The sequence below is a fragment of the Accipiter gentilis genome, chromosome 13 (genome assembly GCF_929443795.1).
Source record: "Accipiter gentilis chromosome 13, bAccGen1.1, whole genome shotgun sequence".
In the NCBI taxonomy this organism is placed as follows: Eukaryota; Metazoa; Chordata; class Aves; order Accipitriformes; family Accipitridae; genus Astur; species Astur gentilis.
This window is the reverse complement of record NC_064892.1, coordinates 31,706,206-31,911,012: the sequence shown is the minus strand read 5'-3', so window position 1 is coordinate 31,911,012 and position 204,807 is coordinate 31,706,206. Positions and strand designations below refer to the sequence as shown.

The following is a 204,807-nucleotide window of genomic DNA, read 5'->3' as shown; positions in this document are numbered from 1 at the left end:
AAAGAATAACATGTGGTTAGAAAGGGGGACACCCTCCAAATCACCAGGAATACTGCACGTCTTCCCAAAACTCATGGATGCATGAGACGATCAGGCTTTCAAAAATAAGAGATAAACCACAGCTTCACCTGGGATTGAACAGACTGAAGCTAACATTTGCGTGTGGGATAGACATGAAAGTTTAGGAAGTTTCAGTTATTTATTTATATATATGATATATAATTGCTTATTAGAGATTGCTTAGTATATATTACTCTTAGAAATTATGACTTAGTTAAACTGAGTTATTCCAGCCTCCCCTTCGGCCTCAACCTCTAAGATTCAGTCCTCATTCAAAAGCAGTCCGGACCAAAACAATATAAAAAGCCAGTTCCTCAGCAGAGACCCCCACAACGACACACCAGTTACGCCAGGTTTGCAGTCAACTGGACCCGTGGCCCACGGGGTGGGAGGACACAGGGTGCTGGGGCCGCGGCACCCAACTCGCTTGGGTTCATCACCTTGTGGACGGCAAGGTTGAGGGATGCTGCTCCCGCCTGGATTTCGGGAAGGTCTCGTCAACCTGTTCTCACCTCGCTGCAACGGCGCGGGTCAAGAAGGTCGAGAGATCCAGAAGGAGCTCAACTGCGGGGCATGCGTCGAAAAGAGAGCAGAGCTGTTTAGTTATTGCTTCTGGTTCGTAATTACCAGGCTCTGATTCACGTCTTGAGGCACCACAGTATTAACTGCTCCAACAGCCCCTGATAAATGTAAACAGAGATACCAAATAGTAGGAGTCTCGACCACAATCCAAATTATTCACATTCCACTTGCCTCAATTTTAGATGTCAGAGTGAACGATTAACCTCTGCAGTTTATACATTTACTGATTACACAATCCACTCAAAATGTCAAGGAGAGCGATGGCGAACTCAAAACCCGGGGATTTTTATACCTGAAATAATCCTGAGAGCACCAAATTTGAGTTATGTAAACTAGGTTTTTTACTTCTCGTCTTTCAGATGAAATCGTTGAAATGCAGCATTTCTAGGAAGCAGTTCTGTGCACCATGCCAAGCGTAGAAACCCTGCCCAAGAGGACAGATTAATGTCCCACAACATTTCCAAGCAGAGCTAGGGAACAGAGGAGGGCTCTCGTGAATCTGATACGCTGGTGCCTTCCAGAAATTAAAAAGCAATATGTAGACTGTTCCCGTGCCAGCTGTGCTTCCAAAGAATGCTTTATGTCTAATGCAGACCACATTGTCGCCATTTTAAGCTAAGATTTCACTGAATTTACAAAGACGGGGACAGACTGCAGCTGTCTGTTTTCAGTGCAGACGTGCTGCCTGGGATTGCAGGTTGCAGCATGTGAGGCTCTGCTGCTATCGCAGTACGAGCTCGTTTGATTAAAAATGGAAGATCACGGGACCTACAGTTTTCCAGAGGTACTCAGCTTGAGGAAAAGCAATGGTCGAGGCTGGCTTTAGACATGACTTATCGTCTAGGAGTTGTAGCTCACCGTTCTCTCAAGGCAGGGAACGTGCTTAGCTCTGCAAGGAGGCAAGAGCACCGGTGGAAGCCCTGGTACCCTCCTTTCACTGGGTTCAGCACAGGAAGGTTAGATACTTTTTTGTTGCTTGACTCCTGTAATGACACTATATGGAAGGGAATCCATTTTCAGGATCTTCGGGGGAGGCGGGAGGGGTGTTTTTTGCAGTCAAAAAAAAATATCCCGAGATAATAATACAATACACATGTGCTCAGTAGCACATCCAACCTACTTTGCTAGAAGACATCGTAAGATCACAGATTTGTTTCTGACATACTGGGCTACACAAAAGTGGTTTCTGACTCATCCACGTTTCATGTGCAAAGCTAAAAATGACATTTCATCTACCTGTGCCTCAGTTTCACATATGTCAAATAGTTTTCTGGGGTGACAGAGGCACTCAGACCTTGTGGTGATGTGTCTACAGCTAGACCAAAAGAAATGGTGCAGTGCCTATCTGAAGAGCTTATGACTGTACCTGCAAAGGTCTTGGACAAGGCAATATGCAGCCTGTTTGCACTCACTTTTCATGTTCCTGGTGTCCAGAGTAGAGCTGCAGTCTTAAATGAGTCATTGGAGCAGAGGAAGGGTGAAGTAGCTGAGGGAAAGTCATGCCACTGCAGTGAAGGGGAGGCAAAGCCACTCTGTAAGGTCCTTTAGGCATCTGCTTCGGGTCTACAGGGGGCTGCAGATGTGAAATCAGGATTGACAAGCCTTTTACACACAGCCTATTTCTTAGCACATTCATTCAGGAAAGTAGGAGACCAGGTCCTAAACCTCCATCCCATCCTTGGAGCGGGAGAAAGATCTGCTTGGAAAAGCTGGGCTTTGCTGGCACCTACAGCCTCTGCCCCACAATTTGGGTATTCACCTTCAAAAAAAGTACCTCCCACCCATGACCTTTAAGTTACGGTCGTTAGAGCCCGGAGGGAGCCAGCTAAGAAAATAACAGGACCGCTGGGTTCCTCACAAGGGTTATACGTAGCCCTAGCCAAGGGCTCTTGCGCCCTGTTTTGCACAGTAGGGGTGTTCAACAGAAGCGGAGCCCAACCTCTGTGGTGGACCCCCACGAGGGCATCTTCACGGGAACGGCTGCCAAACCCTCTGGAAGGTGGATGCCGAATTCTCTTGGTGAAGGCAGTAACCATTTGATTATCGTATTAAAGGAGAAAGGGCCTCTTCTGGCTCCTGGATGGACTGCCAGGGCTGAAACATTTCTTGCTAAACTCAGCATTATCAGCCTTTTTTTACCAGCTTGTGTTGCCCGATAGTCTTCTGGCCTCACCTATGGGATTGGGAAACTTCAGTACTGGGTTGACTCGTTTCCATGCCACGTGGGCATCAATAGGAGCTACCGCCCGCTTCGTGAAGGAAATCTGCAATATATTTCAGGATGGGCAGGGCAGCAGCGGACCCACTCGGCTGAAATGTTGGCAACTGTGAGTCTCAGCAAATCTGGGAGTCGGTTTTGTGTTAGATGGCCAACTTCTTCACGTGTGTCCTGGCAGCGGAGGTCCAAGGCAGAAAGGGCGGACGGCCGTTTGGTTTCCCCCTCCGCTGCGTGCCATTTTGCTTTATGGGACTGCTTCATTTGGGACGCTCGCTTGGGACAGGCTGCTGGGGTTAACTGCTACGTCCACCTCCTGACAAATGAGCGTGACATCAGCGTGACTTCAATTTTTTATCAATATCTATTGCCAATTTGATTTAACATGTCAGCACAGACCTGGAGTTAAAACTGAAGGGGACTGAGTGTTACTCCTTCTTTTTAAGGCTGGCATAATTTCCCCTCTACGTGGCAAAAGCTTCACACTTACATTTTTCACTAGTATCTACCATCGTGAGCCTTAGGTTTTGTCTCTTTTAAGCCTGCATCCTGCAAAACACTGTAATTGCATGCAGCTGTGTTCGCAAGCCACCCTCTGCAAATGGAAAGCATGCACTGAAAAAGCACCCAAGCAGAGGACCTCCGAAATACAGCCTGCAAAAGCTGCTAGTTTTACCAAAAAGACCCTCTTTGGTCTGCTCTCCCCTGCCCTCCTCTGCTGCTGCTACCTTGCAGTTTATGACATCCAGATAGTGGGAGGTCTGACAAACCGAGCAAGGCAGTGAGCAAGAAATTCCATTCCTGTTGAAATCAGTAATTCCTCCGTGCAGGCTGCTTTTTTTTTTTTTTTTTTTTTTTTTTTTTGTGTGTGTGTGTGTGTGTGCGCGCTTTCTTTTGTGTCACTTCGAGAAAGGCTGTGATATTATTATTACTTTAAATATAGCTTGCCCTGGGGCGGGGAAATGCACAAGGAAAGAGTCGGCAAGCAGCCTATCTCTCAGAAGAAAAGAGCAAGCCTCGCAGCACAGGCACTGGCTTCACTCAAGAGTGCAGTTTAGAAGTCAAAAAAACTATTCCAAATACCACCATTTTGGAGGAGGCTGAAGAACAAGGACACAAAACTGGCTAAACAGCGAAGAACATGGTAAATCAGGGTACAGAGTGCACCTAATTGCAGTTTGAGAGTGGGCTCTGAAGTACAATGTAAGTCTTCCTTAAATTGTGGTTTTTTATCATAGTATCTAGTTGTTTAATTTCCATTCTGAAGCCAGGCTGGGCCAAAAGATACGATTAGCTATAAAAATCAGCATGGAGCAGCATGTGTAATCTCTAATATGAGGCTGAAAATGATACTGAAATACAACAGAAGTCAGAGACTATCAGCCATATTATGGAAGATGAACTATAAATACGAGCATATCTAATTATTTCAGGAGAAAGATGCTGGATGGAATCTTTAATCAACTTTCTTAATAGGGAAGCGAGAGCTCTGCCGGTTTGTATGGCAAGCTATTTTAATACTGCTGTGTTTAAAATTGTGTGATTACAGTTACCAATAGCAATAAGATGTAGCTCCAGAGGGGAGTCCTAGTGGTTGCAAAAGTTTTTTCTCTTTTATTTCTCCAACATTTTTGCTCTCTGAAGTCTCAAGTCCACATTCTCTATCCTACAGCTTGGTTTTGCTTTTCGGCTGGATTTTCAATGTGTGCCAACGCTGGAATACCTATGGAACTGAAAACAAAACCTTTCAGCTTTCGGAGTTATTCTGGTATGTTTTCCTACATCACGCCAGTGGCAAAAATACAGTCGGCAAAAGATTGTGCTCCCTCAACTTCTGGCATGAGCAGCTGAGGAATATAAAGCCTGATGGTGACAAAGGGTGATAATCTCCTATTTTTCACTATTTATCTCACCGGTTTTGGACTGAGCAATGGATATTCTTTGTGACGAGGAGAGCTCTGCGAACCCAACTGCAAACTCCTTAATACAAATAAATCATGAGAGAAGACTCTACAGAAATGTTTACGGAGCTGGAGAGATTAATATATCACATCTCTTTAACTTGACTGTGGACTCTGAAAACCTAACCAATCTTTCGTGTGAAAGTAGCATGAGTCCCCCGTGCTACTCTTCCCTGTTTCAGCTTTCACAGAAAAACTGGCCAGCTTTGCTGACAGTGATAGTGATTGTTTTAACCATTGCTGGAAATATTCTTGTCATCATGGCTGTGTCACTGGAGAAAAAACTACAGAATGCCACTAACTATTTTCTAATGTCACTCGCAATAGCTGATATGCTGCTGGGTTTCCTCGTCATGCCGGTGTCGATGTTAACCATACTGTACGGTGAGTATCAGCTGTGTAACCTACTGCATGTACTGAGAAGCTTTAAAAATTGCATGCACATGTTGTTGTTGTTGTTGTTATTTCATTCTCTTACCACAAGAAATTGTAATCACTCCATGCAAGTTGAAATGTATGTAACTGGTTAATGGATGTAAGAATAGGTGAAGTACTTGAATCTTTTCCTACCTTGTATTTCTAGTTACAGGCATTCTAAATACAGTCCAGAACATTAGTTTATTACTCAGTTGCTGGGTGAATTGTCTTAAAGTCTGTATGAAGATGCTTTATTTTCTCTATTCTTTCAGGGTTTTTTCCCCTGGCTCATAATTTTCAATATTCCTAACAAGAATTTAGGGTCCTGCCAGTTACTTTGCTCTGCAAATATGCACAGAAGCACTAATGACTACCTTTAGATTCCAAGTAGGCAACCCCTTCAATTTTTTTTAATGAAGTAATACAAATGCCAATAATTTTCTTAACACCAATGCCCTGCTTAGACATCTACTTACCAGCAAATGCTGGAATAAATATTGTGGGAGTTAAAAAATGGATGGGAATTATTTTTTCCCAATTTTTAGTCACATTTACTAATGTAAAGCTATGGTTTCTTAAGATAAGTTATTTAAGAATTAAGTGAATAATGACTTGCAGTTCATACCCTTGTAGGTGATTGATAGCAGATCTTTCTTCTCATTTTCACCAAAATCACTTGCAGCACAGCTCACATAGAAAAAAGCAGCAGCCTAGGTACCAGCAGCAGTTCAGTACCAATATTGTCAGGCTATTATAATCCCTAAACTTCGAGAAATGAGTTTTCCAGTGCCACAACTGAATTACTACAGTTCAAGGAGAAGCCAGACAATGTCAGGAGGAAAGTGAGGTTATTTGCAAAGATTTCTATTTCTTTGCTATTTTGGGACTAAGGTCCAAGCATGAGCCTGTGACTTAAGGGAGATTTTATCCAGAAAACTGGAAGTTTATTTCCCAGTTTCAGTATTTCTACACGGATTGCCCTCAGCAGCATTTGCAAAACTGTGTTTGGCATCGGTGACGGTGTAACGTTGTGATTTATTGCTTTAGCGGTGCAATTACCTTTGGTGGGAGACACAACGTAAAAGTGAGCCGTGGGAGCAGAAATTGCCCGATGCGTGAGATTAGCAAAACCCTTTTAAATGCTGCGTGATTCCCTGAGACATGCAACAGGGACTCCTGCTGGTCGGGCTCCGCTGCCGAGGAAAGAGGCATCCAAAATCCACAGTTTGGAAATGTTTTGGAGGTCGGGATGCGGGATCGTCACCCTCCTTTGCCATCGCCGGCGCGGAGGAGCAGCGGGCCACCTACAGCCATAGGGAAGGGAGCGTGTCGGCTTTGCCTCCTCTCTCCCTGTTTTTTCCCTTGTGAGGTTGGGAAGGGGAGACCTTTGCAGGGGTAACTTGGGGTGAAATATCAGCCGGTGGTCCACGCGGGTACCAGAAGAACCATCTCGGTGTGAGGCACCGTCAACCTCCAGGACGACCAGTAATGGCACGGAGGGAAACCTCCCCTTACACGGGAGCATTTGCTCGGCTCCACAGCCCCTTGAAAGGGGATTGGGGCTGTTTTGCTCAAAAGAGAGATGATTTCTCCTTCTTGAGAGCTTCACAGCTACTGTGGGCAATTCCCGTTGAGCCAGGCAGGCTTCTCCATCCACCCAGCAGCACCAGCCTGTGCTGGAAAAAGAAAAAAAAGACACCCAGCAAGTCCTGCCAAGGTGGACGTGCCCACAGAGCAGAAAACTCATGGAGTTGAACAGCGCTGGTTCCTACCCAAAACCACACAGGGTGCTGGATGCCTTTTGCTCCCACTTCGGAGACTTGTCCCATGCCATGGGGTGACAGCAACAGCGTGGAGCAGAATATTGGCAGATGCTGCATTAACTCCCTGCTGCAGTGGAAGGACCAGGCATTTCAGAAGACTCCTGTCCAGCCCAGACATGGTCTCAGTTGATGTGTTTCTGTCAAGGCAAGATGGTCCACAGGGTCTCCTGCCTTGCCTACAGACCCTCCTCTCTTCTTTCCTCGCAGCGCTTTTAGCCTTTCACTCAAAACAGTTTTCTCGTACGCCCTGTTACCCACAAGCAGCCGCCCAGCCATCCTGGCCAGCTTGGTTTATTTGCTTCCTCACCTGAAAGGCCTTGTGAGATAACATTTCTCCTCTCCTGGGTGCTAATATGTGGCTTCATCAGGAGAAAAATCTTATCTCATCCAAGGGGCTACCTGCCCTCCCTCTCCACCTCTCAACTCCCTCATATGAACTCCTAGACCTCAGGAGCTCCCATGGACTACACGAAATCCTGGACCTTGTAAAACTTTCCCTGCCTATCCGATCTTTAAATTGCAGCCATGGTTTGTTTTGGGTTGGGTTGGGTTGGGTTGGGTTGGGTTGGTTCCCCTTGGCTATGTCAAGGAGTGAACTGGACATTGGCCAGAGCACAGCACAAGGCAAAGGTGCCCTGCACCATGTGCACATAAAATGTCCCAAGGCCTGCCTGGAGGATGTTCTCTACACCCTTCTAACTCTTACTGCATCCACAGTTGGCTCTTCTCATGTGTTTTCTCCTTTCCTGGCCCTGTAGTCTCCCAGGTAGTTTATCTGATGGATGCTGTTTTATCCCTGCCCCATCCAGGTTTAGAGCAAGGACAAGGGGTCTAGAAGGATGTGACAGATGCATTCCCAAAGGCCACTGAAGCAAGAGAACAGATGCATGTTGTCAAGTGTAAAAATACTTTATCGCTTTTCCCTGTGTAAACTGGCCTGGCCTGACAGAGAGATGCCGCTGGGAAGAAATGCCCCTGAAAGCCAGCCCGCACGTAATGCACTCCAGAGACCAGATTCCCCATTGGAAGACCAGAAAACGAGATAAAACATACCCATAAATGCTGTATGGCTTGTCAGGGTCAGCTCGTATTACAGCAGTCCAAGAGCACCAAGAAAGAGGTCTCCTCAGTGCTTACTGAGACTAAATTTAATTAGGCACAGACCTAGCTCCTCTGCCTCTCCCTCTGTTCCTGCTGTTGCAAATCTTGTACTGTATCTCCAGAGGAGACAGGCACTCCCCCGAATAATAGCCTGTTCTCACAATACCAGCTTTGGCACTGCCCCATGCCGCACTGTCAAGGGCAGCTGAGGTAATACGCTCTAAATTAAATCGCCGTAAGATAAGGACATGGATAACTGCAAAACTTGCTCCAAGGAGAGTTCTTAGTGGTTCCCTGCAGCACCAGAAGGGCCTTTGAGTGGGGGTCCTGCAGGGCTCTGCTTAGCCTGGCTCTGCTCAGGACTGCTCCTAACAACTCGGATAGTGCATGGAGCGTGAGCTTACGAAGTTTTCCAAAAGCACCAAGCTGGGAGAGGTGACGAGCACTCAGAGGGACAGGATCAGAATAGTCAACAATCATCTGGACCCCCGAAGAGAAAGTCTGAGACGATCACGTAACGTTCAGTGAGGATAAATGCAAAGATATCGACTTAGGAAAAAGAGAGCAAACCAACTACCGCTGGGGAAATTTGTCCGGGCTTCAGGAATGCTGCGCAAGATCTGGCTGTCAAAATGGATCATAAGCTAAGCGTGCGTCACTAGTATGATATTTTTATACAAAAGGCACCCACCATTCCAGGTCATGTAAGTAAGAACATTCCCTGCAAGACCCATGAAGCAATCTTGTATTTCACTCAGCAGTCGAGAAGCCTTTGCGAGAGTCCTGAGTCCTGTTTCGGTCACTGAACAAAGACGTGGATAAATTGAATAGGTTCCAGGGCAGAGAAACAAGAAGCACAAAAGTTTTAAAAGCATCATCTGTAAGCAAAAGATAAAGGAATTGGCTTTGCTTAGTCTGGAAGAGAAAAACAAAACAAAACAAAACAAACACCTAGGCAAGACACGATAGCCATCTTCCAATAGCTTCCAGAAAGGACAGCAATCAATTATTCTTCATGGCTAGTGGAAAGAACAAGGAAAAAGGGAAGGCTTAATTTTCAGCAAAGATGTAGGTTGGATATTGGTAAACACTAATGCGTTTGCTTTGGATTGCTCTCTCTGGAGGAGACTATCAATATTCATTGATAGAGGAAATATCCTTATTTAAGTATGTGGTAGGTGCCTAAAGACAGGTGAGATAAATATCGCTGGTATGCAACAAAAGAAATCTCTTTTTTCAGCTGCCACTAAATCTAAAGTTTCAGTTTCAGAATTAAGGCGGCTTTGCATGTCAGCAGGTGTTAATAATGCAGTAAATACAATGCATAAAAAGACCTAAAACAAAATTGAGAACTTGCAGGTCTACAGTTACAACATTGCTTCTCTTTCCATAGATTTGCTGCCAGAAATGGTTAATTATAACATCAAGCATTAGCATTATGCAAACAGAATTAAAAAGAAAAAAACATACGCTGCCTGTAGCCTGGGAAAGAAGCAGAGTTAATCTCAAAAGCTACGGAGTTAGGAGGTTGTAAGCAAAAAAAAAAATGTTTCTTGAAACAGTGTGAGGTACCTGCTGTTGAACGCATCACTTACTACCAGCTCCTCCTAGAAGGATGTATATATGCACTAAGACATATGTGTCATAACAAAAGATGTCTGCCACATTCTTAGCCGATGTCAACTTTCTCTCGTGCAGGATACACATGGCCTCTACCTACAAAGCTCTGTGCGGTTTGGATCTACTTGGACGTGCTTTTCTCCACTGCCTCCATCATGCACCTCTGCGCCATCTCACTGGATCGCTATATTGCCATTCGAAACCCCATCCATCACAGCCGGTTTAACTCAAGAACTAAGGCTTTTGCAAAAATAATTGCTGTTTGGACCATCTCAGTCGGTAAGTGAGGCAATATTTCAGCGTGTAATTGCAGATTTCTAGCCTTTGAGAGGATTTGACATATATATTGCAGTCTAAAACTGTATTCTCTGCCTGCGATATTTTGCTTGCCACAGTCTAAGAAGTGCTGTAATGTAGTAATTATGCAATGGAAATCAACAACGACAACGGGAAACGGAGGAGAACTGAGCAGCACTGTCACTAAAAGAATATACATGAGTGATAGGACTGCTGGGTTCAAGACTGTTTTAAAAATGTGTTTATTTCCCATGTTGCTTATCCATCATTACCTTAACATCTGAAAAGAAAAAATGATCTCAACTGAAAGAAAGATTTCCCTGTTTTATGTAAGTCAGTCGGTTGTTCCCAGCTTCTTATTAGGGTAATTTGCTTGGAGATGTTTCTTATGGGCAGATCTTTTCCGCCTTTCTGGGTGCGTAGGGTAGGGTATTTGCGCGTCCTATTTAGGAGGCATTAGATACTCTGTGTACACTGTAAATGAGAGAAGTTTCCCCACGGGACGGTTCAGAGTTGCAGCCTAAAATAGATGCCCTGAATGACTCCCTGTGAGAGAATCTCATGAGAACGAATCTCTCTTTGCACTGGCAAAACCCAGAGGCTTGAAACCAGGCACGGGACTGCCGCCCTTCCATTCCCGTGCTGGCAGCACCCTCAGCCCGGACCAGTTTGACGGCGAGGGAGGTGGAAAGAGCTTGGTGTCTGATGCCGTTCGGGATTTCTTCACCCACCTGGGGCTGCGGTTCTCAAACGTGCTGAAAGCGCAATTCCCCTTCAGCTCCTCTGGTTTTGCAGACCCCCCGAGCATTGGCACCTCACCTATTCAGAAGCAGAAAAAATTCCCTCTCTTGCCCTGGAAGAGATGAGTGTTGCCAGCAATCAAAGGTAATTAGCCGCGTCCCCGACTAATACAAATTACTGCAAGTGGTAACTGTAATCCATTACCATTCTTCCGAGGGGATGGAAAGGAGATGATGCCTAACACTGCTGCCTGCCGCTCCGAATCATCTCCCGGTCTCCTTCTTGATCCTGAAAATCTTTTTCCTGAGAAAAAAGCAGTCTAGGATTTTTATGACTTAAAATAACTGTACCTTCTGCTGGGCAGCAAGAAATAGTGGGAGCCCTCTCTCAACAGGACAGTTCTGCATCCTCCAGGACCTGGTGAGGTTCAACAGCATCACGCACGGCTCGGGGGTGCATTGGGCTGGTCAGATGGAGATGTCGAGCACAGGCCAGGTGAACGCCACCCTAAAAATACCTCGTCTCAACTCTAAAGGAAGCCTAGAGCAACTCAGACGTAGCTGGCTTCATTTAGATTAGATGAATCGTACCTTATATCTCTACAGTCGCTTTTCTTATCAATCCAGTCGAAAACATATTACTTACTCTGTCCAGTTTTTCCGATTTTGGACATTGCTAAGTGCAAGCATTTTTGGTGCATGCTGCGTATAACATAAAAAAGTCACACATTGCTTAAATTTGTACGTACTGTGTTTGTCTGCATTTCTGTGTGGTGGCTGTGCTTAGTGCGTGTGAAGTTACTGTCCTTTTAAAACACAAATAAATTCACAGAATTATCAGAATGACCATTCCAGGGGCAAACCAGTGGTCTACGCTGATCTGCATCTTTCCTCAGGCTCACTGCCAGAGTATCTGAATTAGCTCACTATTAAAATGAATCCAGAAAAATGTTTTATTTAAGCCCTATTAGTTAAAACGCAGTTTATGTCCTGTAGCAGGAGGGTTTAGCTCTTTGATATCTTGGTATTTAATTTCAAAAGTTAGGACTATTCTTTGCAGCGATAACAACATCGTCATAACACCTTTTCTGCTCTCTAGAGAATTTTCTTCTAACAGTGATCAGACGAGCCACAGATGTTAGTTGTTAGTACTATGGCAAGCAATAGCAACATGGTCCCTATTTATATAGCTCTGAAAAATACAACTCCTTGTTTTATGGGAAAGCACTCAAGCGTGGCACGAGCGAAGAGGACAGAGTCCTGCTTTACTGCGGCTGGATAAGGACACACGTAAGGGAACGGTGGATGTCAGGAAAATTGGGGGCTGATAGGGGAAACTCCATCTCATTCACACATCACCTGTCACCAAAACAGTGAGGAGGTTAACTAGCTAGAAACGAACGCAGGCAAGCACCCCGAGGTGTGCGGGAATGGTAAGGAACCTTGATAGATCCCGGATCACCCGTGCAACTTGCTGTCGGTCGGTCATCGACCCTGTCCTCCTGATCTGCCACCGTCCCACTCAGAATAGGTAGGAGATGGTTTCTGACAGGTGAGGTGCTTTCTATATAATTTACTAATAGGAAATGCTTTCTGAACAAAGAGGTGCTCTATGTATCATTTACCAGGCTCTTAGTGCCACTTAGAGTGGCAGGGCTATAAATTATTTAACGCTTTGCATTTTCACATAGCTATAGCTGGCACAGGCAGAGCCGGTGTCGGGCACAACGCGGTCTCTGCAGCACACGGTGTGGCTGCCATCTCACTGACAAATTTGGAGAGACAGGAGTTTCTCGAGGTTTTGCCCTCCCACCTCAGTTAGATATCCTCTGGTTTCCCCTTGCTCCTGCAGTTTGCAGCTGAGCTGGTGCCCTGTAAACTTGCATGATGTACGAGATGGAAGGTAAAAAGCAAGAGAAAGAAATGAAAGACATGATGTTCCCCTGCATAGAGGCTCATTTTAGCAGGGGAAGAGGGGGGAATCTGCTGATGAGAGACCCTCAACAGCTCCCTCGCTGTCAAAATCCTTAGTCCATCCGCTTGCATAGCCCTCTTCAATGATTGCTTTACCAGGCGGAGTCCAAACCTGTTTAGGCTCTGTTTGTGTGGCAGTATGCCATGCCCAGTCATCTTTGTACCCTTCTCTGAATCTTTTCCAGTGCTTCTACATCCCTGTTGAGACATAAGTGGCCAGACCACAATATTGAAGATGTGGACACACCATGAATTCATGTGATATAGTAATATTGTCTGTCTTGTTCTCAATTCCTACTTTAATAAGTCTGCCTTTCTTTTAGTCTTTAGGACCATCCCTGCACACTGAGCTCAGCAAGTCCAAAATCATGGAATCATAGAATGGTTTGGGTTGGAAGGGACCTTAAAGATCATCTCGTTCCAACCCCCCTGCCACGGGCAGGGACACCTTCCACTAGCCCAGGTCGCTCCAAGCCCCATCCAACCTGGCCTTGAACATTTCCAAGGATGGGGCAGCCACAGCCTCTCTGGGCAACCTGTGCCAGTGCCTCACCACCCTTGTAGTAAATAATTTTTCCTAATACCTACCCTCTTTCAGTTTAAAACCATTACCCCTCATCCTATCACTACACTCCTCATTAAAGAGTCCCTCTCCATCTTTCCTGTCGGCCCCCTTTAAGTACTGGAAAGCTACAATAAGGTCTCCCCGGAGCCTTCTCTTCTGCAGGCTGAACCACCCCAAATCTCTCAGCCTTTCCTCATAGGAGAGGTGTTCCAGCCCCCTGATGGTTTTCGTGTCCCTCCTCTCTTTCCTGAGTAGTGACAAAGAGGTTTGCGTAGCTAGATAGGGTTACCCCCCACCTCATGTACAACTCTTTGCTTCTTAGCACGGAGTTTTCTCTGCTACTTTGCTGTCAATTAGCTGAGATTTATGAGGACCTTCTGCAGTTCTCGACAGCCAACAGCCACGTGTTGCCAGCACATTTATTCAGTTCCAGCGTCCACACAAAGAGGTCCTGGATGGACTGAACAGCACTGACGAACACAGAGGCTGTTGGATGGTTCCTTCTACCACCCTCACTCTGGAAACAAACCGTTTAATCCTACCCCTTGTTTTCTTTCATTCAACCCATCCTTTTTCTACACAAGAACCTTTCTTCTTCTGCCATTAGAGTTTAATTTCTTTAACAGCCTTTGACAAAACAGTGTTGTAAGAGTTTTCTGGAAACCCGGGAATATTACATCAGCCGGATCACCCTTATCCACCTGCTCACTGACTTCTGCAAATTCTTCTAACTGATTAGTGGGGCATGGCTTCTAGCTGATTTGTGGGGCATGCAGAAGTTCTCCTAGTGCTTCCCAATCTACCCACGTCTCTTTCATTATGCCTTCTAATTTACCTAAGTAATAACACTTTCAGTCACTAAATTTGTAACTTTCCTTTTATTCCCTAAATTCCCAAATTTATTCAGTGAATTTGATCCAAAGATGAGTCAATCAGTGGTCTTCCTTCTCTGGCTTCAGTGAAATATAAAGTATTTAAAAACAGCATATAAAAGCTCAGATAATTTGCTTTACTTGACTTCTGAAATCTTGACTTTCTTAGTTAAAAAAGAAATTTTACTAGCATTTGGGTTTGCATTTAGTGGAAGAAGAGGATTTAGCCAGCAGCCTTTCTTTCAGTAGACCATGTAATGCCACAGGCAATTTGGTTTAAAATGGATACTAATTACTGTAACAGATTCTAATCGTGTCTTTAATTCTTAAATCATCCAGTACCCAGAGTGGCTAGATAATTAGATTATTTGTAGCTGTTGAAGGCAAAAGCCCATTAAAGCCTGAAAATTATTCCATTTGTTTTAAAGCACAGAGGTCGTTACTGAAAACAGGTGTAAAAAGCCCATGCATTTCCCTTTCCTAGAAAAATTAGACTTGAATTTTGAGTAGCGTTTAACTGGAATCTATAGAATTGTAAATGGAGCCTACGCTGAGGAATACGGGTAAAGCACCTGTGAGTCCTAAGTGGGCCTAAGAAACGTATTGCTCTGCAAGAGGCCAACAATGCATCATTCTCTCCTTTAAAAATCCTTGAAAGGGCCACATAAAAGAATTACAGTCGTGAATGTTAAGCCCTTACATATATCATTCCTCAGTCCTTATTTCTCTCTATTCCTCTGTTAATGGTCTAAATAATGTGAAGTTTGATGAAGCCCAAATCCTCTTAGCTGAGTTTTCTCTTCTCTTATCATTTCTCACTCAGCCTACACATCTGTTCACTGCCTTCAGGCAGTCTCTGCTCTCCCCAGTCACTAACAACTTAGATTTATTCGGTACTTTTCATGCAGAAGAAAAGTCTGGATGGAGCTGGATGAAGCTGGTGATTTATCTCCCATTGCATAACTCTCTTCAAATTTTGCCATTGCTTTCGAGGCTTCAAAAATACAGAAATACTGTAGCACGCGAAGCAACGTTCTCCAAAGTGCAAGCTGCAAAATGTTACCCCCAGGTGTACGAAACAAGCCCAGTGCAACTGAGCCCTCTGATAATTTGGCAGTGTGAAGCTTTTTACCTCCGTCCCAGGCAGCCTGCAATTTCTCTGCGTGACTTCTTGCTGTCCTACAGTACGAACGGCCAGGGAAGCAGCTGGGATCGGGAGAGTGCAACTCCCAGTGTCTCTGGAGTGTGGTTTCTTGATGGCTTTGGCTCCTTCAGCTCCCTCCTCCTAATGCCAAGGACACCTTTCATTTGAAAGTGCCTTTATTGTTTTCAAAAGGCACAAATAACCAAGGGGCTGCAGGTTGGGAATCCCTGTTCCGGATCCACCACATCCTCCTTTTCTTCCAGATGATGTAATTTGCCAGTTCAAGAAAGTCTAATTTAGGGATGGCTTGGCATAGGAAAAGACCATTTGTTATAACATGGAATATACTGCCAAAATACACAAAATTGCACATAATTACACACAGCACTGTACTCCGACAATATGAATTGAGCACCTAAATTTGGAAGTGCTGGATCTGAACTTGAAATATCTGCTACACTAGTCTGTTTACCATGTAGTCATTCACTTTGCTTCCATTTCTTTTGAAAACTTGGCTTTGCATTCTTAGCAGAATTTATAATCATTTCCTTAGTTAACATTTCTTCTTTCTTTATCATACTCATGAAATCATCCCCCAGAGAGTGAACATACTGTTTGCTCTTTCCAGCTGGAGGATCTCAAGGGCAAACATTGTAGGGTTTGTGTTTGGGAAACCCCCGGAACCTTTTCCATTTGCAAATGTAGATGCCACCATAAAAATAAAATGACATAAAGATGTCGTCAAGAATTGTGACGCAAGATACAGAGAAGTTTGCTTTAACTATAATGAAGGGCCATGGCACAAAATTTCATAAGCAAAGAATTAGAGCTTCATCACCATCTCATAGAAATAGGATTGTCGTTGTGTTAGTTTATAGAGACACAATGTGTGAGGCTCAGTAGTCAGCAACAATTATGCCAGTAGAAAGTTAATTGCCATGCCAATGACTCCAGCAGCAGTGACAACTGATGAGTAAAGGAGCGCGTCATGTGTAGGTTGTCCGAGGGAAGTCAATATTCAGTGCTGTTGTGCACAGTTCTGAGTTGGCTAGCACATGTATTCTGGTCATGAGACGCTACTTAAGATGGTTCTGAGACAGAGACATAAATATCGTATTTACTTTCCTCACTGATGTAAATTATTCCCGTATTTCCCATGTAACAGAATCCTTTGCTTGATTTGTTCTTCCCAGAAGAGTGAACACATCTCGTCCACCCGACCAACAGCTTACCACACCTATCTCCCTCTAATAACTGCGAAGGTTAAAAAAGCTTGCTTTTGGAACTTCTACATGGGGTTTTTTCATTATCTGACAAGGAGGTGTTACTAACCTTATACTTTTCTTTATGAAAAAATCCTCAAAGGAATGGTAATGATTGAACTGCTTTCTAAATTCTCCAAATTGTCAAATGAAAAATAATTATTATATATACATTTACCATTTTCTTTGTGCAATTACCTGATTATCAGGAGGAGATGAAGGTTTTTGCCTATGAAAAAGGCACACAGTCATTTTGTGAGCACCTCTTTTGCAAGAAATATTCTGCTTTATGGGTGAAAAAAGGAGTGAGGAGTGGCCACAACATTAATGCATGGCTTTTCTTTCTGCTTTGGTTTTATTTTTCAGTGCTAGTTTTAAATGATAGAGCTGTATTTTTTAATAGCAGAGCTACGTGGCAAGAACCTGGTTAGTCAAGGGACAGAATTTGTTCATTGTCTTTTTTTTTTGAAAAAAAAATCTTCTTTGCTTTGAAGACCATAAGGACCATGTTCTTCTTCCCCTTGAAGCTACTGGCAAAAAAGCATTAAGTTCAGTTGGACCAGGCTGGTTCCATTATCAGGTTTCTTTGAGTGAATAAGTAACTGTTTGTGGTTGGCAATATGACCTATAATCAGCCAGTCTCTCTTTGTAGGACACGTCAGAGTAAATGGAATGTTTTAAGAAAAAAGGCAGTAACATTACAGTGCTTATTATAAGTTATTCCTCCTTCTCTGCAAGGCTATATTTTTTTTAGGCGGTGGTGTTCCCAGCACAGCATGCAATACATACAAGAATCCAGAATGGATTCCCCATCCCGAGGGGGAAGGATGAGCCCAGGTCCTACCGCAGGACACCCTTTTCTGCAGAAAGTGCTATGTGAGGTGTTGCAAAAAGCAGAAAGGCCATGTTCGCAGCCCTCCTCTGATCTTTTGCCAGTGGGTCTCTACAACAGTACATGCTCAAAAGGAGATCCTATATTGACCAAGAAATTACTTGAGCATCTCGAATCAGAGGAATTGGCATTTCTGCATAGCAGAAGCCACAGGCAATATAAATGAGCAGAAAAGAAGTGCACAAGAAATCATGTTGGGATTTATAAGCTCTGTCATCTGTACACTGTAATTGCATTTAATCGCCTTCTAAATTAAAAACTGTTGTTAAAGTAGCACGCTATTGCATAAAAGAAAATGTCAAGAACAAAGAAATTTTCACTCATTTTAAAATTATACAGAGCAATTTCACAGCTTCTTTTATGTATTTTAAAGACTAAAATTTCATTTAAGTCAGATTTTGCATTTTATAATGCTAAGAAACGTATCGCAGAATTCTGCTTTAAAATGAAATCCTTACATTTACCCCAATTAGCAGGAACACTGCAAACTATCACACACTCAGGCTGCAATTAACTTTCCCCATGCGTTTCCTGGCCCGTGACATTGGCATCACATCTGAGCAGAAGCCCAGCCAGTAAGAGTCAGGGGTTTTGTGAGAGCTGAGACAACGTATTCCTAATTACCTACAACAAATTTAGAAATACCTGTCAGCTGATTTTTCCTATGATGTCCTCTAGAGTCACTGACGGAAAACAGCCTGTCAGACTCCTCCGACATCCTGAAAGCAGGCTGAGGCATCGCGATAAAGGCTCTCTTTTCTGGCTGATCAAAATTGGAGCTGTGTATTTCACGGTATTCAGTCCCGCATTTATGTTGCAAGTAAATCGCGCCCACTGGGAAGATTTGTTTCCTTTTGGCAGAACATAACCCTCGTTATGATTTTGTATTTGATCTGAATTTGCAAATGTCAAACGGACCGCTATTGCTAGGATCATAGGCTGAGCTGAACTGTGAGTATCCCGAGATAAATACTGCGCGGTTTTAGGTCCCAGGTGCCCTGAGTGAGCAGCGTAACTTTCTCCTTACAAGTCCAAAAGTGCCCAAAAGTTTTAGGTTGAATGTTCCCAGAGTAAAACCAGCCCTGCCTTGTGTACCACTGCAGGACATGAGGAGGTGCCTCCGGCATTCAGCATAGCCATTTCTTGTTGCAAGGGCAGTTCATTTATTTCTTTTTCATTTTCAAGGTGGTTTGTGACTTGTAGCAGAAAGATAAGCCTAGGGATTATGCTATAGCACCTCCATAGACACCTGTAGAGGGGAAATACAGGCAGACATGATCTATCATTTTTTCATCTCTTCTTCAACCCTCCCATCTTCTAAACGTGACCAGGGCACTGCCTGGTTTAAGAGAAGCGCAGTTCAGTCAGGGTGAAGGGCATTATTCACCGGGTGGGCAGGGAAGCATAAAGCACAGGATCCTGAATCACGGTGTTCAGACCAGTGCAGGTCTCTAAGCTGCTCCTCATCCTGTTTTTTCCTTCCAAATTATCCATCGCATCAGGACATCTCCAATAACGGTCCAGCCATTGGTGCAGTCTCCTTGGATAACTTGGAAGAAGCTGACCATTTGCTTAATCAGCAGCCACTGCAAGGAACCACAAAAGGAGGCATGGAGAGACAGAACAAAGATCTGGATTAAAGCGGGACCTGCTTTAAGGTCTAGAAAATCCAGAAGAATTACAGTTTTGGTTGTCCGTGCCCTTCAGACTCAGTGCAAAATTGTTGCTAACAAAAATGATAATAATTAAACAACTTATCTGATTGTTACATTCAGTCTCCTTTTAAACTACATAACGAGGTCAAGCAGCGCTGCTGGAGAAATCTCAGAGAGATAACAACAGAAATCTCTATTCAGTTCAGTGGAGGATTAAGGCAGAGTTAAGTAAATTATCAGCATTCAACAAATCATACCAAGTAATAATTAAAAGCCCAGAAGTATAGAAACTGGGATAGCAGAGGATCTTGTAACTTAGACTGCTCCAGGAGCCATCACATTAGCTGCTTATGACAGTGCAATATCTAAGATTTTTCCATAATTTCTAGCTTATTGCTACTATATATATTTTTTTTTAAGCATTACTGTGTATGTAGCAACTATAGCATCTAACAAATTAGCCCAGAGGAGCCTTCAGGAGCTTCACAGCTTAAAAGGCAGACTGATAATGTGTGACCTGGGAAGATCCTGTTACAAATGTATGGTACTTCTTTCTTTCTCAAAGCACAATTATCTTCAAATCTGTTCTCCTAGGGGCCTGAACAGTAAACACTGCGAAGCCATCTGACATGGAATACAGAAAGGTCCTGTGCTAAACAGGAGGGATATTGCAAGTGGCTGGAGGTGATCCCACTAGAGGCTCTTTTCCTTTTCAAATTAAGATATTTACCTAAGCGAGTGACAACCGTAAATTTGTAACGTCTTTTAAGTAGAAATTAAACCGTTGCTACAGGGAACTTAAAAACACCAATGCAATTTAAATAATGTTAACTGAGTACGCAGAAAGGAAAAAGTTTGACCTGCTCTGCTGCGTTTTGCTGAGCCCCAGAAGTAGCAGGTTTGTCCACCCAGGAGCTGTAAATAAGAATGAGTAGCACCTCGTCCCTCTGCGCAGAGCTAGGCTGGAGACCCGTGGCACCTCTTGCAATTTTTCAAACTAAATATTTAGCTCTTTATCATGAGGTCAGTCACTTCTAATCACTTCTAATCACCATGGATGAAGCAGTTACAGAGCCGTTACCGGCCTCCGTCGCCTGGAGAAGAACATTAAGGCCAGCTCCCTCCCGATTCCCACTGACAGCAGGACCGTAGCTGCCGTCCGGCTCCCTCGGATTTCGGCTTTGCTCACCCAGCATCTCCCAGGCAAACCATTTCCTCGGCCTCCTGTCCATGCCTCGCACACACCGCCTTGCTCTCTACTCTTTCCAGGGTTGGGGACAGTGACCGGTCTCAGCCCCACCAAAGATCAGACTGCAAGTAAATTGTTATTGTAAATAATAATGCAATTAAATTGCAAGGTCGGAGGTCTTAAAAGCCTTTTATTGTTACATTAGAAACCTTCCCCCCACCCGCAGATTTTTGCAGCTGCTGATCTTTTTTTTTATTATTATTTTTTCGCCGATTTCCTCTAGGCGCTGTGCAGTGCGACACACCATCCCCTCTCCCTCCTTGGTGAGAGGCAGGGATTAAAGTGCAGGCAGAAGCACAGAGCAAGCCGCAGACCGTGTAGAAGGGCTGGCACATGGGGCCAAGAGCCCTGTCCACCTCCCTTGACGTACACCACCACCATCCCAGCTGGGAGCACTGGGACAGAGACCAGGACGATGTGCAGGCAGAGGACTCCTCGCAGGAGTCTTCACCAGACCCAAATGAAAATGTATAAGGCAATATTGACATACTACAGGGCTACAGAACTTGCAGAAATCTCCACTGCGACCCTATACCCTTCCTACCCTATGCACTTGAGAGCGGGCAGGACATCTCCTTTGAGCCAAGAGATACATCAGCACTGATGCATCGCCAAACTGCAGGCTAAGGGTTTCACATCACTGGCCTTGGTGGTCTTCCAGGGATTGCCGGTGTTCGTAACTTGTATTTGCACAGTAATCTACACAAGGCCAAGCGATTCACATTTTATCTAAAAGTTGACACACCGAGTCTAGGCCTGGGGTCTTTTGAGATCTTTCTCCAGGCTTAACATCACTAAAATATTCAGAATCAGGCCATGAGGTCTAACCAAGCACAGTAAAAGGGAGATTCATTGAAGCCATGGGAGACCGTGGAATAATCTGGCACGTGGTACACATTATTTTGTTCTTCAGCCATATTGAGCAAAAATTTATTTACTGGGCAGTTTGGTATTTCTTACTTATTTAGGAAAAGTTCTGTGCCTCGGTAGATACAAATACCATAGTAAACAAGCAGATGGAATGCAATATGTGTCATCTAAAAGAAAATTTCTGTATAAATTGATAAAGACTTTCAATTTTCTGAGGTTTCCACTGATCAAGAACATACTTGTTCTATTTGCTGGCCCTAGACGTGAAGGCTTTACCTGCAGGTGTCCCATACAGCAAGTCACCAGTGTGCCAACTCCAAGCAGAAAGACTTTTACTCTACAAAGACAGAAGCAACTGCAGGGCTTCAGCTAAAATAAGTCAATGTGCAGTCAGGGGCCAAGGAGGTCATTACCTGGGAATAACTACAAGCACATTAGGAAATAACTAAAAAAAAAAAAAAAATGAATATTCCAATGAGATACCAAGACTAGCTTTGGAAGTATGACTGCTTCCCTGCTCATGAAAGATGAAAGCAGGCGGCACAGCTTTCTCCAGCGATTTTTTACCCCTTGGAGTCCTCCTCTTCACCCACTGCAGGCAGCAGGAGGTGGAGGCAGCCTGTGCAAACCTGTGCGGACACCAAACTAAGAGAGTTTGACTGCAATAGCAAGAGCCTCTTATTTCAGCTCGTTCAGGTGAAACCACCAGGGTCTGTTCACCATTGCTCCTTGCTGCATACATGAATGGCATAATCTGAAATCCCCAGGCCCTAAATCCTTCTTCAAAATAAATTTCTTCAGGATATTTATAAATCAATCTTTCTTTCTTTCTAGCTATTTGATAAGTGTAGAGTTCTATATGCCTCTGTTAGTCCCTTTAGCGGCTGGGTAATCGTATTATATAGAGGGATAACAACTTTTCCTTGATTTGAGAAAGCTGTGAGAAGCCAATAAGCACCTTGGCAGAAGCCTCTGCCCAAACCAAAGATAACGTCACTAGCAGAAGAGCAAAGACTGTATTGGTGGAGAGGCTCCACTGGAAATTGCTATGTAAAAGGTTGTATCTTCCTCAAATACTCAGAAGGATTGGTAAATCCAATATGGAAATAAGAAGGACCGGACACGAAGGACACAGAACTGCTGTAAACAAGTCCTGCAGCACAGCTAAGAAAGGGGATTTGAGGCACGTATAGGCAGGAATAGCACTTAAAGCTGAGAGCAAAGGAACTGCTTCCTCCTGTTGGGTTCTTGCTGCCTCTAGGAAATCGGGCTGCATGCACATTTTGTAAGGGAACAGGATTATACCAAAGCAGCGACTCCATCAGCACTTTCCTCCCATAACTCAGCCCACCCTGGAGCCCTGGGTTCATAATCAGTCGGGTCAAAAAGGGCCAGCTGTCCTTCATAACTTGTTCTGTCCTCCCTGCAATGCGCCTCTAATTCTGTTTCTATTTAATTTATTCTCACAGTCCTACAAATTAATTTGCACAGACACATCTCTGTACTTGTAAGAAATAGGCTTCAGGACTGAGAACATAAATGAGAAATATATCAGGAAGACAGTGAGACTTTTCTGATTTTGTTTTTCTAAAGTGAAGTAGACAATTTACGGCCTTATATTATTATAAATGACCATTTACAATCATTTTCTCACATAAAAAGAATTGAATATATCTCCTACAAGGCTAAATAATATGTTTCCTTTGAGATTTTCTGAGCTGCCAAGAACAAAGCCGTTTCAAAATTTACAGAATAATCCAAGTATTACCTTGCACCCCCTATGTGAAGTTAAATATAAAGTAGTTTTCTTTTCAGTTATACTAAATAGAACATGTGTGACCAAATAAAATACTCCGAGGGAATGCTACAGAAAACCAGCTCTGTGTGTGCCCTCGAATAAAAAGCTAGATTTGGCCCGTAGACAGCGATAAGGAAAATGCCTGGACCCGCTCTGACTCCAGTCCTGTGAGGCTGGTCCCTTGGCATGCAGCAAGGAGACGATGCTCCGCTGACACGGCGACTCCTAGCTCTTGAGAAGATCCATCTGAAAGCAAATAATATGTGGGGATTTGTGAGAGAAAGCTCCTCACCCACTCCTGCCCCCACCAACACGTGTACCTGCTGCCAGGGAAGAGATCCGTCCTTGTCTCACTCGCAAGGAGAAATTCTAGCCCAGGATTTTGGGGACACTGCCACGCTGACTAGGCAAGGCAGAAGATTTTTAACTTTCATGCTAACTAGACGCAGCCTGAGATGGCGGCTCCCAAACCACCCAGAGCTTGTCCACCTGTCCCCAGGTGGAAATTTCTGTTTCTGCGCTGCCACCCATCAGCAAACCGCACAACCTTGCTGTCGGCAATGTGGCTGGCGCTACTTGGGTAGCGACGAAATGACAACATGAAAGGTTTGTTGTGACTGGAAATGAGTCGGTTGGGAAATAACATTTTCAGGTGCGTGCAGAAATCCGTTAAGTGTTTGCAGGTCTGGGGAAACGATGACTCCCATAGCGGTGAGTGCCATACACCAAGCAGAGATGTGGAGCCAGACCGAGCGGCTCTTTGCAGGTGTTTAATTGAAAGCACACAAGTAGCTGTTGCTAAACTCCGGCTCCTGCTATAAGCTCCAGACATATTTGCATCCTTGATACTCCGAGGAGGATACGGTCCGTGGTCCCCCCACAAGTGTCTCGCTGTGCTTTGCGTTCCTAGAGCAAGCAGACATCCACACAGGGCACTGTGGCAGCCCAAAGGAACGACTACTATTTTGTGGGGTTATTTCAGTGCAAAATATTGAAAATAATGTAATGGCTGCGTTGCACCAAGGCAATTTTTATACAACATGAAACCGAGGGTATGCGTCGTTTGCCCTGGGATGTACCACGGGAGCATAGACGGATGGCTGTTTGTTGTTTGCTTGTGTAGATGTACCAAAGGAGGATGTTCTCCGAGTACGGAAAAGCACCAGATACCAGGCGTGGGCTTTTCTAAAGAACTTCAGACAATATTGCCACATGGAGCTGCTTGAAGGAGAGACTGGCCTTCTTCAAGCAGCAATCCCGTCGGAGGTCTCCGGTGTCACAGCGCAGCTCTGTGCAGTGGCCCGTGATCTGGCCCATAACCTGAGTATGTCTGAATCGATGCGACTGCTAAAACTGGAGCTGGGGACGCTTTTTTCTTTTTCATGAAGAGGTGAAGAAAGGTGCCGAATTTTGCTGAGAAACTGTAATGACATTTCTAAAAGGTATTTCCTATCCCTTGGACATTTATTAAGGCACATAGTAACGCTCATTTGTATTCAAATCGATTGCAAGGGATATATGTGAGGTGAAAGCATGTGACTGACAGTTTCTGCTTGAAGGAGACTTCACAGAAGGAACTTTGACTTTATCAGGTCACTCCCCCTCCTTCTCTTCATCCTAAGTAGCCCCAGTGTGCCACCCTGCAGGGCATATTGTAAATTCCGGTTTTGATTCATTGATAGTCTCAGCAGCTCAAGGCAGCCGCAAACCCAGTTTACCTGTCCAGTTAAAGTGGTTTTATGGCTGCTGTATATCTCTGAAGATTTGCAAGCCAGCAATACGTACCAGTAAATCAACCTTTGCCAGTTTTACCAGGCTTTGTGAGAGAACAACAAGAAGGATGCTACTGCTTTACTTCTTAACCTTTGGTGTTTTCAAGAGCTTTTTGTCATTCTGAAATTGTGCCCAAATGGTTGAGGCTTAATGTGGGATTTATTACTCATCTTTATTGCTTGGGTTCTGTTTTGTGGTTTATTAAAGTCCATAGAGTTTGAAACAGCCACCTGTGTATACATCAAGCTTTATAAATAAACCACCTTCTACCAGAGGAACATAATATTTAGGGTTTGTCCACAAGGGCAAATGTTCTGATATAAGTGGGAATATCAACTGGAAAGGCACTGGCTAATGTACCTCCAGTGCTTGAATGGATGCTCCCATTCTGTGTTGAGTGTTTCCTTTGTCTCAGTTTAGTTGGATTTGGAAGCAGAGGAAGATAAACTATAAAAAAGCACTCAGGGGATATCAAGACTCTTTCCAGACTGACCTTGAGCTAGTGGGAGCCAGGGACATGGAACAGCTGTTCTGCAACAACCTTGCCAGGTTGTTTCCCCCAGATCTACTGTTTGTACATGGTCCATTTCCCAAATACCTGCTTGTCCCTACCTGGTAGCTCTGCGTGATCCTTTCTTGTGGAGCTTATTTTCTTCTCTTGAAGTCACGATACGCAGGCAGAGCCTATGTCTTCTTAAACAGCCACAGCCACCAAGAGCAGAGAGCTGGAAAGTGAAGACAATAAAAGCAGCAAGAAATTATACATTGGAATCATCAAGGAGAAATAGATCAGTCAGCTTTGATCTTTAAAGAATGAATTCAGTCAGCTGTAATAATGCTAATAGAGCTAGGCTGGGATTTTTTATTATGAATCTACAGTACAAGCTTGAACTTGTCCAAACCTGAGTGACTTTCTTGGCCATGTGTGATGCCTCTTAAAAATCCCATCAGAATAGTCAACTTGGGCTGTACATGGAAGGTCTTTTATTTACAGTTTGAAGATGACTGCCTTTGAATTTGGTCCCAGTGTCCTCACAGGGATTTGCCATCCTCATGCTACAGAAGCCAGAATCTACCTGTTGACGAGGGACAAACTCTGTTCCTTTGGGGAAGGGAGCAATAAGTTTAGTCCCTGTAGAGATATGAAAAGAGAGAGTTGGGCTGGAAGTTAATTTATTCCATGCAGGAATGCCACAGTACCATTTGTGGGATCTGCTACACCAGCTGAACTAGGGTGCACAAAAAAACAGGTTACAGCTGTCAATGTTCTCTGCTACCAACCTGTGATACGTCTGGTATCTTCAAACTGTATACAGGCCAGTTACCTGCGGCTGTAGGGGAAAGATGCTTTGAATGGTCATCCAGAAAAACTTCCAAGACTAGCAGTGCCTGCTACAGCTCTGCTGTGAACAGCACTTTTGCACTTGCTAAAGGAATGACGAGGAAACGTGAAAACTCCAGCTACAAGCTGAAGCTCCTTTCCATTCAGTCATTTTTTAAAGTCAGAAATCTGGATTTAGATGCCAGTCCTCCAGGAGCTGCTAACAACAAAACAAAGCAGGTGGGGAATTGCTGCCCTTGTATTTCGGGTGAGGAGTTGCAACTGACTTTGGCCTTTTACTTGAAAAAGCTTGCAATTACGCTAGAATTTTCCTCTTTTTAGGGCTGCTGCCTCTCCTCCCGTGCCTCCCGATGCAGCTGAACCATAAGATCTGCAGTAATGAAAGGCATCTTTTTTACCCTGTCAATACCATTGTTTATTTTATCTCTGCAGCTCACACTAGGTCTTTGAATGAAATGAAAAACCAGCCCTGCTGTTATCAGTACAGAGCAGAACCGGACGGGAAACTTGTGGTATTGCTCTGACTAGTGCTGTGTTTTCACGCAGCTGAAGTGTAATGCTGGGAGGTGCTGGGTGCCTTCAGTATCCCTTCAACTTTCCCAAAAAGAAAACAAACTTCAAAGCATTCCCCATTTCCCTGGAGGTGTTCGGCACCCCAGATTTCTCTACCGTGGCTGGGCAATGTGGCTTCTGCGGGTGACCTCTCCCTCTGTGCCATCAGTCTTGTGCTTTTTTAGGCAGCAGCTTTCCCAGCATCACTGGAGGTTTCCATCAGATCGACCCAGGAGCTGCCAGGCACTGCATGAGTTTGCATCTCACCCACCGGCTTCTCATAGCCCAAATTCAAGCCTTTAGGGCTTGTGCAGCAGAAACAGAAAGGGCAATACCGCAAGCTCTCCACCAGCTTCTGCCCCGGGCAGATAAGAACAGCACTTTTGTAAACGGGCCCAAGGCATTGCCATGACTCAGTTCAAAGCTGTGCAGATAAAATAAGCTACAGTGTTGTTAGAAAAATAAAGAGCGGTGGTGTTAGAAAAATAAAGAACTTTGTAGAAGCTCCAGAAGCACCAAAAGAATGGAACATTTGAAGAGAATAGTCTAAAATTATTATGACTGTTGTTATTATTATTGTTTTGTACTATGCCTGGACTCCACAGCCTCCCTCAAGGACTGGAGCTGTTATGCTGGGCACTGAAAATGTGTGAAATGAAGAGACAGCCTGTGCTTTTAAAGGGCTCCCAGTCTAAGCACCGGAGTGGGAAGAAGGGAAAGGAAGGGAGGTAGAAGGAGGTACCACTGAAATGCTGAAGTTGAGAGGATGAGTTTCAGGACTCAGCTGTGGACCAGTAAGGACACTGTTGGGCACACAGGGGACAAGGTAGGGCACAGCATCATCCTCACATAATAAGAAATTCTTCTCTAATTTTTCTTCCTCAGAAGCCGAATACAGCATCTGGGATTTCTGTTCAAAGATGCAAGGGGGACTGAAGCCCCCAGATTATGCTAACTTTCCACAGGAGTCAGACTCCTAGCTGCTTTTATCCAGACAGGGCTGTATTATCTCTCCCTGCTTCACGGCTCCACTTTTGCCGTCTTCACAGCACATCACCCCTTGTGCTGTCTGAACATTGCCTCTCTTCGAGAGACAGCATCCATATGGGGGGAGGGAAGGAGACAAATATTGGAAAAAAACCAAAACCAACAACCAGAGAAACAGCAGCTGTCTGATTTTGCTCAGACACTAGCAGCATTTTGCAGAAGTCCGAGCGGGCTTGAATCAGAGCGAGCTGTCCAAGGAGAATGGACTTCATCACCTGGCCTTGCCACTCATGACAGGGCAAGGACATAGCACATGCTCCAGGGAAAAGAAAGTTTGCATGGCTGCCCTTGCCTTTGGCGCTGAGCATTGAGAGGGTGCCTGTAGCTTTTGGCAATACCCTGAAGGGCCCCGTGCAGCCCCGCAGGGTGAATCACATCCCAGGTTGCTTCATATCGGTGTTTCTCAGTCCTTGCTTTGTCCCCATCTTTCCTCTGGCTGTTGGCGTGGAAAGGTTTTTTTGGCATTTAGACTGTGTTGACTGTATGAAGATTACAGGGAGAAAAGAAAAAGACCCAATGAAAGATTACTCTCAGACCTACGATAAAAATTTATCTTTCCTCCTTAAATCAGTATTTCACAGCCTAGTGAGAAACCAGTACCCAGAACACTTCTAATCCTCTTACAAAAAACAGCCTAAGACCATTCTCAAGCCACCCTAGAAAAGAAAGACATGGTATTGTCTTGATCATAGTTGACAAAAGCCTTTGCCAAGGTGGCAGGAACCAAGGAGCAAGTCTGGAGATCATTACAGGGCACCCAAGATCCAAGAATATAAGGAGTTACACATTTGTTGCTACCAGGTGTCATGGGACAGTTGGATGGAAGCAAATGTGTTCTACCTGTGGCTGAGGTTTCTTTGAAGGAGAGAGGGAATTCAGATGAGAGCAACAGTGAAATCCCGTGTAACACCAGCGCTGCTCTTCCCCTGCCCTTCTTTGCTGGATCCCTGTAAAAGTGGTGGCAGCACAAATGCCAGAGCCTGGTAGACCACAGCTTAGTTCCCGAAACTCAACATCTGCAAGACCAACGTTTCACACAGCATCTTTTCTCAGCGTGGCCCCAGCAAAATTCAACAAGAACAGGATTAGCATTGTGCTGCTGCTGAAATATGAGACGTAGTATTTTTCCTTCCCTTGTAAATTCAGTTTGCTTTGGGATGTCTGTCAATTTTGGCTCTATCTGTTAGTATTCATTTGTGTCCTATAACCATTAATTCTTTGAGAAATGATCTGTGTATAGTTAAGAATGTTTTGTTAGTTTTTTCTTGGAGATTGGAGATGGTGTTTTTTATTATTGTGTTTAACCTCTCCTTTCTCTAATCCTCCTTCAGGTATCTCCATGCCTGTACCCGTCTTTGGACTACAAGATGACTCCAAAGTGTTTAAGAAAGGCAGCTGCTTACTTGTGGATGACAATTTTGTCCTAGTAGGCTCTTTTGTGGCATTTTTCATCCCTCTAACCATCATGGTGGTCACCTACTTTTTAACTATCAAGACGCTGCAGAAGGAAGCTATGCTATGTGTGAATGACATTGGCCCAAAGACCAAGTTTGCTTCATTTAGCTTCCTCCCTCAGAGTTCCCTGTCCTCAGAGAAACTCTTCCAGCGCTCTTTGAACAGAGACATGGGGACTTCTGGGAGGAGAACTATGCAATCCATCAGCAACGAGCAGAAGGCTTCCAAGGTTCTTGGCATTGTCTTCTTTCTGTTTGTTGTGATGTGGTGCCCGTTTTTCATCACCAATGTGATGGCCGTAATTTGCAAGGAGTCATGCAATCAAGAGGTCATTGGAGGACTACTCAACATATTTGTCTGGATTGGCTACCTTTCTTCGGCTGTCAACCCACTCGTGTATACGTTGTTCAACAAAACCTACCGCTCAGCTTTCTCTCGTTACATTCAGTGTCGCTACAAGGAGGAGAAGAAACCTTTCCAGCTGATTTTAGTGAACACTATCCCAGCACTTGCGTATAATTCCAGCCAGCTTCAGCTAGCGCAAATGAAGAGTTTGAAAAAAGAAGCAAAAATTATGGCTAAGGATTATTCGATGGTCACGATAGGAATACATCATTTGGATGGTACCTCCAAGGCAAGTATCAGCCCAGCAAACGAAAAGGTTAGCGGTGTGTGACGGTCAGCAGCTGCCATGACCCCCACCGTGCGTACACTGAAAATTTCACCTGGCTGTGAGAAGCTCTCATAGCTTAGGAAAATCAGCCCTGCTCAAGAGACCCTCCAATAACATCACATACTCCTCATATTATCGTGTGGATGAAAAGCAGGGTTGAAATGGTATCAAATGTGCAATTTTTTTTCATACAGTACTTTGGCTGTTTTAAGCACAGGCTTTATTAAACTTATTTTTTTAATATTCTAAAGGATATATTTCTTAAAGAAAAAAAATGCAATTTCTGGTATTATAACATGGGCTGTGAAGAAACCTACGCTTTTCTTTTCTCTTTGTAAATGAAAGCTAAGCTGTCCTTTGATGTCCTCGCAGAGTAGGCTCCAGCTAGTTTGTCTTGCTACAATGGAATTTTGCTATCATCTACTGAATGAGCACTTTATGGAATATTAAATAAAATGATGGTTAATTTGCTAATATATATTTAAAATAAATTTTAAAGTATTAAAGAAAAATCTATTAAAACCTGTATAGATTAATTATATGGACATTTTGGAAACAGTGTTTTTATGGCTATTTTTTTCTTCGGAGTGACCATTCTGAAATGTTACTGGGCTTTTCTGCCATTTGTTCTGTAGTTCAAATCAGCACTCTTCAGAGGTAAATTATACTTGAATGATCCTTTGTTTCTACCACCATTCGTAATCTTTATTTCATGTCTTGTGCTTTATTTCCGTTCAGAAAGTTTCATCTGTTCAGCTTAAAACTTGACAGCAATTTTTTCGGAAGTAATTATTGGGCTTGATTCCCTGCTCCTTCCCACTGGTGTTGATAGGGAAGTGAAGTGAAGTGAAGTGAGAGAAGAGTGGAAAATCAGGCACAACATTGCTAAATAATTTCCAGAACGATTCCACGTCCGTGCCTCTGTTCGATTCCAACAGAGTCTGATTTAAGTAATGTCAGTGGAAGTTTTGCCTGAGTAAAGCCTTTGGTAAAAGGCTGCAGCAGATCCTCTCTCATCATTTCTCTTTGGTTAAAAAGGCCATTATGAAGAATGTCCTTCTGGTTTTGTTTTAGGGCTTATAGAGCCAGAATTATTAGAAAACTGTTAGTTGCTCAAAATTGTTTTCCCTGGTTTCGCTGTTTTCCTGTTACGGTAGATTGCTCAGGAACGGTAGGTAGCTTGCACTATTAGGACTCAGCCTTAATGAAATATGTGTGGGCAAATGGGGCCCACTTGAAAAATAACAGGACATATAAGCGGCACTGTATTTCACCTGCATAGCTCCAAGGGCAGAATACATTACACAAAGAACATCAAATACATTGCTTGACAGAAATGCCTAGTCATGAAACTGTTTGCTTTCGGGCATTATAGACAATTTCACTGAAGACAGTGGGACTCTGCTGCAGAGCAGAAACAGAAATGTTGCATCCACCTGCAAAACCTAAAGCCAAGCATTTGATTCGTTCCACGAATTTTGCGGCCATAATCATCAGAAGCAGGATGTATTCCAGTTTCAGATCCTATCCGCTCTGAAAAAAACAGTGCCTACCCAGAAGCCACACTCCAATGCCTTCATCAGTCCTTCTCTTGAAGTTGTTCAGTTTTCACACACCAATTAAACTTCCACTAAGGCAAAGAAAGAGAGAGACAGAGAGAAAGTGTATCTGATTCTAGCCTACCAGCCGGGGGTCTTTGGAAGAGGAAGACTTTTAGCTTAAAATACTGATCCGTGGTAGAAGAGGACTTGAAACTTGGCTGGGTGTTTGGCTGATTTCCAAGAAACTGCTTTTATTGCTCTCTCGCCAGGATGATAACTAAATCTGCCGCTTTTATGAGCCCTTTCCTCCGACATGGGATAGGTCAGAGCCACCGTGCACAGGTGACACAGGAGCTCGGTGTGCAGGAGGTGACGCCGGCTCGCTCCGCAGCGTGGCTGTTAGTGGTGTCCCCCCCAAAAACAGGAATTCAGGATCATCTGATAAACCAAGTGGTATAAATGCTGTGCCCACCGAGGCGGTTTATATGGTCTCTCTGGCTCTGGGTACATTTAAACACCACTGAACAGCTTCAACAGAAGGAAAAATGAACTCGCTGCTCCTGCCTCCCACACAGCACCGTGTGAGGGGTGCCAAGCAGGCACAGAAGGGATTTTGGGGGGAATCTGCTCAACGCAGCTGAGCATGAAGACCACCGTAGCAGTAGGTGAGAGCAGTGACTTTCCATTTTTTCCTGACGAGTTTGATATAGACCCTAAATCAGGGGGTTTGAGCTAAGGACAACGGCCAGCTCGTATCACACAGGCCAGCCAGGCAAGGGCTGGAGCACTGATGGAGCACGAGTGGTCCAGGGCATCCCACGAAACAGGGTATTCGGGTACCTCCTGGTGCCCAGATATCTCCACTCCACAACAGGAGTGATGGTTTTTGAGGATTCACCCTTGGGAACGGGCACCCCAGGGAAGAAGTAGGCGGTAATAAAACCAAAGGTCTCTTGCGAGTAGAGGTCTGAGGCTCAAGATCTGCCACCGAACCAGATTGCCTTCATATGATGAGTACGGACACAGGATCGAAGGTCTCTAACCCTGCGTGTGAGGGGAAAGGAAACACAGATGCTTCCACCGGTGGAGAAAATTGCCATGTTTTATGCAATTTGTGCCCATCTTGATGCGAGTGTCTCTGGCCTTGCAAGAGAAAGAAGCCAACGGGATGGACAGCTCGTGTCCTGTTGCCCATTTGTGCCAGGGAGCAGAGCCTGCCTGCATACTGCACTGTGTATGGCACCCCGCACTTCTCCGAAGTTCAATTCCCCCCAAAAAACCCTTAGGGTCTGGTTGCTGGTCTGCTCAGTCTCCTTCACCAGCTTGCACTTGATAAACTGTTACTGTGCATCTAAGGTTCGCTGTTTATGCTCTCTGCTTACCGTCTGCATTTCGCCCACATGGCAGAGCAAATCAGGCCCCCCCGTTTCTCTTTCATTTCACCTTCTATTCCCCTTTCACAATGTCAAACTGCTCAGGTTGCAAATACTGACGGGGAATGTTTCACTACAAACAGAGAGGGTTTCAATTACTTGCTTGATGTTTCATTAGAAGATGACTCTGAACGATAATGTTTTTCCAGCTTATTAGAATAAAACCTATGTTTGGGACCTAAAAGACTTGACAGCATTCCTTTAACTGACAGCTGGAGGTAACATAAAACTTATTTTTTTGCTTAGAAGCAGGGATATCTGACATTTTAATTCTGCGAGCACTCTGAGAGGTGGTTTTATTTGAGTGATCAGCAGCTTTTGCCTAAGAAGCCTCTCGAAGCCAAGAATTCACAGCAGATAAAGACCAATATCTCCAGCTCTTTATGGACATCTTTGACAGTTTAGCAAGGCCTGATTCTGCCACCTCGCACCAAAATGTTAATAGAATTTTGTGCGGTTTGCCTTAGTGAGGATGTCAGAGTCAGCGTCTGAATTTGTTCTACGCACCATGCCAGATCTGCAGGAGGTTGTTCATCAGTAGATAGCAATTAATAGAGTCATTATACTGCAGACAGATGACACAGTTCAGCCATTTTAAACCAGAATTTATAGCACTGGGCCCACGCTTGGGATGAACTCTACAGTTTAGTATGACCAGCTTCAGAGCAACACTTCCACCTTGCAAAAAAATGTGAGTGTTTTCATTATGCATCAGACTGGAATGGAAATGTCTGTAATTTTCCAGGCAAAAAAAAAGAAGACATTCACACAGACTAGCTCGGAGGTTAGGGCCTTCCCCTACCTTACAGGAAAAGCATGCTGAGGCAGCCTGTCACATCTGAACCCAAAAAACCCACTTTGTCTGAAAAAATGTTTTAATCCTCAATTTTTCATGTAGATTTACAATTTATTATTGTTAAGGCTGCATCTGAAAAATGTCCAAAGACATGAAGCTCACCACGTATCTCTTAAGCTGGTGTGCATCCTTTATACACTTCAGGGTATAAAATCCTATGTATCTATCCCATCCAGCCAACCATGCACTGTACTTATGTAATTATTGCCAGACGGTGAGATGCATTCTATTTTGAATACCTATATGTTTGCTTATGTAAATACATAGAGAAAAACGTTTGCTGTATTTTGTAATGTTAATGTAAAATGGTGTTCCAACGCTTTATTGTTTTGTCAGATCCCACTGCTAGTAAAGCAGATTAAAAGATTTAAATGCCATCAGTTGTTTTACAAACTGGAGGTTTGTCTTAAGTAGTTATTCTGGTTTGGTTTAATCTCTCCCGTACATACTCACAGTACAACGTCTGCTGAAGGCTCAAGTCACTTTAAATATCTTGCTGGGCAAAGAGAAAAAGCGTGTTGCAGAGTTTAACTGTCTCAGTAAACTGGTCCAAAATGAGCCATTGCAATCATTGTCTTTTTCTAAGGACAGACATTCTTCTACTGAAAAGGTATACTCTGGATAAGTGCATATAGCTTAAAACATTTCAGTCTCAGGAACAACGTACTTGCAATAGTAATAAGCCAATTAAATTAATTTTACTAAGAAGTCGCACTATAAGATTAAAATTAATAAGCAGCATCAATAAATAGCACTGCACAGTTGCACAGACATCAGTAACACCTGAGTCACAGAACCACAGTGCCATCTATTGGTAGTATTTCCTTTCACAAAGGGTATTAAAATAAGAAACCCAAATGGATTTTGTTTCCTTTTTGTTATCTCCATCTTAAAACCAAAATCCATTTATTCCTCCAACTGATCTTACTGCATATATGCTCTTGTTTACAATTGCAATGCATATTAAAGTAGTACGGCTGTTAATAAGAAGTACCCTCAAAACCTTGCTGTAATCTTACAGTTTCATCAAGCTTTATAAAACGTAGAGAAAAGCATACAAAGGCATATTTTTCAGAAGTTATCAAATGAAGGGAAACAGATTGTTTTAGCTACAACAGGCACCATAGGGTGAAATGTGCCAGATAAGACCCCTGAACCGAAAATCCTCTGGGTTTTACCTCTAAAGTACCAGACGACTGTACATATGCTCCAGGGTATCACCATTTCTTATGTTCTTTGGAAAACTCCTTGACAGATTTACCTGTTTTGACATACTTTGCACTGACCATTGAAAGAATACATTTAGCTTATCCATCTAGCACTTCAACCCATAAAAGCAAAGACACTTGGAAAAGAAGCTATTTGGTCTTCAGATTTATGGTATAATCTTCTGAGGACACTCCTTGAAATATGGCAAAAGGGTCTTTGGAAATTTTATATAACGCAGTGAAGTTCTTTGATATACCTGCGGCTTTGACATGTGAGACCTTGTAAATAGCAACAGCAATTCAAAAGCCTCCTTGATTGAATCTTACTATGTTCAATGTAATTTAATCATAGACATACCCTGTTATCTCACCCTGAAAATAGTTCTAACAATGGTTCTGCAGACCCTAATCCATTGTGTCCAAAGTTATTTGACAGCACAAAAGCTTAACATTTTTCAGTCAGATTGAAATCTTCATTTTAGGACAAAGAAAAGCTGACAAACTCAATAGTTTTATTAAAATTCAGTGTGTCAGTTTACCTGTTTAAAGTTACTCATATTCTTAGTGTTTGCAGGACATCAGTTCAGAGTAACTGCATCTAAATTGCTTGGATTATATCAATGTGTAACCGGTACAAAACCATGCAAAATAGGTGATGGCTATACCTGTGTTAATATTTTAACTACCAAATTCCCATCAGAATGGAAAATTAAAAACTAATGCAAACAAAGGATTTAGGTGGTTGTGGAGAAAAATTAGAGTTCGTCATGGCCAGGCACTGTAATTTTTCAGTGGACTTGTTTGGGTTTTATCTAAATGTGCAAGGTAATATATTTTAAATATGACTACTTTGCCACCCTGGGTGTGAACAGAGTGTGCAGAGAATCAGACCTGGGAACTTTCCTTAGGAGATCTTAATATATAAGCAGAAAAACTTACTTTAAAAAAAAAGAATAAAATCTGCGATCACACTGGGGATGCTTGGGAATGATCCTATGTCAGCAGTCTTCCTTATGGTCATGTGTCAGAAGACTTACCTCAAATCAAATGGTCAGTAAAAAGATAATGAAACAAAAGAGAGAACCATACAGAGATTATGTTAAGGACATAAACCAACCTATGGATGTATTCTCTGAAGGGAGTCAGCATGGATGTGCATCAACATGGTCCCTCAGCAAAGGCTCAAGAGAAAATAACCCCAAGTTAAAAGGCAGAAGGTTCTTGCATGGTGAGAGAACCCCTGGAAGACAGGAAACAGGCAAGACAGAATAATCAGTCTTCACCATGGACGCAGGACACCAGCGAGTCCTACAAGGGCCTCTTAAAAAAAAATATATAGCAAAAGTGACAGCATGCGTAGTGGAGAACTGATTGCAAAGACCCCATGATGATACTCTGTGATGGCTCTGGAAATGGCAGGTGAAATTCAGAGTAGAAAAAGTAAGGTGATGCATTTTGGGGGGAAAAAATCAGCTCTAGCTTTACATATAGAATAATATGCTCTAAACTGACCATTACTACCTAGGAATGTAGTGTGTTACGGTACTATGAAAAAAATGATAAGCAGTAGTTAAAAAAGTATTTGAGGATTAACTGTAAAGGGTACAGAGAAGGGCAACAAGGACAATCAAAATTATAGGATGGTTTCCATACAGGTAAATATCTAAATAGGTTAGGACTCTTAAAAGATTGGGCAAATTCAGGAAGGCAAAGAGAGCTCTTTAACACAGAGATGACAGACATTTCTATCCGGAGAACTGAAGGGATCTCAGTGTGCTAGATGTTGGCAGGTGCTCTCTGGAGCTGCTTGTGCTCTTCCTTCTACCAGTTTCTGCTACACTTCATCTTCAAAACAGGGTGTCGGGCTGAATGGACCTTTGGTCTGCACAACTACAGCTGCTCATCTGTTTTCAGTGCTTTAACTGCTCCAGAGACAAGGAATTTTTTTCAAAAACCACTAACTTTTTCTAATTTCTTATCACAGATGGCTTATTTCTGCAACTGCACATCTGCTGTGTATGTATTTCCCACAGTCCCTCTGCAAAGAGGATTCATGAACATGCCCAACCTCACAGCAGCTCAGAGCTACCGAGACCATTCCAGATCACCAGCACAGTGCTGCGGAAACACCAATACAAGATATGGCCAAATTAAAGAGAAGCCAAGGGAGCTATACTGATAATCAGAATGACAAAAGACAGCTGCCGATCTAGAAATCATCTCTGGCCGCAGAAGAGATCGTGTAACTTGACCAAAAAAACAAATTCACAAAGCTGCTGAGGGAAACGTCTCCATTTGCTAATCTGTTTAATCAAATTAGGTTCTTATTACAGACTGGATATTTTTTCGTATAGAAGTAGAAAACTTGTAAGAACACAAAAAGAGGAAACAGCTAGCATCGACACCGCTGTAACTTGCATTACAGTGCAAGCAAGACCAAATGACAATGCCATTTCCCAAAAAGACCTATGGACTCGAATGACACACTAAGTCTCTAAAGAACAAAAAGGAAATAATGGAAGCAAGAAATGGACTAAAGGAGACAAAAACTCAATGTAGGCAGATAAAATAAGTGAGCTTGTGTAGTCTCTAGCCTCTGCCATGGGTTTTGTTGGCTAAGAAGCACCTTGGGCAAGTTGCAGAGAAAGTAAAGAACTGCCTTGAAGGGACAGCAGTTAATGACATGACAAGTTGCACCCAGGTGAAATCTTGACAGTATGGAAGGAAAGAAAAGAAAATAAACTTTGGAAGATCTAACTTCCATCTAAGACAAAAAGTAAGATAGATGGATGTGGTAAAGAAAGGGAAATAGAAAAATAAATCAATAACAATGAAGCAGCAGAAAAATTTCCTTCTCCCTGTGTAAAATTTCTCCCTTGAAAAGCTAAAGACTTGAAGCAGATTGGGTCAATACAGTCAGCATAAAATATACTGAGGGATAATACTGTTATACCAGCCGTACAAGTTGCGTGGAAATGACTGATAGCACGGTATAAGACATTTTAAGACAGTTTAGACAAATATGACATTAGAATCATAAATGACTAAATTAGGAACAGCTACCATAAAGAACAGTGGAAAAGAATGACATACAAATAATCTTCTGGCAAAGTAGACAGTGAAGTGTGTATTCAGTGTTCTGAATAACCAAAGCGAAGATGAGATCACATACAAAAAGTTGAGAAAAAATGACTGAAAAGCACTAGCGGGAGGTGGAATCCACAGCTATTAGGGAAAGAGATCAGCAACTACCATCCTTAATTCAGACTACCTCAACAAAAACATTGGAAAAGCGTGTATGCAGATGCACGGCTGAGGGAATGACGGTACTTACTGAAAAGAAAATGGGAAAGGAGGCATTTGGTACTATAAGCTTAAGACATACAGGTTGCTTGTCTACAATGTGGAAGTTTCTTACTGGAAGCTTGAGTGGGTTGAAGCTAACAGTATTTTTACCCCAGTACAGAAAGGATGGTGAAAATGTGGTGAAAAGGCAAAACCCCTTCTGACAGAATACAAAGCCATTCTTACAGATGCCAAAAGAAATGCTAGGTAGATGATACGAAATTGTATCTCACCACTGGATTAGATTAGCGGTAACGTGGTTGAAAGTACTGTCTGTGTAGGGGGAACACAGAGAAAGTATGTTGGAAAAGTAGATTTTGTACTTGGAATACAACAATAAAGTAATACATAACGCAAGAGGTATTCCAAACTGGCTATCTGTCATTCTTTTGTTTTATATCCTCATTTCTACTGGTTGCCCTGCTGCACCATACAAGGAGAAGCCATTTAATGACGAAGGACAGGAAGCCCATTTCACATCTGTTTTTTTACAGATAATCTGAAATGATATCCAGAATGATGCCAAAATGAATTCACTGGTGACAGCTGCAGGCACTGTCTCAAATGATACAAAAATGGCATTAAGGTCGAAGAAATGTGCATAACCAAAGACACTAGAAAGATCTATACCACAGGGCAGAAGAGACTGCACCAGCTTGGCTCCCTCTACCTTACATTGTCCTTAACACTATTCTGGTGTGTTTTCCACTTCACACATTCTTACACAGAACACACAGTCAGCTGTGTGCCATGAAAACAGCTCTCTGGAGGGCTCCGACACAGCTCTGACATTATTTACTTATGCATTTACTTCAGACATTTTTGACTGAAAAGACATACAAAATAATGCTTTTATCTTGATGTCATGGAGATGTAGGGAGGGCAGGTAAACTCGGCAGCAGGCTGCCAGTTGGATCCTTCTGAATGTGTCGCTCTGAAATGGGAGCAAACTGGACAGAGGTTATCTAAGGGTCTTGGACAGGAAGACCAGGAACACATCAAAATCTTATCAGCATCAGTGCTGAGCTAGGCAGGTTTTCTACTGACAAGAGAGAAATAGCTAAAACCAATTGCAGATGTCCTGGAAAATGAGATGTTCATAATGACGACTGACTATACAAGAGAGAAAACAGACTGGCTGAAGTCTAGATCAAATAACAAACTAACTGGGCAATATCTTGCTAGTGAGAGTAGGACTTTAAGAAAGCTACAAAATGCACACAGTTAGAGATGGAAGGAACAACCTGAAGAGTGTTTTGAGAAATACTAGTAAAGAAACACATTTTAATTCAATTAATGGCAAATTAAACCTGGCTTGCGAAAGAAAAACTGAGACAAGAAAGTTTAAACAGCTTGGAGACAGACTCTTTGTACTAGCTACATCTCAGTAGAGAGACAGGATAGGAATGCTGCTCTGGAAGGCAGGATGGGTGACCCAGGTCCAGAGTCCAGCAGCTGCAGTCCAAATGGATCTGCTGGGGAAAAGTAGAAAGTAATTGGGGATTAAAATAGAATTTGAGATTTAAAATAGAAACAAATTATTGTTGCACTGGCAAAGTAACAGATGATCAGACTGTAAAATGTTACGGGCAAAAATAGTTACTGCTAATGCAGTACGTGGTATGAGACTAAAAAGAGGGAGAGAGCTTTGCCGAGGATACTTTTGGCAACTGATGGGCATGCTTAATTGCAAATTAAAAAAAACCAAAATGCAGCAGGTGGGAAGAATTTGGCTTACGAATAAGATGAAAGCACTGCCAATTATCTTCTTTCCTTCATGAGCTTGCAAGCGAGGTGTCACGACAAAAACTACCTAAACTACAGCTTGGGTTTATTATCAAATCAGGAGTCTGTCAGGCAGCAGCTGCTACGAATAACGCTGAAATACCGAGGAGGGGTAAAACACTTAAAATTTAATGATGCAGCTGTCCCAGCTCAGCCCGCTTCAGCAACTTTTTCACCCCCTTGAGGCCTTGGCGGTGGAGGGAAATCAATGTTAGCAGAAACGCTTGCTGCTTTGACCACTTCGCTGTTACCAGATCCTTTGGATTAGGTTTTTATTCATTTCTTCATTTTACAGTTCAAAGATTTTTCTCCTTTAGAGCTGGGAAGGCAGTGGGCCACCACGCTGCCTCACTCAGCCGCCTCCCCTCAGGCCCTGGGCGGGAAGAAGCGCCTGAGGAGAAGGAGGACGATGATGAGGAAGACAGCAGCACCCCTGGGCCCCCCTTCGATACGGCAGACCCCGCCGGGGCCGTCCATTTGAGCCCTGCCGAGGCGGCAGCCCAGCAGGCAGGCACCGTGATGGCGGGCTGCAACCGGCCGCCTCAGGGCCCCGCCGCCGGGGGCGGGCCGGGGCGGCGGGCGGGGCGGCGGCGGCAGCAGCAGGAGGCCGCGCCGCTCCAAGGCCCGACCCCGCTCCTTCTCCTTCTCCCGCTCCGTTCGCCGCTCGGCCCCGCCGCTCCTCCGCGGTAAAGGGAGCAGGGGAAGGGGGTGCCGGGGAGTGGGCAGCTCGGGTCGGGGGAGCCCGGCCGGGGCCTCGCTGCGGGGAGAGCGGTGAGGCGGCAGGGCCGTGCGGGCCCTCGGGCCCAGCCGAGGGGCGGGTGTGGGGGGGGAATCGGTGCTCTGCGGGTGTACCGCGGGGTGGACGTGGAGGTACGGGAGAGAGCTTCGGTGAAGCGGGCAGGGTTAATTGTGTGGAAATAATGGGAGTGGGTGTCCCGAGCCGGGGCCCAGCGTGCTGCTCCGGCGGCCTCTGGCTTGGCGCTTGGCGTGGGACGGGTGTAGCGGGGTTCAACGTCGTCTTCTTCAGTGGAAGACGGTGAACAGGCCCTGAGGGCTCTCTGTGGTGCGTGGGTTTTCTTGCCCGGTGTGCCCTAGGAGAACACCACAGGTAGGGTTACCTGGTTTCTCCTCAGGTGCGCCAACCCTTCTTCCCCTTTCAGCCGCCCGGTTGGCCTGACTGGCTGTCCAAACCACAGCGTCTGCGTTTGTGTCAACCTTCCTTCCCGAGTGACCTTAGCAAGTCACAGGCAGCTCCAGGCTAGCCGCAGCACATCGGATTTCTTGCCCAGTAGCGGCACTGGTAGACAAAGCGAGCTACAGTTAGTGCAGAGGTAAAGGTGATAGCAGGTGTGGGTCTGTAGGAAAGCAGGAAGGCTTTCTCGGCTCTGCTCACAAGAGTTCAGCTCCCTCACCCCTCCATTTCCGTGGGGAAACAGAAAGTTAATGGAAGATCAGAAAGTGTTTGCAGGAGATCCTTCCTTCTAAAAACCTGTGACATCAAGCAAAGATGCTTTAAGTTGTATCCAACTTTACTGTTCCCATAACTCACTGTAAGTCCAGGAATGTTTTATTTTCACATGTAACTTGCTCCTTTTTTTTTGCAGTTAAAGCCATGGCACTGAAGCAGGTTTCCAGCAACAAATGTTTTGAGGGTTTCCAGAAGGTGTTTGAACATGACAGGTAAACACTGCAAAAGCAACCTAGATGTTTAGCATGGGGCAGTGGATCCATACTATCATTGCTGTCGGTGTTCTCAGTCTGCAGGAAAACAGTGTGTTCTCACTGATACCTGTATTTCAGTAAGGAATGCTGTCTGCTGCTGCTTTGGCTGTGTTCTTTTATTTCTGGGTTAATGTTTAACATGTCTAGCATACTTAGTGCTGTAGATCAGAGATGGGAAGCCAGTATTTCTACCTTTGAAGATGATGAATTTTCAATTTCTGAATTACTTTGGGTTGTGCTGTTTGCAGCACAGAGAACCGCTATGTGTACAAAGTGCCATTCACTCTACTGGATACATAACTTCTATGCACTTTTAAAAAAAAAGGCTGTGAGCAGACAGACTCAGGAGGTGGATTCTTGTTTGATGAAGGTGAACAGAAAAACATAGGGGTTTTTTTCACTTCTGATCTAAAGGAAAAAAATCATTAATTATGCATAGATAAGCTTTTATTGACTATTTTAGGCTCTAGTATTAATTGGGTAATCAGTTCGTCTGTAGACTTAGCAGATTGAAAACCTCTCTTGCTGAGGCATGCTGTGCAGTGCATGTTCTGCAAGTCATGTGGATGTGTTCTTCGGTAAAAATTGCTTTCCAAGTAATTTTTCCAAGTTCACGTTAAATATTGCTGTGGTCCGAAATTCAGTTTTCAAACTTCCCGGTTAGCAGCACTGCAAAAACGTGGCTTATTTGTAAGTCTCTGTTTTAAGTATATTCAGAACAAGGTAGGAAGGTTAGCTGTTGTCAATTCAGGAGGCTAAGGCTGAGTTTTAAAATTGCTTTTCACTTTATTTAACTTAGTTGTTATAATTCACTGACTAAATCTCTCTTTGAATGAAATGCATTGACTCAACCTTCTTTTTTTAGTGTTAGTGACCTTGTTAATAAGTAGTGGTGATAACAAGGAGTATTTTATTAATACAGTGCGGAGCTAAAGTGCAAAATGAAATTTGGAATCTACCTGCCTCCAAAAGCAGAAACCGCGAAGTGTCCTGTGCTGTATTGGCTCTCGGGTAAGTAACATGAATTGTAGTAACTTAAAAAAGATAATCTTAAGCATGTTTAAGCTCCTGCACTACAGTTACTGAAAACCTGATGTAGAACTACTACAGTGGCAGCTCTTGCATTCTAGAAAAGATCATCTTCTGGAAAACGTGTTTACTTTGAGTGTATTGTGATAAAGTCAGATGCAGCTGGCCGCAGGGCGCAGCCTATCAGATTGTGTTCTAAAATGCTCAGTGTTCAAAACGTTCTACCCTTTTGTTCTAAAATGGACATCCTTTTTGTCCTAAAACATACATATTTAAAGGTTCTCCTGAAAGGCAGATGCCTCCTGCTTCCCTTTGTCGATGACAGACAGCTTCAGCTAACAGCATGGGGGGCAAAATACAGCCCATGGGAGCCAGCAAATTTGTCGTCTGCACCCCACCTTATTCTGAGTGCTATTTTGCAGGGAGCAACTGGTGAACTTGGGAAGGGAGGTGCTGTTAGCTGCCTCTGCACGAGCACAGCTAGAGTGAGGTAAACCTGCGGGATCAGAAGGGGCTGGGGTCTGAAGAGGGTTGTGTGGCAGGAGTGAAGTTGCCTCATCCACAGCATTGTTTCTTCATCTCTCCAGCTCCCGTGGTGTCCTATCCCGCTGCTGTCTTGCTGGATGTAAGGCAAGCTGGGATGAGACTGGTGGATAAACATATGCTCCCAGTTATCCTGGCTTTAGTCCTCCACCCTATTCCTGTCATCTCCCACAGAGCTGGGACTTGCACCAGAAGTGCATAAGTAATGTTAAGACATTGCTTTCAAAATGGTCAGATTTATGTTGGTCATGGCTCCAGGATTAATTAATTATGTTTTTTTTCTCTATTACTCAAAATGAAAAGCAGAAGCTCTGTCTCTTCTGTAATTTTAGGAGCTGCTTTATTGAGACTTGTGGTTAGAAAGTTGGAGAATTGACTGGTAGCGTGGAGACTATATTCCTTGTATGTACTCATTTCACAAAATAGCTAGTAGGTCTGATTTGTAGAATGACAGTGGACTAGGTAAAAATGTTTACCCTTGAAGTTGGAAGCATCAAAATTGTCTGAAGAGCTCAGAGTCATACCGCACATTTATCTTTTTACTCTAAACCATGCTGTCTTGGCTAGTACATTAGTCAAAGTAGGTTATTTGCAACTTTTTTCCTCAAACAAAAATAGAACCATTAACCCCTCTCAAATGGCACAGTGAAGAAATATTGAAATATCTGTGTGCAGTATTATTTGTAATTGGACCTCAGTTGGGCCTGTTGCAGTACAAAAGGCAAGATCTGTGGGTTTTGGAGCAAGAGTGCTTATGGGCCTTTATCCTGTCTAAAGGATGTAGGGTTTGTCAGAGCACATGTATAATTCTGCAATGCAAACAGCTGAAATGGTGGTAGAGAGAAAAATATAGTTGGAGGGTTAAATGTCAGAAGTTAACAATGTTAACCTTAGCAGCAGTGTCTGTAGTCTGTGGATTTAAATACATGGTACTTGAGGAAACTGTATATGCCACGTGAGTAAGCACTTGGGGGGTACAGAGTACACATGGACGTGTTTTTGATCAAATGTTAGTGTGACTAGATGTGAAAGTGCAACTGTGTCAGTTTCTGTGTATTATTAAGCATTGTTGAACCTAGTGAAAAGACTTCTCTGTGTTTATGGAGACAGGAATCCCTCTTGTTTTTCAAAACCTTTTCTGCCAATAGGTTTGGTATGCTGTGAGGAACGTGTAACCAATGATATTTTTATTTCTCTAGGGTTAACTTGCACGGAACAGAATTTTATAACGAAAGCTGGTTTTCATCAAGCTGCAGCTGAACATGGCCTTATTGTAGTCGCGCCAGACACAAGCCCACGTAAGTTTTAACAAGAAGTGTTGTAACAGTTGTGACACTGAAGTACGCAGTCCTTATCGTCAAAGAATGGAGTGCTGCAGTTTGCTACAAAGTGTGTTACCCACCTGAGACAGCATATAACTTCACCTCCATATCTTGCATTGTTTGCTAGATTATATTGTGTGTATTTTTAATAACATGGTAGTGAAGGTTAGACATTTGAAACTTTTTTGTCATGGCACTAAAACTAGAACAAAGGGGTCATTGAGTTCAGCACAAAGGAGGAGAGGGAAGAAAAGGAAAACAGGAGGCATGTTATCAGAGACACTTGCCTGCACTTTGTGGCTTGCTGTGACTTTAAAAAATCTGCAGAATTGTGTTGTCACACAAAGATGTAATGTTTATTCTTTACTGTATTCTGTCTTCTAAAGCCAATTAAATACATGTCTTCAGAGCACTCAAATATTTAGAAAAGCAAACCAGAAACCCTTGCCCCCTGCAGCTGCAATAGGCTACTGATGAATGGCATTTTTAAAGGATGTGCTGTTATTTGTATAAGGCCGAGCTTATGTGTGGTATGGGAAACCTGAAAATGGTGGATCTGCAGTTATGGAAATACAGTCTTCTGGGGATTCAATATATTATGTTTAGTATTTGCTGGATTCTGCTAAAGTCTCATGAGTACTGTATATAAAAGTGGCAGTCTTCTATTTATGAAGCTTTGGTGGGTCAAATCTGAACACAGGTAATACAGGAAAGAAGTGATGTTCTTTCCAGAAAATATTTTTCACATCTAGCTTTTGAAGTTGTCAGGTCAAAGAACAGAAATGCATGTTTCTAATGCAGAAGGGGGACAGAAGAGCAAGACTTGTGTGTTAATGAACTTTACGCTTCATTGTTGCTATTTGCTGCAGACTAGAGATGGACAACTAGCTTTTGTGTTATTCATGTTGGGTAATTATACCGGGAGTTGTTTTTTAGTGTTGTCTGTGTAAGTTGTCCCTATCAATGTGTAACTGAATTTGCATAGTTCACTGCTTTGTCTGTTTTCTTTTAAAACCCTCTTTGCAGCTTCTCTCTTGCTTTTTAGTCTAATAACTGATGAGGATTGCTCTGCTATTTAGATGAATTTCAGTGTGTGTTTTATATTATACTCTTAGATTTTAGGTCACAGACCCCAAGTGTTCTTAAATCTCTTTGAGCTGTCTGGAGAAACAAGTGAAGAGCAGTTCAAATGTCATCACAAATTAAGAGATCTGAGCATAGGTAGTGAAAAAGCTTATATGTGCTTTTTAACTGTTGTCATGGTTTAACCCCAACCAGCAACTAAGCACCACACAGCTGCTTGTGTACTCCCCCCTGCCAGTAGGATGGGGGAGAGAATTGGGGGGGGGGGGGGGGGGGGCGGGGGCAGGAAGTAAAACTCGTGAGTTGAGATAAAGACAGTTTAATAGGACAGAAAAGGAAAGGAAAATACTACTACTACTAAGAGAATATACAAAACAAGTGATGCATGATACAGTTGCTGACCACCCACTGACTGATGCCAGCCAATCCCTGAGCCAGCCCCCCCCCCCCCCCCCCCCCAGTTTACATACTGGACATGACGTCACACGGTCTGGAATACCCCTTTGACCAGTTTGGGTCACTGCCCTGGCTGTGTCCCCTCCCAACTTCTTGTGCACCCCCAGCCTCCGCTGGCAGGGCAGTACGAAAAGCTGTGAAGTCCTTGACTTAGTATAACACTGCTTAGCAACAACTAAACCATCAGTGTGTTATCAACATTGTTTTTATCCTAAATCCAAAACACAGCACTATACCAGCTACTAGAAAGAAAATTAACTTTATTCCAGCCCAAACCAGGACAACTGTGCATTTATGAGAATTACCTTCCAGGAGCTAGGACATGTGTCTGGATGGGGAAAAAGACTGCATGAAAACATGAGATACCTGTCATTACAGGCCCTGTGTCAGGCCCTGATAGACTTTACTGTTCCTCCTTGATACAGTTTTGCTTTTCCAGACAGGTGTGCTGAGCAGTATTTTGCAGGTTCCTTTTCAAATTTCTTTTTTCAAGGCTTCCCTTAAGTTTCTTGTAGCAGAATCAGTGTTGCCTTCATTGCCTGGCAGGACTTTCTGAGTTTTTGTCTGTCTCTGAGGGACTGAAGATAGACTTTTTATATCCAACATGTTGTGTAAGCACCCCCAGTCCCTGCACCTTGCTGGACTGTTAAGTTACAAAATCACTCAGTGTTCGAGGGCACGTCACTGGAGCAAACTCAACTTTGATCCTTATGAAAATCTGATTTCACACTGTGACAGGGTGGCAGGTATCTCTGCACAAATTGTCAAGGTCTGTCAAATTACACGTGGGTTTGCGGTGTAATCTGACAGTGGTGAAAGCCCATGTAATTTTGGATTGAAGAAACTAAGAAGGCTTTGGAGAAAGGGAAGCCATTATTTCCTGTCACATATATCTTGAAATATTACATTCTGTTCTGCAAACCAGGCTGGTAAATCACAGGCTAATCAAAGGGAGAGTAAGAGAGGGCTGGATGGGATGTATTGACTTTCAAGGAGACATCTGCAAATTTAGTTTGGAAGTGTAGCCTTGGAAAAGAAGATACAGCCCTGCAGTTATTCAAAGAAGAAATTACTTAAGTTTTATGGGGAGTTAAAGGTGGGAGCAATGAAATGAACTGCAGAAAAGGTAGAGTTATATACTTAAAAAATGATAGGAACAGTAAGTGTTATTATGCTGTTGAATCTTAAAAGGAGGTGTAGCAGACATTATTTGAAGCACATAAACTGGTCCGGACACACCACTTGGTGATATATGGTTCTGTCCTTTTGCGGGAGAGAAAATTTTCTACAGTTTCTGTTTCTCACACAGTTTCTTGTACTCAGCAGGGTGATGTCTAATAACAGAAATAAGCTGATAGCACTAATTAAAAAGTGCCTGGGTAAATTGGATGAAGCTTTGCAGAATTAGTTTAGGACAGGTCTCTATGTTATGTTTATTTATGAAAGGATACTGAAACAAGTTAGAAGCTGGATACATCTGTAGGTAATACTTAAGTGGCATTTTGAAAGCGTTGTTGAAGTAACACTTGAAAACACTGTACTAATGAATGAAAATCTGAATTGTCGTATAATTGGAGGGGTAGAGACATGTTGGTTGAGAAACTCATGTCCTGAGTCTCTGATTTGTATGGCAGGTTCTCCAATTCTGAACATCTAGTAAAGGAAAGACAGTAACTATAGAAAGAATTTTCATGGTAGGTGGCTGCAATATTGAAGGAGAAGATGAAAGCTGGGATTTTGGCACCGGTGCTGGTTTTTATGTGGATGCAACTGAAGATCCTTGGAAAACAAACTATAGGATGTATTCTTACATAAAGGATGAGGTAACTTTGCTGCTTGGTTCTCCTGGTGATGTTGGGTAAGATAAGGGGTGCGGTTCAGTCGTGCACTTTGTTCCTAGCACCAAAGCTTGCTTAAGGTGATCTTGATAGCCTATGGATGGTTTGTCATTTTCTTGCTTTCCTCTTTTATAAAAATAACTTTATTATTTCTTTTTTAATCTTTGATTATTTCAGTGGTTGGATTTATCCAGTTGTAAGGCCTTTCCTCACCAAACAGATACTGTTGTAGAACTGAGGAGGGGGAGAACCGCAGCAGACAGGTGATAACACCTGGCAGGGCTTGAGCAGGAACTCCTTGAGGCTGCTTTCCTGCCGGAGATGCCACAGGGTTGGCCTACACTTCTAATCTCCATTTTGTTCTTGTTAAATCTCTGCTCTGCTGCTTTGGGAACAACCCACTGCATTGCACTGCACCAGTACTTCAGTTGTATTGATCGTTTAGACTGTATTCATGTCTGTCTTGGGGGGGGTGGGGGGTGGTGTGTGTTTTGTTTTTTTTTTTTCCTTTAACTTGGTGCAAAAGGAGATCCTTGAGATATATATTGGAAAGGTGAGTGTTCAGTTTACTCTGCATGTGGTTTGTGTGATCTGGATTAAAACTAAAGTTGATGGGAATATGGGGAGCAAATAATCTCCTGAGAAAAATTTGCTATTCTGGTCACTTACAGGAGCACATACATATTTATGTGTCTATTGATACATTACAGGGTAATGATAGATTTCTGTAGAGATACTTTGAGTTACTTATTATCAGATTAATTCTTTCCTTTTGATTTTACAGTCCTGTTCAGGTTGCTTTCAGGCCATGATCACAAATGTCAGGCTAGAACCAAAGATGTGCCTTTGGTTTCAGTGGCTTCCTGGCATTAAAACACATTAGTTATTTGTGTGCTTTTTTTCCTAAACATACTCAAGTTGCTTTAACATTTTTATTCCACTGTTATTCCTTTACAGCTGCCTAAACTAATAAATGCCAATTTTCCAACTGATCCTGAACGGATGTCTATTTTTGGGCATTCCATGGGAGGTCATGGAGCTCTTATTCTTGCTCTGAAGAATCCTGGAAAGTACAAAGTAAGATATAATACAGCTTCTATGAGGTATACTAAGGCTTATACAGATTTCTATAGAAGTGAAGAAAGAAACCATAATAACCAAGTTCTGTTATAGCATTAAATGTATAAATACTTTTAGTTGTAGCAGCTCATTGAACCCTAGTATTAGAATATGGAAAATTGCCAGAAACAGCACTTTGGAATGTAAGTATCAGCGAAATAAAAAAAAAAAATCTACAAATTTTAAAAGTTAAGAAAAGTTCTGTTTCTTTTGGATGATGCTACAGCTCTTCCAAATGAATTGTTAGTTACACTTAAATGTAAACAGGCTCCTTTAGCTCTGGAGTTAACTCATGCTGCCAATATTGTCTAGAAATCTGGTTGTGTGATTTGCTGTATCTTTTCAAATCTTGTCTTGTTCGTTTTGGAGCTTTCATTACTAGCAAACCTTTTTGCCACCATTATATGTGTGTTTGCTTAGAATTTACAACAGGGTAGTAAACTCCAGCTGATAGCAGGTGTAACTGTAAGTACCTGTACTGCACACAGAATAGTATCTGGAGGACATTCCCCACGTCTTTCCCCCCAGCCCCTGAGATCTGCTTGTCAGCTTTCCTAAAGATTGATTTTTGCAGTATTCAAGGTATCTCAAGCTGCGTTTGTTTGTATTCTGCTTGAACCTAAATCAAACATGCTGCTACTGATTTGCCTTTCCTTTATACTTGTGAGGGTTGAGAAAAATTTTATTGTTCTCTTTGGAGACATGCTTATATAAAATGGATTTCTGGGGGAGAATCAGGCATTGGTGTTTGAGAGATGAGGGGCTCTGCCTTTGTGGATCAGTCCTTTCATGGGCTGTCCTGACCCTGCACTTTGTGGTCAGCTGCTGCAAAAATGCAACTGTGTTTTTGAAAATAGCAGAACATTTGCTCAGTGTCATTAGCTTGGTGTTAAGAGTAGAATGTAAGATGAAGCTTTGTTTTATCTCTCCTTTTAATCTTTTGGAGCCAGTAGTTCAGAAATTTCCATTTTTGCTGTTGGCACTTAACTGTGAATTGTATCATCTAAAAGAGTTAAACATTAAATTGAAAATACCAAAATCCAGGAGAACTGGCAGTGGCTCAGGTGGTTTGTTGCTATGTTTTGTAAGACATAAAAGTGGAAATATTGATGTCCCAGGGCCAAATCGAAAAGAACATAAGAATAGGGATTGGACTTCTGATACCAGTACCTGGAGTTGTGATCTGAAATGTGCTTTTCTTGACCCCTAATCGTGGAGGTACCTAAGTTCATGAGACTGTTGCATGTTTAGACTGGCTGAGCAGCCCCATGCCTCAGGCTTTTGTTATGCTCTGCCAGAGTCCAGTTGGAGGTGAAATAGTCCCACATTCTGACCATGCTGACCCAGCAGTGGACTTGAGATCCTTCTCTGCTGCTTAAAGGAATTCAAGCCAACATCTCTCAACAAGGAGAGGAACGGGGCATCTAGCCCTGCCTTTTGAAGCTTGGCTGATGTGCAAAAAGGAAAGCAAAACTGTGGGGCTAGGAAGAAGTAGTAAGAGGGAAGTAGGATAATGGTTAGGGCATGTCAGAGAGTTGGTGGGGGAGTCCTGGGTTCTGGCAGTAACCTCAGTTTTTGAAAAGGCTTTTATTTTTGCTTATTAGTTAGCAGAAATCACTTCTCTTGATTCATACTTTTTTTCATGCTTTCTTTCTCAACAGTCTGTGTCGGCATTTGCTCCTATCTGCAACCCTATTCAGTGTGAGTGGGGGAAGAAAGCCCTTGGTGGATATCTGGGATCAGATGTAAGCAAATGGGAGGTACGTGTTGCAACTCATAGTCCTATAATAGCACATGAATGAGCAATCTGTAGGTGTATCACAGCAGGGGTCTGGAACAAAACTCTGGGGTGCCCCTGAGCTGGTACTGTTGTTTTACTACACCCGTAAGCGTGGATAAGCACTGTATGTTTCTGGTGGGTATGACTTGCTGTTGCCTGATGGTGCTTGTAACAAGTGTAATGAGATAGAAGGCTCTCATCAAATTGCCTAAATTCCTCCCTGTTTTATGAAGATCTTGAAATATGGGCTAAGAAGAATTATGAGCAGTCTGACACTTTCTCTGCTGCATGGAAGCAGTGAGCGGTTTAAAAGAGAGTTAGGCTATGGCTTGTTTCTCAGAAACTCAGTTCTCAATATACAGAACAGCTGGGTTTTGTAGTAGCCTGAAAAGAGAGACTGCTACAAACTTATCAGATACTGATGAACCTCATGGCATCTGCAGGGGCAGCTTCTTGGAGGCAGCTAGCAGAAGAGCCCATTGGAAATCAGCATCCCGTAGAACAGGATTAAACCAGACAAAGTTAGGTTTTAGCTCCAGGGCCTTAATTTTGAAATATAAGTAGTTGTATATGAATGGCTAAGATACAAACATTTCTGTATGTGTGTTGCTGCATTATTTGAGCAGCGCTTCAGTATTTTTAATCTCAGCCTAAACATTGCACTGTCTCCCTAGAATTAAGTTAGAAGAGATCATTGTGACCAGGTACTCTGATCTCCTTGTAAATAAACACAAGCTGCAGTTAAATCCTGTGTAAATTGGATTAAAGTATCTCTTAGGAAGACATCCAGGGCAGATTAAAACATTACAGGAATGGAGAGCACTAGCTGCTTTCACAGTTATTAACAGTTTGTATATTTAAAAATCACCAGTTAAACTTGCTTACATTTAATACAATTTATTTTGCAAAAAGAAAGTTTTCTGGCCCCTTAACTTCTTTTGGATCTCTTCTGCAAACCCAGTCCAGCAGATCAACAGCAGGCATCAGGAATAGACTTAGACCTGCCTTTGCACAGATACACAACCTCTGATTCCCATATTTCTGCTTAAAATTGCCACGTGTTACACTGATGTTTTGACCTTTAGCTGCCAAAATAGTTACATCAAGATACCAAGTTATTTTGGCAGTATCTAGTTTATGTACAAGCATGTGAATTGGTACTAGATTAAATTGCTGTTCTCGATTCTGTATGAATTTAGCCCTGGGCTGGACATTGTGTTTGGTCTGGAAATGATGTCAAACTGCCAGTTTGGTAATTACTTAGATCATCCCACTTGCCCTTTTTAAAACATGGGTATTACTTTTCAGTTTTCTGGGATTTCCCCAGTTTTTTGCTTTTCCAATGTGCCATTTGGTGTCCTGATCAGTATCACTCCATATATGCCATTCTCTTCTTGCAGCCAGCAAATTTGACCATCTAACCTATGTAACTGAATGTCATTTCTCTTTTATTCCTGCAGGCATACGATGCTACACAACTTGTGAAGTCCTATCCAAACTCTCACCTGGACATATTGATTGATCAAGGCAAAGATGACCAGTTTCTATCCGCAGGCCAGTTACTGCCTGATAACTTCATCGCTGCCTGCACAGAGCAGAAAATCCCAGTTGTCTTCAGGCTGCAGCAGGCAAGTTGCTTCTGCAGTCCTTGATTGTTGGGTTGTTGCTTTGTGATTATTTCTTTTTTTTTTTGGGGGGGGGGGGGGGGGGGAGGTTGGGGGTGTCTGTGTGTCAGGTAGTGAAGAGAGTGTCTCTTCATGGGGTATGCTTTCACTTTACGTGAGTCTGTCCCTGGCCAAGTGAGGAAGAGGGTGAGAAGTGGTATTTTCCCTAGTATCAGCTATTGAGGTGTGCAGTATCTATCAGATTCAGCTGCATTTCACCACTAGGTGGGGGTCATGATTTTAGTTTCAACAAGCTGATGAGTTGATGGTAACTCAGGCTGCCAGTGGTCGGCTGAAGAAGCAGCATTAATGATTTTTAACAAGTATCACAGTTACTGTACAAGCAAAGTGACAGATGTCCTTTTGCTGGAATCCTTATCTGTACTACGGGTATTGTGTTTAGCATAAAACTTTGTGATTTAGTTTGAGTGTGTTTGTGTAAATCAGGAAATGTTTGGAACTACTTAAAACCTTAGATTCATTTAAAGACCCGGGTGGATGGATTGCTCTTTCCTCTAGTGCAGTGACCCAGAACAGTCCTGTCCTGAGAGCATTGAGTCTTTTCAAGTGACTGACAGCTTCAAGCCAGACCCAGTGAGGGGCCCAGCTGTGGAGAATGAGGGATTGTCCTCTCTGATTTATCATAAGCCCTGCACCAAAAGATACAGTTAGTGCTGACAAAGCGGAGTATTTAAGAGGTTTACATGTCATTTTAGTGTGGTGCTGGAACAGTAATTCAGACCTGGGCTGTCTTCTCCTTATACCTTATGTTTTACCTGTCAGACAATGCAGTGAGGGGAACTGTTCTCTCAGATTGCATCTTGTTCTGCAGCTGACACTTGCTGTTACCTGTCTAACTTTCATGCCCAGATTAGGGCAGGTTAAAGTACTTTCTGTTCATTTAGCTTCCTAGTGTTCATATATACTTACCCTGTTAGTTAGGTATCCTTTACAGTTTTTATATAAAATACAGATATTTTTGATTTCTTAAAGCAGATCAAACCAGAAGAATCATTACCTTTCCTAGAAGAGAGCTTAGCATGATTGCTTTATCATGAACTATAAGCTTTTGCTGATTTCTTTGTTGTTGTTGTTTTCTAGGGTTATGATCACAGCTATTTTTTTATTGCTACATTTATTAATGACCACATCAAACACCATGCAAAATACCTCAATGCTTGAACCATTTGGATGCGAGCGTCGGTCTGTGCAGTATGAATCAAGGGATAGAGGTGAACTAAAAAAATTATTTGCTGACGTAGTGTCTGTAAAATGGAGCTCTTCTTACTGTACTGCTAAGAAAAATAAAAGTCCCACTTAATTTGATATGTGTGCTTTAGAGTAAGTATTTTGGATGTTCTTGTATGCTTCAAAAAGTCTCTCGACACTGTGAAGGTGCCTGCTGCATTCTAGGTCAAAATGAAAATGAGCAGATGAGTGAGTTTCAGATTATGAATGTGGGTATGTACTTGGCACCTCAAGACGGTTTCTAGTGCAGCTACGCAGACACTATGAGTAACAACAGCGTGCCTCTTCAGCTAGTTAAATACCAGGGTTCACTTTGTCACTTAATGCTGTGGCACAACCAATCAAGCTACTTAATATCTGAAGCAGTTGGTGTGTTTTTTCCTTGGCCTGTCTAAATACATTCCAAGGACAAAGTGTGGTGGAGAATACAGACAGAAGTTTGCTATGCGGAGTGGTTTGCTGTGTGTTATTAACATCAAAAAAGTAATAATCTAAGGAGTATTTAATGGATGATACTTAAAGATCTCTTAAAACCCATGTGAAGGAAGCAGTCTGTAGTAAAGGAAGGTGGTTGTTTTCTCTGCTTGCCTTTGCTGCTGAATGTGAAAGGCTTATGCTGTGTTTCTGGGTTTCTTTGACTTAACAGGACTGAGAGGAAACTGATAAATAGATCTGAAAAAAGCAACCCCTATCTAGAGATGATCTTATATCTTGCTGTTGAGAATGAGTGTGCTTATATTACAGAAGATGGCAGAATTTAGGCCTGACAGTTGCAGATCTACAAGAGTTCCCAGCAGTATAATTCTGCCAGCTACCTTTGTGTGGGGCAAGAACACAGATTGTTCCAGTGAACTGTTTATCATCTTACGTTCAAGCAATCACTTGTAGCCTCTGCTTTCCCATGGTTCGGCTGAAACTGCGTTGTTGCTCAAACCTTGACTCATTCTTGCCAGAGGAAATACTAGGGTAAACGTAGGATCAGTTTGCTTTTGCAAGCAATGCTGAATGCTCTCCTGTTTCTTTGGCCCCTGCTAGATTCTAGGTTGCAGGGAGGCTGATGCTGGGAACTTGCGTTTCGTTGCTGGTGACAGGCTTAAATTATGTATTGACTTTTATCAGTTTTGTGTCTGCCTATTTCTGGAGTAAGCTTGGAAGGCTGGAAGCTACGACTGTGCGCACTGCAAGAATTCTCTGAAATGCTGAACTCAAGTTTTGCATGCTCTGTGGATTTACAACAGAATCTAACTCGCTCCTCCTTTCTTCTAAAGCAGGGCACCAACATAAAACTATTAAGCTGCAAGTGCTAAACATTTAGATTTTTCCACTCCCACAACAGCAGAATTGGCTGTGAAAGGCTTGCTTCTTGTGTGGCAGCTTCTTCTACATGTTTGTCCCCTGTGCCAAGGCAACCAGGCAACTGCTCTGCCATAGCCAGCAAATGAATTACGGGGCTGTATCTCACACTGGACTGGAGCTGCTTGTCCTGCAGCCTTGTGCCAAGTCCTACGAACAGAGCGGCAGTGGAGTCAGGGTGTTCAGCTTGGTGCAGGTACTTCCGACGAGAAACAGTTCTGTTTGTTACCTGTCAAAGCTGGTATTTTTTGCCTAATGTATTCTGATGATTATATTTAAGGGAAAGGGGCATGCCATTTTTTTTTTTTTTTTTTAGTTCCCAACAGGAGCGTATGCACCTGCATGTTACACTAGAGGATATGATTAAAAAGCAGGTTTAACCCTGTCATTTACTGTAAGTGCTTTTAAACCACCCTTTTAAAGCTGCTGGGTTAATGGCAGGAAACAGCTTGCCCTGTGTGGGGGGAGCCCTCTTTCATACTTGATAAATTTATATAGCCTCTACTGTGATGGTTGTGGGGAGCTTTATTTCTTGTATCCTTAATTTACAGTCCAGCAGGAGATTAATTACCATATCAGCTTTCCCAAACAACTGCCCAGCTACAACTTTGGAACTGCAAATAGCTGTCGTATTTTCCACTTGGCTCTCCTAATAATTGACTGCCTTCCCATACTCTTTGTTTTCTTGATAAAACAGCATTTGCATGCACTGCTACCTTCCTCCTTGAGAGGGACTTCTAGCTGCCTCGCTTGTGAGTGGGAGTGGATTCAGGTAAGCATCTGACAGGGTCTTGTGAGTCCATGACCTTGCTTTGGATGTCAGTAACCTCAAGGCTTTATAGAAACCGCCTGAGCTCCTGTAAAACTGGTGCTAGAGGGTTGACAAGGAAGGGGCTCTTGAACTGCCCTTATCCCTGGGCTGCAAGGCCAGGAGAGCAAACCTGTGAGACACAGGGATGAGTTATGCAGACAGCTCCTGCCACCAAGTGTCTCTGCGCTGTCTTGAGAATTGCGTGAGGCTGTCAGATCTCTAGCTGGCAAAGCTCAAATGTCAGCTGGACACAGCCCTCAGCTGCTGAACTGGCTGTGCTGTGGGTGGGGAGCACCAGAGAGAGGGCTGCTGCAGGGCTCCTGCCTAAATTATGCCGATTCTAACGCAGCCATCAGTCTGTTCTGGCTTGGTATTGCAACAGCCACAAAGGCACTCAAGCTTCCTTGGCAATCAAAAGCAGGCTCTCCCCAGGGGATTATTGCAGAAAGATCCTCTCCTTCCACAATCCACTACCAAAAGTGAACAGGTACAGCCAAAAAAAATCACCTGGTTAATGTAAAGACATTTCATTAGAGAAAGAGAAAAGAGCAGACTCTGTACTTTGACTTCAGAAACCCACACGGGTGAGAGACGGTTGTATACTCACACTGTGACCTACAACCAGGAGTCCCTACTACCCTGTTTCTGCAGAGACAGGAGACGGGCAAAGCAGGGAACCGACACCACCATGACAACCTGACAGTTACCAGCTGGATCCTATTCCTAGTCTAGCTGCACAATTCCTTTATTTGTGTCACAGCATCATCACCTCCACCCCCAAACCCTGATCCATCATTCCCAGTGTTAATTAAGCTCTCCAACCACCACCTCTTTTACAAGCAACTGTCAGTCACAGGGGCACTCATTGCAGGGTTTCTACAAATAATATAGTTTAATTGTAACTACAGTAAAGATTTTCTATGTACATTATGTTCACTGCTTAGGGTATTAGAGATTTGCCATGCATGTTTTATTGCACATATAAATAGTGTACAAAGATTCATGAAGATTCTCTCTTAAGCCATACAGGTTAAGACTGCATAAAAAAGCTGTATTACAAAATATTTAGAGCTATTTATTTACAGCCAACTTCAAGCAAATACTGAAAGACACTATTGGGAGAAAAACAAAATTTTAATTATGAAAAAACCCAAGATTTGTCAAAATAATAATTACAAAGCTTCATGTTGCCATATATACATTGTAAAAAAATACTCAGGAAACCTGCATTTTATCCCTCACGATGCAGAAATCAATATTCCTATTTTTATACTTGATCTTTGAATGCTTTTAAAATTTGATAAACTCTGACTTGAAAACTTATTTTCTTTACATTGCTCGTGCTTTTTGACAAAACAGGTATTTGTGCAGCTCTGTAAAATATTAAAATACATTTTAATTTAGTGTTAAAGTGCACAGTACATTTTATAGGTAACAATATGCTAGCTGCCAATCAAAATTACAATTTAAGTCAATGTTCCCTCTGTAAAAGAAACGCTTTTGCTTTGGTTGAAGTAACTGGATGTTTTGTGCATACTTACATGTTTCACTGTCTGAGAGTTCACTTTCCTGACACGTTGCTGTCAATACATAGCAGCACATTGGCAATTTGTGGTACTAAAAGGCATAGTCTGCATTCAAATACTCTATTAACCATTAAAAATCTGCTAGTGGAATACTGGTGGTTTTAAATGCAGTGTCTGTGAACACACGTGTAACTTTGCCTGGATACATAGCAGTGACAAGTACGCATCGTTCTTCCCAAAAGTCTTTATACAATACTTCTCTCCACCTTCTCTTGCTTAACTATTCGGTCCTCCCACCACCTTGCCTCTTTTCTGTCGTTACGCACCTCGAATTTGCGCACGCCGCTGACCCCTCGCAGCTCGCCCTTTTCGCCACATGCAGCTTTCCTAAGTTCCATCACTGGCTCCTCCTATGAAAGAAAACTGGATGGTCCAGATACTGCGAGAGTGGCTGTGCTGGAACTTTTTGATCTAAAACGTGTAATGTCTTAACAATAAATTATGCTTTTAAAAATCTCTTAAAGAAATTTAAAGTTGTGATGAGAAAAAAACCCCTTACTTCCTATTGCTGATGTGGGATTAGAGGTCTGATCCTGCAAACATTCACTACAGAACATTGTGCTTAATTCTGTGGGAGAGGACGGAGAGTAGAAGGAGAAGCGCTGTACCCAGCAGGTTCTAGCTGGAAGATCAGGTCTTTGAGACTGCCTTTGGCAATTTTAAGAATTTTATCTCAAAGGAGTCATTGAAAAGAAAACAATTAAAATTTTTTGGCTACTTACTTGGTAAATCTTCTTAGTAATGTTCTTGTGCTATTTTTGATTATTTGTTCTGTAGTGCTGTAGTCTTTAAAAGAAATCAAGTTACAGTGCAAAATTATATTTCAAGACACATGATCCTAATACACATCATTCATTTTGTTGTGGCAAAAGTTAAATGTCTTGTGCATAGTAAAATAAGCAATCAAAAATATTTGTTCACATTTATTTTTCAAGTTTACATCTTTCCTTTTTTGTTTTTGTTTTTAACATCTATATACAAATAAAATGGGTGTGCTCTCAGGTTCAGCCAATTTAGTCTAGTGGGAGGAAAAGTGCTACTGGAATGTAGGGAACTCAATGGAATGCAGACAAATTTTTACCAATGTTCCACAAATTGAAGAAATAAAGAATGCCATTCCAGCTAGCTGTTCTTTTAATAAAAGCACCTATTTTGTTTGCTGTGTATATTACATATTAGAAAATACAATTTACGGAGATCTAGAGCTACTGCACACCAAGTGGAATAAAAAATAACTAAATATTTATATTAAAATAAAGTGTTTAACCACAAAAAAGCAGTAATAAAATACAGTTTCCTAATTTACATTTTGCATCCAAAGGATGAATAACAACTCACTAATAAATAATATTTATATAAATATTTTACGTCCGAGTATTTTTAAAAGGCAATAGCCTGAAGCAACTGCAGAAAAACCTAATATGGTAGAAGTCTGATTTACTCTCCCTGCTCCCCCCCCAGATGATTACAGTGATTCTTAGTTTAATAATACGAAGGTATCTTGCTGCAAGACAGCTGTGAACTCCACGCGTTTTTAAGTGGCAGAGAGGTGGCTGTTTTAGTAAGTACTTTACAAAGTGAGCTATAAAAGCAGTGGGGCGCCCGTTTGCTCTAGAAAATGCTTCTGTTTAGTTTCTGCTTTGTAGTTCGACGCACATGTACAGTCTGAAAGACGATTTTAAAATCACAAGTATAAGAATACTCTTGGAGCACTGGTTTGGTTTTTTTGGTTTGTTTTTTTTTTCAATGCAGTTTGAAATGACGGGCAGGATTTTGATTCTTTGATGGCACAGTGGAGCTGGTAACAGCAGAGATAGTAGTTTCATGTGAATAAAGCTTGTTTCACTGTGGTTACATCTAGCAATGCTTGAACTGTTATGCTCACTTTTACCAAGCCCTTTTCTTCTAGGATATGATGTGGTAGGCAGAGCTTCTCCTAGAAAAAGACAAACAAAGGAGTAAAGATTAGTATTTCATACTCACTGCAAAACCTCGCTTTACATCATCACACACCCAACAAGCAGGAACCGTTTCCTATTTTTAATTAAAAAGAGCTCCCTACGATTTTGACAGAATGTCTCTGATTTTGCTCTCGTTACACCAAGGAATTAGTGAAAGATCTGTTAATATTCTGGGCCTCGGAAACCAAGCTGTTCTATGGTACGTAAGCATCTTAACTAAGAATGAGGGCCAGCGATTACACACTGAACTTTCACCTGCAAAGTGAGAGAAGGTGCCATTCGCCCCTCCTTACATAGGTGTGAGTTTGGGGACAGCAGGCTGGTTTTATCGGTCAAAAAAAGTTCTACCGCTGAGCTCTAGACAGGTCTTGGTCTCAGGATACGCACCGTGAAAGCCACCCATTAGCATTTACAGAAACCCTGTGTAACGTCGAGCGGTCAATGGGCGAAGCGTTTCGTTCTGAGCAACGAGCAGCTTATTTTGAAATAGCCAGGAATTGGCTTTATTCACCGTAAGGACACAGCAGTCAGGGCCAGGGCGAAACCTACTCGCTGTCCACAGAGGCTGTTCCACCAGAAGACAGTCAGACAGTAAATCCCGTAACTCCTACAGGTAAGGAGAACCCCCCCTCCCCACAGCGAGTAGTTACGGAAAGCCTTGCGTGGAGAGGCAGCCTTGCGTCAAGATTGGCTCTCTCTTTAGAAAGAAGTTTTTCTTAATGTAACTGGGTATTCCTGTTAATGAAATCCATGAAATTATGAAAGCAGGCAGCAGGTTTATAATAAATAAAGGGAAAGGCTAGACTACATCACATAAACCAGGATTACAGCTGGGAGACTCATTGCCACAACATGGAAGCCAGAAGCGTTAAGTGGGATGACAAAAAAACACAGATAGATAGAAAAAAATCCCAAACAACTCTATTAAACACAAACACATGGATACGGTGCCTGGCTCATTAAGTCCTTAAACTGCATGCCAGACTGCTTTACGTTTGGAAAGGCACCATCTATGTGATCTAACCTTCTGTTCTTCCCCTAAGCGTCCGTACGTGACCATCAGTGGACACGGGATAATGATTTTTTTTAGAAAGAGGGTTGTTTTCATATTCTCAGTATTGAATCTCTTAGCTGTTCAAAAAACTTTAAGCTTCTACAACTACTGATGCCTTTGAGATTATATTTTAACTAATTGCCTGTCTTCTACTGAATATTCTTCTTGCTTCTGTAACATCAACTAAGGGTCTTTTATCTCTATGCAACTCATGGTCCTTTGTCACACTTCTGCATATTCACATTGATTATATCTCCGATTTCAACATCACTAATCTCTTCAACCTCTCTTCTCGTGACACATCTTGTTCAGCTCTAGTCCCTTCCCTGACCTCTATGAACCCTTAAAACTAAATATAATATTCAGGATGATGGAACTGGAACTGCTACATGCAAGAACAATTAAGGCAGTTTTGATCATGTTATGCACCTATGTTTAATTGCTTTTATCTGCTTCCACTGATGTCCAGTCTTTGCTCAGGAAAGTACCACTATTAAACAGCTGCTCTGCTGCTTCTGATGTTTATGACTTTCTTTTATTAACAAGTATCTCCTTTATGCACAACCAGCACTCAGCCTGCTTAAATTTTTTGTCAAGTTCCTCACACCCCACTCCAGCCTCAACGAGAGAAAAACTGCAAAACTTACCTATTAACTACCAAACCTAAAAAGTGAGAGCCAAACTGCATTCACAACCATGGCGTCTGATACTGCTAGCTGTAATTTATCTACATTTTATGTTTACACGTTATATTTACTAGTTAAAAATGTTTTAGTATCTATTATTTTATGTTTAAAAGATTTTTTTTTTAAGGTTAATTTGTAAGTGTATTTTTTAAGGCTCGTGGCTATAGTGCAGAACACCAAACAAATACTGTGGATTCCTTCTGCACACACGGACCCAAGAAACAATTTCAAACAGATAATTTTCAAGGATCTTGACTGAGCAGGTCTGCAAGAGACGGACACCATCCATTTCTCCCCGTGGAAGATGCTGCAACATGCTGGCGATCTGCTAAACGTTGGGTTTCCACTTCCATTGAGTTGGTGGATTCTGACTCCCATTGACCAAACTGCTGCGGCAACTGCCTCCCGTTCCTGCCTGCTACCGTGCCCCTCGCTGCTGGAGTGATCTGCCCAGTCAGCCCAAAGGAATATCCCCGTCTTGCAGCCATTTCCAGTTCATCACCCAGATTTCCATGCCAAACCTACCCTAAATTGGTCATTTAAGTTAAGACACTGGGTTCTGCAGTTCATTCTTGTTTGTTCTTCTGAGTTATTGACCTGCAAGCTGCAAGAGACAGTCCTCCCCAGCTTTTATTCCTCTGGAAAAGTGTCTTTTCCAGAGAAATATATAAATATATTTTTAGGATGCAAACTCCTAAACTGATACCTGATAAGCACTGGAGTAGCCACAAAAGAAGGTAGAGAGAGTGATATCAAATAAAAGGGGGGAAGAGGGAACAACCCCCAAAATATTTCTACTTCAAATGTATCATTTTTTTTACTAAAAATATTTCGCCAATCTCATGTCTCAGGGCACAGTTCATATAAAAATCTACAACACACTAATTCCAATAATTTTCAAAAAAATTCTGTTAATCTTACTTATTGAGAATGCAAATCAGACATGTGAAGTGAAATGTTATTCTCTCCACTCTCTTCTACTTCTTTGCAGTGCTCTTGCACAGGCGGCTCTTGTTTCACAGATTTGGTGGCCCACAACATGCCACTATTTCATTAGTCTTTCACGCTAGACAAAAGGCATTAACCAGGAATGCCTGCTGAATCCGGTATCTGAAAACTGACTGGCGTTACAAGGCTGAAGGATAGGGATTGAATCCAAAAACTCAGCCCCAGAACAACCTACCTTGCTAGACATTTATGTCTGAGAATATTCTAAATTTTTCTATCGAAGCCAAATTTGCTGAAAAAGCTACAGTTAAGGATGTTTCCTTTAGAAAAACTTAAATTCGAAACTTACCGTTCGTATGGCACCTTATAGCACTCAGAGAAATATTCTGTCACGCTTTCTTGCTAAGAATTTTGCAATTGTTTCTAAATACGCTTTCACTAAAAGCATAAAGGGGCGCATGCCCCATTTTATATAAAAACCCCATCCAATGTAATTTTTCTCCTTTTAAAGACAATGCATTATCCAAATCTTTTAAATTCAGTATAGTAATCCCATTTGTATAAAGCAACCTCTCTCCCCCTGCTGTACTTCCAAGATGCATACTCAAATAAGGAAAGCTATTTAAGGAGGTCTATAAAAAATAGGACTGTACAACTGTGTTCTAGGAGTGAGAAGTTTCACGGCACGTTACTTTCTTATGTTATACATCATCCTTCATCAGTGCTTGAAACATATACAATTGACAGCCTTCTCTTACTGAGCAGAAGGTGGAACATGGTTAATATTTTATAATTCTGCAGTTAAACATGTGGCTACAACAAACTTTCCAAAACCAACAACGAGACCTCTGCCATCTCCTAAAAATGAGAAACTTCGTCTTAATGCGTCACAAATCAATTCTCTTCTCTAAGCCCTAATCACTACCTTCAAAGCTTTGTAAATGGCTTTCATCAACCCTGCCTCCCATACTTTTCCAATCACAGCTTCAGAGTAATATAGAAACTCTTCCCAGACTAAGAAAAACCAAATCCTGCCAAGGATGGAAGCCAGAGCACACTGACAATAGCTCGACTTTCTCCCTACCAGCAGCTGCCTGGGGCCAAGATCCCGGGTGTCTCGGTCCTTACGTCCAGCCGCCGGCCCTGCAGCTCGGTCCGTTTTCCACGCTCTGCCTCACTCTCTAACCCTGCTACTACTATTTGGGAACCACTGACAGGAGAGCTGTGAAGCTGCAAAGCCATCAAGATTTCAAAACTTTTCTTAAATCCTGGCATTTTGAGACCATATACGCCTGACCAACCAAGAGAAGAACTCAACGCGTGACTTTGCGGAAAGTCAACCTCAGCCACTTCTCCCCACCTTTGAGAAGATTTCTGTCCTTTTTACATTAGCGTCAAACCCATAACGCATCAATATAGTAGTATGAATCGCCTCTCTAAAAATACCCCTGTTGAAACCAACACTGAACAAAACCCAGAAAGACAGAAGAACTGGCTACTCATTCTCAAGACCAGCCCAAAAATCTTTAAAAACAACTGTGGAGGGAAGGGCTGCCACTCCACTCACAGCAGCATGAGTTTCTCTCTTCTCTACCTACTACAAAAATGAAGATCTACATCTTCAATGTATTTTTTTTTTCTCCCTAAGAACACAGAGAAACTTAAGTACTTGTTGCAAGCAAACCACTTTCTACAGACACACAGCCATTTTGAATGGATAAAGACATTTTCAAACTCATCATGAAGCAAAAGAACAAACTCCTTTTTGACAGGGAACAAAAAAATAAAGGCACAAAAAGGAGGTAGGAGCCAGGAGGCTGAGTCACAAAGGCACACAAAAAGACAGTACAACAGGTGTACACGCGTGCGTGTGCTTGCCGGAGCAAGTTTCTAATCCTGGAACAAAAGGTCCGATTCAGATGGTGTAGAAGAAAACCAGGAATACACAAGGACAATCATCCCACAAGGATACGTGACACGCTACACATACATATCTATTTTCTTCGACGTCAGGTAACTTCAAAGTCACGACAACTGTTTGAATTGGTTCATGCTAGGGCAAGCAGCTTGGCAATTCAGATACAGCAAGTATTTATCAAAAAAGTAATTGTTGCCATTATATCACATGGGCAAGTAGTGAAATGACCGCATCGTGGTAACAGCAGGGCCCGACTGTATTTGTTAGCAAAATTACACAGAAACGGAATTCTACAACTTGGCAAGAGCCTTTCTCCCTTGTATTTAAGAACATGAGATTTCCGATCTACAGGGAAAAAATTAAATATTCATAAAACAATGAAATACTGGAATATGTACTTTCTCCGAGGACAAATTAAAAAACTAAGTCCATGGAATGCCCACCATTTAATGTTGGAGCCAGCTACTCTGAAATGGAAAGTCATTAAAAGAAACATCAGGGCCTTACGTTTAAGCAAGCTTATGTCAACTATACCAAATCTTGAAATTTAAAGAGTTGAAAAAACTATAGTAAATATTTACTTTTTCACATACCTAAGGCAATTTGAAATTATGTCTTTTTACATCTATCTTCTTTATCCGCTATTACTTTTGATGTCTGTATGTGTCCAAATGCCCTGAAGTTACCATTTGAAGTACAAAAAAAGAAGATAAAAAAGGCACAGTAATTCAGGCTATAGGTATATTTCGTAATTTTTTCCTTTTAATTTCTAATGGAAAGATTAGTATGTTTTTTGAAGTATACACTCATGACCAGATTTGACAAAGCAAAAAAACCGCTTGCCCTTCAGTACTGCAGCTGCAATTCTGTATTTGGAGTTATAGCCAGTTAAGATGTCTAAATATGTGCATCTTCTGAACATGTAATAAGTTGCAAATATTTACAAAACTGTACTTGCAGGTGGTGGGCTTCGGACCCTTTTACAAATTCTGGCCTTGAGCCATAAAATTTTAAAAGTAGATCACGGATTTTGCCAAAATGCCTCACAGTGTCATTCTAACATGCCAAGAAAACGGTGACCTGAAACTGCAGGGAACAAAACACTTCGTAAAGACAGACACACATGAAACAGTGAAACAGTAGGAGAAAATGCATACTTACAGGGGAAGTATTGATTATACCATAACCTTATACATTAAATTCCGAGAGGCAAAGTGAAGGAATGAGAGTGTTTTGTATCATCAAAGTAGAATGGGTCATTGCCTTAAAGTATTTTTATACTGCTCTTTCTGCATAATGCAGCTTATGTGCTAGAAAGGAAGGAAATGGCAAAGGTTCACAAAACCTGCTCTACCATGTTTTCTAAACCTGCATATATGACCGATTTCCTTTTTTTGTAACAGGAGTAAAATTCTAAGAATATTCCTTTTTGTGAAAAACAATGACGTGGCAGTAATTTGGAAACTTATTAATGTATACGGAATAGAAAACTGGACTGAGTATTTGCTCAGGTCTAACTCAATCCCTCTTCATATTAAGCGTAATTTTCAGAAAACTTACTAGGAACACAAAGGCATCCATAGACAGCTTTCAGCTGCAAAAGCTCATTAATATACGAGAAAAGGGCATTTGAAGGACTATGACACTGCACTTGAAAATATTTATCTCTTTTCTGGCTCAAAGCAAAAGAAAGCCAAATCCTCACATCAAAATGCCACTTGTAATCCAGTGCAAACACATTTTACCTGCATGTATATCCACTACAATTTGTTTTTATTACTTTCTTGCAGTATGGATGAGATGACCTCCATGGGAAAAAAGAGAAATCCGTATGATGGGCACAGCACAGATTGGAGTAGACCAATTTATGAAGTTTGAAAAAACAGTTTGAAAATCTCTGATGACCATTGGAATGGAAAAAAACTGAATGGGGAAAGAAATGGGGGAGCAAATATAACTCATGTTATCAATGAATATGTGGGTGAAGTACAAAGTACATTGTTTTTAAACCCATGGTCATCAACTTAATCCTGTGACTGGCTGCGGCCAGTGAGTACCAGTTGTATGTAACTGAATGGCTCAATATCGGGATCTCCTCGAAGGTGAAGAGCCAGCAGTCAGCTGAACTGTTGGTTTCCCAAGTACTAAAGCCACAGGAACAGCAACGCAGAAACAGGACTCTGAATTTAGGAAAGAACCTATTAAAGTAGACTAATGAGCTACATATATGTTTTAGTTTCCACCTCCCCATTTAGAGGCAGAACTATGGGCTTCAGGGATGGGCAGACAGGTATTTTTCACATTTGCATTATGTTTGAAATCTATTTTGAGAAACATTACTACATTCGCACTTAGAGGAATGCAACGGTGTATTTTACTATTCCTCTCCCTGTAAGATTTGTGTATATTTGGAAGTGTTATCAATAACAACCAAAAAAAAACAACCAGACCAAACCGGATAAGCTTCATGTATGGTAGTAAGGCTGTGCTTGTCATGAAGCAAGTATGTTCATTTTTCACAGCCTGGTTCAAGATGGCTTCAACTCCAGAACTATAAGAAAGTGCTTGTAATGTTACACTTTAATTACTGTACATTGTCATCGTTGAGGACAGTGAGAAAATGTACTCTAAGTAACTAAAAGACAACTCTGCATGGTAAGACTATGTAAAGTTAAACCTTTGGGCAAGTTTGAGACTCACGTATCATTATGACTGGGGTATGTCCAGTTGGCCAACATTGGCACAACCGTAGTACAGGTTCTAACCCAGTGTCTAGTCTGATAAAACACTCAAAACCACTGAAGACATGAACTTCCATTTCTGCACGCTGGAAATGCAAACCACACTGATCTACTCCTTCTCTTACCTCCCTCCCAAAGCTACTGGATACACTGGAGAATCAGACGTAATATTAGACAACGAGACAGATATGTACTATAAGATGGTAGCATCGACTTTCACCACCTGATTTTCTAATTTCAAAAAATGTTAAAATAGACTCATACATGTAGATCGGTACTATATGAGAGAAGTGCACAACACAAAGCATTGACAAGAGACCTGTTTACCACTTAGGGGAGCAGGAGTAAAATCCCAGCCCTAGAGAAGACATCACTTCTGTCTCAAATACCAACACTGGACTATAAAGAATCGTACAATTAATAGATTCTGAACTGGTTCAAGCTTTATGTCACTTTCTCAATTTCACTAGAAAAGCAATATCGTTAAACCAAGACAACCAAAATCAAGACAAAGATCTGCTGAAAGTGGAAGCTTCAACATCAAGCTCTGAGTCTGAGTAAGCAAGTGGCCGGTGCTGGAATCACTGAAACTAGGCACACAGTTAAAAGACAGGCCTGTGCAGGAGGAGGGCACAAGTCTGGAGCTACACACCCAAATAACTAGCACCTTCTCCTCAAGTATGAAGAACCTAGAAGCACTCACTAAACTCATGCCTGGTCACAGAAGACGCTCCTTACAACAGAGGAGTTCTACGTATGCGCTGGAAGCTGCCAGACACTAAACCCTTTAAAAAACCCTTGATTTATCCATCCTCTGAAATTAATTTTCCCTTCTTAAAATATGTATCTGATTATACATTTCATCCTTTTTATATATGTATGTATATATTTAAGCCATGGAAACCAGGAATAGAACTGCAGTTTAGAAGTTTTTTTAATACAATTTTACAAGTATCTGTGGAATGGGGATATTTATAGTGTAGCACTAAATCATAACCATATGGCCAGAATACTCAGTAACATACAAGGTCTTATGCTAGTTATCCTCTAAAAGCCTATAGGTGATTTTTTTATATACTAGGCAGTGAGAAATGAATGTATTTATTTCACTGACACGAAGCTGAGGTCCTTTGGGTAGCTCGCCTGAGACTGAATTACAAATTTAGTCAGCAGCATCTAGGCCAATACTGCAATGTCAGCATAGGTTTGTATTCAAGTTTTTCTATTGTTCAGTCAATTTTCATTTATATATTTCATGTTGATAAGGAGTAAAACAAACAAAAAATCGTCTTAATCCAAGTTTTACACCAGATGAACAGAACTGGAAGGGAAATGGAGGTCGTGAGTCCAGCACTCTCACCACAGGCAGAGTTCAAACATCCCCAAACGCCTCCTGGCTAATGTTGGCCTAACCTATTCATTAAAACCTCCTCGGATGGAAAATCTCGAGTCTTCCCAGACGATCTGTTTTCCTAGCTACGTTATCTTTGTTACACTGGTCACACAAACAAACAAACGTTACCTGCATTTGCACAGGTGATGAAACAGAGACAAGAAGTGACGTGACTTGCTGGACGTCACACGTAAGAATGGCGGATACAGGAATCTAACAGCTTTTTCTCAGACTGTCTTATTGTAGCACACTGTACCCCACGATCTTCCTCCCGAAACATTCTAAAGTTCCTTGCATATTACGGGCTGCTCATACCTGCTACTAATTTACAGTCATCTTTGGGGTTTAACACAGCAAAGTGTTTAAAAGCAGTTCAACGCTGCTTTGTCAGGCAGAAGAAAAAGATTATTCTATGGAATCTGGAGGAAAACAAAATATACGTAGGAAAACATAACTACTCCAGTATGGAATTTAATCGGAACAGTAGAGATGACCAACAATCTTTAAAGTTACAGTACTCTTGTAAATCTAAAGGATTAAAAAATAACAGTAATTTGAAAGATAGTTCTCTAAGTGCTCTTAATACAACGTAAGTTGAGATAATTGGCACCAACTCCGAAAATACTATCATCTGTTGAGGTGCCACCTCAGTTGCTTCAGTATCTGCAGCATTCTTGGATTTTCACAAAAAGTAAGAGGCTCAGTTCTGTATAGCTTGTGATACACATCTAGCCTACACCCAAAAGCGGGCAAAGAGTAGCTTCAGTGCTTTTAACACATTTAGTGTGTAGTCTAGGCAACATAAAAGAAAACAAACTATAAATAAGGAGGTACATAAGTTCTTAAACTAGAGCTGGAGGGGAGAGAAGAGATGGGACTTGCCTTCAAGATGCTACTCCCTCTCTCCCCTATTTCAAGAGATTAATAAAGATATTACAAGGAAGGGAAGCGAGGGAAAGGGAGAAGTTTGTAAGACAAAGGAAGGAAATTAAGTACCTGTAATTTGTCAGAGACAAAGCAGAAAGTTTGTGTGCACATGCGAACAGGTTATGCTGTTAGCACATTCCAGTGATAAGTTATATACATCAAGACTATAAAAAGTATGTGGAAAAGACAAAAGCCTATTAGATCCCAGGAGCGAAAGGTAGAAGTTGATTGTGGGGTTTTCTCCCCGAGGGCGAGCAGAGTGTCAACAGTCTTTCGAATGTGACGAATATCCGACTGCAGGATGTCATACGGAGAGCAGAGGTCAGCCTATCCCGAAGGGCAGCCATTAGAACAGAAAAAAACAGTGCATAAAATTAAAAATACAAAAATAGAAAGATATTGATAAATAAATTATCACAATATTCTAGCATAAACATGTAGGAATACTTTCTTCCTAGTATTGCCTTAGCCACTAGACATCCCAGCTTTCTTTTATTTCCTCTGAATACCGAAGCTGTCATATAACATCAGAACGTTAAGATAGACGAGCTCAGGCCTTCAAATACTTCCAGAATTATGCCCAGATTCACAAGGGTGAGGAGGTGCATGTGAGATCCACTTATTCCAGTGAGATCTGCGCACCTTTGTCCATCTGGGCCTTATTCAAATGCTTAAATGGAACCAGCTGTAAAAGCTAACTTACATAATAGCAAACAGTGGGTTAGAAAGCTGTTAAAAGCACAAGCAGCAGCAATACGAAGTCTCAAGAAAAAGTATGTAAAGAAATTGTTAGAAGTATGCAGAGTTCTCTGACATAATAATCTAAAACTTGGTATTCAAATATCATCTTAAATGATACCCTGGGATGGAAACTGAAAAAGTCAATGTAGCACTAACTGTACTTAATTTTAATACCATTTCTAAACCGACGAATTTGACGCTAAATTCCTTAGGTAGCATTTTAAGTTATTAGCAGGTTAGACTCCCATACTTTTTTTGGAAAGTAGCAACGACTTCAGGTAGTAATTTACTCTGGACTAGCTATACAAAACGAAGTGTAGTACGTAATAATAATATCAATATGCACACACAATATTTAACATTAAAATCAAACCAAGCAACAACTAGTACTTTCAAAACTCAATCTACGATATACCATTGTACATTGCAAATGAGGCCTTACTATCAACAAAGACGGTGAATACTTACTGAATAAAATTATACGAAGTGAGAAAGAGATCCCCTGTTTCAGAGGAACACTATGTTTCTTTAGTAGCTTTTCAGTCTCACTTGCTTAATGAACTGACAGTACACCCAATAAATGAAGACGTGGAAGTTCAGATGTCTGCTTTCTGTTAGTGCAACGTTTCAAGGTCTACTTGGCAATAAATTAAACTTTAAAATATTTAAAAGAACATTCTATCCGGAAAAGTGACTAGTGCAACTGCAAGTCAGAACTGTCATTCAAACACGAAGAAAAAAGTGACACTTTTTTTTTCTTTTTTTTTTTTTTTTTTTCATTTTTGCTTACCATGACTTGTTCTAGCTTTAACAGGAGTTAGAAGCTGCAAAATTTTAATTTTGTTACTTAGGCCAGGAGATACACAGAGCGGGGAAAACCACCCTGCCTAGCAACAACACTGCTATTTTTACACTCATTTTCAGAATTCTAGTGTGATCATAAACTTCAATGCAATTGGCTTTTTCTAAAGGATGAAAACTCACAGACTGAAAAAAACATGCCCATCTTGTTTGAAAATGGGATGGGACTAGTACTGTATGCGAGAACTTCTACATCCACAAGGTGCTTACCAGAGAAACTAGTTTTAGGGCAAGCAAACTACTCATGACTATCGACTGTGTAATAGATTGCACTTTCACCAGACACCAATAAACCCAGCAAATGCTGGATTAATTTCAAAATGGCATACAAGGCTCAATTCCTACTTGTTGCAAATATATCCCCAAACCAAATATCTAAAGATACAGTGAACTTAAATTCATATAACAAATCTGACAGAACTTTAAAAAAAGGACTTTTTTTTTTTCTTTTTCCAGTGTTTGTCCAAAAAACCCCCCAACAGTCCCTACTGCAGTCAAATGGAAAAGGAAGTAATTTCACAGTTAGAGAATGAGAGCTGGTAATAGGCTGAATTTTTACAGAGACTGAAGAACTTTCTAACCAGAGATTAACATATTAAGCAGTACACAGGAGAAGCCAAAACATACAAAACCAGCCAACACATGCAGAAGACACTTCCTATGGGAACTGCCATGCTGTGCTTTAGTGAAACAGTGAAACTTGGGGAAGCCTGAGAAATGCAAGATCATTCTCGCTTATTTTTGTGTGTTCTGCGACAAGGGATAATTTGGTGTTACAGTCACACCTTATTAAGTAAAATGTTTATATTGCATGTATTTTAAACTTCTGTAACGTAACTCTAGATTTTTAAAAAAGAAAAATATATATAGCTTTTTAGTAATGGAGAGCGTATTTCCACTTAAGTTACCAGAATTTTTCAGATGCTGTGAAATGGAAATACCAAACTACATCATGAAATAGTGAAAAAGTACATGACCCCCACCGAAAGTCAGACAACCACCCACGCACCCATCCATCCATCGCAAGCACTGCCCTTCTCATTTAGGAGACTGAAATGATACTAAAAAAATACATAATATACTTAATCTTTACATTTATGGGCTGACTTCTTACATCTATGAAGCTACAGGATGAAGTCATACAGCTGCCAAAATCATGCATGCAGAATAAACACAGTAAGACAGAAGTGGAACGACAAAAGCTGTTTGTGTGCACAAACCACCCTCATTCTACGTGCTCGGGCAGTGAGTGTGAAAAACAGAGAGCATTTCAAAACCAACCTCCTCAGGTTTTGACTCTGGTAGAATAAAAAAGGCAAGAGTAAGCTTGCAGAAGTGCATTAAGGAATGAAGTGTGTAGTGCATATGCACTGTACGCAAACCACAAAGGACAGGGACTCCGAATTCTGCTTTCAGTACTCCGACAGCGTCCTGAACGCCTTAACTCCGTCCTGTCGGCCAAGCAGCGTACGTTACCGAGCCCAGAGCAAAAGGGTGGAGAAAGGAGCCGTACCTGAGAAAACTTACTGCAACTTCACGGAGGTCTCGTGATGAAACTATGGAGAAGTAACTGATTACGTGAACTGATCAGAAAACAAGCCTAAGTGGTAACGAAAATATACCTTGCATTAAACTGGGCAACACGATTACCAGTTGAACAACAAATAGGTGGATAGAAGATAAAACGTTTGACGCTCTCTGCTTGGTTGCTTCTTTTACTTTGTTCTGCCAGTTTTAACATACAAAAGCCTCCTGGTTTTTCCTATTTGTTTTACTTAATTAGCCATTCCTACAGTAACACAAATCATATTGATTTTTAGAATAATTCTGGCTTCCGTTGCAACACAGCGGACCTAGTTTTCAGAGAAGGAGGCGAGCCGCAGTAATAGCTCCTGTTCGCAGGACTCGAAATTCAGAGGAGGGGGCACAGGTAATCGGAACCTTCATATGATGACTTGAGATCCAAAAAGCCACTTCTTACCATCACGCTCCTTTCTGTTCAGTATGTGTGCACCAAGTAGCTGACTGACAATTTGAGAGACGTGGCAGAAGTCTCTCATTCCCATCCGAGAATTAACTTGTCCCACTAAATCCTGCTGCACCACCACTGCCGTGCTGGAACACAGAAGCTCAATAAACCCACCGTAACAACTGGCTGTGAAAGATTTCATTTTATCACTACCTTTTATCAACAGAAATTACCATTCTAGTATCAATCATGATAACTTAAGCCTATCTTTTTTTGAAGCTATATGAAGATTGACAACATGTGTCTGTGTATGTGGGGAAAGTCTTTTCCTTTTTTTAAAAATAACTCTACCTAATTTCTCCGACTTGAAGAGGCCCCATTAAGGGCTAGAAGATGCTCAAGTGCCTAAACTGCTAAGCTACTGCATTAGTGTAAGTTGCACATCATAAAAATTAATTTGTGTCTTTGTAAAAAGCTGACTTCTGCATTTTGGTTCACAAACGCTGAAAATACTTTGTTCAATTTCTTTTTTAACAAAATGCTTAGAAGGTCCTGCTACTGATATGCCATATTTGTTCATAATTGAGAACTAGAAGAAATGCAGACCAAAACTTGTAACTTTTGCCTTTCAAATAACATATTGCATTTACAGCTGTGTTTTGGTCTAAATCTCACTTGTAATAAAGTATCATTCAACCCACCACAAACCAGTTATTTTTTCCTTTTGACAGGAATATTTGTTAATGTTACTGGAAATGCATACGAAAAAATGCTCAGTAATATGGATCACCAAGAATAACAGCTACCAAGAATAAAAGCTAAAGCTTTAAGTTATCGATTTGCAGGTTAAAATGGGAAAGAAAGTCTGCTTCGTTGCTACTAGTATGAATACTGATTGTAATATGGCAAATGACAAGTTGAATAAATGTATATGAACATTTTTGTCTTTATTTATATATTGTTACTGGTTTTATGAAAGAGCAGCTGAATCCAAAATACTTCCGTAACTCTACGTACACACTCATTTGATAATAATTCAGACTCTCCTGATATTTTTAAAACCTCTGGGATGAGATGTCAGTAAGGAGAGTAAAATGGCATTTGAACTGGTACATTTGATGCTTTGGGGGCCACGCTTAAACAGAAAGAGAAATAAACCAAAAAAATAGCTTTATTTTTTAAACCCAGAGAGTGTGAGAGGGTGAGTGCAATATAGGTGTCCCAGGCAAGCATTACAGGTGCTGTGGGTAGCGGGTTCGTGTGACTTTGACAACCTACTCCCGTGAACGGCACCATCCAAGTCCTGCACGTTATTCTGAAAAACGCAGCAGGACGGGCACCCCCTCCTTATCACACACCTACCGCCACTTGCTTCAATCTGCATCAGCCAAAAAGTAGGAGTGTTTGTCATTCTGTTGCTATCACAGAGGAGGTTAGGCAATTTGACAGTTTTTAGTTGACAGTGTAAACTAAAAGTCGTCTTTTGTACTTTTCTAAGTGACAAAGGTTGTACCTTTTCCGTCATACACCTCCTGAGGGGCACGGCAGACATCGTCTGAATCTTCAGGCTTTCAGATGCTTACCTGCCACCGTCCCTTCCTCAAATCAAACAAAAATTTTGTTTTGTCTCAAAAAATGATCATTTACAAAGATCTCTGATAAGCTTCTACAGGAAAAGTTGGCGACAAAACTGGACACAGTTTGATTGTCCTACAATTCTCACACTTCCGATAGCCTACCAGTGCAGTAAGAGCCTTGCTATTTAGGTTCTTATTAAAGGGTCAGAACCGTAAGCTTAAAACATTTCTTCTGCATGTGAAACTGAGCATCATAAAGCCATTAGCAGAAAGTGATTTCAAGATGTCACCCATTGTACTGAAATTCTCATCTGGCAGGTGACGGCTTTCAGAATCACCTACATACTGGGTCTGTATAAAGAGATGCTCATGTTCCCCAATTTTGTATTTGTGATTCTTTGGTAAAGATGCCAACTCCTGATACTTCTTATGACACATTTGGATACGGATGCCAATTGCATTTTTCTACACTTGGATGAAGTTTTCCAGGATCATTCTGGGGAAAGCAATTTTGACCCAAGAATCGAATGCTGAAAGCCACAGAAGTAAGAGACCGTGCACATCAGCACAACGCAGTAATTACTTAGCTATTTTCTTGTTTTCTTTTTACGTGATTTGGCAGGATATTATTCTAAACCTGTGGAGTTCAGGAAATAGCATGTACTCTATTCCATGCCATAAATAACTGAAAACAAACCAACAGGAACGATGACAATTTTAAATCCTTAAACAAAACCCATGAAGGAGAATTTCAAGTTAATTCTCAGGAACTAAACATGGACATAAGTATCACAGAAAAGCCTAATACCTGTGGGTATTAGGATCCATAAGTGGAACTTATCACTTTCCCATCAGATGCTTGTTTTAAAAAAAGGAAATAATTCACTGCATTCGTTTCACTGGTTTGTCCAGAGATAGTTAGGCAATGTGCAACTCATCAACCCGAAGCAGCATTAGACACCCCATTTGTAGCTGACAAGTATGCAGCTGACTGTCATACTTGCTATCATACGACTTTGTATTCCTAATACGTGTCCCTCCAACACACAGCAAAGCTCCATCACCTACCAGCTACTTCCACAACACGATGGATTTTCACAATATATAGCAAACATATACGTTTGCAAATTACCAACAGCTATTCAAAAAGAATATCCTCAGAGTACTGAAAACGTATCGTAAATTTACAACTCCAAGCTGCTCATTTAATGTATAAGTGAATTTGGTTTTCCCCTCAAGAGAAGTTAATGCTTATTTCGATTCATAAGGATAGTTAGTTTATAAACCAGATTGGTAAGATCTGGCCTTGTGCTTAAGGCTCTGTGCAACTCTACAACAAATATACTTTAATAAAAAAAAAAATCTAAAAAATTCTACACTAATTTCAATGGAAGCATTAAAGAGGAGGGGTAATAAATACATAAAAATGTCTATTCACAGAAAAGAAAAAGGCATTTTTCCAGAAAGCATACTTATAGAAATCCAAAATAAAAAACTTGGGGTAAAGGCTTAGCTTACCCATCTATAATATGGCACTACAAGGATCTTTGTAAATATTTCTGTTCTTTTTCCATTTCTGAAAGATCTCTTGACAACAGTGAAAACAGTTCTTGGCCTTTTCTTTCCCAACAGGCTATATCCATAAAAACCTGACTTGTATTCTAATTCACTGAATGATTTATGCTGCATCAGAAGACAATGAATTTGGGGGCAGCTTAACAAACACTCCACGTCTACAAGCCCACAGCACTGGGATTTTGATCTTCTTTGAAATTTTCCCTCTAATATGAAATCATTCTAACTTAATAAATTACATAATTACAAGAACTAAATTATCCATTACAACTTAAGAGACCCAGCCCATTACACTGAATTATCAAATTAAATTTATGATGAACCATTCATTGGAGCTGTGAAATTAAGTCTCCCCCTCAAAATTCCTACAAATAGCAAAAATGATCTGTTGCTTTTGTTGTTCTCCAAATCAAGTGCTAAAACATAGAGAAAATATAAAGAATTCAAACTGGAATTCTTTCCCAATGTCAAATCTTTGCATTACCATCTGCTTCCCGAGGGGGTGGTGGGGGAGATACACACAAAATATCCTTTCGTTTCAGCATTCTTGAAACACAGACTAAAAAGAACTCAGTCTTCATTATACTGTCATATGGAGGTAACAGTGAAAATACATCATGCAATTTTCATGTCTTCAGATTAAAAAGACCTTGTACAACACTTTTACCTTCTTTTGAAAGTCATGCATTTGAAATTAACTTTTTCTTAATAGGTACTTCTAGACCATAGGGAGTCTTTGAAATATTCCCAATGCAACTCCAGAATTCATTACATTAAAGATATTTTTCCTTATTAATAGGAGAATAAATTACATGATGAATGCTGCCATTCTTAAAAGAAAAGCAGAAAAAAAATCAAGCACTGCAATTTCCTTATTTCCAGCTTCTGAAACACTTACATCTACATTATAGAACCTTACTCATACGTACTTTCCATACTTAACACAGAGACAATGGTTTTCTTCACATCACTGCAGAAGTGTTTCAGTACAAGAGATGAGTGTGTTGTTAGTCACTTTTACAATGCATACAATAATGCTTAATATTGTAAAAAATAGGAAAATCAATAATTAAAAAGAATGAAGTCCATATTCTAAAAGCACTAGGTAAAAAAGCAGTTATGTTGTATAATAAAAAAATTAGCAAACTGTTTTCTAATTACATATTACCCGATTACCATGTTTGTTATTTATTTTCCATGGCAAAGATAAGGAGATATTGGGGATAATACTGAATTACTGATTTAAGACAAAAGTCGCAATTTTTAAGTGCTATGACATGAGCCACTTAAATGCACTAAAGTAGTATTAAATCACATTATTTAGATCAGTTTTTTAAATTATATGTCTTAATTGCTGAAAAACTGTAGTTCATAAAGTTATCCCTCAGCTTTAAAGTAATTCATGTGTTTTGCATTTTTGATCATTTAGAAATGACAGACTTAATTAAATTACCTCTGGTATTCCCAGTTTTCTACATGCATCCAGAAAGTTTTCCACATTTCTCCTGCATTTGGCCATACTAAGTTTAGGCTGTAAAACCAAGAAAAAATAGCTTGTTACAAAAGAAGTCAAAATCATTAATTCAGTCAATTCACCTACTGCATTATTTTTGTACTGACGCACCATTTCCATATTTCTCCTGAAAACAATGCATAAAACTCTGCTCCACTTTTTTTTCTACTACTCTAAAAATGTCAAGCCTACAAATACAATCTGAGTACATAAGTTGTGGATGCCATTTGCTTTTCCTTATGAAAGTCACCAGCACATTTAGATCTCTACTTATTCACGTCCAGCTTGTGAGGTTCTAAAACCTGCCTCTTAGGACGATTTGTGATAGACGACATTGATTTTCTGGACAGCAAGTAAACTGATGAAGGATTCCAACACACAGAACAGACTTAACTGTTATTAACAGGCTCTTACTTTTAAAAGTTTTTATGTACTCACAAATGTATAGTAACTATACACAATTTTAATTGTCTCTGAAGAAGAAATTTCCTAATTCAGGACTATTCACCAAATACTGACAGAAATACCATGTTACTAAAAAAAAACCAAAATCAACTCACTATTTTACTTTCTCAATTCAAGATGTGAAACAATGGTAATTCCTGAATATCCACTTAAACCAAGAATTCACTATAGCAGCAGGGACTTCAAAGAACTAATTTTCTAGGCTAAAGTAATTTGAAGGCTGTTTTAAGCAAGAGAACATCATCAATATGAAGTTGAAACAAAATAAAAATGGATTTAAAATGTTTTCTTTGTTAGAGAAAACACCAGAAGATTTTTGTCTTAAAAAACCCTCCAAAAACCCCCAACACCACCACCAGCACTCCTCCACAAAAAAACAGCAACAAAACTTAAATTTTTGCTCCAGAAATTCAAGTTTGCATACTTTGACAATGTCATATTTTTACCAAAGACAGAAGTAATTTAAAATCGAGCAACAGCGAAAGAAACTCCACTAGACCACCTGAGAAAGTGTCTTAACAAATGCCTTCTTGGACATTCTTATAGATTGCCTCTGAAATCCACACGCTATTCTCAGAACTGACTATCAGGCTGTAGATGGCAAATTTTTACCAACATGTACATTTAAAAAAAAAAAAAAAAAAAATGAAAAAAAGTGGGAGGCAGACAGTCTGAAAACATACAAAACCTCTTCAGAACCAGACTGGTATCAAAAATCTGGAACAACGATCTGCCCAAGCAAAAGACGTCAAATAAACAGAGAAAACACTAAGAAAATTACATTTCAAGAAATGCACACCCACACAGAATACATTGATTTTATGTCCTGAAATCTTCAGGTCCTTAGGTTTGGGAAGCCAATATTAAATCCTATTCCATTCTGTCTGCAGGTAAAAGGAACAATTTGTACATTTAACCCAATAGGAAGAATATGCTAATAAGTGCTGTAAGTGCTTTAGTAACGTGACATCTGCTAAGCCAGACATTGCTAAAGTTAACCTGAGATTTTTTTCAATCAACAAACAAGGGGCTAATTTTCCTTTAAAAAGGGTCTCCTAGAACAAAATCTTGTAATCATAGAATTTCATACTGTACTGAACAAAAAGGCCATTATAAAAAAATCTGACCTGTTGCTAGATCAGAGAGGCAGGATAATTTTACTCAGTTATAGATGTGTGTGTATATAAATATACATAAAATATATTAAAAAAATGAACATTTGAATTTTTTAATAATGTAAATGTTGCCCCTAACAGCAAAGAACGTTCATTGAACAGCAACCTGTTCTATGTAACCAAATACCATTTGGCAATAAACCAGTAATTTTTCCAACAATCCTCCCCCTCACCCCAATGTAACAAGAAACACCCAACTTACTACTGCTGGTGAAGGTACATGAATACTTCCTACCGACCGAGGACGAACGTGATTTACTAAATGGCAGAGAACTACACCATCCATCAGAGCAGACCCCAAGTCTTCAGGCAAACAAATCTTTAGTCTTGTTTCAATGTTCTGCAAATGAAGAACACATGCACACTTTAATATAGAAATGGATGAAGGCAGGGGGGAAGGGAACATATATGCTCATCTTCTCCTATGCTGTAAGACACATAGCCAGTTTTGGAGTTTTGGTTTACCAAGAAACTCACTTCCTTTATCTAACTAATTCTTTAAAAACTGAAAACCAACCTCCTTCACCCTATGTTGGTCACTAAATTACGTAAACTCCTTTAAAAGAAGTCGACACTTCAAATGCTGCTGTCTTAATATGCATTTATTTTTATATATACATATAAAACCACATATGCATGCAGTTAGCCATGTGATTGCTCTACATGCAGCAGTCTTCTATTTATCCATCCCAAATTTTCTTTATCATCAGTACTTTGAATCAGAACTACATTGTGTTAATCACTGTACAAGCAGAGAGTAAAGGCAATCTTTCCCTTGTAGCCTAAAAATTACTTACAAAGCATTAAAGTGATCAGACAGGTAGGGCAAGGCGAAACATTCAGATTTAAAAGAGAATTTTTTGATACTTGTTAATTAAAACTGAAGTCTCACTGAAAAGAATTTGAGATTGCAAAATAAAATACTTTGAATATATTTGAGAATTTTCCAGAAAAAAACAACCTACAATAAGTTTGTCACATATAATGAGTTTCTTAAATTGCGCTCCCATCTTGAAAACATTCCAACAGTACATTGAGATAACTCTTAGTTTAACTCTCAGAGACAATTACTTCCATTGTCTTAAAATAGGTATTTCTTATTCCTAGCTGAACCTCCTTGATGTCATTACTCTCTATTAATACATTACCTCAACCTAAGCTGGGTGTTTTAGATGAAAATAGATTATTCTCTTTAGAATTAAAGGAGAGTGTAGATCGGAAGGGATTTCTGAAGGTCGCCTGGTCTAACAAATTTGAAGTGAGATCCGAGCCTTGGTTAGTTCAGTTCTGGATATCTGCAAGGAAGGAGATCCCACAACATCTCCAGGCAACCTCGTTCAGTGTTTCACCACCCGTCTTATAAAGAATTTTCTCCTTATGGCTACTTGAAATTTCCGTCTCTGCAGTTTTTCCCACTACGTCTCGTTCTTTCGCTGTGCATCTTTGAAAAGCCTGACTTTATCTTCTCTGTGACCACCCTTCAGGCCGCGGAGGACAGTCCTATGATATTCTCAGCACTCTCTTCTCCAAGCTAAAGAAATCCAGCTCTTGGCTTCTTCCTCACACATACGTTGTTTGGGTGCCCTCACCATGAAGTAGCCTCCACTGAACTCACTCTGGGTTTTCATTATATTTTCCCAGTTTTTTCTTTTACTGGACACACTACTCGAGTACCCACACGTATGGTCTCCCAAGTGCCAAATGGGGAGTGCATCACGTGCACTAATACAACGTTTCGTTTTCACCTTGGATTAATTCATAACTTAGATAACATTTTTGTTGTCATGCATGCACAGAAAGAGTACATTTTGAGACTTTCTTTCCAAATCTGTTGCAAACAGGTTTGTATAAATTAAGAAATTAAAAATTCCTTCAGAACACTAATTTGCCTGTTGGGAGACTATTCAGTATAGATCAGGGTGCGTTTTTTTTTTTATAAGCAGAGCACACCTACAACACTACTTCAATGCTATTTCCTTTTGGAGTTCATAGTTTGAGACTAGATTTAATTAAAAATGAAGACTTCAAGAAGTGGATTAATTCTCCTTCAATTTTGTTACCATGGAAGAACTGCTCTCTTTTTTAAAAATAATCCACGCTATAGTAGCGGACAATTTGTTCCACTTAGCATGACAAAACTACTGAATGTTTACCCTTTGAGTGACAAAAATCAACCAGTATTTCTTGCTAGGCTCTACTGCTAAAGCGTAAGTGGCAAATCACTCTGGAGGTGACAACTGTCTGAAGTGACTGTGTATGTCTACAAAATCAAATGGAGGAAAAATATTTATGTGTCTGAAGGAAAAACGTTTATGAAATGGAAAAAATTCTGTAAAAACACCCGATTCTAAAGAAAAGGGGGGAATGTGTAGAAGAAACACCAATGTTCTCACAACAAGCAGCTCGGGTGAAGCGGTTGAGCTAAAAGTAACTGTGCATTTAGATTTCTAAGCAAGGAACCCGAGTACTGTAACAGTTGTTCCTCCTTGTTTAGCGCCCAACTTGTTTAAGGCTGCAGGTTCTGTGGAGTCCCACTAAATTCTAACACGCCATGAAACAATTCAAAAGCAAAATATCCCAGCGTAAACTTTATTAATTTGAAAAATCTCACTTCCAAACAGGGCCAATCTTCTCGCTTCTGTCACCGCTCCTTAACTCGTAATCAAACTTCTCACAAGAGACAACAGAACTTTCATTTCAGGACACAATGCTTCAGGGTGAGGGCAAAGGATAGTGCATGGAGCTGAAGGTCAATAACACATTAAACCAGTATTACTGGTAACACCTAACAGTAATATAGTGTAAAGAGAACCTTATTAAGTCTCCACGATCCTGCCTGACATGGTGAACAACCTTGTTCTACTTTTCACTATAAGGATTAACTGAACTAATGCACAAGGCAAGAACATTGAGGACATTATTTTTAGGAACAATTACTTGGGGACTTGCTACATACTTGTGGTAACTCTTAAAAGAAACGTAAGAAACTGCATTGATGCTGCTGACTAGACTATGGTCAGAAGAACTACATCCTAGTGCAGTTTATTCCTGCTACTTCCGTATTCTTCTCCATTATCAATAAGTCTGTCTCATCCGATTCCTGCATCTCGTCCCTTTGGCATCATCCAAGTTTAGAATTGGTAATATGCTACACTGAACCTTCAACAAGATCTGTTCTGTTGAAAAATTCAGCAAGACAAAGTAAGATTAATCCAGACTTAAAACAGGTGAGGGCCTGAGGTAAGAGAATGAAAATCTGAAAGTCCTCATAGCTCTACATTAAACAACCCGCCTTTTAAAGACTGTTTGGTAAGGGGAAAAAAAGTGAAGCCTTTTGCTTTAAAATTAAATAATACAAGACATGTTACTTAAAATAAATGAATAATTTTGGAATTAGTCATTCCATGAAGCTAATGACATAAGAACAAATAATCTTGTAATTCCATTGCGATATCAAAGTCACCTACCACACTTTCAGGATTTGCACTGCGTTTAGGAGTGCAACAATACCATCTCTTCTGTGGGTAACACATCACTGGAGACCTTGACAGGTTCAGGGTCACAACACTCCTCGTGGCAAAGGTTGTCTTTTTTTTTTTGACACAAATAGGTGTCACACAAACAGTGCTACCTAGGTATTAGCTGTGTAACACAGGCCCTACGCGACCACATGCAGCAATTTTTGCATCAGGCTCTAGCTTCTGTATTCAAGACAATATATCAGGAAACCAACTTGTACGTTCAGATTTTCAAGTGATGAAATATTCATTACCTTTCTAAGAAAGCTGTTTCAAGCGTTAGTTATGTGCTTTAAAAAAACGTTTCTAACTTTAGCTTTTACTAATAGATTTCATTATGCCTTTTACTTGCTAGGTTGAAGAATTCTCCAGCTGTTCGAAAATAGTTTCTACACCTCTCTATCTCTTAAGTGATCACTTCATCCTTTCTGATGAAATTACTTAAATTGAGAAATCATTATTTCCAACAGTGCAAGGCATGCTGTTTAATTTTATGTCATTCAGGTAACTCCCACTATTATTTCCCATTTTTACAAAACCTGTCCTGAAGTACACACATCTGGCCGTGATAAAGCACTTCAGGAATAATCTCATCAATGTAATTTGCAGAAGTAATATTGCCTCATTTAACCTTTTTAGTATTCTCCTACTTAGACAACTTTCCCAAAGAAAAATTTAAAAATGCATTCCATTAGCACAAATTAATTCTACCAACACTCACATACCTCACGTAGCTGTTCCACAAGCTCTCTCTCTTCTCTCATCTGCTCCATTTTCCTTCGAATTGTAAATTGTGGGTCTATTGATTCCAAATTTCTTTGTGGTCTTAAGAACACTATGATTTTAAAAAAGACAGATTTTAGTTTAAAAACTAACACCTTGATTTCTTAATTTCTAAATGAAGCAAAATCCTTAGGCACTGCCTCCAGCAAAAACTGTTAGACAACTTCTCTGTACTCAGGAGGACAGAAAAATCTGACCTTGGATTACAATCATAAATGGCTATTTTTTGGAAATTGCTCTGAACGACATCCTGCGCCATCAATGGAGGGGATGATTTTTCAACCAAATCCTAATCTCAACAGGCAAGTTTTGTCAGATGATTAAGCAGCGGCACTGTCCCTTAGAGATTCTGGTCTGTACAAAACTTTGCATCTAACATGGAAGGAAACCCCTCTTACTCTTTTAAGTAGAACCGTCTCCTACAAGATACTGAATTGTGTAACAAGCTGCGACAAGCATCTTCCTACACATGACAAACTGCTTACTAGATAAGGTTATATTAAAAGAAGAAAAACCACCCACCAAACAAAGACTGATGTAGGCAGACTTGGCCATTCAGTAAGTCTGCCTACATAAAAAAGTCATATCGCAAATGTAGCACTGCACAAACTCTTTGCCGTACTCCTTCCCACCGATCCTGCCGAGGGTTTCACTTTGCCCACGTATAGTTCCTTCAAATAATTACATGAAATCTCTGCACGCACACACCTCTACACTTCCTTTCTTTGTGATCAATGACCGTTTTGAATGGTTCAGCAGAACAAGAAGATGTACGCTCAAAATGCAACTGTCACCTGTTTGCCACTCAAATTATAGGACAACTTGATTATTACGGAAAATTATACTGCTTAAAAGAAAGAAGTGGTTTGTATTATTACTTTCCCACCTCTCTCCTGAATGCAACATGAAACCCTAAGTACCAATTAATGGGGTGGGAAGTACAAAGCCTAGAAACGTCCGTTTTTACCTACAGCTACTGCTCCGTCTCAGTTTTGTTAATTTAAGGCCATTAAAGAGAGAGAGGATAATTTCTGGGTCAATAAGTAACAGGATAGAAGAGAGGAGCCTTTTATTTGCTAAAAGGCACATCAGAAAATTAGAAGCGTATGAATTGCCAATAGCACCTACCTGAGGAGTAAAAAAAGATGAATTACACTTGACTGTAGGAAAGGTACACATAGGTGTAATCACAGTAATTCTAACGTTCCATTAAAAATTGTGGCACATCAGTCATTTTATTTAGGTTGTGATTTGGGCAGTAGGCTGAATTTTAAAAATCAGTCCTCAAAATATCTAAGAAAATAAAACATTGGACCCTCGGTAAAAGGAAATTTCATCTACATTCTGACCAGAAGTAAACTGTTAACGAAGCCCCTAAATCAGTTCAGGGTCAACATACAAAATTGCACCCTCCAACATCTAAGGCTCAGATAAACAAGACAAAGTTTCTGCACAAGAAATACTTTGAAATCTCAGACAAGTCTAGTCCCCAGGAATCTCACCTAGCTGTACGCAGGTTGGTTAAGTAACAAAATTAATGATCTAAGCTACCTCTCCAGCCAAAGGGACAGACAGACACCACCTATGGCAGTTCAGCCAACAAGCAGCAGTTCTTTCCCTTATTTACTGAAAAAGGACCTTAAGGCAAAAAACTCCTTGCATATCCTTAGGCTACTTATGTGAGGAATCAAGATAGAATAAACTATGGCCAGTTCCCAGACTTGCTTCCTTCCGCTACTTGACTCACACAGTCGTAGTTTTAACTTTTCACAGGCAACTGAAATTTGCTACACTGCTGTTAAATCAGTAATTTCGGGAAATGCCACATTAAAGGCTGTTTGTTTAAACAAAGCTGCTTTTAAATATAACACCTAAATATTACAGTTTTATGTTAGTAAACTCTGTCCTTTTTAATGTTGTCAGAAATCCCCCAGGCAGAGCGTCCCGTAGAGGACGTGCAGGACGGAGAACCGCAGCCAGCGGCTGTAGCTCCGTTCCCTTCTCCAGGTGGGCTACACAGGTTCACCCGTGTCACCGCGCAGAAGGTTCTACACGCACACAGCATAAATAAAACCATCCGCTATGCTCACTTCCCACACGTAACGTCAGAGTAGCAGAGCCATGCCTTCAGATAATTCATATAATAAATTCATATAATAAATTCATATAATAAATCGTATAGTTTAGGACAGCAACAACAAGAAAGAAAAAAAACAACTCCCAAGTTTTCAAAGTGCAGAAATCTTACCCAGGACTTCTATTAAAGTCCAGAATTGTACTGAATTAAAATTTCTGCCTTAGCAACTCTGTACAATTTATTGGAGACTGCTCCTAAATTTTTAGAAGGTGAGATAATCTCCTATCACATTTATTAAAAAACAGTAGTTGCAATTTCTAAGATTTTAATTTTAGAAATAGTTCATTGTATAACTCTAATGAATTATTTTTGCCGCTTCTCACAGATGAAATGCCTACATAAAACCATGCTTGAAGAGTAATACCATATCGAAATGGTATTTAAATGCCACTGTAGCTTTACTGGCAGCAGCAACATTTCAAACTATTCTCTACGAAAGCATTAGTTCATATTTATGTTCAATCTTGCAAGTGTCCGAGTAGTATTATGGACTTTGTTCAGTTTGGCCACAGCTCTCTTTGTTTAGGCCTGTGCCAAGTCATTATGAATGTCCCAAGACCTACTTCCTTCCAATTTCAGACTACAAACATCTGTTAATGAAAAGGAAATGTCAGCATTACTTATTCAATTCCATTCATGAATGAGACCTACATTCCACCAGGAGGAAAAAGGAAAACTAATCTCAAGGCAGTAGGAAACTACAATTAAAAGTTTCTAAACGAAAGAAAGTAAGTTTAGTTGATAAAAACCAAAACAACCTGCACACATTCAAAAGCATTAGTTATAAAAGCTTCAATTAGATACTGAATTTAAAGAAAAATGTTCTAATACAGGATGTTTGGGCAGTCCTGAGTATTGCTTGCTTCTCTGCATTACATATGTTTTTCAGCAAGGGGAGCCCATACCTCACAGAGATGAAGGTCTAACTTTGACTCCTTCCAAGAGCCAGTTTCTGGGTTTTGAACCCATGCTCAACCAAGGTTATTATGCAAAGCTTGTTCCAGTAATTTTTTTAAAAAGTATTTTTTACAAGTTTCAACAAGTTAAATGGGTAACAGTTAATAACACAATATGTATTCGACATACCATAGTCAAGGACAAACTTCTTTGTGAAAATTTTCATTTGTGTACAGAGTTACTGAGTTACAATGCACATAAGTGCACTACTTACAGCACACCAAGGAATTTAGTATCCCGAGTACTTCATTTGACAACATTATCCTTCAGGTAAACCACAAAATGATTTAACCTGACTCTAAAAATAATAGACTGGACTAAGATGAAGTCAGGCTAAATGTTTATAGTTAGATTTCTCTTTGATTGATTTATCCAGTCCCAAATGAAGTAAAGCGAAGTTATTACAGAGTCATTTGCTAAACCAAAGCCTCCACAATGGTATGCGCACTGGTCTTGGGAGACCTGTCTGTTCCAAGCCTTATAACCTCCCAAAATTTTCCAGACTTCACCTCTTCTATTACTTTTGCCAGACGGTTACATTATAGATGATATGTATTAAGATACTACACTGACGCATGGCATTTCCATATCAAAGGCTACACCTATAGTAGCAAGCTACACGATGCGCTGGCCTGCACACATCCAGCCCGCTAACATTGCTGCTCCCTGGCACAGTTTTGGTCTGTGCAAACCCATCTCTCTTCTACGCAATGTCTTGGTATAGCTCGAGGGATAGCACAGGCGAAGGACATTCCCCAAAGGCAGCTTAAATGCAGCCATCCTGGTTTTGGACAGTAAGAGTGCTTTGGCGTGGATTTGAATCATGCTGTGCCGACTAACCTCAGGGCCAGAGAACGGTCTCTGGTCCATTTTACTTCCTACCAGAGGAAGATAACACCTTAAATAACAGACTTAGACCCAGATAACAGACTCTAAACAGAAAGGCAACAGTCCTGGTTAAATAAATAAATAAATAAATAAATATAGTTGTAAAAGCAGTTTTCTGTTGTAACAGCCCAAGGTATTAAACACTGATATTTGCATTTGGCTTAAGATTTGAATGACATGAGACATCTATCTGTTCCAAATGCAGAAGCACACACTAGTCTATACTGCTCATTTCATTTAGAAGAGTAAAACAGTAACAAGTCTAGATTAACAAAGATCAAATTCTGCACTGCTAGAAGTACCTCTAGCTTCCCTTTTCTCTGTCAGAATATTCATCGGCGAAACATCAAGTTAGTTTCATACAATCACGAACTAAATTCAGTTTTTCAACTTACCATTACCACAATTCTTATATTCCATAAACGTTTCCTTTATTGAGCGGATTCCTTACATATGCTGTCTTCTACGGTTTTACAATCAAGAACAGCGAGTATTATCAAGTAATGAACTGAAGGTAAGCATTCTAAACTAAATGTTGGCATTTATCATTCAAGATTTGTGGTCTTAGTTTCAATCTGATACTTCTGACGGCTTCATTGCCTTCCTAACACCTAAACACCCTTCTAATTTAGAGCAACTGGAAGAACAGCAGACCTACTTTAAAAAAATATATCTGCCTATCAAATATTTATAAATGGTTCAATTGTCTAGGTTCCATTTCTTCCGTCTGACATTTCACTACTAATGCAGTAGATGGTTCTGATAGCCCAGGCACAGCCAGCTTTGTATATTAGTACCAAGACTCAATGTACTATGACAATAATGCCCTGGAGAAAAACAAAGCAAAAGAAGCAGTAACAACATTCACTAATGTGCCTGGCCTTCACTATGCACAGAGAAGTTTGACAGCTCTACTAACAGCTTCTTTTGGACAGAAATCACTATTTTTGCTTAGCTGGTTGTTTCAGCTTTGTTTCTTCATGGATTCCTCTTCTAATTAAGTTAGCTACGCACCTGCATCAATAACTGCAGATGGGAGCAGGATATTTTTATTAACAGTCAGTATCTACCAAAAAAATAATAAATGAAAAAATGCGGAAAAGACAGTAGCAAAATTATTTGCTGTTTGAGTACAACTTTTACAAACCCTTGAAAGTAAATCAAATAAATAAACCGATATTGGAAATAGTTCTTGGAGTGGCTATCATAGGAAAAGTTGTTTTGCCAGACCTGTAAACAATGACACTCTTCACTCATTTACTTTTGATACCGCTACATATTCTCCAGTAAAATTAACATGCATCCTCTGAGGTATTTAGTCTTATAAACATCCCCTCAAGAGTACTGTCCCTTATCCTCAGCCACGTGAGGCATTTGCCATCTATTCAGGTTTCGGAAAACACAACATTAAGGAAGTTATATATGGAACACCTACCATTGTCACTGTCTCCTTCAGATGGGATACTGTAGCTAAAGTTGTCCCATGTTTGTGCCTGTGTAAGTGTGTGGAAGGAGATAGGAGGAAGGCTGAGGGATGGGTCTGCCGGAGGGGAGTGATAGCCAGTCCAACCACGGTGGTATAAGGACCAGCGGGGGGATATAAGGGGGCAGCAGCATTTCATTTATGGCATTAGGATTGTATGGTAATGACGAAGATGTAATTCATAGGTGATTAATACAAAATGTATAATTTTGGAGAAAAGAATGAAAGATGGTGCAGAATAAAAAGAATGAAAAGTTATATGTTAGTACTTGCAAATCATACATTTTATGCGCAGTTAAGGCTGTTAAGCTTAGCAAGATCATTGTAACCATAGCACTTCACACAACTTGTTTACAACCAAGTTTTAAGAAAAAGTACCCATAGATTTTACATTAGAGCCTGACAAAAAACTCGACTCTCCGAATCAGAAAGTAAATATATCAGCTGTGAAGTTTCAGCAACGAAAAGTTCAGAGAATAAGAATTTTGGTACTTTTTGTAACCGTGTGATAAGAACACTTCCTCCCCCAAAGACAATCTACACATCCATACGAAAATACTATGACTTTACAACTTCCTAGCTTATTTTGATAAGTAGCAACCGTGTCATCCCTTGGATTCTCTTTCTGTTGAAATATGTTCTGTACATACAGGTAGTACAGATGTTTTCCTTTTGTTTTAATTCACTTAATAGTACATGCAGCACCACTTTTATTTCTCGCTGACTCCCCCAGCAATAAGTCCAAACCTACAATGGCCCCACCACCCCAGGAAAGTTCTGGTCCTCCGCAACTTTTACAGACTTTCCAGGGATGAGAACAGACATGCAACACCTCCAAAGGGTGATCCCGAGTTTGCACCACAAACCTTGGCAAACCTGCACTGTTGACGGTCTTCTAACAAACACAAACTCAGCGATGGGCTCCCTAAAGCATGCAAAATTGCGCATTTCCACAGACGCTGCAAGAGAGTCTGGACACTATTCACCAGGTGACTGTAAAAGCATCTCATGCCTACAGTTCATGAGCACCCGTCAACTCAATACAGAGCTAAACTTGTACAGCAATAAAGTCCCTATTTTCCATCCATTCTGCCTTCTCTCCTTCAACTAGTCATGACAACACCTCTTATTCGTTCCTCAAATCCTTCAATGCACATTTTTATTCCTTCCTCACCACATCTGCTCTGCGAGTCTGTCTCCTGTCTTGACGGTGGCAAGGATTTCTGCCCAAGCTTTCCTCAAACCGCCATTCTCTAGTGTTTCCGAACTGGACACTGACATCCTTAAAGCATGTCCTTCCTGCTTATCTTCAGCACATCATCCATCCTTTCAAAGATTCCCACTGGTTTCCTATTTTCTGACACAGAATTTAAATCTCTCTTTCTCTGCCTTTCACAATGATGCCACTTCTTAATGAGCTTTTCCTGTATCTGATCACAATGTTCCTTACCGCTTCTGCCACAAAAATTACAAACTCGCTCATTTCTTGGTTCCCTACATATATTTCCATGTTTTATCTACTGAATCCCCCACACAAGCAACATTCATGCTCCTCAAACTAAACTGGAGATTATAAACTACCTCTATTCTAAATGCTAAACCATAACCCTAAATCAATTTAAAATTGCTCTGTAGATCAAAAAGCACCTAAACCCATTTAATATTAGAAGAAAGTCCAAGGTAAAGTTTCAGTAAGCACAGAAAGTCCGTATTTTATACCATTCAAAATTAATAATCATAAGGAACCTAATTGCATAGACATTCTCCTTCCCACAATCTGGAATCTGTATTAACATGATAATAATTCAGACAGTGTCGGATAAAACTTCACCTTCAACTTCTCCTCACACCCAACTCTTCAAGAGCTTGCTCTCTTTAGCCATGCCTTTTTCCAAAGCCAGTTTACTGCTTCTGGCTATCAGGACACCAGATCAGCTGAACCTGAGTCAGCACAACCTACACTCTGAGCAGAGTCAAGACCAGGTAACAGAATACAGGTTTATGGCAAACGGTAAACAGACTTTAATTATGCTGGCAATTAGGATTCTCATTATTTTCCAAAGTGCACAGATAACGCAGTAAGGGACGAAAACAAGTGGAAGGAATAAATATCCAGAGATTAGAAAACCAATAACTAGCATTCAAAATGAGGGAAAAATACTGTCAAGTTCTAATGATCGTTACGTGTTCCAACAAATTTAAAAGACACCGAGGCAAGCACGTCTACTAACATCGTGCTTCAAATTCTCTACAGGCTATGAAAAATGAAGACACTGGATTCACAAGTAAGATATGCTAAGTAAACAAGTTGCAAGGGAACAACTTTTCACTTCACAATACAAACTGCTTTGTGATTTTGAGTTTTGGCAGTGCTTCTTTTAGCCTCTGAAAGCACAATTTTGTTGGTTGATATGTTTGTCTGTGTTGCTGTTTACCCTGTTCAGCAGAAATTATGAAACACAGTGATCTCAAAATGGCACAGAACAAAAGCAAAAAAAATTCTTGAGTACTGCAAGATCTGTTAGTAGATGCTCAGGCTTCAAGGTCTGGCATATTAAAGGTATCATGGCAAGACCTTTGTAACACTCAGTTTTGACAATTAGCACCACTCTGAACATTTTAATCAATTCACGAATCAAGCGCAAAGAGTTTAAATTTATTAGCTCTTTTGAGTGATTCCTTTTCAGAGAGCAAAAGTACTTCCCAAGAACAAAACTATGGTTCTAAGAAAACTTGTAATTTTGGGTTCTTTTCAATAGTAATTTTTTAAGGTTTTCAAAATTAATGTGAATTTGAGAAGCCCATACTCTACAAAAGTATTTAAAATACAGGAGGAAATAGCCTTAAAAATTAAAAAAAATCCTCTCTCTTTTTACCTTTTGTGTAAACATCTGACCCTTGAAAAGAATCTGTCAAGTCAAAACACATTCATTACCTTTCGAAACATTTTCTTTGGGTATCATGTCAGCCATCAGATATGAATTTTCCCATTATTTTCCCTAGCTTTAAAAAGAAAGAATAAAAGGACCTTCAGTCCTGAACACATATAAGTATGTACTAACACAGAAATTTAAGCCACTGGGGTTTATCCTCTGGAAGCTCTTCCATTTGTGTGTGTAGTTCAAAAAACTGGAATCCTTACCAGAAGTCTAGAACAGTTTACTTTCACCTTTCCAAGAGACATAAATCATTATGAAACAATAGCGGGGGGGGGGGGTGGGGGTGGGGTGGTGGTGTCAAATAGAAAGCAACATTCATTTAAAATAGATTAAAATAAACACAGTGAAAATACACTCTCAAATTTCAGAAGGCTATGGTTCCATATATTTTCATTGAAAATTTGCCACTATTTTTTCCACAGAGCATGATGTACATATTTTAGATAGAACACTTTAATGTTCTTTTAACCTTGCGCTCAGATTTAAAAGATTTATAGAAGCAAGTAATTCAAATGTAAGCTCTAATGACGTTAAATAGCTAAACTCATTTCCAAAGAGTTTTAAGGTTTCCTCTAAGGCCATGAAGAACTTAAATGAAAAAAAGCTATTAAAATAAACTACAAACTGAGCTGAAAAACTTTCCTGGATCACAGAATTCCTGGACCCCTAGACTAGCTCAGCTCTAGGGCAATAAAGCCATATATAATTAACAAATACAAATTCAGACAGTGATAGGATGGTTCAAACTCACATAAAACTCACACAAAGTTTTAAAGGAAATACAGTGAAAAAATTAGAGGCATGGCAAGCTAGCCAGCTTTAACGGGAAAAACATGCAGAATTCACAAACCTGCCACTATTTTCAGTCATGTACTACTTCTATCTGTAAATTATTCTTATGTGTTAACAAAACAAATTTTAATACTACTTTTACAGTAATTCTAGGGTGGGAACAGGAAAGAAAACAATACCCAGCTTCACTATTCCTTTGCAAGGTTTCATTTTGTTACATTGTGCCACATGGCTAATATACTGTCTTTTTATCTGAAGTTGGACCTAAAGGTTTACTATTGCCAAATTCCCCTGTCTTACCATGGAATAAATTCAAGGTAACATGACTGAAACTGGATGCGATGAGGTGAAAGACTGTGCAGTAATGGCTCTAGCTTGGTGACTGTAGCGTACGACATGGAAAGGAAAATAAATTCAGATTATCAGGTTTTCTGCAACACATAGCTGTGACCAGAAGACACTATAGTATTGGCATACTCAAAGTGATTCAAATATATGAATTTCAATTGGTATAGTGTAGAAAATCAACAGGTTATAACCACCTGACTTTGGTAATCAATGAGGCTACGCACAGCTGCAACGTAGTCAGAGGAAGAACCGTAGGAGTTGTGCCCATCTGGTCTTCCATCGTGCGACTTGGAGGATTTGTTGCAATCCACAGCAATCTGCTCTTCCTAGAAATCCTCTAACAAGATTCAATAGGCTATTTTGCCCTGGCGTATTACAATCATTAAGTATAGGACATCTCGGCGCACTGATATGCCAAGACTTGGAAGCGCACGTTAAACTAACGCTCGAACAAGAAGTCACGGTCTTGCGTTCCCTCCCACAACGCTGCTTCCAGTCCCTGGCAGCAGATTTTACTGGCAGCTCAGCAGAACACAGGATACGTCCCACGAAAGCAGCAACACGGCACGGGCCCGTTTGCCTTCACGCATCTTTCTCCCAACAGTGTTATCGCAATGTTGCCGCTGGACTGTGCAATATTACTTGATGTTTTATTTTTTCCAAATCCTAAAAGGACCCATTGGCTCATCATTTAACCCGTACTTTAAATATATAGAGAAATAACAGCATCTATAAAGAATCAGGAATATACAAGAATAGAGCCAGAATTTGAGTCCAACAAACTAAGAAATGCAGCTGAACAGATCTGTCAAACTGTATGTCATAACTACATGAGAAATTTAAAATATCCTATTCGTGAAACAAGGTTCGTTCAATACCATTTCCTGTGCTTTTTATAACATTTTTTTTGAAAAACAAATCTATGGGTACAATTTCTTAAACACTCAAATATGAAACTGCTGCCATTATTGCCAAGATATTTTGTTATGGAAACTACAAGCTTGTAGTGGTTTACCAGCATTTGATTAAAAGCATTTGTGGTGAATGCAAGAAACCAGAATTATGGTCTTAGGACGTTGAAAAATACTGGAAAACCTACAGTTAGTCTTTAGAGGTGCTGTGTGATCACTTAACAACATTGACTACCTCAGCACAGAGAAGATAAAAACTGAGTTTAATCCTGTAGCTAATCCTGTTTTTAAAGGAAGCTGTTATCCAAGCCCTCAAATACATCCGTATTTTTTTGTTTCATTTTGTTTGTTTGGGGTTTTTTTCTTTTTTTTTTAAATAAACTGCTGCTTGTTAAGAGATTGATGGTTATGCAGATTTAGAGCATTGCAAGTGCATTAAACTCAGCTGCTGGCTGAAGTAAACATCTAATCTTTCTATGATGCTTGATCCTTACACAAGCATAACTACTGAAAGACTCACTGCAATGAGCAATTTTCAGACCAATGCATAAGTGTTTTCCAAACAAGCCTAATTATTCACATACACTATTCAACAAAATCTAAACTGCATACCAATTAAGCAAAACCCGTATTTCAATTAGTATGTCAGCCCAGATGATATATATGTGTGCATATATATAAAATATGTGTATTTATATACATATACACATAGTTTTTAAACATACATACATATTATTGTATAAAACACCTAATTTACTAGTAAGGGATGAAAATTGATCCAGACGTAACATGCCAAATACATACTTGTTACAAATTCAATTTTGATGCAAACCTACAACCTTAAAATGTTAAAATCTTCTTCTAACTGTTGTACAGAAAATGTTTCATCACTGCCTTCTTAAGGGAAAAAAATACAGACATCTATTAATAACACAGATGTAAAAAAAAAGAAAAAAAAAAGAAAAAAAAAGTGCATACAAATCAGTTAATTTTCTTTCCCACGTTACCTGATCGCGGCTTCAGGCCAAAAGGGATCGTGGTGTTTGTAGTAGGAGACACTGTCGGACTTTTATCCTTGTTCTGTGTAATTCAAGAACATAAATCCAAAGTTAAGAGTAACATCCAGAGTATGTTAGCACAACTGACTATATAAAATGCAAAAGTTAACAATACTGTGTGCTACAACAATTCCACCGTAATCCGATCACAATATAGCCTCAAACCTACAACAGTCTCTCTTTGTTATTGCATCCTATTCCTTTGCTGGAAAAAATGAGTTTCTGTCCAAAGACTGCAAGATATTCCCCAAGCTATAAATAAGCTCAATTATTTATTTTCTCCCATGTAATCATTTGTGATTAAAAACATCAAACAAACATTTTTGTGGCACAGTACATTTAGAAAAACAAAGCAAAGGCATTTTTTCCTTAGATACGTTTGTTTCTTTCACAGAATAAATTACCATTCTGCATGGTACTTTCCATGCAACACTGAATTTCTGCCTAAAAGGCAGAAAAAAAGGACACCTCAAAGCAGGATCGTCCTTGAGCCTGAACTAGGCTAACAGTTGCAGGAGGAGGAATGGAGCAGCAGCATACAGAAGGCGAGGTATAATCATCATACCACCACTGGTAACATTGAAAGAGTCCTATAACCAAACTCCATAATGGGAATCCTCTTTAAAAAGTGATTCCTCAGGGAGCCAGGAACTATCGGAGTCCCGTCACCAAGACTGAGGGCAGGTGGCTGGGTGCTCGTGAATTTGCAAGATGCTCATACGCAGTGCAAAGTAGAGGGAGAAGCCCTATTTCTGCACAGAAAATACGAAGGGAAAAAAAATCTCCATAAGGAGCTCCCTGCCGTTTCCCTTTTTGACGTTCTGGTGAGATTTGCACCGTGAAAGCAATAGGATCAATAAAATCAGACTCCTCTCTGAAAACTAATCAAGGACATGACACAACTGTGCAAAAGGAAGTTGCAGTGAAATCAATAGAAACTCTTGTGGAACAAGGAAGAGTCAAAAAAAAGACAATGTGGCAGAACAAACAAAACGTAAAAAAATTAAATGTTTTATACTAAAGCACATAACTCAGAAACAAGCTTATCAGAAAGCATATTTTTATACCCTAGTAAATCCTTAAGACGACAGGAATGAACTACAAGCCAAATAAACCACAGAGCCATTACTGATGAGCTCAGTCGTATTTTCTGTGATATTCAATTACATGTTTCATTCAGTATATAAACCATTCATATAAAACATGTAAGAGACAAACAAATAGCACTAGCATCTTACCTCATTGTGAGAGGTTTGCCCACTTGTATTCCAAACAATTAGATCATTCTGCGTGTTTGGAAAGGAAGAGGGAAAAAAAGAAAAAAAAAAAAAGACCATTTCAGCAACTATATTAGTGATACACCACAACAGGATATTTTACTCATGATAACAGATACACATTAATACTTCATTCTTTTTTTCACTGAAACAATTAATTTTCATGAATAATAAATACTTTTATTGCTAGTTGAACAACATTTTAAAAACTTTGTGGAAATTATTCACACAGATTTGTCATTCATTTTTCAGTTTCAATCCTAAGTGATTATAACTGCATTTATAAGATTTTAATGTTTGTTGGTTCAAATGCAGTATCCAATTTTGTTTCACAGATTTTGTAAACTATCACCAAGAGTTTAATATGCCAACATAGATTATTTTTTTAAATACAGATTTGAAAAGAGAAGTATTCCGTAAGCACGTAATTTTATAATTGCAAGGTAACATACCTACATACCTTTTGTTACCACTTCTGCTACAGTTAAATTAGAAACATGTCAATCACGTTAATAAGTATGAAATACAATCCTTAATCCTGCATCAATCATAGCTTAGTCAGCAGAAACACAGCTGGCAGAAGTAAAAACAAATTATAATTCAATTCAAAATCATTTCCTTAGGGCCTTTTTTTTTTTTTTTTAATCGATTAAAAATGGAAACAAAACCAGAAGACAGCACTTGGAACACTTGGTCCCAACAGTCACAGAGCTTTCCAAAAGTTAGCAAGATGGGAAGGAAGATTAGATACCCATTTTGCTTCATGACCTTTCTTGACTACTTTCCAAGCTGAAAAAAAATTCTTCAGCTTTAGACACCTTTCATGATACCACCTCAACAACTGTATTACCTAGAATAAACAGAAATAAATCTTGTTCATCTGGTCCCAGCCAGTTCTACCTGGGGACTCCCAGGTTTGAGCACTCTTGTGCTCAGGGACCACGTTCTTGGGACAGACCTGCCAGTTACGCCCACACTGCAGGTCTGATCTCACTCTCTGCACTCAAGTCAGTAGTCAGAATTTTGAATTTATGCTAAACGGAATTAATTTAGCAACAGAAGTAGCTACGGAAGTGCTTACTGTACTACACGGAATGTAGCACGATTAAAAACTTGCTCTTGCAAGATGTGTTTTCGTTGCGTGGAACGTGCCTAGTGCGTTCACCTGCATCGCACAGTCCAGATCAGGGCCTCTACAAGTGTTTAGGAAGATTTATTTCTTTTTAATAGGTTCTTAAAAGTGAATCAGCAGTGTCCCTGTTAAACAGTTTGTCAAAATACAGAGACCACACACTGTGATACTGAATTAGCCTCATCTGTTACTCTCAGCAATGTAGTAAGAACTGTTCCAAATGAAGCATAGTAACCCCAACGTACAACAATGTAACAAAAGAGAGGAACCAACTCAATTTTTTTGCATTTGCTATTTCAAAGAAAAAACAAAGACAAAATTATGGCTAACAAAGTCACAAGGATATCACAGGAATATCTGACAGTAATGATTATACATAAGAATACTTGAAAAGCATCAAGATAAACCAGGTTCAATCTATGTCTGGAAAAGATTAAGATACCACATTAAGGTACTACCAGTATAGACAGAATGTTATGTAATTTTGTTCTCAGAATCTTCTTGCAAGAGCAGTCACAAAAATCCCTATACAAACAAGTTCTGGAGTAATAACATAGGCATCAAATATTTATTTTATGAATTTTTTCATAGTTCTTTCTTTCTGGATAGTTGCAAAGTACACAAAACTTAAAATATTTTTGAAACTTTAAAACTCTTACCTTAACATATATATACAGTCTGTTTGTAATCTCAAACACATTAAAAATACTGCCGTTAAGAAAAACTTAGCAGCTTACGTAACTACGAGAGTATTTGGGGTGAGGGGGAAGAGGAATCAGGTGTTTCATTTTATTGAAGATCTAACTTTGAGGTGACTTATTTTTTCCAGGGGAATGCAACCACTGCAACTACTATAGTTTTTATTGGAAGAAAGGACTTTTATTAATTTCATTATATCAGGTTTTTTCCTGAGAGTTAGGTCTTAATCAACTTCCCATTTACAGCCAAACCTTGAGGTTCATGCTAAGGCAAAAAACCCAACCTCATGAGCCTAAACCCACTATTATCTCCGCACACATTTTGCAATGATCCATTCCAAATGTTTTCACATTTATTGCAACTAGACACCTCCATACCTGACTCAATGACCATTTTTCACCCTGTTCACAAGTTCTCACTTCAGACTTTGCTTTCTCCATAATCAGCTCCCTCCTCCTCTGAAATTCTAGTTCCTCTTCAGCATTTTCTCTCTGTACAATAAACAACTCTTCAGACTGTGTATCACTGGAAATAGAACTCCGTACGATAAACAACTCTTTAGACGTGTATCACTGGAAATAGAACTGTATCTTTTTTTGCATAACACTGCCTCAGAAGTATTTCTTACAAATACTGTGATGAATAGCGAACAAACGAGTAAGCAGATACTATATACTTGCAGTTCCAGTGCTAACAGGTAGATAATGTAAATCTAACCAAAGTACTTCCTAAAGAATATCAGTTCACCAGTCAGGATACAGATCAAATAATAAGCAGCATATATCACACTGTAAAATTCCAAATCATACTTCATATACTCTCTGTAACTGTAGTGAGAGTGCTCTGGGAAAACACTGATTTTTAGTTTACAAAATGTTTTGGTGTTATCTTTAATGAACGTACTGTTTTCCTACTCCAGAACAGGGAGATAAGGGGGGGTTGGGATCGTAGATGAATATGCATAGCTGAGCTATGAACTGGCATACATGAGTCACACGTGGGGAAAAAAAACTAAGATGAAAAAGTAACTGATAAACCCAGAAAAAAATTATTTATACAAATATAAAAAAAATAAAAACAATTCCATAAAAATGTTAAAGAAGAATTAGTTTTGTCCTCCAGCCTACTAAATTTTTCCCTTCCCTACTTGGTAGATTAATAATTGATGAAATTGTTGGCTCATTTCCTGTCATTCCCCCCCAAATATTTTGTAATAATATACTCATTAACGTACCTGACCAAGGGAAGACATCTCCATCTGCATTTGACCGCTATGTATAAAGATAAACAAATGCAAAGATGTAATTCATTGTGTAGAAACTTGAATACGATTAATCTAACAAATGCATTATTTTTTTTCTAAAAAAGGTAGATAAACACACTTTACTGTAGACTCCTGAAATTCTAAAGCTGTTGCTGGTTCCATGGGATACAGATTCACACCACTGCTCTCTGAAATATCCATGCTTAATCTGCAAGGTTTGAAATAAAAACATTGCACTGGGGTATAGTTTTGGTAACCATTCTGTTCAGTATTTAAACAAATGGATATACGAAATACTTTTATAGTCATGGTTTTAACATGCTCAGTGTTATCTCTTAAGAACTTTTTGAAATGCCTCCTGATGCTTCACTGTCACCAGTTCGGTCAAAGCAACATTAATGCTTTCATCTGCAAAATGTCACTCTGAGTAATGGTTTGTATCAAAACAAAAGGACCTCTTTACTACCAACAACCGTGCCATTATCTGGAAGACTGTAGATTTCTATATCCAACCTCCATATGTTCAAATAGGAGCCACTGCCCCGGTTAGACATTCAAATTTAATTTACAGTGGACGAAAATAAAGCAGTGCAACGATAAATTTACAACAGACAATGATCTGAAAGAAAGCAGGGAATGTAGGAAAGCGAATATAGGAATACGAAGCAAAGATCTGAAAATACTGAAAAAGCTTGAGTCTGAAATCTTTTTCCTTCCCAGAACTTAAATGCTGCTTATGTGCATATAGGGTATGCAGATTTGAAACTCTGCAGAACGCTAGGACAACGGTAACTGGACGAGCGTTTTACCGTTTTGCCATCTCCATGAGCGAAAATAGCTCCAACTGACACGTTCCACCCTGAACTCTAGTCAGCACATTAGGTGTGTCAGCATCGCCTGCTGTTTCAGCCCCTACGGTGATTTCTCTTTCTAACTCCTAAATGGCCTTCAGTGGGAGATAAGGATAATTCTGGTTAGAGTTAGTTATTTCAGCTAGGTTATCCTGACCAGGTGATTAGGGTTATAGTGATGCACAAAGGAAACCGCTTTGGGGAAAGTTATAATTTTTTTACATGCTCTAGGTTTAAGTTAAAAGCACATGAAAGCTTTTGTGCATCTTAAACTACGGAGCAATGGAAGCATGTAAATGCCTCTGTCGATCTGAATAAAGACACAAAAAACTATTCAGTATGAAAAATAATTTTTTCTCACACTGCTTTACATAACGCAAGCATATAACAAACTGGCATGTAATCCAGTAATTATAAAAGAAATGATGAGGAGCCCATGGCTCAGAGGATTGAAAGCCTACAGCATCATTTGGCAAGTACCAGGCACCCAGGTATATCTTGCTAGGTAAGTCTGGATGTTAACATATGGGAGATGTACATTGAAAAGCCTGTATAGTGCTCAGTAAATTAAATACTCCTATCTTAAGGTTAGAAAAAGAAAGTGAAGCCACAAAAGAAAAAAAAACAACAACACCCCTATGTAAAAAAGCAGTAGAAAAATACAGACGTGCATGACATAAGCCATTTTTAAAAGCCACATTTCAAATTTACTATAGTGTTACTAATGAAAGCACATATGAATATTCATGGAGAAACAGATTAATTTTCTGTATTTTATTGCCCTTTTAATAATTTAATAAGAAAAATGAAATATTTAGGAAATAATGGGGCAATATCTGACAAAAACCAAAATGACAACATTTATAAGGCTAACTGAAATTTTTTAAATGTCACTTTTCTCCACACGAGACTTTTTTCCTTTTTTAATTGCAACACATCTCCCACAAAGTAATAAGCCTCATATGAGCTGCAGAAGCAATAGTATATTATCTCACAGAAGCCACAGGAACCAAAAAGCTTTCCTAATTTATATGACTTTTTATTAAGCAAAAATACTTATATACTAAATACTTGAATCACGAGTCAAGAATTCAAGTAATTCTTTATATGATTCAAAATAAAGCCAGCTAATTGTCCCTCTAGAAATACTAACAGGAGTGAATTTCTGTCCTAAAAAGTACAAAGATCTGCTAAGTGAAAAAGCAGTATTAAAATAGACATTTAAACTAAAAAACCAGTATAGTCACAAGAACAAAGATCTACGGCAAACTGGCCAAGGGAGGAAGAAGAAACAAGGATACTTAAGGATGGAAGGGACAAGGAGGTTTCTAAGTCTTCAGTGAAATGAAGCTGTAAACCAACTACCTCATAGAAGTAATGAAGAAATACAAGTTACCTAGTTTAGAAATTAACTCAATTGATTTCTGAAGGTGATTACACAAAGAAAAGCATCTGGACAGAACTACTTACACCACTCTTGTCAGTCCTTTTCAGCAGGACAAGCATTTATTTCCTTTTAAATACTTATTCTTTTGTTTATTCACAGATCCAGAGTCATTCCACCCGACTTTAGCCACTTAAAACAGGCACCTAAATTATAAAACCTTGCCTTCCGTAGTCAGGGGAAATCGAAGTAACTTTCTCTAGCTGCTTCTTCCTCTTTCTCCTTTTGCTTTCAGAGGGAGACTACAGAAACTCCACCACGAATTCAGGCACCTCCTTTTTGTGCTCCGTTAAGTTGGGATGAAGCTGGGCCAGAAGACCTTCTCCACTCCCACAAAATAAACCAAGCACGAATAAGTAGAGGAGAGTTTATGGTTCCTAGAAGAAATGTGGCAATCCTAGACAAAACTTCAGAAAACCACAGTAGTGTACACGAAATGAATGGTTAAGGGGTGTCTCCACTTCTAAATTTAGGTTTCTTTTATACCTGAAATCCTTCTTAATGTACTGGGATCCTCGTCTAGATAGTCAGAAAGAGAATGCAAGTTTCCTTCTTAACTATCTAAGCGCCTCCTGAAAAACATCAGTATGCTAACAAAGCACTGCGTAACTCCAGAGAACTTTCAATTATCAGTTAAAAAAGAACTCTAAAAGTAATTCACAAAAATGTTAAATACATTACATTAATACATTAGCTATTGTAAGCATACCTGTTGGGATCTTGTAATAAATCTACTGCTTCTCTTAGTTGCTCTATCATTGCTATATCAATAGTTTGGTCTTCTGATAAATTTATTCTATAACGGAAAACAAAAGCATTCAAAAAAGAGGTACAACAGCAATTATCAAGGGTAGTCTGAATTTCAGTTTGAGCTGTAGCTTCCAACTGGCACGCAAACACTACAGAGGGGAAAAACCAGCCTCTGTGCACACTAGCATGTGCTGAACTTACGAAAAGAATTTCTTCTGAAAAAATTCTCCAGCGCTTTGTCCTTACCAAAGCCCCCCCAACCTAATACATACACACTAAACAAATGTGATGAACTAAAACTTTTAGCATTCAATTAAACAGACTGACTTCTAAAATTGAAAATTTATTTACCAGTATTTGACTTTTATTAACTGCACTCATCACATGTACTGTTTTAATATAAATACTCAATACAATGATTCTTTTAATGGACCAGCATGCTTTCTTTTGCTTTTCGATATTTGTAGTTCTTTTGGGGGTTTAGAAACACAATCTCCTGTTAGTTCTGCCAGTAAGGCTCTTTCAGAAAGCACATATTCCTCCCTTCCTTCAGTTTTTGTTTTTAAATCATATAGGACTCCACTGTTCTGATGAGTGACTACTTCACAGTACATTGTCATGTTAAATCCCCTTTTCTTAGGCACTCGCCTCAGCGACTGATGTTCACTTGCTCTGCTCTTGAATTAGTATCTATGAATTCATGATTGCTTCAGGGTTAAAATAACGACAAAAGAAGAAAAAAGACCAAGGGATTTTTTCCCAATTAAATTAAAAATTTTAAAATGTACATTAAATTTAGATCTTACAATTTTTAATAAAATCCTTTTTTACCAATGCCATTAACATACTAAATATCAAAATACCTCATTAAAAAGCTTGCATTCTACACACGTAAAAAAATTACAGCATTATTGGTGCATACAAATTAATCAGTTGTAATATAACATCTGCTCTATTTGGCAATAATGTATAAAACACTGAGTGCACGCAAAGTGCAAGGCTGTGCTTCTGTCATGCCTCCAAGTCTACAAAATTATTAACTGATAAGGAATTGCCAATTCTCGTCAATCTAATTAAATGACACAGCTAATTACTTACAGATACATAAAAAATACTTACATTTCGTCTGTTTGCCATTGTGTGTCCTCTTCTATTCTCAATAATTCATCACATTCTGCTGCTCTGCTCTGTAAGCAGACAAAGTGATATTGAGAACTGAACTTTGCAATTCAGTAGGCAGATAAATTTTGCTTTCAGACTCAGCACTGACCTAATTTATGTAACAGTTTAGGGTGGCTAGTTGAAACAATCCAACACTTCTGCTCCACTCCTCACCCTACCCCCTTTTAAGATACTGATTACAAGATCTTTCTATTCACCGTTCAGATTTTATTGAGGTCAACAGCCCTTACCCTCCTTTAACGGTAAAAAAGAAAGTCAAGCAGCATGAGAATTCTTTATTCTATGTCCCAGATTTCATTTGTGCCTTTCTGGTGTATGCAAACAGTGCTTCAATTAAGCACAACCTTAACTCTCCCCATACTTGCTCTCCTACCACAGCCAGATTTGTTTACAGAACAAGCAAATTCCAAATACGCAAGCAGTAGCAATTACATACTTCATCCATAATTATTAACAGGATTCCTACTTGAAAATTTTAAAAGCCATGAATTATTTTTTTTTAAAACAAATCAGAACAAAAACTGCATGGAAGAATTCATGTCAGTCAGCCAGTTATTTTGGGTTGAATGTAGGCATAAATTATAGCTCTCGCTGTCCTACGTATAACTATGAAGTGCTACTTATTAGAAAACTTGATTCTTTCATGCTTCCATTTTGTGCTTTGCAATTTTCTTTTCTCTTTCATCTCAGATAGGGAGAACACTGAACTAGTTCAGCTGCCAGTAAAGACAGAAGCTCTCTGAACAGATGCGCATTTCTGCTAGTAGAGAATGAACAGCAGAAAACAGAAAGACTTATCCTCTTTTATGTCATGCGTTTGGCACATCGGTCGCATCACCCCGTACCAATAAATGCTATCCAACTCTGCAAGATGCGTCACTGAGGGGTGTACCAGCTTCTCTAACATACCCCGAAAGTGGCCCATTTCCCAGTGCCAATCCCCAGTAGAATGAATAAAGCCCTTCTTTTTTCTATTTCTTCTCCTTATAGGAACAAAGTACATGATTTTTCCCATAAGCGCACACGTAAGTTGACCAAAATGCAGCACTTACTCCACTTTCATCCTCCCCTGGATTTGACTAATGTAACAAATGCAAAAATTGCTCAATTCAAACTATAAAGCAAATAGTACAGATCATACCTGGCACTTTTTCTTAAAGCCTTAAATACAGTTAAAGGATAACTCTCACATATACTAGAAAGAGTTACAGGTAAATTGACCTCCTAGATTAATTATAACTTTAAACCTACCTGCTTATTTTTGCCTTCTGTATCTTTTATGATAAAGAGTATCAATTGTGGTCTCTTATTCATTAAAATGTCTGCAGTTTGTCACTCTTGTTTGCTCTATGCTTATGACACTAGTGAAGATATTTCCCCCCATTTAAAATTGTCACAAACTTGCCTTAATGTAACTCATAAATTCAGTAGTAAGAGTATCCGATTCATTAAACTCGTTTCCTGTTTCTCTTGACTTATCATTGACAATCAGGTGAGAAGATCCTTGATGGAATTCCACTAATAACAACAATAAAAAAAAAGAAAGAAGCTCAACATTTGTTACTCAACATAATTTAAGTGTATTAAATTACAGAGCTCAAAAACAAAGCTTAAATTTGAAGTGTATTAAAAACTTCAAACAGGTTAAGACCTTTGCATTGTAAGGAGTGATGCCAATGCATTTCAAGGTTGTAATAAATCAATACCCTGGGCTCATACAGTTGTAGATCAGAAGCACCACAACCGGCATTAATGGAGTCAGTTTTGAACTACACCAAGGATGTCTTGCCAGTACCGCTACCAGAGCACAGCTGGACAGCTGCAGAGTATTTTAAGACATTCAGATGTCTCAGCCAGTGACTTGCAGTTTAATGCAACTTCAGAGTTATTATGCTGTAACAAACACTCAAACTCTTAGCAGAAGTCAAACAAAATGATTCAGAGCCTTCAGAGCCTATGCCAATCTCTTGCTTACGTATACTATTTCCAGGGGCATGCGGCAGTAAGAATTTTCTCCTGTTTGAAGTGGTCCGATCCTACAACTTACTCTCGTCAGTTTGCTAATAAACACTGTAGGACGTAATGCTCTTACTATCTCACTTCGTATTCTCCTGAATTCTGATGAGTATCTCAACTGAAGTTCATTTAACCCAGTATGTAACACTGGGCAAAGGCTGATCTCCTATTTATGCGTATGCATATGCTACTCACTGACTTCATCCTGCCATTTATCATCAGTATGTGCAGACCTTGGAGAAACATTGTTTATCAGTACGTAGATATAATTTAGAAAAATGTAAGTTACTTTAATAAAATTTATATAAAATTACACCTTCTCTCAAAACCTGAAGAGATTTACTTGCTTGCAGAGGTAATGCTGACTTTGATTAATAAAGCTTTAGATACACATTCTGTCCAACCAGAGAAAGGGACTCTGCTTTTGTACATAGCTAACGCAAAATCTGAGTTAGCACTTGATAAGTTATTATACATTGATATCACTGGTTGGGAAGCGTGGTTTAAACCGTCTCTCACTTTTCTTCCCCAAGTCAGAACCAAAACTTACTAACTCTTGAGACAAGGTGTAACAAGTTCATTGGAATTGCTACGGAAAACAACTATAAGGATCTCAATTCAGTATAGTTAAAAATGTTCTAAGTAGCATACTTTTTCTTCTTTTTTACATGACTGCATACGCATGCTCAAAGCCTTTTGGGTAGGTAGGCATTTCTTACAAAAAAAATTAAAGTGCATAGGGTGGCAAAAATACCTGTTGATCAACTAGAACATCAGCAAGAAAAATCAATTTAATAAGGTATTTATCCAGAGCAAAATTAAACACTGAAAATTCCAAGGGGTAAATAAAGCAGTAAATAAAATGGATTTCACTTAAAGATGACAGACTTTGTAGACTCCTGAAAGATTGATGTTTGTTGGGTTGTGACTTTTGCAAACTGAATTTAGTCTTATACATGGAATTATCGCCAGAATTTCCCTGCATTTAACTTCCACTTTTTTTACGTTCCAACCTTTTCTTGAGTTAGCATGGTGACCTGAATCTTCCTTTACAACCTGATCTTCTTCCACGATGTCCGACATTGGAACATTAAAGCTGATAGTATCTTCATCAGAAGGCTAAGAAGAAACAAGAGAAATGCTGCTTTCAGCTCAAACCAAGAGAGATAAAAACATACATATTAAGAAGAGTGCTCACTTAAGAGTGGCAAACTAATATGGGAGAGGATACCAAAGCGTCTAACATGACCAAACCCTGTTGTAGGAAGCTGTAGTCGTGCTGAATACATCCTGACAGGAGGCTGACCAAGCAGAACAATTAATCTCTCCTCTTTCCCTACCCTCCTCGCTGCACTAGTCCTCTCCCTGCAGCGACACCGCTCCACTGCGCTCCTCTCTGTGCGATTTCCCGGGACAGCTGAAAATAGAGGCTCCTCGTAGCCACCGAAGTCTGTAGGAAAACCGAGCCTCGTATCACAGTCCTTTTCGCTTTCCCTCCACGACTCTTCTTCCCTGCTTTACCCTGCGGCTTGTTAATTTAGTGCCTAAAGCAAGCAAGATGAACTTCGTAGGCTGAGGCAACACCTTTTATTAGACTAACCGGTGGAGCTGAAAAAAAGCAGAAACTCCGCTGGCTTTCATTCCTTGACTTAAAAGCGCATTCATTTTTTTCGGCCGTATTAGTTGGTACACTAAAACTCATTACTTTTCTCTACAAGCTTATCTTGTCTACGACTTTACGGATAGCAGCTACGCAAAGAAGCGCCGACACTTCACCGCCTTCGCTTCTGTCCCACGCCACTAGGGCACGGCTGTTCCTGCTCACGTTCTCTCCCGAGGTGAACTACAGCAAAAACACCGTCTGCAGAAGAGGTCGGGTTTTTATTCTTGCTCTCCTGAGAGAGCTTACCATTACAACAGCCTTTCAGAGCTCTGCAAATGCATTTCCCAGCAAACCCACTGGCGTTGCTCATTCGTTAGATGCGCTGTGTTTCTGGAACTCGCCACTCTGCGCGTACCTATTCTGTTCATGTAGTCTGTAATTATAAGTGCTACAATACATATATAGCAGTTTGTTCCATAGCCTTTAAGAATATGTATTTTTAAGGAAATGGTATGTGCCTCTTTATCAGTTCAGCCAACTGTAACACCAGATCCGCAATGGAATGGGAGATTGTTACATCCAATCCATTATTCCTTCCCACAGCTGCTAGCTTCAAGCAGAATTATCCCGTTCTTGCTACCTTTATATGTTCATATTCCATACAAAAATATTTTTTTAAAATCCTGAAGCTAAGGTTTGTGATAAAGGATGGAGCAAATCTGCTTTGCACTTAAAAAACTATTGAAAATACACATTGTTATTCCTGTTTGCCAAGAATACCATGGACTTAACACGTTTTGTAAATGTGGACCACCATAAATGTTCTTCTTTATGAATAAACTGCATGTTATTAACTCTATGAATTCACTGGCTGTATTCTTCTGCTTAAAGAGAAAATTCAAAAGGATGTTCAGGGACTTGATAAAGCCTTATCAAAATAACGAAGCTTTATAATGAAGTGAACTAATGTTGCAGTACTGTTCCTATTTGTCAACTTTTGAAATCATTTTTAAATTTTAAAATAAATTTTATTTTAAAATGAAACAAATTAGTATCTCAAACAGAAAATAAACAAACCACGCTCCAAGTAGTCTAAGCAGAAGTCACTCGTTTTTAGACCTGATACAATGACAATCCAACAGCTTTTACTAAAAAAAAAAAAAAAAAAAAAAGGGACATAGACAGTATAAATTTGTTCAGACAACCAAGGTTACTGTGAAGTTCCTTCTCTTTCTTTCAGACTGTATCTCATGTGACATTTAAGCATTAAATTTAGTTACCCTAGATCAAAGATTCACGTTTTGTTAATTTCACAACTATGATTTGAAAATACTATAGTAAAATGTTCTTATACACATTATTACAAGTTCTGAATGCTAAAACAGGCAAGATTTTTTTCTCAGCAGAGCAACACATACAGCTTTTAGGAAAATATTTTGGCATGTTGGTGTAAAAAAAAGCCATGGGCCATTCAATTTGGAAACAGAAAATCATTCCTTTAACAGGCTACGTCTCGCTTTCTGAGCCTACAGAATTCTGCAATTGATTTTCCAGGTGTTTCCTGCCAGTATACCATGAAATAGAAACTATCCAAAGCAGCCTGCGATAATACAAAAGTATTGCTCCTTCACAGGTGAAATACCGTGTCTCACTTCCTTCGTCCACAGTTTTATTTTTATTCAGCCAGCAACAGAAGACAATAGACATATAAGAATAAAAAATACCTAACATTATTCTAACACTGAATTCAGGTGATGCATTTTGAAAGAATCTTCATAGACATTCTTGCTGGTACTAATGTGTCACTTATCGGTAATAAAGCTGGGACACCAACTGGGTCTTAACAAGTACCCTCTTGTTCTGATGAATTTTAACTAAGGAAAAAATACAGTCAAAGGGAGGTGGAAAATAAATCAAAATGCTACACTGTTCCTAAAAGATGAGGTACGTGAGTGCACTACCTTAAATCAGAATTTGCCTTCAAGTTGCCGTGATCAACTTTGCAGAACGCTACAAGATAACTTTCACTTGAAATGCAGAAAAGGACTATAGCTCTGAAGAATTGACCCTGAAATTACCCTACCAACAAGCCAGACAGAAATAGGTAAATTGTTCAGCAAGAACTCCCCTCCTATGTGTATGCGCCCAAAGCTAATTAGCAAGCTTCCTAAAAAATACATTCGTTTTCAAACAAGTGATTTATTTAAGTTACTGTTTTTAAGTTACACAAATGCAAAATGACATTGTAGTATTTTTCTGTAAAAGAGCTGAAACTCAACGGCCACTGGCATTCAGACTAAACTGTAGTTTGTTTCTATACGTCTGATGTATTTATAAAAATCCTCCAAAAATGTGTTTTAATGACCACTTTACGACCTATCATTTAATGTTTATCTAATGTTTGGTATGTAGATTGTAATTAACAACATGCGTGAATCTGTATTCACAACATGCTAATATTGCGCAATTCTCATGTGTAACACGGGTATTAAAGATCGCATCAGAAGGAAAACTGAGTGGTGAATTTACTACCAAATACATTTGGGATTACAGATCTCAGCATCTATTTTCTCCTTAATAGTAGAGCAATAATCAGGCAGGGATGGAACGAGTAAATAGCTCTCATATAAAAAACTTTTGTGCTAATAAAAAATGGATCGGTTCACTGTTGGTTGTCTTTAAAAAATTTTTTTGCAGCATTCAGATTGCTACATTTTGATTACAGGAAAGATGATCTATTTTCTAAAGGTGTTATTTATAGCTAAAGAGGAAATTCTGGAATAACAGTTTCATTAACAAGCTAACTCAGTTTCAGGAAGTGTAAGAATGGCAAAACAGTTTGTAAGCATCCCTGAATGGGCTGTATGCTCTTACAACTAGAGGGAAACCATTGGAAGTCTGGCTAGAAATCCCAGTAATTCTGCTTCATTTCTAGCTAGCAAGAACCTTAGCCAAATACTTGGAAATCCCTGTGGGGTTTTAAGTGCTTTTGTATTTAAAAGACCAATCAGTGTGTAAGTGGATTCACTTTCAATTTGCTTTTTAGTAACTACAAATTCAGTATCTAAGCTTGATTCTTTATACATTTGTTTCAAAAGCAACAGAATCTCTTTTCCTCAAAGGAGGCGAAAAACACTAAAGAATCAGTGTATAATTATTTTAAGCAGCACAAAGCTCATTCTTTTATTGTGACCTGAATACTTCCCATCAAGTCAGACCACAAATCCCATTATTTGTTCATTTCAGAAAGATCATCACTGAATTATTCTGCAAATTATTTACTTATTTATCATTATTTACCCAGTTCAAGTCCAACTAGATTTAGTGCCCTGTTCAGCTGAGCAGTGCCTCAGAAAAAAGGTCTAGGAAAGTCAGCTCTAACTGCTTAGGACATTAGTCTTAGGAAAGCCATCCTTTTTCTTTGCTCAGTCAGATAACACAGTTCAGAAAAAATTCTGAAGGTTTATTTCCAGCACTGCCTAACTGCCAGAGCACGTAAAGGCATTAAGATCTGCAAAGTTTCTGAAGTTCCTACGCTACAGCAAACTGCCATAACCACAACACCACAGAACATACCAGGACTGGGCAGACTGAACTCCTCTTAATTCCCAACAGGAAAAAGTCATCAGTCAAAGAGAAAACATGGGAGCAGCAGCCAGGCGTGTAACTGTTATGACATTTACTTCATTGGAAACAGCAGACGTGCATTCTGGTGTGGCCCTCATCCTCTAGATTATCTAAACTGCCCGAAAACTGTAGTGAATTTTCACTATTGGTAGGTTGCTGAACATGTGTAAGCAAGTATCTCCCTGCCCTCACCAGAAAGCGTACAGAGGGAAAAAAAAAAAACAACAACAAAAAAAACCCCAAAACCCAACAAAACCCCACCCCAGCCTCCTTTTATCTTTGTTTTATCCATTTCTTAGCAAGACATTCATGCCAAGGATGTGGTTGCACAGTTTTGATGGCTAAAAATGTATTCACATTGTTACCCAACTTAAAATATAGTCAAAAATATGGGTGCTGGAAGGGGAGCTGGACACAGAATTCAGGCAACTTACCTCTGTTGCTGACAAACGTTTATCACCATTATCACTACCAACTCCTGAATCTGAGTCCTTTTTACTTGGGTAGATGTCATCAATGCTAGATGTGAATAAAAAATAAAATAAATTTTTTTTTAAAAAAAAATCAATAAAAAGCTATCGTAGTATTTACCGTTAGAATTCTGTCCTGGTTTTACTTAAATCAAAGCAAAATTCCAGCCAGGCTTAATGGTAGAGGGTGAAATAGCTTAGTATGGTTAAAAACTACAAATCTGCAGTCTGGTGATAGTAAAATAGATCAGATGGAATGGCTGGCTAGCCTAAGGATTAATGAAAACAACAGAAATAATGTGCTGTAAAGCTTGCTTTTGTCTATATAGTAGGTAAAAATGCTTAGTTACTAGCTAAGTAGCACAGGAGTCTGAAGTCATTTAGCCATGGGATAAGCGACTAAACTAGTTGAACTCAAACTGGAGTCAACTGATTTAACTGTAACGATTGATGCATTAAAAATGAACTGATATCTCCCTGCGGCTTGAAGTAATTATTAACACAGAAACCTCCTTCTGGTGCTTTAAAATAGACTTTGAAATTTAGGTTTTTAAGAAAATTACTAGAATAATGACAAATGCTCTCTCTTCTAGTTTCATTACCTAATATGACCTCTACTCATTTTAAAGTACGCTACTAGATGCAAAACTCTCATCATCTAACTTTTTTTAAAATATGCTTTATTATCCCCTCATTTGCAATCCTGAAAGCTATAACACTGAATTCAGACTGACACAGCAATTTAAAAAAGAACTTTATCAGTCTTCACGTGAATAAGGTATCTGATTAACCCTAATCTTAAATTATTTCTTATTAGTAAACACTAAGGATTTTGTGTAGAAAGTGCCTATGGAAATCCTAACTGGGTTCGTTTTTTCTTTAGAACTCTGAAGTTATTCTCTAAAATAAAAGTTTGGTTATTATTGCGTGATAGACATTAGGCTGTTAGTTACCAACTGGCGCCTACTCCGTACTATCCCCTGACCCTAACCTGTATGCTCCTACATAACCAAAATGCCATCCAGGATCTGACATTCCTGTCACTTCTCTTATACACTAAAAGAACAAAACAGAAAACAAGCAGGTGTTTCCCAAATGGAAAACTTACTCTTCATCCTGGATTCTTCCCACCTTTAGCATTTATCTGACAGAAATTCACAAAGGTGTTTCCAAACATACATGGAGGAAAAAAATGTGCTTGAAACCTTGCCTAGATGACTGAAAGGGAGATTCTGTAACAGTTCTTTTTTTTTTTTCCCCCCAGGGTGTTATCAGCAACATCTCCATTTTTATTTACATTAACACTTCGTTTTTATTGAGTACTTCTCTCCAAAAATAAGACACTATCATACTTTCTCTGATTGTTTATATTATACCTCCCATGTTAGCAAAGAAAGAGCTGACTAAACGCTGGTTTCCAATTAGCTATGGAGATTCTCATTGAAAGGAGCTGTTTCGTATCTAGTTCCTTTCCTTAAGCCACAATACAAGATGACATTTCCTAGATGTTTGATGCAAGACATTAAAGATTTTGTCTTTCATTTTGCTAACAAATTAGCACATTTCACTTTAAAAGGATCCCAACATTCATGCAGTTCTCTTTGCTGGATGGATAAAAGCCTCTGGACGAATAAAAAAGCTTAAAACAACTATGTGACGGATGTATGACTATCTAAATCACAAAACAATGCAAGAAATTAAAACTTATTTAGTGTGTTAATGGATTTACAAGAAAGTTCCAACACCTAATGATACTACCGTCTGAATTATTTTTAATATATTCCTGTAGTCTACTAGTAAGAGGATAGATTTAAATTAAGGTTCACTTCTAAGATCTTTCCTAATGTGCTTCTAACTTTAATCAGAACTGACTGTTAAAAATATTTTGTTCTAAACTCTTATATGGATTTCACTAGAATAAAATACATTAAAGCAAACCAAATCTCTGTTCAAAAAAGTACACTCTAAATAGCATCTAAACAAATGAAACTCTGGAAGGTAAAGATATAAATATATTTATTTCACTTTGTTTATAAGTGTTACACGAAAAAACTAAGTGAGATTTTCATACATACCTCTCTTCCACAGGTTGTGGCAAATGCTGTTGCTCTATGGCATTAAGATACAGTGAGTCTGCTGTTTTAATCTGGCAGGCCTGTACAGTTAGGTATTTGAATATATGCACCTTACCCTTTGTACAAATCTGTTAGACAAGAAAAACAAGTTAGATTTATAACTAGAATGAAAGAAATAATTTATTCCAAATGTCACTTAGTGTAAAACTCCCTGAAAACCAACTCATAACATCACAATAGCTACCACGTAAATAGATTTTACTCATTTTTTTAAATTACTAACTACTTCAATTACCACATTAATTATTTGTGTGTACTAGTATGAATACCATCAGAGAGTAAGACAGAAAACAAGAATGTATTCTACTTTAAAAAATCCAAATGAGCTTTTCACGAAAAAAGAATTACGATTAAATATATCATACGGCCTATTACTAAGGGTAAATTGAATAATTATTGTCCAAAATTAGTCAATAATGACATTTAATTCATCAGCACGTCCTTTATGCTCTTAGTCACATTGTTTTTACTAGTGTCCAAGCATCTTTATGATGCATTTCACCTGCATTTTAGCATTTTTTTTCTTTAACTGCACACTTCTAGCTCAAACGCTTGCTGAAACTTGCTCTGTATTTTTTGCGTTTAGGAGCAGCATCACCATTGGTTATGAAAAGCATTTCTCCAATGTAATAAAAACTCTCAAGTATTTCAACAGCTGTCGATCTGGAACAATTGTAGCTTTCAGAGATGTAGTTTGAATCCACTGTCCAGTAAGTCAACAACAACAAAGTTGTCCTTAAGCAGCAAGCACGGGACGCATTCATTTATTATCATCATTTCTCAGCATGGCCTACAGTTCAGGAGTTTGATTTCTTTGTGTATCACAACCTATAAACTTACACTATAAAGTAAAATAATTTTCCTGTGGATTACATTCGTAGAACCGTCTAGAAATGGGTTCTTATTAACAGAGAGAAAATTTATCCAGGAAGTTTCTCACTTCTCTTTTTCAAAATTATATACATATTCCAACATTAAGTTTCATATGCAGACAGGGATGACAAAAATAAACAGGCAGCTAACAGTGGAAATCTTCTAGGCTCACGTTGGTTCAAGTGGTGCACAGATTCATACACAGAACATAGGATATTTTCGATGTCTTATTTATATATCAACGAATAATGTCTGTGATGACTAAGTTCAGAAGCCTCTAATTGCAGAAGGTGACATTTTATAGGCTATAATTTGTTATCATCCACCCAATATTAAGGCACAATTTAAATTACAGATGTTACTTACTTGTGCTGGTGGAGACTGCAAAGGATTATTCTCAAGCAGTAATACTTGTAAGTGCACCATCTTTCTAAAACAAATTGGAATCACAAGCACTTTATTGCAGGAAAAGTCGAACTTTACCAAGGGAAGCTGTACTAGTTCTAAAAGTAACAAAAAAGAAAGAAGGTGTTATATATGTATTTATTTTTGCCATAAAATAATAAAATTTTTCTGAATAAACCTTCTTTTGCATTCAGGAAAAAATACAAACTCAGGCAGGATACGATCAACATTTACTCCATTATATACTGGGAAATTAAAAGTGTTATTGTTATACAAGTGATAATAAATTTTAAAATAAATACTTTGAAGGTGGGTTTTTTCCCTGAAACTCAGCTGACAATTCCCATACTGCATTCACAGGTAAGTACTTGTGCAGCTTAAAAGATGCCTAGAATCATAGATAATCCATTTTAAAACCTTTACACACTGTTATTTAGTGAGTACCACTGAATGTTATATTCTACAAACTCAAATGGAATAAATTTGAACACAAAGCAATTGCTACTTTTTAATCATATTTACTTACATGATTAAAAAATACTTTCAAAATGTTAATAAAAAGATCTACCGTAAAGGTATTAGGATTTTTTGTTTGTTCTTTGTTTTTACCTTGGGGTAAAACTTCGAGGTAATTTCTTCTGACATTCAGTTCTTTTAAAGATTTCAGCTGGCCTATCTGCTGTGGCAAAGCTGTGATTTCATTACAGCTGACATCCTACAGCAAAATAGTAATAATAGACATAATGAACTTTTGGCTCCTAAGTGTTAAATAACACAGATGTGAAATTGTAGCTAATTTGCTATAACCATTGTAACATTTTATTAACCTGAAAACGTGCAACCAGCTGTGTCCTTTCTTCACAATGCAAAAACAGATACATGAGAAAATGTTTATACATTACTTGAAACCCAGAGCAAATTCTTATTTGGAGAGTAAGTTAATTTTGAAAGTCAATTTAATTTGTATAGAAACATTCAAAACCATTTGCTTAAGATGTTCTATCTTTTTATTCTTAACTTTATTCACATGAAGAACTCAGTACCACAATTATAACCAAATATGCTTGGATAAAACGTAAAACTGCTAGTGTGTGGCTCTGACTTTTTAAAAAGGTTCTTGTTCTTCTGGAGGGAACATTTAAACAAAATCTAAAAAAAAAAAAAAAGAAAAGAAAAAAAAAGAAAAAAGAGGAAACGCCAATAGCATTCTGTAATGATGCTCAGGAAAGGCACGTATTGGATTATCACATCACATAGTAGGACATAATAAAATAAGACAGGTCTTGTTTACTTTTACACAGATATTCAATATAGTATTGTAAAAGGTACTTTTAAAGTGCCTAGACAGGTTCTAAGTAGGTCTGATTTTGATGACTAAATACAACTGGTTTAATAATCTGGATGAAACTGGAACCCATCTTCATTGCAGCATTCCTAAAGGACTAACTGCTGTAAAGTTGAGTTGAAAGTATAGGGTCTGGCTATACTGAGCATAATTTCAAGCAACATGTTCATATACAGTAGTGTTACGGTGATAAACAGTATACTTTAACACTATTGCTAATAAGAAACTGCTATGATGTGTACTAAAGATCAACTTCTTGGATTAAGTCAGTCTAAAACGCGACAGTTTTTAAGATACTAGCTATCATTTTTGCTGCTAACAGTCTACACTCGATGTGAAAGCAAAAGGACATTGAAACCTCTGCTTACATCGCAGGCAGCCTGTAAATTTGAGTAATATCCCGATTATGCTTCCATTTCTGCATTTAAAAAAGGAAACACTATTTCATAGTATGAGAGCTACGTGTGGTAATGCCAGATTTTCCTGAACCGCCAATGGAATACTTTTAGGATGCTCACTCCTATTCTCTTGATTGTTTCAAATGGATTTATACAGTATCTGGGAGGTCTTAGACTGCAAAATTTCTAGAACTCAGTCAGGTTTCCAAGTCATCTCTTTGAAGATAGTTGCTTTAATACTAGTCAAAAGCATTAACTCTCTAGCTTCAAGCCTAAAAACTAGTTAACAAAAGATGATAGTAAAAGCAAAATGTGATCTGGCAATGCTGGGCACTGTATCAGACAAGTTTCTCCTTGTAACAGAATCTCACTGCTGCCAAAGCTTCCTTCCCTTGTCAAAACACAGTCAGGAAATTATTTTAGCTTTTAGACAAGGAAATTAAAAATCCCAGTTAATGAGTGCATCTTTTGCCCAAGTTGCCACAAAGTATGGGTAATTGCACTGTTCCCAGACAATTTATTTTTAAAGCTTTACTGTCCTATTTTTAATTTACACTTTAAACAACTTCATAATTAGACAGTCAATTTTTAGAGCACAGAACTTAAAGTCACCTTGTGGCAGAGAAACTCTAGACCAAGTATGCTTAATGCACACATATCAGAACAAGTCAGGGAAAGAGACAGAGAAGGAAGGAAGTGGGGGGCAGGGGAAAAAAAAAAAAAAAAGGCAAAAAAAAAAAGCCCGGCAATGTGTAGCCTCAAAAACAAGTCCACTTACAACCTTTCAAAACATCCTTATTAAGACTGATCTGTTATGACACCATGTCAGCATTCACAAGATCTCTAGAGACAGTAGTATCCTTTATCCTACTAAACACTGCAGTCCAACTTTTTCTTTATTACTTTGCTTGAATAGCCGTGGAAAACAAAGACCTATAACATTATTTCTAGTTATACTTATGCTCTTGACTATTATTAGACTTCACGACTGTGTATGTGACAGAGACAGTGTTTCTCTTTCCCATTAGTCTGGCAGTAATGGAAGCAATACTATCAAAGTCGAATGCCTATGGTTTCCAAGCTAATATTTTTTAAAGGAACTACGCAACCAGCAGTTTGGAACTTCACTTCATGGACGTCTGCAGCCAACTGAAGTGCAAACACCTACTCAAGTTCCAAGGGGCTAGCGTTTGGTGAAGTTCAGGCTTGCATTACTTTTATTTTGTTCTCATCAGTTATGCCATGTCCTGCCATGACAACACAATTTCTCCAAATTAGAGAAATGTATTTGAAGTTAACATTAATTTCCATGGCGTGAAGCTCAATGGCGTGAAAACAAATTAAAATCATCACCATTTGCTTTATAGTAAAGTTTAAATGGTCTTAAACCAATAAAATTCAGCCTAATACAAACAGAAAAATAAATACGGTACTCTGGCTCCATATTAACATATTTATCGACAGACACACAGGAGTTTATCTAAACCACCCAAATTGAGGAAAACTTCCTCCTCACATCCATTTTAAAACTTGGGACTCCTGACTGAGCTGTTATTCCTAAAAAGCATGTGAATTCTGTCAGGGCTTGTGACATACAAGCCATACGGAATGGTAAAAAAGAAGTTACACGGTGCATGAGCACATCGATCCTTTTAGGCAGCAGAAGGCAGCAGGTCCCACTTGGTCAGGCTGCTGGCCCAGATGTGGTGAACGAGGTGAAAGACCTAAATCTCAGTCGAGAGATTTAAAGGCTTCCAGCCTGAGACAGGACTGTCCCCGAGATGGAAAGGGCTGTTACCTGAAGAAGGCAGAAGTGCAATACTGCCTGGTAGGACGGAGAACAGAATTTGACCGTACATCTGATAGTTTCGGGTATAGCTACTGAAACACCTCTGCCCAATTTTATTTGATGGAAAATACGTTTCAGATTATCTTCACACCAGTTTTGCACTCATCCTCCTGGCTGACAGTAGAGGTATGACTGAGTTACACAGCTGCAAATAAAAGTAGGTTTTGCAAATAATTCTAAGATATCCTGCAGGGACAATAAATTGTATGTTGATGCCTGTAAGATAGCTGTCAGATCTATATAACCCAGAACCCTAAAATTTAAAAGAATACCTGAAAATTTACTGCATGTAATATCTAAGTCATTCTATGCTACAAGTATGAAATTTATATAAATATATACATGTAATAGGAAAAGAACTGCCTATCCTGTTTTGGAGGAGAGGGGGGGGAAAAAGGGGAGTTAGCTGGAAAGATCTGACCTAATTTGCAGCAAACTATACTTAGATCATTCTAGAGTGACTACAGAGGTAAAATTTGTTTCAACAAGTTAGATAACAACAACAACAAAAATCCATTTGCTATGTATACACAGATTTTGCTGCACGCAGCTTGTGAAACACTTTGGGAACCTGAAGGTGCTTGGCAAAGTCCTAGTAATACAAGACCTGGATGCAGCCAGGTGGCATCCGTCACCGCGCAGGATGGATCCCCTGGGCCAGCTCAGCCCCAGCGCTGGGTCCGTACCAAACCAACCAAGCCTTGCCCCAGGGCTGGGTCACGGTGGTGCTCGGAAGCCCCACGCTATTCGGGCTGGCACTGCTCTCACGCAGCTGAATGTTTTGTGCAACAACTGCAGCATGACTTAATCTTTATTTTTTTCTTCTTACTCATTTTACAACAATGATCACCTTATTATCTAAACTGCATTGTCTTATATATGCCAATACAGATCCCGGATCTCAATCCTACCACTATTTGCTTCTCCCAATGCACACACAGTTTAGTCATTTCCAGCTAAATAATGCAACTCTTTTCACTGGAAATGTACCAAACGCTCAAGGTGGCATCGAAAAAAGTAATCAGGTCATCTGAATAGCACCATGGCCAATTTAACAAAAACTTGTTATTCGCTAACCCCCACCCCCTTCTAATTGCAAAGAACTAGCATCAGACCTTCTTCAGCTTTCATAATTCTTCTAGCCTACCAAAGTGATCTGTTGCTATTGCCTCTCATAAAATATTTTTAGAGCAGGAATTGTTGTGTTCTTCATGACACAGAGTAACACCGAAATTATACTGTAACTGGAAAGCAATATGAAAATCCAGTATTCCAGGCGTTAATTTAAACATATGATCGGTTTAAAACAACCAAACCAACCCTAACTCCTTTAAGTATAATCTACATCGATTTTCAAGCTTTTAGTTTTTTACTTTTCAAAATTCTAAAATAAGGATAAGGGCTACTATTAAGCTGTGTACAATCTCTAACTAATAAATGAAACACGTCCAGCATCAGCAATGCTAGTTCACCTTACTGGGAGGGTCCAAACTTGAAATTGGAGAGGAGATTAGATAAGAAAGCACTTCAGCAGCTCTTTACTGAAAATATTATCACAGACCTCAGTTAATACAAAGAAAACAGGTGATTTTGACCAGACAGAATAAGGCCAAGTCTTTCTATTATTTCACGAGCACCCCACCACTAAGCTGGGCCACATTTAACCTAGAAGCAATCAAGAGCTAACAGGTTCCAATCATTTTTTATGATCTCTTCAGTCATCCTATCCCCTAAATAAGGATGTGTTTAATACAGTTCAACTTTAATTATATATAAAACTGGAACCATAACCTTTTATTAATCTATTTTCAGCACAAAAGAAACAATGCTATAGGCTAACATTTTTTTTGAAGGTTAATTAAATCACAACCATTTCAGTAATCTAATTAAACCCATCACACACACACGCACACAAATTATAACATAATAAATAAGATAAATTAATAATGCTTACCAAACAAAACAAACTTGGTAGTCTTTAGCTCAGGTATAACCCAGAAAGGAAAAGGTAACTGCCCCCCCCCCCCCCCATCCTCATCAACAGCCACATCAGTTGTAATAAATAATAGAGGCCCGATATCACAGGATGCTGCACAAAAAGAATTCTAGAAGGAAAAAAGCCCCAAAGTTGCCACTTCACTCCACATATGAAGAACCAGTAGCAGGACTGGGGCCTAAAGCAAGCTCAGCTCAATTTCTGTAACACAGTTTAGTAGAGGAACTACGGTTAGAAAAATAGTAATTTGATAAGCAGGCACTTTCAGATACCAAAAAGATGTGCAAGATAAATGCTGTCAATAGAGATATCAGCAATTGGAAGAAAGTTCAAGTATCATTGTTTTACGATGAATAAATTAGCAGCGTCAAAATGTAGTTTATTTGTCAATTTGTATCTTAAGAGGTCAAGGTGAACAGAAATTACCAGAAGACATAATGCATATGCCATCGAGAATTCAGAGCCTCAGCCTACAGTATACAAAAGAGGAAGAGAAAGGGAGAGGAAGGGAAGCATTCTCTTATATACATTTTCCACACACGAAGTTTAAATAAAACATGTCCAATTAAATTAATTTTAAGTTAAGGTACCAAATAATTTTTGCCTTTTCAGATTCTCATTTACTAGACAATACGTTATAGATGATCTACTGCTTGCAGAAACAGTACTTGTGTGGACAGCTTTGAAAACAAAAGGAGTATAATCATTTTGTAAATCTGTTTAGATGGGTGTTCCAGGAAAGGAAGGTCTTATGGCAAAAATAGTGAAATAAAATGAAAATAGAATGGTAAGTCTCCCTAGTGGAATGCCGTGTGGCAAGCAGATAGTAACAACAGAGAGAAAGGAAGCAGAAGGGGAGGATGCTCCAGAGGGAATACAGCTTGCAGAGCCTGATGCCATAACTAGGAACGTGGTACAGCAAAACAGGGAGCCAGTGCAGGCGGTGACTAAAACTGGTAAAGACGATGAACTTAGAAGCTGAGTTTTGAACGAACCAAGGGCAGTGATGTTGTTTAGAAGGGTCCTGAAGAACATAAAAGAACCTATTACTGTATTACTACTCAACACACTTGAGAAGTTCAAAAGTTAATTTTTTAACCTGTATTATCGTATTATGCATTTGTTCAAATGTATTTGCAAAGTGAATTTTTCTGTTTCCAGTTCAATACAAATGAAGTCAAAATAAAAAATAAAAAAAAGTTCATTAACATACCAGTTCCATTAACTGTTTTAGTTGACCTATTTCTTCTGGAAGGGAACCTAGCTTATTGTTACTTGCAATTAAGACTTTTAGAGGAAGACCACACAGGCAAGCTGGCAAAGAAGAAAGCTGATTTCGACTGCAACAAAACAAAAAACAACAACCATTAAAACCACCAGTGATGTTCTACTGTATACTCACATCAAGTCTGAGTGTTGTAAAATTCCTTCATTTTCATGGGTCAGATTTTATGCAGATAAAAATCTAAATTTTTGAATGGCAATCATGAAGAAAACACTTGCACATCAAAAATATCTGCATTACTGACTAAATACTGTGGAATGTTTAGTACTGTGGAATTTACCGCTCCAGAAAAAAATGCATTATATCGGTTTAATAATATTGTAACAAGACTAGTTGTCACCTAGAACAGCTGTTTCCCTTTCTAATGAATATAGGAAAGCCAACCAAGACAGTATTTTGCAAGTATTTAAGCATTCCTATGGTTTCATGTGGCAGTATAGTGAATGTCTTTGGTTCCAACTGAAAGACAAAGAAGTAAATTACAGATAAAATGGTTATTTTTTCAATTCCTTTAAAGCATGTTTATAGTTGAAGATTACTTCATACTTGTTGTTCTATGATTCTATGATATTAACCCAGGTAAATACAGCGAAAGATTCTGGGACCTTCAATGGTTCGTTTCTTTCCAAGACTCATATTAAGCCATTTTATCTCTCTCTCACTTTTTCCAAAATTGGTAAAACAACTTTAAGTGATTGACATGTGCCATTTTATTCTTCATACCACATTTTGGGGTGGGGGGGGAGCAGCAGGGAAGAGAGAGAGATTTTCATTTACGGGAGTTGCAAGGAAAGGCAAAATTTGGTAGAAAACTTTCAAGAGATTTAGGTTCTCATTCTAGTAACAATTATTCAAGAAGCTAGAACTTAAAGATGACAAATGCCACGACCCTTTGTGATCTCCAGATGATTAAAAGCATTAATTTCTTGTGATTTGTGGATCAATTCCCAGAAGAAACTTTAAGATCGACAGAATAACATGTTAACTACTGTCTTTCCTAGAATACTTGAAGGTTTTCTTAAAATATAACTTTTTCTTTTTTACGGGTATTAACCTGTAGGAAAACAATGAACAGTAACTTAAAGTGGCATCCCAGTAAGAACCATTTAGTTAGCTTCTGCATAACTGTTAAGGCTCTGGAGAACAAACATGCATGACTGAACTCTGAAAACGGATGGCAAAAATTGTCCTGCCTGATTTCAGTAAGAGTTGCAACACTGAATTGAAACAAAAGGAAACAAACAAAAAATATCAAAATTCCACAAGTCTCAAAATATTTCTTCTTCAACTGCCAATCCCATGGTCTGCTACAAAGCTGCACATAAAGACGTATATTCATGCTCAACACAACAGTCTCAAAACATTTTACAAAGCAAACCATCATCATATCTCTGTTAAACAGGCCAGGAGACAGACAGGTATTAAATAACAAACCCAAGGATATTAAAAATGAGAAATCCAAGTGCTAACGAGCAGTAGTTGGAAAAAAAAAGAATCAATGCTTATTATGGAGTCAGGATTCTCAATTCTAGTGTCTTTACAGAAGACCAAGACACAACTTATTCTAAAAGATAAGTTGAAATAATTTTTTAAGTTCTAAAGAACTCAAATTGAGGAAGCCTGGAATCTAAACAAGTTACACTATGCAGCAGATCAGACACCAACAAAAAAATTTAAATAAAAATAATTTAACTTCTACAGATCTCAGAAGCAACCCACTAAGAGATACGGAACAACACATAACCAGGGTAAGTAAGTAATAAATCATCATTAGTTTAAAAGTAATTTCTTTAAATGAAACATGAACAGTATCTACCAAGGCCCAAAGACTATGTATATCTCTTGGCAGCACTTTTTAATTCTATTTACCATATGGGCTTTGCTGGTAACGGGCAGAAAAATATGAATTTTAAATCTATAGTATTTTTCTTGCCAAAAAGCAACACTGTGAGAAAGTCAAGGATGTATTTCCTCTGTCTACAGACCGCTTGCTCTGTTCAACTAACATGGGGGAAAGGCACACCCAAGTGAAGAGGAGATTTTAAACTGAGGGAAGTGACCCTACTTAGCAAAACCTGAAAAATTTCCTTTTATTTTGTCTAATTTACTGTGATACGTGATATTAACTCTGTAACTATTCTGGTTTTATGGTGATTCACACAAATTCCATCACTACATTAAGTTCTAATTGAGTTCATTCTAATTCCTAAATTTACCAAGACGTTTTATGTAAACTTAATAATTTAATCCAGTCTTAATTTCTTTATATATATCTAACAAACACTATTTCAAAATTTCAGATCCTATTCCTTACACTTGTGCAGATACTCAGGACACACTATTCTGTTTCGATTTTTAGAGCCAAAATTAGTGTTTCACGGTGGCCAAAACCGCAGTACGATAACAATACAGGCAGGCTTGACAAACATCTTCAGTGTTTACAAAACTGATAACAAGCCTCCATATCTTGAATTTAAAAGCCCAAGAGCCACTTCACCCCCTGCTGAAACCTCATTCTCGCAAAGGCCAGATTATTATATCTTCACTGTTACAGTTTTTACATACTTAACTGCAAAGAAACCTCCACACCTTGTCCCAACTGAGAAAGTGCTGACATGCCCTCTCTCAAAGGCAAATATGCATTCACCTGCACTTTAACCAGTAGAATTCCCTACACTGATTAGTATTCACACGTACTTTTCATTGAAAAGAGACAAAGGTGCCTAATTCTTTGCCCTTTCCTCCTAAAAAAAGGCAGTAACTATACTCCTTGCACAACCAGAGGATACTAGTGATAAAGTATCACGCTTTTCCTCTCCATTCCCCACAAAAAACCCAATATTAATCCTCTGTCTCTGTCCCTCCATCTTTTTAACTACAAAAAGTATGTCAAGTTTCACAAAATCTATCATCAGAAGGGAATTACAAGAATCCGACTGTGCCGAGGTGGTTAGCATACTGAATTTGCTAGAAGAATAAGGGAAAGAAAGGGATTAATATTACTTGGTCTTTTTTTAAATAATTAGTTTTACATTTTGGCCTTTACAGTGCCTTCATACAGAGCTGTATCTATAGCCAATACGTTTTTGCATTACTGCTTCCAATAAAATGAAAAATGTAGTCAGTTGTTCCAGAAACACATAAAGTACAGACAAAAAAAGCTTTACACATTTGCAAATAAACAAAAAACGTGGCAAAGTTAAACTTACCTCAAATTTAAGTAAGTTAGCATTTGCAAGTTTACTATGGCATCTGGTATAATTTTAATACAATTGTGGTATAGATTTAGTGTTTCCAGTGACACAAAATGGCACAACTCCGTAGGAACCTCAGTTAATCTATTCTTGGATAAATCTGAGAAGAGAAAAAAAGAAAGTACATTTTTTGAACCATCAGAAAGACAGACTTTGAAAAGCTACGCTTCTTTATTAAAATGAATGAATAAATGTAATCCTCCTGTGAGACAGCAAATTAAGCCAATGTTTTTATTATGCAAAATAAAACTAGTGCTAACCTTTACAATCTTGAAATGGAACAGACTGCGTATAAGAGAGCAAACATTCAATTAAAATTTATTTGGTCTAATAAAAAGTAATTATTTGCAGGACTCAATATGATGAGGAAATACTTGCAAAAAGAACCAAGTACAGATTCCAAAGCTCATATAATATGCCCAAAGATCTAGCTGATACACAGCTAGACATCTGCAAATAATGATAGTGTTTAGAGAAAACAAACAAGGATTATACCTTTAATTTCTTCAAGTATAAAATAAAAGTCCTTTGGGTAACTTTTCAGACTGATCTGTATTTCCTAGATCTCAATCAATTATGAAAGAATGTTACCTATAACAATGGTGAAGACCTTCAGGAACGGATTTGATATAAGTACATACAAGAAAACAATGATGAATTCCAATCCCCCAAGCGAGCGCTTGTAACCACAGAACATGATTTTTGACCAGTTATTCATTCTTTAATTCTAATTTTACGCACACAGACACAAAGGAAAATCAGTAGGAAGAAATGTTACTGAGCTTTGTTTCTTAACTACCAGAGTATGAAAAATGAGGTATCATAATACTGATGTGAGCTTGAGTCATAAAATGATAATGCATGCCAGCGTTCAACTGAATTAACTGGGTTTAAAGAAATGTTTAAACAGCGTTGCAGAACAAACATCTCTTATCACCAGAAACCGCACAAATGCCGCCTACCCATACCATCAGATGGATGACCTGACTTGAAGAACGGTGACCCGTTTTAAGTTGAAGGAACAGGAGTGTACCTAGGCAAAAAGTGATATATCTGACGGGAAGGTTACAAGGGAAAAACACAACTTAATGATCTCCTCACTTCTTCACTGCCGCTATTTTAAGGCTTCTCCCTGATCCTTCAAAGCTTATTTTGAAGCTTACTTTCTGCATAAAGGGAAAAACAGCCAAAGTATAGCAGATACATTTCCAGAGCACTGATGATCCGACTCCTCTTTAGGGTCATAAAGCAATATTTTTGCTTTTGTGAACAAACAGGCAGAAGCCCAAAGATCTTTTTAACTTCCTTTGCAGTTCCAGACTCATCAGTTTGCCATGCAGAGGCACAGCTTGAGTTCAAAACTATCGTCAGTAGCAAGGTTTTATCACTTTTATTTTTGTTCCTGCCTCCTGCAATGCGAGCTGAAATTCAGCGCGCTCTATTCCCCTTATCTGCTTCCACTTTGCTTCACCTCGTTGCTTCCAAAAAGTTAGTTTCACTATTCCATCCTCTACCAAGACAACAGCAACGGCCTATGGATGCAGTCCTGCTGACCCAAACGGCAGCACGGTTGAATTGAGCACCTCAACCAAAATTATTCACTTCTAGGTTACTACACAACAGCAACGCTTGAACTGCTCTGCCTTCTCTTACCCGGCTTTGATGGCAGTTAGATGCTGCGTTATCCCAGCTTCTCCTTCCCTTCTGCCATCAAACCAAAGCATTCCCTATTTGAATGAATGTTATTACTGTTTCAAAGGGGGAGAAAGCTCTTCAATGTTCCTCTGTTTTAGTGCTTTAATCCTCTACTGTTTTCTATTTATCACGAGAACACTTGTTTACTAACATGGCACTCCCAAAAATGACCACTGGTTCCCTCTCCTGCTGCCTTCCTAGCTATGTTTATTATCGAATATTAACAGAGGACTGCTACGCTATAACTTTGTGAATCGCGCAGGGGACCTTCATACTTTACAATTCGATTGCAAAGAAAACCTTCCCTTTTTTTAAACCATGCTTTCCTGTGGTGACATTGCCACCTACGTGCTGCTCGTTTCCTCCTTCGAAGGGGAAGGAGCAGCAAGATCCCGAAGAGCGAGCTCAACTTTAGACCAAGGTGCGTGGCACTGGTGGTACACGGAGAGTGACACCTCATCCTTCGTCTGAGCCTTCTCAACCGACACATGGATCAAAAACTGGGAACACAAAAACCTTACTTCTTCTCAAGCTACTAAAACTGCAGCCCGCCACCTTAACTCCATCTTCATGCCTGTTCTCATTTACCTTCACATCAAATAAATCGGACTGTTGACACAACATTTGACTTACCCTTGAAAAATTCTAGTACCTCAAAAAAAGAGGAACAGCAACTAGACTGATCCTGCTCCTATAACAGACGGTAAAATGTGTTTTAATTTTTGTTTATTTTGTTACTATCCTTTGCTCTCAAGGACTTTAACTCTGTTAATCTGAAGAAGGACATAACAAAAAACCCGCAGATGATAACAGATAAATTCCTTCCTGTCATCCTCAGGACCATGGGTTATAGGACACGCTACGTACACAACAAAGGAATTCAAGAATTAACTTACAGCAAAAGGAAGCCAATTATTTGTTATTGTCTAGTTATCACAGTTTAAGATCACTTCAACACTTGTATCTATTGTTGCTTCCTAAATAATAAAAAAAAGAATTCTATTCAGAGCATAAGGCAAAGGAATAAAACCTATACATTTTATTTAATACCACTGTAACATAACTTAATAGAAAAAGCAGAGGTTTGCTACTATAATTTACTGACAAGTGGTATCATTAATACCAAATCTGAATGTCTTTGAGAAACAGAGTACTAGAATGCAATCTGACATACAGAATGCTTATCATATTTTTTAAGCAGTGGCAATAATTTTTGCCAAAAACCAGACTTCCCTGATCAAATGGAAGCAAAAGAAGAAAAGAGATTGTTTTTATTTAATCCTAGAATGAATGTGAGCCTCTGAACACGATGCAGCTGTGAAGAAAGCCTAGCGGCTTTCAGCTGTCTCTGAAAATTCCATACAGACAAGCACGCCTTCAGAAATTAAAACAGCCTGCATAACAATTTTATACTGTATCTTAAAAGCATATATAAACATGTACAGAAACCTCTGAAGTTTACATAATTATTTTGATATTACTTTATATGAAGGTACTTTTGCCTCAAATTACTCCGTCTTACAATGAATCTGTATATACTTCAGGTTTACTCCGATATTCAAGTTCTAGAATAAAATACAAGGGTTAAGCCTTAACGAAACTGCAGAACCTTTTGAACCTACTGAGAAAAACAGTACACATGTATCTTGTTTCTGTCACAATTCAAATTTCCTGAAAAATATTTTGCAAAGGCTTTCTTGGGTTCATTATTTGGGGAAAAAGAATAATGAAGAAACTAAAATTTTACACAGCTTCTGAAAATATTTTTAAAATATGGAAATCATTAGTTGGCGGACCTTAACTTTCTTATTGTGATTTTTTAACTCTACACTTCCCAAATCACTAAGCTACACATCCCCCTTGCTTCATTAATTTGAAGACTAATGCTTCGGGTTAATTAATAATAATGAAGTTACTGTACAGACTAGCTTTTGCTACAGAAATGGAAATGAACAGAGGGATGGAATTTGTTGGTGCTTAAAGGAATTTTGATTACTTTGCTTATACTATCTAACACAAAGGAGATGTAACAAATTAATGAATCTACGATGGCAGAAGTCCATTTCATGGACCATTGCCAGGATGGTACAGGTAGGTTTCACCTGAGGTGACTATTTCCCGTAACTTCCAGTATGAAATAGGCGACACAAATATCAACAAATACGGGGGGGAGAGGCCATGTGCTGGAGCGAGCTTTTAGTTTAAAATGCAATACATTATTCATTCATTATTTGTGACATCCAAGACATTTTCAAACTACATCTGGCTTCACTTCAACTTTTCCTGCCAAGAACAAGTTTGCTAAAACTCCAAAATAAAGTAACTGAACACAAAAAAATAAGCAAGCCAGTTTAGAAAAATATTAGATGGAATCTAGATCTTTAACAGAGTCAGCACAATTCTGGCCCAATGACATGGCTTTTGTACGAGAAATGTTACTATGCTGGAAGCTAGGCAGGAACTACACAAAATAAGCACTTCCTTAGCTGGGAGCGAACAATAAAAAGCAAAAAGTTCAGACTGGTAAATAAGCATTTACCGGAAGACTCCAAGCCTTGTTTGGTGACTGGCACACTGCACGGTCAGGGTCCACGCTGCCGTCACGCCAGTGATAACTGACCCCATCCACTGCCACTATACGTATATACATAGGGCAAGACACTGCCACTGCAGAAACCAAAACGGCATTGTCAAAGTAACCAGAATAACACTAGAAGTCATACAGTTACGTTTGTTTCAGTAAAGTTACCCAGGTGCTCCACTTTTCCTATCTTCCAGTTATTAATACATTATTAAATAGTGGTTATTAATACATTATTAAATAAAAATCGCAGACTATTCACAGGAGAGCTAAACAATTTAAGTCTTTTAGTCAGAACAGTAGTTCTTTAAATAAATATGCATATGCACTACCACATCACAAATCTTACCCAAGAATTTTAATGAAAGCAGTTTAATAAAAAGCAGTGATTTACAATTTTCAGATTATAGAAAAATTCACTATAAATTGATATTTCTAACATACAAACTTACAACAGATGAAAGTTGGAATTATGCAAGTAAGCATCTATCCACCGTTGAGAAGGAAATTTTATGTGTGTGTATATATATAGATATAAAAAAATGAATATCTATATTCAATATGGAGTTCTGAAATCAAGAAATTGCAAGGTAAAAAAGCCACCCAAATGACCTTAACTCCAGCCGCCAAGTTCCTATTTTTGTACTCTTCAGCACATACTGAATAAAAGACAGGAATTATTTTGAATAAGCTATTTGCATTTGTACTAAGAAACCATTCAAGGTATTCAAATGAGATGTCTGAATTGGATTTGACAAAGAATTCAAGCAATTCACTGTAGGAGCCTAAAAAAATAGTAAATTCAATCCTAATTTCACAGGAGAATTATGCAAATAAGAATGCTAGGAAATACATAAAGAAGGCTATATAGGACATGACACAACTGTATGGAGCTTTACCTTTTACACTATAAATTACCCATATTTTTGTTAGGCTTTTAGGAAGCCTGTATTTCCACATTAGCTAGGTATATCTTCACTGATAACTGAAGCCACAAACTGATGGCACTGTATCTCAGACAACTTTTGAAATATCTACTTAAGTGCACTTCAGACCTTTGCCAACACTGTATCCCACCCACGCTTGCCTTGGCAAAGGCGGCAAGTGATGTATTATCAATGTAATTGTGCCTATCAGAATCAAACAGTCAATGCTCTCTAATGAATCAATTACTTCATTCTAGCCTTTACCCAATTTTTCCCCCTAAATGGTAGGAAAATGCATCATTCTACAGACAAATGCTACATATTAGTCATGAAAACAGTCATATAGTCATGCAACTATAAAGCGGTATATACTTTTACGATATGCCCTACAACTTGTCATTATCTCGCATAGCAGCATACCTTGTCTCGACTACTTGCCCTCTCTATCTGCCAGTATCAATGAATAACGTCCTGGATGTACATCAAGCTTTTCCTGCAGTCAGCAACTTCTACCGACAGTGACGCTACACGAACAAAAAAGAGGCAGCAAGGACCTCCACTGACTCTGGCATCAAATGCATCCCGGTTTGTACATGACAATTATGCCACAAAGAACGCGTGGCATTTCTTCACTAAGAGACATTTCTATTTATTTAGCAGACAGAAGGACAAGTAACAGAAGACAAAGAATGCCTAATAAAGTAAAACCAATTCTGCTTCTGTATAAGAAAAAAAATGTAACGTAATAGTGCACGGACTCAAGGTTTTTCATTCTGAAACTACAGCTTGTACCAGATTGAGAAAAAAGTAGCGCCAATGCTGATTCCCAAGAAATTCATCCTTACTGATGCAACAACATATAACAATAACATTTAGACACTGATCAACACTACGGAGTCTAGATGTACAACTTCTGACTCAAAACATATAGAAAGTGCATCTGTCCCAGGCAGCTGGCCATAAAAATGTACAGATGTTGCAAGAAAAATATTTTAAATAGGTTATGAAGTGACTCTGCTGTTTCACATGCTTGCTAAGCAGTACTTTTCAGAGCACTGTCAGCATGTTTTCCTTTTCCATCTGTCTCCCTTTGTTAATTTAAGAATTAACATTAAAAATCTCCACCTCAAAGCCACAGACAAATTAAGATTGCACTACAGGTGTAGCAAAATTCAAAGTGATCATACATGTACTTTTGTATCCACTTTTCTTACCATTACTGTGATTTAACACATTAAAAGTTTCTCCTCCTCCACCGTGTACGTGAGTTCTCCGATTCTTCCCTATTCCATGTCTTGACACAGCATTATAATACAGGGGCAAGTTAAAGAGCTGACACTGTAGTGATCCACAGCACAACGCTGTCTTCTCGTGGCACTGATGGCCAGAATGAACCTAATTTATTATTTGTCATAGTAACAACTGTACTAGTGATCATACATATTGACCACAGTTACCAGAGGGGACCTAAATGTGAGGTTTAGGGGGAGTAAAAAAAAACCAAAACCAAACCAAACCCCCAAGGGTTGAAGCAGAGGAACCTCGCAGAGGCATCACCACTAGAGGGGGACCTCATCCCACCGACTTGGCCAACACCCTGCCACCGTGGTCTTCTTCTGGAGACCATCTGCAGCGTACAAAAAGGACAGAAATAGGCAGGTACACTTTACAAACCCCCCCCAGCACTCCTGTGAACCTATTGCCCACCACAATTTTCAAAATATGACAAATGAGGCTACTCACTTGCAACCATTCCTGCAGGAAGCAAATGTATACCCTGATTTCTAACAGGGTCAAGCCCTTACCAAAAAAAAAAAAAAAAAAGTCTGTTCTGATATAGTCACATTGAAGGATTTTTCCCCAACCTTCCCTCGGATGATGCAAGAATCTGAGGTATCCTTGAGCTCTCTGTAGTACAGTAATAGCAACATTTGGCCTATTTCAGACAAAAGTGGAATTAAAAGTTAGATGATACAAAGACCCTGCTCGCAAACTCATTCCACCCCAACAACCCTCATCTACTCTATTTCACCCCTCACTCCGTTACGGAACACATCGCTTACTTTGCCACAGTGCCCTGTAACCTCCCGATAAAGCACAGCCAAATGTAAGAAACATGCATCCTACATTTTGTCTCCGGTAGTGCACTGGCTAGCCTGAAGCAATCCAACAGCATAAGCTAGTTCTCCCAGACACCAACACTTTGAGCAAACATCACTCCAGGGTCTTTTATTTCCTCTGTGTGAAATAAGGGTGGGGGAAGAAAGGAGCAAAACGGTAGCATATTCTCATGATTAGTTCTGGGGCACACTAATTCCAAGGAGACAAAGGAAATTTCTCTGCAAGAAACGTGCACAGAACAGTATCATAAGCCTGGAAGAAGAGAAGGTTAATACAGCAGTCTGCCTCGTTATTGCACCTGCCCTTAGGTGGCAACATAAACCATCCAAATTTCTCCTTTAGCTTCTATTTCTTCCTCTTTAGGACAACAACAGTTCGGGGTTAAGATAGACAGAAAAAGTGGTTCCGGAGGAGGCTCTGTTTACATTCTGAAGATGAACCTGGTGTGGAAGTGCATGAGGCTCCCCGAAAACGTACTGTAAAACAACCGGATTCTTCCCGCAGATTTCCATGTAGGTACGAACAGGTCTGGACTGTGGTGGGTCGATCTTGGCTGGCCACCAGGTGCCCACCCAGCTGCTCTGTCACTCCCCTTCCTCAGCAGGACACAGGGGAGAAAACACAGTGAAAAAGCTCATGGGTGGAGGTAAGGACAGGGAGAGATCACTCACCACTTACCACCACAGGCAACACAGACTCAACTTGGGGAAATTAATGTATTGCCGATTAATAACAGAGTAGAAGAGCGAGAAATAATAATAAAACTAAAACCGCCTTCCCCCCACAGCTGCTGTGTGAGAAAGCATTTTTTACCTTTTCTTAACTACGTTATCACAGAGGAACTACCACCGTCACCGATGGGCTCAGCTTTGGCCAGCGGCGGGTCCGTCTCGGAGCCAGCTGGAACTGGTTCTGTCGGACACGGGGCAACTTCTGGTGTCTTCTCACAGAAGCCACCCCTGCAGCCCCCTTGTTCCCAAAATCTTGCCACATAAACCCAAACACTTGTATCATGAGATTGGGGGGGGGGGGGGGGGGGGCAATAAAAAAAATCAGACAGCAAACACCTTCCATCAACAGAATGGCCTTTAATAACATGTGGTATGAACCCAGTTCATGGGCCATGAAGCATTCCTCCTTCTCCCACGCCTTCCGCACAAGAGGGAGGATACAAGTCATTAATTTTGACTCCGTAATAAACAACCAACCCTAAGAATGATCAATGGATTGTACCATTCCAATTTTGTACTAGTTGGCCTCAGCAGGACTTAAATATTTCAGGTGTTTTCTCACAGTAGCAGTAAGAAGAAATGTTCGCCCAACTCTAAGAACTTGAATAAGAACAGTTCACCGTTTTCAGCCTTTATATTAGGTTGATGGAGAGCACTGGAGGAATAAAACCTGAAGTGTTCACATCATACACTATCCAGCTGAACATCTTTACTGTATCAAACTATATTTCAGTCATCTGCCTGAAATGTTCATGCTGGCACATGAAAGGAAATTTGATAGGGAACACCCACCCACCATATGAAAGCAGAACCTTCGCTGGGTCCTCTGTGGAAACAAAAACTAAAAGTATACCTTGATACTGAAAAGTCCTCAAGGTTAGCTTCAGCTATCACAGATACAGTTTAATTATTAGCATGGAATGCTGCGAGATAAGATAAACCGTGGACTGTAAGGGGACTTCCAGGTATATTAGAGACTTCTCACAGGACTTGGACTTGGATTATGAAATTCTTTTCTGAAAGAAGAATAGTGACCACAGCTTCCACCAAATTCGAAACGAATGTTCAAAAAGATGTAAACTGCGTACGTGTGTATATAAACACACAAGCACACAACTTTATTTCAGTCAAGCAACTTACTTCCACCTATTGGAGAACAGGGAAAGATGTCAAACAAAAATGTGAATTACATTCTATCCCAAAGATGGTGCTGGATCCCTGCAAGGACGTACTCTATTGTCTTCTATTATGAATCTCTTGTTTCAGCCACAGAGATCTCCTTTCTTAAAGCTGTCTGTTTTGGAAAACAACACCTTCTACTTCCAGGGGGGAATTCCACATGACGCACTCAAAACCAGCAGGATGGAATCTAGTGGTCTACAACCTTTCCCAGCCCACAGACAACACTACTAGAAGGAACAAGCTGAATGCAATGTCAAGGTTTGTTTTTCACTTCATTCTCTACTTTAATGGCTATTATTATTATTATTTTTCCTCAGGCTGTGAAGAGAGGACACTATTTATGCTATGCATTATCTCCCTTGGTGACCTGCTCAAAGAGGAGTTACCTCACATTTACCATCTGGTAGAAGTAGCACATAAACCAGTTTCCATGAAGTAGCTCACTTGCCTGCACTCTGAAAATGATTATTTTTCACGCCTGACAGACTAAAATACTAGATTTGTTTATTTTTTAATTCTTTTTTATACAGGAACTGTCTCACGTTCTGTAAGAAAATTTGCTATGAACAGGGAAGCGAACAAAGGTTATTTGACCCTTGGGTATACCAAAGGCATGTGGGCAAAGACATGAAAAAGCTACCTGATGTTAATTTACAGGGACATGGAAAGCAGAGTATTACTCACCTAATCACTTCCCTTTTTGTCAGCCTATCTTTCACAGGTGCCAGGATTAATCTACCTTATCAACATTATTCATGTACTTCTCCCGCAATGGTTCTTGAAGTCAGCACAACATAATTGTAACAGTTTATCAACACAAATCTGACTTGTACCATAAAAGCTGAGTTACACTATTGAGTACATCCCTAAAGAACGAACTAATTATATGGCCATTATGCAGGACGTACAACATTTGAAAGAAATGGCTAAGAAATACTTCAGACTTCTAAAAAAATAGGAATCTGAAAACATTACCAGAGACTGAGATACCAAGAAAGAAAATCCTGGAATAAACAAATTAAATTGTAATCAATAACCAAAAAATCAAATGGCTATTCCTAGATTAAAAAAAAAGAAATAATAGAAAGATTTCCTTGAACTGAAAGCAAAATAAGCACAGTACATACTTGTCGCTACACTTAAAAAACCCCAACAAACTAAAAACCACCTAGCTGGAACCACTAGAACTATAGACCTGTAAATTTTGTACCAAGATCTCCAGCTTATGTAACTGTTCCCATGGCTCTTTCTTAAGACAACGTTTCTCATCCTTCTCATTTTTCCTTCCTTCAGAATCAAAGAACCTTGCCTTCTTTGGGGAAAACAAAACCAAAACAGTATCTCATCCAACATGCTGCTTGTCGGTCAGGGGAGGGGCTGGGTTTGATGGGTAACACATGCAACTTTTTTTTTTTTTTTTACTTGTTTTAACAAGTCATAGTTTACATCAAGATTTTAATCTAACATGTTTATAAGATGAGTGACATCAGATACATTAGACTGTTAAAAGACTGTGGAGGGGAAGTAAAACACACACACCCCCTCTACTTATAAACAACCCAGTGCCTGTGACTGGGCAGGCAAAAACCACCTTACGCTTGCCATTAACGCTTACTGGGGACACAGGTGGGAATAAGGCATCAGGCATCGATGGCACTTGTGGGTCAGCCTCCAACCACAGGTAAACATCAGCGCTGTTGGCATGTAACAACTCCATGGCAATGTGCAACTCCATGGCAATGTGCATTTCAAAGGGACAAAAGCATGTTTCCTTCTGGTCTCATTTCCTTCATTTTATTTTTTTTTGGGGGGGGGGGGGGGGGGGGGGGGGATGGACACACTTCACAGACAGTCTTCTGAAATGCACAAAATGACTAATGCTCATCTACAAAGCTTCCTGACCCTGGCCTACAATTTCTGCTTCTGGTGCAGATTCATTTCTACTTTCTTACTCATTTTCTTTTCAAACTACCTTCCAGGAGGCCTAATTTCCATCTTACATGCTAAGTATTACAGTGCTATTTTTCCATAAGAATCATTTTGGACTGAGCTCTCTTTCTGAAGGAATTCTGTTCTGCTTTTTTGTGTATCTTACCTTGCAGCTTCCTCTTTGTTTGATGGCTCATGTGTTCTTACTGTGGTAGCAATGGGTTAGCACAGACACAGAACAGGTTGCATATAAAGCAGGAAAGGGACAGGAAAGTGTTAATTTGCTATGCCCTCCCCATCAAGAATTAAAACAAAATGTAAAGAACTCCCTACGCTGCGGTTTAATCCTGAAGAGGCTACAAGGGCTAGTTTATTCAGGCCCAAATGAGACCCCTACAGGTAGATAATGAGGAGTCCTGTGAAGAGCAGATGGACAGCATTATTTCCCTTTAGTTCTTGTAGCCTGATGGGCAGGAGAGTCTAAGCCAGATCTATTAGATCTTAGATTTAAGTAGTCCAGCAACTGCAGTGCACACTATTATTAAAAAAATAATAATTTACTCAGTCTGTTTTCTTCCAGCTGATAAAATTCAATAATGCTTTAATGAAGCAGTTGGGGTTAAATTACCATTGTCAGAAGAAAAAAAGTCTTTGCTGTACAACCTGTGAACCTGCTCAAATCAGTGACAAAAAGCAGTTTGATACACATACTGCTGCAATCCAGTCAGATTTTGTGAAAAGAGGAATCCAGCTAAAAACTTCAGGACTAGAATTTGAGAGATCCTGGGAGTACACCTTCAACTGTGGCAGTAGAAAGCGTAAAAGATTTTAAAAAGTACTTAACTTCTTGGCTTGTTTTGATTATCCAGCATATACACTTTAAGATCTTTACTATGGGATGAATTGTTCATTTTCAATAGTTTTCCACTAGTGGGGGTGCTGAGCATGGTTGTTCAGGATGCTGAACCTGCTAACCTTACCCTACTGCTGTATTACTCCGTGGCTGAACTTCCTCTGATATCGCGAACTCCAAGGCAGCAATTTCGAGTTAATTCAGTTTTGAAGTTATTAATGCACTGCAAAACTCACCGATTCAGTAACTGGTACTTTTAACTGTACCCCCTAAACATTCCGACTCAGTAACTGGTTTGGTTTTTTAAGTGTACCCTCCACAAGTTCATTAATATACAGTAGTTAAAGTGACCCACTGGTGATTTAGCCAGTTTTGTCACCTTTCAGACAATATTAAAACTACTCCTGTCAGGACTTTGACTTACCAAATGCACTCTCATGACTCGGTATTTGAGTGTCAAGTACTTTAGTCATGCCCAGTAAGAAGAGGCTATACCTAGAGAGAGAACTGTGGTTTTAACCAAAAAACTGCATGGCATCCTGCTCAGATTACATTTTCTTTTCTGCATAAGAAAAGCAACATTCTTATCTAACTCACTCCCAATTTAGGCTTTTTTTACTCAAAAAAAAAAAAAAAAAAAAAAAAAGCCGAAGAGTTCACAAGAACCTCTAAAATTTTCATTTGGACTTCTTCCAAAACTGGGTATTCTTTGTGCCTGATGCATACACTTCTCAGCTCTTGTCCCTTCTCTCTCTCCCCCTGCCTCTTCAAAAACTTGGATAGGAAATTCATTCTTTTGGGAAGAATTCTAAAGAGATTCACTAGCAAATATACAATTATAAATACATTTTTTCGGGGAAAAAAAAAAGGCTCTGATTATCCAGAAATTATGAATCATTTCAACCAGCAATTCGTTCTCTGAAGATACGACATTACCACATACCCCCATGTGTTTCCTATGCTCACGTAATGAAAGTCTCATGTCTGAAGTTTGTTTATTCAAGACTGCCACAGAGAGCAGAAAATCAACTCTAACACAAAAAGCCTCTAATGTGGCTCCTGCTGAGCCCTCTGCCAGCACACCTGCAGATATATATACTGTGCAAGATGCTACACAACTGTTGTGCTATAAATTACCGGTTGATCTGTTTTCTGTATACAACAGTATTGATTTCACAGAAAGCTAATTTTAACCGTTGACTGGCAACAGAAATATCTATTATATACCATGCTCTTCTAACAAATGGAAAAGGTTAAAAGGTTGGCAAAACTTTCTTAAAAGGTTAGTTTATGCTTTTAAATCAAGCATCTCAAGATTTTAAAATGCCAGAATGCCAGCAAGCTTAAGATATATTCTGTCAAGGTCTGCTATATCATCTTAAGGCTTTTGCCAGAAACATTTGTAGATAACGAATTCTCTTATAGCTCTCTCCAATGCCTTACATGCAAGAGGTTTTTTTCTTACTCTGCAGCCCACTTCTGTATGAAAATCCACATGAATATGTAAGGCTCAGGATGAAGACTGCCCTTTTAATAGTTCATCCCCCCAGCATTTTTCCTGTGATATATTCGTGAGAACAATATCCTCCCCCAGTCGCTCTTCTGCAAGACTAATAAACAAGCTAGATTCTTCTAGTTCCCTCTTATTACAGTTTTCCTGACCATCCAAGCAGACCTTTTCTGCACCTGTTTCAGCCTCAAGTCATCTTCCTTGAACACAAACGGGACATAACCCTCTACAGGAGGATTACGTTACACCACTGCCATGCATAACAGCATGAAGAATTTCTAGTCCCTATTGAAATACATCTTCTGATACAGCCTCAGGACAAAATCTGATATTTGTCACACTGGCAGCTTGTGACCATCTTTACAAGCATCATATCCAGGTTTTCTTCCTTTACTAATTACAAGTGGTGAACTCACAACTTAGAGCAGACACTTTGCTTACTGACTCTTTAAATTTTCAGCTGCCTTTCTTCTGGACCATTCTTCATAGAGCAATGAATGTTTCCAACACTAAATATACTCTGACTGTTGTTATAAGTCTGTGTTCTCACCACAAAAAAAATAAGATTGCTTAAGAAACACAACATTGGGTGAAAGAAAATTGGCACTAGAAAATAGTTTGTTTCTATAACAAAGTTTCCTGTCTCAGAAATAAGTTAACTACTTCAGGTGATATTGAAGAAGAAATTAGAGAAACACCCAAAAAAACCCAACCAAACAAACAAAAAAAACCACCCAAAAACAAACCAAACAAACCAAGTTTTTGCTCACAAGAAAACTGTAAGCAACAGCAGTTTCTATGACAGGTTCATAACAGTGAAGCGTTACGCAAGCTTAAGCGTATCTGGCATTACAATGCTCAATTGTAATTCCAAAGATAAAAGCTATGATGCTTTAGTAAATTAAGCCAATAACCAGACCACCTTTACCAATTGATTATTTGAAAGCATATGCTTATTGCCATTTGTTACCAAGTTCTCCTAGGTCTGCTTTTGTCAAGCATGTGAAATCCTTCCATTTCAGTAGGTTTTTTAAGACTTTATTCTCCTATATTATTTTGTGCTACTGATAGCAGAGGGAAAAAACACAAAGTCACCACCATCCATTTTCCAGGTTTTGAATGCTGGAAGGCAATGTCTTAAAATTGTCTTAAAATCGAAAGTAGTATTTACTTCTAATGGATTAGTAATATGGTGGCCTAGGATCACAGTGTAAACTGCGCCTGCTTTAGGGGAAACCTGAACAAATTAAGATTACAACATACAGATATGTTTTAGAAAAAACAAACTACTTCTACAAATAAGGCTGCACTATTTTAAATAGCTATGAAAAGGTTGGTCTACGGTGTTTTTTTAAAATAATTTTAATTATTATACTTTTTGCACACTAGACATTACCATAGTCTAAATGTACCCAAATGGCTTTGGTCTTCTTTACAAGAAAGTAAATTTCAATTCAGCTATTACATGACTGTTACAAGAACAGTTCTTCGCTCACTGGAACAAGAAAATAGGGAAGAGGAAATCTCAATCCTTGCATATGCTACACTTGTAAACAAACACGGGTAAAAAGCCTTCTCAAAAGCACCGGTGTCACTAACATACTAACTCTTTAGACTACAATATTCTAAGTATTATTATTACACATGTAATAATACATGTATTTAAGAGATCGCATGGAAAAAAATCTCCTTAAGCACAGAAATAATTACTTGAAGTCTCTGTTAATACGTATTTCATTTCTTTTCTTTTGGCACTGAACATAAAGCAACTCATAAAAAGCATATCACTGAGTTGCCTCAAGCTGCTTCTAGTTGTAGACAACGGAATTTATTGCCAGCTGGAGCAGTCTACATTTTTTAAATTGTTTCTGCATTCTCTGTATACAGATTGTCAAATTATTTGCATGTGGTAGACTCATGTCATTTCCAGCTGCTCTTTGGTCCTTACTGTTTTGCACCAACATATAACAACTTTCAGTACAGCTTACTGAAACTTGGCCACTGAGCAACAGTATCTTCCAAAACCACAACGAAACATGCAAAACCTCTCTCCCAGTCATTAAAAGGTATAACAAATAAGAAAAATAGCCTTTCTTTGACAGCCAAAGCAAACAACTCGGTAGCTTTCATTCACTGTTCTTCAGCAGCTTTCACAGCCCAATTCTGACAGGCTAAAAGTCTCTTTTAAGCCTTTAAGTTCACTTTAATTAAGCAGAATGAGATTTCTATGAGTCCTTAATATATTTTAAGCAAGTCATATGCTGATTTTCAGAAGGCCTATAATCAAAGACTTGTAACTGATACACAAACTTCAATGCCTACAGTTTCTACGTGTAAGACTCTGCAATACAAAGGCAGTTGGTGAAAGTTTGTCAGATCCCCTCAGAATTTATTTCCAGACTTAAATATAAATTTTTAGGTGTTTCTAGAAGCTTTCCAGTCTTAAGTACTTCCAAGAAAATCCAGCTGAACAAGGAACTATACCCTTTGCTTTCACATGGGTTTCCAACACCGACTTTGCAACATGACTAATCTTGCACCGAATTGTGAAAATGGTGTTCAAGTAACTTGTATACTGATTACAAATCTTAAAGATCAGTTTTCAGTGTCCTAAGTTTAGTGAACTACGAAGTTCCCCAACTCCACTGTAATGCTCAGTGAACTGTAAAGTTCACTAAAAAGTTAACCAAATCACTATCTGGGCAATATGAACATGAAAAGGATCCCACAGATTGACAGGTAATTCATACAGTACTCAGATTAAGAGTTCAATCAAGAACTCATGAAACAAGGGGGAAAATACTCCTGATTTTAGACCAGGCTCTAAATTATTATCCTTTTTGCATGATAGGGATAAAGTGGTGGTTAGCCCCTTTGCAGGACATGGATGAGGTAAAAAACATTCTAATTAGGAATCTAGAACACTTTTCACAAGTCAGAAAAAGTGTTGTGACTTCACACTGTCTTTCAGAATTAAAAAAGGTTTCTTCTCAAATTCAGTTATACTGACCACAGCACCTGCTCATCCAAATTTCTACACAAATCCTCTCCACTTTGCTTTGGCTAGATTCCTTGGCTGTACCCTCTTGACCAAGGTTATCTGACCCCTAGTACTATCCCCGTCATAGCAACTTCCCAAATACGCCAAGCGAGAGACTTTTGCTCCCTAGGTTTTCCTACCAGCCGCCCAAATTGTTATTAATAAAATGAATTCATTCGATTTGAATTCCCATATAACTTTTGGCCTATTTTCTGCTGAGAGAGAATTATCCACCTTATCAGTAATGAAACTAGTATTTTAAAGTTTTGCTTTATTGACTTCAAGATTTAGAAGTTATTTATTTTTTAATTTCTTAACGGGAGTTTTAGATGTGTGCATTAACTAAAAAAAAACCAAACCAAATGACTGAAATGATTTGGAAAGGCCAAGGAATTGTAAAGGTGAATGTATCCTCTTCAAGCCCAATGTGCAGGGCTCACAGGATTTATTTTTCAGACTTAGTTTGTCATTTGGTCTGGAACTCTGATATCCCCCTACCATGCAGGGACACACATGCCAGGGCAAGAGGTCAAAGGACTTTCATTCCACTCTTGGTCTCAGCAAAATCTGCATTTTGATATATACATGACTGCAGATTACAGCCCTCCATTTTCTATTTCAAACCAGCCATGTACTGACTAATTCCTCCCCAGGCCAGTTTTCGAACTCACCAGCAATTACCCAAACGTTTTCAACAGAGCAGCCTCTCTTCTTCCACCTTTTATCAGCAAAAATAAAACTTCACAACTGTGCTATTTTATGGCTCCAGGAACAGCTAAATCATATGCAGATGAAAGTGACTGCCCATGTGAACACAATGTACGAAGTTCAGAAGGAGTTTAAATGCCTTCACTTTAGATCACAATCAGTAGCTGATTTACAAGAATGAAAATAAGACTGTTATGATACATAGTTTTCAGCTCTAAAACTTCTGAACTTCTTGTGCAAGTCTATTCAAAAGTGGTGAGTTTATGAGGGAAAAATGTTAACTGTGCTATTATTAGTAATACTGTAAATACATTTATTCACAGACAATTGAACTGTCTCAGCTGTTGCTTTGAATGCTTAAGCATACAATCTATAGCAAACACTTATGGCAAATCAACAACTCAAGAGAAATAAAGATGACAGAAGTTCCTGACAGTGCTTAAATTCAGTAGAAGCAAAGTAAAAACAAAACAAACAAAAAAAAGACATCTGGAACTTAGTAATACGCAATAGAAGCTTAGCTTTATTTTTATACCACTGTTTCCACAGTACTGCAAGTTCATTTAGTAAAGTGTACTGTGTATACCCAAAATATACTGCTTTTTACTCTACACTGAACAAAGAACTTAATAAATAAAAACTGTAACGTACTATTTATTCCCTGTAGAAAATAAACTTTAGTGTCCCTACCCTTGCTGGCAGGAGTTGTGAAATTGTTTAGACATAGTACCTATTACAACTGCATCCAGCAGAATGAATTCAAACTATATTGGCACCAAATGTGCCCAACCATCTAAACCGCTTTAACTGGGAGTCCCAAAAAGAACATTTGAGTTACTGTACTGTCTATGTAAAGCTGAAACTTTACTTACACTGTACTGAAATGAAAAAAACCCCAACAATCACAAAAATGTAATACAAATTGTTCTGCAGAGGTTTAAGAATCTAAATTAAGAAATAAAACAAACTTTAAAAGCATTATGAGAAGAAACTGCACATAATACTGCTTTTTTTTAATCATTCCAGATCAGACTAATCTTACAATTGAAAAGTTTCCACCTACACCATTTCCAGCAATGTCTTTTACCACTATATTAAAAAGAGTTTGTTTATCCACCACGAATTTAGTTACAAACCAGTGAAAAGCTAGGACTGCCTCAACATTCCCCTTATTTGAAATCATTCAAATTGGTAAGAGGATTTTGTGCGTGCAAGTCGATAGAAGAGCAGATCACTAGGCCTTTGGCTTTATTCCTCTAGAACTACGAGATGAAAAAAGGGCATTAGTTGAATGAGAAGAAGGTATGATAAAGTTATCAGGGTCAGATCGAAGAGGTTTTAGAAGCTTTTATCTTTCTAAACAAGCTCAGCTTTTAACATTCGTTTTGCAAGCTGTAAAGTGATTCTACCCTGATCAAAGGGAGAACTTAAGAGCAGCTGTTCAACTGTCCATATATATCTATATTCTTGGTAAGTCAATAATGCTGTTTGCATTCTGTAAGTCAAATAGTGGCCTACTAGATCGTGACCTAGTTAAGCATTACAACTATACAGTTCATAATACTACACTTCTCATGGCTGTAAAGACAAAGGCCAAGTGAAGTGTTGTCAAATGACATTGTGACACTGGAGGAACCTGTGCTACACAGGAAGATGAACGAAGCATAAAAATAATGCATATGGTGGGTGGGAATCTAAATTAACATATCAAATAATGGGGTTTAAGCATGGGAATATAAAATCTTCATCCAACCATGCAGGGTATGAGAGTGGAATATAAAGCTCCCAGAAAAATGGGAAGTACTGTTAGAACATTTGCACTGTTTGCAATATGCTTAATATGCTTTTCCATACCCTAAAAAGAGGCATCCAGTAAGCAAAGCTGGATGACACTTTTCCCCTTTTTTCTGAATTTTATGTTACTTCAGAGGACAGAGATTTTGAGTTATAATAGGTTTGTGAAAGAGCAGCACAGTGCTCAATATCAATTGTAAAATTAATTGAAATATTCAGAAAAGTAAGCAAGGAAGGAATCACAGACAGACTAAATAGCAAACAACTATGCCACCACATAAATCCATGGAGCATTCTATTTTGAAGACTGCACGTGGTTCTAGGAGCCCCTTTCCCAAAAGAATATGGCCAGAACTAAAAAGGCCAAAGAGGAGTAAAAAATAATACTAAAAGTTTTGGAACAATTTCCATAAAAAGCAAGATTGAGTTGTTTAAGATTCTTCAGGCTGGAGATAACCTGGTGGAAGGGATATGAGAGTCAAAGTCAGGACTGGAACCAACAGAGTCAGTAGGGAATGATAATTCAACTGTCTCTGTAATACAAGGCAAAAACCAAAACAAAACATGGAACTCCTTACAAGACCTTACTGGGTTTCAAAAAGGAACTACACAAAGTGTCTGAAAGAAATACCCACTGAGGACTTAAAAACAAAGGCGACCCTTCTGCCTCATGAAGTCCCTCAGTTGCTGAATTTTGAAAATTGCCCATGTGTTCTGGAGAGGTAAGAACACATGTTAGACTAGGCAGTATTCTTCCCCACACACAGCCTATGGGCTACTGAGACAGGCCACTGGGCTAAGCAACAGCTAGTGCTACAAGCTCTTCTCTTTCACTGGGATATAAAAAGCTCACATGAAGTTAAAGCCTGCAAAAATTCAGGGCAATGGCTTTGTTAGTACCGCCAATTGACAGTAGTACATTATGATTAGTGACTAAATTTCATTGATTTGCCATAGTCCCTTAGCTGCACAACAATAGAAAGTAAAGCTATTACTTGTCATTTCATTCCACAAATCATATTTTTGCCATTTCACTGTGCCATCTGCACAGCAAACCTGGCATACAGCACCTTTTAATTCAATGTCAAAAAAATTTTAAGGTCAAATTAGACATTTAATATGCCTCAATATACTTCAAGACTTTTAACACAGTAAGTTTTGTATGCATGACAGCTTGATATTTTAAGATGACAGATAAATGAAAAGAAATAGGACGTCTAATGGAAAATGGTTGCAGCCACTCTGTCAACATAATGATAGCTTTTGGTTTGGAATATATATGCAGTCTCCTAAAAATAGATTGGAAAAAGAGCTGCTTCATATCCCAGCAATATGCTCATTTAGTAAGATAAAAAACAGTATTGTTTTAGGGGTACATGAGTACAAAAAAGCAAGCTACATCCACATATAGAAGAACTGTTAACTTTATATGAATAACTAACATGTGTTATGCAAAGAACAAAGTCATCTCTTCTCTGAAAAGTTCTTAAATCTAGAGGTAGACAACTACACATAGCAGATGTGTAACATGCAGAAGTTCACAGGCACAGCTCTCTAGTAGACTTCACTGAATCCTACATTAATGACATTTTCCAATAATAAATAATAATCATCATCATCCAGTGTTCCATTCAGAATGTCACTAAGTTACACAATACTGGATTTACGGGCAGACAACTAGAACCATACCAAAAGAAGGAAACGTGACACACCTGTTAGAATTATTTTTTCCACCAGATAATGAAGGTCAGGCAACAAAAAGTGCTAAATAAGACACCTTTCTGACAGGACTTCTGTTCAAAACATCTGACAATATATGAAGTCATATGCTAAAATTCCCAGCTTTGTGGGATTCCAGCACAGGACTGCAGTTGAGACAAAAAAGCACTTACATTGCTTGAATCTCTGGTTGAGCGGTTGAGGTGCTTTCTCGAAAATTCTCCTTAAAGTACTTGTGATAAAGCAAAACACGTTTTATTCAATTAATCCAGCAACTACACCTATGAACGTGATGAACCTGTATCTAACACTTAAAGGCGCGCTGGTTTTCAAGCACAACGCTGATTGAATTTAACAGATGAAATCTGAGCTCCTATGAAGAAGCAAAGGTGCCTTGATTTCATTACATCTGAGATTTGTGCCTCAATGACTATATTGAACTGCAACCACATTAGAACATATATTCACCATTCTACAAACATGAGCGGGCTCAAGTGTAACTATTGCCATTTGCTTCCTCCTTTAGCTGGAACATTATGATAACTTAGTCACATGATGCTCTTCGGTCTGGGGAATCACGCCCTAGATAGAAGAAATTGGTTTGACAGAAGACTACTTGGTAATTTTGGGCAAAGTCAATCAAACCCCTGCAGCAATTTTTTCAGCGACAAGTGACAAAAATTTATACCTTACGACAGCCCTACGAAGGCTGATGAATTTTTGTAAAGCTTTTCGAGAGAAAAGCGTTACTAAAAACTTAAAGCATTAAAATCAGGAACAGTTTTCAGCAAGGTCACCTACTGACAACGGCTGAAATAATTTAAACTCAATTGTTGCCAAATCTATTTTTAAGTAAAATGTTGCCTAGCATGTATCTGTAATATTTCTTTTTAAGCATAATGACGTTATTGCAGATTGACAGAAGAAAAAGCTTAACAGAGTAAAACTAAGTGTACCTGGCATGCAACTTGATCAATCTGGAAAAAATAACTCCAAGCCAGATGTCAATTGTCTTTTTACTCACAAAACACATGGTGTTGCCTAAGAGATGTAAAAAGAAAGTATATCACATATAAAGACAGTATGAATAAAATGTTTTATGGAAATAAGCAAATTATGCGTTTAGGTGAAATGTAACCATTTCAAACCCACTTACAAACATGGCATAATATTAAACAAAGACAGGATTTCATGATTCCGTATCTATCACCTCCATGTGTTGCATAAAATCAGTGACTAATTTAGATTGGAAAGGACCTCTGGAGTCACCTGGTCCAACCTCCAGTTTAAAGCAAGGCCAACTGTATCATATTATACAGGGCCCTGAGCTAAAGCGTTCTGAGTATCTCCACGGATGGAGGTATCGCGGTATTGCTGGGCTACCTGCTCTAATGACCGACTGCCCTCACAGCCACTGGAATTTCTCATTACTATTTGGATTCATGTGCCTCTTGCTCCCTCACTGTACACCTCTGGGAAAAGGTGGCTCTATCTCCTTGAATCCCACCATCAAGGAGATGTAGAGAGCAGTAAGATCCCCCACCCCAGCCTTCTCTTGCAAAGTCTGTAGAAACCCCATTCTCTCACCTTCTCATACATCATGGACTTAAGCTCACCAGCCATCCTGGTAGCCCTCAAGACTCACTCCAACATGTCAGTATTTCTCTTACGCTGATCAAAATCAATACAGTACTCAAGAAGCAACTTAAGTGCCAAATAAAAACACTTCCCTCAACCAACCCAAAATACCCTTGTATCTGGGCACAGAGACAAAACCTTAAACTACTGGAACAGCAGCATAAAACAATATATACAGTGGTCAAATCCAAGTAAATTTACAGGCTACAAACATGTTGCCTCTGAAGGATGGAAGAAACTATTAAAAGAGATAGAATTTATTGACTACTTTTTTTTAAAAGCAATTTATCCAATTATCTTGACAACATAACAGGTTTGAAAGTTTCTGAAAATTTTTTAAGTCCTGAAAATTTGTTAAACAGATAGGCACCTAGCTTACTGATTTTAATCAATGCCAAAACTTTTGAAGATGTGGCCCTAGGTATTTTAGAAGACCAAGTTCCACTTTCATGATTTCAAAGCCTAGGATTACTGAAAGAGGATATATGGTGCTTTGAAAAAGTCTACCTACATGTATAAGCAATTACAATATAAATGCAACAGTCCAAAGGCTTTCAAATCACGGCAATCTCTATTTAACTCAGCATGTCCGAACACTTTGCATATTAAGGCACGGGGGAAGAGAAACCCCAGTAGATTATTTCAGTAATTCATTCCTGACCTACAACATCAAAAGAAGGACACAAAAGCTGTGTGCTTAACTAAAAGGTTCTGAAATCAGTCTGTTACAAAAACATTTCTGGAGGAGCAAAATGGACTAAACCATTTTAACAGAGCCAGATCCGTGCCCCAGATTTTACATTATTGAAAAACTTGGGTATAAAATAACCACAGGAAGAGAGACCTACACTACCCACTAACAACTTGGAATATAGTACCTTAGAAGCCAACATACTTAACATGCTAACAAACAAGGTCTCACAACAGAACTGCAGATGAATATGTTACTTCTAACTGCAGGTGGGAAACTGGGAGTGTGGTTCAATTACCACAGCTATAACTGGCCTCAGACAGGTAAAATTACAAAATAACCTTCTTCCCCTGTACATAATGTTTTAGACAAAGTTAAACTGTAAGATATACACAAGGATGTACTAAGGACACACCACAAATTTACAATTTAGTGTATTTAAAAAAAAAAAATCACTTAAGCACAGAAGGCTAAACAAGAAAAGACACAGTATTAATAATCTGATAAATTGATAATATAACAATTTCATGTTCCATGCAGACATCATTATGCTAAGATTAGTATCAACAAGAGGGCACCCGCATGGCCCATCCTTAGCAAATGGCCTGGATGACACCACTTGGAAAGCCAGAAACAACAGTGTAAACGGTGTGAGACTAGAACATCCAAAACTATCTGAGAGAACATTTTGTGAAAAAAAATGGTAACTATAAAAAGACAACCCTGAACAGTATTGAACAAACAGTACCTGGGGAATTACAAAGAGACTTTTGAAACAAAGGAAAAGTCAGCTTGAAAGATGGACAAACATTTGTGGTTCGTTTATAATGGAGGAAAGGAACCTTATGAGCAGTCACCAAAGCCTGACCGGACAATGGAGGAATCACCCCACCGGCATCGCAACCTCCTCCGTGCCTTGGGGAGAGGGGCAGCCGCACCCCAACCAGCACAGCGGCGGTTTGGGGTGCAGCGGGTGGGGGGATCCACGGCTTGGGTGGGCTGTGTGACGTGGTGGAGTGGGGACTTTACCGCTGGCCTGCAGATCAGCTGATTATAGGGAGCAGCCCTGGCATAAAGCTGGAACATCCATATCCCCAGGAAGAGGTTTGCGTGCCAACTGGGTGAACTCGCAGTCCTGGAAGAGCAAGCGTTGGTTGTAACCCACACTGCCCATGGAGCTGTGTGTCAATAACTGCGTGGGGGAAGAGGGGAATTAGAACCACTCATGATTAATTATGAAAAGTGTTTAGATATTTGTAGATGTTTCTTAAATTTTTTTAATGGTCCAACACTCTGGTTTACCTGTTCTATTCCTGATATCAATCCTAAGCATACCATTCCCTGATTGCCGGTTACATCACGTTAATAAACCAATAAATTGCTTTTTGTGGTTTAAACTACATGACCTGAGCAGTTTTGCCCTGCAACAGTCAACAATATGACTCTCTGAATATATCAATCTTTACATTCATTTCTAATGTTCCTTGGCAGTTGTGCATAGATAATACAGAACAAACATGCTTTTTAGTAGGGAAAAAAAAAAAAAAAAAAAAACCAAAAAACTTTTCCTTGGAGAAGATTCATTATTCAGCTGCATCCATTTAACACAAAAGATACATCCTTTAACAAGGCTTGGACTGAGGGATATGACCCTAAAGAGGCATTCAGTACCTTTATGAACTCTCCAAATTCCCTCACCTCTGATCAAATTCAAGTGGGCCTCTCCATCAGTTAAGTCTTTTACAATCTTATGCTAGCCTGCTTTCACAGGATGACATTATTTCCAGCAAAATCAGAAATCCCACACATATGCATGTTAATTAAAAACAGATCTAAAAGAAAGGGAAAATTATATTGAAAATTACTAGACAACAGCCATGTAACTTTGCTTCACACTGCAGAATAACAGCTCATAGATACAAACGAAGAAACAACCAAGGTTAAAAACACTTACATTTTAACAAGTTAATTCCAAGCTGTTTTTACAGCCACAAGTTTTCATGTTTGTTCGGCACTGCTGAGTAAGGTAAAAAACTTTTTACCTCTAGGGAAACTGAAGGCAAGGTCAGTGTCAGACAGAGATACAGGTCTTGCCTCAGCAAGTTTACCTCAGCAAAACAGAAATACCTTGTCCGCACTGTTCTGCCAGCACTGCCCACGCACAGTTACCATGGTTAAAAAAATCCAAACTCATGCCACTCCCGCTACTATTTTTCTCTTTCAATTGTGAAAACAAAGCCTCAGTCTGGCCAGATGGCTTCAGGTCTCCTGAATCAAAATATCTCTCCCCTGAATAATGACTTCATTATACACATATCAGAAGAGAAATAAGCATGAAAAAATTTCAACTATGTAGAAAAATGATTTATGATCCTTCACATCACCTTTACTCAATTAGCACCTACATAAATGGAAATTTGGCAATGCAAGCAAAGCAGACTGTTGCACAATCCACACCTCCCAGATCACACAAGGCTTTCTCACAGTCACCTACCTCAGAAGCGTCTGGCAGGAATAGAGAGTGTTCAAAATTATACCAAAAATTATATGCAAAAACCATCATGACTCACATACAGGAACAAATCCTCATCTAGAGAAAGAGATAGCAGGTGACCACGTATCACAGGAGTCATCAATATTCTCTGCACTTTGTACTGCGTGGTCCATCTTACAAACAAAACTAAAGCAGCAGCAGAACAAATAAGCCTCGGTTTATTCCTGGCTTTGTATCTCTGGTTCAAGTACAATGCTCAACCTCGCCTCATATCCCATCAAGGCAGTTTCTTTGATACATACAATTTTTTCTAACCTCAGAGTCAAAAGCCATACTCCACTAACAAGCAGCTCTCTAATGCAAAATTTTTAGATGCGTGAGACTTGAATAACCACCCAACTTCCTTGTGAATCCCCTCTTAGTACTTCTAACATTGCAGTCTTACAAGCTCAGCTGTTTCAAAATCCTTTCTGAAAAGGCTATACCTGAATTTCTAACATGAAGACTGAAGGGCAGGGGCATGAAATCATTAAAGGCAGAAGTACAGAGGTGCTCCCAAATTTTACATTAGATTGGATAAACTAAAGAAAGAAAAAGAAAGTGAGCAGCCACTGTACACTATTAACAGTTTAAAAATTCGGATTTTGAAATAATTACTGGAGTAAACAATTAGTTGAGAGAAAACACAGGAAGTAGTTTATACTGCACAAAAAGTGCAGTATTTAATCTGACAACATATAACCACTTTGCAAATCTGTAAGAAACACATAAAATCTAGGTGTATAATTCATTAAAATATATATGCGGTATTTTATGTTTTACAGTTGGGGTGTGCCTTGTACACCTAAAAATGTCGACTTTTTCCTTCAACTCTTTGCAACTAGTGCAACTAGCTCCCTGCAAACTTTGTCTGAACTGAAACCAGGCAGCCTCAGTGACAGTGCTAGTTAAAAAAAACAACCAAACAAAACCCATTCCTTCTTGACATAGCTGTGCAACAAACAAAACATAGCTATACAACAAACATACTTAAGGCTTTGGAATTCTAGGATTTGTGCGAGGTAAAAGAAGTTGATGAAAGTCATGATTTAGTTCTTCTGTATTTGACCTCATTGCAAGTATAAGAATCTCATTTCCTGAGGAATGTAACTAAGTTGTGGAATTCTTGTATCACAGCAGAATGACTTAACAGAACTAAAACCAAAACTGAATAAATGATTTTGAAAAAAAAAAAATTAGTACTGCAAAGATTTACAAGATTTACAAGCATTTTTGAAACTATGTTAAAAATAGCTGCATGCCAAATATTAAACAGGAATCAAATTCAGTATTGATTTCCATTTTCAGCCCTGGAAGTTAGAGGCAAATTGCTCTTGCCAGTTGCAGAAGATACAGTATCCTGGAGTTTCCATAGGGAACAAATAAACACTGAAAAGCAGAAACAAAAACCCTAAGATTTACCGTACAAGGAGCTCATAACAATCATTATACATTACAAAACAGTCCTGCAGACTGATAGTTCTATTACTGTTATGAACAAACTTCTTTAAAATTAATTTCTTAAAAATCTGAGATTATCTGTAGCTATTCTGAAAACTATATTTGCAATTCCTCAGATAATTCCCTGTTTAATCTCCCCATTAGAGAGAAAAGTCACAAAGAATCTGTGGTATGCCATAGAAATGTGCAATTTACATAGCACAAAACAATCAAGCCAATAGTTTCTAGGGTGCCCTGCGGGCTGTGGATAATTTTTTTTCTTTATTTCTACAGAAAAAGTGGTTATGGCTTTGTTCTGATCAAATTAACATATACTTTTAAAATTCTGGGGCATACAAAAGTAAAACAAACTATATTCTAGCAAAATAAAATTTAGATTTTTGTGCCAGTAAATTCTGACTCTGAAGTTCCAACTGAATCAACAGACTTTTATTTTGCTAAGTAAAAAAGATAACATGATAACAATATGACTATTCCAAAAAACATGGGGAATATTACACAAAGGATCATCACCGTGGCAGGAAAACCAGAGTCACTCATTCATCAGAATTTTAAGTCTTTTCAAAGTACAACTGAACAAGCTACAATACACCCACAAAATTTATTTTTAAGAGGTCAGTAGGGTTGCTTGTTCTATTACTGATTGTCTTTGCTAACTATTCAATAAAGAAAATACGTTGAGAACATTACACGTGTAAGGAAGACAATAAAATGCAATATATACAACATACCCACAGGAAACGCCAATGGGAAACAAACTGCCTAATTCTTGGTATTTTGCAACTATCTCTGCAAACATACTATTAAGTCACTAAGATAAGTAAAACTATCAATCACACTCCCCTAGTTACACTAACAGGCTTGCCTCTATAGTAGTTCATACTCACTACATAATTTAGTTGCATTAAGCTATTCAGTAATCTCATTAACACAAGCAATATACTTAAGTCAAGGGATACACATATTTTACATCCCAGGTTCACTTTCTATAGACTCCTAAATTTTCTTCCATCTGATAAAACATCACACTTTTTCACTTTACGCTTTAGTAACAGGCACCTTTTTTTTTTTTTTTTCCCCTGAAAAACTTTGGAAGATGTGACAGGGCCTTAAGGCAATGCTGCTATTGCAACGCTGTGGACTTCCAAATAAAAACCCAAATAAAAACCGATAGCACATTAAAAAAATAACCCATTATTTTCAAACATGTTTGCTCATGAACATACAAGCATAATTTGAGTTTCCCCATTTACCTGTAGTATATGACAGTAGCATTCCTTTCTCTACCTCAAAATGGGGCATTAATAGGAAAAATTTAGTTTTGGAAAACTGCTGGCCTTTACGTCACAAGTGGCACAACTTTATGAATAAAACCAGTGTCTTCCTTTGAAGCAACAGCACACACCGTGCTTCTGATGTGCCTACATTGTTTTATTTTTGTTGGCTGCAATTCCAACAACCAATCAAAAATCAACATTACCTAATATCTGGAAAAGGATGACCAAATATAACAACTTAGTCTTAAACAGCTACCATTCTGAAACCACTGGAGAACATGCAGAAAATGTAAAAGTATTATGAAAAAAATAATTTCATTGTGAACTACTATAATTAATTTCCTTTAGGCAAATTCATTTACTTCATTTCTCAACTCATTTTCAAGCTGGGGGGGGTGCAATATTTGGTATATTTCCTTGTTTTCCCTAACTCCACAAATGCCCCCACAACTGCAGCTCAGAAAAACTGGGGTGCCATAGGGACAAGCTAAGAAAAAACACACATGCACAGCACAACAATATGCACAATGGAACTAATGGTGGTCTTTGAACTGGGTCCAGAAAAGACCCTTCCAGAGCTCTTGCAAGAGATTACAGTATTAAGTTAAGAGAGACAGTTTGTGGATCAGACTAGGAACTAAAACCCTTCCCTCTAAAAAGTCCAGGATAAAAAAAAAAAAAAAATTAAACCAGCTAGTCACCACACATTTTCTCATCTGCATTCACGGCAGATTTAGTGATCTCTGTCTGTTTTCTCCTTCAAAAACTATCTACTCAAAGCATCCATCCAAAAGCTATATTTAGGTTTCTTTGATAAGAAATGTTATTATTAGACATGTAACAGCCCTATAGTAAATAATGGTTTAAAGCAAATGATCAAGTACAAGTTTGTGTAGCATACTTAACATTGCTGCTTTTATAGTTCCTTAGTAATAATAGTTCTGTTGTTATTAACAATAAATTTCATTATTAATAAAATAGGTTTTTAATACTTTAATAACAGCCTCTTCATTCAAAACATACAATATTCAAGATGGTTTAGGTAGATGCAATTATCACAAGCCAAGAGTTGGATTTATGTTCCCTTCTAAAATCTTTTTAGCAAAAAATAGTTTAAATAAAACTGCACAGTCACTATTTCAACGCTTCTAAAAGCTTGCCCTTTGTCATTATTAAAGAAGTCAGTAACTACTATAGACTTGAATTATTACATGACCTTTACTTTCTTTGCTAAACAGAAGATCCACCAATCCATAAAACATTTACGCACTTGTCAAAACAGCATGCATATGTGCAGCAAAAACTAAAAGAGGATCTCCTAATCTTTTTCTAATTTTCCAAAAAATAATTTCTATTTTAAACTTATCAAAAAGAGTCCCAGAAATACATTCCTTCAGCTGACATGGATTCACATCACCCGGCTGAACTATAAATTTAACACTGTCTTTGGAATAAACCAGCAACACCTTACTGTTATGGAATGAAGTCCAAGAACTGCTTTATACCTAGCAAATGCTACAAAAAAGGGTGGCCAATACTAGTCACAAATGAGATCAAACTTAGGGCTTATGTACCTGCTAGAAGACAAGAAATTCCAGAGAGAAAAACCTAAGGCAAGACTGAAACTCATGAACTACATGCTAACGAAGCCAAGTTCACAAAGTGCAGCGTAACTGCATGAACTACAGGAAGGCTAAATTGCAGCCTCAGGTAAAAGGACGCTCGGATGAGCGCATCCTTTCGGAAGAGAAGAGGAGCAGCTAGAACTGTCCGCTGCTGTCAGTGCCAACAACTAACGCCGCTGCGTGAGAACCTGGTGAAAAGTCAAGTTCATTTTTATTAAGAGGTTTTTTCTCAATATAGCAACAATGGTCAGCTTGACTGAAATTTTCTTTTTTCCTCAATGGCTTTTTGGGCTGTGTTTTTTTCAGCCAGCTGGCCAGACAGCAGTCACTTCCAGGGTAAATGAACCACCACAGTTTGTCTTCCATCAGCCGTTTCCTAACGTAAGGATTATGTTGTGGGTGCCTATAAAAACTGCTGCATCTACTGCTTTATTGCTGATCCTATGGCTTATATATTAGCCTTTTTAAGACCTAAGAATTTTGTATCTTTTACTACTAGTCAGTTTTCACACTCTTTATACAGCAAGTTAAGAGAAAGTGATTGAAATGATCAATCTAACAACTTCAAATGGTCCAGCTGGCACACAACAGAAATATTTTGAACAAGTGTAGAAGTGGTAGACTACACAATCCCCCCAGCTTTTTTTTTTTTTACCTGCATTCATGCACAGTCTTTCAAAGTCATTACTGGCACCGCGTAATACGTCCTTTTCTTCATCATGCAGGGATCAGGGTGGTAAGCAATACGAGCCTAGGTAAATGATCATGCTTATTGCTGGTAAAATGTTCCCAAACAATGAAGTTGCATCTCATACAGAACTGTAGGAATACTGATAATTTCACCCTAATTGATACCAACACCAAGATTTTTATTGCTTTTTCTTTTCTTTTCACAAACCTCTAAAAATTGCTTCAAGACTACAGAGGGATCCTCCCATAAATACAAAATAGAACACAACCACCCATTCAGAGTGGTTCGAAACAAGTTCTTTGAAAAACTTGGCTTTGAGCTGCAAGCAGCAGATTATTGTAAAAGATGCCAGCACTGTTAGAAGGAGTTGCCTTAAATCAGTAAAGTGCAAGGAAGAGGCTATGTATCTTGGCAGTCAGATACTTCTACAATGTTTGTAGATCACATTTACTCTCTGTCACATCTGTAACAAACAATGTTTTATGTCTTAACTAGAGCTGGTAAAACTTGTATGTCTTGCAATAGTACTTGGCAAAGTTGTATCACTTTGTTTATTAAGGGCGTCTAAAACCAGAGGAAGCAACCTGGTGCCACACATACTATCCAGTCATGGTATACAACAAAAATGTTACTTAATTAATCTGGAGATGACAAATGAATTAATCTTTCATTACTGCATGATAACCCAACATTGAGTCAACAAAGAGAAAGTAAACAGTAAAATGGAGCAGGAGAGCATTACATTTTAAGCTAGAGAAGAACAAATGACTCAGTATTCTAAGAATTCAGAAGCAGCTTTCTAACAATACTGGTTTGCATAAAGCTGGTATAAAACAAACTGCCCAGGCTTCTGAGATAAAAATCATGTTATAGAAGCTCTCTACTTCAGCCACTGGGTTTATTAACAAAACTAATCATGACCATAAATCTACCAGGTAAGTTTTGTTAAAATAAAACCAGAACGTAATGAGCAGCAATGCCTTCTGAAATTCATACTACGCTACCTCTAATCACATCCTGTAGTGTGGAGGCAAGCTTTTCTCACACAAAGAATTTCTCCTATTTTCAGAAGTGTTTACAACAAAATAAATGTAAAAATATGAAATGATCATTGCTATTTCCTCTTCAGAGAAAACTGATTTTCAGAGATGCCCCTGAAGAATCCAACTCTAAAACCATGAGAACCATAAAAAACCCTCATATCCATTTACATCTTGCAGATTTGCTTTCCCCTGATATATGTGGTACTTCATAAATCAGCTGTATAGCAGGTTAGTCCCTTTGGATGGCTGAGTTCATCAGTTGGCCGCCTCTGGGTGAAGCGGTAACTGAACTGGGATTGCAAGGAAGACACGCACACGCAACAGAAAACTTATTTCCTGCAGTTTTCATTAGAAAACAAGTTTTATATTAACAGGACTTCTGGAAACGGTTGGGAAGTAAGGTCTAGGAATAGGAGTAATCCTAAAACACATCTTATCTACTCATGTTTACACATTTACCAGTGTTTGTGTTAAAGCAGTTTTGCAATAGTTTTGCATATGCTCTTGCCTAAAAAAATCACTCAACCCCTCTGCCCCTCATCATCACTTTCTATTTGTTTCTATTAAGTAATTTTACAGCAATAACAGAGGACTACTAAAAAAACCCCTCAGAATACTTAGTTGTTGTGCTAAAAGATACAGCATACACCTAAATCAGTAACAGTGTTTATTTACTGTTACGGAGAGAAAGTTGTTAGGACTGCACACATTAAAATCCAAAAGTGAAAGTACCCTAACTTTCAGAGGTGATAATCACCCAAAGGGCGTATCAAATTCCAACAGAGTTCAGGGTGTTAACCATTTTTTGAATACCAGGACTCCAACATCGAAAATTTTGTTCTGCACTGTTGGGTACAATCCTGATAGAGAAAACTTGTCTTGAGGGCAGCATCAAACACTGCAAAGGATCCCTCAGAGATAACTAACAACTGAAGAAGCAAAAAGCTTATTTCTTAGGGGTAGCCAAATATGGTATACTGAGGGACTCAGGGATTCCTTCCTCTCCTGGCCTGGTCAATAAGAGCTGCTGCTCCCTAACATCTTTTTAAGTAGCAAGGCGGAGCAGTAATTCCAAAGGAACAGAGACACACCTTACAGATAACACAGCTCACCACAAACACATAAGATGAATAGAAGGCGATGGTACTGCATTGAACACCCACACAAACACAGACAGCACAGATAGGTTCATCCTGTTGCTGAGGATCAATGCTCAGAGATAAAAAAGCCTTCACTAGTGTCTGCAATAGCTACCTCCCAAAACTTCAGTCCCTCTACCATCTATCTCTCAGACCCTCGTCCTGCTTGCTGGCTAGTCCAGCTTGAAGTCTGCTAGCAGATCACACACACATCCTAGACAAACATTCACAGGAGGGAAAAAAAAAAAAAAAAAAAGAAAAAACAGTTCAGTAGGATAGGATAAGTCAGGGTGATCAGGCAACAGGGCTTTGCCAGGCAAATGTACTAATTGGCTGCCTGGTTAAATGCAACTGGCCCCTTTTATTCCTTCCTTCTCTCCTTTTTTCCCCTCATACTCCTTCCTCCCCACTTCAACTTTGATCCTCCTCTTCTCTACCTCTGGTCCTTGCCTTAAACATCCCATAGCAGATCTGTACAATCCCCAAATTCTTTTGTTCAGTCCCCAATTCCACCCCTTCAGCACTCTGATACATCCTATCCGCCTTTATTGAACAGCTCCCCCTCCCCAGTTTGCCCGGCATTCCAGAGAGTCTTCCAGTGAATCACCCCAGCAGGTTTTGCAACAGGGACAATGGCTTCATTGGTCACCTTTGCTGGTTTTGGGAGCAGCTGATTCAGAGAGATTAAGTTGGCTCAGTTCTCCACCTTGTCACTATTCCTCTGGTCATTATCTGCCTATCTGAATAGCCATTAGCCAGATATCCTTACACATCTGATCTCAAAAGGCAACAAGCTTTTGAGACACCTTAGTTATTATTTCACCAACATTTTAGCATTTTTATTGTATTATTTAGTTCTCTTTTTTATTTAAAAGCACTTAAGCATGATTAAATAAATACATTTTTCAGTATACTGTAGTCATTAAAAAATCAAAAATAAAAGAGGTAAAGATAAAAACTTAATGATAGTTTAATGCAGCGGCAAATTATACCGAACTGTTAAAACAGCTGGTGGTGAGGGGCAATGCTAGTCTTCCCTACTATAATACAACCAATCTTGCCCCTAACTCCTAGTTCCAACCTTCCTTCCATCTTTCCCCATTCATTCCAGCACTTGTTCTTGTATCTTGCTGACACATTTTCGTGAGTCGAGATTATCGGTGTATCCCCCTTTACCACACTTTCTCTTACCATACTTCTTCCAGGTAAAAATTACTGTTACGTCTATCTTACAAGACAGGGATTGGAGACACAGCGACTATCTGACTGACTTGAAATTAGTTTTTCGAAGATACCACACATTATTTGCTTCAAGTGCAGCGGGGGGTTTATTATCCATATTTAATAAGTAACACAAGCCAGCAAGGCCAGACTAATAGGAGAAAGCCAGATGTGTCTGTCTTACCTCAGATGTATGTTCTAAGATGACATCTTATTTTCCTAAGAGAAAATTATCAGGCAGAGAGGCTGTAAAAGGATTCAGAGGAAGAAAAAAGTGCACAGTAATACTGCTGAAAGTGGCAGAGAAGGGGTGAAAGGGAGACACAGAGAATCTCCCTGTCTTTACCATACACAAACGCTGCTCTAAGCACCCCAAGGTAGGTAGCCAGCTTTTGCCTGAAGAATCCAAGACACTTCAAGGGGGTTTTTTGGTTTTGCTGAAGACTGAAGAGTTACATTGCCCAGCATTTACTAAATGTAAACATTAAGATTCGGAAAAAACACCTACATCAGCAAAGTTCAGATTCCTAGTTTGTACTGGTACGGTGCCTTTACAATAGTAACAGTGTAGACCATAAACTAGTGCCAATATGGATACTTTTGCTATGTCTAACAATATACAAAGTTAGGGAATAAACAATATCCTTGCTTAGCTTTCACTATTAGTTCCAGAAGAGAATTTTCACCCCATTTTTAAATAAAGCCAAAAAATTTTAAGGTAATTATATTTTATTCACTATTTCTTTCAGAATTAAAAAGTGGTTTGCATTGCTTTACATATAAGCAAAGGCTAGGTGTTCATTTAATTAACCAAAATGCTTTTTTCTCCGCTTTTCTGGTGTGTTCTTAAATAGCAGCTATATTCAACAATAAAAAAGGCTCAGTTCTACTGAGAATTTAGATATCACACAGAACAATCACATCCAAAAAATGGATTTAGTTTAGCCTTGGCTACCAACACCATCCAAAACCTGTTTCTCTATACTGTGGTTAGTCTATTCATTATGCTCAGCCACAGGATACTAATTTGCTATGTTATTTCAAGGTTTTGTTGTCTTTTTTAATGTATGCCTTTATTTGCTTTTTCCTCTTTCCCCAGTGGTCTCATCTTCATTCACATTTGTTTCAGACAATTCCGCAAGGAAACCACAAGCACTGCCACAGTCCAGGACCTCAGCGGAACCCTTAAGAACCTAACTTCTTTCCTACTTTTGTTCAAAACCTTGCAAACTAAGCATCTCAACTGTCAAGGCACAGAAGTCGTCCTGATAAGCCACGATCAAAAAAAAAACAAGCAAGAAAAGGATTTTGAACTTGTTTCTACTTCTCAAATAAAAAGTCCACCTGAAATATTTCCAAACTTATTGTAAAAATATACTCTACTTCTAAATTAACACAGAGTAATTCTGAACTTGAATATAAACCAGTATTTAAATCAAGTATCTTTTCTGAGAGTCCAGCATATTCATATAAAGAGTAAAACAAATTATGCAGACAGATAAAGCTGTTGCATTAACGATACTGTGGTACCAAGACACTCCTCTCTTTGTACAGTCAAATGACATCACTTTCACTATAAATAAAATACCTCCAGTAAAACAAACTAACTAAACCTTTTAGGTGAATCTACTCTGCTCAATATGCTTCCACTATTATCACCAGTCATAAAATGTCTTACACAGTTTTGAAATCGAGTGTATTTATGTAAGATTTGCCACCACAAAAATAAAGGTATTTAAAAAAATACCACAGTTCACTACTGAATTTATGGGACATTAATGACAAATTCCCCGGTGACAAGATGCATGGATTTTTAAAACCACTTCAAAATTTAAATTAACTGAGGAAGTGCCAGGGAGATTTGAATATGCTTAGATTGCAGAAAGTCAAGCCAATATTAAAATGGCTTACCATCTTGTTTAACCATGAGAAGATCCTGTACGATATTACTCCAGACAAACATCCTAACAAATATTCTGAGTTTTGTCCAAAGTGATAAAATAAACTGAAATTAATGATCTGAAAACACATCTAAACTGTGTAAGATTTATAATGATTGATCGCTTTTACATATGTGCAGAGAATTTGAGTGGACAAGACTCCATGACAAGAAAAAAAACCCAAATGTGTAACACTGTCCTTGTTTTGGCTGGGATAGAGTTAATTTTTTTTCTAGTAGCTGGATAGTGTTATGCCTTGGATTCAGTATGAGAAAAATGTTGATAACACACGGACGTTTTCAGTTGTTGCTAAGTGGTGTTTAGACTAAGTGAAGGATTTTTCAGCTTCTCATGCCCAGCCAGCGAGAAGGCTGGAGGGGCACAAGGAGTTGGGAGGGGACACAGCCAGGGCAGTGACCCAAACTGGCCAAAGGGGTATTCCAGACTGTGTGATGTTACGCCCAGTATGTAAACTGGGGGCAGTGGGGCTGGCAGAAATCACCATTTGGGAACTAACTGGGCACTGGTTGGGGGGTGGCAAGGAATTGTATTGTGCATCACTTGTATATTCCAATTCTTTTATTATTATTGTCATTTTAATATTGTTATTATTATCATTATTAGTTTCTTCCTTTCTGTTCTATTAAACTGTTCTTATCTCAACCCACGAGTTTTACTTTTTTTTTTTTCCCCCAATTCTCTCCCCCATCCCACTGGGGGCAGGGGGAGTGAGTGAGCGGCTGTGTGGTGCTTAGTTGCTGGCTGGGGTTAAACCACAACAAACACTTAATCACACTAACAAAAATGCTTATGAGCTGTGAAAAGAAAATACTCAGAATTACAAAAGAAAAATATGTTGCTCTTTTCTTAAAAAACAGTAGTGCCTCATGGTGTAAGATAAAACTGCTTCCAATGTGTATAAATACACATATGTAAGAAATCACTTATACAATTCCAAAGCTAGTCACAACTCAGTATTCCCACCTCACAGTCCTGGATAGCAAGTTTCTTAAGTTCCTTCTAACACAGAAGAGTTGGACCTGTTTCATTTGCTTATCTCCACTTCGAAAACATAATGTATTTACCCCTATTTAAAAACCATCCTTGATTAAATAAATCTGGTTACATTAAGCCTCCCAAGTTCCTCCTGCTTCTCTCACAAAAGCCATGTGCCTTCCTCCATTTTCTTTTTTTCCCCTCAAGCTTGTTTACTACTACATAAATAATTCTGAGAAAATTACTGCTGAAATTATCCTCTTCTGTTACTAGGAATAAACAGGTCACTTGAGTTCTGAGGTTAATGAAAAGTTCTCTCAAGTCCAGCTAAGATACAACTGTAATCTTCAAACTCTCAACATACACAAGAGGCATCTACACTTACTGATTCTTAGCTATTAATTAGGGACTTAAAGGAAGCAGTAACATTCCTGCAGGGACAAGCACTACCACTGCTATTCCAGACAAAATTCACGTAACTTCAACTTTTATGCACAAATTACATTCAGCTATTGGTAGGGGAAAGGTAGTCACTGCATGAAAAGATGTTCCAGATTTTTTTAAAGCTGACACTACCAGGGGCTTGAGGCATTTTTAGAAAGGTTCAACCACCGCTGCAGAGACAATCATTCTCAGAACCAATCCGTCACAGGACTTCTCTTTTTGCGAGAGACTTCTTTCATCAGTTACGAAAAACAGGCAGTTTTGTGTCATGTTCCTCATCTGTGGACCACAGTGAGCCCATATTACCACTTCTGACCTTTAAATTGATAGAGATGTCTTTCTCTTCTTCCAGAAATGTTTTGCTTGCTTACTACCTTTCTCTTGTACATGCTTTCCACAAGCTTATCTCCTTGGAAGTTCAGCTGCAATTCTGCAAGAAGCAAGCCTTGCAAAACCCTGCAACAATAATCAGCCTTCTACAGTAAGAAGGGAAAACTGCAATTCTAGATGAGTACAGAGAAGCACTCCTGCTCAGCTGGTTTAAACCAAATGTAAGAAGGAATAAAGGTGTATGCAGTCAAAGCACTCAAAGTTTTTTCACCCCTTCAGAAAGAGCACAAATTTGCTACTTAAAATGTAAACTTTGTTCAGAAATCTGCAGAGCTGTTATCAAGTCTAACTTTTCTTTAAAAACTGGGAATTGACATCTTTACTATTTGCTCATGTAACTTTCATAAAACCTTTATTCTTCTACAAGTCTTGAATTCTACCTGGATAAACTTAATCCTCCTATACCCAGGGTTCATCAACTGCTTTTACATTCATCTGTGAAGACCATCTGAAATGGGCAAGACTGGGAAGAGTCCTGTTATTAAACAAGAATTTTCATTCCCGAATCTCTGGATTAGGCAGTCTAGCTCTCCTTTGGAAAACTGTTTAGCACTCAGAGTTCGGTTTTGTTTCTGACTATTGCTTGTATTTTTAGTAGTCATAAAGGAAAGAGGATGTTCTTTAAGGAAATCCTCAGGTTTCATGTCAAAGATCTGTAAACAGTTTGAGTGGAATAGAACTTTCAAGGTTTTATGTAATTAATATTCTTCACTTTGGAAACTACTGTAGTAGAGAAACTGTCTGAAGTGAAAATCAGTGCAAGATCTCTTGCGCCTCCAATTCCAACAGATCCAAAACACTTGCAAAAAGTCCCTCTGACATGGAAGGTTCAGCAACACAAGTTCAGAGGGAAAGGTTTTCCATACCTTTGTTTCAGTAAGAATTTATAAAGAATGCCTCAGTGACCTCTTACACACATTTGAATGTTATGTATCCAATAAGACCATTTAATGTTTTGCCCACCTTAGTCTACACCGAAGGCTTTTCCTTCAAGTTGTGTAGTCTACATACATCTTGATTTTACAAAGCCACAGGGATACCCTGGCTATTGCAGTGGTCCCCATTCCTGCAACTCCAAAACATCAGACTTTAATCATATACAGACACCACAGTTAGGGACACACCTGTATCAGCATTATACTACTCCGATTTTCAGCAACCCTTGTAATACTTTGTTAAACGATATTTAAAAAACAGAGACTGAAAGTTCCGTAACTAAGGGTCTGGGTTAATCTTTGCCAGCACTCATACGCCCGCACATCCCACGCTCACTCCAGGCACTGGCACCAGACACAGGGGCCTCTGAACACCAGTCCCACTCCAGCGGCCAGCACTTGGTTTCACTCACTCCAGTCTCTCCAGTCACTGGCACCGCAGACCCTGTGACCTGTAATCCCACTCCAGTTGCTGGCACTTAAGTCCATTCAGTCCAGTCTCTCCATTTGTTGGCACCACAGACAGACAGGCCCTCCAACTCATGGTCCAACTCCAGTTGCCGGCCCTCTGCTCCCTCTTCACACCAATGTGCACAGAATAAGGGAGTCCCTCACCCAGGAAATGAGTTTAAAAGGAATTTAATAAGATAATACAGATTGGACTGATCAGGTGCAAGGCACGGTCAGACAAGCATACTGACCAGCAAATTATTTACAAGTGACTGGCCTTTTTTTATCCCCTAAATACCCCTGTTTTCCCATACACGTTCCTCCTCAAATCACTTTTTAAGTGATTTTTTTCAATCCCTTTCTCAATCTTTGGTTCATCTCCAAAGCATGCCATAATAAATCCAGTGCAATCCCAAAATGCTCCTCCCCTGCAGCCCACAGTGTGCCCCATACCCCAGGGCAGGACCCCTCTCAGTCTAAAAGCTACTCCAGCCTTGACTCATCCTGATGGGTCTCACACCTGGATAATGGGGCTGAGGCTTTCTGGGAGAGCATCTCTTCCTTCAAGTCCTTAATCTGTGTTCCTCGACTGCCTTTGTGGCTCTGTGCTCCTCTGGGCTTGTGGAGATGGGCCTTGGATAGGCTGATGGCTCCTGTGATGGGCCTGTAGTAGCCAGGGCAGGGTATTATTTGGGCTCCCCCTCTTGCACTATCTCTCTGTGCTCCTCCGTGGGGCTGCAGCTGAGCTTTTATCACATCACCTAAAAAAAAGGAGGCACAGCTATGCTAAAAGGAGATGTTAATTAAAACATTCTTGCAACTTTACCAACTCATAACACAGATTTCCACATGGCATCAGATCAAAAACTCATCCAAAATTACAAGAATTAGAAGTATGTCTACCTTTTTAAAGCAAAACCTAGGCTCCAAATATTACTTTTAAAAAAGGTGATTATGATACACTATAGTTTTGCATGATAATTTTCCTAATGTAAATTAGCTTTTTGCCTATGTCCAATTAATTAAAAAAACAAAATCTCACTCTCTATTGTAGCTCATGCAGTATTTTGGGAATCATATTAAATCATCAAATGTTAATTTCTCTTATCCTGTCAATTTAACTTTCAAAACAAGGTCAGCCTTATTTAAAGTCTGCTGAACTGGAAAAACCTGATTTTATTACCTCTTTCTGAATTCATGTATAAGAAATAGAGAAGGCCATCCCAAATAGTACTAGTTATTAAAACAAAATTTGGACAATGGCCAAATGTAAGCCATTTAAGTGCAGCTCTAAAAGCATTAGATACCATCATCTTTCAAAGTGCAATATATGATCAGAATTATTCTAGGCATTCTGTCCCTCAAAGCATCGACAGAGATACTAACTTCCTGTTTCAGCAGAATAGGAAGTGATTTTCTTTGTATGCTTGACACAATACTTTGAAAGCAACATCTTTTATAAGCATCCTCCTGTTATTCTAAATAGAGTGCCAGAAAAAAATTCAGATTGTTGAAAATACAGAGTGTGTCTACAGCAGCGTTTTAGTTCAGATCAAGCATGGTAGTACAATTCAGAAATACTCAGTCTCTAAAAGAATATCACTATAGATTTGCAATCAGTTAAGAATCAGGTAATGTGAAAGAATATTAACTTTAGAAAAAAAAATATTTTCTCGTCAGTATTTTGGCGAGAAGTGCTGCACTACTCCTGTCAGTTTTCATATCTTTGCACATTTGGCTTCCTAGAGAAAATATATTGCAATTAATATAAACATCAGAAGATAATTTTCTAACAATCAGATACTGGACTATAAGAACAAATTCTCCAAATATTTTATTATTTACATTACTGCTACAGTTTCCCCAAGACAGTCTGAAAGTAAGAATTAAAAGCAAGGCATAGCATGCAAGAATAACTCTCTTTCAACAGCTGTAATTGCAAAGTCACACTGTATACAGACATCTATACTACTACAGTCACAGTGACACAGACATACTGAAACTCCTTTTGAACAATAACCAAGACCACCACATTCTCTTTTAAAGCGTTGTAAAAGCACTTCCAAAATGCATTAACCTAAGTCCTTTCTTCGGTATTCCCTGGACAGACTAACAACGAGAGTCTGCATTTGCTAACAGATGCAAAGTACGTCAGAATTTATGTCAATACACAACTGGAGCAAAACTCTACAAGTAGGTTTATGGATAAATATGGCAGCAGACAAAAGGTGTCTGAGTAGTATATTTTGCATAGATGCAAAGCAAGGTTGTAAACAAAACTTAATCACCTTGGGTATTCTTTCACCAAGAAAAAGTTGGGAATTCACAAAAGGAGGAATTCCTGGGAGTTCAAGATACCTGGCAAGAACAGATTGAACAGGTTCATACTTGACCCAGCTTTGCACAGATGATTGGACTAGATGACCTCCAGTGGTCCCTTGCATCTTGAGTTATCCTATGATCCCATGAAATTTAGATAAAAGGTTAGAATAACGGGTTTACTGAATTAACTGCATATTTTAATTTTAATATTTGTTTACAAACAAATATTCTGTTTCAAGAAGCTAGTTTTGTGAAGTTGTAATTAGATCTTAACCAAAAGTTTCCAAAGGGGAAAGTTACCACTAAAATCAAATGCTAGTTGAACCAAAATTATCCCAAGTGAGAGAAAATCATAGATAAAAGATCCAAAAGAAGAGAACAACACAGCTTTGTCATCCAAGAAAGGCAATTGAAGGGGTATGTAGTAGAAAGATCACAAAATGATCTAAAGTGGAACCTATGCTGCAATCATTTAGAAAATTTAAAATGGCATAGGTAAAAATCCAAAGCACCTACTACTCTATTTTTATTGCCTTAAATATGATCACCTGGACATCAATACCACCAATTCACCTTAAACAGTAAGACTCCTTAGCATGCAATTCCTTTTATGTCACTGACACTTCTAAAGCTGGTCTTTATGTACTGGCTGGAGCACCAGTACATAAAAAAATCTGATGTCATCTGCATTCCACCAAGGGTGGAGGCAGACAAACACTTTCTCAAAATGAGTTCCCAAGAAATCCACATTTCATAAAACCAAAACATCCTGTTTCTATAAACAGAATTGTCAAGCAATCCATTCTAGAATGGATACTCAAGGAGAAATTCTTAATTAAAAAGCGACTTTTCCTATATTTGATTTAAAACCTGTCTTCAACATCAGAAATAACCTTCATTTTTATGTCCCTAATTCATATAGCAGAACACCAAAGAAGACACAAGTGTAAAACTATTGCAAGGAAAAAAAATACTTTGATATCTTCAAAAAAGTACCATCAGAAGCTAAAACTTATATAAATCACATTCTATAATTTCATATTAATACACTGTCTACTAGAAGAGCCTTTTTCATTTGTTCATACCGGAACATCAGTCATTTTGATTTGGCTGTAGAGTGTGAACCTGACATCTACTGAGAGAAACTGAACAGTATCCTCAAGGAAGTCATTAAGCACCTCATATGAGAACGTTTTTAGATGTATCTCTTCACAACCCAACATAGCAGTCAAGATTTTTGAGACTTTCCCCCCTAGAATACAAAGCCATTGCTAACAAAATCCGCAACCTGCCATCTTGCAACATTCACTACAGCAATGTAAGTTATTAGTGTTCTGCCTTCCCTAGAACAGGGGCAGCAGGTGGAACCACGTGCCAGCTTCTCAACACCACAATTCAGAGCCTGTCCTGTTAGTTTAAATCCACCTTCATCACCATTTAGCCTGGTCACCCTAGTTAGATAGGCAGTACCTTTCAGTAAGAAGCTAGATGGACAACTGCAGAGCATCTTAAATTAGAGTAAGAGGAAATACCCCTCATTAATCAAAGCTCTTAGTTTATTAAAGACAAAGGTAAAAAAATAAATTTATAAACAACTGCAGAAGAGTGAATGTCTGATATAGTGGAATAGCTGATCTAGTAGTTAAAGCAAAAAAGAACAAAAGACCAGAAGTTGAAGCTAAAATACAAAACGGTATGTGTAATTTCTTTTCTTTATTTCCAAAGGAAATATATAACTAGTCATACTATTATCATTGACGTACTTTAAAATCGAGACAGTACATATGAGCCATGAGTTTCTGATCTAGATACAAAGACTTAGGGAAATTTATCGCCAGTATTAGGCAGAGGGTCAAACTGTACCAACATAAAAGTCTCTTTTAGTATTAAGACATATCAATTATTCCATGGTTCAACAAGTACAGTCCACTAGCCCCAGAATGAAAACAGCAGCATGAAATAAGGTGAGATACATCTGATAAAGAATGACAGAAGTGACTAAATATTCTTGAAGTATTAGAGAAATTTCTCTAAAAGAAAGCAGCTTGTGCTAATGAAACAAAAAGCCTTAACAGCTTATTGCTCTCTAACATTTTCTTTTTTGTAACCCTGCTTCCCATGGATTTAATTACACTATTCCACAGGAAAGACATAGAGTGGTTATACTCACATAACCTTAATTTAATAACTTAACTGTAATACTTGCCAATAAAGTAACATTTTAATATTATTAATGATTATTATTAATCATAATAGTTACCAATAAAGTAATATATTTCTCCCTATGCCCCGACTTCTTTCACAGATCTTGACTAGCCTATCCTCAGGCTATACCTATTTCATGCATCAAGGAAGGACATACAATTTTTTTTTCATGTTTCTATATAATGCATTTAATATATTTAATACACATGCAATGACATAATGTAAACGGACTAAGATTAAGCACAAAAGTTACCTGGGTTTTTTTCCAAGCCAAATCAATTACAAGCTGAGGAATACCTTCTAACTGCAAATATTTTTATTTTTCTATGATAAGAACACTGAAAAATAAGATAGCTTTGTTAGAGACAAGGAAGGAAAATTTTTTCGAGGCACTCTAATTCCTTCAAATACTGTTAACTGAGAAGGTGGTTTATCTTCAGTAAGTACCACATCAAAAATAATTTTTACAAATAGCAAACCTTCTATAAAACTACTTGGCTAGAGGCTGTTAAGTAAGAAATGTAAACAGCTTAGACTACCTAGCCATCAAAACATGAAATAAAAGACTCTGGTTTAGAGGGGCAGCTGTATTTAGGACAACTGGCAAGGTTTCCGATTAGTCCAGGTAAGTAAAATTCAACCTTTCTGCAGATTGAGCCCAGGTATCCTACTGAAGCTGAACTTTCTTTTTCATAAATGGTTTAGAACAAAAGCATTTGCATTTTAGAAACAGTAATTTTGGAGGCAGATAGCTCTTAAACATTAGCACTGATACAGAATTAATAGTCTTCGCAGAGTCATTCACTAGTCTGGCAATCTCAAATTTGTGTGATCACAAAGTTGATCAGAAGTAATTTTATTTGGGCCATATTTCCAGACTACTGTGTTAACAAAGCCTTACACTGCAAATTTAGAACACAAAAAACCAATTCTCATTTCTCAGGAGATTTTAGAATAAGTGTTTTATGGATATTTATGAGCGCTGTCTAGAGCAACACAGATTCTCATGCAGAATTTGTCCATGCTAACTTCACCCACAAAAAAGATCGATATAATTGTATTTTTATACAAATTCTAGTCAGAAAAGCTTTCCTTTCCTGCAGCACCATGCATTATTCCCACTTCTTCCAATAAAAAATTGTGGGGAAAAAGCTAACAGATTTGGGAGGGATGTAGAGGGAAGCAATATCCAGCCTTTTCATACCTTTTACTGGCGTTAAGATTTTTCAGATTTAAATAGTTAGCCTCTCATCATTCTCCTGACTATTCCAAACTCCTGGTTATGTAATCATCCAAACTATTCAGAAATTGTTCAGAAGCCTACGTTTATTACAAGCACACATTCGCATGTAGGACCTGGTATACTTGTTTCTTGGCAGGGAGGGACGACAGTGTGTGTTTGTTTGGTTTGTTGGGGTTTTTTTCACTTTTAAAGGTAAATCTTACTATACTGGATGGAAACATAAGGAAACTTCACAGACTTGTTCTATTCCCCACATGTATAGTCTCAACTGCAATGCTCATGCTTCACTATTCCCATAGCAATACCATGATTTATTTCTTCATTTTAGAGCCTTTCCCCGTAGAGGCTAAACGTTACACTCATTCTTACTTTCCTTTAATGAGTACTTCTACAAAAGCCTCTTTTTTTTCAGGCTACCATTGCTTCATAGATAAACATGGCTTAAATTTTTCTGATAAACTGAATGTTGGAAGGATAGCATGGCCACATTTCCCACAGCTTAACATCTAAGTGCATAACTAAAATGCTTCAGTGAGACTACCAATTACTGCAGTTATGTTACTACCGCACAGAACTGTTCAACACCAAACTGAGCTATAAGATTCCAGAAGCCATTTTTAGCCTTAGGCACTAGGCCAAAAATAACCTTTTCAGTTCTCTAGGAAGCCAAATGTACAAAGATATGAAAACTGACAGGAGTAGTGCAGCACTTCTCGCCAAAATACTGACGAGAAAATATTTTTTTTTTTCTAAAGTTAATATTTTTTCACATTACCTGATTCTTAACTGATTACAAATCTATAGTGATATTCTTTTAGAGACTGAGTATTTCTGAATCATACTACCATGCTTCTGTGCCAGATGCCACTATAAAGTGAGCTCTTCGATCCTATATTGTGTTAATACATTTAAAATCCCAGGATTTAAGACCATAATGAAAAGATTCAAGGTTTACACCTTCACTACTATCCCAACGTCCTCCAGAGCAAAGCTTCAATTCAAATGCCTCAACATCCATTCTTCAAGATATCTTACACCATCTTGATTGAGATGTAAAAATAAAAGCCAGAGAACCAAAGCTGGATTGCTTTCAGTTTTGTCCTTGATCTGTTCTGAGATCTGGATTAAGCCATTCAAAATTTCTGTTCCTCAGTTTTTCCCACCTGTAAAACCAGGGATAACCTGCATCATTATAGAACAATGAAATAATTCACTGAGAAGAGCAAAGTTTGCAAGGTAATTTTTAACAGAAACATAGAACAAGGTCTATGCTAGGACCAACTAAAACTAGAAATCAGCTTTTAAAGTCACTATATTAACACTCGATATAATTAAATGAAAGGCTTTTAAATTAATCAAAACGCAACAAATTTAAAAGACTACTTTCTCTACCCTTAGAAGCTCCTGACTGGTTGGCTGAATGTCAAAGTTACACACAGCACACTTTAACATAGCAGTTTTACCTGTAATACCACGCTACAAAACGATATACCAAGAGAGTGGCCGTCTTATCTCTAAATTCCCTTACAAAAATTTTAGCAAATTGAAGTTACTGCATATTTTATAGTAGATCATCTTTTCATTCAAATCATAAGATCCATACCACATGCACCAAAGATTTTCTTTGAAGAGCATGCCATAGATCATCTTCACTTTCCATGTTGAATTTGAGTAAGCACATCGAAAAAAAAAGAGGGCAGTTCCAAAGATGGGGAAGAAATGTGCCAATTTTTTTGAAGAAAAAGCAGCAATTTCAGACTCAGCAGCCTCTTTCATCCCTCCAAAATTCATCAGAAAAATAACGGATGAAACTACACTGTCAAACTAACATGATAGTTCTCCATCAAATTTGAAAGTTCAGATAGTGAATGGAAACATCCATTATAATACACCTGTAAGTCAGTAAAGCACTCCATTAGTTTCCACACATTTTGACTAAGAAACTACACCATCTGCTCATGAGAGAGTAAAAAAAATAATCAAGAACTACACACAATGACAAAGTACGTTGATGTACACAAACTAGGTACCGGTACTGATAGGTCTTAAAACAAGACAAAGTATGGAAACATAAAACTTTTTAAATGGACCCCACAAACAAATTCTTGGTCACACATCTTTCTTCAAAAACACTACTAAGCAGGGGAAAACACCATGTCTGGTAAAACTTGCAAGTGACAGGATGCATATGAGTGAGCTAAAAAAACAAGTCACTAACACAAAGCAATCTGAACTGGCTGGTAAACAAAACACAGGCAAAGAGTAGGCATTCAGCCAGACTGAAATTCAAATCTTGGAACAGGGTTCGCAGGCAAAACTTACCGAGTAGGGAAATGACATTGTACATAGTGGAAGGCAAAAAGACAGTTTTCTTGAACTGGGATGAACTCCAAAAAAAATTAAAAATAAACCCTAGCAACACAACATACAAGCATGGGAAACCTGGGTTTAAGTTTCTCCCCTTAACCAATCACAGCTGCTGTTTAATAACCGGGACATCTTCCCCCCAGCCCCAACTGCTGAGAAGGCTCCTTTCACCTTTGACCAGAAACCTCATCCCAGAAATCTTCATCACTGTCTGTATTTTTTCATTATGTAACATGAATGACATTACGTTCTCCCTCCTTCCCCACCGAATAAACAGACAGCTTTGCTGTTACTACACTTGCCATGCCTTAAAAAGACTGAATTGAATGAATTCAGCTAGGCCTCACTAGTCTCAAAATACAGTAATATGGCAATGGTATGACCTGTTGAGTACTCAATAGTTTTACCCCCTATTTCTCCCATCACTACATTTATAAATAGTTAAAAGTTCAAACGGTAAAAATAAAAAGTCATTTTAGTGACAACTTCGCTTGCCATGGTAGCAATTTCACTATTTTTAAATTCTCTGACACAAAGGTCTTACCATACATGAACTGTTGTATTTGTATTTTTGGTATCTTGCCTTACTTCCTGTAAACCTCATCCAAGGGTGTATTCTGTTCCACTTCTTTCCTTGGATTAATCTCTGATTCCATTTTCTTTTCCTACCGCATTTCTTGCCCATTTTCCAAAACTTCTCCATCAGTTCCAGTGATAACCAACTATCTTGGCACACACATTTTATGAACCTGTTTCTTTCTGTTCACCAAACAACAGATCCAACTTGTCATTCATGCCATTCTCTTCACATTTAAAGGTGGAGGGGGTTTTATTTCTCATCTGATTTTCTTCATTTTTACTTTTTGCCTGGCTAATGTAGTGCTACAAAGGAGCGATGCCACTGCAAAAAAACGCAACCAAAGATGCAGACTTTAGATGTTAAAAAAACCTGACATGTCTGTATACACACAATAAATCAAAGTGAAACTGTCATTTGTAGTTACTTTGCTTGTTTTGAAATTTACTGCTTTATATTATAATCTACATTATAAAGAAATCAAGGCACATGCCATGTTTAAATATACTTCCAAGATACTTTTTGCTGAATTTAGTTTCTTTAATTCAAAAAATTATTTACCTTAAAACCTCCACCCACATATTAATGCCAGTTGTCCCAGCAGTGTCTCCTTCTACCAGAAAGAAGTACTTAGACGGCTGTATGAGTAGAAAACACCTAACTAGTCTATACAGTTAAATCCAAAAACTAGAAATTAAATGTTACCAATCCTGCATTTTACGGCACTGCAGTTTTGGAAGGAAATAAAAGTTCTGTTTTTAAAGCAGGTGTCCCAAGCCTACCTTGATATTGGCAATATCCACTTCAAAAAGGAAGGATTATCAAGGAAAGTGCAGAAACAATTGTAGGGAGACACAAAACATTTATAATGTTTACAACATTTGCAATTTATATATGCAAGCAGTTGGTGTATTTCAATAAATTAACTTACTGAAAAACAGAAAAGGTAACAGACAGCAAGTATCTTTTGACGTATTTTCCTATTTGTTCAGTACGAATAATTCCCCCCATTCTACAAAGAGTATTTCCAAACCAAGAAGAAGAAAACCACCTGTCCAAACAATTACTGAAACTCGTACCAAGGAATAAAATCACCCAGCTACAGAAAACCGACATAAAAACCTTATCCATTCAGCAGCACAGGTCACTGTTAACATGGTGCTCAGCTGCTTTGCTCTTGTTCTGCTTCTCATAAAGATCAATTCAAGAACTCTGTTCTGATATTCAAAACCTCCGGCTACTTCCAGTAACTTCTCTAACCATACCTAGAAGAGCTACCTCACACTGGCATCATGAAATTATCAGCTAGCTTTTAACTAAAGGAGTCAGAATTCCTGCAAGCTCAGCTGAACATGAAACTTTTCATGCAGCTTCAAAAGTGAGTGCAAACCTCAGGCTCCAAATTAAATGCAAAACTAACTCTCATTTGGCTCTGCCAAGATCATCGTCTCACTCGCAAGTTTTGCCTTTTTTTTTTTCTTTAAAAATATTTCTCCTATGGACTGGGATAGAAGGACAAAAGACTGTTATTGTTATTTCTATTTTTAAATAGTTAGGAGGTTTACAGATATTATGGTGTTCTGCACCATACAAGGAAAGAAAGGGATAAAAAGGCAAGCTGGCCAGCAAGACACCCTTGGGGGAAAGAGGCTGGGGAGAAGCGTTAGAATTTTAGAACTGAACTCCTCCCACAAAGACATATCTACCCACAAATTAAGCAGAAAGTAATTAATCCTCCAGAAGCTTAACTCCTCAGCACCTTTCCAAAGAACTACTCTAATGTATGCATATACCTTGCAAAATATGGTCAGCAGAGAGCAGTCAGAAGTCAGGAGACGTAACACCCATTTCCACTTTTGACAGTGATCTGCATACTGGATACAGTGGTAACATTTCTGGCTCTTTCAATTTTACACATGGGAGAACGATAAATGGTACCCTATTTTCATCACTCTGGTCTCAAAAGAACATGTTAAGGATACCTCTCTGGTTTCAGAAGTGCCATTTAAATTATATTGATTTTAATTGTGAATTAGGGATTTAACCAGCTTGGGAACTTTCACAAATCTGGTAGATGGTAACTAACAGGGACAGCAAGAACACCATCAACAGAATGAACAGTCTTGTGTCCTGAGGAAGTTACTCATACTTCAGAATGGTCATTCTGATATGCAAAACATCACTCCCTCCATCTTGGTTGCTCTCACAACTCTGTAAGCAGCAAAAACGTCACTGGCTTTTCCTTCTGCAGGCAGATGGATGCTAAGCTTCCCAAACTTAAATTCAACAGTTAATCTTTTAAAGTATGAATTTTAAACTATTATTTGTAGCATAAAGCCTGTAAATGTCAGGTATATTACAGTCAAATAATTTTCTCCATGTTTATCTGTGTTCACAAAATTCTAATCATCAGTATTAATGTGACTGCGTAAGAAATCCATTTTTCCTCACTTCTACAGGTATCAGAGTAAGTATCCCAAGCCATTACACTCAACCAAGAATATACAGCTCACCTCTCTGCTTGTAATCCTTTCCCTTCTTCCACTTCCACCACTTCATGTATTTTCACTCAGTGCTTCATAAATTTTCACACACTTTGTGTGACACTTCTACCTTCAAATAATATCTTCTTTCTATCCATTTTCTTGTTTAAACCTGTATTACATTGGCATTTGCCCCCTTCCTCTTCCAAGTCACAGTTCTACTGGGCAAATACTCATTCTACTTTGTCATAGCCAATTCTACCCTGATCTCCTCCCCTCACAAAAATATTTAGTGTTTTCAAAACTAAGTATAGTTACTGTATTAAGATTCACACTGTCTCTCCTGTTTTACAGATGCCTAAACCAAGATCTCTCTTGTGCCAAGGAAACAAAAGAAACAGACCAAAGCAAGGAAGAAAAGGAGGCTTACAAACCACGTAGGGATATTTGGCTTCTACCTCCCACAAGGCCTGTGATCACATCCAAGTGGATCTTCAAAAACAAAGTTGTTCAGCTAGAAGCATTTGAAAAGGCACCTGTAGCACCTTTACTACCATAATAGCACTTTTGGAGCTCCGAGTCAAGTCTTTTCCAAGGCAGATGGGCCAAGGACACACAAAGTGACAACATTTCTACAAAAGCAATCAGTTTTCATCCATTTACATGCACAGCATGGCCAAACACGGCTCTGGCAATTCTAGGTTGAGCTGTTTAAAAATCAGCCACCCTAAATTGGAAGTTAACTTTAAGGATAAAGGTTCAATAAACTCCTGAGTTTATTCCTGCTTAAGTTGAAAGATCTTACCCTCCCTCTTATCAGGTGATTTCTAGTCTGCCACCTCTCCTGCCTCTTAGTCCTTGCACTAGTTTTGAAGCTCCTCTACAAACAAAGCAAGCTAGGCAAAAAATAAACAAACAAACAAAAAAAACCCACACTCGGGAAGGAGACGGACACGCACACACACACACGCAGAGTCAGTGGTAGAAAGCCATTAATCTGCTCAAACCACATTCTGAAACAGCAACCAGGCAATTGAGTACTCCTAATTTGTTTCATGCAACAAAAGGCACTCTGAGCTAATTCACTTTATTTTGTGCTGAGAAGAGCCTAACAGCACCTGCAAAGTCACTGACTGCATTTCAGCTATGGGGCATAAATCTCCAGACAAAAGAGGTAACTTTCAAAAGCACAACTGACTAGACTTTATATAGCAAAAGAACTAATAGACTCTTTTCAACAGCAGTCAATAGCCTTGCTGTTTATATGATCCAGAAGCAAGGACATACTCAGACTTGGGGAAGAAAAAGAAGAAAAAAAAAAAGTCCAAAGGGCTTTCAAGGGTATTCTGCAGTTGTAAGTTGCTAAGCATGTCTACGCCTCTAAAAAAAAAGAAAAAAAAAAAATCATTTAATTTGATAAAGCTCTTTCACAAAGCACTGCTTATCAGATAAAAAAAGAACCTAGAATATGTTAAAACAGAGATGTCCAGACAGACCACATTATGAAGTTACAGTCTGAAATTGCATTTATACTGTTGGACACGTAATAATGAACACAAAATGAATTTATCTTCATTTTTTAGCCTTGATACAAAGACACATTCTACAGTAATCTCAAAAAAGTTACATCCCATAAGTTTTGGCTGCAGGGCAATAGTCAATTCATCTGTGAGAATAAACAGGCATACTTCCTCCTCTCTCCCTCTCTAACACTTAGGATATTATTTGTGTAAGAGAGAGTAAGTAAGGTTAGAAATCTTCAAATAAACACAGGAAGGCTGTAGGAAGGGACTGACTATAGAACATAAAGAAGAAACCAGAGTTTTATTCTTTTTTTTTTTTCAGATTTATAATTAAAGAAGTTATTTTTATTGATGTGAGTTTGGATAAAATGGGCAAAATGAAAGGTTCTCAAGAAGCCTCATTGAAAAAACCCACAATGTAATAAAAATTTGAATTCAAGATGATGAATTATAAACTATTCAAAGCAGTAATTATCAGAGAGATAATTCCTCTCCCTTAAAAGGAGAGGGGCATACCAAATCTCTTTTCTTCCCTAGTGATCAAATAATAACCAAATTCTAACAAAGAGTCCATTTGGCAGTCATTTTTGGTTTATGAAAGCGTGCAGTAGCACAAACTAGTCTGTATCTGTGACATTCCTTCCCAGTACAACCTGCATCTATAAGTGGAACCAACTGCACATCTACTGCTATTATTAGAAGAATTCCCAGAAGCGAAGGAAGAATTACATTAATGGAGGAATTGGAGAAAATCAGTGAGAATGAATTATGCCAATCTAATATACACACTTGTTCATTTTTTAAAAAATTGGTAAATAAGAATTTATTTATTTATTATTAGCAAAGAGGACTGAAAAGCACGTATTTCACCTGAACCAATATCAATACCCAAGACGAGAAATAAATTTTTCGGAAAGACGAACAGAAAGAACTTCTAGCTGTTGGGTACAAATAAATGCATTCCTGGACTTAACCGTGATGGAAGACAACCTGTAAATTTGTTATTGTTTTTTTCCTTTACATGATCCCACTGGAAGCACTCAGATGCCCAAATTCAAGCTAAACTGTCCCAAAACCTAAAATTAAAACCCTACAGGTTCTCCAAAAGCTGTTCAGGTGCTACTGGGATTTTTGGACCACCTTGAAAACAAATCCGTAGTCATACAGTCTGAAGAACTACTTCAAAGATGCTGCCAGGCAGGCTAAGATGTCTTCAGCACAGCAATGTCTGAAGAGCCCAGTCCATTTATAAACATTTTTTAAAAAACAGCAGGTAGGAAGGAGTTCTTTTGTCTAGTGAGCATTCTAAAGTACAAAAAATAAATACATATTCTTTTGAGAATTTCACACTCTCCAAACTAGCACTCAAATACTTCAATTTGTGTTTCTTTCCAAAAAATCTAACGCCTGATTAAAAAAAAAAAAATTTGCTTCTCTCCCACATGATCACAAGCAGCAGCAAGTAATCCTTCCTTGTGTGCCTAACTCACACAGTGGAAACGGATGAAACAGGTATTCACCAGAACAGGTTGAGAGGATCTGTCTTTAGAAAGACAGCAAAAGCCTACAGAAGGAGGTTGAAGTGATACAGGCAGCCATGGTTACACATTTAAGCAACAGCTTTGGGGCTTTTTCTTCCTCTCTTATAAACTAACATGCTTCCAGCATTCCCAGTGGTTTTGAGGAATATAATTGCATACTATTACTTAAGAACTATGTGATTACTGTGCCACTGTCTTCTGCATAACCCAGCCTGTAATAAAAGTGATAAGAATAGCATTTATTATTTTGAAATGGTTTTTGCAAAGCACCCACACTGATGTGGTTTAAAACATCTGACTAAACTCAAGATACTTTACGTAGAGGTTTTATTTTCTTCTAACAGTACTGCACACCATGCAAACTCCCTTCTGTGTGCAAAGATACTGTCTGAAAGTTCATCTGACCGGGTCACTCGGCTCTTTAGCAAAACTTTCAAAGGCTGAGGAGGAAATGTCCTATCATGTCTCTATAAGAAAGACGTATTCAACACAAAGAAAACTCACAGAAGAAAAAGCATACCAAGAAGCTGCACAAATAGAAAGTGACAAGTATAGTTAAGCCTCTACAGTTACTATGGAATGCAACTGCAGTTGAGAACTAGAAAAGTCAAACCATTCAGTACCAGCTATTAAAGGCAACCTACAGCCCTTTCATAAGTGTATTAATTGCCTCACAAAAGCTGATGTCTAACTTCAGGGGAAAAAAAATAAATGCACAAACAGAGAATTTAAAGTTTAACACCTCTGTCTTCCCCAGACCTACCTAAAGCACTCAGAACTTTTCTAGAAAACAAGCTTGATAATATTTTATTTGAGAGTAGCTGTAGACCATCATTTTCTGAATCCAAAAATACTGTCAGTATCTAGTGCTAAAACACTGTCAAGATGCAGACATCGTTTCAGTTTTCTGGAAATCCCCTGCTCCTCAGACCTCTAAACTCAATCCCCCAGACTAGTCTTCTCTAAATCAAGGACTGTCTTTATTTTTCAGCGAGACCGGCCCTCTTTAGCAAAAAAGCTTTAAGAGTGAAAGGCTACCCCTACCCCAAACACCTACGTTTCAGGGCTTCAGAGACATGTCAGCACATAAAAGTCACTTATTGCAAGGACATATTCCAAGTCGTACAAGAAAGTACTGTTTTTATAGTGTGCACGTTTATGGAGAGGAAGCGAGAGAAAATTCCCATCAAGAGTTTGCCCCAAGAGCTTCAGAAATCTGGGCTTAGGCCAAGAAGCTCTTCTGTTTATATATTCTACTTATGTAATGTAACAAGTGAAAAGGAACACAGATTTTTTGGAAACATATTATCAACATAGGACTTAACTCACAAGGCAAACAATTCCCATTAAACAGTTACAACATGCTGTTACAAACAAAAACATAAAAGTAACTATAGATTAACACATGGTACTCCCAGAAAGGGACAATGAATAAAGGGCTGCTGTTGTTGCAAGGCTGAGACACGGTCTGCTCTATACTGCTGTTTATACCCAACAAAAAGGGAATGAAAATCCCATCCTACATTTAATATCATATTGAATGTCTTCTATGCAAACTCTGACAAAAGCACATTAACGCTTGAAGGCAAAGACTACTTTTTTCCTAAGCTCTCCTCTGAATAGAAAACTTCCCAGAACAAGTAAGCACGTAACAAGCATATACTACCTATACACACAACACAGCTCGTGCTTATACAGAACATACTTACACAACATACAAACACTAACATGTAATCACTGCCCATCAAAGTTTTTTCCAGTACATAATTTTGTTTTCCAACAGTTTGGATCAGTATTAGGTCAAACCAAACAAGCTAACTTTCTGGATTTCCAAACTACTTATATCATATCATGGCATGTCTTCATTAGACTACAACTTTAAAAAAAGAAAACAGATAAGACATCTTGCTTGGGGAGACAAGCTGAAAGTCATTCTTCTAACTGCATACAGTTCCACTATCATGCCTTATCCCTTTCACTATCGCATCTGTTACTGAGTCAGTTAATGGTTAACACGGCAATTCATGCTACCAATTCACAGTAGTTTCATTCATCAAGTTTCCTTCATATTTCTCTTTTATTGATATGATGATATAGGTGTTCAAACGGAACACTGCGAAATCCATTCAGCAACAGCGAACAAGTGACAGAGCTAATAACAATTACATATGACGCCTACCACCCATCTGAGACATTACTCTGTTCCTTACAGCTGGGATAGATACAAGTACACAGTCAGCACATATAGGAAGGCATAAATACCCTCATGTGCAGGAGCAGTTGAGAATTTCGGTTCATGTTATCACATGTTTGCATGCAGGTATAGCACCTGCTGTTCTGTGGGACAAGAACAAGTGACTACATGTCTGCTCCATTGCTGTAACAACACAACTATCTTCAGCAGGCAAATGGGGACACAAAAGGGCACGCGGAGGCGGTAGACTAAAGATCTTAGGAATACGCTAATATATTCTTCTAGTGCGGGTTTGTACTGTTCTACCCAGTGATGCTATCTAAAGAATGGACTACATTCCAACCCCTGGCACAAATAGGGGCAGGAAAACAGATATGACCCTTTGTAGGGGTCTGCCTCCTTAGGTGAAAAACAAGTGTGCCTTTTTTCACATTGGAAGGCGGGTGTGAGGGCAAGGTAAATGCAAACTGGATACACCTTCCCTCACCGCTCCCGCCTGCAGGGTTGTCAGGCCTGTCCCCTCTGCAGATTTACATAATGATGGTGTCCCCCACTGTAGAATATGCACAGTGCCTGCGAAGACGGATTTCTCTCCACGTTTGCCTTGGGAGACAGCGTTATTACATACAGAGCTGGAACTACGGCTACATGACTGTAAGGATACAAGGGTGGATGTCAACCCCAGTGTCAGACAAGTGGCATTTGTGAAAGGTAGCACGGTCTCTGGGGTAGGTGCAGCGCAAAAGCCTTCCTATGGACGCGCCTCCATCTGCGGTGTGCAAACAGGCACACGAGTGAGATACAGACAGGCATCCCCTCCGTGCCAGGTGGGTTCAACCTACACGCAGCGGGAGTGAAGGAGCAGGTATCCCACCTGGCAAGCGTAATTCCTCCCAAAATCGATTCAGAGGTGGGCTGGCTGCCACCTCCAACCTCAGCGGCCAGGGAAGGGTGGCAGAGAGATGCACATTCCCCAGAGGAGGGGGAAGAAGAAGACAGGTGCGAGCAAGAATCCACACAAGAATCCACGCACGCTCCCCCCGGCTTGCCAGGGGAGAGCCAGCTCTTCCTCACCAAATGCAGAGTGAGGGGAGGGAGAGGAGGGTGCGCAGCGATCCAGCCATATGGGAGCAAACACCTACCTCATACACGAAGGCGGGGTGGGGGGGGAATAAAGAGAGCATAGGGTCCACGGAGAGCTGGGAAGCGGGCTCGGTTTCCTTGTGGGGATGGGCCCACAGGAGGAGGAATGAACGCCTCAGGAGGTGGAGGGAAAGGGTGGGGAGCGGGTCTTCTCCTCACAGGGAGCTTGGGGGGGGCACTAGGATGCCAGAGGGAGCGGAGAGGGGGGTGGAAGGTGGGTGTCCCCCCCCCCCACCGGCGATTAAAATCGCCGGTGGGGGGGGGGGACACCCACCTTCCACCCCCCTCTCCGCTTCTTCTGGCAAGATACCGGCGCCGACCACCCTCTCCCACCTCACACACACACCCCCGGCCCGGTTCCTCGCCTGGCCTCACCTGCCCGCACCGTATCGGAGAGATCGTGACTGAGGGCGGCAGCGCTGCGCGGGAATTCCTTCAGCTTCCTACCGCTCAGGTTAAGACCCCCGGAATGAGCCGCTTCCTCCAACGCCCGTTCCAGACCACGGTTCAACGGCGCCTGCAAACCCAACGACCCACCGCCGCCACCACCACCACTTCCACCGCCGCCCACCCCAGCCGTCGCCAGAGCAGCGGCGGGGAAAGGCTGCGACTCGCCTCCTAGCGTCGCCATCTTTCTCCTCGCCCTCTTAAGCCGCTGGGAGTACCCGAGAGAACCGCCGGACCTGCCTCCCTCCCTCTCTCCCTTCCTCCTCCTCTTTCCCGCTCGCTGTGGTGGCGGCACCGCCGCTGAGGGGAGGGGAGGGGAGGGGGGGGGGGAAGCGGCAGCGCAAGCAAGAGGCGGAGGCAAAGGGCGCGGGTGAGGCGCGCCCCACTGCGCATGCTCCGCCACACCACCCCACCTCCCCTCCCTTTACCCCGGCGGTGCGCGGGGTGGGGCACTGCGGCGCCCCCTAGCGGCGGCGCGGCGCCCCCGGCCGAGCGCCATTGCAACCGCATGCAAGTGCGAAAGGAAAGGAGGGGGAGGGGGGGGAAGATCCCTCCTTTGGTTTTTAGTCACAACGTTCCCCGTCGCCTATCCCCTTTTTCAGAGGGATACCTGGCTTTCGGCCCCTTTCTCCCAGCGTCCGCCGAAATTGTTCCGGCCGCGCTGCAATTTGCGGTTGGGTGGGACGAAGCTGAGGCGCATGGGGGAGCGCGCGGGGTGTGCTCAAGCAGCAGGGCCTCATTTGAAAATTAAAAAAATTGCAGCGGCTCTTCTGAACGAGGCCCTGGGGAGCATCTGCCCTGCGGAATGCTTTTCTGGGACTGGTTTCTCTCCCGCAGGGGATGGTTCGCAGGTGTGTGCGGCCCCTGGGGACGGCCTGCCAAAAAAAAAAAAAAAACAACCAGACCCTCAAAGGTGTCGTTTGGAGTGGCAAACCAAACCTGGGAAGGATGATCGGTTCCATTTTCAGTGGAATAACCTTTCCGAGGGGGCGAGGGTGTTGGGTTGGGTTTATTTCCCCCAGCCTTTCTTGCAGCTTTGCAAAGCCAAGCCCAGGAGTGGGAGAGGAGGGAGGCCTCCCGTTTCCACTGGGTTTACAGAGTTCAAAGCTAAAAAAGGACTCGTACGTCCTCGCCCGTGACCTGTATCTTACAGGCCGTTACATTTCACTCAGTCCCCCTGTGTTGTGATCAATGGCTGACATTAAACCAAACCTTCCCGGCTCCACAAAGTTCAACCACCGAGCGCTACACGGCCAAGGAAGACGGAATCGCCACAAGGAAATAACTCTCGGTTTCTGAAAAACAGGAGAGATCACAGCAAGTTTAGCAGTCACAGTGAGAAGCAGAACTGGTTAAAAGGGAGAAAGGATGTTAGAGGCAGATCTTTTCACGGGACAGTATCATAATATCCATTAAAGACTTGTTCGTTATGGTGAAGATACGCCGCTCTCAAGATCAGCATTTTTCATTTAAGTTTTATATGCCTTGTGTCACTGCCGAAGTGTTGCAGGCAGCACAGCAGTGGTTTTAAAGAGGCTGCCTTACATTAAGGAAAGAGCTGTAAGGTCAGATGGGTAGGAGGGGGATTATTTTACTGCAAGTACATTTATACTGCACCCAAAACGCAGGCCCTGAGCTTAAACTGCAGTCCAAACTCCCCTCACACCTACAATTGCCAGTTCTTCATGTTTGATGTGGAGATCTTGGGTTTTGGCATGACGAATTCAGTGTCCTACCGGTTCAATAAAATTTTGGGTGCAATTCTTGACACCATTCCTTTGAACAGCCCCTAGCCAAATAGGAATCAGCAGTTACCCCAACAACAGTTGTGCCCAGATATCACGTTGCTTTTAACGAAGCTCGTTGGTGGGTTATTAAGGTAGTATTTCCCACAAATTTCCACTAGTCACAGCATGGTTTGGATTTGTTAAAAGGCTTACTTCCAGCTTGCGTGCAATCTTTGCATTGCTGCTGGAAAGCACAAAGAAACAGATGAATGGCTACATCTCCTCAGCAATTTCAAGAAAAGTGTTGATGAACAGTAGTTCAAGTTGCGTAAGCTGTGAATAGGAGCGACTGCTAGGCTTCCCCTATAATAGGAATTTTTTTAAATGCAAGTTTAATGAACTAGGTACTACATTCTTTTACACTTAGAGAAGTCTGAAATATCGTAGGTTTTATAACTCAGTAAATGACTTTGCACAGGACATTTCCAGTGTATTAAATTACCCAACATCACGGAACTTTATTTTGAAACTACTAATATGCGACTAAACATTCAGACAGCGTATCTGCAGAATTCATCTTCCAGCATCAGCTCTTTACAGTCACGTAGCAGGCCTGCCTTTTGGTGAGGTTTGGTAAGTTTTCTCACCAGTAGGACACCATGTTCCTTCCTCCCCCACTTCTGGTAAGACAATATTATTTCTAGTGCTGATTTTGATAAAAACAAAAAGGGTTTTTTGCTCTTTGTCATCTTCACACCGTACCGCTAACCCTGGGATTTGATTCACAGCATCTTGCATAAGGGAGACGAGCAGCAATACCTTTCTCAGCCTCATCTGAAGGACAACTCGTCCTCCTTTGCAGGAGACACCTGAGGTAATGAGGAGCCATCAGGGTCCCCTGCTCACAGGCAGGGACAGCGTGCCCAAATTGTTGGGCTCGCACGAAGGGCCCGTGGCTGGCAGAGGCAGACGAGTCAGTACAGCGTTCCCCCTAAAGACACCCAACGTCAGGACAGCTAAGGTATAGAGAGGCTGCGGCTACCCTGGTACCTGGTCAAGTAGGGGTTAAAGATGTAGGTTCCCGCTTATAGCAATGCAAGGGCAATAATCGGGAAGCAAGCCTGTTTTAAACTGTTTTTTGATCCGAACGGCTGAGGTGCAATGCGGGCATGACCTGTGCTTATCAGATACCGTGTAGAAACTCCTGGAAGAAGCACTTTGAAGGCTGCTAATGTTATCAAGGTCGTGGAGCAAAAAAATATATAGCACTGAAGCTGTGTTGCCTTAACTTTCTCTCTTCTCTGCCTGAGGGCTGTGCCAGATCTAATTCTGTTCCTATAGATACAAAGGATTAGAAATTGGCAACACTACAGAAAAAGAAAAGATCAATCACAGCGGCACCAGTTTCCTGTCCGTGCAGATGTATATAAAAGGTCACGTTCCATATATTGACTCTGGTCAGATCACAAAGTGGGCACAGCCTGGCACAGCAGCTAAGCTGAGCTAGTGGCGAGCCGTCATTGCAAGCAGCCCTTCCATTCCTTGCCCCCAGCTACGTGACCTCCCCAGTTCCTATATGACAGTATTTTCATTTGTCTGACTCTTCAACGAGACCTAAAGCAGCTTAAAAATTAACTCTAGAAGGAAAAGAAAACAGTGGATGCTCTTCAGCAAGCAGGCACACGTGTAGCAGAGAGAAGGAATGCAGAAGGAAAACTTATGGATCTAGTAGGAGGAAAAGATTGCAGAGGTGACCGTTCTGCAAATTGGGTCACACGTAATGGCTGCGACAAGAAAAATCCTCTCAGAGATGTACAGAAAGTACCATAGCTGAGGGAGACCACGAGCCTTAGAGCCTCAGAGTGAATTTCTAAATTGGCAGAAAAGAGGCAAATAACAAGGCCCACGTGGCTTGTGAACATCAGGGCTTATGTGCGGGAAGCCGGTGCCTCACAAGGTAGCGTGTGATCTCGGTGTGGAATACCTGTCCTATACTAGACCCAGGGATTTCACGGCGTGGAGAGGGAGAGCTTCACTTTACTTCAACGTACAGGCGTCTACTTCATGCTCCGTGTGCTCTAAGACAATCCTGACGAGGAAATAGCGTGGAGTAGCTCATACACAGTCAGGGTACGCCAAAGCTTTCTTCACGTGAATATCCCGGGCGGACAAGAGAATATCTCTCTCTCTCTCATGCAGAGAAAGAAACGACACACAAACACTAAGTCAAATACCAAATGGAAAGCGGGCATCGCTCAACTTGCAAGGCTCCCTCCATTCGGTGCTACGCAAAACAGCCGTCACAACTCAGAAAGGCCACGTTATACATCCTTGGTAGCGTGACCGTAACGGCACCAGGACAAAGAAAATGATTAGAAAAATCCCAAGAGAAAAAAGCATGCAGACTGAAGCTTCAGGTGGCACAGATTAAAAGATGCCCCTTTCAATTAAAGCACGGATTCCCAAACCTGCTCACGGCCTGCCTAAGACAAGCGGTTCGTAGCAGAACGAGTAGCCTACGCAGAGCAGGCAATCCAGCAAAGTTGGTGAAGAGAGTTTGAAGGGTAGGGAAGCTGTATCAGGAAATAGCTCAGAAAAATCCATCTATAAAGCACTTGCCTCGCAGAATACTCAGGGGAAAAAAACAGGGAGGAAAAGAGGAGAGCTATTAATTGATAGGAGGCAGGAGATGAGGAGAAGCTTATATATAAAGCAGGAGCTTGGAAGGTAGGTAAGCAGCATGGTCACTGCTCAGAAGACACGCAAGGTTCACCCTCGCATAGATCCGAGCACGTTCTCTACGTAAGAGGACAGAATTATTCAGTTGCTACAGACAAAGAAGCACTTCTTGGCCCCAGCGACTGGCCACAGCAAGCACTGGGAGCTCAGGAAAACATCGCCCTCGCTGTGTCCTGGGACCCAGAGGGTGGGCAGGCTCAAAACACACGCTGGGTGATGGCTGGGAGGGGGGTCAACTGCTGCAAGATTGATCCCGAATGGCACCACACCAAAAAAGCATGCAAACCTAGATGTGTCGGCAAGGCTCGCTGTCATGGTAGCGATGCTGCTGTACAGCCACGGATGCAACAGGAGAGAAGCTGCGAGAGATCATGACGAAAAGCTCATCTCTCAGCGAAGAGGTCATGAAAATAGAGCTAAGGGTAACCTAAAACCAAACTTGAAACACTTGACCTGACTAAACATTTAAAGGCAACATAGTGACATGCCCATACCTGAAATATTAATTTACTTCAAAGACTATTAGCAGTTGTAAACTGGCAGACTTTCTTCCAAGTTTCTCAGATGACCTTGAAACATGCAATGTGATAGAGTGGTAGCTGCGTCCACGCTTTACCTTGAATCTACTGCTGAAATACAGCTTCAGCAGAGATTCGGGGGATTGTAACTGGGGTGGGAGCCTTGTTCCTCACACGAGAAGAGCCGGTCGGCGTCTGCACCACGGTCAATAGAACAAAGACATACCTAAGGTGGGAAAGGAATGTCTTGCAGGAGTTTGCCTTTGTGAAAATTTGAAACAGCATCTGGTAGGGGAAGAAGCCATCAGAGTAAGAAATAACCTGTCCTCTAATAAAAACAGAGGCGGCAATTGGTTATTGTCACCAGCGATGAGACAGCATTTACAGAGAGACACTGTTGGCAGTCCCACAATGCCTCCAGTGTAGGCTGTTGAAATACTACAGTTTATACATCTGTTGCAAAAAAAGTACGCAAACCTGATTTCCTACCCGCAGGAGACTATTAGCACAGACACATGGACTTGAAACAGAAATGCAGAGTCCTCAGTCTATTGCAAAATCCAGAAAATGCAAGTAGAAGGCATCAGCCAAGCAGCTGAACGCTGGTTTCTAGGTGCAGCACACAAGGCAAAGATTTTGTAAGACCCATGTTCATGTTTATGGGAAAGACAGCAGGTAAAATGCTTCATATCCCTGTTAAGAACAGCAAAAACACTGGAGAACTACTGCCTGGTAAGCCGTTGTGATATATAAGGAGAAATGAAGGCCTAAAAGTCAAAAGCAGCAGTGGAAATGAAAGAACAGCTCTACCTGAATGCAAGCCCAAATATTTTCCCTGTAAACCACACAAACCACCTCTCTGGTATAAACAAGTTCTTGAGACGCCTGGGAACTCGGTAAGAGCCGTGAACCAGCACCAGCCTGGTGGTTGCAAACCACTCACCTGACTTGAGTCAGGTAACTAATTTTAGTTGACCAGAGCTCTGTTTATGCCTTTTCCCCACTCGGTCCAACCGTATTGCTGATACCAGTCGACTGGCAGCAGTAAGTGTGAAGGTAAAATTGCAAAGAGGGTCTTCAGATACTTGCCACTGGGAAAAAAAAGCATGCATACCATTCCTGAATGGGGAATTGTATTCAAGAACATGTTAATAGCTAGATATAATGCTTTGATAGTGCACCCAAATATGGATCCCTGCAACCACCAGCACCTCTTTACCCAGAAAGTATTTCACCCCTAAGGGGTATCTTTGCTTTCCAATATGCGTCCAGGCCCACTGAAGCAAGGGTTATTTGCAATAACAGCACCAGCAGAATAAGGCTTTTATTAGCAAACAGAAACCCTCCTCTTTGGATATCCTAACAGCCCCCAAACATCAGCAAGAATGCCAATATACAACGTTTTGTTGGAAAGCAAGTCACACGGACCCTCAGCTTTAATCACTTAATTTCAAACACTTTTCGTGGCAGTGAAGCTGTATGTGTTACAGATAGACAAGTTTTGGCCCGTGGGGGAATGTTTCCTCACACAGCCAAGAGAAGTGCTGGACTAGGAAGGGGATGCCCAGTACACTCCGTATTTCAAGAAATATAGGCTGTATGACTTTTACAAAGAAAATGCATGTCTAAGAGCAGCCTTCACTTCTTTTCAAGTCCATTCATGATGCTAGAGCAGCTGATAGTGCCTTGCAGGTCCTGGGGGGCTCAAAAATAACTTAAATCCACATTTGCCCTTTGCCTGCCGTGCTGCAAGTACTATAGGACAGCTCTCGAAAAAGAGCAGCGGAGAGTCAAGATCAAAGTTTACGATCTAAGTGTCCTCACCCCTTCCATAAAGATCAAGGCATTCAGCAGTTTGTTTTAAACATCCCAACAACAATAATTTTGACATAACTACCAAGAAACATAGCACTTGCTGGTTTATTTGAGAGAAGAACAAAGGCTCGGCGTGTTTCATCATAAGCCACTAACACATCTACAATAACTATAATAACTCTATACCAATTAAGCTTATAAGCAATATTTTAGAGGCATTTTACTCCCAGTTAGCTACAGAATGCACCACTTGGTTTAGAGCAGCCTTATCTTCTCCCAGCACATAACAAAACCTCCATCCTGTGAACAGTCGCTTAACGTTAGTTCCCAGTTTGTGAACTGGGTCACCAGAGACCAGCACGGGGTGGGCTGGGATGCAGAGGGTGAGATCCCTGAGATGCTGAGGGGGAGGAACATGAGAAGAGGAGATGAGAACTGCTCTTCCAGGTGTGGTTTGCTACTCCACCTGCATTAGAAAGCATTTCCCAGCAGTGCAGCGCAGGCTCGCAGCACCTGGGAGGTGAGCAGGATCCTCACAGAGCAGACTCCCGCTCCCTTCCAGTGAGCTCCGGGTCCTGCAGTTGCAAGATGGGGCTGTGAACCTTCCACCGCTCCAAAACCTCATGTGCTAAGTACCACTGACCAGACGCAACAGGAGCCGGGTGGGAGCCGCAGGCAGGACCGGTGCTGGGATGAACCCTGCTAGAAAGGTCGCCCTCTTCTCTACAGCCTCCCTCCAAACCCCACCACGCTACTCGTCCCTGTCCCTTTCCAAACCACACCGTTACATGAGAGCATCTCAGTCTTCGCCAAAGAAGATACTTGTAAGAACCAAAGTAACCGCTTGTTGTTTAGGGCAAGTTCCTCCTGTTTTTATTAAAGAAAAAAATGCTGGAGATCCCCATCAAACGAAGATGTCATTGCGCTGCGCTGTGCAAGAACACAGCTACTGGCCGGAATCTCTTGCATTGTAAGTATCAAACCGTATTTCATACACACAGGCTTGGATGTTTGGCAACGGAGTGCATACGGTGAAGTAAAAGGCATAATATCAAGGAACACAATGGCAATAATAGATTCCTCTTGGGAAGAAACAGCACCCACTGTTCCTAGTAAGACTGACGGCACGAGACGGCTCAAAAATTGATGTTGACGTGGGATAAGTCCAGGTTCTTGCAGTGCTGGGCAGGCAGCGCTCCTCCCTTTATCTCCTCCTCTTCCTCCAGATAAACACCGTCGGACCGGGCAATGCACCCCCAGCAGGATCTCTTTCCTTCCCACTGGCAGGTGGAGTTACAGCCTGCTCTCGGGCACGGCAAAATAAAGGCGATCCAGTTAGCCGCAGAGTTTCGCACCCTGCGTGCAATGGCAGGTGCCCAGGGGTGGGTGCTCTGACCGATTTCTCACAACAGTTTGGCTCCTGGGAGGTGCTGGGAGGTCGTCCCTTGCCGCAGAAGCTGATGGGACGGAGGGTGCTCGCCTTTCCGCAGAATCCATCCGTAAGGGTGCACGTCCTTACGTTCTCAACCCGCATCCATTGAAGGACACCAACCTGAATGTCCTTTTCTGTTCTCCCCCGGGTTCGTTTGAGCCATCTCCCTCACCTCGTGCCTTCAAGTGCTTCCTTAGAATTAATGCCTCACACTCCATTTTTCACAATACGAGCCGGACACTGAAATGGCAGAGCGAAGTGAAGCGTACGTGGAGAGAAAGGGAAGGAAAAGCAATTTTCTACCCATCCCCCATCTGTGAAATGTACATCTCCGTTAATATGTAAGACACAGAGCAGCCTGTACAGCCTACGGTACGCGTAGCACTCGGAACAGGGATGTTTTTTCCATGTGTTGCCTATAGATGTGAAAACACTGCTATTACTAAAACACCCAAGCAGTAATGCAGATTACTAGTCCTCAGAGGTTCTAATAAATGAAAGAGAAACAGCAGAAGTCCCTGAGAAAAACCTTTCCGGGATTTTGCTAACTTTTCCCTGAATTCATTTGGGCATATAGATGGCAAGGGTTTATCCTTTATCTGCTTCATGGGAGCCTGTTTATTAAGGATGAAAAGAGCTAGCAAACAAAGTGAAACAAATGGTCTTAATACTCTGAAGAAAAGAAAAAGCAAGAAAGAAAGTGCTGGTCAGGGAAAGCATTCAAGCCCTTGCATGACAGGTAGGCAGGGGAGAGAGTGTATTTTTACAGGAAAAAACTGGAAATAGAAATGAGAGTTTGCAACCAGCACTTTACTGATTTTTTTTAACCCCCAACCATTCCGCATTCGCCACGCTTGCAAAGAAGCAATTGATTTTCCGACATATTAAGCTGGGAAATTGTTAGGGCGATTGCAACCGTAATGCACGTACCTTCAGCTTTGACGAAATTCCCCTCTCTGTAATTACAGTCCACATCAGTGAGGCACGTTTTGTCCTGAAGTCAGAAATCACCCTTCTTTGTGTACAGACAACACACCTCAAGCTCACACAAACCAGCAGCTAGCTCTTCACACCTTTCATCTATGGCCACTGAGTTGGTCTTTCGGGCCAGCAAGTCCTACTGCAGCAGCATCTCTTACGTGACAAATTACGTGGATGCTGGAGCATCGGAGATTTTGGTCCACAATCGGAGCGGGTTTGGCTCCTACGGGGCAAACTTCTACGCGCCTGTCGGACCTCCTCGGACCGTCGTCGCGTGGGTGATTTCGGTCACCGCGGTGTGTTAAAATTGGGATTCAGGGAGGGGAAGAAATACACAGAAAACTTATAAAATGCCTTTCCCGAGCTGCGTTGGAGGTACTTATTTACATACGGTAGGCACTTACTCACAGCAGCTCTGCACCTTTCAATCACAGCATCTCCAAATTACCTAGTGCCTCACATACGGACGGACTTTGGTCAGGCCATGGATATTTAACGAGATAAGTGAAGAAGACTGACTTCAAGACAAGCCTATATTTAAAGGCTAATTGCCAGGTGTGCCTCACACTTGCAACATATCTGCAATAAAACCTCTGAAAATTGGCTAGCACTCATGTTTTTAACAGAACACCATCCAGTATTAAGTCAAAAGTCTTAATAAACCTAAATTTATTACAGTACTTTTATGAGCTGACTATATAAATTCCTCAAGTGTGGAATCAGGCTTGCTTTACAGTAACTCATTTTTGTTAATCTATATTGATGGGTAATAATTATATTTGTAGGTGTCAGTTCCTTTGAAGCCCCATGTCGTTTTTCTGTCGTTTTGCCTACAAGGGATGTCAGGCTAACAAGCCTATAATTAGTGCCTCATCACACCCTCTGAATTCTGGCACAGACTCAGTATTTTCCCAGTCTTCTGGAATTTATTTCCAATTCCAAGGTGTTTTCTGAACATCTTTAATTGCTGATGCTTTGAAAGTTTTGTATGACTCTGCTAGGATGCAAGCACAAACCCTGCTCTATTCTGAATAAAAAATATTTTTAATATTTCTGCCTGTTCTGCATCACTGCTACCCTTTTTTGCCTGCTGTTTCTAGATATGGACCTAAAACGTTGCCATTGTACCTAATAATTGAACTTGGCTGTCATTTGCAGATTTTCTTCTGAAATCTTCACTTACCTATTTTCAATACTTCATAATTTCTTACTTATATGGGTTGTTCTTTTTTGTTCACTATAGAAATTATGACTTTTCAACAGCTGATTTCTTTCTGCCACTGAATCATGACTGACCTTTAGTGCCTCCTTGACAAAGGGGGAAATCTGACATTTTTCCATCTAAATAAACTTCTCTGAAATAAATTCCCATATTTATTTTCATTTTTCTACCTATATTTTACCTCCCATACACTTTTCTCATAATTCACCCCTGCTTCAGGAATTTAACTTTCAGGGTAACCAATATACATACACTATTGGTGGCTACTGTGCAGTGCTTGCCCATATTGAACGTAATCAGATCACGATCATTGGCCCTGAGGCAACCGAAGCTTTCCAGTATAGCCATTAATTCTTTTTTATGAACAGCGACTGTAACATAAAGCCCGAGCCAACAACTAAATTAAAGTCACAGAGATTATATTAACTCCAGAAGTTCCTACCTTTTGAATATCTGATTTTGCAACAAAACCCCACGCTCTTCTAAAATAATGCTATGGGGAGGAGGTAGGAGAACAGAGAAATTATTTCTCTATTTTTCCTTTTTTAAAAACCCTAAAATACTCATTCCTTGCCTCCTGATTCTGCCCTCACCGGGCAGGGGCAGCACGAGGGCAGAGGTCTGTAGGACGTGGCGGAGGGTTTGGCAGATGATCGTCTTCTCGGTGGCCCCATCCTAGAGAGGACAGGCGAGAGCCGAAACTATCCGCAGACCGTTCAAAGTCTATGGTCCCTCTCGAGGATTTCCCCTGGGCTTTTTAGGGGATCGCATGGGAGCGGCCACACGTTTTCCTCCCCAGCCCTTCTCAAATTTGACTTCTTCTGCTCCCAGCCCCTTCTCTTCTTCCCATTCCTGGCTCCTCATCCAGTCCCAGCCTCCTACATTTTCTCGCTCAGCCCAAATCTCCCCTCCTTTCCCCATTCTCCCCTTCCTCTGTCCTTGTCCAAAATTGCTCACACGTCTCCAAGCTCTAGCTCCGATCTTTCCTATATTTAAACCAAACAAATTGTCTCTCCTCGCTACCACCAGCCAGAAAAAGAGGGACATGGAGAGGCCAGGAAAAACCGGACCCAAGGCCACGGTAGCCCGGAGTTGCAATTACACAGTCCAGAAGGAAGGGCGTCCAGCTCAGACAGACTCTCCAAGGTATTTAGCTCACAGCTGCGGCAGAGAACTACAAAGTATGTGCTAACTGCATTTTTTCCCCCTAAAAGGTCTATAACTTGGCCATATTTGGGTTCATTTTTCTGGAGATACAAAATACACAAAAGTCATCTACTGGTAGTTTCATGTCCCTCCTATAAAGCATGGGGGTTAGCTAGAGCTTCCAAATGAAAGACAGAAATTAACATCATCAAAACAATGCATATTTTCTAGCCACATTCTTGGAAGTGACTGAACTGTTTTATTTATGCACTTAAATTTCAGCTAAATGAGCAGATGCCCAGCAGGGAAATTTTTATTCCCAATTGTTACCGTTTGGCAAAGTTATAAGCAACAGAGAACGGGAGCTCATCATGGAAAGCATTGGATGAACAACAATAGACGGTGCCACCACTAATACAAATATTTTTATTTTTAGATTTCCTATAAAATCTTTATTAAGTATGCAAAGGATTGTTTGACTTCTATTTTCCACTGCATTTACATGGGCATTTGACTGAAAGCTCTGGGGAATCGATAAGAGCTAATAGCACCAATAAAGTGCAAACCAACTGCTGAGATGAATACAAGCTGAGGAGCTTTTGGAGGCAGCTTTATTATATTAGATAGGATGTTATGAAATGGAACTTACTGATTTAAAAATACTTAAAGGAAAGATAAAATGCACCAAAAAGCTATGGGACGTAAAAACTCAGTACCTTTTAGTTGACTTTCTATATCACTCCCCGCTATGGTAACCAAGAATCTATTTTTAATGCATATAAGAAAATGAATAATGAGAATACTATAAGTTTATGAACAAAAATGGTAAACAGGGAATAGGAAATAAGAGAAACTTGTAGAAATTGTCAACTTGGGACAAAGCATTGTACCCTAAGACTTATATTAAAATAGTTACACAGATGGACAGAAATCCAGCAGTGAGAAGAAGGGATGGGAAGTTCACTTTCTGTGTTCCAGTAATCACCAAATAATAAGAGCATTAAGTCGCAGCAGATGTGCATCAATACAGTTCTCTTACGTGCTCAAGTGCATCGGAGCTGGGTCCTTCCAGCCAGCTGAGAATTGCACCAGTTATGGCCAAGTGCAGCCCTGGCCCCATTTTGTGCAAGCTGAGCACAAGGGGCTTTTTTTGTTTTTTTGGTTTTTTTTTTCCAGTTGCAGATCTCCTCTTTCCCAAATCCTAAGCAACAGCAGTAACAAAAAATGCACGCAATGTCACTGATTCTTCTGTCTGTCTCTTTGGAAACACTTTTTACTTCTTCTAAGCCTTTTCTCCACTTAGAAGTTCAGTTACATTTCCAGAAGAGCAAAGGTTCTTTTAGCAGATTCTTTCAGTATGAAAATCTGAAAGTGGGCTATTGATCAAGCTGTCTGCTGTATTTTTGTCTGAAAACGGCTGGATAAACTCATGTAAGAGAAATCCACCAACAGTTAGGAAATAAATATTTATTTTAAAAAGGCTATTATGGATGTAATATACAAAACCTTCCCTCTCAGGAAGTCCCTGGGTTGGAAATAGCCAGAAGATTATCGACAAGAAATATCATTTCTGTTTGCCCTGTTCTCTGCCAAGCAGCTCCTGACAGACGTCGGTGGAGATGGGACAGTGACCTAGATGGACCTGAGATCTAACCTAGTAAAGCCAAGTCTTATGTTCTGATGGAAATATCAGAAGAATCTATCGCTGAACAGAAACCTCACAGCAAGGGTCTCTCCGCTCATCAGATAGCAGCAGCAAACTGCGAGCCTCCTGATTCAGCCTTGTCGTTGCATGTCCAAAGCACTTTGGTCTCCTAAGCAAGGAATTGTAAAGGTTTCGGGGATATTTGCCAGTATTTCCACTATATTTTGCTGGGGATTGGAGTAAAGGTTGCTTCCACTGTTTGGGTTGTTGGTGGTGGTGGTTTTTTCTAACACCATATCCCACAGGGCGCTCTGTTTCTTCCCACCATCTGAACCACCCATTCATATATAGATCTAGCCTGGCTGTTCAAAAGTACCAGGTTCTGTGTGTGTCACCGTGCCTCCCTTGTAAAATTACTTCCTAAATGAAACAGAAACCCAGGGCTAGAGCTGAAGCATCTTCTCAGGCAGCCACACTCTCAGGAATACTTACCCGTTTCCTCTTGTCCTGATTTTACTTACTATATTTATCTACCTTAGGAATTCAGCTACCTTTTTGCCTTTACCCCACACCATAATATTCGAGTTCTTGGTAACAAGCCAGTGAGGATAGGAAGCCTCATTTTATATACAGGACTCTGCAAGAGCAAGACCAAGATACTGTAGTGGGAGGCTTTAAGCAGGAATTAGGCAATCATTTCTGTATTTTGCTCTCTGTCCTGAAATGACTTGCCCAAAGACACAGAATAAGCGGCAGAACCCAGCTCTGGGATGTCCCATCCTAACCTCATAGCCACCAGGTTCCCTTAAAGCATACGCAGTGTGCGATGTCTTGACACCGCATTTCCACATAGACTGACGGTGTTTGAGAGCGCTCGGCTTCAGGAACCTTTGGGAAGAAACCTCTTGTGAAAGAGCGTCGATTCATCAAAACCAAAATCTTGTCCTCGAGAAAGAAAAAAAGGAGGGTGGCAAGAAGAAAAGTTGCAATTCAGACTGCTTCAGAATAGCTGCACCAAAGCGGTCGAATAACGCAGCTTGGGACAACAGTCGGGACTCTACCGTGCTTGAGTCAGAAGTAAGAGATTGAGCCCTATCTCCCGCATCACCGGTGAGAAGAAGCCCTGTGTGGATGAGCATCTTCTATTGATGTCGTTATGTTAGAAAGCAAATTCTCTCCTTCATGGAAGGAGAAAGCTCTTCCCTGCCCAACTTTACCGCAGCTGCTCGGTAGGATCCGCAAATCCCGCTCAAGGATCAAAGTCATTTGGCTTGGGGTGACTGCAGGCACCTAAGCTATTCTTAGCACTTCAGCACTACTATTCAAGGTCAGTTCGGTGCATCTGCATTGCACTTATTGCTCTGAATGCAGGGTAGGCATATGCTCCAAAAGTGGGTCAGAGCGAGATGATGCAAGCTAAATCATACAGCAATTATGTTCAGGAACTGATCTGTTGCACTAAGACTCTCAGTGCGCTTTGACACTTAAAATGAGAATCTTTATGCACAAATAGGAGGCATACAAGTATAATAGCAAAGACTGTGCAGTACTAGTTCAAAGAGATTCGTGCTTCATGTAGTCCCAGAGCAATTATTTTTAGGTAAAACTTTAGGAAACCATTCAATCTGCAGCTATTATCAAAAGGCAAATGCCTAGTTTGAAAAAAAATAATGATAACTGGGGACAAGTCTGTAGCAACACCCTGTTTTGCCGAACGTGTCTATACAGCTCAGTCCCCTTGCAGAGCTTACCGGGACCGCAAGACACCCCCCGGTATCAGGTGTGGCTCTTCCACTACTTGGCTACCCCAGAGACGCAAGGACGTGATAGTCCACAACGTCCCTCCCTGCAGTGACAACTCCTTTCTCATGACATTTCCACCTCCGGAGATGCAGAGGCCAATGACGTCCCAGTCGTCCCAGCAGCGTGGACGTCCGTGAGCTGAAGACCTTCGGCAGAAGAGCGAGGTCGGAGAGCAGGACTTCTCACACAGCAGAACCGCAGGGCACAGTTTCCAGCATACAAGCAGGGAGACATCTAAAGACAGCAGTTTAGCTCTGAGTCATTGCTGCCAAAACACACGGAAACAACGTTTAACATTTGTATTTCCATAATATGTAATTCCACTGTCTGGGCCTTTTATCAGTAATGTAGATTATGAATACAGATAGATTCAGAACAATAGAAATGTGAGCCTGGGTACTGATAATCTCTTGTTAATTTTTAACAGAGACAGCAACACAGTATTTAATTCCTCAATGAAAATGACTCAGAACCCATTTGTTTCCAATGAGGCAGTTTGAAAGCTGTAATAGAAATAGTGGTTCCGATGTTCAGCATCTTGCAAAAGCTGGACTATGCGCATGCTTGGTTATAGCTGAATGCATTAGAATTTGAACATGATGGCAGAAATTTGGCAATTTAAAAGCAGTCATCTTCGATCATCCTTTGGATGCTTGGACCTATATATTTTTAATTAGTGCTGTTACTGCAGTTATGAGGCGTGACTGATTAGGCTCTTCTTTACACATTACTACTGATAAAAATTTCCTTAAAGTACTAGCTGTCGGGCGCTTTGAGAAAAATACCCATTTTTTGTTTGCCTACAGTGGAAATGTGAGGTAGACACAAGCAAGAAATAGAGAAAAGAATGTCGATGCTGTTGTTGGCCAGAATCAACAATACTGCTTCCATCTCTGAGACCTAGAACATCATTTCTATCTTCCTGTCTATTCAAAAGATAACAGTGGTTCAATAACCCTCATTAACAAAGAATGCAATTCCTTTATTTTTTGTACTGCAGCCTGTAGGATGGGGAAAGGCCATAAAAGGGTTATTTTTATTATTGCTCAGCACATTTTTCAAGGTCCAAGACAGCCATAAACTTGCTTTTTGTGATGATCTCCATATTGCACAGAAAGATTAGCTTGAAACTTAAGCTCAAGGCATTCCAGAAGAAATAGTTTCAGTAGTTCATGGATCTTCGAAACCTTAAGTGTAGCAAACCTGCAAGGCACGTAAAATACCTCCCCGCTAGGATCAGATGCAAGCAGTAAAGAGCTTTAAGGAAGGAAATTATAAATTTAAAGAGAACTAAAGGGCTTAGTCATGAAGTAGAAATTTTGGTGAGGTTCCACTACAATATAACGCATCTGTGGAAAATTTGCCACACACCACATGAATCAAGTCCTGCCAGAAAGGAGCAGAGCAGCTTCAAGTCCTCCTGTCTCCCTGCATCTTGCAGTTGCATGCAGCTCCCTCATTTTTTACCTTTCTTACGCCGGTACGGTATGTCGTACGTCTCCGACGCGTGACAACAGTTGGGTGCTTTATCGCATTTTGAGCGTCGCGATGCAAGTCGGCTGTAAGGAAAGCAGGGTGCTGCTCTGCCCGCTGTGGGGCTGAGCCGTGGTGCACGTCCTACCCTCTGGGGATTAGGGTGGTCAGGGCGGCGATCAAGGCAGGACCTACAGGATTGAGAAGCAAATACGATGTTCTTGAGAGGCAGGGGTCCTGCCCACCTTCAGCTTTACAGTAGTTATTGGAGGGCTCTAGCAATACTAGGGGTGGCTGGAGTTTAAATGATGTTTTTCCTAATCGTTCTTCCCAGGTATTCCTCATCTACAGCCTCTCAAGGCTCGTTTGATAGCTCGGGAGGAGGAAGAGCAGCAAAGTCCAACCCTCAGGTAGACATACGGCACGGCTGCAGCCACGCGATGTGACCTGCTCCTGCATTTAATGCCAGGCACAGCGAGCATCACCAAGGGACAGGGAATTCCCGTTACTTTCCAGCCTTAAAAGCCCGTAATTGTTGCTTTTAGCTGCAGTGCTGAAAAGAGCCCTTAAAACTTAAAACTTAGGGTTTTGACAGTGACGGAGTGACTTGAAGAGCGGCTCCTTCCAGTGTCAGTGACCGCTTACTCACTCCTATTTATTCTGCCTTCCCCCCCCAACAGTTATCTGTGCAGCCATGCAGCCAGCCACACAAGGAAATGGATTGAAGTTTAGAGTAACCTTTTTTTTTTTTTTTTTTTTTTTCTTTTTTTCCCCTTTCATTTTTGAGGCGAGGAATTCAGAGTGGGTGTTTGGACTGGAGGAGAAGATAGAAAAAAAATGGTTTAGGGAAGAGCAAAGAGCTAGCAGGCTGGGTGAGAAAGCTGCTGCCGGCTTCGCACCTCCCCACGCACCGATGCCATGCGAGAGACCAACGTTGCTGGCTAGATATCTTGTAGCCCCCCTAACAGATTCATTTTATCAGCAGAGTTTGGAATGTGTTTTTAATCTGGATTTTTATAACACACTAAAACCTCCAAATAAGTAGTTCAAACTCCCTTAGCTTAGCATGATGTATACAGGACACAAAAAGAGGAACAAGCTGCTTTGATTAACAACTAGTTTAATGTTTCTTGGACCAAAGGCGTAGATCTGGAGTAAACATTGCTGCAGCCGTAAGCACAGGGAGTGCCAAGTCCTGCTACGAGGACAGAGGTAAGTTTGATTAGCTGTCTTAGCTGTAAGTTTCCATACGGCACCATGTATTGTTTAGGTTGTTTTCTGGTAAGTTGATTCTTTACTCTGAATTTTCTGGGTTTGCTATGTACGCTTGTGCCCTAAGGAAATAATTTCTGTGTTTCATTTTAACCCTCGGTAACCTATTTCTATTCCCGACTGTCGCCTCAAATGTACCTAATCCTTAGTGTTCTGTTTGGCTTCAGTTTTCCAAGCAATTCTCAGCTTTTATGTTCAAATAAAAATGACCCTGCTTAGAATAGCTTCAGCTGGCTGAATTTTGGCTAAGGACTGCCTCTGGCTGAACGCTGCTTTGTAAACATTTGCTAGCAGACAGGAGGAAGCATCACCCCCCCCTGCAGTAAGGATGCCCAGACAGGCCATGAAAGGCTTTGTTTATTATTAAAAAAAAATAAAAAAATTGCAGAAAGTAACAGAACCAGTTGCTTTGTTTTATCGAAACATTTCTGAACTCTAGGAGGCTTCCAATTACACGTGGGAGCTACTGCCAGGCGGCAGCTCTAGTTTTTCCCCAGGCGAGAGCTCCCGCGGTGCTCAGCGGGGCTGGAGGGGCTGAGCAGGGGTGGATGGAAGCGGGGCTGTACTTCAACCTCGGGGATCTCCCACCAGAAGATTTCTTGGCAGGCTCCGGGCTGTTTCCAGCTCCAAGCACCCAGACCGCTTCCAGTAGCAAGTTGTCCCTCGTAGGCGATGCGTTAGCTGGGAAATCAAAGATCGTTCCTTGTAATGTGTTGGCGCTGCCAGGAAGAGGATACTTCTTGCACTGTGTGTTTGGCACACATAAATACAATTTTCTGTATTATACTATGATATATATATTATTTATATATTGCATAGCAATAAAATCACAGAACTGAGAAACTTGAGCTGTAGCTTGGTATAAAAAAAGAAACCCTTGAACTTTTCTCAAGCTGCATTTGAACCTGATTTAGTCTTTTGAACCAGAACCGAAACCAGGACTAAAAACTCGTATCTAGATATTGGTTCAAAGGAGTGGTTCAGTGAAGAATGATGCGGTATGACAGATAATTTTGCCTTTTCCTCGCCCTTTGCCCGACCTCTCTAGAGCCAACCACAAGTTAATTCAGCAAGCTGAGATGTACTGATCTGCTGACTAAATCATTATATTATGCCCATGTCAAAACAACTTCACTCGCAGCTGAAGCTGAATCAAGGGTTCATACCTAAATTTTGCAGGCTGCTATGGGAACGTATTATCGTCTGCTGAACAAACACATAAAAAGTGAGAATGTGCCATGATATTATTATGCCTCTGTCAGATAAAAGGATTATCTAGATGTAGGGTACTTAAAGGGCTTAATTCTTCCTTCACTTCCACTACCTGAATTCCACTGATCTCCATGAACTTACACTACTCAGGATGTAAACTGAGCTGGATCTATAATCATTTTAGCAGAGGGGTCTACTGGTTACAACAGGTCATGTCCCAGCTCGTCTGCTGAAAGCCACCTTTCTGATAGCCGGCATTGCTCATCATTATTTCTTCACCCTCAAAAGCTCCACCACTGAAGCGTGCAAGTTTAGAGGCCACTGAAAACGTACTCCATTCTATGAGATACAGTGAAAATTGATATCAAGGAATGTCAGGTCATAAATAATAGAGCTAATTATTGTCCAACCCCTTCTTTTAAATCCCGGTGCTTTGGGCTGTTTTACTTAGGAACTGGCTTATTTCGTACTAAAACGTTCCTGAAGTTCACTCATCAAGAGCTCCTTTTTTTTTTTCCTGCTGTTAACTGCATATGGGCTAAAGCTCAAGAATTTGGATCTTTATTTACATTCGTTAAGTGGCAAAACAGCACAGATCTAATCTTATCTAATCTTAGCTCACTACAAATTAAGATTTGCTTGTTGAAAACCCCTAAATTTTGCAAGCTACTGCAGAAACGTATTCTCATCTGCTTGGCAGACATCCAGAGAGTGAAAACTGGGCCGTTGCTGGAGAATAGGAGCAGAACGCAAAGGTTGGGCTCCCCCATATCGCATCATTATGCGTCTACCAAGTGACAGATCCAGAGGCAACACAGATGTCTAAAAGTGGTCTTTGTCACCCAAACTCAAAGCGGGAATGCTGGAGACAACCGGTCGGTCCCCACTCATCCTGGGAGGATCCCAGCCTACAGAGGCTGTCTGCAATTTCAAAACTTCCTTGGCTGACTGAAGCGTTGCGTCTGTACGTGAGCAGCAGCGGTGCCTTTTGGCCGTGCTGAACGCGTGCTGGAGAACACCCACCGTCCTGGAGCAGGGAATTCCCCCGAGCCTCACGAGCGGCCGGAGCTGGAAGTCATAGAATCACAGAATCATAGAATCACTGAGGTTGGAAAAGACCTTCAAGATCATCAAGTCCAACCATCAACCATGACCACTAAACCATGTTCTGGAGTACCCCGTCTACTCGCTTTTGGAATACCTCCAGGGATGGTGACTCAACCGCTTCCCTGGGCAGCCTATTCCAATGTTTGACAACCCTCCCAGTAAAGAAATTTTTGCTAATATCTAACCTAAATCTCCCTTGCCACAACTTGAGGCCATGTCGAGCTGACTTGAAGCCAAGTCTTCCTCGCACTGTTGTTGGCTTGAGCTTGTGGGGTCGCCTTCCGCGCTAACCGTAATGGAGATGCTGCTTTCTTTAAAACCTGCCCAAGTTATTTCAGGTCCTTTATTGAACTGGACCCCGAGTGACCACTCTCCTTATTGCATTTGCTCCCCGCTTTCTCTGCCTGGTGCACATGCCAGGTGGATGAACCACCCATGAGATTGTTACCTAACATAATTCAGCCAAAATTGGCTGCATTAGTGTAAAAAATCGGATAAATAGGCCTTTCCTCTTGAAGCCTGACCCAGTTCACCTGAAAAGGGATTGGAAGTGAATGCACAAGCAACCAAACCATCTGTCCAGCAATGGCAGGGACACAGCAGCAGCCAGAAGTCTCTGTCTATGCCAAAAGCAAGGCAGAAGCTTTTGATGGGTCTTTATTGCAAGACCAGGGCCAGCTCTACCTCTGTGCCTGGGAGTGTGCGAGAGACTGGGGGCAAAACAATGTCATCTGATTTGACATCTTTATGGAGAGATGTCTATATCTGAAGTGGCATCTCTATAAGCAAAGGAGAAAATAAGGCACTTCTAAGACACAGATGATCTAATTTTATATGCTGCCATCTGCTTCGTCCCAATTCTCTCTTGCGCTGTCACCATCCCTTTAGTTCTGCCTAGCAGGGTACCAGAGCTTCAAGCTTTCCCTGCTGGCATACAGGGCCCAATACTGATCATGGTAAGAACATGGAATACATCCTGAAACAATCTCCTTATTCCTGCTGCCCATTAGAAAGGTCCAAGCATTTATTGATAGGTTCCCCTGCCACCTATCCCGCCCCACCATTCTTGTCGTCCTCCATCCCTTCACCCTTTGCAGTGCTTTATCTTGGTGGATTTTGTTCCTTCTGCAGCTGCCGATGCCTAGTGAGAGCCAGTTGTGTTTTGAGCAGTTGCTGACCACTTGGTTCTCATCTTGTGAGGGTGTCTTTTGTCACTCCCTTCCCAGACTATCCCTCCCCACCTATCTTGGGCAGCGTATTGGGTGAAATTGCAAGAAAAGCTCTTGCCGCTGCCTGTTAAGCCTGCCACATCTATTGAGGGTCACTTGTAAATGAGAAATGAGACATAAGAGGGGTTTGGTGCTCTCTGAAGACCAAGGTACGCCCAGGCTCTTCCTAAAGTGGCCTGGAAAAATGCATGTGTGCACGTGTATGAAGGGCTTGGCATGTTGCTGTCCCTACATCAGCTCCCTCTTCCACCTGGTAATTAATTTTATGAGCCCAGTAAGGAATTGACACAAAGCCCAAAAGGAGCCTGTTTTTCCAGTCACCTAATACACTCACCCCAATATCTCCTGTGGTCTCCAAACCCTCCCCAGTCCACCCTCCCACCGCCCTGTGCTGTGCACCCACCTCCTTCACCCCACCGTTGAGCACTGGCACCGTGTGGTCGTGGAGCAGGTAGAAAAGGCGCATTTTTTACAGAAACCACTGTGACTCGATGGGAAGAGCTGTGGTCTTCACGTACTGGCAGGGTCCTGACTTCAGTGGGGTGATGCCAGGACCCCATCGATCCTTTGCCACAACAAACACGTCTACACAGCCGTCCTGAGCTCATGCAGCTCGGAGCTGACATATCGAGCATCACAGAGGCCACGTTTGCCCTCAGAATAGGCACCAAAATCAGGACACTTCCCTGCTCCCTCTGCCCTTATCCTCCGTCGACTGCACGCTCCCTCCAAAGCTGCTTCTCCCGGTGCCGCGCGCGTTGGCAGATTTCGATCTGGCTCTTCCAGTTTTGTCACATTCCCATCAGAAGCACGATAATCGCGGCAGGCAGGCGTTTCGGCATGATCTGTCACATAGTTTGGCAAACCGTGGGTCTTCGGGTCCTGCTGGGCAGCTACCGCGTCTGTCGCAGGGTAGGAGAAAGCCACTCCGGGTCTCACGGCTGCTATGCAATTCATTTATGTACAGCTTTCATCTTCTTTGGACCATATCCTGGTGGCTACATTTAAGCAAAACTCCGTCTGAAGCCGATGGGAGTTTTCCCTGTGGAAAGCGGGATTTTTCCATTGCTTTCCAACCCATTTCAAAGCAAACTTTTATCTAGCCTAGGCTGAACCAGACTGGTCTGGTGAGGGAAATCCTGACTCTGTGTGTCCCTCTAAAGAACATACCTGCCTACTTTCTTATCCCAGAAAAAAAAGGTGCTTCCTTCACCCCTGGGGGCACGGGAGCAATCGTATGAACCTAACAACAACAACAACAAATTAGCTTTCTCTCTCTCTGGTTTTTTTTTCCCAAATAAAGGAGGATGGACTCGTTAGCAACCATGGGGTTTCCTGGAGAAG

General features: G+C 40.0%; 3 protein-coding genes across 15 annotated transcripts; 2 read left to right on the top strand and 1 right to left on the bottom strand.

The window, feature by feature from the left end:
* Positions 1 to 3,761: 3,761 nt before the first annotated feature.
* HTR2A (5-hydroxytryptamine receptor 2A) lies at positions 3,762 to 38,987 on the top strand. 2 transcript variants are annotated; one of them, XM_049816054.1, is made up of 5 exons: positions 3,762 to 4,060; positions 4,530 to 5,202; positions 9,858 to 10,058; positions 29,143 to 29,900; positions 36,962 to 38,987. In XM_049816054.1, the coding sequence occupies exons 2-5, from the start codon at positions 4,788 to 4,790 to the stop codon at positions 37,154 to 37,156; spliced, it is 1,569 nt and encodes a 522-aa protein (XP_049672011.1). In that variant the 5' UTR covers positions 3,762 to 4,060; positions 4,530 to 4,787; the 3' UTR covers positions 37,157 to 38,987. The 2 variants fall into 2 exon arrangements, with proteins under 2 accessions (XP_049672011.1, XP_049672012.1); XM_049816055.1 differs by lacking the exon at positions 3,762 to 4,060 and having other exon boundaries at positions 4,074 to 5,202.
* Positions 38,988 to 40,582: 1,595 nt separating this feature from the next.
* ESD (esterase D) lies at positions 40,583 to 53,989 on the top strand. 3 transcript variants are annotated; one of them, XM_049815737.1, is made up of 9 exons: positions 40,583 to 40,793; positions 41,712 to 41,787; positions 42,752 to 42,840; positions 44,601 to 44,699; positions 47,961 to 48,085; positions 49,058 to 49,177; positions 50,881 to 50,979; positions 52,460 to 52,627; positions 53,765 to 53,989. In XM_049815737.1, exons 2-9 carry the CDS (start codon positions 41,720 to 41,722, stop codon positions 53,843 to 53,845), a joined length of 849 nt encoding a protein of 282 aa, XP_049671694.1. In that variant the 5' UTR covers positions 40,583 to 40,793; positions 41,712 to 41,719; the 3' UTR covers positions 53,846 to 53,989. The 3 variants fall into 3 exon arrangements, with proteins under 3 accessions (XP_049671694.1, XP_049671696.1, XP_049671695.1); XM_049815739.1 differs by lacking the exon at positions 40,583 to 40,793 and adding an exon at positions 40,856 to 40,878; XM_049815738.1 differs by lacking the exon at positions 40,583 to 40,793 and adding an exon at positions 41,026 to 41,426.
* Positions 53,990 to 57,830: 3,841 nt separating this feature from the next.
* Positions 57,831 to 182,448, bottom strand: LRCH1 (leucine rich repeats and calponin homology domain containing 1). Of its 10 annotated transcripts, XR_007507912.1 has the most exons (22): positions 182,071 to 182,448; positions 124,790 to 124,934; positions 121,509 to 121,635; positions 115,317 to 115,422; positions 114,669 to 114,805; positions 113,370 to 113,497; positions 111,259 to 111,343; positions 106,608 to 106,713; positions 104,984 to 105,096; positions 103,516 to 103,583; positions 102,356 to 102,442; positions 99,470 to 99,559; positions 99,322 to 99,358; positions 98,465 to 98,578; positions 96,218 to 96,265; positions 94,929 to 95,001; positions 88,884 to 88,988; positions 83,409 to 83,518; positions 79,368 to 79,505; positions 77,466 to 77,543; positions 69,359 to 69,616; positions 59,484 to 59,597 (listed from the first exon to the last, which is right to left on the bottom strand). XR_007507912.1 is itself a non-coding variant. In XM_049815716.1 (21 exons), exons 1-21 carry the CDS (start codon positions 182,324 to 182,326, stop codon positions 59,484 to 59,486), a joined length of 2,265 nt encoding a protein of 754 aa, XP_049671673.1. In that variant the 5' UTR covers positions 182,327 to 182,402; the 3' UTR covers positions 57,831 to 59,483. The 10 variants fall into 10 exon arrangements, 4 of the variants coding, with proteins under 4 accessions (XP_049671673.1, XP_049671675.1, XP_049671676.1 ...); XM_049815716.1 differs by lacking the exon at positions 69,359 to 69,616 and having other exon boundaries at positions 57,831 to 59,597; positions 182,071 to 182,402; XR_007507914.1 differs by lacking the exon at positions 88,884 to 88,988.
* Positions 182,449 to 204,807: the final 22,359 nt, after the last annotated feature.

What these genes read in the sequence shown, in the direction of transcription:
- LRCH1 (XM_049815716.1), bottom strand. Translation starts at nt 182,326, where the DNA reads ATGGCGACGCTAGGAGGCGAGTCGCAGCCTTTCCCCGCCGCTGCTCTG. An exon ending in TGCAGTCTCCACCAGCACAA is followed by an intron (nt 113,498 to 114,668) that starts GTAAGTAACATC and finishes CTTGTCTAACAG; the next exon opens with ATTTGTACAAAGGGTAAGGT. An exon ending in TTATTACAAGATCCCAACAG is followed by an intron (nt 99,560 to 102,355) that starts GTATGCTTACAA and finishes CAAACCTTGCAG; the next exon opens with ATTAAGCATGGATATTTCAG.
- ESD (XM_049815737.1), top strand. Translation starts at nt 41,720, where the DNA reads ATGGCACTGAAGCAGGTTTCCAGCAACAAATGTTTTGAGGGTTTCCAG. An exon ending in TGTGCTGTATTGGCTCTCGG is followed by an intron (nt 42,841 to 44,600) that starts GTAAGTAACATG and finishes TTATTTCTCTAG; the next exon opens with GGTTAACTTGCACGGAACAG. An exon ending in AGAATCCTGGAAAGTACAAA is followed by an intron (nt 49,178 to 50,880) that starts GTAAGATATAAT and finishes CTTTCTCAACAG; the next exon opens with TCTGTGTCGGCATTTGCTCC.
- HTR2A (XM_049816054.1), top strand. Translation starts at nt 4,788, where the DNA reads ATGGATATTCTTTGTGACGAGGAGAGCTCTGCGAACCCAACTGCAAAC. An exon ending in GATGTTAACCATACTGTACG is followed by an intron (nt 5,203 to 9,857) that starts GTGAGTATCAGC and finishes TCTCTCGTGCAG; the next exon opens with GATACACATGGCCTCTACCT. An exon ending in TGTTTGGACCATCTCAGTCG is followed by an intron (nt 10,059 to 29,142) that starts GTAAGTGAGGCA and finishes ATCCTCCTTCAG; the next exon opens with GTATCTCCATGCCTGTACCC.